The sequence below is a fragment of the Choloepus didactylus genome, chromosome 19 (genome assembly GCF_015220235.1).
Source record: "Choloepus didactylus isolate mChoDid1 chromosome 19, mChoDid1.pri, whole genome shotgun sequence".
Classification (NCBI taxonomy): Eukaryota; Metazoa; Chordata; class Mammalia; order Pilosa; family Megalonychidae; genus Choloepus; species Choloepus didactylus.
In genome coordinates, this window is record NC_051325.1 from 65914433 (window position 1) to 66147998 (window position 233566).

At 53.0% G+C, this 233566-nt stretch overlaps 10 protein-coding genes across 22 annotated transcripts; 6 read left to right on the forward strand and 4 right to left on the reverse strand.

The window, feature by feature from the left end:
* Positions 1-8869: 8869 nt before the first annotated feature.
* Positions 8870-12777, forward strand: LOC119515342 (collagen alpha-1(I) chain-like). The gene is made up of 5 exons (XM_037811185.1): positions 8870-9524; positions 9847-9970; positions 10071-10751; positions 10874-11021; positions 11160-12777. The coding sequence occupies exons 1-5, from the start codon at positions 8870-8872 to the stop codon at positions 11379-11381; spliced, it is 1830 nt and encodes a 609-aa protein (XP_037667113.1). The 3' UTR covers positions 11382-12777.
* Positions 12778-14988: 2211 nt separating this feature from the next.
* ABHD16B (abhydrolase domain containing 16B) lies at positions 14989-17779 on the forward strand. The gene has a single exon (XM_037810955.1). It carries the CDS (start codon positions 15483-15485, stop codon positions 16992-16994), a length of 1512 nt encoding a protein of 503 aa, XP_037666883.1. The 5' UTR covers positions 14989-15482; the 3' UTR covers positions 16995-17779.
* An 820-nt stretch (positions 17780-18599) lies between these two features.
* On the forward strand, positions 18600-36053 carry TPD52L2 (TPD52 like 2). 5 transcript variants are annotated; one of them, XM_037810956.1, is made up of 9 exons: positions 18629-18872; positions 21472-21617; positions 23471-23619; positions 24492-24551; positions 29727-29828; positions 31831-31857; positions 32744-32785; positions 33843-33891; positions 34391-36053. In XM_037810956.1, exons 1-9 carry the CDS (start codon positions 18854-18856, stop codon positions 34484-34486), a joined length of 690 nt encoding a protein of 229 aa, XP_037666884.1. In that variant the 5' UTR covers positions 18629-18853; the 3' UTR covers positions 34487-36053. The 5 variants fall into 5 exon arrangements, with proteins under 5 accessions (XP_037666885.1, XP_037666888.1, XP_037666884.1 ...); XM_037810957.1 differs by lacking the exon at positions 24492-24551 and having other exon boundaries at positions 18600-18872; XM_037810958.1 differs by lacking the exons at positions 31831-31857; positions 32744-32785 and having other exon boundaries at positions 18695-18872.
* A 2695-nt stretch (positions 36054-38748) lies between these two features.
* Positions 38749-87822, forward strand: DNAJC5 (DnaJ heat shock protein family (Hsp40) member C5). 5 transcript variants are annotated; one of them, XR_005213096.1, is made up of 6 exons: positions 39663-39863; positions 83743-83860; positions 84437-84650; positions 85070-85241; positions 85331-85402; positions 85673-87822. XR_005213096.1 is itself a non-coding variant. In XM_037811656.1 (5 exons), the coding sequence occupies exons 2-5, from the start codon at positions 83754-83756 to the stop codon at positions 85774-85776; spliced, it is 597 nt and encodes a 198-aa protein (XP_037667584.1). In that variant the 5' UTR covers positions 38749-38876; positions 83743-83753; the 3' UTR covers positions 85777-87822. The 5 variants fall into 5 exon arrangements, 4 of the variants coding, with proteins under 4 accessions (XP_037667584.1, XP_037667583.1, XP_037667586.1 ...); XM_037811656.1 differs by lacking the exons at positions 39663-39863; positions 85331-85402 and adding an exon at positions 38749-38876; XM_037811655.1 differs by lacking the exon at positions 85331-85402 and having other exon boundaries at positions 39666-39863.
* A 6964-nt stretch (positions 87823-94786) lies between these two features.
* Positions 94787-99237, reverse strand: UCKL1 (uridine-cytidine kinase 1 like 1). Its single transcript, XM_037811685.1, has 11 exons — positions 99066-99237; positions 98511-98700; positions 98341-98402; positions 97814-97830; positions 95975-96073; positions 95805-95898; positions 95659-95721; positions 95474-95596; positions 95286-95393; positions 95060-95216; positions 94787-94983 (listed from the first exon to the last, which is right to left on the reverse strand). The coding sequence occupies exons 1-11, from the start codon at positions 99093-99095 to the stop codon at positions 94904-94906; spliced, it is 1023 nt and encodes a 340-aa protein (XP_037667613.1). The 5' UTR covers positions 99096-99237; the 3' UTR covers positions 94787-94903.
* A 7259-nt stretch (positions 99238-106496) lies between these two features.
* On the reverse strand, positions 106497-116897 carry ZNF512B (zinc finger protein 512B). Of its 4 annotated transcripts, XM_037812048.1 has the most exons (17): positions 116320-116339; positions 114895-115017; positions 114528-114670; positions 114080-114208; positions 113338-113942; positions 113026-113252; positions 112860-112931; positions 112629-112775; positions 112399-112523; positions 112195-112287; positions 112010-112108; positions 111757-111927; positions 111290-111484; positions 110880-110981; positions 110601-110663; positions 110228-110326; positions 106497-109975 (listed from the first exon to the last, which is right to left on the reverse strand). In XM_037812048.1, exons 2-17 carry the CDS (start codon positions 115013-115015, stop codon positions 109724-109726), a joined length of 2643 nt encoding a protein of 880 aa, XP_037667976.1. In that variant the 5' UTR covers positions 115016-115017; positions 116320-116339; the 3' UTR covers positions 106497-109723. The 4 variants fall into 4 exon arrangements, with proteins under 4 accessions (XP_037667976.1, XP_037667974.1, XP_037667975.1 ...); XM_037812046.1 differs by lacking the exon at positions 116320-116339 and adding an exon at positions 116842-116897 and having other exon boundaries at positions 112399-112775; XM_037812047.1 differs by lacking the exon at positions 116320-116339 and adding an exon at positions 116513-116531 and having other exon boundaries at positions 112399-112775.
* Positions 116898-119244: 2347 nt separating this feature from the next.
* Positions 119245-123777, reverse strand: SAMD10 (sterile alpha motif domain containing 10). Of its 2 annotated transcripts, none has more exons than XM_037811059.1 (5): positions 123516-123777; positions 121287-121468; positions 121038-121209; positions 120551-120691; positions 119245-120425 (listed from the first exon to the last, which is right to left on the reverse strand). In XM_037811059.1, exons 1-5 carry the CDS (start codon positions 123619-123621, stop codon positions 120403-120405), a joined length of 624 nt encoding a protein of 207 aa, XP_037666987.1. In that variant the 5' UTR covers positions 123622-123777; the 3' UTR covers positions 119245-120402. The 2 variants fall into 2 exon arrangements, with proteins under 2 accessions (XP_037666987.1, XP_037666988.1); XM_037811060.1 differs by lacking the exon at positions 123516-123777 and adding an exon at positions 121811-122444.
* A 1737-nt stretch (positions 123778-125514) lies between these two features.
* PRPF6 (pre-mRNA processing factor 6) lies at positions 125515-199364 on the forward strand. The gene is given in 22 exon segments (XM_037811058.1): positions 125515-125585; positions 127670-127745; positions 127747-127839; positions 128663-128781; positions 162549-162627; positions 164538-164714; positions 165062-165217; positions 169404-169498; positions 169951-170107; positions 170908-171070; positions 179100-179218; positions 180122-180340; positions 186933-187055; positions 190049-190170; positions 191650-191788; positions 192402-192521; positions 192945-193121; positions 194109-194242; positions 194927-195018; positions 195909-196023; positions 198269-198395; positions 199083-199364. Coding segments are annotated over 22 exon segments (2826 nt in total). The 3' UTR covers positions 199236-199364.
* A 2208-nt stretch (positions 199365-201572) lies between these two features.
* On the forward strand, positions 201573-202807 carry C19H20orf204 (chromosome 19 C20orf204 homolog). The gene is made up of 3 exons (XM_037812026.1): positions 201573-202061; positions 202155-202307; positions 202458-202807. Exons 1-3 carry the CDS (start codon positions 201795-201797, stop codon positions 202596-202598), a joined length of 561 nt encoding a protein of 186 aa, XP_037667954.1. The 5' UTR covers positions 201573-201794; the 3' UTR covers positions 202599-202807.
* Positions 202808-211534: 8727 nt separating this feature from the next.
* SOX18 (SRY-box transcription factor 18) lies at positions 211535-213640 on the reverse strand. The gene is given in 3 exon segments (XM_037811745.1): positions 211535-212902; positions 213142-213286; positions 213288-213640. Coding segments are annotated over 3 exon segments (1170 nt in total). The 5' UTR covers positions 213504-213640; the 3' UTR covers positions 211535-212093.
* Between the last annotated feature and the right edge of the window lie 19926 nt (positions 213641-233566).

The window sequence follows — 233566 nt, forward strand, 5'->3', positions numbered from 1 at the left end:
CCCTTCCTGCCTCACAGCCCCTTTCTCTGCGGAGGCATCGCTTTCTCTGGGAATGCTCCCCTGACCCCCCACCCGCGCCGCCATGCCCACCAGCCCCGGCCTGGGTGTGTGGTGGGTGCCCTGTCTGACCAGAACCAGGAGGCCCGCCTGCCCCTGCAGGTGCACACCTGGGGCTGTAATTCCGTCTCTGTGGCTCTGGAAACTGGGAGGCCACATGGGACCAGCCAGTCACCCCCCACACACCCCCGTTGGCCGGGACAGGCATGGGGCTGCAGCAACACAGCTGCTACCTGGGGCCCGCATTGCCGTGGGCTGGCGATCACCGGGTAGATAGGCCGACAGGTGAAACGGACACCCAGCACTCCAGGTGCCCGTGCCGGGGCTGCCAGGCCAGGACGTGGTGGGGGAGGGCTGGGGGCTTACTGTGTCAGCCACGGTCAGGCTCCGTTTGGCCTTGGAAGGGGACAGGGCACATTTCAATCACCTCCCCTGGGCCAGACACTGGGCATCACCCCCCTGAGTCCCCCCCCCCCATGGGGGCAGAGGGGGAGGAACCTGCCCAGGGGAGCTGGAGAGAAGGGGGTGCTGGGAGGGCGTTCTGGGGGCCCTTTGCTGGGGCATGGAGTGGCCCCACCTCAGCTGGCTGCTCCACCCCTTTGAGCCCGCACTCACGCCCTCACACAGACCCTGCCCGTGTGCTGGGGGGCCTCGCACATCCAGAGCGAGATAAACAGCATCGTCTCAGATGATCAGGTGCTAGAACAGGGGTCCTCAGGAAATGGCTGCAGTGGGGGAAATTCACAAGGATTTTTGCGGTAGGAAGCAAGGAAGCTCCTGGAAAACGAACGAGACTCAGCCAAGGGCTGCAGGAGCCCCCACGAGAGGCAGCCAGAGTGGGGATGCCACGAGCAGCCCGGGAGGCTGGACTGGGCCACCCCGAGCGTAGAATGAACACCCTGGTGACCAAGCTCAGGGACCACCGCCAGGGAGAAAAGGGACATGCTGGAGAAGAAACCGAGAGCCGTTGGTCGATGCTATACCCCCTGACGTGGCTGGGTGTGGGGACCCCTCACCCCTAAACCCATCCAGCCTGAGGAAGTATCGGGCAGACTCAAACTGAGGGGCATACTCCTGTCCCCCACTGGGGACAAAGCCGAGCGGCGCTCCTTCCGGCTGTCGGTCGAGGAAAGCAGGGAGCATCTGCGGAGCTGCCGGAGCCTGGGGGGCCTGAGGAGGTGAGGGGGGACCTGGTAGAGAAGGTTAACCCCAGCGAGCACCTGGAGTACAGGTGAGGGCCAGCGAGGGCTCTCAGGTGAACATGTGCCAGGTGGTGTGAGACGGCAACACTCTGGGGTCCTGAGTGAGAGGACTCTCTGCTCCCACAACTTTCCTGTAAATCTAAAATTATCCCAAAATCAAGTTTATTTTAAAAAAGGAAACAATGCTAAAACGTGGGAAACAAACCGCCTCCTCTAGCTCTGGCCCTGGGGTGTAAACAGCCTCCTAGGGGTCCTCTCACTTGGGGCACAGACCTCAGGGCACACGAGCCTCCGCCCAGCCTCAGAGCACATCCGAGAGGAGTCGGGGCACCCATGCGTGTGTGGGCTGCTGGTGCCTGTGTTCCCACGAGCCTTGGGGCCCACTCACACCCCTGCATGCTTGCCCATGAGTCTGTGTACACGCTCGTGCACACATGTGCCTGTGTTCCCACCAGCCTTTTTGCACACTTACACACCTGCATGCTTGCCAGAGTTTGTGTGCAGGCTCACACATGCGTGTGCCTGTGTTCCTGTTGAAGCATTTGTCTGTGGAAGGCGACTGTGTCCGAGACTGTTTGGGTGGGGCTGTGTTTGTGCCCTTGTCTACAGGTGGCCATTCGTGTTTGTGCACGTCTGTTTAAGTGTTTGTCCATGTGCGCCTTGTGTGCCTTCCTCTCTCCCAGCTGAGCAAACTCATACCTGCTGCCTTCTCTGGGCCGGGCTCAGTGCTGGACACTGGGAAGACACGATCCCACCCTAACTGGGACAGAGCCTTGAGCCAAGTCCCGGGGATGAGGGCACCCCTGGCTGGGAGGGTGGGGAGTCTGGACGGCTTCCTGGGCGGGGGGGTTCGGAGACGGATGAGGACAAAGAGAATTATGCCTTGGCTGGGTGGGGGCTCTTCCGTAGCACAAGCCCAGGGCATGTGCATGGGGCTGGAGATGAGGTTTGCAGGCCTCCCGGGACCACGTGGGTCGAGCCAGCCTCCAACTACCGCCAAGCTGGGGCTTTCGGGCTATTCCACAGGCCACAGGGAGCCATGGAAGACTTCTGCACAGGAGAGAGACTCAATCTCATAACGATGAGTCTGAGGAGCTTTCAGGAATAGGGCTGATGTGTCCTGGTGTCCTGGGGTTGACCAGAAGTAGAAGATGAGGGGGAAGCCCCGAGAGGCACCACCCTTTGGCTCGGCGGCGCCCCTGGTAGTGGGGTGGGAGCTCGGCAGAACCTGCTGGCTGTTGTTAGATGTGGAGATGCAGGTTCGGTGGGGGGTGGGGGGAGACCCCCAAGGAAACCAGAGGGAGCAGAGCTGGCGGGGCCCACCGTGGTGACTGGAAGTTCCTTCCCGGTGATTCCTGGGATGCAGAGGGGGCACCGCAGCCCCAGCATGGTTGCAGTCGGGTGACCTTTCTGGAGGTTCTGAGGCCACGTGGCTCTTCTCTTCATTCCCACTGTGGGTTCGATGTCCCTCGGGACATCCTATCCCTGGGATATCCTGGAGGCTGGGCTCCCGCAAGCCCCCTCACCCAGGACCCCTTCTCCCACCTCCCCAACCCAGACCCAGTAGCCCCTGCCCAGGACTCACCCCCACCTCAGCTGGGGGTCCAGGCGACGGGGTCTGCTCTCTGAGATCAGGGTCCCTGGTGACCAGCCCCTTCCTCGGCCTCTCCCTGGCTCGAGCTGCCTAAGCCCCCTCCCCAAGGAACCCCAAAGTGCAGCCTCCAGGATCACCTCCTGGCCAGCACAGTGGAAGAGAAAAGGTTCATCTGAAGTGAGAATAAAAGCTGCCCCTCCTCAATCTCAGGCCAGCCTTCCCCCCTGACCCCGCAGCCCCCTGCAGCCGTGGACTGCCTCAGCCCACCCTGAACGGCACCCACAGGCTGGGTCTTGTGAAACAAAAATCCCAGGCCCCAGGCCTGCTTCAGACAGGAGGAGCAGTCGGAGAGCAGAGCCCAGGCCTGCCCGCCCCGGCCTCGGCCCCTGCCCACCCTGGCCCCGGCCCCTGCCCACCTGCCCACCCCGGCCCCGGCCCCACCCCCACCCCCACCTCCCAGGCCCAGGCCCCGGCCCACCTCCCCAGCCCCCTGGCCCACCTACCCCCATCTTCGCACCTGCCGCTCGCTCGGCCTGGAGTGCCCTTCCCACTCTGAGCACCTGCTTCTGACCCTAAGGATTCGCCCCAAACCACCCGACCCCGACACTCGGCAGTGCCCCCCGCGGGCCTGATGCCTGCATCTCCGCCGACCCCTCCGGGAAGGCTGGGGCTCCTGCTGGTTTCCCTCGGGGCCCTGAGTTCTGAGCACTGGAGCCAGCCAGGCCGGCACTGGGGTCACCCACGGCTGGTGGCGATGGGCAGGAGCCTGAGGATGGTGGCTCCTTCAAAGCAAAGCCGCCGACGGCCCGGCCCGCGCCACGGCACCGTGGTAACAAGGGGACTTCCACGGCGGGAGACCAGGAGCCGTCTCTGTGGTGCGGGGGCTGGTCCGTGTCTCGGATGTCCTGTGGCACTTCCTTCCTGCGGGATTGGGCTACATGTCATTTCTGGCTGCTGCCGGGCCCCAGGGTCACAGACCCCGGGGAGAGGCCGCCGGGACAGGGGTTGTCTGGGGCTGCGGTGACCTGCTGGCAGACCCAGGCAGTGAGCGAGGATGGGGGGTCATCTCTCCTCTGGGCCCGGGAGGGTCCTTCCCGGGGTGGCTCAGGTAGGGTCGGACAGAAACCCCCGAGAGGGGCTGTCCCAGCCTTGTCCCTGGAGCCGCTCGGGCGTGTGGTGCGGAGGAAGCCGGAGCTCCCAGCCCTCCCACCACAGCCTCCTCCCAGGGCACCCTGGGGCCTGGGTGGCTCCGCAGGCCAGAGATCAGACCTGGGTTTTCCTGAGGAAGGAAGGGTGGGATGGGCCTGCAGAATGGGTGCCTCCTCTGGGGGGTGCCGGGTCGGCGGAGGGGCCCAAGACCCAGCCCCTGGCAAGGGCAGGGGGACCCCGGAGACCAGCAGGCTAGTGGCCCGGGGTGTGTGGGCCCCTGAGGGCTGTGCTCCCTGGAATCCTGGACAAGTCCCGGCATCTCAGGGGAGTCACCACTGCTCTCCCCAGCCAACCTCAGGGGGGCTGTGACCCGGAAGAGGCTGGTCCCCCTTAGCCAACGAGCCGCCCCCACACTCACCGCCACAGGGAGCCCCAGAGGGGAAGGGCCCCAGGGCTAACCACAGTCTGCGGGGTTCTAGAAAACATGGAGAACAAGCCACCCACCAGGAAGCACCAAGAACGGACGAGCGGCAGTGGGGAGGGGGCCCGGGGGCGGGCAGAGCCCACCGGGCCGGGGGCTCCAGGGCCTCCTGCCTCTGGGTGCGGTGGGGCAGTCCATGGACGTTCACAAAGCCCATCTGCTGACCCTGTACTTGCTGTGTGTGCGTGTGACACTGCGAGGAAAATGACAGCAAAGCAACAAAACCGCCCACCCCCCCACCCTGTGGGGGCAGCAGGGGGGCTCCTGGAATCCGCAGCCTGCGGTGGGGCCAGGGTGGGGCCGCCGCCACCCGCAGGGACCTCCCCCAGGCCCTTCCGCCTCCAGAGGCCCCAGGGCTATTTTTAACCTGTCCTGGGGGCCACACAGCTGCCTCCTGCCGCCCCCCAGGCCCTGCCCAGGCCCAGCCCCAAGCACACTGCCCACGTGGATGCCCGAGAGCCGTGCACACCATGACATACCAGCACAATCACACACGGGTGACACGCCCAGAGGCACAGACGGACACACACACTCACGGACACACAAACTCAGACACACATACACGGACATCATGGATGCACAAACTCAGATACACACCTGTGGACACACAAACTTGTTCAGACACACACACCCACAGGCACACAAACTCAAATAGAAACATGAAGCCACAGACACACAAACTCAGACACACTCATGGATATACAAAGTTGTAAGCACACACATACCCACGGACACCCAAACTCAAACAGACACACACGCACCCACGGACAGACTCAAACAGACACACACATACCCACGGACGCACAAACTCAGACACACGAACCCACAGATACACACACTGTTCAGACACACACCCACAGTGCCCAGGGACACACTCAGAAATGCACAGAAACACAGAGACTCACGGAGGCAAACACAGACACACGCAGAGAGCAGTGTGGACACACAGATGCACACAGACCTCCCCAACACCTAGAGACTCACACCCATGTGGAAACACGCATGCACACACACACCGTCACGCCCAGACACCCATTCGGGGGGCACTCAGGACAGACCACACTGATGTGGGGGGGTGGGGGGTTGCTCCACCCCCTGTGCCCCCAGGACCACCTTGGGCGGGGGTGGGGGTCTGAGCCCGTGGCCGCACCCTGCCTTGCTGTCCCTCTCCTGAGGCTGGGCTGTGGCAGGGGCCTGGGCTGAGCTGCCCCTCCCCTCGACCCCCACTCTCGCCCACACACCCTGGGACAGGAAACCCCCGAGAGGGACAGCCAGTAGGGCAGGCAGTGCACGGAGCCTCTCAGCCCCCTCCTCTTCCTTTGCCTGCACCCCACTTCCCCTCTCCGCCTCCCCAGCCTTTGTTTCCTCAAGCCGCTGCCCCCGCTGCCCCGGGGGAGGCATCCTGGTCCCTGGGGGAGGACTGGGGCTCCCCTGACCCCGGCCCCCACCTCAGCCCCTGCAGGCCCCGGGCAGCTCCTGGGAGGGACGGAGGAGGGTGGGAGCCGTCCTGGAGGACAGGACATCCTCTTGGCAGGACACAGGGGGCCAGGCCGGAGGTTCCCGGCTCCAGTCAAGGCCGTGGGGGAGAGGTCACTGGGGCCCGGGGTCGCCAGTTCATCTCCCGCCGGAGCCTCTCAGGCTGCAGGGAGGACAGTGGGAGGCTGGGAGGCTGCGGCCTGTCCCTGATGCTCGCCCGGCATGGCCAGGCCATCCGCTGATCCCCAGTCCTCATGGCCAGCCACCCACACAGCCTCCCCACGTGGCACCACCCCATGAAACACCCTCCGGGGCCCCTGGGTGTCCTGGCATGGTGGGGACCCTCTGTCTTGCTGGGTCTGCCTTCAGCACCCGCTGGAAGCCGGCTCCTCCGGGCTCAGCTGGGGCCTCTGCCTGGGAAGGAGGAAGCCTGGGCACAGCCCAGCTGTGGGCAGAGGCCGCGAGGAGCCCCTGCTCCTGTACCCCGACCCGGGATCCGAGCCGCGGCAGAGACGGCCTCACCCCGGAGCTGGCACCGCTGCCCGGGCGGCTGTCAAAGCTGCTCAGTGCTGGGTGGAGGTCTGGGGAGCTGAGGGCCCCGGAGACGCCCACAGGAGTGGGTCCTGCCGGAATGGAGACCCAAGGCCTCTCCCCAGGGGCTCCCTGGAGCCCTCGCCCACATCAGGCTCTGGACATTAGCCCCTTCCCCACATAAGTGCCCGCTGGTCGTTCACAGAAGCCTCTGCCCCATCCGAGCTGGCGATCTGGGCAGAAACCACACCTCCCACCTAAAAGTAACCCGTCAGTTCTGCACTCTGCACTTGCATCCATTTACGTACGAGTCAAAATTACCTGCAGGGATGTTAAAGATAGGGTCACCAGGAGCAGCAACTCCACTCCGAGGTGTCTGCCCAGGAGAACTGCTTGTCCTGACAGAGGTGACACTTCTGCCGAGAAGCCCCCTGAGGAGCAGACCCCACCTCCCCACCCCATCGCCTTCCCCATCACCTCCCCCCACCTTTTTTTTTTTTACGAACTAGAGTCTTTATGTCTTCTTTTAAATTAAATTTTATTGAAGTATAATTTTCATACAGTGATATTCACCGATTATATGCATAAATTCATGAGCCTTTGAAAATGTGTGCAGTCTTGTAGCCATGTCCATAATTACGATACAGCCCAGGCCATGTCCCCTCCACCCCTTGGCAGTGAGTGTCCTCCCCCTGGCAGACTGACCTGCTTTCTGTCACTGTGGTTTTGTCTTTTCTGGAATTTTACACACATGAAATCATTCAACATGCAGTCTGTGGAGTTTGGCTTCTTTCTGTTTGCACATCTTTGAGATTCGGTCGTGGTGTGCATGCGTGCGTGTGCATCTGTAGCTCACTCCTTTTCATTCCATTGGATGGAGGTGCCATGGTTTGTCCACTCACCAGTTAATGGACTTTTGGGTTTTACGATTTTGGGGTGATTATGAATCACGCTGCTGTGAACACTTGAGGACAACTCTGCATGGACGTGCCTCACTTCTTCTGGGTAAATACCCAGGCGTGGGATTGCTGGTCTAGCGGATCACCTATGCAGGCTCCCCAGGGCAGAGATCAGGACTGCATGGGTGATGGCGGGATCAGATGATGCTGGGAAGGGAAGTGAAAGTGGAGCTGGTGGCAATCGAGGTGACGATGCTGATGGGGGTGACCGTGGCTACAGGTGATGGTGATGGTGGCTGTTGGCGGCAATGGAAATAGTTGCTCGTAGTGGAGACGGTCTCCCGCGGCAGGAGACCCCTCCCCCGACCCTCCCTGGAAATGGTACCAATGTCCTCGGCCCATCCCACAGCCACGGGCCCCTCTTCTTAGGTCTCCTTGACCTTCTCACCACCACCGACCCCAAGGGCACCCTTGGGTCCTGTTGTCAACAAAACCCACACGCACTCTACTCCCACCTTTCCCTTCTGTGGGCAGACCCCTCCCCAACAGCTTGTCGCACAGCTGTCAGTCTCCCCAGATCCTTTCCTCCAGGGATACCTTCTTCCGCCCAAGGGAACCCTCCCTTCTGTGACTTGTTTTTCTAATACAGTTTGGATTTTGTGGTCCACTGTTACAGTCCCTCTCTTACAAATACCAAAACACTAGCATTTCTGTCCTTTCGTGGCACCCACCTGGAAAAATCCCCCCTGCCCACTTTCTCCAGGCCAGCATCCAAGTCACTGATCATTGCTGGGAAAATCAAACTAGGATGACTCGAGTTGCCAAAAATCCACGCCTCTAGTGGACCCGCCGTGGCAGTCGCTTTCCCCATTTGCAGGTTCTTCCCTGCAAATGGGGAAAGCTGGGGTCAGCACCTAGAACCCCCACCCCACTGCCTGCTACTCCCTCCACACCACCCTGTACACTGCTCCCCAAACTGTAGGAGAGCGACTGTCTGCTGCCTCTCTTGTATGTTAAACTTTCCTGTCTTCTGTTTTCCTCCTGCCAGCATTATCCATGGGCCCCCTGCTCCCTCCACAGAAGACAGAAAGAGTTCTCTGAAAAGCAACTCTGACATGGAACTTCCTTGCTTTGGATCTTTCTCAGGAGAAGTGGCTTCCTTCAAACCCCACACCCCCGTCTGTCCACCCAGCCTTGCCTAACTTCCCTGAACTCCTCTCCACTCCCCCCCCCCCCGCCGGCTTTGCTGTTCCCCAGCCCAGGATCCCCCCAGGATGGGCCCCTCCCACAGCCCCTTCCCCTGTTCTCTGGTCCCAGACCTGGACCTCTCCTCTCTGAGCAGACCCGCTGGGTGTTTGCTCCCTGGAATTTCCTTCTTTGGGTGAAACACTGCCGTGCTCAGCAAGGCTCAGAAGGCCGGGACCTGTGCCCAGCCACCGCACAGTGAGACCCAGTAAAGGCCAGTGCTTCTTTACTGGGGATGGCGTCAGCTCGCTGCCAGCTGCAGAGAATGCCCCATAGAAAAAACTTTCATCGGGCCCTCCTGGTGAGCCAGGCAGGGGACCAGCCCCCCTACAAGAGGACTTCACCTGGGGGAGGGGGAAGAGTAGGGGGCCTGAGGGACCACCCAGGTGCCAGGTCCCAGGCCCACGGGCTCCGCCTGGGACTTTCCAGGGGGCTGTGCCCGCTGCCAGGGAGCCTTTCCTGGGGCAGCCAGCCGGGCCGGGCGTTTCCTGCGCGGCCTTCCTCCCGGCCGCCCCAGCCCGCGGCCAGCGCCTTCCCCACCGCCGGGGCTTTCCGCGCGGCCGAGGCCGCTATTTTTAGCCGAGGGAGAGACCGATTTCTGGCCCCCTTGCCGCCCCGCGGGAGCGAAATCAGGGCCGGGGCTGTGCCTGGAGGAGGGGCGGGAGGCCCAGCGGGAGACCCTCCGTGTCCGTCGCCCGGGCGCACCTGCGCCCAGAGGGCCCTGCCGGGGGGCCCGGGCAGGGGCGGCGCACCCTGGGGAACTGGGCCCCGGGCGGGGGGTCTGCCGCCCACTTCCTGCGGCCGCGCCCCAGCACTTCAAAGGCCGCCCTGTGGTCACTCCCCACGGCCGAGGGGCCGCGCAGGCCTGGCAGCTGTTCAAAGCCGCCCGGGTGGGTGGGCAGCCCCGCGGTTGGGCCGAGCCGGGGCGGGGGTGAGGGACAGGAAGGGGCACAACCGGCTCGTGGGCAGAACTCTCCTCCGCTCCTTCATTCTCCCCCGGCGCTGCCTCCCTGGGTGGGCCCGGGCAAAGGCCCGCTATCCCGGCCCCACACTGCGCCCCAGATTCTGTCCCGGGGCTGGGGCTGCCGGGCAGTTGGGGGGGTGCCTGTGAGTCCGTGTGATTGTGGGGTCTGCAAGGCGTCCCGTAAGCTCAGCCTGCCTGAGAGAGGGCGCCCCTCCCGAACCCCTCAACTCCGGAGACGCTCCGGCTAGGACAAGGCACGGACCGGCACCGCCTTTCTCCCTTGCTCCCTTCCCCTCCTTCCTGCTGGAAGCCCGCGGGGGGCGGCCGGGTGGAGGCGGAGGGAAGAGGGGCCTGTGAGCGGGGAGGGGCCGGGTGGGGGGAGCCTCGGGGTCCCCTGGGGTCAGCTCCAGGACAGTTGCCGTTTTTAATCTGAGCAAGTGACTTACAAGGAGCCGCGAGGGCTGTAACCTAGATCCGCTCGGAGCGAGCTCGGGAGGCGCACGGCCCAATACGCGCCCCCCCCACCAGCTGCGCCCCACGGCGAGGACCCCGGCCGCCCTCCCCGTGCGTTTAGCGGGCGGGAGTCCCGGGCTCCGCGGCGGCCCTGCCCGGCCGGGGTCGGCGGCGGCCCGGCGGGGTGGCTTCCCCGGCTCTCCCCTCCTCCTCCCTCGCGCGCACGGTCTCCAGGGACCGCCGCGTGGCCGCAGGCCCGGGGCTCCGCCTATCTGGGGTCACCAAGGGGTCCCACCCCTGAGTCGCAGCCCGGGGACGCCTGGGAGCGGCGCCCAGGAAGGGGACTGGGGGTCCCGGCCGCAGAGCGGGCGCGCGCGGTCTCAGCTAGGCGCGTGCACGGCGGGCCGCTCGCGCAGGCTGCGGGGCCGGGTGGCGGCGCCCTCGCGCTCCCGGGGCTCCCCCGGCTCCCCGCCGCCACCGTGACGGCCGCACCACTGCAGGCGCTCCCCGGCCCCGGCCCGCGACCGGGGAGCCTAAGAGGGCGGCACGGTCCTGCCCGGCCTTTCTCCTCGCGCTCCACCGCCTCTCCAGCGAGCCCTTCCTCTCGGCCGACGCCCTCTGGAATCTTTGGACGGATCCACGCCTTGGAGGAACCAGGCCATGGTGACCTCCGCCCCACTCATGGGGTCAGAGCCCCCAAGTGAGGCTCGCTCGAGTCCCAGAAACTGGGGCTTGGATTGAGCAGGCTGGGGGTGATGGGGCGGGGTGGGGTGGGGAGGCCCTTACACCCTTCCCATCCCTAGCTTTCCGGGTCCCACGCAGGAAAGGCAAAATGGGGCCAGATCCCGCGATCAGCAAGACCCGGTTCTCAGGCCGAGAGTCCCCGATCCTTCTCATCCACCCCACAGCTTCTCCTCCAGAGCCGGGCCTGGCTGCTCTGGGATCCAGTGTGCACGCCCGGGGCCCACAGGTAGAGGGTCCCCGAGGCAAAGACTGGACTGGATAGCCAGAATGGGTGGAATGGCTTCTGGTGCCCCCTTGTCAGGGATCAAGGTCAGTTAATATTGTGCATATACAACCCCCCCTCCTTTATATAAATGTTCATCAGATGGACAAAAGCCGGAAGGCATCGCGCAGCCCAGGCTGCCACAGAGCCGCGGAGAGAGCCACCCGGGCAGGTGGGGTCGTGAGCCACCTCTCCTCAGGAAAAGCAGTCTGGCCAGGTGTGCCCTTTGATTCCGCAAACCCATTGGGGGAGAAAGAGCCAAGAGAGAAGAATCTGTGGGTGAGGAGGCTCCTGCAGCCACATTTGCAGAGGAGAAAGTTCTAGAAACCTGCTAGAACCGACACTGGCATCGGTACCTGCACGCAGGGAGCGGTCTGCAGCCACCCAAAGGAGTGAGCTCGAGCCACACTGTGGGCTGAGGGACATGGTGACAGTGTCCAGGGAGAAAAGCAAGCTGTGAGTAACGTGCCCACGGTATCTTTTGTGAAAGCAAAAGACAAAGTAACTGCCTTGCCAAGTCTACATGAGGACGTGTTTGTAGGCAAATAGAGAAGGGTGACAAGCCACACTGGCTGGCTCTGGACCCTGGGGGGTGGGGTGGGGGGAGGCAGTTAATCTTTTTACCTCCTTGTCTTGCCAGTTGCAGCCAACACGTTTGAATAATAATTTAAAATAACTAAGCACTTACCTAATAACCCCATGCTGCCTGTAGGAGTGACAGAAAGGAAGAGGCTACTCCCAGAGCAGGGCTGAGACTGGCCCCTGAGCTACAGGGACCAAAGTGTGTGGGAGGGTCCTGGGGGTCTTAGGAGCAGGTCTGGGGCGAGTCACCCCCAGGCGACACCGTGCTCCCAGTGGAGTCTGCCCAGGCTGGGGTGGGGGGAGCCCCAGAGGGCTCAGCCGTCATCTCATTGGCCTGCAGGACTCCTGGCCCCGACCCAGACTTTACCCGGACGATGTGGGGGTGCTGTGGCTGGCCCCCGTCAGCACACTGGGGGTGTTGTTGAGGATTCTGGGCTGAGCCTTTCCACCCCCACAGGAGAGGAGCAGGCCTGGGCCACGTCATGGGTTGCAGAGCACTAGAACTGGGGGCTGGGTCATGCGGTCAGCAATGTCCCAGGGTCCTCACACATAACAGGGTCATGGAAGGGGGTGTCCGGGGTGACGAGGGCTCGAGGGCTCCTGGGCACGGTCTATGGCTTCCCCGCTCCAGGAAGGGCTGCTCAGGGGTGCTCCCTCACCCAGTGCTAGGGGCTGGGGCCGGGGCTCAGGAGGAGCCGGGGGGTGAGGATGTGGGTGCACGCCCCTCCCCACTGACACCCCGTCCTTGAGGGCTCTGATGAGTGTGTTTCCAGATGTTCAGCAGCTGTCTTCGCCATTTCCGCCCCTTTTCCTGACCCCACATCCGCCAGGAAGCTCCCCTGCCTGTCCTCAGGCTTTGGCCTACCCCCTCCATGCACCCCGTTTCCTGAGCAGAGGCCTTTCGCAGACTCAGCTTTCCCAGGCGGCGGCTCCCACAACCCCCGGCTGCTGAGGTCTGCCCCGCAGCCCCTCCAGCCCCTGGGACTGTTTTCCTCTCCTGGATCCGCGTAAATCACGGGCCTCCGGGGAGGCAGGGCCAGCGGGTGGGAGGCTGCGGGGGAGGGACGGGCCGGAGTTCACAGGGCCGCGGGGGCTGTGGATGTCTGCCCTGGGCTGGCACTGGGGGGTGGAGACGCAGGGACAGAGCCCACCCCCGGTCCTGAGCAGATGGGGATGGGGGGCACAAGAGGTCAGTGCTGCTGCAGCTGGTCCTGGCTGGGGGGGGGGGTCTTGTGGGAGGGGACGGCAGGGAGGGCTCCCTTCCTGTCACATGCCTTCCTGCCTCACAGCAGAGATGGTGGCTCTGGGGCTCTCCCACGAGCTGGACAGGGACGGGGGGGTCAGGGGCCAGGCCAGATGTGGGTGAGTCCACAGCCCGGGGGAGCGATCCAGCCTTCTGACCTCTGCCCCTCAGAATCCGGTCCGCCCCCCACCCTGCTCCCAGCCTCCTGCCCTTCCCTAGGGAGCCCCCTTTTGCTTTTTGCCAGACAAGGGTACGTAGGCCTTGCTTAAGGGAAACCTCCAATGCAAACGATCCCAGAGCAGATCGAGGCGGGGGGTGCCCCAGCAGGGAGAGGCCCTCCCAGCAGGATCTTTTTTCTGGAGAATCAAAACAAAATGTGGCACATTGGCACTGGCTGCAAGGGCCTCCAGAACCCCACTGCTGCTCTGCCGTGCCTGGGGGGTTCCCGTGGGAAGGGAGCCCTCCTGGGACCCTCGGTCCACTGCTGAGGAGGCAGGGCTATGGCCCCCGAATCAGGTCTCCGCTGTCCCAGGGGTCGTTCCTGTGGGTCACACAGCAATGAGTCTGGGCCTGGAGGTCTGTACCCCCACACCTGGGGTAGATGACATCTGAGTTTACGGAAGAGGCAGCTGGTGAGAGCACGTCGCCCTGCTCCCCCAGAGGCTTCCATTCTGTCTTCCTTTCCTCTCAGGTGGCCCCGCCCATCCCTTGACTCCTTTGTGGGACCTGGTGGCCTCTCCTGGGACACAATGGAGAGGTGGCTGTGGGACAGAGGGCTTTGACCAGGTGGATAGTGGACCCTGAGGTTCTGGACCCTTTTGGCCCTCAGGACCAGGCCAGTAGGCAGAGCAGCCCGGTTTGGGATAAAAGCCAGAGAATTAGGAAAGTCAGGATCTCAGCTGGCTGGGAGCAAGGTTGCCAAATTTGACAACAAACAAACAAAACAAACCCAGGGCATCCAGTCAAACTTGAGTTTCAGTTATACAATAATTTTCAATATAAGTATGTCCCATGCAATATTTGGGACGTACTTATAGTTAAAAAGTATTACATGTTTATCTGAAATGCACACTTATCCAGTGTCCTGTTTTTTATCTGGGAACCTGGGGGTTGTGTTAGTCCCCAGTAACTCACCCAACTCTGCTAATTGACCAGTGACTTCTGACCCTCTGGATGGCCTCCTGCCCCCCAGGCACCAAGGACAGCAGTCCTGAGCTCTGATTCCCAAACTGGGTTGGGGCTGATTGGGCCTGGCAGTGCCCCCCACCCAGACACATAGAGCAGAGAGGGGTCACAGGGGCCCAGGAACCCCTGCCCTAGTGGGCTGGGGACTCTCAGGCAGTCCTGGCTCTTGGGCCCAGAGGGTCTAGCCAGGTTTGCCAAATTCCTTGATTTTAACATTCATGTATGTCAGGTCAGGGGCAGCCATCATTGGGGCTGCCCTCAGGGCTTTAATCGTGTCCCCCTCCAACCTTGGCTTGGCTGACTCCTGTGTGGGAGAGAAAAGGGAACCCGCTACCGCCCTCCAGAAAAGAGGAAGGTAGAGCTTGTGGGGTGGTTAGGTTGGGGGGGGGGGGGTGTCTCGAACCAAGAGCTGAGAAAGAGGAACCCTGGCCAGGCAGGACCCACCTGGAGAAAGTCCCTGCTGCTCCTGGGGCCAGTGAAAAGCGGATCCAGACCAGGCTGGGGGTTTCCAGCTCGTGCCCACTGTTTCCTGGGAAGGCATGTAGGAGCTGGAGCAGCGGGCTGCGACCAGATCCTGTGCTCGGATCAGAGGCAGCCACAGGCCAGCCTGGAGCCTGGCCAGGCCAAGCCCTGGTCACTCCCCACGGGGTGCCACCCAGGGTCCCATCCCTGAGCCTGCACCCCGGCGCTGGGAGGCTGGGAGGGGCACAGCCTCCCAGCACAGGGCCTGGGTAGCCGAGCCACCTCCCCCAGCCCCTCGTGGACACGTTTTCTTTGCAAGCACATACACAAGTTGAACCCGAAAGTGGCTTTCTCCTGCCCCTGGCTTCCTTGCCCATCCAGTGTGGGTACCTCAGGAGGCACTGGGCGGGTGGGTGGGGGCTGGTATGTGTGCGCCCCCCTCTCGCAGCCAGCAGAAAGGCTGGGAGAAGCCATGCGTTTCCTTTGATTTCTGGCCTACTAGTAACCCCTCTTCAGATTCAGGAGGAGGTGGCTGATGGGTGCTGCTGGGGACGGGGAAGGCGTGAGGGGAGGGGGCGGCAGGCCAAGCTGCGCCCAGAGAGGGTGTGGCCGCCGCGGGTCACAAGACGCATGGAGGGCGCGGAGCCGAACCCGAGGTCCGCCAGGCCTCACATCCCTTCTTGCGCCCATCGCTGCGGCGTCGCCGCTTCCCCCCAGCAACAGTGACTCACAAAGCCAGCCTGCGCCCGGCAGATTCCGTGCCCCCGGGCCCCTGGAAGGCCCAGGTCACAAAGGCCATTGGGGCCGAGCCCCGCGGAGGCATGCCCCAGGACAGCTCCGCGTGGCGCCCGCCCATGCAGCCGCCCGCCGGGCCGGGCCTGGGCGTCCCGCGGCGACCCCGGCCCGGCGCCCCGGCGTGAGGGCGCGCGGAGCGCCCCGTGGCCTCGGCGCTCATGTGTGTCATCTGCTTCGTGAAGGCGCTGGTGCACGTGTTCAAGATCTACCTGACCGCCAACTACGCCTACAACTTCCGCAGCTGCCCGGTGGACTTCCGCTGGGATGACGCGCGCGCCGCCGGCGGGGGCGGCAGCGGGCACCGGGCGCTGACGTGCGCGGCGGCCGCGGCGGGCGTGTGGCTGCTGCGGGGCGCGGCGCTGGGCGGGGACGGCCCCGGGCGGCCGCCGCGCGGGGCCCGCAACCAGGTGCAGTGCCTGCTGCAGCAGATCCGCGAGCTGCCGAGCCAGCTGGCCAGCTACGCGCTGGCCCACTCCCTGGGCCGCTGGCTCGTGTACCCGGGCTCCATGTTCCTGATGACGCGCGCACTCCTCCCGCTGCTGCAGCAGGGCCAGGCGCGCCTCGTGGAGCGCTACCGCGGCCGCCGCGCCAAGCTGGTGGCCTGCGACGGCAACGAGATCGACACCATGTTCATGGACCGCCGGCAGCACCCGGGCAGCCACGGCCGCGGCCTGCTCCTGGTCATCTGCTGCGAGGGCAACGCCGGCTTCTACGAAATGGGCTGCCTGTCGGCGCCGCTCGAGGCCGGCTACTCCGTGCTGGGCTGGAACCACCCGGGCTTCGGGGGCAGCACGGGCGCGCCGTTCCCGCAGCACGACGCCAACGCCATGGATGTGGTGGTCAAGTACGCGCTGCACCGCCTGCACTTCCCGCCCGCGCAGGTGGTGGTATACGGCTGGTCCATCGGCGGCTTCACGGCCACCTGGGCCACCATGACGTACCCAGAGCTGGGCGCGCTGGTGCTTGACGCCACCTTCGACGACCTCGTGCCGCTGGCGCTCAAGGTCATGCCCCACAGCTGGAAGGGGCTGGTGGTGCGCACCGTGCGCGAGCACTTCAACCTCAATGTCGCGGAGCAGCTGTGCCGCTACCCCGGGCCGGTGCTGCTGCTCCGGCGGACCCAGGACGAGGTGGTCAGCACCTCGGGCTCCCTCCGCTCCCTGCCGCCCGGGGACGTGGAGGGCAACCGCGGCAACGAGCTGCTGCTGCGCCTGCTGCAGCACCGCTACCCCGCCGTGATGGCGCGGGAGGGCCGCGCCGTCGTGGCCCGCTGGCTGCGAGCTGGCAGCCTGGCGCAGGAGGCTGCCTTCTACTCGCGCTACCGCGTGGAGGACGAGTGGTGCCTGGAGCTGCTGCGCTCCTACCGCGCGAGCTGCGAGGAGGAGCTGCAGGACACGGAGGCCTGGGGCCTGCACGGCCCCGCCTTCCCCTGGATCGTGGGTCAGGGCTTGAGCCCGCGCAGGCGCCGGCAGCTCGCGCTGTTCCTGGCTCACAGGCACCTCAAGAACGTGGAGGCGACTCACTGCAGCCTGCTAGAGCCCAACGACTTCCAGTTGCCCTGGGTGCTGTCACCCCTGTCTCCACAGCTCTCGGATTCCCTCACTGGCTCACGCTCTAGCTCACCTTCTGGGCCTTGGGTCCGTTCCCCACCCCCCACCCCCAACCAGTAAAGCTGGCCCTGCCGGGGGGATCCCACACAGTGCTTTCTCTCTGGGAGGCAGAAGTTGTGTCTGCGTAAGGGTGGGCAGTACATGGGGAACCGGTGTGTGTCCCTCATGGGCGTGTTCTGACCGTCTTCAGGCTTCCCGGCTCCCTCCCTCCCTCCCCTTTCTCCCACAAACTCGTTTGGGCATCCCAGTCTGCACCAAAAGGGAATGCAAACATTAACCGGCCCGGTTTCTGGCAACTGTGTGTGATGGGGGCCTTGATAACCATAGAAGGATGGTGGGAACAGAGGTTGCAGGACCACAGAGTGGCCCTGAATCTGGCCTGGTTACAGGGATGGCTCCTGGAGAGATGATGACCAGGGAGTGCAAGGATGTAGGTAAATTGCCCCAGCCATGGAAGGAGGACATTGGCCTGGGGGACTGGAAAGCAGGTCTTTGCAGCTGGACATTCCGAAGATGTCCATGGGGCCTCCTCCCCACCTCCACGCTTCTGGCAAGAGGGTGGGGGGTGCTGGTTTGTGTGTGAACCAGAGTAACTGGTGCACCGACCACTCATTCCTGGGCATCCCTGAGAGTCAGGCCTGGCCTGAGACAGGCCTCTGGCTCACCATCTGTGATGTATTCACTTTGTGAATACAGAGTGAAGCAGGGGCTATTGGCTGTACCTGTTGTCCCCAGCCCCCGGGATGAAGGCCTGGCCAGGGCGAGTTGAGCAAGAATCTCTGGAATGAAAGAATTAAAGCAGGCAGGAGGGGCGGGCAGGCTGATTGGCAGCACTGGAGCAGCATGCGTGGGCCTGTGTGAGCAGTGGAGGCACCTGTCATGACCTACGATGCCAGGCAGACACCTGGCCGGAGGGGCTGAGCTTGGGCTGAGACTCCAAAGGAGTTACTGGGGGAGGGGAGGGGTCCCGGAGGGATTTCCACGCAGAGACATCCCTGGATGCAGAATGGCCTGGTTGGCGTCTGATGGTGGGGGAGAGGGAAGGGCAGTCCAGAGGGGCCAGGGACAATTAGGAGCCAAGAAAGAGAAGTCGTGGGACTTGTCTTAGCAGGGCCGGGTTGCCTCCGTGGTCAGGCACCAGACAGTCCGTCGACCAGCTGAGTGACCTGGGCAGTTTACTTGAACCTCCCTCTCCCTAAGGCTCAGGATCGTCATCTGCAAAATGGGACGCCAGATCTGGCTCCCCGGATTGCCGTGAAAAGGAAATGAGAGGACGCTGATGGTGCGCGCGAGCGCGTCCACGCGCGGGTGAACTGCCGGCGGGCAGCGGCGTCTGCAGGGCAAGAGGACGAACAGCAGGGTCACACTTCTGCGCAACGCCCTTGCAATTTAAAAAATAATTTTTAAAAATCCCCACTAAAGTTCAGATCAGGGGGCTAGAGGCTGATCCCTAAGTCAGGGAGTCGGCCTTGGAGGGGCGCGGTGCGCGCCTGACCTCCCAGGCGCCGGGGACAGCCCTATCGTCCCCGCGGCCAGCCCTCTGCTTCCGTGCCGCCGGGTTGGGCGGTCCTCCCAGTTCCCACCTTCCCGTGCTCCTGCGACTCCGGACCGTGCTACCTGCGCGTCTCGCTGGTGGAGTCGACCTGGCTGGGATGCCCTCGCATCCCTATCAGGTTGGAGCGGATGCGCCGGGACTGAGCCGGAGAACACGCTCATTGGACAGTGTCCGCGGTGGGGCGGGACAAACGCCAGAGCGGAAGTGAGCCGTCGCGTCGCTGATTACGTAAGGCCGGGGCGGCCGAGGAGGTTCCGCTGGCCTGTGTGTACGCGGCGACCCAGTCCCGCCGCGGCCTGCTCGGCTCCGATCGCGCCTGCAACCCCGGCCCCGACGCCATCTGCGGCCCGGCCGCCGCGTGGACATGGACTCCGCCGGCCAAGGTACCTGCTGGACTCGGTCCGTCCGCCGCGCATAGTTCCGTCCCTCTCGGGGTTAGCGTCTGGGACTCCCGGTCCGCTCAGCCTCTACCTGCCCACCCTGCGGACCCGCCTCGGCTCCTAGGCCCCTGTCCTCGAAGCTCCGGGTGGTCGTGGCATGCATTCACCGCCCCGGGCCAGACCGCTTCCCGGCCCCCCTTGGGACCGCTCCGAAGACCGGTTCCCAGAGTTTTGGGTTTCCTCACCCGAGGCAGCTCTCCTTATCCTGCCAGCTCGCCCCCAGCCCGGCCCTTGCTGTCCTGCTGCCCTCCATCCCCGCGCAAGGCCCCTGGGGACACTCCGTCTGGCCCTGGACACGGGCCGAGGTGGTGTGGGCGGATCCCGGGGAAGGGAGGGGCGGTGAAACCATCCTCGCGTTCCCCGCAGCGTCCCTTGGGTGACAACGCTGCTCGGGCCCAGCCTCTTTGGGGGTTGCCTCATAGGGAGAAGGGTGGCGTAAGCCAAGGGCACACCCAGCATACCAGGCCTTTTGCAGAACAGGTCCCCCGGGACCAGTTTGAGGTGGCCGCTGCGGGTGTGGAGCAGACCGGGAGTTTAGAATCTGGAGAAGAAAAAGATACAAGTCTCTCTTCTGTTCTGGGGCTCTAAAGAGGCGACATCACATTTCTCTGTTAACACCACTATACTGCATAAGTTTAAGATGCCTTACTACCCTTTGGCCCACATCAGGATGTGAATGAAGCTTTAGAATTCCTGCTTTCTAATAAGTTCTAGGAATTTTCTACTTTTGGGGTTTATTAACAAGAGTAGTTGAACATCAAAAGTCCTGGTCTCTGGTGAGTTCAGGAGGCTTTTTCATTGTTTGGCCGGCATAAGGATGTGAATTAAGCTTTAGAATCCCCGCTTTCTAATAAATTCTAGAGATTTTTGTTTTTGGCATCTATTTATGAAATAGTTGAAGGTCAAAAGCCTGGCCTCTGGTGCGTTCGGGAGGCTCTTTCACTGTTTGACTTGCATCTGCAATTTAAGTATCAAAAGCATTGGATTCTGATCATGAGAATTAAAGGGAACGTTTCCTGAGCACTTACTATGTGAGACACCGTACAAAGCCTGTTCCTCAAATTATCGTATCTTTTCTCAGAACAATCTTTTGCCATCCATCTTTGTATTACCCCCACTCTAAAGATGAGTATGCAGGCATAGCCAGCTGGGCTCACCCACGGTGATGGGCTTCAGCCCCTTGGTTTTGCCCGTGGCACCAGCTCTCCGTAGGACCTTTTCCTGGCCTCGCACTCATCCCCTGTGAGTGAGTGTGTGGGGGGCCTGGCGCATGTTCAGTGGTGCACACTGCTGTCTGGGGGTGTTTTCTGTGAGATCCGGTTTTAGCTTTCTAGGCAGAACCTGTTCAAGGGCCTTCATTTATTTTTTTTAACAGCAAATAAACTGCATAAAGATTTCAAAGTATTTACTGAACTTGAGTGGTTTCGACACAGTGGATTAAGACGACTTAGTAAAATCGTGTAGGTTGATCTCAGTTGAAAATCAGAATCAATTGATTTTAGAAAGCAGCTGTGCTTCGTTTCGTAAACATCCTGAGTGCCCACGAAGTGCACAGCTCCAGCTGTGGTGGGGCACTCCAAGGGACTGGGACACAGCCACTTTGACATAGGGTATTTTGGGTTTTACATACATTCAACTCTTTTTAGTAGATTTTTTAGGATTTTGACAGTAGACACACATATCTGTGATAGACACATCTTCTTTCCAATCTTTATTCCTTTTATTTTAAATTTCTTTTAAAATTGGGAGCATGGAGTGTGTTGGTCAGAAGGAAGGATGTTTTCAATGCCATCTGTAGAAACTTGCTGAACAACAGTCTGGTGTTTGGAGTGGGACAGAACTGAAGCAGCCCATTTTTCCCTGTGCAGTGTCTTGCAGACTTTTAGTGTCTCTGCGTTTCATGCAGAGAGAAAATAAGGACTGCAAGAATTTAAGTGCAGTCTGGGGTTTATCAGGCGTGTGGAGGCAGTGTGCCCCTGTGGACCCTGCTGCAGCTTGCAGGCCTCCTGACCTTGCGGAGAGGATTGAGGACTGGATTCGAGGAGATTTTGTTGTGCTGACTCCCTGCAGGGGCTGTATGTCTAGGACTTGCTTCTTGTTTGTAATTTTAGCACGTGCTCTTGGCAGATGAGCTGAGTGCAAGGTGATGCTTGATGTGTTTACAGCCATATTAAGTTCCTTTGCTCTAAAAAAATAGAAGATCTATTAGATCAGTTGCCTTGTATATAGTGAGGGTTTCTGGCCCCAGAAGATAGTATTCTTGCAAGGGGAACCAGAGGCAGGGCCTGGCTGCCCTTGCAGTGGCATCGCTTGGGCCCGGGCCCAGGTGGTGTTGGATTTGCACCTAGGGTGGCCTGTACCATCTTTCCAAGAACCTTTCAGAGAAGAGATGTTAGAGTTTGAAGGTCTTTCTCTCTAGGGATCCTCTTCCCCCGGCTGCCTGCCCTTCCACCTTTGCTTTCTCCCTTTATGGAGTCCTCTATCTATGTACATATTGATAAGTTATTCCTTGATGCTTTTGACCTCATTTTTTGTCTGGCAGATATCAATCTGAATTCTCCTAACAAGGGTTTGCTGTCTGACTCCATGACGGACGTCCCTGTCGACACGGGTGTGGCTGCCCGGGCTCCTGCTGTAGAGGGTCTGACGGAGGCTGAAGAGGAGGAGCTCAGGGCTGAGCTTGCCAAGGTGCTGTGGTGAGGCTGTCCTTGGATGCCCGTGTCTCGGGGCCCTCTCAGGGTCATGACGGCCCATGCTGGTCTGCTCTGGAGGAGTTGCTACGGCAGGTTGCTCCTGTCCCACCGTGCCCCGCAGAAACTGCACTCTGCAGCCCTCACCTTGTGTGTGCCCAGCTCCGTGTGCCGGCCTCTGAGTTGCCTGGCAGTGAAGACAGGGTCTGACCCCCCCTCCGCCCTCTGTCGTTGGCACAGGGATGACCACGTTGAGCCCGCCACCTGCTGGGAGTGTCTCTGTTGGAATTAACACTTGCCGTTCATTTTCAGTAACCCCCCAAAATGTCATGTGCGGTCTGCCCTGGATCTTAATCTTTCTTTTAAAATTACTTCTTTTCTAAAAAGTGTTCCATTTGACCTTCTTTAAGTGAATCTCTTTAGAGGAAACTGGGGATTAAAAATAAGAGCCTCTGAGCATAATTTTTATTCAAACCAGCTGCCAGGAGGGTGATCTAATGTTTCTTTGCTTCTGAGTTTAATAGTGACCCCCTTTTGATTCCAGAATCTGGGGAAATGAACTTGGTAAATAGTTAACTGTAGCATCCAAACAGGGAGAGATCAGAACACTGTGTGTCACTGTCTTTACTCTGTTCAAAGGAGAGCCTGTCTTGATGTGTTCTGGACCAGTCCTAGTCATGCAGACGAGCCTCAGCCTGAGGACCAGGTTCAGATCACTGGGGGAAATGACACAGCTGTTTTTTAATAGAAAGAAGGTTAAGGGAGAAGTAGGAAGAAGACCATGGGGACTAATGCTTTGCATTTTATTTTAGAATATGTTGGTTTAGAAACCAAAACCACAAGACCTTTTTCAGAGTGAAGTGCAAAGTGAAGAAGATCTTGGGTCACTTAAACATTTCAACTGGCATGCTCTCCAAGACAACTAGACTGTATACCCTTAAACTCTGTTATTATACCATAAGTGGAATGTTCCGGTCACTGTTTGTAATTGCTAGAGTGACGGGTAGTAGTTTGATCTTAGGTGACCCTGTCTCTTTAAATTATTTCTTGTGTCAACTACTTTCTAAGGAATGACCTAGTGTTATCCAGGGCTCTAAGCTATCTTTTAGCCTTAATACAAACAATCATTTTTGTAAGAAAGGGAATTTTTTACAATAAGTGTTCATATAGAAGATTTAAAGGATACTCCTTTCAAAAGTCAGCTTTTTTCCTTCACATTCTTTTAAGACCTGAGAATGTTGACATTTTTATCAGGAATCTTTCTGTTATCCAACTCGAACTACCTTAAGCACAAGAGAAAATTTATTCTTTGCTTGTGTAACTGGCTTTTGACCTCAGGAACACAGATGTCCTCAGGGCCGTCTGTCAGCGAGGTCTCTGTCCCTCTGGCTGTGTCAGCTCCGCTTCCTTCCCGTTGCATATGGAATTCCCCTGCAGCTGCAGGTGGGGCCTGACTGCCGGCAGTTTGGGGCCTCCCTTGTCTATGTGCAGACCAGAGCCTGGAGAGAAACTGGCTCTTCTCTTCTGGCCTGTGCCCAACCCCAGAGGAGGGCTCTGCTGAGTCCCACTTAGGTGGGTTGCATCCTGGCCAGTTCCTGCCTCTCCCAGCCCCACTAAAACCACCTGACTCGGGGGGCTGGGGGGCAGTTCTCCAGAAGAGATCGGTGTGCCGGTACCAGGTGGAAACGAAGCAGGTGTCTCCCCTAGGGTCTGTTCCTGAGACTGGTTAGGTCTCTGTGAGCAGAAGGCTCTCTGATGGTTCTGAGAAACCTCTCACTGCTGTGCGTATGAGGATGTGCATCACTTCTGGCCATAGGAATGGCTGATCCTGTCCACTGCTGGCTTTTGCAGGTGGAAGAGGAAATCGTCACTCTGCGCCAGGTCCTGGCAGCCAAGGAGAGGCACTGTGGGGAGCTGAAAAGGAAGCTGGGCCTCTCTGCCTTGGAGGGGCTGAAGCAGAACCTGTCCCGGAGCTGGCACGATGTGCAGGTCTCTAACGCGTAGGTACCCACCCTGTAGTGGGCGAGGGGCCTTCCGGGAACCAAGGAGCACACGGGCCCGGTTGGGAGTAGCCAGCCAGGACTGGTCCTTGGTGTAGGTGCTGCACTGCCCATATTCAAAGAGTCTGTGGTCTGTGTGTGTCTGCAAAGGTGGACTGACGCACTAGTTAGTTGTCCAGGTAGAAACTGACAAGTAGGCATTTCAGGATCCAAACTTGAAAGAAGTGAATCATGTTCATGTAGGCCTGAGTCCGTGATTCCTGAGACTTGGCGTCTGCTGTCGTGCACACGAGTCCCTTCTGTGAGCACCCCTGGTCTGGGGACGCCTTGGCTCTTGTGAGGTGGGGAGCTCTGCCCCCCGACCCAGGCCTGCAGTGCGGTAACTCTGAAAGTGTCCTGGGGGCTGGGGTGGGGGGCGTCCCTGCAGAAAGACAGGTTGACTTGTTTCATCAGTCTCATCTGTGAGCAGGCTGTCTCTCTCCTCAGAAGTCGCAGGTTTTGAATCCCAAAGGATGGATGTCCGAGAAGTATTTTCAGGGCTCCAGGCTGTTCCACCGCTCGCCCCCCCCTCCCCCTTCGCCTCTGCAGCAGCAGGTGCTGTTCAGAGGGAACAACATGGTGCTTGTCCCCTGCGCGTGGCAGGGAAGGATCCAGTCGGTTCTTCTGATGCCCCCACCTGGCCCCGCCCGGCCTGGGACTGCTGATCCCGGGCGGCGGGCAGAGCCATGGCAGCGGCCTGCGCTCGGGCCGGCCGGAGATTGGTGCTCCTGCCAGCGATTCCTTTCCTGACTTCCTCAGAATTTCACGGACAGTTTGAAGCCTGAGGTGAAATAGCTTTTCTCAGTAACTCACCATGGACTTTCTGTTTTTAGCTACGTGAAAACTTCTGAGAAACTTGGAGAGTGGAATGAAAAAGTGACGCAGTCAGACCTGTGAGTGCCCAAGGCCGCTCTCCCTTCTGACCTTTCTCAGGTGGCAGGGAGGGGCTGCGCCTGGCGGAAACCGTGCTTCAGTGTTTTTCTAAGCTACTTGTTCTCCTCCCAAATACAAACCCATGAGGCCACGGCTGTCCTTCACACTCCTGCAGAACAGGGCGCAGTAGCTGAAGGAGATTTCAGTTAGTCCCCAGACCCCTCTGAAAACACCCTTGGCCCACCAGGCTTCAGTTTGATAGAGGTTTGCGCGTGGGTGGGGCGTTCTTGGTAAGCAGTTCTTTGTTTTTGGCAGTGGGTGGCATGGGTGGGTACCAGTGGCCTGGTGGTAGTGGAGGTGTTTTGGTTGGTTTTTTTTTTTCCTATTTGTTGTCCTCCTTCCTTCCCCTGCAAACACAGCTCGAGCACCAGGTTTTTAGGGTGACTTGAGGTCCTTGTGTGTGGGAGGTGGGGGGCTGGGGCTATGCCAGGATCATCTGCTGTCAGCCAGGTGGAATGTTAGCAGTCCGTGAACGGTAGATGGAGAGCCTTCAGTTTAGGCTGGCCTTGTGGGGGAAGGCCCCTGTCATAGCAGCTGGCTCAGTGACTTCTTAGGTTTTATTTGAGTGTTTTAAGCATTTGTCTTTTGGTATATCTTCATTGAACTAGGTGGGGGTGTGTTTAAAAATAGTTGCTTTGTGGGATTTTTCCATGTCTGGTTCAAAAGGAAGTGCTGTCCTGGCTGCTGGAGGGCACAGGCAGGAAGCTCTTCCGGGTCTGGTCGTCGCCGAGCTCGGGTGGCGGTGCCTGCGAGCCAGGTCTGCGCTGGCGCCTGGCACCTCTGTGGCCTGTTGGCACTGGTGGCTTGTCCTCTGCTGTGTGAGCACTTCAGGGATTCTGGGACACTCGCGGGCTGGGCTAAGCACCCCGGGCTGTGGGACACCGACCTCCCCGAGACGGGCCTCTAGGTTGAGTTGGGCCGTACCAGGCCGGCTCACAGCACAGATTCAACCTGAAAATAGTCTCAGGACATTTTAGTGCCAGTTTGTAAAACCATTCAACATAAAGCTGCTGAGTTAGTTTTTCAAATAAGTAGTTTCTCAAAGAGCTTGGAACACTCACAACTCAAAAGTGTGAAGAGAAACATGTGGCTCTGGGCAGAAGTGTGGCCTACGGATGGCCCTTTTCAAGCTGGTCACGGTCAGAGGGGCTCCCCTGAGGCCTCATCTCTGGTTTCCATCGCTAGACGAGTTGTGAAAGTGACACTTCAGAGCTGGAGGGACTTCTCCAGGGACGGCACAGGAGATGGCACAGCTCAGGGTACAGGTGTGGCTGAGGGCTGTGGCTGCCCTGTGCCTCGGGGATGAGGGGGCACCAGCGTGCAGGCCTGGGGCACCTCTCTTACCCTGTCCGCAGGAAAGCAGGGCTGCTGGCCTGGTTCTCGGGGGGCCAAGTGGGAAGGAGGCTGCGGTGGATGCATGGTCACTGTCTTCTGGTCTCCAGGTGTCCATGCAGAGCTTTTAGCCAGCAGCACACTGGAGGACTGGAGCAAGTGTGAATCTCTGGGCCCCAAGGCCACAGCCCTCCCAGCGTTGGCCCGGGCCAAGCTCATGCTGGGCCCTTCGCTCCGTCTCCCCTCTGTCTGCTGCTGCTGGTCCCGGCACCCCTGTATGAGAACATCGTGCTCTCTTGGCTGGGACACGATCACCTTGTATTCTTTCTGTAGGTGCTGAGAGTGAGTCAGTAGTTTGTTGTTTGGCTTCTTTTGGTTGCAGCTGGCAGAAAGCTCAGCCATGCACGGAGTTGAGGGGCTCGCCTGAGCGAGAAGCCCTGCCCCAGGCCCGCCCTGCCCCAGCGCTCAGCTCCCACTGCCAGGACTGTCTTGGGGCACCCTCCATCCTACTCCCCTCCATGTTGGCCTTGTTCACAGGCCTACTTCCGGGGTAGTGCAAGAGGGTGCCCAACAGTGTTGGGGTTGTGTCTTGCCAGCTCTGTACTCCCCAAAAAAGATGGTCCAAATGTGAGACCTGTTGGACCAGTCCCTGTGGTCGAGATGGTGGTGGCCTCTGGCTGGCCAGGCCCGATCCTCAGTCCTGTACCCACCCTGGACTGAGCAGGGAAGCAGCTCCCCTCTTACACCAGGATGGGGGGTGTCCCCAGAGGAACATGCCAGGTGGTGGCAGGAGGAACTGGCAGTCTCCGGGGCTCTTGAGTCCTGCTGAGGCGGAGTTATCCGGGTTCAGCCATTGGCTCTGCCCTGCCTTGAGGCTGTGGAGTGGCCCCAGCAGCTCATCTGGGCCTCAGGAAGGACTGAAGGTGTCCGTACTAAGAAGCCTCTAGGAGGGGCGGCCTCCTCCCTGTGCTGCCCAGGACTAGCCGGAGAGGGCAAGAGCAGAGGGTAGAGCCAAGGCGTTGGGAGGCATGCATGGCCTCGGGCCGCACGCACAGCCAGCAGCTTCTTCCTGGGTTTGGAGGTTCCTGTTTTGAAAGGAAAGTCACTTGTGACACCTTCATTTCCACACACCAGAAATACCTCATGGGCCCCTGTGCGTTTTTTAGGCTGTGTGGGGAAACTACTTCCTGTTTGCCCAGGGCAGTGGCTGGCGGGGGTAGGGGAGGTGCTGCTGGCATGTCGTGCGTGCCCGCTGGGCTGCTCCTGGCATGGTCCGCGCCCGGGTCCTGGCTCAGTTGCCGGCCAACTCGCAGCACATGCTCTTTGTTTTTTGCCCCGTGTTCTTCCTTTGGGCACAAATAGAGATTCATCAGGCTCTGTCTTTAAGTCCTTTGCTCGAGACTATTTTACTTTAAAAAATGGTAGAATGTTAGCGTGGGTTTATGTCTTGTTGTTTCAAGAGAAAGGGAGCTTGAAGATATGTTCTGAATTTGTATTTCTGGAATGAACTACTGCAGGTCATTACTTACCTTGTACCTGGTATTTCTTTATTTTTCCTATTTTCTTTTTTTGAAACGATGGTTCCAGGTGTGGCCCAGGTCCCAGATACTTGCAGATGATCTCGTCTCACTCCTTAGCCATGAAAGCGTTTATTCCGCTGGGTCTTGGATGGGGGAGGGTCTCACAAAAGGTGGAGAGAACGAGCTGCTGCACCTGCCCCAGGTTCCCCCAGCTGTCTGAAGACGCTGAGACGGTCTGGCGTGGCACCTGCTGCTTGGAGGGGTGGCGGCCACACAGAGATGTCCCTGTCAGATGTTGACAATCTCAGCGGGGCCATATGGCATCTGCCTGCAAGGGACATGTTGGCGTTTGTTTTGGGGCAGGTTGACTGTTGCCTGGTTTGGCTCCTGTCCCTCTGCTTTAGTGATGCCCATTTATGTCCTCGCCCTGGGCCTGCTGGGGCTGCACCCGATCAGAGCCTGAAGGAAGGCGGCAGCTCTGGCAGCATCCTGAATGTGGGGTCAGGCTCGGCGTCAGCTTCAGGTTCAACACAAGGGGAAAGGCTCTTGTAGTCAAACTTTTCTAAAGGCCAGGTTCAGAATTAGAGTTCTTATCAGTTATTGAATTCATGAAATCCAGAAACAAATTTTTCTGTGAGTGTTTTAGAAACTTTTTTCTCTTTACTGAAGTATCCTTTAGGTTTCAGGAACTGGTTAGCAGTGACGTTCGACTGGTCCTCCAACCTTCCTGGATACAAAAATAAACTCTATTCTAGCAACTTCAAGAATTTTCCATACTGCCTTGCTGGGAAGTGACATGTATCTTAAGACCGGGGCCCTCCTACACACCCATGGAGCCACGCCAGGCCCCTGATGGCGTCCGTGCACCTGCCTGCTGAACGGAGAGAGCCCTGTGGGAGTGGGGGGAGCTGAGCAGTGTGAGGGGCGGCCCTGTGTAGACTGGCGGGAGTGGTCAGGAAGTGGGGCTGCGGGGAAGAGGGACCAAGCCCAAGTGCAAGGGCTCGTTCAGGGGCAGCAATGGGCATGGTCGCTGGGCAAGCAGCCAGAGGCCGGGGGCTAGCATGGGCGTGACTGGGGCCACTTACGGGGAGCTCGGGAAGACCCAGTGTGGTGCTTTTCCCTGCTCTGACCATCAGCTCTCTTCCTGGCAGTGGCCCAGCGGTGCTGACAGCATCTTCTCTGGGTCAACAAGCCCTGGTACCTCAAGCTGTTGTCAGTCAGGGGTTGGGCGGGTTTTTCCAGAAAGCACCATCTTGGGTTAGTCTGTCTCAAAAGGCCCAGGATCCTGGTATTGGCCCCGAGGGTTCTGACCCGACTCAGAGAACACCTGTGGCCTGGCAGTTTTGCCTTCAGGTTTTGGTTATGGGTTGGGTCCTTCGCAGGCCGCCAGGTGTGTCTTGCTTGTGGTGGTTGCTGGATGAGGGAAGGAACATCAGGTGTTAGCCCTCGAGGCAGGCCTGAGAGGCCCTGCAAGCCCTGTGGCTGCAGTGTCCTACTTGTGCCAGCTCCTTACCCAGCTGTGAAGACCAGAGCCGACACGGGGTCATGGCACTGTGGCTCAGTGGCATTGCACCCATGCCGCTGGCAGATGGATGTACATGGTGGCACCCAAGGGGAACTCTGTCCCCGCTCTGAAAGGGAATTCTGAGAAAGAATGTGGGGACAGACATGGCCTCAGAGTCCCGGGAAGGAGCCCAAGCGCCACAGGAGTGCACAGTGAGCTGTCCCTCACATCTGCTCCCCACCCCCCATGAGGCCACCTGGTGTAGCCATGGCTGACCTCAGGCGCTTTACCTATCAGAGGAGTGTGCTCAGGTGACAAGAGCAGACGGAACCTTCTGGTTCTGTTGGTCGGTTTTCTCCTATGTGTGGTGAAAGGTGGCTGAGCAGACGCCGGCTCCTGTCTCGCTGCCTTCCTGCCTGCGGTCCAAGGTCGGCTTCCCGGAGGTTTTCTTTCCTGGGGCCTGGCAGTAACTTTTTTTCCAGGTAGTGAAGGTTGCGGTGAGAAGATGAGGACATGGCAGGTGGGGTGGGGTCGATGTGTTTCAGAAGAGACAGAAGAAACGGAATTGTACGGGGCTAGAAGACGGGCCTTGAGCTGCTGAGAGCTGAGGCGGTGTCTGCAGCCAGGTGGCTCCTGCCCCTCATTCTGCTCTGCAGGGGCCAGGGTGTCCCCAGCCTCTGCTCTGTCCTTTCCTCGGGCTCTCCTGGCGCTCCCGTTGGCTTGTGGGTGGTGGTGACCTGCCTGGCGTGGTTGGTTGAATTGGTGTTTCTTCTTCCCAGCTACAAGAAGACTCAGGAAACTCTCTCCCAGGCAGGACAGAAGACGTCGGTGGCCCTCTCTACCGTGGGCTCCGCGATTAGCCGGAAGCTTGGAGACATGAGGTGAGGTGCCGCCCGCCCCCTGCCCGAGGCCTGACCCCGCCCTGCCGAGGCCTGTCGGTCCTGGTGCTGAGCCAGCCGGTGGCTTCCAGGTGGCCTTCGCAGTGGTGGCCGGGCCAGCCCAGGGCCAGCCTGACCGCAGGCATGTGTGCTCCTGCCTGTCTCCCACTTGCTGCCCTCTTGCTATTTATTCCTCAGCAGGGAGGGGAGGTCTGTAATGTTGTCGGGAAACTTCTGATAGTTGGGATTGGCGAAGGTGGGTGCAGACAGGGTGGGGTGTCAGTTTGGGGGAGAAGTTGGGAGTGTGTGTCAGTCTCGGGGTGGGGGCTGCAGTCCTGGCAGGCTGGCAACCCCCTCCAGGACATGTGCTCAGCATGGTGTAGGCTTGGCCCAGAGGCCCAGAGACGGACTCACCAGCGAGACCCTGGGGTGCAGTTAGACACCAGGGGCCTGAGGCTGAGTGCTGACAGGTGCCTTGGCGAGTAGAGGGTGGGTTGGGGTGACAGGTGCGCGTGCACTTCCCAGCCTGCTCTGGCCCAAGGCCCCTCCCTTTCCTGGGAGCCCTGGCCCTGCCTTTCCTGCTCTGTGCCAGCTGCATTCCGTGGCGCTCCTGGAGCTCATGGGACCCTGGTGCCAGGCGGCCTGGGGCCGAAACCTGGGTTGTTCTTGCTGGGTGCACAGCCTGCCTGAGCCTGTGCCTTCTGTGGTGCGGAGGTGGCGATGCCTCCCGGGGGGGGTTCAGGTGGGGCCCGGGTCAGGCGTGGAGGGCCGGTGGTCACTGTGGTCAGCATCCCAGGCCCCGTTCCCCACGGACCAAGCTCCCCGGCTCTGCTCTGACCCCGTCCCTGCTGCGGGGATCAGTCCCTTGTGTTTAGATTTGGGGGGATGCCTTGCTCTAGACCCACCTTGCCTGACAGGCTCCTGCAATGTTGCATTTGGCCTGTGGATTTGGGGTCCCCTCTCGCGTTCCAGCAGGGCTCACAGGGACACATCCTCCCTGGGGCTGGCCCTGCTGTCCCTGCCACCCAGGGTTCTGACACCTGGGACCTCACGATGGGGCTCTTTTCCCAGGTCAGAGCTCCACCCTGACGCCTCAGCTGGAGGTGGGGACGCACCCGGCCATGCAGCAGGCAGCAGCCACAGGGGTGCCGGAGCCGGGTGCATCTTTTACTTGGTTTTGAGATAATGCATCTCTGCCTCCCACTTTCTTTTGGAAATTGTCTAGAGCCTGGAGTTGCTGGGCAGCAGCACACAGTCTGTGTTCCTGCCGTGCCTGCCCCTCCCGCACTCAAGCTCCTGGTGTGTCCCGAGCAGCTGTGGGGAGGAGGCTCCTTGAGGGCCACCCTGTAGGTGCAGGCCCTGCTGTGGACAGACCGACAGACTGCCCCACACGCTGCCTGCAGCCACGTCCCGGCCAAGGCAGGCGCTAGTTCTGGGGTGACATGGCGTTCCCAGGAAGGCCTTGGCCCTTCCAGGTGCCATGGAGGCTGGCAGCAGGGGGTCTCCAGAGGCCCACCCAGTCATGTCTCACCCCCAGTCCTCCGTCCGTGGGCTTGGGGGGAATGTCCCTGTGATGAATCCCCTTTGAGACCAGATAGGACAGTCCTGTCACCTGGGCTGCATTCTGGATATCCAGCCGTCCGAGCCGCATGGCGGTGGGCCAGCAACCACAGTGGGCACGTGCCCCCTCCTTGTGGGCCTGCTGCTGCCTTCGCCCCCGTGCCACGCACTCGACGGGCAGCCGGGCACGGCCTCTGAGCAGTGTGGACCGCAGCAGGGTTTCTTCAGTCAGGACCTTGGTAGGGGGTGAGAGGAGGTGTCTGTTCTCTCCCTGGTGGGTGCTCAGCATCCCTGATGGAAGATGGGGAGGATGGCTGCAAAGTCATGCTCCACGTAGGGTGCTCGAGCTGGGGGCTCTCTGGGCTCATGGTGGAGGTCCTGGGTGGACAGTGGCCGCCCTGCCTGATGGAGCGTTTCTTCTTTCCTCCCGCTGCCGCCTCTGTAGGGCTCACCCGCTCTCGTGCTCCTTTAGGTAAGACGGGCCCCGAGCACAACCCACACGTGGCTTCGCTCCAAGGCCGGGCTGGGCAGAGGGACTGTGGCTGAGCCCCTGTGGGCGGTGTTGGCAGCCGGGTGCTTGACAAGGAGATGACGGGATGGTGGCAAGACCCCTTTGGCTCCCAGCCTGCTTCCTGCCACGGACGGCGGGTGGTCCCTCCTCAGGGCTGCCATCTTGTGTGTCGTCAGTGACCCAGCCCCTGGCCGTTGAGGCAGCTCCAGTCCCGCTCAGCTTCCATGTCCAAGTCTAGTCCTGAAAGGAAACGCTTCCCCAGCAGGGCCCTGCTCACCCGTGGCTTTTGTGTTTCCTGGGCCTTCCTTCAAAAGCCTGCTGTCTGTCTCCTTGTCCTGAGGGGCACTGTGGTCTCTCAAGTCCAGTTTCCTTCATTTATCACTCGAGGGGCCGTCTCCCCCCGGGGATCAGTCCTGCTGCTGCCAGAGGCACACGGCGCTGTGCCAGGTACCATGCCCGAGCTGGCCGGTCCTCGGGGCCTGGAGTCCAAACCAGGAAGAGTGTAGTTTTAAATATTCCTACTCACTTGACCTGGTTGTTTCTCCTTTGCCAAAAGGCCATTTAAATTACTGTGAAGTTGAGTGAGCACAGCTGGAGGCTGGTTGTACCAAACACAACACCAGGCCTGGGACTCCTGATCTGAATTTCCTCCTCTGGCGTGGCACTTCTGGGGTGACTTCTGGTGCTCCCCGTGAGTGGGGGGAGGCCAAACACAGCACCCATGAGATAAAGTGGGGGGAGCTGGGGCCAAGTGAATGTGTCCTCGGGTGTGTACTCCAGCAGGTCGCTGCTGCTCTGGCCTTGGGATTAACTCTTGCTTTTCTGCTTCCCCAATGCTTCCGAGCAGCAGCTACTCCATCCGCCACTCCATAAGCATGCCAGCCATGAGGTAAGGGGTGCTGGCCTCGGTGGCTCCAGAGCTGGGGGGGGCTGTCCAGGCGGCTGCTTCTCTCCCTGCACCTGCAGGTCCCTGAGCCCAGACCTCCTTCCCTTTGCAGCCTGCTGTCATCTGAGGGCTGGGAAGGGCCTTTCTAGGCTGTAGAGGAGACCCTTCTGCCAAGCACAGCTTCCATTCTGAACTTCCCAGGGCTGCTCAGGAGGTTCAGCTTTGGCTGCTGGCCGGCCAGGCCCCTGCACCAGCCCCCAGGCCCACTCAGGTCGGGTGGCCACACAGTCGTGCTCCAGGTGTCTCTGGAGCCTCTGTGGAGAGGGCCCTGGGACCCTCTTAAGAACCCCTCAAGCCACCACTGTGGCTCCTCCCCATGAAAAGTGCCCCTGTGCTCTCTGCCAGCTGCAGCCCCAGGTCCCTGCAGGGTCCCTGTCTTGTTACCGTCCTTGGGAGCATCTTGTTCAACTGTCACCCCTGAGCCTTCTGCCCCTAGAGGCCCATGGCAGGGAGCGGCAGCTCTGGGCGTGGAGAGCTGCTGGGGTAGGAAGGCCTAGGCGGGCTAGCCGACTGGCCTTGATCCGCCTCTGCTTTCTCATCACTCCATTGTCCTGGAATTCTCCTTGCCTTTCCTTTAGCTTGACATCTTGGAGGGGTCTGTGTGCAGAACACCTGGGACTTTCTATGCCCCAATACAAAGGGGCCAGGAGAGTCCATTGGATCAAAAGTGCCCAGTGTCCTGCCCACACCACAGGCAAGGGGTTTGGTCTGGTTTTACCCGCTGGGCAGCATGTACGTGCCTGACATGGAACCCTTGCCCCGTGGAGTTGGCGGGCATGGCAGGCCTCAGTTCTGATGTGAGGAAGCCTCTGGAAGGCGTTGGCTGGGCCCTCTGAGAGGGTGCAGGGGTAGCCCAAGTTGGGTGCTCCTCTTTTTCATTTTTTTGGCATGCCGTGGTTTTTACAATGAGATCTTATGATGCTGTCAGGGGTCCTTCTGGAGGACGACCGCAACTCTGAGCCTCTTTGGAAGTGACCCCCTCCTCTCCCCCTCTCTACAGGAACTCTGCCACCTTCAAGTCTTTTGAGGATCGCGTTGGGACCATAAAGGTAACTGCAGCTTGTCTGCTGTCTGATTGCGTTGATTGGGTGTGACCCGTCATGTCATTCTTAAAAAAAAGAAAAACTTCAAGAGATCATTGTAGATGCACTTAGAGTTCTAAGAACAAATGCCAGGAGAGCCATGTATCCTTCACCCAGCTTTCCCTGCGGCAGCCAACAGCAGCACAATATCACAGCAGGCTGTCGTTGACGCTGTCAGTGCACAGACTGTCCCAGCCCACTGGGTCCCTACAGTTGTCTTTTGTAGCCACCCCCCACCCCCCACCCCTGCCCTTAGCCTCTGTCAACCATGACTGTTCTCTAGGTCTATCACTTTGTCACTTGAACGTTACAGAAATGGAACCACCTGGTGCAGTAGTGACCTTGGCTCCTCACTCAGCACGTTCCCCTGGGGATTTGGGCGGGTTCTCGCCTGTATGGCCTTCTAACAGCAGAGTCACATCCCTTGTGAGTCTTTTTCCTTTCTTGATCTTCTCCCTTTTTTTAGTCTAAAGTTGTAGGAGGCGGAGAGAGTAGCGGTGGCAGCCTTCCTTCTCCGACAGGAAGTGGCGATCAGCCCCTGCCAGATCATGCTCCTTTCTAAGCCCCGTCGTAGCTCTGCCCTGCCATGGACCCAGTGCAAGAACCCTCTTGACTCATCCCAGTCACGACCGCACGACAGAAACCAATGGCCAAGTCCTGGGCGGGCAGCCGTGCCCATCGTCGCGTGGACGTGGCTGCCGCACTCGGCGTGGGCGAGAGAACCCAGTCTGCACGCAGATGTTTCACACTAAAGTACCATAGATCGCTGTACCATCCTTCCTGGGGGTGCGGGAAGAGGACAGGACGGTGGGTCCTGGGGTCTCCAGCCAAAGCCCGAGCTCCCTTTTGGAATCTTGTTGGCTGGTCAGAATGCTGAAGGCCTGGGAAGAGCTGAAGCATGAAATAAGTGGTGTTTCTAGCCACCTCCTTCCCAAGCCACAGAAGAATCCAGTAGCCTAGGAAGCTGTGCCTGACCTCGGTTTGTATTTCAAAATGCTGAGCAAGGAAACTGTCCATTTTCTCCGAGATTTCCCCAGAAAGGAAATGAATTATTAGTAGCTGCCTAATTGTTACACTAATGATCTAGCTTTAACAAAGTAAATCCTTTATTTTTTAAACACAGTGGACTTTTCAAAAATTAAAACTAAGCCAAGCAGCTTTAGCCTCATAGTTAGAGAATATTATTTCTTTGGACTCAAGCTGAAACATGCCTTATATCGCCTTATGCTTTGTTTATATCTTTTTATATATAGAAATGAGGGTTCTTTGGTGGGTCTGAGCACTGTTTGGAATTTTGCGTCCATTCTGCAGGACAGTGTGTCTGCACCAGTTGGTGGGCTCGTTTCCCTTACTCACTCTGTCCGGTCTAAGACCTTGCTTCTCTCTCCCCTAAACGACTGTGGCAGTTCCCGCTGGCCCCCTCCAGCCAAAGGGCTCCCGGGCCTTGGGGAGGGGGGCACAAGAACAAGAAGCCCCCGCCTCCAGCCCCCATGCAGGAGACTCGCCCATCCTTTGCTGCCTGGTGGTCCCGAGTGGGCCTGGCCCCTGGTGTCCCAGGCTGCCCTTGCTTCCTGCATGGACAGGTTGGGCCAGCAAAAGCCCCCTGCCCAGAATCAGCTGGGGCTCTGCGTCACCTTTTCTCAGGAGCTGGAAAATCCCTTTCCCTGCCTGAAACCACCACACCCTGGCAGCCTTTCCCAGCCAGGCCCCTGCGCGTGGGGAGGTGAAGTCTCGGGGCAGTTTGTGCCTTACCGGCTCTTAACGGGGGACTGAACCCCCATCTGCTCGTGCATATCTGCAGGCTTCTTGGCGAGAACGGGGGTCACCTGCTGGTCCAGTAGAACCTCGATGTGCTTTCTGCCCAGGTGAGCCAGTGCTGGCTCCTGAGTGTCTGTGTGTCACTTCAGACACCCCGTGGGGCTGCCCTCCCCAGGCGGCCTGGATGCAGGTGTCGCGGGAAGACTGCTGCTCGGCCTCCTTTTTCCAGGGTTTTTATTTTTGCTTAAGCTTGATCAGGTGGGGGTGTGGTGAGAAGGCAGGTTGCAGGCGTGGTAGCTGATGTATCTTTTCTTTAAAGTGAATAATGGGTAATTTGTCAATAAAGCATTCCTTTCGGGGAAAAAAGTCCACTTCTGCTTGTATGGTGTATTGTACTTCATTCAGGAAGGGGACAAGAGAGTGGCACTGTCCTCACAGACCCGTGCCATTGGGCCACACATGCAGATTACCATCTTAAATGCTCTGGAGAACAGAGAGATCTGTGAACACACCACATCTGTGGGCTAGAGCACATGTCTGAGCCCCAGGGGCAACAGGGAGCTAGCCATGGCCCAGGTTGGGGTAGGAGTGCTGGGAAGAGAGCAGCATGTGCCGCGATCGAGTGCAAGCATCATGTCCACTCGACACAGCGATGGAGGCAGCTGGATGTGGGTAAGTCTGGCCGGGCCACGTGGCAGCCGGTAGGCGAGTCAGGATTTGTGTCCATCTAAGTTTCAAGTCCTACCAGCATCTGGGTGTGATCGTAATTGACCTTGCAAGGCCCCATGTGGTCCCTCACGTGTCTGTGAGGTACCCCATGAGGAGAACTTGCTGGGGGGTGTCACAGCCCCGGGAAGGACGCGCTGACGAGGGAGGGGCGGACTGAGAGCAGGAAGTCTGAGGATGTGCTGGCCCTTCACAGAGAGGACCGCCTTGTGCGGGCCAGTGGTGTGGTGACCTAGGCAGGGCTCGCCTCTGGTCCTCAGAACAGCCTTCAGAAGGCGCTCCCTCTGCTCTGGGGATCGGGGACCTTAAGGTGGGGGGGGGGGGTCACTGAAGAATGAGAAGGTGAGTTCCAAGTTGGTTCAGGCCAGGAGAAGGTGAGCCAAGTTGGCAAAGGTAGAGTGGGGGGAACGGTGCCATCACCCAGGGAAGGGATTTGGGGGTGGGCTCCAAGGACAGAGTTGCCATGGGCGAGGATGTCCCAGCTGGCCTCTCAGAGGGGTGCTAGGGGCTGGCGGGGGTGGCAGAGGGTGCACATGGCTCTGTTAGGGGAACTCCAGAAGTCAAAATTGGATACAAAGGTACGCTCAGCACGTGGTCCCTCTTCCTGGGCCTGTTTCCCACCTGCCCTCTCTGATGACCCCATCGTACTCAATGATAGCATACCTTGTTCTGTACCCTGCCTTTCTTTTTTCCTAATTATACCTCTTAGAGTTCCCACTGCATCCATACGTAAAGATCTTTCTGGGGGAGAACCTCTATTCCTACTTCCTTGACCATTCCCTTTGGGAAGGCCCCTATGGGCCTTGGGCCTCCTTTGGGGTTGGGGTGGTGGGGCCTGCCCTGGATGTAGCAGCAGGGGAAGTAAGTGATCGCACACTGAATGATACATGCTGCGGCAAGCCCAGAAAAACACTCTGGGAAGCACCACCGCGGCCTCGAGTGCGAGCATCTAACGATGGAAACAGATTCCATGTGGTCTTTGTTAATTAAACACTGCAAATGTCCTGTGGATAAGAGACTGATGCATTTTGTGGGGCACAAGGGTGAATTTGATGTGGACCCAGCTCCTGAGGACTTGGCAGTTCCATTTGTTGGGGAAGACAAGGTGTCCAGCTAAGTATCTTGGATTTGTAGGAAGGGGTATTGATGGAGGGCTTTGGGATTCTGGGGCCTGCTGCAAGTGGAAGGGGTGGGATGGAGGGCATGATTGGTGGGGTTTGCAGTGGTGAGGAAGAGTAATGCTTGTTTCTCTAAAGCCTCGGTTTGCTTTTCTCAAGGATGAGGATAATGGTATTTGCCTTCAGATTAAAGGATATAAAGCACGTACAACACTTCACACAGCCTGAGACCTTGGAAGTCTGTCTTGTGAAACTCTCCCAAAGTGCTCACTACTGTCAGTATTTGACAGGTGTCCATTTAGACTTACTTTCTCTGAATAGGTTGGCTTGTCTACCCATATTCGCAATCATTCTTTTCCTGTGATGCATCCTGCTCGCTGTACTTGGAGGAGCAGTCACAGGCATTTTCTGTGCTACTGTGTAGTCTGTGTATACATTCTTATGACTGATGGTATTCCGTTAAGCAGGCTTACTTGTAAGGTGGGTAGTTCTCCATTTTCACAGCACAACTTTTTCTGTGTTGGAGAACATTTTCTTAGAAAGAATGTCCCTAAAGTAGAATTGCTGAGTCAAGAAAGGACTTCTTTAAGGCCAAGTTCATTCATTCATTCAGGCAGCTCCCAACACAATCCCAACACAGCTTCTATCTGAAATTGGTACCAGGCCCATTTTATTCTTGTATTCCTCCACAGATTCTGGCCTGAAGTCTTTCATCTTCATCTGTTCCACAGTTTCATGGTTGACAGGGGGCTTCCTAAGTTTTCCTAAGCTCCCTGCCACTTCCAGGCCCTGAGCCTGGGACAAGCTTGGCAATCCCAGGAACCAAGAAAGGCTGGCCGGATGGCAGCTATGGGCTGTCGCAGGTGAATAAGGACCAGATCCTGTTGAGCCTGTAAGCAGTTGACAATGAGTGTAGATTCTACTCACCCTGTCCCCGGAAGACTTGGATGTCATCTGCTTTATGTCTTAAAAAGATGACTGACTGCTCAATGGAAAATGGCTAAGGGGCCAGGAGTGGAAGCTAGGAGCCCACTGTGTCACAGAGCCCTTGTTTGGGCGGCTCTGAGGATTAAAAGCGGCACTAAGCGCGCTGGCAGCGCAGGGCGGCTCTCGTGGGTGGTTGCCGTCCCCGCAAAAGGCAGTGGTCGGGACCTGACCTCGGGGCCAGTGCGCGCTCTTCCGGCATTTTTTGGTGGTGATTCTGGGAGCGTGGCTGGGAATGGCGGTGGCATTGCAGTGACTGCGCAGGAAGGAAGGGCGCCCCGGAGATGCGCGAATGTCAGCGCCACGACAGGGGCTCGGGGGCGTCGCCCACTTGTCCTCTCGCGCCAGCCCCTCTCCCATTCTTTGGTAAGACCTTTCCTGAGTCTGACGGAAAGCGCTGAGCAATTTCAGCTGCAAGTCAGGACGGCGCGCACACGCTTCCGCGCCGCCGGCCGTGGCTCGGCCCGCCTCGCCTCCCCTCCCCTCCCTCTCTCCCTTCCCCTCCCTCCCCCCGCCTCCCCTCCCCCCGCCTCCTCTCCCCTCCCCTCCCCTCCCTCCCTCCGCCTCCCCTCCCCCCGCCTCCCCTCCCTCCCCCCCGCCTCCTCTCCCCTTCCCTCCCTCCGCCTTCCCTCTCCCCTCCCCCCGCCTCGCCTCCCCTCCCCTCCCTCTCTCCCCCCGCCTCCCCTCCCTCCGCCTCCCTTCCCCTCCCTCCCCCCGCCTCCCCTCCCCTCCCTCCCTCCCCCTCCTCCCTCCCCTCCTCCTCCCTGCCTCCCCTCCCCCCGCCCCCTCCCCTCCTCCCTCCCCTCCCTCCCTCCCCCCCTCCCTTCCCTCCCTCCCCCCTCCTCCCCTCCCCCCTCCTCCTCTCCCCTCCCCTCCCTCCCTCCCCCCTCCTCCCTCCCCTCCCTCCCCCTCCCCCCTCCCGGCCCTCCTCCCGCTCCCCCCCTCCCCTCCCCTCCCCGCCTCCCTCCCTCCCCTCCCTCCTCCTCCCCCTCCCCTCCCCTCCCCATCCTCCCTCCCGTCCCCTCGCCTCCCATCCCCTCCCTCACCCTCCCTCCTCCTGGGCGGAGCCTCTGCCTGTCGCTCCGGGCGCCCGGCACCGCCCCTCCCGCCCAGCGGGGCCGCCGGAGCCTACGTCCCGCCGGGCGCGCGCGCGCTGGTGCGGGTGCGTGCGTGAGCGTGCGCGTCCCCGCGGTCTCTGTCGGTGTCGCTCCCGCGCCGCCCTCCGCCGCCGCCGCCGCAGTCCGGGTCCCCGAGGCGCAGCCCTCGCCGAGGAGCGCGTCGGCCGCTGCCCACCTGCGCCGCGGAGCGAGGAGCGAGGAGCGGGGCCGCGGGCCGGGGGCGGGAGCGCTGCAGGTGAGCTGGCTGCGGGCCGGCCGGGCCTTCGCGTCGGGCCCGGGCGGGGGGGCCGAGGCACCTGGGCCCGGCGGGCCTCTGCTGGGTCCGGGGCGGCAGCGGCGCTGCGGCGCGAGAGGAGCTGACTGGGCCGCGGCCGCGCTCGGGCCCTGCGGGGCGGGCGGTGCTGGAGACGGCCGTGCGGTGCGCGGGGCCGTGCGCGGAGCGGCCGAGCGCGGGGGACCCGGGAACGAGCGCGGAGGTCGGGGCCCGGCGCCGTCAGGGGCGCTGCCCAGCGCGCGGTGCGGAGATCCTGCCGGAGCCGGACTCGCGTCGCCTGCGATTGGCCCCCGCGAGCGTGCCACTTCTCGGCTGCGGAAGCCTGCGCTCAGGCCGGCGGTTCTCTGTGCGGGGGCCCTGCCCTCGCCGCGGGCCCCTCTGCGCCCCCAGCACCGCCCCTGGAGCCCTGGGGCCTTTTCCCTCCTGCGCGGGCTCTGACAAGGTTGCGAACACCTCAGGGGAGCCAGAGGGCCTAGTCTCTGGGTCATTCTGCTTGTAGTTTGGGAATTGAAAATGGCACCTGACCAGCTTAAATTAATCGTTCCAATGTTTGCGGTAAATTCTAAAATTCATTTGATTTGTACAAAGCATTTGCTTTATTTGCCCAGTAAAAATGTTGTTTTAAGCAGTGCTTTGAATCGTGCTCTCGAGAGTCTTAACTATTCATTCAGGTTCTAGCTTCTTGTCTTATGTGGATGGGTCAGGAATCCTGTTTTCATATGCCTGAAAGATGATTTCTCAACAGTTCATTCAGTTGGTTCACATAGGAAAAGGAACCTGGAAGCAGAAGTTTCGGTTTTATTTTTTGTTTTCAGATTTAGGGTTGATATGGAAGATTTGGGTTGCTGTTTGTCGAGCATTATAACTAGCTCATCATAATAAGCCTTATGGATGTTGTGTTTTTTGTTTTTAATTGTTAAACACCTTAGTCCTGATATAATTAGTTGTCTGTTTGAAATAATCTATATTAAAAACCAAAGGCATTTATATTGCCCATCTATTATCATGGCTGCCTGAAGGCAGGACTCTACACAAAACTAGGATTTTATGTTCCTTTATTTGCTTCTCTCTTACCCTCTAATTTTTTAATATTATGTTGAGTTTCAGGAATGAGTAATCTGCCAACCAAGAGATGAAGTTAGAAGCCAGAAGTTAAAAGCTTTGTGAAACGTTATAATCGAGTGCTTGTGGCTGAGCTCCTCTTTCACCTGTCAGTGGTCTCAGACTTGGGGACTCTGGCTGCTGTGGGGCCGTGAAGGGCTGCAGGGAGCAGGCTGTGGCCGCTTACGTGCCGAGCCCTTGTGGGCCTGGCCCCTGGCCCTGGTGACAGCAGAGCCCAGCGGGCAGGTGGGCTGTGGAGGAGACATGCTGGGGCCTCGGTGAAGACCCTCTGCTGTGAAGCCACCCCAGGGTCTGAGTCCCCTGGCCCTCTTTGACCGGTTTCCTGCCTCACTCTGCCTCTGCCACACTGGCCTCCTTGCCCGTCCCTGAAGAGCTCCGAGCTCTGTCCCAGGGTCTGCCAGGGGCACTCTTCCCAGAAAGCCCTGTGACTCACTTCCTTTTCCTCCCGTCTTTGAGAGGCTTTTTTACCCCCTTTGAATTTAAACCCTCTGCCTCCTGTTTCCTATCTTCCTTCCCAGCTACTGTTTTTCCCATAACGCGCAGTCCTTCTGATGTTCTACTTAATAAATTGTTAGACTTAATAGTTTATTATAGGGGAGATCCATGGGGCATTGTTTTGTGCCCCTAACGGTTGGTGAATGAATGAAATAGTTGTTGAATGAATGGAATGATGAGTACAGCCATGGCTGTGAGACTCTGGATGTGTACCAAGCATTCATAGGTTACTGGGTTATGCAGGAGGTATGTGATACAAGCCACCCGGGTCCTTGGGACAGAGCCCCAGCCCCCGCCTGCCCCTGACTGGCTCCTGTGGGAGAGCTAGCCAGTGAGCAGGAAGGCTGGAGGCTGCGTGGCACCTCCCATATATCTTTTCCCAACTTTGAATCAGGAATTATTTTTAAACAAAGTTTTTTTAAAAAGTCAGCTCTGTCACTGTTAACAGTGCTTTTAGAGATTCTGTTTTTAGTTAAGGAAAAAACCAAAACCCACATGGTAACGTCTTTACACTCTACTGTGATAACCTGGTGAGTAAGTGGATGAGGTGGTAATCTGCATGGCTCTTGATTCAAGAAACTGCATGATGATCAGGTGTTCTGGATGCCCTTCAGCCCGGGCCCGTCGACCATAGGTGCTGTGGCAAAACCAAACTGATGGCTCTTTGACCGGCGGCGTCTACAGAAGCACCGCGTGTGTGGATTTTCTCTCATTCTGAAGAATGGCTCTGGTCATGTGGTTCAGTGGCTGGACAGGTGCCGCACATCCTCAGCCATCGTGCTCAAGTCCCCTGTGCTCTCCTTCCTGCCTTCCCTTTAGTACACATGAAGCTATAAAAACACACAGAACTATTTCTCTTAAATTCCTTAAGTGCCTGGTCAAGACACAATGTAAAGAATTTGTTTTAAAACATCCTGTAGAAAGTTTATAAGAAAACCAGTATTTGAACAAATTGTGGAATATAAATAAGACTGCTTTTAAGCAAAAATAAAAACAAACAACACCAAAAAATACCCCACAAAAAACCAGTGATCCAGGTCTCATGTTGACAATGTCAGACCTGGAACTCAATCTCAAGCCTTTGGACTCCAAGTTCCTGTATCTTCCACCATACTCCGATTCCTTCTAATTGTTCGTTAATGCATTGCTTGCAGTTGTCTACCTACCTGAACCCTTTTTGTCCTGTCTTTTACCATGAGGAAATCCATAGAGCTGAAACGCTCACCTGCATTTCTGGGTTAGTAGATGCTCAGTAGATGTTTGTTGAGTGGTTAAGTGCATCAAGGCTGGAGGTCACTGGGAAGGCAGGATCTTACCTGAGGCTTGGTTCTGAGGTCAGGGAGTAAGGTGAACATGACATGCAGAGAGCGCCACCCTTCAAGAAACCCTCAGCCTTGCTATGAGGCACTCTGCAGGGTTTGGGGAATATAATGCTGTAGATACCCTGTATCAACAAATGAAAACAGCCAGTGTTTCCCTCTTGTGAGGAAACAGACTGCTGTGTCTGTAGGGGCACCAGACCTTGCACCAGAGATGAAGAGAATCAGACCTTGAGAGGGGTCCTCGGGCCTCCAGGTGCGGTACATCTGGCACTTACAACTGTCCTGCTCCTCAGAGAAGGTTTGATGGTGCTCCTTCTGTTGGGTGCTTTGGATTAGCAGGCCATCAGGCTGCAGAGATCTTGGCCTGGTGAACGAATTCAGAGACTCCTGCTCTGTCATATTCCCCCCCTCCTGTGCATGTCAGCAAAATGTGTACCACATGCTGTAAAAGGACATGACCAGAACTCATGGTCCTGCTGTCGTGTCACATTTAGTCTTTGAGCCTCTGCATTCTCTGTAAAATGAAGGTCACCACCTGTCTCAGGAGCAAAGGAGGTGATAAATGGGAAGATGGCTTATAAATTGCTTCCTAAATATAAGTGAGGAAGATGCTGACCAATGGTATCGTCCTACAGAAGTGCTGCCCCTAAACTGAGAGGGGGGACTACCTGCCTTCCCTGTCCTGAGGCCAGGTCTAGCTCTCAGATAATGACTTCACCTGAAGAGGATTAGTAGCTAGTCTCTTACTGGTCACTCACAGTGCAACCGGAAGATTTAAGGATTAGATTACCAAGCAACCTTTAATTCACTAATACGATTTTTCTCCCATCACCCTTTGCACTGAGTACGTTGTGTGTCGATGAAAAAGCGTGTTTCTGCAAGTATGTTCTGCCTCAGTTCTTTCATGCAAGACGGGCATTTAGTAGGTCTTTAGCAAGTAAAAATTGTTATACATTTTAGGGTTTTGTTAACATTGGTATTTAGCATTTCAGTTGTAAAAATGAAGCACAACTTCCCAGTCTCCAAAGAAAGAAGTTCTTAGTAAGTCCAGGCTTGGGACATGTTGCTGGAAATTCTGTCATGAAAGGTTTTCAGTGTTGAGGTATATATAGTGAAAGTTCTTTATTCCAGAATTCTGCATTTTACACGTATCTACGTAAATTGTTTGTTTGTTTTTTTACTTAAATAGGTTTTTTTTTTTTTTTTTTTTTTTTTTTAGTATAGAACTTACAATTTATTGGCTGAGGTTCAATGTCTAGATTGCATTTTTTTTTTCATTTTTATTGATTGTTCAGATACCATACAAATATCCAAAGATCCAAAGTGTACAATCACTTGCCCCTGGGTACTCTCATACAGCTGTGCATCCATCACACTTAATTTTTGTTCAATTTTTAGAAACTTTTCATTACTCCAGACAAGAAATAAAGTGAGAGATGAAAAAAGAAAAAAAGAAAAGGAAACTCTAATCCTCCCCTATCCCTAACCAACCCCCCTCAATTGTTGACTAGTAGTATTGATATAGTACATTTGTTACTGTTTATGAAAAAATGTTGAAATACTACTAACTGTAGTATATAGTTTGTAATAGATATATAGTTCTTCCTTATATGCTCCTCTATTATTAACTTCTAATTGTATTGCCATACATTTGTTCTGGTTCATGGAAGAGATTTGTAGTATTTGTACAGTTGACCATGGACATTGCCCACCATAGGATTCAGTTTTATACATTCTCATCTTTTGACCTCCAACTTTCCTTCTGGTGACATATATGACTCTGGGCTTCCCCTTTACACCTCATTCACACACCATTTGGTGCTGTTAGTTATTCTCACATCTTGCTACCAACATCCCTGTTCATTTCCAAACATTTAAGTTCATCCTAATTGAACATTCTGCTCATACTAAGCACCACTCCCCATTCTTAAGCCTCGTCCTATATCTTGGTACCTTATATTTCATGTCTATGAGTTTACATATTATGATTAATTCCTATCAGTGAGACCCTGCAGTAATCTTCCTTGTGTCTGGCTTATTTCACTCAGTATATTGCCCTCGAGGTTTTGTCATCAGCCCTTTTTTTTTTTAATATGGTTTTGTTCACTCACCATACATTCCACCCCAAGTAAATAATCAGTGGTTCTCTGCATGGTCATACATTTATGTGTTCACCACCTTCACCACTATTTATATAAGGGCATCTACATTTCTTCCACAAGGCAGGAGGGAGAGTCAAAGAAGGTAGAGAAGCAAAAGAAAGAGGAAAAAAAAATGACAGCTAGGAAGCAGCAAAAGGAAAAATAACCTTAAATCAAAGTAGAATGAAGAATCAGACAATACCACCAATGTCAAGTGTCTAACATGCCTCCCCATCCCCCCCCCTTATCTGCATTTACTTTGGTATATCACCTTTGTTACATTAAATGAAGCATAATACAATGATTCTATTAGTTACAGTCTCTAGTTTATGCTGATTGCATCCCTCCCCCAATGCCTCCCCATTTTTAACACCTTGCAAGGTTGACATTTGCTTGTTCTCCCTCATAAAAGAACATATTTGTACATTTTATCACAATTGTTGAATACTCTAGATTTCACCAAGTTACACAGTCCCAGTCTTTATCTTTCCTCCTTTCTTGTGGTGTCTCACATGCTCCCCACATTCCTCTCTCAACCGTATTCATAGTTACCTTTGTTCAGTGTTCTTACATTGTTGTGCTACCATCTCCCAAAATTGTGTTCCAAACCACGCACTCCTGTCTTCTATCACCCTGTAGTGCTCCGTTTAGTATTTCCTGTAGGGCAGGTGTCTTGTTCACAAAGTCTCTCATTGTCTGTCAGAAAATATTTTGAGCTCTCCCTCATATTTGAAGGACAGCTTTGCTGGATACAGGATTATTGGTTGGTGGTTTTTCTCTCAGTATCTTAAATATATCACACCACTTCCTTCTTGCCTCCATGGTTTCTGCTGAGAGATCCACACATAGTCTTATTAAGCTTCCTTTGTATGTAATGGATCACTTTTCTCTTGCTGCTTTCAAGATTCTCTCTTTGTCTTTGACATTTGATAATCTGATTATTAACTGTCTTGGAGTAGGCCTATTCATATCTCTTCTGTTCAGAGTATGCTGTGCTTCTTGGATCTGTAATTTTATGTCTTACATATGAGATGGGAAATTTTCATTGATTATTTCCTCTATTATTGCCTCTACCCCTTTGCCCTTCTCTTCTCCTTCTGGGACACCAATGCTACATACATTGTTGTACTTTGTTTCGTCCTTGAGTTCCCGGAGACGTTGCTCATATTTTTTCATACTTTTCTCCATCTGCTCCTTTGCGTGTAGGCTTTCAGGTTTTTGTTCTCCAGTTCCTGAGTATTTTCTTCTGCCTCTTGAGATCTGCTGTTGTATGTTTCCATTGTGTCTTTCATCTCTTGTGTTGTGCCTTTCATTTCCATAGATTCTACTAGTAGTTTTTTTGAACTTTTGATTTCTGCCGTATATATGCCCAGTGTTTCCTTTACAGCCTCTATCTCTTTTGCAATATCTTCTCTAAACTTTTTGAATTGATTTAGCATTAGTTGTTTAAATTCCTGTATCTCAGTTGAAGTGTACATTTGTTCCTTTGATTGGGCCATAACTTTGTTTTTCTTAGTGTAGGTTGTAATTTTCTGTTGTCTAGGCATGGTTTCCTTGGTTATCCAAATCAGGTTTTCCCAGACCAGAACAGGCTCAGGTCCCAGAGGGAAGAAATATTCAGTATCTGGTTTCCCTGCGGGTGTGTCTTAGAAAATTGCTCCACCCTTTGATGCCTCGGGTCACTGTGCTTTTCTGCCCAGCAGGTGATGCCTGTTAGCCTATAATTCTTGACTGGTGTGAGGAGGTATGGCCATGTTCCCCCAGGCTCTGGGATCTGGTTCTCAGTGGAAAGGGCCCCACCCCTTTCCTCCTAGAGAAGACAGACCCTCCAGGTGGAGGTCATTAGCATTTCAATGGTCTCACTCTCTGCTTGTGCTGTCTCCACCCTTCCTGGAGTCACAGCCCTGGAAACTGAAAATGACTGGGGCTTTCTCCACTGAGCCCAAAAAGAAACAGATAGTCCCCTTCAGACCCAGTCCAAGGTGACCCTCCAGCTCTCCAAGGTCAGTCGTCACCCAAAGCCTCTGTTTTTTGGGGATGTGTACCTGTAGTGAGCAGTTCACACTCGCTACTTAAAACCCCAGTTGGAGCTCAGCTGAGCTATATTCGCTTGCTGGGAGAGAGCTTCTCTCTGGCACCACGAGGCTTTGCAGCTCGGGCTATGGGGGAGGGGGTCTCACGACTTGGATCCGCAGGTTTTACATACAGATTTTATGCTGTGTTCTCGGGCATTCCTCCCAATTCAGGTTGGTGTATGATGAGTGGATGGTCTCGTTTGTCCCCCCGCAGTTATTCTGGGATATTTACTAGTTGTTTCTGTTTTTTTGTAGTTGTTCCAGGGGGACTATTTAGCTTCCACTCCTCTCTGTGCCACCATCTTGCCCCGCCTCCACTTAAATAGGTTTTTAAACTTAGTGAGTGCTGTAGCAGAGAACTTTGCAGTTTATTCCTGACATAAACCAGATAATGTTTTTAAACTGTGTGGCACATTGTAGATGCTCAGTGAATATCTCTTGAATATATGAATATGAGTGTGCTTTATTCATCCTCATGTGTTCTCTGTAATTTTAATGACCCTTTGATTTTTCTACGTTGAGCATGTATTGTATCACCAGCAAAAACAGCCTTTTACAAAACGAAATGTGCAGAGCCATTTGGTATCCCGGCTGCTGTGTTTTGAGGAGTTGTGCTGCCTGGTTACAAAGTTGCAGTTCAGGCATGGAACACTGGCTTGCCCACCCTCTGTGGGCTGTGCTCTGCCCCTTGGGCACAAAGAGCAGTGTGCCCAGCCTCCTTCTTAGCAAAATCCTTGAGCTGGTGCCTCTGCTTTGTCATTGGGTAGAGTAGAATTGTCTTCTCATGAAACCAGCAGAGCAGAAAGCCTTCCATCGTATCCTAACTGGAGGTCTGAGATCTCGAGTACAGCCCAGGGCAGCCGGGCAGCTGGGGTGCAGGTGGACAGGGGGTGCCCAGCACTGGCGCAGGCTGTGGGGTGGGCGAGGAGCCAGCCGTGTGGCTCTCGAGAGGGATAGCACATGCCACTGCCTCGCTTTTATTTTTTTCTTTCTATTATTGGAAGAGAGTAGCGAAGCACGTTTGTTTTTTGACTAGGCAGTCCCATTGCAGTTTTCTTTAAGTAGGAGTCACTCTTGTGAGAGGGTTTTTCTAAGATGAATAAAGAAAAGTAGGAAGTTGTTTTTGCCATATAGTACCAAATTCACATTTCTTAAGAAAGTGTATTTGTGTCTTTTCCCTTCACCCTCAGAAGATTTTAACACTTTATGTTTTATGCTCATTTAGCTACTGTTATAGGTTTGATACTAAAACCCAACATGTTTTTTGTTAATTGCAATAAATTTTGCTAAAATTCTCTTGATGTGGCCTTTAAAATAAGTTTCTAAATATAAGTGGAATTTTTAAAGATGCACAAAACCGGTCAACAGCATGTCCCAGATGAGGACTTTTACTGAGTTGTATTCATCTTATACTCTGAATCATGAAACTCATCACATGTAAATTGCAAAGTTTTAAATGGAACCTAATGGTCCAGTTAAATTTTGAAATGAAACTCAGAAGGCTTCAGTTTATAGATGGCAGTTGTCTATGAAGTATTTCTGAACTTGTCCAAGCAAAGTTGCTTCCTCTTTGCAGTGTGTTTTCTCATGAAATTTAGTTGGAAGATTTCACCCACAGGAATTGCAAACACTGACTGTGACACCAGCTCCCATTTAGTGGAGCACTTCCTCTGTGCCAGGCTCCCCTCGCGGTCACTCAGTGGGCACTTCCTGTAACCCAGACAGCCCTGCAGGGTGGCTGTTTTGTAGATGAGGAGTCTGAGAGGTAACGCTTTCTCTGGTGTAAAGGTATGGTATTGAAGTATGAGCACAAATAAGCCTTATTAATAAATAATGGTACATAAGACATATACCTTTTAGAACCCAGTGTCTGTTTCTGCCGTTTTCTCTTGCATCATCCTGTCTGATTGGGTCACCCCAGCTGACCGCCACTGACAGAGACCCACACGTTGCATCCTTTGCACACCTACACTGGTTTCAAATGCTCTCACTTTTTTCTTTATTACAGTTTAACTCTGAGAATGCTGTATGACAAAGGCAAACAGGTGGCACGACCTGCAAGCTGTCTGGGGCAGCCTGCCTTGCCCCGACTGGCCTGGAGGCCAAGAGTGCTGTCCTCCGGCTGGCTCTGAATGCTGGCCCTCCTCACCCAAGTGGCGGGTTGTGGGGCAAACAGGTGTTAGCAGCATGGGCACAATCTTGAACCTACCCTTTTTTATTAGAAATATGCAAGTGTTCCTAAGTGTCTGTGCTTTTGAGGCATCTCTGAAACTGGTCGCGGTGTAGCGGGGTGCTGTGGAGCCAGCTGCTGTGCTAGACACAGATGTGCTTGAGAGCCTCTGGGGCCTGTCAGTGTATCAGACCTGTGGGCTGCACGCTGTTCCAAGCCCCAGGATGCCCTCTCAGGACTGACAGCTTATTTCCCCTCCTGCCTGTGATGGTCATTATGGGCAGGGCCCACCTGGTGGGCCACAGTTAGGTATAGCCTTTGCTACCAAGATACCAAAATGCCAGCTGCCTATTGAGATGCCAGCCACCTACCAAGACGCCAGAATACCAAAATGCCAACCACCTACCGAGATGCCAAAATGCCAACATCTACTGAGATACCAGCTGCCTACTGAAATGCCAGCCACTTACCGAATGCCAGCTGCTTACAAAGATGCCGCTACCAAGATACCAGCTGCCTACAAAGATGCTACTACCAAAATGCCAGCCACCTACCGAGTTGCCACTACCAAAACGACAGCTGCCTTCAAAAGTGCTATGCAGTTAGACGGTCTTGAGAGTAAATTGAAATATAACCAACATAACTTTTATCCAGCTTTATAAATTTTGTCTATATGTGTATTTGCTTTATTTTTATTAGCAAATACCTTATTCAAGATAACACTCGATGAACAAGAGAACGCGTTATTGGTGACCAGGGCAGTGGAGAATTGGTCCCTTTTGCAGACAGTCATCAAGCATTGGGTGAGCTGATATACAGAACTTTGGAGCCAGACGTGGACTTACTTCCAGCCCTGCCTGTCACCAGCATTGGGAGCTTTTCTGAGCCTCGGTCTCCTCACCTGTCAGTTGCAGACTGTAATAATGGTAGCCAGTTTGTTGTGTGCCAGGCCCTGTTCTCGGCACTTGGCATGAGCTTGCTCGTTGTTGCTCACAACTCTGCTGTACTGTTTCCTTCCCCTTCGACAGAAGATGTTCACTCACTGGCCCCGGTCTCAGAGCTGCGCCACAGCCTGCCCGCTCACCCATGGGACTGGGGGCCCAGCTGCAGCTGCCCTGCAGGGAGAATCCCAGCCGCAGTTGCACTTTCTGTCACAGCCATGCTGGCTTTCCATCCCGGTGCACATGGGGTGTGACTGCGTCACCGCATCTGAAATCACGGCCCCTTGTGGGTTAATTGGTGGACCTTGCACCTCATTGCACGCAAGATACGATGGGATTTACAGCAGTCACATCTGTTCCTGAGCTGTAATGGCTATCTCCAAATTCTGAGACACTGGGCTCTTTGTGTATAACCTGGTCAGTCTCTGGAACTTCGGGTACCTGTGTGACACCTGAAACTCAGAGCTAGAGCCCAGCAGCTATGAATGTCAGTATTAGTGCATATAGCAACTGTTAAAAAAGCTGAAAAAGAGTTCAGACTAGGGCAAATCAGGCCAAAGGGTAAAGGACGATACTGGCTGTGTTTTAAAACTTCAACTTCTGTGTGAGACCAAGGGAAGGGATGTTTATTTGGTGCAGGATCTATATTTCCTAAGCAATTTAACTCGTACAGTTTATGCGAACACCATAATTACATGGAACTTTGAATAGGAAGTGAGATCTGGTTGGTTTATACAGGTTAGTGTGAAATCCTGATATGTCCCAAAGTAATTTCGGCAGAGAACAAAAATATATTTGCAGGGCCCCCCCTTAGGATCTGGGGGAAAATGTGGAAATGTTGGACATCCCCACCTGGGTTATCACTGATGTTCTCACAAGCATTGAGTAATAACTATTTAGTATGCCAAGCCCTCGATCTTGGGGCTGTCCCCTATGAAGCTGGTTACTGCAAAGGAGAGGCTAAACTTGCTTATAATTGTGCCTAAGGGTCCCCCTGAGTGCCTCTTTGTTGCTCAGATGTGGCCTCTCTCTCTAGCTAAGCCAACTCAGCAGGTGAACTCACTGCCCTCCCCCCTACATGGAACCTGACTCCCAGGGGGGTCAATCTCCCTGGCAACACAAGATATGACTCTCGGGGATGAATCTGGACCTGACATCGTGGGACTGAGAACATCTTGGCTAAAAGGGGGATGTGAAATGAAACGAAATAAAGTTCAGTGGCTGAGAGATTCCAGATGGAGTTTAGAGGTCACTCTGGTGGACATTCTTGTGCACTGTGTAGGTAACACTTTGTAGGTTTTAAAGTATTGGAATAGCTGAAAGTAAATACCTGAAACTATAAAACTGCAACCCAGTAGCCTTGACTCTTGAAGGTGATTGTGTAACAATGTAGCTTACAAGGGATGATAGTGTGATTGTGAAAACCTTGTGGATGACACTCCCTTTATCCAGTGTATGGATGGATGAGTAGAAAAATGGGGATGAAAACTGAAATAGGGTGGGATGGGAGGGATGACTTGGGTGTTCTTTTTTACTTCTATTTTTATTCTTATTTTTATTCTCTCTGGTGTAAGGAAAATGTTCAAAAATTAATGGGGGTGATGAATGCACAGCTTTATGATGGTGCTGTGAACAATTGATTGTACACCATGGATGACTATATGGTATGTGAATATATCTCAGTAAACTGAACTTAAAAAAAGGAAGAAAGATGCGACGGGTGGTTTGGTTTTAGCCGCAGGCAGAGAGTGGGTTTGTCTGAAGCAGTGTCTCTGGGAAGAGGCCTGTGCTGCCCGACCCACAGTGGCCGCAGCCAGGGGCTGCCCTGCCCGGGGCACTGCCCTTTCTCCCGGCCGTTTGCATTTCCGAGTGTGTTCCTTTTGGAAACCTGGGACACGCCCTGGTGTTGGCAGTAGCATTTCATGAACTCTGCCGTTTGCGCCGTGTGTCCTGGACTCTGCCCCATGGGAGTGGCTTCTCCAGGCCTTCGGACTGCCCCGAGCCCGCACAGCGCCCCCAGCATGCGGCAGCCTGTCTTAACCTCCTTGTGATACTCTCAGGCGTATCACAGTTTTATGGATTTTTATGAATTTCTGGGTTATTTGAAGTTGCAATGACCTCTTCCAGATAATACGCTTTTTCCTGGTAGGCATCCACAAGAGTAGATTTCTTTCTGTAATCCCTGAGGCTGTCCATCTGCCGTGTTTTACTGTAATTGCTAGTCGTATTAGCGGTCTCTGCGGTGACACAGTGTCTCCGTGTTCCCCTTGCTTGGCCTGGTGGCCCTCCTGTGCTTAAAAAGTCAGACGAGTTACTTGGGACTTAATATCCTGGGACCTTTAGATGGGTTAGAACAGCACACCTCAAAAACCCTGATGCTTATTAAGCCTACGAAAAATACTTTGTCTCTGCCTTCTACGTTCATGTTTGGTTGTGGGGCTGTGTTGAGGCTCTTTGGAGTATTTTTGGTCAGAGCAGTGGGTCATTTTCCCTGGAAGAGGAGCGTGTTTCAGCCTCGGCACCTTGATGAAGGAAGTGCACACACGTCCTCCAGCCGGCCCGGGGCCAGTGCCCTCCGCCCCTCTGAGCAGCGGCTGAACACTGGCTGTGCAGGGAGCGTGTGGCCCATTCCCTTTGCTGCGGCCGGTTCCTTTCCCGCTGTCCCCGCCGTCAGGGCGCGCAGTGGGGCTGGGGGTGCGGGAGGGGTGCGGGTTGGGCACTTGCTGGAGGACAGAAATCCATAGATCACCTACTTTCTGAGAATACATTTTTGAAAATGTTCATTTTTTTTTTTTTACCTTTCTTGTATGTAAACACACATCTATACTATTTTTCTCAACTTCTGACCTTCTTTTCAGTTCTTGTATTCTAAGCATCAGTTTACTGGAGAAAATCCATCTTGTATTTGGTTTCTGGGCATAAACTACCACTGAAAGAATTAATGCAACATTTATTGAGTGCTCTGCTAGGTTGGAACAAGAGCTCACTGTGTGCCAGGGTAGAAGGGATTCTGGGAGCTGCTTGCGGTTCTCCTGGTTATCCTGCCCTTGCTCAGTAGTAGGTTTACAAACTGGGAAGCCGAGGCTTGGGCAGGGGTGGGGCCCTGAGCTTCGTGAGCCCAGGAGACAGAATGTGGTTTTCTTTGGTGCGGAAATACTTGTGCACTAACTTTGAGAGCAAGCCCAGTGCTTATTGTCTGTGAAAAATGCTAGTTAGCTAACCTAACTGTGCCGGTTTGAATGTATTATGTCCCCCACTGTTCTGAAGGGGTTGAGCCTGTGCCCCAGAGATGAAAGGGAATCCGGGAGCTGCCCCGATGTTTGAGGAGGGTGGGGCTGAGAAGGTGGTCTCCCCAATGTGTGGATATGTTGGAGCACTCACCCCAGCATTTGGAGAGGAAAGAGCTACCGCAGAAGCCCTTAGGAAAGGTTAGACTCCCGCTCTCTCAATCCCCAAGGATGCAACGTCATTCTGTCAATGACTTTCAGACTTTGAAATCTAATGGAGTTTGTCCTGCAGGTTTTAGGAACCGTTTTGGTCCTGTGAACCGTTTTCCTTTCAGTTTCTGCTTATGGCATTGGGAATGTTTATCCTATGAATGTCCCTCCTTTGTATATTGGAAGCATATAACTTGTTCAGAGTTTCACAGATCCATAGCTAGAGGGGAATTTTGCTTTTGGACAGACCATGCTTATAACGGCTTTTGATGGGTTCTTGTACTTACCTATTGTTACTGAAATGAGTTAAGTTTTTTGTGATACTGTGATGGGATGAATGTATTTTGTATATGGAAAGATCATGTCATTTTGGGGTCTACGGGGTGGAATGTGCCGCTTTGAGTGTATTATGTCCCCCAAAACGCCATTATCTGTGATGCAATCTTGTGTGGGCAGACTTATCAGTGTTGACTAGATTGTAATTCTTTTGAGTGTTTCCGTGGAGATGCGCCTCACCCACCTGTGGGTGATGGCTCTGATTGGATAATTTCCATGGAGGTGTTACCCCATTTAGACCCATTCAGGGTGGGTCTAAATTAAATCACTGGAGCCATATAAATGAGCTGACAAACAGAAGGAACTCAGTGCAGCTGAGAGTGACATTTTGAATAGGAGCTACAGCCAAGAGGGACACTTTGAAGAATGAACAGGAGCTGCAGATGAGAGACAGTTTGAAGACAGCCATTGAAAGCAGACTCTTGCTCCGGAGAAGCTGAGAAAGGACAAATATCCCAAGTGCAATTTAGAGTGACATTTTTGAGGAGCTGCAGCCTAGAGAGGAACGTCCTGGGAGAAAGCCATTCTGAAACCAGAACTCGGGAGCAGATGCCAGCCATGTGCCTTCCCAGCTAACAGAGGTTTTCTGGACACCATTGGCCATCCTCCAGTGAAGGTACCCGATTCTCGATGTGTTACCTTGGACAGTTTATGGCGTTAAGACTGTAACTGTGTAACCAAATAAGCCCCCTTTTATAAAAGCCAATCCGTCTTTGGTGTTTTGCATTCTGGCAGCATTAGCAAACTAGAACACTAATGATGGCTGTGTCAGCTTGCCCTTTGGTTTTTGCCAGTTCAAACCAAGGTTTAGGTTCATCGTCTCTCATATTTGATGTCTGGTTCCCACCAGGTTGGCGCAGATCCGGTGTCCAGAGATAATGACAGTTGTTTTCTTCTCTCTCTCTCTCTCTCAAGACTCTGCATCACTGTTGCTTTTTAGTCATAGAATTAAAGAGGAAAGGTGAAGCTTTTCAGAGTTCTTACATTTTCAGTGACTTCTGGAATTCTTTACATTTTCAAATTTATTTTAATTTAGGAATAAAGACTGCAACTCTGCTTTATAACGTTGCTCATCCTTTTTTCTTTCAAGCTGTCCGTGTTTGCTGACGTTTGGTTATAATTTCTTCACATACATCTACAGGGCTCCTTTCTGTTCCGCAGTCTGTTAAATTTCTTCTTTTGCAATGGCCCTCAGCCTTCTTCAGGGTGCTCTGGTTGTCACTCTTCCCTTGCCGGAGGCAGCTGCCTGCTGTGCCCTGTTTCGTGAGCACCCTTTGGCAATCTCTCTCTCTCTCTTTTTTAATCATATTTTTTATTGTACAATATAACATACATACATAGAAATAACTTTCCACGTTCAATTTAACAAGTAGTTTGAGAGCAAATTTCAAAGAGTGTTATGGGTTACAGTTCCACAATTTCAGTTATTTCCTTATTGTGAAATATATATGAAAAAGATGATAACCTGCAAATTAGAATTTAACAAGTTGCTATAGAACAGATTTCAGAGGATGCTATGGGTTACAGTTCCACCATTTCCCTTCTTTTCTTCTAGCTATTCTAATACCCTGGTAACTAAGAAAAGATATTATATAGAGATTCAGTATTCATAGTCCTTTGTTAAATTCCACCTTGTCTGTTAGTACCTCTTCCTCAGTTTAATCACTTCCCCAAACTTTGGGGATGTCTAGGCAGTGACCTGATTTGTTCATGTTGAAAAGGGGTGTCAACTTGATGTCAAAAGGGGACACATCTGGTTGATGTTCTTGAAGAGGCTGTTGCCTCTGGGTTTTGGGACTTAGCTGTCATAGGAGTTTTCTGAAGGATTTCAGTTTCTGAGGAATAAACTGAGGGAAACTTTATTATAGAGGCTCAGATAGGGACCTGGGTATTCTTTAGGGTTTGAGGGACTATGTTGACTTGGGCTTATCACACTGTGGTCATTTGCATATCTAGGTGAAGCTTGCATAGGAGTAACCTCCAGGACAGCCTCTTGATGCTATTTGAATTCTCTTAGCCACTGGGACCTTATTTTGTTGCCTTTCTTTTCCCCCTTTTGCTCAAAAAGACATTCTCAATCCCTTGATGCCAGGGTCAGGCTCATTCCCAGAATCCATGTCCCATATCACCAGGGAGACTCACTCACCTGGGGGTTCCTGTCCCACGTCGGGGTTGGGGAGAAGATGATGAATTTATTTGCAGAGTTAGGCTTAGAGAAAGTCCACATTTGAGCAACAAAAGAGGTTCTCTGGACTCCATAATTACAGGTGGGCTGGGCCTTCCTTTTACAACTGTAAGATTCACCCAACAAGCCTTAAGATCGAAGGCTTAACTGATAAAGTAGGGGGTTCCAAAGTTCACATAGCATATGTTCTGTCCACAATAATCAGTCCCTATCGCATTATCATCAGTTAGTTGTACAGTTCTCATCACTCTCCATTTTAAGCGATTCTCATGACCCAAAACACCTTGTAGCTCCTGTCAGCCCTAAATTATTTGTCCCTAGTATTAGTGTAATACTAGTAAGGTATTCCTATAAATTATAATCCCTTGGATGCAATATGTAGATTTTTCCCATGTACCCTTCTGTTATCAACTCTCTGTGCCAGTGTCATACCTTAGAAGTATATCATGCAAGCACCTGTGTAATGCTGATCTGTGCGAAACATGCCTTTAAACAACCCCTTTCAGTTCTATTCACCTTCAATGCAGCTCTGATACTTATAATCCCATTAACAAACAGTCGTCATCCCTGTCCATTCCCATACCTTTGAATTCACCATCGGTAACATATCTGAACATATTAGCTCATCATTCCCCCTCCACTAGCTTCTGTCTATCTCTAGGTCCCCAGTATTCTGCATTGTAAGACATTGATTTTACACTGTTCACATAGTTCATAGAAGTGGTAACAAACAACATCTCTCTTTTTATGTCTGACTTTTCTCATTCAGCATTATGTCTTCAAGGTTCATCCATGTTGTCATATTTTCAGGACCTTGTTCCTTCTTACTGCTGCATAGTATTCCATCTTATGTGTATACCACATTTTGTTTATGCATTTATCTGTTGAAGGACCCTTGGATTGTTTCCGTCTTTTGGCAATTGTGAACAATGCTACTATGAACATTGGTGTGCAAATGTCTGTTCATGTCACTGCTTTCACATCTTCTGGGTATATACCGAGAAGTGGAATTGCTGGATCGTAAGGTAATTCAATATCTAGTTTTCTGAGAAACTGCCAAACTGTCTTCCATAGCGACTGTACCATTATACATTTCCACCAGCAATGAATAAGAGTTCTGATTTCTCCACATCCTCTCCAGCATTTATTGCTTCTTGTTTGTTTAATGGCAGCCATTCTTATTGGTGTGAAATGGTATCTCATGGTGTGGTTTTGATTTGGTGATCTCTTTTTACATGATTCTGCAAGAATTTTAAGTAAAGATTCCTCAAAAGATTAGAAATTAGTTGTATTTAGGACTCCAGAGTGTTTTATTTTTAATACTTTTATTTTCATCCAGGACTTTCTTCTGCAGGGTTGAGTCAAGGCCTTACCGGGAGGAGCTGCGGTGGCCACCGCATTCGTCCGTCTCCACCCCCTCCGCCAGCTGCTGGTGGTGGCACCCATGGTGCAGCCTTGTCCTCCCTTCCCACCGTGGCTGTTGGTCCTGGCAGTTTCTCTAATGCTCACCTCTGTGTCCTTATCAACACCACCCTTGCTCCGTCAACAGTGCACGTCTGTTGTCTCCCTGCATTTTGCTCCAGTGCTTCCCTTTGGTTCTGAGCGGGGGGAGCAGGAGCCAGCCTCGGCTGCACCCCAGGGTTTTTCCACTGCTGCATGCACCCCTCAGGCTCCCACCCCCAAAACCTGGGCTGGGAGAAGGTGGAGTGGAGCAGCCCTGCACCGGGGAGGTGTTGGGCTCACGGATCACCTTTGCTTTGTAACTGCTTTGTAAAAAAACCCTCCTTGTTTTTGTAATGGAAAGCTTTTATTAAAACATGGCTGTTTTAAGTAGTAGTATCAAATGATGTGTATGGAAGTACCAAAGAATTTTTAGCTTGCGTAAATATTTTTGAGACAACTTCAGATAATTTCAGAGGTTTTTGAATAAACTGTGCTAAAAATGGAACAAAATAGAGAGCTGCAAAATAGACCTCGTGTGTGGAAATGTGTGGTAAGGTGGAGGTGTTCTGCAGAATGTCAGAAAAGATGGACTTTTCTGTAATGGTATTGGGACTTGCTGCACTGGGCTGTCACTTGGATAAATGGAAACTGGATCAACTTCAGACGAAGAGCTACATGTGAATGGCAAAATGTCAGGAGAAAATATGGGAGAACATATATATATATTAACCTAACACAACTGATATTATTTTCAGAGCTGTAATCATCATGTAATCAAAGTTTTTTTTTTTTTAAACTTACTACCTTGTACAATTCCTCCTGTATTCCATTTTATCATTTTAAGTAACATTTATATTCCATTAAATAGAAGTACCATAATTTACAAGGTTGTATTAAAATTTATTGGCACCTTGATGTCAGAGGCCCCTTGTAAGGGGACTGGCTGTTTTGGTCCCAGCCTGGGTCTCCGGTGAGCACCGCTTACCCCCCTTCGCTGGTGTCCGCTGTAAATAGAAGCCGACAAGTGCTTTCTTAGTCATTTTTTTTTTTAACATCTTTTGAAGTGTGATGTAATTATATATGGGAAATTTGCAAAGTTATTATGAGTTATAATACCGTAGTTTCAGTTACTTCCTTATTGTGAAATCTAACATATATACAAAGAGGTATAGCTTTCACATTACAAGGGAGAATATACATTTAACCTTGGGGTAGAGAAGTGTCCCGGCCGGCGGGACGTTCAACGGAAGCTCCAAATCCTGTGAGGGAGGAATGGTATGGGACAAGAGACACGAGGAATGACAGCAAGACAGGTTTCTGATCAAGCTGCAAAACTTTATTGAAGAGGCAGGGTATATATACCCTAAGGTAGAGGGAGTGGCTAGTACGAACGGGTGGCGGCCTAGGATTGGTGGCTGCAAAGGCGGGTGGCAGCCTAGGATTGGCTGCTGCTGTTGCTAGGACGGATGGCAGATGTAAGGCTAGCACAGGATTGGTAGATGCTGTTGCCGGGTAGAAGGCAGGTAGTAAAGCTAGCATCCTAGATGTGAATCTTAGGCGCAAACGGCTATCACTTCCGTAGAAGGCTGAGGGCAACTTAAACTGTTGTTACATCAGCCCCAGCGGCCATGTTGCATATCTCCAGCATCGCTGAGGGTGGATTTTATACATGCTACCTTAATCGTCCCCAACAGAGAAGGATTTCTTGGGGGAAAAGAAAGAAAAGGTCGATAAATTCAGAAAGATTTGGTATATTGTTTCATAAAAAATAAATACCTTTTGTCAAAAGATACCATAATAAGTGAAAAGACAAGCTATGAGCTAGAAGATGTTTGCCACATATATAAAATAAAGGATTAGTATCTGGGTATAGAAAGAACTCCAGTCAGTAAGAACAAGACGGTGGACGTGCAGCCAGAAAAGCAGGCGCCCTGTGGATGTAAGTGGCCCCGACCCGCGTGGAACGGTCGACGGGACGCTGGTGAAGACCTTGGCGAGATGCCGTTTTGCCCGGCGGGCTGGCGGGAGTTAGGGAGCCTGGTCGTGGAGCCACTGCTGAGGTTGCAGGCAGGCAGGGGGCTTCAGGGTCGTGCCGGGTCCATCAGTTGGGTCTGTTGGTGGGTTGTCTGGATAGGACACGGCCCACCGGATGGACCGAGCACTCCTGTTCGCTTGGACCCGAGAGCTCCACTTGTAGGTACACACCCTAGAATAGTTCATCTCAAATTGGCAAAGGGCTAGTTTGAATTTTTTTAAATATGCAGTCTGTCACAGTCTGATGATATTTTTATAACATACAATAAAAATGAGTACCTAGAAAATAAATAACAAACAGAACTTACAAAATCCCAGATTTTTCTTCTGTTTTATTTTTTAAATTACCATACAGTGAAATTGTCTTTGCTAATGCTGCCGGAATGCAAAACACCAAAGATGGATTGGCTTTTATAAAAGGGGGTTTATTTGGTTATTCATTTACACTTAAAGCCATAAAGTATCCAAGGTAAGGCATCAACAATCAGGTACCTTCACTGGAGGATGGCTGATGGCATCTGGAAAACCTGTTAGCTGGGAAGGCACGTGGCTGGCATCTGCTCCAAAGTTCTGGTTTCAAAATGGCTTTCTCCCAGGACGTTCCTCTCTAGGCTGCAGTTCCTCAAAAATGTCTCTCTTAGTTGCACTTGGGATATTTGTCCTCTCTCAGCTTTTCCAGAGTAAGAGTCTGCTTTCAACAGCCGTTTTCAAACTGTCTCTTATCTGCAGCTCCTGTGCTTTCTTCAAAGTGTCCCTCTTGGCTGTAGCTCCTCTTCAAAATGTCACTCTCAGCTGCGCTGAGTTCCCTCTGCCCATCAGCTCATTTATATGGCTCCACTGATCAAGGCCCACCCTGAATGGGTGAGGCCATGCCTCCATGGAAATATCTCATCAGAGTTATCACCTACGGTTGGGTGGGGCACATTCCATGGAAACACTCAAAGAATTACAATCTAATCAGCACTAAAATGTCTGCCCCACAAGATTGCATCAAAGACAATGGCGGTTGGGGGACGTAATACATTCAAACTGGCACAACTTGTGTATGTGTGTGTACAGTTCTCTGAGGGTTTTTTTAAACTTTTCAGTTTGAATTTATTCCAAACTTATAGGACAGTTGCAAAAGTACACACCCCGTACAGAGAACTCCAACCTACCCCCAGGGTCCCAGATACCCAGATCAACCATTTCTAACACTTTGCCACCTATGCCATATCATTCTGCTGTCATCTATGTATCTCTGTGTATCTGTCTACTGTTTTCTGAACATTTGAGAACAGTATGTACACTCTGTACTCCTTGAACACAAAATACTTCCATGAATTATGGAACATTTCCTACAAACAAGGATATTCACTTATGTAATCACCTTAAGTACATTTATCATGTTAAAAAATTTAACATTGATATAAAGCTTACAATCCATATTCCAGTTCTTTCTCATGTCCTAATATCCTTTTGAGCCTTTCTCCACCATTTTAAAATCCAGTCCAGTATCAGGCATTGCATTTAATTGTCATTAGTTTTTCAGCTTCTTTCTTTCTTTTTGTAATTGTGGAAACAATATATTCAACATAAATCTTCCTGTCCCACCCACTCGGAAGCACAGCATTCCATGGGTTTAATTCATTCACAAGGGGAAGGATAAGGGACTCCCAGCATTGGTGGTGTTGTCTGTCTTTCTTCTTTAGTTTAATGCTGTCTTTCCTTTTGTTGCTTTCTAGCTGTCATGTGTTTTTTTCCTCTCTCTTTCTTTCTTTCTCTTTTGTCTCTCTACCTTCTTTGACTCTTGTTCCTTCTTTGTGGAAGAAATGGAGATATCTTTATATAGATAGTGGCGATAGTGTTGAATACATAAATACGTGACTATACAGGGAACCAATTGTTTGCTTAGGATGGAGTGTATGGTGTGTGGACAAAACTGTCTTAAAAAAAATGGATTGAGGGCCCTGTATTGAGTGATATAAGACAGACACATAAAGACAAATATTGCAGGGTCTCACTGATATGAACTAATTATAATATGTAAACTCATAAACATGAAATATAAGTTACCAGGATATAGAACAAGGCTAAAGAATGGGCAGCGGTTGCTTATTTTGAGCAGAATGTTAGGGTGAACTTAAATGTTTGGAAATGGACAGAGGTGACGGTAGCACGTCATGAGAATAACTAACAGTGCTGAATGGTGCGCAAATGTGGTAGAAAGGGGAAGCCCAGAGTCACGTATGTCGCCAGAAGGAAAGTTGGAGATTAAAAGATGGGAATGTATAAAACAGTGAATCTTATGGTGGAGAATGTCCTTGTTTAACTGTACAAATATTAGAAATCTCTCATGAACTAGAACAAATGTATGACACTATAACTAGAAGTTAATAATAGAGGGGCATATAGGAAAAAATATATATACCTATTGCAAACTATATACTACAGTTAGTAGAATTTTAACATTCTTTCATCAAAAGTAACAAATGTACTGTACCAAAACTATGAATCAGTAATGGAGGGGAAGGGTGTTTAGGGGTATGGGAGGATTTGAGTTTCCTTTTTTTGTCTTTATTTCTTTTCTGGAGTAATGAAAATGTTCTAAAAATTGAAAAAAAAAATTGTGGTGATGGATGCACAGCTATATGATGGTACCATGGGCAATTGATTGTATATTTTGGATCTATGGATAATTTTATGGTACGTGAACAATCTTAGTAAAAAAATAAATTAAAAAAAAAATGCTGCTAAGAAAATGCAACCTCAAACAAAATTCCAACAGCCTTCTTTGCAGAAATGGAAGTGACAATCATAAAATCTATATGGAAGGTTAAGGGGCCCCAAATAGCTAAAGCCACCATGGAAAAGAAGAGTGAACTTGGAGGTCTCACACTTCCCTATCTTAAAAGTTATTACAAAGCTACAGTAATCAGAAAAGCGTGGTACTGGAAGATGGTGGAGTGGGTGAGGCAGAACAGGCTTCTCTTCCATGAAAGAAACTAGGGAGGGGCCAGAGGACACCCGGGACCGTGGCTTCAAGGGGTGACCGGCCGTAGAGGGGCCCCCACAGTACGTGGTGGGGACATGGACAGAAACGTAAGAGATGGCACCTCAAGGGACGGGGTGAGTTTGTTCAGCTGAGACTGCCTCCACGGCTGGTGGCAGCAAGACTGCCACGGGGCAAGGAAGCGAGCAGCAGCTCTCCACTCCTGCGCACCCACTTGGCACTTAGCTGAGGGTGACCCTCCACAGTCAGATGCAAGGAGCGCGCGTGAGGGAGCCAGGACACAGTGTTTGCCCTCCCCCATGGAAGTCCGGGGGTGCAGCTGGGGATAGGAGAGGGCGCCATATGGAGGCATCAGGAGACCCTCCCACACCCCAGGGACTCGCAGGCACATGGCAGGCAGGGAGCAGGGCAAGTTCCATCTGCAGGTGCCCTTGAGCAGACTCCCTGCCTAACTGCTCAGGGCACACATCCCAGACCCAGGGCAGGCAATCCCTGGTGCACGTGGAGATCCAGCGCACTGATTGCCGCCCCGACTGGTTTGGACTCTGCCTGCTACACAGGAGAAGTTTGAGGAAGACCTACTTGAGAGCTCCACCTGCTGGTAGGTCAGGGAAACTGCCCTCCAGCAAGCTGTGCCTCAGGAGCACCACCTGTTTGGTAGGTTAAGGAAACTTCACCCCAGCAAGCTGTAGCTCTACCAAATTGTATACAAATGCTCAGATAATCTTGTAATTCCAGAAATAACATTATCAAGACAGCCAGAGGTCCAGAAGGCAACAGAAAATCATAAACCACTTGAAGAATCTAGAAGACACGCACAAGCCAAATGAACAAATTAAAAAGCCAAAGAGTCACAAAATTTGGAGCAATTAAAGAAGTACACCCAATCTCCAAACAACGTCAGTGAGATGTCTAAAGACATAAGGGACATCGAGAAGACATAAGGGAAGAGCATAAAGAAGAATTTGAAAGACTGAATAAAAAAATAGCAGATCTTATGGAAATAAAAGATACTGTTGATCAAATTAAAAATATACTAGAGACCCCCAACAGTAGATTTGAAGGGGCAGAAGAAAGAATAGGTGAACTCGAGGACAGAGCAATTGAATGTGAATGCACAAAAGAACAAATGGTGAAAAAGTTTTTTTAAAAATTTGAAATGAATCTCAGGGAAATGAAAGACAACATGAAGCACATAAATATAAGAATCATTGGTTTCCCAGAAGGAGAGGAGAAGAGTAAAGGACTCGGACGAGTATTTCAAAACATAGTTGGGGAAAACTTCCCAACCCTTCTAAATGGCATAAATATGCAAATCAAAGATGCCCAACAAACTCCAAATAGAATAAATCCAAATAAACCCTCTCTGAAACATACTGATCAGACTGTCCAATGCTAAAGACAAGGAGAAAGTTCTGAAAGCAGCAAGAGAGAAGTGATTCACCAAATGCAAGAGAAACAACATAAGACTCAGCAGTGACTACTCAGCATGCACCATGGACGCAAGAAGGCAGTGGTATGACATATTGAAGATTCTGAAAGAGAAAAATTGACAGCCAAGAGTTCTTTATCCAGCAAAGCTCTCCTTCAAAATTGAGAGAGCTCTTAAAATTTTCACAGACAAATTTGAGAGAATTTGTTAACAAGAGACCTGCCCTGCAAGAAATACTAAAGGAATCTCTACCAGCTGAGAGAAAGAAAGGAGAGAGAGGTCTGGAGACAGTCACAGAACTGAAGAGTATTAGTAAGGATACTGTGCTATTTGAATGTATTATGTCCCCCAAACGCCATATCTTTGATGTAATCTGTGTGGGCAGACCTATCAGTGATAATTAGATTGAAATTCTTTGAGTGTTTTCATGGAGATGGCGCCCCACCCAACTGTGGGTGATGACTCTGATTAGATAATTTCCATGGAGGTGTTGGCCCGCCCATTGGGTGGGTCTGAATTAAATTACTGGCGCACTATATAAGATCAGACAGAAGGAGTGAGCTTGCTACAGCCAAGAGAGAGACTTTGAAGAAAGCAGAGGAGCTGCAGATGAGAGGCATTTTGAAGATGGCCTTTGAAAGCAGATTCTTGCTCCGGAGAAGCTAAGAGAGGACAAATACCCCAAGTGCAACTAAGAGTGACATTTTTGAGGAACTGCAGCCTAGAGAGGAACACCCTGGGAGAAAGTCATTTTGAAACCGGAACTCGGGAGCAGATGCCAGCCACGTGCCTTCCCAGCTAACAGAGGTTTTCTGGATGCCATTGGCCATCATCCAGTGAAGGTACCTGATTGCTGATATGTTATCTTGTGTGCCAGTTTGAATGTATTGTGTCCCCCAAACACCATTATCTTTGATGTAGTCTTGTGGGGCAGACATTTTGGTGCTGATTAGATTTGCTTGGAATGTGCCCCACCCAGCTGTGGGTAGTGACTCTGATGAGATACTCCTATGGAAGCATGGCCCCACCCATTCAGGGTGGGCCTTGATCAGTGGAGCCATATAAATGAGCTGACTCAAAGGAACTCAATGTGCAGCTGTGAGTGATGTTTTGAAGAGGAGCTACAGCCAAGAGGGACACTTTGAAGAAAGCACAGGAGCTGCAGATGAGAGACAGTTTGAAGACAGCTGTTGAAAGCAGACTCTTGCTCCAGAGAAGCTAAGAGAGGACAAAGACCCCAAATGCAACTAAGAGTGACATTTTTGAGGAACTGCAGCCTAGAGAGGAACGTCCTGGGAGAAAGCCATTTTGAAACCAGAACTTTGGAGCAGACGCCAGCCATGTGCCTTCCCAGCTAACAGAGGTTTTCTGGACACCATTGGCCATCCTCCAATGAAGGTACCTGATTGCTGATGTGTTACCTTGAACACTTTATGGCCTTAAGACTGTAACCATGTAACCAAATAAACCCCCTTTTATAAAAGCCAATATGTCTCTGGTGTTTTGCATTCTGGCATCATTAGCAAACTAGAACGGCCCCCAAATCCACTGAATTGGGACAGGACAGTCTCCAACCACTGGGGCTGGGAGAATTGGGTATACATAACCAAAAGAATGAAAGAGGACCCCTACCTCACACCCTGTACAAAAATTAGCTCAAAGTGGATCCACGACCTCAATATAAGAGACAGCACCGTAAAACTCTTTGAAGATAATGTAGGGAGACATCTTCAAGACCAGTAATAGGAGGTAGCTTCTTAGACCTTACACCCAAAGCACAAGCAGCAAAAGAAAAAATAGATAAATGGGTACTCCTCAAAATAAAAAACTTCTGAGCCTCAAAAGTCTTTGTCAAAAAGGTGAAGAGACAGCCAACTCAGTGGGAGAAAATATTTGGAAACCATGTATCTGATAAGAGACTGATGTCTTGTATGTATTAAGAAATCCTGGAACTCAATTACAATAGTACAAACAGCCCAATTATAAAATGGGCAAAAACATGGAAAGGCACTTTTCCAAAGAGGAAATACAAATGACTAAAAAACACATGAAAAAATGTTCATCTTCACTAGCCATTAGGTAATGCAAATGAAAACCACAATGAGATACCATCTCACACCCATAAGAATTACTGCCATTAAACAAACAAGAAGCAATAAATGCTGGAGAGGATGTGGAGAAATTGGAACTCTTATTCATTGCTTGTGGGAATGCAGCTGTGGAAGACAGTTTGGCAGTGTTTCCAAAAACTAGATATTGAATTACCCTACAGTCCGGGTATACGAACAGATGTTTGCACGTCAATGTTCATAGCAGCAGTGTTCACAATTGCCAGGAGATGGAAACAATCCAAGTGGCCGTCAGCAGACGAGTGGATAAACAGAATGTGGCGTATACATACGATGGAGCACTACGCAGCAGTAAGAAGCAACAAGGTCCCGAAACATACGGCAACCGGGATGAACCTTGAAGATATAATGCATAAAGAAATTCTACAATTCAAGAACGAAAAGACAAACAACCGAATTTTAAAATGGGCAAGACTTGAATAGATATTTCTCCAAGGAAGATAAACAAATGGCCATAAGGCACACGAAAAGAAGCTTAAGGTCGTTAGGGAAATGCAAATCAAAACCACAATGTGATGCCATTTCACATCCACTAGAATGGCTTTTATTTTTTAGAATGGAAAATGAGTTTGGAGAGGACGCAGAGGAACAGTTGTTCATTGCTCATGGCAATGTAAAATGGTGCAGCCGCTGTGGAAGACGGTTAGGCAGCTGCTCAGAACATTCCATATGGAGTTACCAGATGACACCGCAATCCCACTCCTAGGTGCGTACCCAGAAGAACTGAAGGCAGGGACTCGAACAGACACTTGCACACCGATGTTCACAGCAGCATTGTTCACAGTTGCCAAAAGGTGGAAGCAACCCAAGTGTCCATCAGGTGATGAATGGATAAACAAAATGTGGTGTACACATACGATAGAGTATAATTCAGCTATAAAGAGGAGTGAAGTTCCGATGCAACAATGTGGGTGAACCCTGAAGACATCACGTTGAGTGAAATATGCCAGACACAAAAGAACAAATATTGTCTGATCTCACTGATAAATAATTGGAATAAGTAAATTCATAGTGTCAGAAACTATACAGTTTACCAGGGGCTTGGTGGAGGTACAGAATAGGATGTTAATGCTTTAATTATACAAAGTTAAAAAAAATTATACAGAGTTACCACTTGGGGTAATTGAAAAGTTTTGGTAATAGATGGTGGTGATAGTACACAATATTGTGAACATAACAAGATTGATTATATGTTTGAATGTGGTTAAAAGGGGAAATTTTAGGTTGTATATATGTTACTATAATAAAACTTTTTTAAAAATTACAGTTCTGCAGATTGAAGTGAAAGGACGATAGACTATAGAAGCCGCATGAAGAAATAAAGAACTCCACTGAGGGTAATGGTGTGTAAATATAAATGCCAATACTAATGTAATTTTGGTTTGTTATGCCGCTTTTTATTTCCTACGGAATCTAAAAGGCAAATGAATAGCATGTAATGTTCAATTAGTGGTTTGGGGCTTGTAATTTTTCACAAGAACTATGTAATAGTCATGGTGGGTAGACCTAGATGTATAGAAACATTGTTTTTTGTACTACTGATGTTAAGTTGGGATCAGAGCAAAGGAGACTGTTAGAGATTGAGGATGTTAAATTTAAGCCCCATGGTAACTACAAAGAAAATATCAGCGGATATGTCATTTCATAGAGTCAGAAAGTAGCATGCAGGTTCCCCGGCCGCGCAGAACGGTGGGGACGTTTTGTTTGGGTAGCTTTTAGTCGCCAACTGCTGTGGCCGCGGTGGGACCTGTGCAGGTGATTCGTCCTGCCGCGTGATGTGCTTGGGCGGGATTGAGATGGAAATGTTTGCTGTATGCTTGTTCTCACAATTAGAAAAGAAAAGAAACGGTGACAGTTCAATGCTACACCTGATCCTGGACAGGATCGAGCAAGAGAGGAGAGAAGGACATTATTGGGACATGTGAGAAATTGGAACATGGACTGTCAGTGTTATATCAAAGTTAAATTTCTTGAACTTGATAACTGCACTTAAGGTGGATACGTAAGTGAATATTCTTGTTCTTGGGAAATGTACGTGGAAGTAGTAAATGTTCAAGAAACATGATGTGTGCGACCTATACTTTAAGTTTTCAGAAAATGGATTGATAATTAGACAGATGTGTAGATAGGGTTCTTTTGGAGTTCTCTGTATGGGTTTTTATGTTTTTTAAAAACTCTAAGTTTGAAAGTATTTCAAAATAAAAAGTTTTAAAAATTGTGTTGTCGTATTGCTGTAAAAGTTTAACTCTTAGTCTGTACTTAGCACCGAGTTGAAACGAGTACGCTGCCACTCACGCTTTTCCGTACCAGGAATTGTTCAGGAATGTTCAGCGCAGCATCATTTAAACGCGTAACTGCGAGGGCTCAGGTGGCCGTCCGTAGAGGAGGGGGTGGGCACACTGGCCTGTCACATGCTGGAGTTTGTCCAGTAGTGGAAATGAGTGGTTACGGCTACACCCAGCAGTGCAGATGAATCTTAGAAATGTGCTGTTGGTTTTCAAAAGCAGGTCACAGAAGGTCATTTTTTTAAAGCTCAAAATATTAAAATGAAATCATATTTAGGGATAAACAGGTACTCTTTTTAAAAACAAGGGAGTAATAAACATTAAATTTGGGAGAAGCTCAAAGTTATCAATAATTTTCTAAGTTTTTAAATTGGGTGACGTGATTATGCTGTTTATTTTATCACTGTGTCATAACTTAAACATTCCATATGTTCTTTTTGTGTATCAGATTTTATATAGAAGATATTGAAGACAGAACAAAAATAGATTCCCTTTAAGATGTTTTCACATTAGTCCATTCTTCCAAACTCTGCAAATGACTTTTTTCCCCAACAGGAGGTTGAATTCACAGGCCATTTATAAAATATTTACTGTGTTGTGAGCCTTGCCCCCTGGACAAACAGGAAAAAGTATACACGGTTCTCTTCCCTTACGGAGCTTGAAGTCTTCTCTGGAACCTGGCATTGAACATAAGCCTGTGAGAACAGGGATGTTGTCTGCTCTTTTTATTGTGTTTCCTGCTGTGTCCCCAGCTTCAGGTTGGCGCATGGGCCACGGCGGGTGTTTCATAGACCTCTGCTGAGCAGGCGGGTGGTGAGCTGCAGGTACGGCTCCAGGACCCTCGAGAGAGCATGTGTCCAGGAAAGGGCTCCTGGAGCTCGTGATGTGTACACAGGGTGTGAGATCTGCGAAGGAGCTCTCCAGAGAGAAGGGCAGGGCGGGGCCTTTGGGCAGGGCCACGTCAGTCCTGATGTGTCTGCTTAAGAGCAAGTGACCCCCCGGCCCGTCGGGCAGTGGCACTGGCTGCACTCGCAGCCGCTCGTGGGGTGGGTCAAGGAGCTCGGACCTGCCCCCCTTGTCCCTGGGAAGCCATTGAAGGGCTTGAGTTGGTTGGTGCCGGGATTGGGAGTGGGCATGGTGGGCTGAGGAGGGTCTGCCTCGCGTCTTCGGGGGGCCTCCCTCGTGCTTGCCAAGTGCCAGCCACGATGGAAGCGCTGAGCTCTGCCCGAGTCCATGAAGCCCTGTCTTACTGGCCGTGTGGACGGTCCCCGGGCTCAGTCTAGTGGTGCCCTTGTTAAAATGGGAGCCTTATGTGCTTCTGACCAGGGAAACTGCAAATTTACAAACTATGCCTCCCTCCCCTTTTATTTTAAATATATGATGTTACCAAAGAAGGTCCAGACTGAAGATTGGGACTTGACCTGGAAAGCAGGCTGGGAACAATTCATAAAATTGTAGCAAGGAAGTTTAGGTAGATAGGGGCTTTCTCACCAGATCTTGAAATGGATCTCAGAAATCCCTTTGAAATTTAGGAAAAGTAAAATGATGAAGTACTGCTTCAAACAGCAGGTGATAAACTTACAGACTCAGCACACCAAGAAAATAAGACAAGTCAGTTGACTCCACACGCTGGGACGTGTGTGGACCTCAGGCGGGTGCTGGGGAGGGCCCTGGGCGGTGCTGGGGGTGGGAGGAGGATCTCTGGGCAGAAACGAACACTTCCTGGTTTATAACTACAGGGTGATGAATTTGAGGTCTTTTTTTCCTGTATTAGAAAAATATTTATTTCTTCTAGTCATTAGTGTATACCTGCTCACTGTAGAAAATGAGGAAAATTAATTATAAAGAAGACAGTGACTTTTTTCAAAAAGTTTATTTTAATGGTTAAAAACCCCTGGCCTTTGCCATTTCTTTCTCCCTTTACTGTTTTCTGCTCCTCTCACGTGGCCTTCTCTAACCTTCCTCTTTGCCAGTGGCCTCCTGGGTGTTTCCTGGTGTCACTTAGTCTAAGGACAAAACCAGACCTTTGGGGTCCATTTGGGGTTCAGGCCTGTTCAGTCATAGTGTGTGCTCCAACTCAGTATGAAACGTGAAGAAGTGCATATTGCCTGGAGTGATTAGTTTCTCACTAGAGTGCTAACTTTTGAAATGTGCAAAATGGGTAGATATTTAATGATTTCTATGTTTGGACAGCATTTATCATTTCGTCTGCTGACTGTATATTTAATACCAATTTGAATAATATTCTTAGCAGCTACTTTTGGAATGGACTGTTGATGTACATTTTTCTTAAAGGGGCAATCAATAAATATTTTAGGCGTTGCTTGTTACTGGGCCTCTGTTGCAATTACTTAACTCTCCTGTGGCAGGAAAGAAGCCGACGGCAGTATGTGAGTGAGTGGGGAGGGCTGCTCCAAGAAAAGGTGTTTAAAGTAGCCCACAGTTCAGAGTTTGCCAACCTTGTTTTTTTTTTACAGTATCTAATTTGATATTTTATAGTATATAATTTGCTTTGAGAATAAATAACCTCAATTACAACATCTGCTTTCTCACTGTCTTTTTAAATGCAGATAAAATTTGAGATACACTGAGGCACACAGATCTTAACTGAACTTCTTTGAGTTTTGGTGTATGCATGCACTTGTGAAACCGCTACCCCAGTCAAGTTTCAGAATAATTCTGTCATCTTAGAAGGTTCCTTTCCCTGACCTTACACGATTCACTTTTCTGGCTTCTATCACTAAGATTGTTTTTCTGTTCTCAGTCTTCATAAAAATGGAATCATTTTGTGTAACTTGTTTCACTTTACATACTGTGTTTTAGATTTGTCCATGTTATTACTTGTCAGGTTGTCATTCTTTTTTTTATCAGTGAGGAGTATCCTGTTGTATGAATAAACCCGGAAATTGTTTATCACTTATTTTAATTGATGGACATTTGAGTTGTTGGCTCTACTTAGAACTGACGTGGTACCACTGCACATAAACGTAGACACTTACGGCCATGTAGGTCCATTTCCCTCTCTTTCCCGCTCCCCCTCCCTTTTTCTTCTCCCTCCTCCTCTCCCTCCTCTTCCCCTCCTCTCTCTCCCCTCCTCTCCCTCCTCTTCCCCTCCTCTCCCTCCCCTCCTCCTCTCCCTCCTCTTCCCCTCCTCTCCCCCTTCTCCTCTTCCTCCTCTTCCCCTCCTCTCCCTCCCCTCCTCTCCTCTCCCTCCTCTTCCCCTCATCTCCCTCCCCTCCTCTCCCTCCCCTCCTCTCCCTCCTCTCCCTCCTCTTCCCCTCCTCTCCCTCCTCTCCTCCCCCTCGCCCTTTCCCTGGCACTGTAGCTGCCCTGTGTCTCTGCGTTACATACACTCCCAGGCAGTGCTGATTTCTAGTATTCATCATTGCTTCCTCAAGATCCAGGTTTTTACCTGGTGTAGTTTCCCTTCATACCAAATAACTTTCTTTAGTGTTTATTGTGTTGTAGGTCTTCTTGGTGGGTTCTCTTAGCTTTTGTTTATGTGAAAAGGTCTTTATTTCTGAAGGACATTTTTTGCTGGGTATATAATTGTGGTCTCACGGGTTTGTTTATTTTAGCACTTTAAAGGTGTGTTCCACCTTTAAATCTGACTTCCATGATTTCTCAAGAGAAGTCACGTAATTCAGAATTTTTGTTCCTTTTATAAGATGCCAATTTTCTCTGGCTGTTTTCAAGATTTTCTCTTGCTGTTTGTTTTCAGCAGTTTAACTGATGTGCCTGGGCATGGGCTTCTCCATGTTAGTTCTGCTTCAGGTAAGCTGAGTTTCTTGGATCTTTAGTATTCTGGCTTTTACCTAATTTGGCAAATTTTCAGCCATTCTTTTTTCAAATATTTTTTCTGCCCCCCGTCCTCTTTCTGGGACTCAAATTACATGTATCTTAGTTCTTCTGGTGTTGTCTAACTGGACCCCGAACCTAATCATTTTCTTCTCTGTTCTTGCTGGGTGATTGGTATTGGCCTGTCGTCGGGTTCACTGGCTCTTTCCTCTGTTTTCTCTGTTCTGTTTGAAGCCCATCCGGTGAAACTTTTTTTTCATATATTGAGATTTCACTTCTCAAATTTCCACACGGTTATTTTTTATAGTTTGTTTCTTTGCCAAGAGTGTGTCTTTCCCTTGCTGTGAGGACATTATTCTTTGCATTCTTGCACGTGGTTTTAGTAGTTGCTCATAATGCCGTGGGCATCTGTGTTGCCACAGGCTGGTGACAGTGTTTCCCGTGGGCATTCCTCCGTGGTTTTGGATTGTAGTCTTGGGGTTGTTCGAGTGGAGCCCGGCCCGCACTCCTGCTGCTCATAGCAGCAGGAAGCTTCTTACAGTGTGACCCCACCACCCTGCTGCCCGTGGCCCCAAAACTGTCCCTGGGGACCCACATTCTCACGGATGCCACTCGTCCTGTCGGCTCTGCACCCTCGGGGAGGGCGGGCCTCCTGCTCGTTCCCATGGCCCCGGAGCCTGGTGGGTGGAGGCGCTTGGCTCATGTCGTGCTGAGTGGGTGATCGTGGAGCACGAGCGCCAGGGCCGGGTGTGAGGCTGGGCTCTGCAGGTTCCCGGGGTGAGCTGTGTCTCGCAGCCCGGCTGAGGTACCGGTGTCCTCTGCCACACGAGTCCTCCCTGGAGCCACTAGCAACTTCAGGACAGGCAGAAATGCCTCTGGGTGTGCTGCCCACGCGTGCCCTCCGATTTCCTTGAGGTTCCCTGATTTCTTAGTGATCTAAAAGTCCAAACAATACAGAAAAGCACAGAGAAGAACGTGATTTTTTTTTTTTTAATTAAGCAGTAAATGGTATACAACTAAGAATGGGTCTTTCTAATTTCTGGTCCCTAGTTCTTAGAAACAACGAGTTAACAAATACTTGCCCTTCCAAAGAGAGTCAGTGGTCTTTTAAATAGAAGTATTTATTTCACTTTACCTTGAACTTAGCAAACAGAAACACTGCGGTAACAGTGATGAGAATGCTGAGCTTGGGATGCCCGTTGGCCCAGGCAGGCAAACCTGCCTCCCTGACACTGTCGTGCTCATCGGCCGACTCACCTGCTGGGGAGGAGGCACGTCACGCACTTCCCCACCTGTGGCCACGGTTCCCGCCGCCCTTCAGCCTCAATTCTTGTATTTCATTGGTTTCAGTCCCTCTCCCCAGACCTTTTACCACTACTCTCCTGATTTCTACCCACTTTTTTTTTTCTTTTTTTAATTTGGTTTTATTGCAATACATGACATATCATACTCTCATCAAAGGTGTACAATCAGCTGTTCACAGCACCATCATATAGTTGTGCATTCATCATCCCAATCTATTTTTGAACATTTTCCTTACACCAGAAAGAATAAAAATCGGAATAAAAAATTAAAGTAAAAAAGGGCAATACCCAAATCATCCCCTCCATCCCCCCCCCCATTTTTCATTTAGTCCTTGTCCCCATTTTTCCACTCATCCATCCATACACTGGATAAAGGAAGTGTGAGCCACAAGGTTTTCACAATCACACTGTCACCCCTTGTAAGCTACATAGTTATTGTATCGTTTTCAAGAATCAAGGCTACTGGGTTGCAATTTGATAGATTGATCTACCTACTTTCTTTTGATCTGTGTCTTGGTTGGCTGGATGTTATCACCAAGTAGTTTTTTTCTAGAAGTGCCTCCATGTGAAGCCTTTGGCTTATTACAATAATATTGGGTCAGAGATTTTCAGACTTTCTCCACTGTCTTCTGGGACTGAAGCCCGCAAAGCCATCCTGCATGATTGCGAAGGAGCAAAAAGCAGCCAGTCCTGAAGGACCAAGAACACACAACGGTCTTTAATCTCTCTTTGAGTTGAGGGGATATGATTTTTATTAAATGAATGCTAGCTTTTGAAGTTTGAATATAGTTACTGGCATTTCACTGAGACTCAGGAAATTAATTCCAGGGTTTTGAAAGTCTGCCCTCTACCTGTTGAGAGCTGAGCGATGGCTGGAGGCGCCTCGTGCTGCTCGGACCTTGCGGGGGGCTCGGCCTCTCACCCTGGAGTGTGTTGGCTGCAGCTTTCCGTAAGGACCTTTATCCTGAGGAGGTTCCCTTCTGTTCTTAGTTTTCTGAGTGTTGTCATCAACAGATGTTGAATTGGATCCGATGCCTTTTCCAGGTCGGTTGAGATGATCGTGTTTTGTTGTTGTGGGGTGTCACCTGGGTTGATTTTCTCCTCTTGAACCCCCTCGCGGTTACGGCGTATAATCCTTTTCCTGTGGGGTTGGATTCCGTTGGCCAGTATTTTCTTGAGGATTTTTGCATCTATTTTCATAAGGGATGTTGGTCTGTAACTTTCTTTTCTTCTGCTGTCTTCATGGGGCTTTAGTATCAGGGTGATGCTGGCTCCTAGGATGACTTAGGAAGTGTTCCCTCCCCTTTTGTTTTTTGAAGGCGTTTGAGAAGGATTGGTGTTAAATCCTTTTTAAATGTTTGGTAGAATTCAGCAGGGAAACCATCCGGTCCCGGAGTTTTCTTTTGTTGGCAGTTTTTTAATTCCTGATTCGATCTTTACTTGTTACATTCTGTTGAGATTTCTATTTCTTCTTGCCTCAGTGTAGGTAGTTTGTATGTTTCTAGGAATTTGTCCATTTCATCTTAGATTTTCTAATTTGTTGGCGTATAATTGTTCATAGCCCTTATAATCCTTTTTATTTGTGTAAGGTCAGGAGTTACATTCCCTGATTTTTGTTGTTTCCTCTCTTTTTCTTTGTCAGTGTGGCAAAAGGTTTGGCAATTTTATTGATCTTTTCAAAAAACAACTGATTTCTATTCTGTATTTCATTTATCTCTGCAGTAATCTTTACTATTTCCTTCCTTCTATTAACTCTGGGTTTAGTTTGTTCTTGGACCAGTTTCTTTAGGTGTGAAGTTATCTTCTTCATATGTGATATTTCTTCCTTTTAAAGAAGCACTTAGCATTTAGAGCTATAAATCTGAGCACTGCTTTGCAGTTTCGTTACATTGTGTTTTTGTTTTTGTTCATCTCAAGATATTTCCTTATTTCCCTAGTCATTTGACCCATTGGTTATTTAATAGTATGCTGTTTAGTTTCCACCTATTTGTAAATTTTTAAGTTTTCCTTTTGCTATTGATTTCTAACTTTATTCTGATGTGGTTTGAAAAGATAATTTATATGATCTCAGTATTTTAAAATTTATTAAGATTTTATTTGTGGCCTAACATATAGTCTATCCTGGAAAATGTTCCATGTGTACTTGAGAGAAATATGTGCCTGCTATTATTGGATGGCATGTTCTATTTATGCCCATTAGGTCTAATTGGTTAATAATGTTGTTCTAGTCCTCTATTCCCTTATTGATCTTATGGTTAGATGTTCTGTCAATTATTGAATATAGTGTATTGAAGTCTCCAGCTGTTATTTTAGAACTATCTATTTCTTCCTTCAATCCTGTGAGTTTTTGCTTCGTATATTTTGGTGCTCTGCTGTGAGGTGCATATATATGTATAATCTTAATATCTTTTTGCTGGACTGAACCTTTTGTCGATATATAGTATCATTCTTTGTCTCTTACAATCTTGTTTGACTTAATGTCTGTTTTCTGTGATGATATAGCCACTCCAGCTGTATTTGGATTGCACTTTGCATGGAATATCTTTTCCACCCTTTTACTTTCAGCCTCTTTGTGTCTTTGCCCCTAAAGTGAGTCTCCTAAAGGCAATATACAGACGATGCTTTTTCATCCGGTATGCCAGTCTCTGCCTTTTAAGAGGGGAGTTTAGTCCGTTGATGTTAAGTTAATAACTGAGAAGGAGTGATGTACTTCTGCCATTTAGCTCTTTGTTTTTGGTATATCGTGTGTGTGTTTTGTTCCTCAGTTACTCCATTACTGTTTTGTTTTGGGTTTTTTCTTTTGCATGTGTGTTTGTTTTGTTTTGTTTTGTTTTTGTAGTGTACCATTTTGATTCCTCCCTTTCTTTTTCTTTGTATGTTTCAGTTATTTTCTTGGTGGCTACTTTTGTAATTACAATTAACATCTTAAACTAATAACCTACTTCAACCAGTACCACCCTAGTTGCAGTAAAATACAAACTCTCCTAATATCTCTGTTCCTTCCCCTTTATATTGTTATAATACATATTGTCTCAGATCACATCTTTACATATTGTATGCCCATTAACATAGATTTAAAATGTTATTCTACACATTTGCCTGTTGTGTTATATAAGGGGGAAAATGCAGTTACAATAATACAGGATTTTATATTTACTTATGAAGTTTTCTTCTCTTATGTCTTCAAGTTACCGCCTAATGCCCCTTGATTCACTGTGGACAACTCCTCGGCAGTTCTTGTGGGGCAGATCTTCTGGTAATGAACTCATAAGCTTTTTTTTTTTTTTTTTTTTTTTTTAATCTGTATGTCTTAATTTCTCCTTTATTTTTGAAGAATAAATTTGACAGATACAGAGTTTTTTGTGGACAGTTTTTTCTCTAAGGCCTTTAAATAAGCCATCCCCCTGTCTTCTGGCCTCCGTGGTTACTGGTGAGAAATCCACTGTTACTCTCATTGGGGATCCCTTGGAAGTGGAAATTCGCTTCTATCGCTTCTTTCAAAATCCTATCTTTGTCTCTGGATTTTCACAATTTTGCTGTAACGTGTCTTGCTGGAGCTCAGTCTTTGCTTCTTGGAATTTATTGAGCTACTCAGATATTTATATTCATGTCTTTCATCAGATTTGGGACATATTTTGGCCATTGTTTCTTCAAATACTTATTCTGCCCCTCTCTTTTCTGTCTGGGACTCCAGTGATGCGTATGATGGTATGTTTGATGGTGTTTTAGTTTCCTGGTTGCCAAAGCAAATCCCATGCAATGGCATGTCTTAAACAACGGGAAATTATTGGCTCACAGAAGCCCCAAATCAAGGCATCCTTAAGGCAAGGTTCCCCCCGGGAGACTGGTGTTCTGGGCCGGCTGCCGGCGATCCTTGGTCCTGGGCTTTTCTGTCGCATGGCAGTGCACGTAGCTGACTTTCTTGGCTTCTGCTTTCTCCTGGGCTTTGTTGACTTGCAGCCTCTCTGCTCCCTCTTGCTTTCTCTCTCTCTGTGGCCCTCCCTGGAAGGCCTTCAGAAACAGGACAAGAGCCATCCTGATTCAGTTGGGCCACACTGTAACTGAAGTTGCCTCATCAAAAGGTCCTGTTATCAGGGTTCACACCCACAGGGGTGGATTAGGTTTAAGAACGTGCTTTCTTGGGGTCCAGAGCTCCCAGCCACCACAGATGGTGTCCTACAGACCCTCAGCCTCTGTTCATTGTTCTTCATTGGTTTTTCTTTCTGTTTCTCTCAATGGATAATTTCAGTTGTCTTGTCTTAAAAGTTTGCTGATTCTTTCTTCAGCCTGTTCAGATCTGTTCTTGAATCCATTTCAATTACTGTACATTTTATCTCCAGAATTTCTCTTTGGTTCCTTTTTATAATTTCTGTCTTGTTATTTTGTTCGAATAGTGTTTTTCTAATTCCTTTTAGTTCTTTGTATATGGATTCCTTTAGCTCATTGAAAATATTTGACAGTTGAGTCAAATTAGTCTTTGACAGATAATTCCAATGTAGGAGCTTCCTCAGAAGTGGTTTCTGGAGAATTCTTTTTCCCCTGTTAGTGGGCCATACTTATGGTTTCCTTGTGTCTTAATTTTTTGGTGAGAACTAGGCATTCTGAGTGTTATGTTGTTGTAACTCGAAATCTAGTTCTACTCTAGGATGGCTAGGGTTTTTATTGTTGTTAAAGGCTGGAGCTCTTAATCTGTAACTGTTCCAAACTATTTTTGCTCCCAAGCACAGAATGGGAAGAGGAAAGAGAAAAAGGGAAGGAAAAACAAAACAAAACCACGTACTGCCTCTTTAACACCCTTCTGCCGTTTTGCCCATGGGGGTTGGAACATTGCCTCCCTCGGGGTCCCGGTGACCTGAGTTCGTTGATTGAAAGCTGTGATCAGCGAAAGAACGCAGACCTCCGGAGTTGGGAAGCTGGGGCTGCAGGAGGCTGAAATCCACCGACATTTTCTGCATTTGTCGGCCTCTGTTCCGCTCCTCCCTGAGTGCGGCAGTGTTCCACTGGACACGGGAGTTCAGAAGTCGGCTGGGATGGTTCCTGCCGGTTCCGTAGCAGTTTGGTGGAGGGACTAATGCCTGGGGCTCCTGCTTCCCACCCTCCTCGCGTCCACCGGCTTGTAAGTCAGCCCAAGTCGCATGGAGCCTCAGGCTCCGAATGGAACGAGAAGTCCCGCCAGGCCTGTCTTGGAGGAATGAGAAGCCCCTTTTGGGGCCATTCTGGGGGACTTCACCCAAAGTGTTTCCTAGAAAGGCTGCTTATTCGTTATTAAGCTAAGTTTAAGCAGTGGAAAAGAAAATCTAGCAATTTACAGCTTTAGACAGTGTGCCTTCTTACGCTGCCTGCTTATTGCACAGGTGCCGTATTTCAACAGGAGCCTTTGTGCACTGGAGTCTTAATTTAAAACCAGGCTGTGGCTTCTGGTCCTGATCCTGCTGCCAACTGTTAGTGTGCCTTGGATGAGTTACTTGCACCTGCCTCATCTCCCTGAGGAGGGCGAGGCCGCCTCTGAGGCTCTCCTGCCTCCAATAATTTGTTACTCTTGGTCTTTGAGATCCGGCCGTGGTGTTGGTAACAGTGTGCTATGTTGTCTCCAGTTGAAACTTATCAGGGCACCTTTGATTTGGCCCAATGTTAATTGAAATTAACAGAAAATTTTTAATGAAATAATAGTAGATTCACATGCAGCTGTAAGAAATAATACAGAAAGATACTTTGCCCTCTTCCCCCAGTGGTAATATTTTGCAAAACCTGTATTTTTGTATCACCATCAGGATGTTGGTAGTGATAGAATCCAATAGTAGTATTCTGGTTTCGCCAGTTTTGTGTTCGTTTGTGCATCTCGATATGTGTGCGTGTGTGTTTAAGTTCTCTGTAATTTTATCACTTGGGTAGGTTTGTGTGTCCAGCACCAGAATCTAAACACTGAGCGGTTCCAACCCCAACAGGTTACCTTATGTTGCCCCTTAAAGCCCCACCCCTAACCCCGGCACTCACCAAATCTGCCCTCCATTTCTAAAAGGTTATCGTTTCAAAACTGTTACAGAATGGGATCATGCAGTTATGTAACCTTGTGGGATTGGCTTTTTTTGCTCAGCATAATTTCCTGGAGAGTCGTCCAAGTTTTTGTTAGGTGTCAATAGTTCCTTCCTCTTTACGTCTGAGCAGTATTCTTTGATTTTATACACTGCAGTTGGGTTAACCGTTCATTTGTTGAAGGACATCTGGGCTCATTCCAACTTGGGGTACAACATGGGTTTTGTGTGGACATGTGGATCATGTCGTAGGCAGATGCCAAGTCATTTTTAAAAGTTTCATTGGTGAAAAAATTATTCTTTCCCCCCCTGGTGATCTTGGCCTTAGATCTATGGATTTGTTTCTGGGCCCTTGACTCTGTTCCATTGGTCTGTGTGTCCAGCCTTCTCTGTTGTCTGTGTGTCCAGCCTTGTGCAGTACTATGTTGTTCTGATTACTGTAGCTTTGTAGTGAATTTTGAAATCGGGAAATGTGAGTCCTCCAACTTCATTCTTCTTTCTCAAGATTGCTTTGATTATTTGGGGTCCCTTACAATTCCATATGAATTTTAGGATAGGCGTGTCCATTTCTGCATTTAATTACTTGCAACAGTGTTTTGTGCTCCATTGTACAAATCTTAAAACTCCTTGGTTAAATTTATTCGTAAGTATTTTATTCTCTCTAATGCTTTTCTAAATTGAATTTTTTAAATTTCATTTTCAAAGTGTTCATTGCTAGTATGTACAGATACAGCTGATTTTTGTATGTTGCTGTTATATCCTGCAACTTTGCTGAATTTGTTAGCTCTAATAGTTTTTTATGGATTCTTTTGGATTTTCTATAATAAGATCACGTTGGCTGTATACACAGATAGTTTCTTTCTTCCTTTACATTTTGTATACTTTTTATTTCTTTTCCTTGTCAAATTGCACTAGCTAGAGTTTCCACTGCAGTGTTGACCCGAAGTGGTGCCAGCAGACAAGCTTGTCTTGTACCTGATCTTAGGGGGAAACTTCCAGTCTTTCACTATCAAGTATATTAGCTGTGGGTTTTTCATGGATGTCCTTTATCAGGCTGAGGAAGCTCCTTTGTAATCCTTGTTTGTTGAGTGTTCTTATCATGGAAGAGTGCTCCATTTTCTTCATCTGCTTTTTGTGCATCATTTGTAATGATCTTTTTCCCTTCATTCTGTTAACGTGATGCATCAAACTGACTGATTTGCATGTGTTGAGCCACCCTGCACTCCTGGGAGAAGGCCCTCTCTTTTCCCATGCACAGGTCATCCTTGTTTCTTTTCATGCTGTTTCATGTTACATCCTGGGATGTAAAACACCAGAAATGGGTCGGCTTTTATAAAAGGGAGTTTATTTGGTTACACAGTTACAGTCTTAAGGCCATAAAGTGTCCATCAACAAAGGGTACCTTCACTGGAGGATGGCCAATGGTGTCCAGAAAACCTCTGTTAGCTGGGAAGGCACGTGGCTGGCGACTGCTTCAAGTTCTGGTTTCAAAATAGCTTTCTCCCAGGACATTCCTCTCTAGGCTGCAGCTTCTCAGGGCAGACTCTAGGCTAGTACTTCCAAAGCGTCAGCAAAACTCTGCTTTCAACGGCCATCTCCAAAATGTCTCTAAGTTGCAACTCTCAGTTCCTTCTGTCTGTGAACTTTATTATAGGACTCCAGTGATCCAGCCAAGACCCACCCTGAATGGGTGGGGCAACACCTCCATGGAAATCATCCAATCAGAGGTCTCGCCCACAGTTGAGTGAGTCACATCTCCGTGGAGACAATCAAAAGGTTCCAACCTAATCAACTCCAATACATCGGCCCCCAGAAGATTGCATTAAAGATCATGGCTTTTTCTGGGGGGCATAATATATCCAAACTGACACACATGCCCTGTAAATTCTTGTTGAAAACTGGACATTTTAAATATTATAATGTGGCATCTCTGGAAATCCGACCTCCCCCTTCCCAGGGTTTCTTACTGCTGCTTGTTTAGTGGCTTTTTAAACTAATGCTCTAAGGTCTGTAGTAGCGGCCGACACAGCCATTTCAGCAGAGATTTCCTTAAACCAGAGACTCAGGGGTTTTCTGTTTGTTTCTTAAGTGTGTGCATGCTTGCTGTGAACTTTTGATCAGTTTCAGGAGTGTCAGTAAGTTGATTCTGACAGTTTTGCTGATTATTCACTGCTTTTGTGGCACTCACTGTGTACGGATCTATTTAGTTTTATTCTGTTCCACTGATGTACGCATCAGTTTTTTGCCAGTAACACCCTGCCTTGATTAGCTTTATAGCACGTGGGTTAAGTCCTTCAACTTTATTCTTTGAAAACATCCTTCTGGTTATTCTAGGTCTGCTACATTTTCATGTCAGTTTTAAATAATTAGGCAATTTCTATCTGCCGCCCCCCCCCCCAAAAAAAATGCTTTGCTATGATTACAGTTAGGATTGTATTGAATTTATAGATTACTTGGGGAGAATTGATGTTTTAATTCTGAACATGGTACATCTATATTTTTAGGTCTTCTTTAATTTCTCTCAGCAATTTTGTGTAGTTTTCAGTGTAGAGGTCTTGTATGTCTTCCTAATTTTATAAGTATTTTATGGTTTGGGGTACTCTTTTAAGTGAAATTTATAACAGAATTTTCTGATTGTTTGCTATTCTCAAATACAATTGATTTTTTTTTTTCAAATATTAAACTTTTATCTTTGGATCCTGACAAAATCACTTTATTTCTACTTGTTTTGTTGATTCTTCAGAATTTTCTGTGTAAACCATCAAGTCATTTGTGAATAGGAGCAGTTTTATGTGTTCCTTTCTGGCCTTTATGGTTTTATTTATGCTTGATTTTTTCCTTATTGCAGTGTTTAGAACAATATTGAAAAAAAGTGGTAAGAGCAAAGATAGGGCGATTCAGATTTTCTGTCTCGTCTGTTGTTAGTTTGGGTAAGTTGTGTTTTTCAAGGTGTCTGTCCATTTTGTCTGACTTTTTAATTTGCAGGCATGCATCTGTTTGGGGTGCTAGTCCGTAGGTCTATCTGTCATTCTGGAGAGTGGGGTGATCTGCTGTGCTTTTTGTTTCTTAGTCCGCTGGCTACATTGTTTATCAATTTTATTGTTCTTTTCAAAGACCGAGCTTCTGTCTTTGTTGGTCTGTTTTCTGTTTTGTCAGTTTCTGCTCTTATCTTTATTTTTCCTTCCACTTATTCTGGTTTTGCACTGCTGTTTTCTAGCTTCATAAGGTAAGCCTTAGGTCTTGATTTTGGACCTCTCTTCTTTCCTGATACAAGCCTTTAACCTTGTACGCGTGGTTTTAACCACATACCACAAATTTTAGGATGTTGTATTTTATTCAAAATATTCCTAATTTCCCTTGTGATTTCATCTTTGATCTATATTTTACTTCGAAGTGTGTTGTTTAAAATCACCTTGAGGTTTTCTTAGATATCTTATTCTCAAGTTTCTAATTTTAATTCTGTTATGTTCAGAGAACATAGAGTGGGTACGATTTAGATTCATTTGAATGTATTGAAACTTGTTCTAAGGCCCAACATGTCTTGGTGAACAAAGAATGCATTTTCTGTAGTTAATTGTTCTGTAAATATCAAGGAGGTGATGGTAGGTTCAGATTATCATTGTTTTCTCTGATATTTTTGTCTATTTATGAGAGAGGGATGTTAAAAATTGCTTTGCTGTGGAGAGATTTGGGGGAAAATTTCTTTGGAATTGTCTCTTTCTTCCTTTAATGCTGTCGACTTATCCATTCTGACAGTCTCTGCCTTTTAATGGAGTCATTCGTCCACTAATACTGAATTTAATTGCTGTTATTAGATTTAGAGCAACCCATTACTACGCCTTTTGTTCGTTCCCTCTGTGTTTCGACCGCCTCTCCTGCCCTCTTTCGTGTTGTTCGAGTGTCTCTGAAGAGGCTGCGTTAGCTCCGTGGCTGTGCGGGGCCCTGGGGATTGCGGCACTGGCACCTGCTGCCCGATGGGGGGTGTGGAGCTCTCGCCCCTGGGCCTGTCCCCCACCCCTCGGAGCCCAGATGTCTGGTGTTTCCCATCCCCAGGCACATGAGAAACCCCATGGGGAGGGCCTTGGTCTTGTAGCGTGAAGTCCATTAGCTGCACAGCTGGAAGGGTGAACTATGTGTTTTGATGCTTCGTTTTCCTTTTTCTTGTAGATTAGTCTAACATGGCAGACCAGAGGCAGCGCTCACTGTCTACCTCCGGGGAATCACTGTACCACGTGCTTGGGCTGGACAAGAACGCAACCTCAGACGACATTAAGAAGTCCTATCGGTGAGCTGCTGCACGGGCCAAAAGCAGCCTTCATGGGTGTCCTGGACCGTCTGAATTAGGGCTGCCAGTTCCACAAGGAGCAGGTCCACACTTGTTCAGAGACCGCCTGGAGGAGTTACTTGTCTTAGCACGGTGACAGCAGAGAGCATGCACCTGCCATGGGGCTCACTTAAAACCACACCTTTCACGTAGTCCTGCCTCTGTGCCCTCAGAGGGCGTCACGATTAAACAGACACCAGGTCCTGTGTCACTTGCCTTGGTGCTGACCACTCTCCAGGGCACTCACGCAGCTCGGCACGGGCCCAGCCCCTGCCCCATGAAGGGTGGTACGGGAGGGCACCGGCTGCTGGGCCGGTCCAGCCATGGCACCCCCGAGGACACCATTGTCCCAGCCAGGCCTCAGCTTCCCCTCGGGTCAGATAACAAGGTGGCTGTGATTTCTTCTGACTCCCACACTGAAATTCTGTGGAAGTTGGCACGGGAAGTTGGAAAGTGGGGGTGGAAAAGGGGGTGGTGACAGGTGAGTGTGCGACTCAGAAACTGAGGTTGAAGGCCAGGCCTGGTGCTGGTTTGTAGGAAACTTGCCTTGAAATACCACCCCGACAAGAACCCCGACAACCCTGAGGCTGCAGACAAGTTCAAGGAGATCAACAACGCCCACGCCATCCTGACCGATGCCACCAAGAGGAACATCTACGACAAGTACGGCTCCCTGGGCCTCTACGTGGCGGAGCAGTTCGGGGAGGAGAACGTGAACACTTACTTCGTGCTTTCCAGTTGGTGGGCAAAGGTGAGTGCGGCGGGGCGTGGGCGCGCCTGGCCCCTGGGCACCCGTGAGGGCAGGATCTGCGGGCAGTGGGTGAGGTGGGCCAGGAGCCGTTGTGTGTAGAGTTTGTGTTCCTAGCAAAGACTTATGTGGAATCTGCCTCACCTCAGGAACTCTGACTTTGTTTACTGTTTCCTCACTTCTATATTTATTCCCCCTGGCTCGAGCTGTCCCGCAGCCCACAGTGGCAGGGGAGCCCTTCCCTGTCCACAGTCGTTGGTCTCCCCCGACATCCTCTCCCTGGTCTGAGGTCCAGCTCCCAGGGAAGCTGCAGCTCAGCTCCTCCAGGAGGGAGCACTGCCTGCAACCCCGGGGTCCCTGAGGGCCCGAGCGTTCTCTCGGGGGGCCTGCCGCCCGAGTCCACGTCTCCTGCTCGCCCCCAGGCCCTCTTTGTGTTCTGCGGGCTCCTGACCTGCTGCTACTGCTGCTGCTGTCTGTGCTGCTGCTTCAACTGCTGCTGTGGCAAGTGCAAGCCCAAGCCCCCCGAGGGCGAGGAGACCACCTTCTACGTGTCCCCGGAGGACCTGGAGGCCCAGCTGCAGTCCGACGAGAGGGGTGAGTGTGTGTCCGAGGACCCGCGCCCGGCACGTGTGATGGGCGGAGCGGACGGGCCCTGAGTGGCGGCAACCTGTCTTGTCAAACAGGAGGGCACTGACTCTGTGCTGGGAGTGTTTGTGTGCAGCTGGGCCTGTTGAGGTGTGAACGTGGACACGGAGGTAAAAGCAGGTGCAGAGAGCTGCCCCCCCACTCGTGGGGTCGCCATAGCCTGGAGGGGTCAACGAGAGGGGGCTGGGGGCAGGCCGGCAGGGTGGGCACCGCGGGCAGAGGGCTGGGGGTGGGCGCGACCTGCGGTGGAAACGTGCAGAGGAGCGTCTCCGCCCAGGCGTGCGCTCGTGAGGCCTGCAGCCCCGGAGAGCTGCCGAGGGAGTGTGCCGCACGGAGAGGCCCCGTGGACGGGCGATGAGTGGGCCACGCTTGCTTTCCAGAGGCCGCCGACACGCCCATCGTGATCCAGCCGGCGTCCGCCACAGAGACCACCCAGCTCACGGCTGACTCCCACCCCAGCTACCACACCGACGGGTTCAACTAGCTCAGCAGCGCCGCGGCTGGAGGGACGTGTCAGCCCGGCCGCCGCAGCCTTGGCGTCACGGACTGTGGCGGTGGCGACGGGAGGCGCCGTTCCGGCCATGAGGACCCCGTGTGCCCCCGCCCTGCGTGCCGCCGCCTGCAGAGTGCGGCCGCCTGCAGTATTTAAAGCCGTTCCGCTACCGTCTCCTTTTCCCTTCCGTGTTTCAGTAGCATGTACGGGGTCACGTTTCATGTCGTCTGTGTAGTGGTTGTCCCACGGCCCTGGCCCTGACGGGACAGGCTCAGCACGTGTGGGCGCCGTGGCCCGGGCTCCCGGCTGTGCTGGGGCAGTGCTGCCCCTCCCCATGCCCACCCGGGCCTCGGAGCCCCTGCAGAGGACGGGGGTCAGGACAGTGCTCGGGGACAGCCCCGCCCAGCGTCCAGCGTCGTGCGGACCTGGGACAGTGTGTGCCGCCGCCCCTACCCATGCGTTCCCGTCGGGTGCCAGCCGCACAGGATCTGTTCGCCTCTGTTTCCTTCACCTTGTGGTAGGGTTTTTCTGGGGGAAAATGTGTTGTGGAAAGTGTAGGAAGATGCCCTTTTGATACTGGAACCAAGCCCTCTGTACAGTGCTCTCGCTGTAGGTTCCCAGGTTATGACCGGAAGCTTCTGTCCCTGCAGGTGTGTGCCGTGTCCCTCCCTGCGTTAACCTGCGCTCCCCCCGGCCCTGGGCTGGGACCACATTCCCACAGCCCCCCTGCTGTCCTCTGCATCCTCCACATTCCTTCAGGTCTGCATGTCCTTCTTGCAATCCTTCCTGGGTCTTCCAGGCCCACAAATGGCAGAACCAGCCCAGACCCATCTAAATGGGTCGAGATTTCAGGGTTGCTGATGGGGAGCCTCTTTAGAAGTCTCTGGAAAGAAAGCCTCAGGGGTGACCTAGTACTTACTCATGGGCTGCCCCCAGAACCCCTTTTTCATGCTTCCCAGATATTCCACGCACCCTCTTTCCTTTGCCTTCCCCTCTTGGTGGCCATCGACGTTCCTGGAGGACGGACCACTGCGTCCTCCTGCCCTGTGCCCTTGGGGACCAGCCACCAGCTCGCAGAGCCCCTCAGTCCCAGAGGTGGTGGGGTGCCCTGCCAGGCGGGAGCCGAGGACGTGGGCAGCGGGTTCTGCGCTGCTCGCTGGGCCTGGCCTCTGCTGCATGGACCTGACGGCTGTCGCTTGAGAGGACGGGGGCCAGGGGGGTGCACCCCAGAAAGCGGTCCCAGAGCCCAGTCTTCCCGCACGCATCACCCTGCCCTTCCCGTCCTGCCAGGGCCCAGACGAGGGTCGGTTCTGTTGACCAGGAAGTGGCCGGAAGGCACGGGGGTTGGGTGGGAAGGAGCTGCTGGGTCCAGCCTGGCGCTGGCTGGAGCCCGCCGTGCTGTGAGCAGTGCCGGTTCAATTGTGGTGACTCCAGGCTGGTCCTCGGGCATCTTGCTTGTCCCATTCTGTTGTTTCTCGCTATTAAGATGATCACGAAGGCCCTCTGTGAGCGGGAGACGTGCTGGGATCCTGGAGACAATCTTACTTGGTGGGTCCTGGAGGCGGATGGGCAGCACCTTGTGCTGACTCAGAAACACAGCAGAGAATTGGGCTCGAGATGCTGTGATGAACCTTTGTAGTTTTTCTGGATATAACAAATGAGTAGAATGGCCAAAAACCACATTCAGAACTCAGACTCGTGCTCCCCTTGAGGTAGAAACCTCACACTCACCAGTGCTGTGGTGCTTTGGCAGTGGGGCTGGGGGCCTGGCAGCTCGGCCGGGCGGGGAGGGCCAGGGCCCACCTGGTGCCCTCCGTCCGGCGAGAGCTTTTAGCCACCAGCAGCTCGAAGGCCCTTTTCACGTGGGGCAAAGTGAGTCACTCGCCAGGCTTGTTTTCCAGTGACAGAATCGCACAGGTCATTACGGAGAACTGGAAGGAGGGTGGCGTGGTAGGAGGGGCCACGGCGCCAGGTTTGGGGAGCCCAGTGTCTTCTCTGTAGAATTTGTAAAAACTAAATAAATGATGATGATCATGACGATTGCACGTCTAATCTTGCTGCCCAAGGCCGCCTGGCATCCCGGGACCCAGCTGGGCAGGTGGCGTGGGGTTGGGGGGGTGCTGAGGGCAGCAGAGACACAGCAGAGCCAGAGCCCTGGGACTCAGGTGGCAGCGGCCCCATGTGAACCCGAGCCACAGCGGTTGTGTCAGAAACAGCCCTTTGCTCTCAAACCGTGCTGGCCCAAAGGCGCTCACCTCGAGTCTGGGAAGACAGCCCGTGCCCAAGCCACTGGGATCTGCTCCTGGCCAGAGAGGCCTCGGCTCTCCTTCAGGCAACAGATGCCAGAGCTGCGGGCAAACTGCTCAGCATGGTGGCAGTGGTGACAGTCGCAGCCAATGGGGTCTTTCTTTTCTCCCTTGTCCTCCTCTTGGCTTTGTTTTATGTTTAAACTGCTCAGGACACTGCTGCTCAGTGTTTGTGAACCTGCCTCGCATTGTCTGATGGTCTCAGAGCAGCGAACGGGCCAGATGGCGGCCAACCTGCCAGGAAGGTGCCCCAGCCTTGCTGGCTGCTGTGCTGGGCAGCCACAGGCTCCTATCCCTGCCAGGCCCCCAGCGTCAGGGTCGGGCTGTTCTTGGCTGCTGCAAATCCGAACTCTCCAACAGTGCTGAGCCTCCTGGAGCCCCTGCCCCCGTGCAGCATGGCCCAATCTGGGGCGTCCACTGGTGCAGCCACTGCTGTGGCTTGTCACAGGCTCCTTGAGGCCGGGGAGGAGCAGTGGCTGGGGCCACGGTCAGGGCAGGAAACGGCCCCCCTGTCCGCTTGCTCTGAGTGGGCCGGAGGCGAGAGTGGCCTGTCTCCTTCCTCTCAGCATTCTGAGCTGTTCTGCTTTTGCTATTTTGATTGTGCATCATCATCCTGTGGGGTTGGCAAGAAACACATTTGTACTGTGGTTGCTGAGCAGGGCTCCAGTCCCTAGTGCTGTGCCCGTGGCCGCGTGTGTGTGCGCGTGTGTGCTCGGCAGGCGTCGCTGCTGCCCACAGTGAAGCAACGAGGACGATGAAAGTTGGCTGTGAAGCGGCTCCTGTGGTTTGAGTGAGCGGGTGCCAGCTCGCTGTCCCCAGTCTGTTCCTCCTTCCAGATTTAGGTGGATAGCCGAGACCGGTGCTTCTGTGTCCAGGTGCCGCTGGGCGCCCGGCTCAGCCTTCTCTCCAGGCTGGGCTCTCAGCTGTGGAGGTGACGGGCGTGGATCCCAGGGGTGGGACTGCCCCAGCGCCATCCGTGCCTGTCCCGAGGCGTGTGTGGTGCCCACACACACTCCATGCCCATCCCCAAGGGCCTCCGCTTCATTCACCTGACCCCCAGGTGTGTGTCCCCAGGTGAAGCCCTGGCAGCAGCTGGAAACTCCCTCAGAAGCATCAAAACCCATTTTCCCAGCATCAGACCTAGTCAGGAGGCGGGCGGGGGCCTCCATCTTGGGGCACGGGGTGGGCCTAGGGCCCGACAGACAGCACCTTTTGGTAAAGTTTGTTATCCCAGAAAATGCGAATATTTCATCCTAGGGAAAGGAAATTTACATGGAAATATAGATAAATAGGAACATGGTTCTTTTGTCCACAGACCTGTCCCGTGGGGTTAGGAGACGCTCCTGTGCCAGCCTCTGGGTGCAGGCCAAGGGTGCACGAGGGCAGGGTGGGGGCTACGGCGGGTTCATGGCGAGCTGCTGTCTGCTGGGTCTGTACTGACCTGAAGGAAGGTGACCGCTGCAGGCCTCTGGGCTGGGACCCCACTTGCCAGCACCAGGCCCAAGTGCAGCAAGGCCTTGCCTTTGTTCTGCTTTCACTTTAATTTTACTACATAACAAGAATGGAGTAAAGGAAGGGACAGGCGAGCTCATGCCCGTCAGCCCAGGGTAGCTTCCCCGGCAGGTTCTGGAACCTTCTGGGACAGGTCCTGCCCTAAAGTGTGCGTGCAGGGCTGCTCCCTGCTGGTGTCCCTGCCTCCCACCCAGGCTTACCACGTGGTGCCATCTTGCCCCTCGTGACGTGGAAGCCATGGCCATCGCCAGCTCCTCTTCCCTCGAAGATGCCGAACTCAGTTTGGGAACCTGCCCTGTACCTGGTGAACCGGCCTTAGCACATGGCAGATGCCATCAGCCAGCTCCTGCCTCGGACCCCGGCTCTGTCCGTCTGCGCACGAGTCCTGAGCTGATGGCTGAAGGGGAGGGAAGGCGGTGACGGTAGAGGTCGCTGTCCAGCCCGTGGCCAGGGATCTGGGGGAGAGGCCGGGCGCCCACCAGCCCAGCCCGCTCCCTGGGGGGTGACTGCGTTCTCTGCTGACTGGTGGCAGCACAGCCTCTGCCGGCCAGGCCCACGTTTCCTTCCCAGAGGGTCCGTGCTCCCTGCCCTCCGGCCACCTCCTCTCAGCTCTCCAGGAGTCCCGGCCCCTGGGCGCGGTGGGGGAGGCACTGTGCCCCACAGCCCCCACCTGCCTTTGTGCCTCCGTTTCCTCTGCTCGCAGATTAAGTGTCTGGTCCTTCAGGAGACACCGTCTCTGCCCCAGGGAGTGTATGTGCGTGTGCACATGTTCACGTGTCCTAGGGTGTGTGTGTGGGCATGTGTGTGCATGTGTCCCTGGGGGGGTTGCCTGTGCACGTTTGTGTGTTTGTGGTGTGTGCATGTCCCTGGTGTGTGCATGTCCCTGGCATGTGTGTGCCTGTGTCCCTGGCATGTGCATGTCTGTGGTGTGTGTGTGTATCCCTGGCATGTGTGTGCCCCTGGCATGTGTGTGTCCCTGGCGTGTGTGTCCTTGGCGTGTACATGTCCCTGGCGTGTGCGTGTCCCTGGCATGTGTGTGCTTGTGTGTCCCTGGGGGTGCTGCAGTGTGGCCCACACACATGGGGATGCTGCTGGGGTGTGGCCGGGACAGGCCTGAGGGTCAGGCCAGGGACTGTGCTTTCGGGCGGACCTAAGCAGCCAGTCCCAGGGCCGCTGGTGCCACGTTTCCCCAGAACCCACCCGCAGAAGCTCCTTAGCCCACCCTCGGGGTCCATCCTGCACCCCCAGTCTCAGTTCAGGGCGAGGCGGAAAGGTCTCTGAAAGGAGTAGCAGTTTAATTGGCACTAATTTGAAATAGACTGAAAAAATTTTAAGCACCATGAAAAACAGCAGAGCATCTTGAAACCTGTTCAGACACAAAAAATATGAGGTCGTTTTGTTTTTGGTTTTCCATTAAAAATTAAAAGTGACTTGCCAGTTGGAGATCCGCTTGCACCCTGTCATTTCTGTCCTGTCCGTGCGTCTACACCTCGCCTCTGCGCGGCCGTGAGCCGGCTCCGCGTGCGCGTTCCACGCTCTCCAAGGGCCTGCGATAGGCGTGTTGCCGTCCACGCTGTGCTTTGAAAGTGAGTCCGTGTGCGGCGGCTCCCGCGTGCCTTCCGGGCGGCCCGCGCCCCGCTGCTGGCGCAAGGCCTTCCCGGCTCGGCCCCTGCGGCAGCTTCCCGGCCCGCTTGGTTCCGAATCGTCTTAATTAGGTTGAATCACGCTTATTATTTTGAAGAACTACGTGGGTTCTTGCAGAGAATTAGGGGCGTCGCCGGCCCTGGTGGGCGGGGGCGGGGAAGCGGCGGCCCGCGAGTACGGGGCGCGCCTGGGGGTCGCCTCTGCGCAGCTGTGGGGTCCCGGGGTCGGGCCGGACGCGGGGCCCTGAGCCGTCCGCCAGCGGGACCTGTCTGGGTTGAGACCCCGCGGGTACTCGCGGCCGCGAGAGCCGAGGCCAGAGCTGCGGAACCCGGCTTGCAGGCCCCCGAGGTCCGGGGCTCCCGCGCCCTGCTCCCCGGGCCTGGTGCACTCGGCGAGGATTCCGGGAAGAGCCCTCTGGGAACCGCGTCCAGGGGTCTTCTCCGTCCCAGGGTCCCGCGCCGGATGCCCGGGTCCGCGCGGACGGCGCCACCACTTGAATCAGTTTATTGCAGAAACTTGCAGGCTGGGGGAGGGGAGTGGGGGTCGGGAGGGGACGTCCGCGAAGCGGGTTCCCCATTCTCCCGGGGATGGGGGCGCGAGGGGGACAGCCTACTTTCAGTAAGCCAGGGCGGCGACCTCGAGAGTGCCCCCTCGAGGGGCGCCGATGGGAGTTGCGGCAGAGTTAGGGGGCTGCGAGGCGCGCGGGACCGCAAAGCGGAGGGGGCGCAGGGCCGACTTGCCCGCGCGCTGCAGCAGGAGCGGTTGCGCTGCAGGAGGTGGCGTCCCCGCGCGGGGACCAGTGTCTCGCGGAGGACGTGCAGCGGCAGCTCCGGCGCCGTCGGCCTCCCGGGCGGTCCCCTCTTCCCGTCGCGCTTCAGGCCCGGGAGGGCCAAGGACGAGCACAGCGCCAGCAGCACCGGGGCCCGGGGGCCACGGGAACGCGTCGCTATGGGCAGCCCCTGGTCTCCCAGCTCGCCACTGACACCAACCCTGAGTGGGGACGTGGGTAAGACCCCCTAGTTCCAGGATTCCCCACCCCCACCCCTAACAACCCAGCTCGCACCTCAGTTCAGCCACCAATCCCCCGGACAGCTGGGAATCTGGAAGGCACTCCCCATCCCGCTCCCAGCACCCCAAATCCTGGAGACCCTGCAGTGTGCCCCTGTCCTCCACAGCTCGGCCCCCATCAGGCTGTGCTCACTCCAGTACTGGGGACCCGGGAGGGCACCAGCTCTGCCCTCTGGGCACATGATGCGGGACGGGCCTGGTTCCCCTTCTCCCTCTCTCCTGGCTGGAAGCTGGTAGGGGACAAGTCGCACCGAGGTCGGGCCCCCTTCCTCCCACCCCTTCCCAGTGTCAGCCAGCCCTGAGCCTCTGGGGCCCCGCCCTGGGTCACTCCATCTGCAAGGCGCCTGATGCTGGTCATTGCTAACCCTAGCATCCGGGAAAATACACCCGCTCCCTATGGCAGGCCACTGCCGTCCCCTTCGGCCCCCACACCTGCTTCCCCACCCATCATTCCTCTGCTTGGAACCCTCTCTGCTCCCTAAATCCTCACCCTTACCTTTCACCTTCCAGACTGCAAATCACCACCCCTTGCTTCCTGCTCCCCACCGGCTGTCTCTTGACCTACCCCACCCATTCCTTCCCCAGGATTCCCTCGTTCTGGAGGGTCTTGGGTGCAGTCCCCCCGGGGCCAGACTGAGCCCAGGAATCCACTTGCTTTGCACCTGCCGTGGGAGCATGTGTCCTGGGCAGGCACCCCAATCTCCCCACCTGGCCAGGCCAGGGCACCCACCCTTGCTTGTTCCAGCACCGTAGGGAAGGGGCAGCACCTCGCGGGCTGACAAACCTGAGATGGACCCTGGGACTCACCCTTCTCAGGTTGGACAGTCCTGGGGGCACTGCCCAGGGCAGAGGCCGAGCCCTCGGCAGGAGAGCTTCTCCCTGTGGATCCTCCCTAAACAGCAGGTGCTTTCGCACAAGTACGGGGCAAGCTCCAGGGGCACCTCAGGCTGCAGTGCTGGCCTCTCCTCCAGAATGGCCACCCCACTAGCAGTGGAAACACCCTGAGTATCACTAAGCCTAGAGGAGCCTGTGCCTCACAGGGCAGCTGCAAAAGCCTGAGTGCTCCCTGCCCCAGATCAGCTCCTCCCAGGAGGAGCAGCTCCTCATCTGGAGAGACCGTGTCTCACCCCGTGCCCTGCTTTTCCCCACACTGGAAGCCCCTGATGTCTCCAGCAGCTGTGGGTGAGGCCTTGGTCCCAGGAAGGCCTTGGATCTTGGATCTGGGAGGCTCCCTGAGGTGTGAGGAGGTACTCCCCACCCTCACTGGCACCCCAAAGCTCCTCCCCGAGGGCTCTTTGGAAGGCAGCCAACTTCCGTCAGCCACATGAGCCCTGGCAGGAAATGGGCTCAAGAACCCAGCACCACTAACCTGTGGCTTGACCTCACCAGGCCCTGCGCTTCTCTCTAAGGAGCCCTGCCTTAGTGGAAGGGCACCCAAGGATGCTTGCTAGGAAGGCTCTCCCATGGGTGCCTGCGGCCCTGTGGCTGGTGACTTAGCAGACTTGGGGCAGCAGGCCCTCTCCTCCCACCCCAAGCTGCAGTGGGCACCTGTGGACATGTGTGCATGTCTCTGGGTGTGGCAGTGTTGCACACGTGTACACGTGTGACTTGGTTCGTCCTTGGAATTGGCCTGGCTCAACATCTAGCTGGCACAGGCGGGTCCCACATGGGGACGAATGAGCCCCTTCTCATGGGGAAGACTGGGCCAGAAAGCGCAGTGCCCGTGTCCCTGACCTGAGGGGAGTCCGCCTCAACCTTGAACCCCCAGGCTCACGGCCCTGCCACACCTGCCTAGGTGGGACCACCCTCAGCCTGGCCAGACCCCAACATGGGACACAGGGAGGGGCCCTGGGTGCCCAGGAGAAGATCCACTCACCTGCAGGCTCAGTCCCTCCGCTGCCCTCCGGGCACCACACTTGTCCTCTGCACCGGTGTCTGGCCGCGCCTTGGCCAAACCTCCTGCCTTTATCTGCCGGCGCTCAGCCTGGCTCCCCGCCCAGCAACTTCCTGTCCCGCCCACGGCAGGCTTTTCCATGACATACCACTTGGGGGACCCAACATCCAAGAGGCCCTGAAGGCAGGGAAGGGGGGGAATGCCAAGCCTGGAGAGGGGGTGGGTGTTCGGACCCTGGCTCCGTGTGCAGCAACGCCAAGGTCAACCCCCCGTGTACCCCGTGTCTGCCTGCACATGCGCATCCGCGGCGCAGGCCCCAGTGGGCTTCAGAAGCCACCGATACCTGCCTTCACCTGAGGCCCTGTCCTCACCCCCTCCTGTGTCCAGCCCAGATGGCCCTCGAGCTGTGGGGCTCGAGGGGCCTCTGCTAGCAGAACCAGGGGCCCCCTCATCGGTCTGTGTGGCGAAGAGCCTGGGGGACCAGGAGCCGCAGCGGCTGCTCCCCTCGACCTCTCCAGCCCCCAGGCAGCCCTGGACGCCAGGCTCCCCACCCCCGCTGCCCCCACCAATCACAAGCCACTTTCCTAAACCTTTATTGATCTTATAAAACACAGATTCAGTTATATCGGCAGTGCTTTTCAAAACTGAGTGAGCGTTTCCTGTGGCAGAGGCCGGGCGGAGGAGGCCTGAGCCCCTAACCTGTGGCGGCCACTTCCTCCTCGTCGCTGCCGTCGGGGGCCGCGTCTGTCCCGAAGTAGCGGTCACCGAAGTTCCCTGGGGGAGGAAGCAGGCCGCGCTGAGGGGACCCCGCGGCCCACCCCGCCCAAGACCCCCTCGGCCTGAGCCTCACCAATGCCCGGGATGATGCGGAAAAGGTCGTTGACGCGCTTGTCCACGGCCGTGGTGATGATTTTCACGCGGGGGAACGCGTAGGCCACCGAGTGCACGCCCATTTCCGCCATGAGCAGCGACAGCAGGAAGATCTTGTCCTCGGGCACGTCGTGGTCCTGGGGCGCGGGAGGGGCAGGTGAGCCCCCAGCCGCGCCGCAGCCCCGAGCCCCCGGTCCGCCGCTCACCAGGAGCACGCGCACGGCCATCATGGCGGCGGCGCCCGTGGACACGGTGCAGTCCATCAGGATCACGTGGTCGTCGCTGATGTCCTTGGGCAGCCGCAGGTAGTGGAGCTGCGGGGCGGGGCGGTCAGCGCCCGCGGGCCCTCGGCCGGCGCCCGCCCCTCCCGGCGCCCGCCCCGCGCCCCGCGCACCTCGGGCTCCCCCGTGAGCTGGTTGGTCTGGATGAGGATCGTGCCGATGCGCACGTCCTTGCACACGGCCCGCAGCGCCGGCTCCATGGTCTCGCCCGCCCGCAGGATGGACACGCCGGTGATCTGCGGGCGCAGGGGGCTGAGCGGCGCCTCTCCCCCGGCCCGCCCGGCCGCCCCGCACCTACCTGCTTCCCGGCGTAGCACTTGCCCTCGTAGTCCTGGCCCTGCGGGGTCTGCACGATGCAGTCCTGCGCCAGGGCCGAGGGGCGCCGGTCAGCCGCGGGCGCCGCCCCGCCCCGCCCCGCAGGCCCTGCCCCCCGGCCCCGCGCACCTGGAAGGGCAGGAAGGAGAGCGCGTGCTCGATGAGCAGCCGCATCAGCCTCTTGGAGTAGAAGATGAACTCGTCGCGACTGGTCTCCTTGTCCCTGCGGGGCGCGCGGCTTCAGCGGGGCCGGGGCCGAGGCCGGGACCCGGGGCCCCCCGCCCCGCGCTGGGCCTCACCTGATGATGGTGTGCATGCCCCGCACCTGCGGCGTGCTCTTAAGGACGCTCAACGTCCGCGGCAACGGGTGGCACTGGTGTGCCGAGGCCAGCGCAGCCCTGGGGACACAAGCAACCGCGACTGGGGTCACCCGGGAAAGGGCGTCTTCTCCCAGGGCCCTGGGCAGTGTGCTCCCCCCACCCCAGGCCCTGGACTGCCCTGTCAGCAGTCGGGGGTGGCGGACACCGTCGGGCACAGCTGCCACCTCCCTGTGGCTGAGCGGGGGTGGGGGGGTGTAGAGGGTCCCAGCCCCCAGGTGGCCCCTGGACCACACCCTAACTGCGGGGCCAAGGTTACAGGACAGAGCAGCCGGCCCCTAGCAGAAAGCAGAGGAGCTGGGGGCTGGAGGAAGCTGGTCCCCTCCCAAGCCAGGGCTCCTTGGTGCAGGGGAAGCAGAGGGTGTAGGCCTGCCCAGGCAGACCCCAGCCCAGTTCCTGATCAGGGCTGCACTCAGGCATCCCCCGAGCTCCTCACTGGGGCCAGAAGCAGCAGGGACTGGGGGACCTGGGGCCAAAACCCAGTGCCCCTTTCCCAGACAGTGGCCCATCCCCCTTGGGACAGGGGCAAAGCAGGCACCAGGGCTGCCTGCAGAACCTGGCAAGCTCAGGTGACAGCTGCAGAGAGGCACTGGGGAGGGACAGCCAGCCCATACCTGGAGAATGAGGGGAGCCAGAGCAGGGGGCATGCGAGGAGGGTGAGTGGGAGGAGGGGAGGGAGAGGAAGGGAGCAGGGGGCATGTGGGAAGAGGGGGAGCAGGAGGAGCGGGCAGGGGCATGCGGCCTGAGGGGTTGTGTGGGAGGAGGGAGCAGGGCGAGGGGAGGGGAGGGGAGTGTGGGGAGGGGCAAGAGCATGTGTGGGGTGGGGGGGAGGGAGGACGGGGCAGGTGCATGCTGGGCGATGAGGGGGAAGGGGCGGGAGCAGGGGCATGCGGCAGGAATGGGAGGAGGGGCAGGGGGCAAGGCCCAGCAGGCAGCTCCACGCCAGGCTGCACTCTGTCCTCACATGTCCCAGCGCAGCTTCCTCTGCTCGCCAGGCCGGGGAGGGAACAAGGCAGGAAGCGAGGGGATTATAGAGAAAAGGAAAAGAACAAAGACCGTTCAGTTGGGCAGAGGAGGGGTGGTCCCTGTGGGCCTGGGGTGTCAGGGGTGCCTGGGCACACCAACCCCCAGCGTACGTCCGGGGTCTGCAAGAGAGTGAGGCCCCGGCCGCCACTTCCCGTGGCTGACCAGAGAGCGGAGAAGGGAACCGGCCACTCTCTGGTGTTGTCTCAAGTTCAAAACCCTGGAAACTTTTTTTGTTTGATTTCTCTGAACAAAGGCTCCCAAGGGAGCCCAAATGACAAGGTTTCGGGGGCCTAGGCGTGGCTTTCACAGGGACAAGCAGATGGAGGCCGGGTAAAAGGCAGGGCAGCAGCTGTGGGGCCAGGAGCATTTCCAACACGTGGCAGAAGCCCGGAAGGCAGAGCAGGAGGGCACTGCCGCCTGAGGGGAGCTCGTGCCCAGCACAGCGCAGCCCCACACCCAGGTGCTGCCCCCACTCCGGCTGCCGTCCAGGGCAGAGTGGGGGCGTGGGAGCTGGGCCAGGACGGCAGCGGCAGGCCCTCTGACCCTGACAGCTGGGACATCCATGGCTTCAGCCCCAGGCCCTGGGCAAGTCGCGCAGCGCCTGGGCTTCCCGGCTTCCCGGCCCAGCGTGGGGAGTGCTGCGGGGGCCGGAGCGCAGAGGGGAGGGCGCCCGCCCCCTTCCCGGGCCTGGCTGGTCACACCCTGGGTGGGGCGGTGCAGGCGGGAGCGGCTTACCTCACGCTGAGTTCACGCTGCGGCGGCGAAGCAGGCAGACAAGGGAACGAAGGGGGTGGGTGTCAGCGACGGCGGAGGGCCCAGCTCAGGAGGGGCACACTCTCTATGCGACCCTCGGACCCCGATTCCGGGCTGGGGGCTGCCAGCTCCCCACAGGAAGGGTGCCCAGAGTCGGGGCTGGGTGGGGTCAGAACACCCCAGGGTCCGTGCAGCGTCATTCCCAGGGCTGAGCCCCCCACAGCCCCAGGGTCTCCCGGTAAGGGCCCTAGGTTGGGGCCCGAGCACCTGCCCGGCTGCGCCTCGGCACCCATAGTCCCCATGGAAACCACGGTGCCTCTTTGCCGGGCATGGAGGGCTGGGGGCTGAGCTGGGGAACTGGGCGCCTGGCTGGGTTATTCGTGGCTGTGCTGGCCCAGAGGCAGGGTGGGTGGGGCGTGTGGATGGGGCAATGGCCCGGCCGTGGGCTGCGGGGACAGCACAAGCAGCAGGCAGTGCACTGGGGGCGCTGTGGGGAGCTAGGCCCTCACCTCCTCCAGTTGGCTGTGCACGTGCTGCACGATCAGATCGATGGCCACCGCGTTCCCACTCCCTGGGGGTGGGGGCCAACAGGTGAGAGGAGAAGAGCTGTCCCCCAGCCCCCAGAAGCGTCCCCGTTCCCTGGGACCCCCACCCCACCCCGCATCCCCAGAAGACACACCCCTGGGCACCACGATGTCTGCCAGCCGCATGGTGGGTTGTATGTACTGGTCGAAGGCCGGTTTGACAAACTTGTTGTACTGCTTGATGACGCCCTCAATGTCGCGGCCCCGCTCGCCGATGTCCCGACGCAGACGCCGCACCAGGCGGATGTCCGAGTCCGTGTCCACGAATATTTTCATGTCCAGCAGCTGTGACAAGGGCCCATGTGAGCGGGGTCCCTGCAGAGGGTCCTTGTGGCCTGTGCCTGGGACAACACTGCTGGCCGCGAGCACAGCATGTGTGGCCACCCTCCCCGAGGTTCCAGTGCAAACAGGCACAGGGGACACGAGTAACACCACAGCGGCGCCGCAGCCCATCCCACCTCAGCTGCCCAGCCTGTCGCCGCTGGCCTGGGGGGGCCCATGCTGCTCTGTGGCAGACCCCAAGGTTCCGAGCCCAGGGTTCAGGGGGACAGACAGGCAGACTGGGGCAAACTCCAACACACCGTCCCTCGAGGCTGCCTCGCTCCCCTCCCGTGGGCAGGCGGGGGCTGTGCCCGGAGCCCCCCACTCACCTCCAGCAGCGTCTTGTCCGCAAAGGCCATGATTCCCTCGAAGATGATGACGTTGGCTCCATAGAGCGTTTTCTGCGGGAGACGGTGGAGCTGCGCGGGGCCCGCGGGGCGCGTGGGGGTCCCCGGCAGCCCCGTTTCCAGGCGCCCGCGCGGCTGCACCTACCCAGTCCCTCTTGCGGCTGTGGGTGGTGAAGTCGTAGACGGGCACCTTCACGCTCTTGCCCTGCTTCAGCTTCCTGAGGGTGGCGATGATGAGGTCGAAGTCGAAGGCGTCAGGATGGTCGAAGTTGAAGTCGTTGTGGGCGGCCTGCTCCTGCTGCTGGGGGCTCAGCACCTGCGGCGGCGGGGCGGGGAGAGGCTGCGCAGGCGCACAGGACCCCGCGGGCGGGGGGGCGGGAGGCTGCGCAGCCGCACAGGACCCCGGGGAGGGCGGGGGCGGGGCCCGCGGGCGGGGCGCCCACCTTGTAGAAGGAGTCCATGGACAGCAGGACCACCCAGGGCACGTCCAGCGCCTCGATGATCATTCTGGCCACCGTGGTCTTCCCCGAGGCGCTGCCGCCTCCCAGGCCTGCGGGGGCCGGGGGAGAAGTCGAGGCTCGGCCGGGAACCGCCAGACCCCCGCGTCCCCCCAGGCCCTGCCGGGCCGCGGCGCACCGATGGCGAAGGCCTCCTTGGACTGCGTGCCATGCTCGTTGTACCAGGGCGGCCGCCCGGCCGTGTAGATGGTCCGCTTGCTGGTGCGCAGCAGGGGTGGCTCCGACTTGCACTGGCTCGTGGTGCGTTTCCGGGGAGAGCGCCCTGCACCCACCGAAGGGAGCAGCCTGTCCAGGGACTGGGCGCTGCTGCTGCAGAGAGGGGTACACGCATGTCCTCAGCCAGGACCACCAGGGCTCGGCCAGGACAGTGAGCACTGGGCACTGCCCCCCGGGGGCATTCTGTCCGTGCCTCAGAGCAGGCCTGCCCAGCACGAGACCCAAGTCACAGAAGAGGGCGAGGCCTGGAAGTCCCACGGCCCCTTGGGGCCACACGTGCCACCGAGGCAAGTGCACACGCAGGGCTCAGCCAGGGGTCAGGTCCACCTGCTCCAAACAGAGGGACGCTGGTGCTTGGCCTCGCTGACCGTCAGAGCACAGGGCGCATGGCAGGAGGGGTATCTGGGACCCCTCCTGGGCCCTGCAGACACTTCCCTTAGCCACCTGGGGAGCCCATTGCTCCACAGTGCCGCTGGGGAGGCCCCACCCCAAAGCTGCGAGGAGTGGGGCCCACTTGAGCCTCAGGTTCACCTGCATGGCTCGTGGTGAAGGTCCCCGATTTCTATCTCAGGGGGATGATTAACTGGCCCCAGGCCTCGGGGCCTGACAGGAGGCAGGTTTGCAGGAGGGCGGGCTGGTCAAGAAGGCAGCTCTGGCTGACCTGCTGGAAGCTCAGGAGCCGCTGCCACCTGCTTGGCATCTAGACTGTGGATGGCTGGGCAGGAGCGGGGGGCAGGCAGCCTCTGTGGCTACTGCCAAGGAGAGACTGAGCCAGGGGACGGGGGCTTCTGCCTCAGAGGCCCAGAGAGTTGCTGTGTGGGGAGCGACTCAGAAGCGCAGCTGCTGACCAGCCCGGGCAGGCGCCCTGCAGCCTGGCGAGTACCCACAGAGCACCATGTGGCCCCAAGCGGGCCGGGGGATCTGCATGCATCCATGTAGAAAGGCAGCCTGGAAATGTGGAGAGGTGAGGAAAGCAAGCTGCATGGACATGTGGTTGGTTGTCCAAAAGCAGGCAAAGGAAGCGCACTCCAGCACGTGCATCTGCATATAAACACGTGTGCGTGTGAGCACATGTGCACAGAAGCTACAAGGAGCAGACATGCTGGGTGGTTGTCCGCCTGGTGTCAGAATTTGGCGACCTCTGTTGTTTGGGTTTTGTCATCACTACTGATCCTCTCAGCGTCAGGGCCGCAGAGATGACTGCGGTCAGCCGGGCCAAGGCCGGGCTGCAGGACCCGCAGGGACGCACAGGCTGAGGGCCCAGGTGTTTGCTGCTGTGGGGACAATGAGGATCTCTAGCTTGGGAGCTCCACAAGGTCCTCCCAGAGCACCCAGGAGAGCAGGTGTCCATGTGTGTACAAGGGGTGCAGGAAGCTGCAGAGGAATGAGCTAAAACTGATACGAACACGTGACAGTTCTCATCAGCAGCTCTCGAGGGCCAAGAGGACAGCGTCTGGCACAAGTCTAAGCTGCAAAACCATCCATCTGCGTCTGACAAGGAAAACAGGCTGCCCTGTCCTTGGAGACAGAGCAAGATGGATCTGCGGCTTCTAGCCCATCGTGAGGGAGAGCGCAGGGCGGTGAGCATCGGGGATAATTAGCGGGTCTGCTGTGCGCAGCATCACCACTGAGGCCCTGGAGACAGCAGTTAACCAATGTGTCCTGCCGCAGCACTGGCAGCTGACGTCGCAGTAGGGCAAAGCAGAGGACACTGTGGGAGGCGGCGCTGCCAGCCGTGAAGACAGGGGCAGGCACAGGAGCCCTGCAGCAGCGTGTGGCCGGGGCTTCCCGCTGCCCTGCCCGAACAGCTCTCAGCCAAGGAGGGAGAAGGCCCGACTCAGGGCACCCCGGGGTCCCTGCGGGGGCAGGCCGGCTGCTCGCCTGGGGACCCCGGCCACCCCCAGCAGACAGACAAGCAGGGCAGCACAGAGACCCAGGCCGCCCTGGCAGGCCAGGCCAAGACCCTCTCCTCATACCCAGGCTCATTCCACGGAGCACATCGGCCTCAACATGACGCTCTTTCTGCTCGAAGCAGAGTCCCACCTGGAAGAGCTGATGGCAAAGGAGCGGGGCTCACGGCTGGTGCTCCGTGAGGCCGTGCGTGGGCTGCAGGGGAATGTGCTGCAAGCACAAAGCTGTGACTTGGCAGAAGGTGGACACCGGTGCCCAACACTTGCCCCTGGCTGCCTGCATTTCCCACTCCCGTTTTCAGCCTATGATCCGCGGGGTCTCCCGTTTGTGACTCTCTCTGTCCTACTGAAATGACCACCACGGAGTCCCTTTCAAGGCATGTGCCTTCGACAGCCGGCTGCAGGGAAACCTTTCGCAGGGAAGCATCCACGGGCTAGGGGAGCCACAGGTGAGCCGGAGAGGACGTGGCTGGAAGTGATCTGGATGGCATCACCCCAGCACCCACAGCCAAGCTGAGTCCTGCTCCCCACTGCAAAGCTTGTGTCTGCAGGAGCCAAGAGGAGCCTACCTGGGCTTCGTAACAGGCCTCGTCCCCCAGTTCTCATAAGAAAACCCTCTTCAAGATGGCAAAAGTTGCACAAAAGACCTCATTCCCTCATTCACAGGTGGCCAAGGATGCTTCTGGCCAAGATAAATTTATTTCACCCCAAGACCCGACCATGATGGGCAGCCCCAAGCAAAGCCGGGTGCCAGCCCCTGCTCCTGCCCACCCCACCCCGCCCCCAAGAGCTCCCACTCCATCTGTTTCCTCAGCCAGCAGGCCGAGACTCACCTGCCTTCTGCGCCAAGGGCCCAGCACCCCGAGATCCTGATGCCGGGGTAAGCAGAAGGGCTGCTCATGGCTGAGCAGTTGGGGGGCAGGGGGTCCAGTAGGTGGTGGGCTCGGGGCCACAAGGTGCTTCCACGGAGGGTGCGCCTGGGGCTTGGGGGCTGGTAGTGAGCCCGTGGGCTTCACGGCACTGTCTCTGGGACCCCCAGTGCCCCCATAAGAGCTCAGGCGCACTGGCCCCCCAAGCTGCCCTCCATGAGGGCCCTCCCCTGCAGACTGGGGGGTGGTCAGGCAGAGGCTGTCCTGCGGGGGGCCCAGCCGGGGCGCGTGCTACCGTGGAGCCTGGGCCTAAGAGGATCAGCGGTGGAGGATGCGCTCGCACCCGATATTAATAGCTCTGACTTTGCCGGAGAGAGTGGCCTGCCAAAGCCAGGTCAGCACCCAACCGGTAGGGATGGCGTGCACCCTTGCCCAGCCCTGGAGAAAAAAGCCCCGGACCCCTGTCCTACCAGGCTCCAAGGGCCGTGCTCACGGCGCCCCACCCCGGCTCCAAGGTGCCTCCAGTGGGCATAAACAAATTTGAAACTCTACACGTGGCATGTCTAAGAATAAGTGCCCTGTGCTGCCCCTACCAGCATGTCCCCCGCCACCTGCTCAGCCTTCACCGGGGGTGCAGCCACGCCCCTCCCGCAGCACCTCCCACCCCTGAAGTCTTCCGCGAACTGGTCAGCACCCCGCTGGGCCCAGGCCCCTCCCCCACTTCCTCCAGCCCCCTCCTCAGCCCCCTGCCAGGGCACTCCCGCCAGCTCGCCTCCTGCACCAACCAGCGGCTGGCAAGTTTCAGGGAAAAGAGAAAATTTCTCGCGACGTTTGCGTGCCTGCAAACAGTGTGCATCCCAGGAACCTGCCTCGCTGGCAAGCACCCCCGCCCCCGCTCCTGGCTGCCATGGCAGCTTCTCCTGGCTGCCAGGTAACCATGTGCCCTCTGGGGACACCTGGAGGCAGGATCACTGATCTGCCCCTGTGTCCCTGGAGCCCCCGCCCCCACCCCTGCTCCCAGATGGCAGGTTCCCCTCAGCATGGCCTGTGCTGCTGGGGCAGAGGCTGGGCTGCCTTGCCAGGGTGTTTTCACTAGCCAGGTGGTGCCAAGCTGCAGTGTAGATGTGGGCTGGGCAGAGGCGTGTGTCCTGGGTGCCCTGAGGCCCGTGGGCAAGACGCCAGGCTCTAGGCCCACCTGGGACAGGGTGGCGCAGGCCCTGGTGTGCAGCTGCTATCGCCAAGGTAGGTTTTGCACTCAGTGCTGTGGCCTCTGCAGAGGCAAGTGGGGTCCCCCAGCCCAGCCCTGCAGCGGTCTCACAGGCTGCAACGTGCCCTGGTCCCTTCCACAAGAGCCTCCCAGCCTGCCTCGTGCCTGCTGAGTTGCTGGGGTGGGATGGGCCAGCGGCCTCTGAGCAGCAGCACCCCCGGGTGCCCGGCACCATGCTCTAGCTTATGGGAGAAGACGCGCATTTCCGGGTCCAGGCTCCTGTCACTTCACGGCATCCCACCCCCAGGCCCGGCCGTCCCGGCAGCACAGTCACACGGGGCTCAGAACCGCAGCCCCCGGCCTTGCAGCGAGGCAGCAGCTGCTGGACAGGCTGGTCCCGAGGCAAAGGGCCTTGGCTGTAACATGCACTCGTGACGGCGTCTTAGGGGAGTGAGTGCAGCGTGTGCAGGGATCTAGAAACCCGGCTATTCATGTCGCACCGTCTGCAAACATCTAATGGTAACAGGCTATTTGAATATTTCATGGGATGTTCAAAACTGAAGCTGAGAATAATCGCATGAGAAAATGCTAACATACAAACAGAGGAGGAGGCTTCAGTGGAGTCTTTGCCACGACTCATGTTTACAGCTCCTAACGCCCCCCACCCGTTAGTAGCTGCCCACGCCCACTGACCCAGCTCCGTGGGGACGGAGACCCTCGGCAGACGAGTGCCCGGGCTTAACGGAGCTTTGCCAAATGAGTAACCAGGAGCAGAGGGAGAAGGGAGGTGCTGGCCCCGGACCATCCACGCACTGCAGCTCAGAGCCACCCTTGAGCTGCAGGGCCCCTTGGTGCAGGGCTGGTGCACGGACCAAGCATGCGGGGTCATGGTGGGGGGAGCAATGGTGGTTTTGGGGGGCACGCTATAGGGACTGAAATAGGTACCAAAGACCCTGCACTGGCCTGCCCCCACCACCTTGGGCCTCCCTGAGACAACTGCGCCCCCAGCAGTGCCCTCTTTCCCGCGGCTTGGGGTGGGTCCCGGCCAGCCTGGATCCACACCCACAGCCCCAGTGCCAGCTCTGTCCCTGGGTGGCTGGGTGGGTGGGGTGTACCCCACAAAGTAGTCATTTGGGTGGTACTTGTCTACGGAGGACCCCATGGGCCCAGCGTGGGAAAGGCGCTAGTGAGAGCTGCAAGCAGGAGGACAAGGCCCCCTCAAGGGGTGACACTGCACCAGGAGCAGCTGTGCCGCCGGGGCCAGGAGAGCAAGAAGGAATTGCAAGAAATTCCCCTTAGGAATGCAGAGGCATCCGGGACGACTGGGCTTTCTAGGAAGAAGGCTGCCCGGGTTTCCGGCCTCTTCCTCTCTGTGCCCTCCAGCCAGGACTACGCCATCCTTGCCTCCCACCGGGCAGTGCCCATCCGCAGCAGGAGGCACCACCTGTGCCATCAGGGAATGCTTTTCCCAACAGCCTTCCGAGGTACCGAGCTTCCCTTTCTTGATTTTGGGTTAAATAAAATAACTTTGGACCAACCAGGAGTCACAGGCTCAGTTCCCCTCAGACCTGAGCCAGAGCCCACTAATAAGGGAGAGACAGACCCCTGCCCACTGCCCCTTGCCGGCCAGCTATGGGGAGACAGACCCCACAGCCTCCGGGCAGAGAGGCGCTTTCCTGCCAAGGCGCCCTCTCCCCACTCCTCTCCTTCAGGTTGGGGTTCCCTGGTGGCCAAAGCAAGGATGAGGCTTCCTGTCGGCCATTTCCGCCTCCACAAGGCGCCACCAGGGTGACCACCCCAGGTCGGAGGGCCCCTGCCCTCGCCGCACCCCACAATGCCCCTCCTCCGTTCTGACGAGGCCCCTGCAGAGCTGGCGGTGGGACGGCCCCACGCACCCGGCCGGTCCCGGAGCGTGACCTCTGGCCGCTGGGCTGGGGTGGGGGGCAGGGCGGGAGCCCGGGCGGATTCCAGAGCCAACTGACCAGCAGCAGCACCGGGGGTGCGCAGCAGGCGCGCTCCCCGCCAGGGGCTTGCAGGCCGATGCCGTCCACTTGGGACTAAAACTGTGGCCAGCGTTGAGGGGCAGGCACGGTCTGGCCACCAGCCCCGACCCGTTCCCCGCGGAAAACAGCTGGGGGCTCGGGCGCGTCCACGCCACGCCGCCGCCACAGGCCCCGGCCCCGGGAGCCCGCCCCCCAGGCCACCAGGCCGCGCCCGAGGCTGGGGCTGCAGCCCCCGTGGGCGCCGTCCCTTCCCCGCGCCCCCACAGCGCGCGCGGCCCCGGCCCTCCCCCGGGCGCGCCCTCGCCTACCGGTCCTCGCACGCGGCCTCGGTCTTGCCCAGCGGCGGGCCCGGCTGCTCGGGCGCGTCCCGGGCGGCGGGGGGCGGCGGGGAGTGGGGGGCGGCGGCCGCGGAGCGCGGGGGGTGCCGCCATGGCGCTCCGGGGCCTCGCCGCGGGCCGGGCGCACGGGCCGCCGGGAGCTGTGGTTCCCGAGCGCGCGTCGGCCACCCGGCGGCGCGCCCGGCGGACTGCAAGTCCCACAAGGCCGTGCGGCGCGGCATGCCGGGACTCGCGGTCCGGCCGCAGCCCCGCCACGTGCAGGGTCCCGCGCGCGCTGCGCCGCTCGGCGGCCTCGAGCCGGAAGGCGCCGGTCCCCCCCGCGCGCACCACAAACTCAGCCCGACGCACACCCTGGAAAAAAAATCCATAAACGTTTATTTGATACAGTCATTCTTAATACATACAGGTGTCCCGCCCCGCGCCGCCGCAGCACTGGGGGCAGGGCAGGGACAAGGACGCGGGACAGACGGTCACGAGGCGGGCGGCGCCCAAGCTCACCGTCAAGACATCTTGCAAATAAACACTTTGTAGATAGAATATATATGTATATATATGGTTACAAGTGATAGCTGGAACCTCTTTCAAAATGCACTTATGTACTGAGAACTGGCATTAAAAATTCCAAGCCAAGAAACCCAAAGTATAAGGTACGTGGCCACCAGGCCGGAGAGGTGACCGGCTGCTCCCCTGAACCTCGCGCCTCCAGTGCCGAACACCTGGGGCTGAGCGGGGGCACACAGGGGTGGCCCACCCCTCCACGGAGCCAGGGGCACTTGCTCTTTTCTGTCTAAATCACGGTTTACTTTCCAGGTTGAGGGACAGGAGGAAGGCTAGGTGGGAAGGGCCAGAAGTCACACCAGGAGGCACCCTCATCTGCCTTTGCATGAGAATAAAGTGCATCCTGTTCTGTGTGAAGTGTCAGTCCCTTGAGTCAGCCCCACATTCTGTGTGCAGGCAGTGGGCTCTTTCTTGTTCTCAGAGGGATGGGGTGGGTCAGAGGTAGATCTGCAGAAAGGGACCCAACTGTAGCATCGTGCCCAGGATCTGGGCCTCCAGGCAGGGTCCATGCCCACCACGCCCCAGGGGTCGTGCTGGTCCCTCCCACTGAGGATGGCTGTGGGGGCTGGCAGTCCCCTGACCATAGCTAGCAGGGGAGAAGCTGCAAATGGGCCAGGGTAGGAGGGGGCAGGTCCCTTGAGCTCCACCCAGAGCCTACTCATCAGAGGGGTCTGCAGGCTGCTGCCCCTCACCAGCCAGAGCTCTCCCAGCAAGGCCTTCAGAGGGGTGGAGGAAGGGACGGAGAGGTGAAGGAAGGGAGGGAAAAGGGTCTGACCCCAAAGCCACAATTAACAGCAGCCCTACCCCCACTTGAAAGACAAAGGAGGGGGTTAAAGTGCTTAACATCAAGTTACCCAGCACCCCACCTCTTCCCAGCACACCTAGATGGGGTTCCCATACTACAGACCACCTGTGATCTTTGGGGTGTCCTAGAAACTCACCTCCCAGCCAAGACCAGACTGCTCCCTCCTCCCCCCAAGGGCCAAGTACCTGAGAGGGGGTGAGCTGCCTCCCCCAGCAGAGATGAGGTGAGCCCTCTTCCTACCGCTGCAATAAGGACAGATGAGACCACCTGGAAACTCCAGCCCCTTCTCTCACAGTGGCTGCCTGGCCCCCCCACCTCCACCCGCTGCACACCGTAAGGACGTTCAGGAATACAAGAAATTCCCATCCCCAAAGCCCCATCCATGCTTCCCCCTCACACACACCCTGAGCCCCGATGACACTGGACACCACCCACCCCCATCCACACCACTCTTTGATCAGATCGGGGGTGTGGGGGTGTGGAGGGGTATCTGCTGCTTCTCCCCACCTGGCCCCTCAGGCCAGGGCTGCCAAAGGCTAAGGCTTTCTGAACAAAGGAAAAAGCCAGAGCCAGGAAGCAAGCAGGTGACCTCAACCCCAAGACCCCCTGGAGCTGGCTTTCCTACTCAGGGCAAGGAGAGCCAAGCCCGGCTTAGAGCGTCTTCTCCAGGGGGCAGGATGGGGACAGGAGCCAAGGAGTGGGGCCCTTGGCAGGCAGCCCACAGAGCAGAGCAACCCCTGGCCCGGCCCAGCCCCTCGGTCGGCACCGGGAAACCCTTAGCACCAAAATGTCAGATTGTTGTGAGTTTTCATATAAAAAAACAGAATAAAAAAAAAAAAGTTGTTACTTGTCACAGCAACAAGACTGGCATCCACTACACCCAGAAGACACGCACGCGGGCAAATATCAAAATTCACATCGTCCAGGGTCAGCAAGCCCAAGCCCTCAGCCTGCCCCCACCCCAAGCGGAAAGGGGCCTCTGTGGACACCTGGCCCCTCGGACTGCTCTCCTCCTCCTCCCACGGCGTGGCTGGAAGGCAGGGGCCAGGGAGCACAGTGGGGGCCTGCAAGGCCACCTCCTCCGAGGGCCCCTGGACTCCTGCCTGACCTCTGCCCGATCTGAGGACACAGCCATCGTCAGAGCCCAGCTCGTGGGGACCCTGGCCAAGCCCCCTCCCCTTGCTGCCCTTCACTCCTGTATCAAATGACCCCACAACCAGAAAGAAAGAGGTGGGGGCAGGGGGCAGAGCCCCCGGGAGCTCGGTCCCCAGGCCCAACCAGGTCGGCAGGCGGGAGAGCGCCTTCCCGCAGAGGCAGGTCCTCAGGGCCCTTCTGCCCCACTTGCCTGAGAGCCCCACACCCCTCCCAGCCCCAGGCAGACCCCAGGGCCAGACGGGCCTGTCCCCACCCTGCCGGCTGGCCCTGACCTGGCCAGTGGCGTCAGCAGAGCTGGAGGCTGGAGGCAGGTGTGGCCCTCACCCCTCAGCTGCGCACCAGCGTGCGGAAGGCCTGCCCTTGCCCCAGGCGGGGAGCACCTTTGGGAAGGCTGGGGGAGCCCTCCGCTGGAGGGGCTGCCTCTGCCGCCTGACGGACAGGGGCCGGTGGAGCAGTGGACGCAGGCACAGGGGAGGCGGGATGGAGAGGTAGAGCGAGCAGAGCTGGAGGGACCACCGGCAGGAGGGCGGAGGGGCAGCCAGGGAGGGCACAGTGGTCAGAAGTGGGTCTGTCCCGGGAGGTAGCTGGGGGTGCTGGGGTTCCAGTGTTGGGTGGATGTGAGGTCCAGATGGTGAGGCCAGCGCTGCTCCAATGCCCTCGTCAGCCCAGAACCATGGGTCATCTGGGGCCCCAAGCCTTGTGGGGCTGGAGGGTGTCCATCCTCAGGAGTCGGGGTGCGGACCCCGCAGAGGCCTGGGACATCAGAGGCGTGGGCAGCAAGGGCCAAGATGGCCCCCGCTCCGCTCAGCACCCCACCCGGGCACTGAGGCCCGGGGAGCAGCCCCCTCCTGCCCACAGCCCCCGCCCCCGCCAGGCCGGGCGACGTTCCGGAGGGAAGCCGTCCCTCCAGACTATTGCACGTCTCAGGCCAGGCTGTGGCCTCCAGCTCTGCCCCCAGCAAGCCCTGCAGGCAGGTCGCCCGTGACCTGATGGAGGAGCAGGCAGGGGAGCACGAGAGCTCTGCAGCAGGAGACCACCTCCACCTGGACCCAGGCCCCTGCTCACTTCTCAGGCCCCTTGCTGGCCCCCACCTTCCGACCCGCGGCCCCCCGGCCCCCTTTGTCTCTGCCTGCCAAGGGCCAATCGTCCCGCCTGGGGGGCAGCGTGGGCTCAGGCTCCTCGGGAGGCCGCTCCTTGGGCTTGCGGCCGCGCTTCTTCCCGGCCCCCGGGCTCCTCCTCTTCCCCTTCCCAGGGGCCAGCGGGTCCTGGCTCCTGTGTTTGGGTGGGGGGTCTGCTGAGGTGCGGAACCAGTTCTGGGGGGAGGGGAGAGCAACCGATGAAGATGCTGAGCTCCTCGGCCGGCCGTGGCCCCAAAGCTGCAAACCCCTCTGAGGGGACTGGCGGCCTCTGGGGGGAAAGCCCTTGACAGCTCCACGCTGGCCGCGGCTCAGCCCGCCTGGCGCCCACGCAGCTCCGCACGCCCACCCTCACGCCCCCTGCCCGCTCCCCCCACCTCATCCACTCCCTCCTCCCCACCCTGTATGCTCTCCCCCCACAAGACACACCTCTGCATGTGTCTTGAGGATGTGGTACTTGACTCCGCTTTCAGAGCTGAACTCCTTGGGGCACAGCAGGCAGCGGTACTTCCCTGCCAGGTGGTCGCCCTAGAACACACGGCCAGGCCAGCACCCTGGGCGTCAGACCCCCCGTCCGACAGCCCCAGGCTGCACCCCATGAGTGAGGGTCGTGGGGCCTGCCCCAGGGTCCTGGGGGAGCCACGGAGACGCAGTACAGGCCGGCTGCAGGGGACTGGACACCCGAGGCTCTGGTGCCAACTTGGGACTAACCGAGCATCGCTGGGGGCGGGGACGGGGCGCGGCCTGGGGGGTCTGGTGGGCCCTCAGCGCTGGGGACACACTTTGGGGGCTGGGGACTGACCTTGCTGCAGCTGGCGAGGTGGGCCTTCAGGCCGGACACGCTGGAGTAGATGGCTTCACAGCACTAGGACAGGGAGGCGGCTGTGGGGTGGGGGCCTCCCTCCAACAGGTGTGTGCCCCACAGGTGGGCCCCTGCCCCAGAGCGGGGGCCAGGGGGACTTGGGCCCAGGGGTCCTGGGAGTGGCCAGGCCCCCTCTGGGCAAGATGCCCACCCCAGCCCTGCCCCAGTGCCCCCACCCACAGGGGACGGCCTCCCCAGCTGCCCCCCGCCCGAGCTCACGTCGTTGGGGCAGTTGACGTGGCCTTTCTCCTTGACCTGGTTCTTCCACGCCTCCAGCAGCTCAGGGTTCAGGGTGGGGAGACCCGGCCGAGTGTAGTTGAGCTGTGGAAACCAGGCCGGGTGGGCCCAGGGGCAGCGTCACAGGCCCACGGCCGGCCCCGGTGGCCTGACCTGCCTGAGAGAGGCAGAAACCCCAAGTGCCGGACGCCCTCACTCTGCCCTCCTCGGGCCACCAGGTGGGAAACAGCCCCAGCAGGTTTGGCAGAAACCACAAGCCAGGCTGCCGGCCGGGGAGGCTGCCAGGGGGACCCGGGAGGGGGCGGGGGCTGCTGGGGGCCGCTGAGGCCAGGAGGCTGGGGAGTGGGGGGCCTGGGGTCAGGCGGTGAGGGCAGCAGCTGGGCGAGGCCTACCCGCGCCGTCTCGGGCACAAGGTCGTCCTTCATCCGCCGCTTGGTCCAGTCTCGGGCCAGCTCATCCTCTGCGATTTCCTGCAGGTGGAACACGGCAACCTGGGCCGACGTCCGGCGGATGCGGCCGCTCGGGGTCCGTTCCACACCCAGCAGGTCCTCGGCCTTGGGGGGCTTGTCTGCGGGCTCCTCGGGGGGCTGGAGGTCAAGCACACGTGGGGATGAGGACGTGCCCCAAGCAACCAGCACAGCAAGCAAGCAAGGAAGGGCTGTGACCTCGTGTGACACGCAGGGCACGTGTGTGGGCCCGAGGGAGCTCGAGGGGTGGGGGGGCATGTACGGGCACGGGACCCTGGGACGGCCTGCAGGGAGCACAGCCAGCCCTGGGCTGCAGGTTCCCACAGGCTGCTGGGCACTGCGGCGCCAGGGGCCCCCCCGGGTGCGAGCACTGAGGCCCTGCAGCCACCCACCGGGGCCGTGTGCTCCGAGCGCACGTGGTAGTCGTGGCCGGCCTTGGAGCGGTAGGTCTTGCCGCAGTGGGCGCAGGGAAAGGACGGGCTGTCCAGCTCACAGGGTGGCTTCCCACAGCGCCGCTGGTGGTACTGGTAGCCCATGAGGCTGGAAAAGGCGGCCCCGCAGCCCTGGGGGCCGGGGGTCAGGGGTCAGGTCAGCAGTCGCTGAGGGGCCCCCCACCCCTGCCCCCTGCTGCCCACCCCGACTGACCTCCTGAGGGCAGCGCAGCCGCCCCATCTGCTTCAGCACCTTGCGCAGCCGCTCCCGCTCCTCCTGCTCGCCACCCTCCGAGGCCTCGGCGTCAGAGGGCTGGGGAGGGGGGGCTGCGTCAGCACCCGCCACAGGGTCCCCCACCCTGCCCGGGAAGGGTCAGCGGGGCCCAGGGTGGGGCCCACCTTGGCGCTGTGCTCGGCCATGGTGTGGTAGTTGAGGCCGGCCTTGGACTTGAACTGCTTCCGGCAGTGCTGGCACTTGAGCGCGTCCTGCAGCTGCAGGCACAGCCCGGCCCGTCAGAGGCGCGGCCTGCAGACCCCCGCCCGCCCGGAGCCCCCCTCCCCCTCCCACCACCCCCGCCCAGCCCGGCCCTCGGGGCCCCTCACCTTCTGGCACACCTCCATGTGCTTCTTGAGCCCCACGAGGGTCTTCCGGGTGACCACGTTGCAGGTGGGACACACGGCCTCCCCCCGCTCATGCAGGGCCCGCTGCCACTGCTCCTCGGGACCACCTGCGGGGCGGGCCGGGGCCTCAGGGACAGCGAGCGCAGAGCCCGGGTCCAGCCGGGCCCCCGGCCCTGCGCTCCACCCTGACACACGGTGAGACCTGCCCCCACCTGGGGCCGGGTGGGCCGCAGGGGCCGGCCCCTCCTTGCCGGCGACGCTGGTGGTGGGCGGCAGCTTCTTTCGGACGTCTTCGGCACCCACTGCCTCCAGCTTCTTGGCCCGGTGGGCACGCGCTTTGTCCTCTGCCTTGGCCAGGCCTGTGTGCCAGGGGCAGGCGGGTAAGGGACGGGCAGCGCCCACACGGGACACAGCCACGGGGGCCCCAGCCAGCCGGCTCTCACCTTTGAGTCCAAAGGTCCCTGAAATGGACGGCTGCTCCCCTGTGAACTTCTTGGGTGTTTTTTGTTTCCTTCCTGACTCAGGGGAGAGAGCGTGGGGGCCGAGATTCTGGTCAAATAACTGTCTGGAGGCCTGACCCGCCCCCCGTTCCCCTGGGCTCCACCTTACTGTGCTTTGTGCGTTCGGGGTCCTCCTCGGGCGGCGACACGGGGCCTGCAGCCCGTGGCGCCTCCCGGCTTCCCGAGGTCCTGCTGCCCGGCGAGAGGGCGCTGCCCACGGGGTCCGCGCTCAGCTGGACACCAGAGCTCTGGCCCACGGTGGCCGAGCCGTGCGCCCCGTGCTCAGTCCTCGCCTGCTTGGGTGGGACGGGGCAGGGGTCCAGGGCATTGGCGGCCCTGCGGGGAATGGGCGAGGTGAGGGCAGGTGGGGCCAGCGTGGGTGGTGGCCAAGGAGCGCCCCGACCCGGAACGAGCCCCGTACCTTTTCTTACCACTGCTCCTCCCCACGGCACGAGGTATTTTGTTCTCAGACTTGGTCAGCAGCACCATTTTGCAGGGTGCCGTGGGTCTGCTGATGGCGATGGGCCTGCTGACCGTTACCGGCTTGCTGACCGCGATGGGCCTGCTGACCGTCACCGGCTTGCTGACCGTCACGGGCTTCGTAACTGTCACAAGTTTTGTGATGGGCACTGGCTTGCTGACTGGCACCAGTTTGCTGACCGGCAGGGGCTTGGTGACCGGCACGGGCCTGCTGACCGGCACGGGCTTGGTGACCAGCGAGGCCTTCGTGACCGGCACGGGCTTGGTGATCGGCACCGGCCTGCTGATTGTCACTGGCTTGCTGATACCGATGGGCTTGCTGACCCCCACAGGCTTGCCAATGGTGACGGGTTTGCTCACTCCGATGGGCTTGCTGACCCCCACGGGGCGGGAGATGGCCACCGGCCGGCTGACGGGCCCAGGCTTGGGGGCGGGCAGGGGCCGGTCCATGTGGTTCCATAGCCGGTGCTTCTCCAGCTGGGTTTTGGAGGTGAACGCGGCCTCACAGAAGGAGCAGGGGAAGGTCAGCCTTTCCGAGATGGCACCCTGGCGGGAAGGGCAGGTGTGGGACGGGGCCCCCCCCCGGCCCTGCCGGCACAGCCCCAGCACGCAGGAGTGGGTGCTGACGGCCAGGGCAGCGGCCAAGCCCTCGGCCTGCTCGTCCCTAACCCACCGGCCCTTACCCCTTGGCACCGCTGGTAGTGGTACTTGAGTCCATAGATGCTGGGGAACTCCAGCCAGCACCCCGAGTTTGGACACTTCACCCTCGAGTGGGCCTTGAACTCGTCCTTCCACTGGTTCATTAGAGAGAGCTGGGTGTGGGGAAAGGCCGGTAGCTGACCCCTCAGCCTCCGCCCAAGCTAGCCCCCGACACAGCGCCCTCCCTGGCCTGCAGGGCAGGCAGGCCACTGACCCCTCGGCGTGGGACATGGCAGCCGGGCCACCCGCCGCGCGGGCAGGGCCTCCCAGGAGCTCCAGGCCCCTCGTGACAGCAACAGCCCGACCACACCCCGTGCTCAGGCTCTGGGCTGCTAGGGTGCAGGCCTCAGGGTTGGTGGCGCTGGGGGGGGTGTGTGTGACAGTGGGGCAGTGGCCTTGCTGATGGGCACCCCCAGCCCTCGGGGAGCTCACAGGAATGTCTCGTAGTGCCTGGTTCTCGGCTTTCGGCCGCCCCTTTTTCTTCCCTTCTGTCCTGTCGCTGGCTGGGCTCCCCGGGTCAAAGCAGAGTGGGGCCTGGCTGGACACAGGCTGCCCACCTCGGACCACCGGCAACCCTGCAGCGGGCGATATGGCAGGCTTGGAGTGCACCTCCCACAGTCCCTCCTGCCAGCAGGACCTGGACAGGCCCCTGAGCCTCGCTCTGCAAACCCGGGGCTCCAGGGCCGGGACCCAGGGCCTCTGGCTACTTCCAAGGCAGGTCCCCACCCTGGGAGAGCCCTTCAGGTGGCCCCTGATGCCAAGGACCATGTGGCCTGCGTCTGGCTCTGCCTCCTCTTACCGAGCTTTGGGGGGCTGTGGAGCACGGGGAGGCGGACCTCGCTTCGGCCTCCGTCCTTCCCAGGCCCACCCCTGCTGCTCCCCATGAGCCGGCGGCCTCCAGCACAGAAGGGGTCGGTCATCTCTGCAGAGCAAGCAGACAGGGAGGTGAGGCCCACCGGGCCCGACCCTGCTGCTCCATCGGGCCTGTCCTGGGCCAGCAGGCACCAGCCCTCCTCAAGACATGGGACGGGTGGCTGTGGCGGGTCTGGTGCGGGGCAGGGAGGGGCCTGAGCTCAGGAAAGGAGGTGACGGTGGCACTGCTGACTTGGGGAGCGTCTGCCCAGCAGAGGTCTCCCTGGATGGTCCAGGGGACACCGTCAGCTTGGAAGGACCTAGTTTGGTGTCCTCAAAACCCTTGCCAGCTGCACAGGCTCCCCTTGTCCCCAGACACAGTCCCAAAGCCAGGAGAGGCGCACCCCACACTAAGTACTCGGCGGGTGACGGGGACGTGCCCAGGAGAGGGAGACAGACAACTTCCCTCCCGGGGGCCCAATTATGACACCAGTAAGGCTGCAGGATCACAGGCCCCAGGCCTCGGGGACTCCTTCCCACAAGGCCCCATGGGGCCCCCTAACCCCCAAACCTGAAAGCAGTGCCAACCCCCCCCCAGGTGGGTACCCCTGAATCTTCCACAGGATGCAGATGCGAGGCAGCCAAGGTGGGCTCCGGGGGCCACCAACCCACCCCCAACCACCGGCAGCCCCTCTCCCACAGGCAGACCTGTCCTCATGCCAGTGAACCGTCCTGCCAGGCCCCCACCCCACGGAGGCCCCCTGCCCGGCCCCTGGCCCCCAACACCTGGCTGACACCCCTGCCTCCCGCCTCCAGACCCCCACCACAACCTCAGCCAAACAAATGACAGCGCGCACAGGCGGCACGGCCCGGCACCCAGAGCCCCCCAGCCGAGGACGGCCCCGCTGTCCGGGGCTGGGCCTCCCTGGGCCTGCTCTGCCCTGTGGCTGGAAGACCCCACACCCCAGCTGGGCAGTGCAGGTGGGAGTCCAGCCATGCTGGTTCTCCCACAGGGTCACCGAGGAGAGGGTGGCCTCAGGGAGCGAATTCAGGGCCGGCCCCTCCCCCGCGGCAGCTTTCAGTTAACTTAGGGAAGGGGGGCAGACCCCGCCATGCCCAGGAGGACCTCGCAGCGCCAGGTCAGGGCAGCTGCTGCCCACCGCCCGGGAGGATGCTGTACCCTGGGCTTGCTGGAGGGGGTTGTGGAGCACGAGCGAACGTGCCTGGGGTCTCCACTTCCTACGGAGCCGCGGTCCAGGGCAGTCACCCCAGCCAGGCCTGCACCCCTGCTTTTCCATCCTTCCCATCCGCCCGAGCTCAAGAGTCCAGGGGTCTGCGGCGACCCCTCCTCCCACCCCGGCCCGGGACTCACGCGCGCACCACGACCAGAAGGGGCTTCCCCTCTCCGGTCCCCACATGGGGGGTCGCGGCCCGGGGACCCTCGCGGCGACGGGGCGACGAGGCCCCTCCCCCGCGCCGCCAAACTCGCGAGCGCGGCGCAGGCCGCTGGGCCCCGGACCCCGGCCCAGGCCCGGGCGCACGGGGGAGGCCGGCGGGGCGCGCACCTGGAGGCGGCCTCGCCACCACCTGTCACCGCGGCCGGGCGCGGGGTGCGGGCCGGGCCTGGCCCCGGAAGGGCCGATCGCGGGCGCCCGTGGCGGGGGTGGGGGGGGGCGAAGGCAGTGAACCAAAATGGCGACTTTTTCTGGAGGAGGAGGAGGCAGCAGAGCGGAGGGGAGCGGGGGAGCGGGGGCGCGGGGGGAGCGGACGGGGGCACGGAGCGGGGCAGGGGGCGGGGGGCGGCGGGCGGGGAGCTCCGCGCCCGCGGGGCCGCGCGCCGGGTCGGAGTCGGGGGCGCGGTCGCGGCGCGGGGGCGCGGGCCCGGGGCGCTTACCTGCGGCGGCCCAGCGGGACTGCGGGCCGGGGGGCGCGGGGCGCGGCGCGCGGGGGGCGCGGGGCGCGGGGTGCGGGCGGCGCAGGCTGCGCGCCGCGCTGCGCACATGCGCGCTCCCGCCCCTCCCACCTTTGACAGTTTTACTGTGGGGGGGGAGGGGGCGAACTCTCGCGGTATTCCTGCAGTGGCTCCGCGACGGGGAGGGGGCGGGCCCGGGGGGGGGAGGCAAAGGGGGTGGCGGGGCCCGTCCGGCCCGGCTCGCTCTGGCGGCTCGGGGAGCCATTGCTGATCAATAAGACCGGGCGTCCGGTGCCAACTGGCCACTTATGTTGGATGGGAGGGGTTTGGTGATCAGTGGGGTAAACTGAGGCACAACAGGACCGCCGGGTGCTGCCGCAAGCCCAGTGGTCACTGATGCTTCTCACGTCCTGGGCACAGGGGAGGTGGGGCAAGGGGGAACACCGTGCTCCTGGCGCTGTGGCCTTGGTGGGGGGGCTGGCAAAGCAGGAACAGGCCTCAGGAACCCAGGCCACCTCCTGATGTTGCTTGACCGATGGACCAGCCTCCTTCTCCACGGGAGTGGTCCGAGGCCAGTGGTCAGTCCCCTGCTCCAGAGCACTGGCCTCTGCCGAGATGCTGCAGTGGGGTCTGGTGGAGATGAGGCACCAACCCCACAGGCACCGGGGAATGAATGAAGCCGGGGAAGGGGAGTGCCCTTGGTGAGCCCCATGGGGGTTGGGGGGCTCCTGAGCTGGTGAGGAGGGGGAGGGAGCAGGGCCTGCATCTCCCCACCAGAGCCATCTTTACCTATTAACAGCACCTACCTCCATTTTGTGCCCCTTGATATGACACTATTTTTTTTTTCTACCTTATTGATGTATTACTTTTACAATTAAAACTGAGTTAAAAAAATGTTTACATTTCACAAATATTTTGGACGTCTCAAAATTGGTGTGAGCTGGATATAGCCAGTTGGGAATGAAGGTTATGAGAGGCACCCCAACCCCCTGGTGCACCCTCCCAGGGGGCAGGGCAGGCATCGGACATTGGGGCACAGGCCTCTGCTCCTTCTCCTGGCGTCTGCACAGAGACCCCGAGCAGCTCATGCAGCAGGTGGGGAGTAGATAGGGAGGCAGGGAGCGTGGGAGGCAGTGGGAGAAGGCAGGTTGGTCCTTCCTGCCTTCCCTGGGAAGTCTACAGAGAGAGAGAGAGAGAGACATGTGCCAGTGCAGGACCTGCCTGCCCCCAGGCAGAAAGGAAGGGGCCTTCTAGAGGCAGGGGTCCTGGCATCTATCACTGACTATCTCTGGCCCCAGGGCTTAAGGGAGGAACCATTATATGGGAGAGTCTGGGGTCAGTGGGGGTCCCTGCAGGGGCCCAAGGCTGGCAGCTTGCACTATGGAAGTCCATGCGCCTGCAGGGGAGGGGGAGAAAAAATGTCCGATTCTGGGCTTTACAGTGTCATGGTGTACTGGGGGCCTGGATGGCGGGTGTTGGGGTGCATGTCAGCCTCCTGGCTGGCACGTGTGTCCCTGCCGTGGTATCCGGTTATCAGGGTGCCAGGTTATGTCTGTGTGCAAATGTCTGTGAGTCTGGTGAACATCTAGTGTCTGAGTCACTGTGGATGTCGGGGTTGTGAGGCAGCCTGTGCAGGGATGGGGATGTGGGCTCTGCAGGTTCTGTGTGTCATTGTAGGTCAGGGGTGGTTGCTTGTGTGTAGACAAGTGTGTCTGTGACGGCTCTTGTTAGGTTTTGGTGTGTATCTGCAGGTCAGGTATGACGGTGGCCACACCATCATGGGGGACACACGGCTGTGAGTCTGGGTGCCGAGTGTGGCTGTCTGAGAGTTGGTGTGTGGGTTGTGAGTTGGATGCTGGGTGTTGCTGTCTGTGGGCCCATCTGCTCCGGTGTTTGATGACCTTGTGTTACCCCTGCGTCTCCTGTGTGTTGGTGGATGCGGTGGGGGTCTGCGTTCATTTCTTCAGGTTGTTGCCCTTTGGGGAGCCGAAGAACGGCGTGCAGAAGGCCCACGTCTGAGTCTCAGAAGCTGTGAATTTAGCCTCAACTGGGTAAAGGAAGGATCCTGGGGCGAGGGGAAGAGCCTGGATTTCGTGGGTTTCCTAAACCGAGTGACAGCCGTCCTCAGCAGAGAGGGCGGAGGCAGGAGGCCGCGTGCGGACGTGTGAAGGTGGGGCGCCCGGGCCCCCGGGAGCTGGAGGCTGCAGGACCGGCCTGAGGTTCCCGGGAGCCTGGGCCGCGGCGCCCGCGTGTTGGGGCTGACGGGCCCGCGCGCCTGGGTCCAGCCTCGCCCCTGCCCCGCGCGGCACCACCGCCCCCTGCTGGCAGCAGCGCGTCGGGCACCCCCGCCGGACTCGGACGCCGCGCAGGCACTTGAGAACCAGCTTTATTTTTCGTCAGAATATAAAAAAATAAACACGAAACGAAGACGAGGAGACAAGACAGGGGAGGGGGAAAGGGGAAGGCGCTGGGGCAGCACAACTCGGAGGGCACAAGGCAAGGAGGGATCCTCGGGTTGGCCAGATGGAGACACAGAGGGTGGGAGGCTCCAAGGTGCACGTGAGGAGGGGCCTGGGGGCTCGGCCTCATCTGTACCTGAGATTTTCAGAGTCCCCGAGGGGACGGGAGAGGCCAGCGGTGCAAGGGAGCCAGGGCTGCCAGGCCACCCTGCCGCCCCTGCTGGCAGCACCAGCCCCTGGGCCACCCGTGCCCTTCTGGTTCAGGCTGACTGCTCAGGCCCAGGCTAGCCTCAGGTGGGTGGACACTGGGGGGGCATCTACATGCGCCAGATGTCCCTCAGGACAGTCCGGGGATGGGGCCACGGGAATACTCAAGGAGGTCTCCACGCACGCCAGTGGGCACAAAAGGTACTTACAAGCAAGACCCCAAACACATGAGCAAAGGGCCTGCTGTGCTCGCTGAGCCCTGTGCCCGGTGCTGGAGCCACTGGGCAAGGCCTTGCCCTGACCCCTTTGGCCTCAGTCGCCCAGTGTAGATGTGGTCTGCCCCTGGCTGGCTGGCACTAGAAACAGGAAGACCAGGCAGGAATGGGCAGGGGCAGGGCAGAGCTCACTCAGGGAGGCAGCGGCCGTCTGTCCAGCCCGCGTGGGGCTCCTCCCCGCAGTGTTGAGGGAGGCAGGCAGGCCTCACCCGTGGGAGAGGGCCGGGATGCCCCAGCGTGGGCAGTAGGTCATTGACGTGGGGAAGGAATATAAATAAACACACTCCCTGGGATGCAGGGGGACGTCTGCCCCCACTCTGCTCCCAGCAGCTGCACCCCTGCCACGTGCTGCTGCAGCACCCAGTGTGGGCTCAGCCCCGGGTCCCAGGCACCTGCCTGGCCCTGGGGCGTGTCCGGAATGCCCGACCAGAGGCCAGTGGAGGTGGGGCTCCTGGGCTGGCCCGTCCACTCGGTGGGGCCTGGCCACTGGGGCACCCTGCAGGGTCCCGGGGAGCTGTGCAGCTGCAGCCAGCTCTGCCTTGCCCTCTGCCACGGGCTCTGGTCACAGTGCTGGGGTCCGTGGTTCCAACCTGGGGCAGCAGCTAGGACATGTTTCCGAAGGAAGCTGCAGGGTGGGTGGGGTGAGGGAGGAGTGGGGTTCCATGGAGCAGCCCTGGCCTCACCCGCTCTGCCCTGACTGGGACCCCCCCCACCCCGGCCCCCAGGCCCCCCTCAGCCCCGCCCACTGACCTTGACTGAGCATCTGCAGGCTGCGCCCCTCCTCTCGCACCTGCAGGTGCAGCACCTGCTGCAGCACCTCCTGCCGCTGCGCCTCCTGTGCCAGCCCCATCCGCTGCAGCTTCTCCGCATTCAGCCGCAGGAGCGCCCGGCCTGGGGTGGGGAGAGGAGAGGAGTCAAGGTCAACACGGGGTATTGAGAGTGGGGCAGAGATGGAAGGGGAGGGAGGGGGGAGGGGGAGGCACAGACAGAGAGACAGTCTGACAGCGAGACAGAGAGAGATGCAGAGACAGGGAGAGGGAGAGGGGAAGACAAGGGTGGGGAACAGAACATAGAGACAGACAGTCCGAGGGAGGCAGGGACAGAGAATGAGGGACAGGGACACACAAAGACCCAGAGGGAGGGGTCGACTGAGGATGGGACAGACGAGACGGAGACGAGGAGAGCAGGAGCAGTGAGGGCAGGCTGGGGTGGCGGGGGAGGCGGCCCCTGCCGGTACCAGTAATGGCGTGCTGGGAGAAGGCCTCGACATAGACGAGGTAGTTGTGGGGGCAGTGCTTCTTGAGCCACTTGCAGACGTCCTGCTGGCTCCACAGGACCACAGGCCGTGCCAGGCTGCCCAGCGAGGGACTCGTGTGGTACAGGCCATAGTGATCAGAGTACAGCCGGCCCTGTGGGGGGCAGGGGGCAGGCAGATGGAGCCAGGGGTGGTGACCCAGGGTAGGGCGGGCTGGGGGCCAGGGAGTACCTGGGGGGTCTCTGTGCCGGGTTGCTGCAAGAGCTTGACTGGCCGGCCGCGGGCAGCCCTCTGACTGCGGGGGTCATGCCAGGTGAGGCTACTGCCTGGTGTCCGGGGCAGGTGGCAGGGGATGCTCTCAGCTGACACCGTGTGCTCCAGGAGGGTCCGGCAGAAGCTGAAATGGGCGGTGGCTGGAGGGCAGGGGAGCCTGGTCAGCAGGCAGCCAGTGGTAAAGCCAGAGGCTCCTTTCAGCCATCCAGCTCCCTGCTCAGTCCCCTTCCCCTCCACCAAGGAGGGACCCCAAGCTCCCAGAGGCAGGAGGACACGTGAAGGATGTTGGCTCCAGAAAAGCCCAGGCCCAAAGACAAACTGGAAACACCTCCCCCTTCCAAGCCCCAGCCCATGCTCTGAAGAGAGAGCACTCTGCCTGGAGCAGGACAGACTCTCCCAGGTCAGAGAGATTGTTTGCCCCCCAGGGGGCTGTGGACCCCCAGCTGAGCGAGGGCTCTATCCTGGGCAGCCCCAACCCCTACCTGGCTGGGGCTGGTCAGCACTGGGCATGTGGCATGCCAGCAGGCAGATGCTGGTTCACAAACATATGCAGGACCCGCCGCCGGACACTGGCCTTGCTGTCCCAGAGACCTGACTGTGGCTTCCCTGCTGTTCCTGCTCACGGCTCCCAGTCTCTGCAGCTGCACCAGGCCTTCCAGGCCTGGCCAAGTCCCTGCTGCAGCTCACCCACATGGCTCATTGAAGAGAAACCCAAATTCTGGGCAAGTGACAGTCAGGATTCCCCAAACCCATGCTGGGCTTTCCCACGTGCTGCCTTTTGCATGGGCTGCCTCTGCCCCCTTCAGGGGAAGCCCCCGGATCCAGGTCAGCACTGGGCACGTGGCAGTGCCAGCAGGCAGATGCTGGTTCAGCAGGTGTGCTGGACGCAGAAGGGCTTGGAGCCATGGCAATGCCAGCACCCCCTCCCCAGCTTTATCACACTTGTCAAGTTTCTGTTTTACAGTCATTTCTGGGACCGCTTCTGACATGAGCTCAGGCAGGACATTCACCTTGATGGGAGCCAGAAGGTCCTCAAGAAACATTGCGAAGGAAGAAAGAAACGGAGGGAGGGAGGGAGGGAGGGAAGGAGGAGGGAGGATGGAGGAAGGGCACAGGGAAAGCTCTGTGTGGCTGGCCCAGACCAGTGAAGTGGTGGGAAGAGACAGGAAATTGGGACTCAGGCTTGCTCCCCTCTTTAGAGCATCCAGGCTCTGGGCTGGCAGGGCAGCGTGCCGTGCTGAGGCCAGGGGCCTGTGCCCCGCTCTCCCCAATCAGCCCTAGAATGAGAGACCCTCCCTACCAACCTCCCACAGACCCAGCACCTATCCCCCAGCCTGGGGCAGGGCTTGGCCATGCGCCCAGGAGGTCTCCCCTGTGAGCAAACCAGCAGGCTACCCTGCTCCTTCCACCTCTCCCAGACTCCTGGGAATCAGGCCCTCCTCAAGGGCCCACTTTGCAACTTTCCGGGATCAGATGACCCCGGGTGACTCTAAGTTTGAGGTGGTGGGTCAGACAGAGGGTGTGGCCGGTGTGGGCACCGCCCGGAGAACTGTCTGTCAGCGACGTGGGCAAAGGCTTATTCTAAGGCCGCACCATTCCAGGCAGGGGCTCTGGCGTCGGACTGCCTTGCCGGACCTCACAGCCGGGCGGGAGCGCGCTCTTCCTGGGGAACCAGTCAGACGCCTCCGCACGCGCACCTGCCCGGGGCTGGCGGGCCCCACCCATTTCCTGCTTGGCACTAGGGGAGCGGGCTCCTGTCCCCGGGTCGGTGGGTCCCTCATGGTCTAACTCCGAAGTCTAGCCGGGAATGGGGGTGGGGAGCAACGCAGACTGTGATCTCAGACCCTCTCGGCCCCGCTGCCAGGGTCGGGGAGGGTTTTCTGCGCGCAAAGAAAAAGGTGACCCCAGTGTGCTGCCAGGTTGGGGACAGGAGCCCCGCCGGTTCCCCCCGAAGCCAGGGGCACACCGGTCCCTAAGGCCTGAAGCCGACTTGTCCTCCCCCCACCCTCCACACAGGACAAAGGCCACGGGTACCCCGTTCGTCCAGGACCAGCCCCCCGTCCCCCTCCTCCCAATACCTCGCAACCCCCCGCAGCTCCGAGCCCGCAGGGTCCCGCCTCCTTCACTCTCGGTTCCCGAGCCTCGGCCCATGCAGACCCCCAGCTGGCCCGCCGCGGCCCCGCTCACCATCCACATCCCGGCGCTCCCCGAAGCCGGCGCGCACGGCCCCGGCGCCGCCCCGTGGGGGGCTCAGCTTGGACCTCAGCTCGGTGAACATGGGGCCGGCACGCATCCGCCCCTCGCAGAGCGCACAGCGGCTGGTGTGGCCGCAGGGAACGCGCGCCGCCGCCCCGCCCCGCCCAAGCGCCGCGCCCCCTGCGCCCGAGCTGGTCCTCGCGCCCAAGCCTGTGCCCGCAGCTGCGCCGGGTCTCCGCGGCCGGCGAGTCTGCGCGCCAGGCACCTGTCCGCAGAGTCCCCTGCTCCCGGCGCGCTCTGGGAGCTCCGCGGTGTGGCGGCGCGCGCGCGGTCTGCGTGTGCAAAGAGTGTCTACGAGGGCAAGGGGCGTTCGTGCGCAGCCGGCAGGGCTCTGAGGGCGTGTGTTTCTGTGCACCTGCCGGGAACCCAGCGTCTGAAGCAGGGCTCATGGAGACGAGTGGGTTCCATGTGTGTGAGGGGGGTGTGGGGGTGTGTGTGGGGGTGTTGTCATCTTACCTATTCCTGGGCCATCTGCCCCTGGGATCTCAGGCCAAGGGGCCAGGGCGGGCCCTCCTAACACCTTCATCTGCTTTCCCACCTCATTCATTTATTTGTTCATCTTTTACCTATGCATTCACATTCTACAGACCTCTCCTCCAATGGGTCCTGCATGGTCTCCCAGGAGAAGCCAGCTTGCTCTCCCCGTAGCCCTCACCATCCTGTGAATTCCAGGAGGCAGTGAGCATCTTTTCCCTCTCCTCTGGGGATCTGTTCTGGGCTCCACACATCTCAGGGACTGAGATGGGGATCAGCTGGGGGAGATGGCAGGGGAGGGGGAGGCTATAGCAGGTGGGAAGGATGTGTTTGCTCTAGGTTCTCAGTGAGAAGTGCTGGGGTGGGCTGCAGGACAGGGAAGGTGTCCAGCAAAGGGCTGGGCTTGCCACTAGCTGGGCTTTGCCAGAGAGCAGGTGTGGTTAAGACTGAGAGGGACCTGGGTGCTCAAGATGCACATTCACATGCAATAATGCATGCAGGGTAGAGTCACACATGTCCACCTAAATATATGCACACACATGCAACCTGACCTGAGCACATGTCCCACCAATACACAAATATTCACACAAAACTCACTCACATGCTCTGACTGCCCATACACGTGTACTGACATATACATGGGCATGTCTGCTGCATTTATCTAGTTTTGTGAATCAACTGTCATTCAGGGGCCTTGCTATGCCAGGAGCTGCTCTTCGGGTTGGGGAATGTGGCAGTGAACAATCCGGCCTTCACACAGTACTGTCACCAGACTGTTCAGGGAATGGTGGGGGGCGCGGGTACCTGTGTCGACTGTCAGGGACCGGTGTCCCGAAGGGTGCCCCGAAATCTGAGTGCTAAGAGCACAGAGCAGCAGTCTGCACACGAGGGTGCACACAGACAGGTGTGCCCACAGTCACAACACATACACAACTGTATAGGCGTGCAGCTCCGCTCAGAGGGGATCAAGGCCTGCCCGGACGGGCAGGGCAGCGTGGGCAGCTGGGGCCGAATCGGAGGGGTCTCTGGCAGCCGGGCTGGCTGTGACAGGCAGGGGTCCTGCTCGCACAGGAAGGCCTCCTCGCGAAACGCATCGAGAACACTCAGGAAACAGAAAGGCCACAGGCTCCATGTTAGGGTCCCGCAAGGTTTGTCCAGGGGGGTGTCGCCCCTTGACCCCTTCGGGCCGGCGAGCACTGCCCACCCGGCCACGAGCCCACGCGCCCCCTGCAGGCACCCCCCCACAGCCGCGCCCGGAAGTCTCCGGATTAGCCTTTCGGGAACTTCCGCCCGGGCAGCCGTCGGGGGGCGGGGCTTCGCGCGGACCGCGAACTCTGCTTCCGGGGCGCGGGTGACGCGGGCTGTGTCCTCTTTCCGCGGTGAAGCCCTCGGCGTCCGAGCTCCTTCGCCTGCGGCCGCGGCCTCCGTCCTTTCCCTTTCTGCCGCCGCCGCCGCCATGAACAAGAAGAAGAAGCCGTTCCTGGGCATGCCCGCGCCGCTTGGCTATGTGCCGGGGCTGGGCCGGGGGTGAGGCCTGGGCGGGCTGCGGAGCGGACTGAGGGACGGGGGTCGGGGCCGGGCCGGGGGGCGGCGTGAGCGCTCGGGAAGGGGTCCCGGGCCGGGGGGGCGGGGTGAGCGCTCGGGAAGGGGTCCCGGGCCGGGCCGGGGGGGGCGGGGTGAGCGCTCGGGAAGGGGTCCCGGGCCGGGCGGAGGGGGCGGGGTGAGCGCTCGGGAAGGGGTCCCGGGCCGGGGGGGGGCGGGGTGAGCGCTCGGGAAGGGGTCCCGGGCCGGGGGGGGGCGGGGTGAGCGCTCGGGAAGGGGTCCCGGGCCGGGCGGAGGGGGCGGGGTGAGCACTCGGGAAGGGGTCCCGGGCCGGGCGGAGGGGGCGGGGTGAGCGCTCGGGAAGGGGTCCCGGGCCGGGCCGGGGGGGCGGGGTGAACGCTCGGGAAGGGGGACAGGGGCGGCACAGGGCCGGCACAGGGCCGGCTGTCACTCGCTCTTTCTGGCCCGGCCTCCTCCCGCCGCGTCTCTGCTTTATTGGTCCACTTGGGAAGGACCGCTCTAATTCTGTCCACACTTCCCTCCTGGAGACAGCAGGACTCAGGGCAGCTGGCTGAACAGGAACAGTAATACGTTAGGGTCTGCAGCCCCACAGTCTGAGAGCTAGGAGGCGGTTTGGCCTGAGCCCTGTAAGAAGCAGTGGGCTCGGGGGTCAGTATATCCTGGGTATGAAGCTGCCTGCTTCTTAGCAGAGATGTGTGACTTGGATCTTAGAGACTCCTGACAAGTAATAACGCTGTAATGAATCCCTGAAGTAGGAACTCTCCTACTGTCCTCCCGAGGCCAAGCATCGCTCCTTCCTCCTGCTTGCTGTGGCTTAAGCATGAGTGAACATTTCCTGACCGTCCAGGCTGGATGGTACCCCTCAGTCATGCCTGCTCCAAGTTCCCCTGTCTTTCCCTCTAGTGGTGTTCATGTTTCTTGTTTACACTCTCAGCCCCCAGGGGCAGGGAAGGCATCTGCAAGGCTTGTGATTGGGACCCCATGGTTGTCACACAGACAAACACCATAAATTGTTGAATAAATGAGCAGTTGGTATCCTCTTTGCTTAGTTATTCATTTGATTAGGAAAACTGTGGGGCTTCTCTCCTGGATGTTCAGGTGAGGTGAGGCATTTGTGTAAATAACCTGAAGAGGAGCAGATTGAGAACTCTGGGCTTCCTAAGACCAGGGAATGCTCTGTGACAGCCTTGGAGCCAGGTTTGAAGGAGGGTTGGATTTAGAGATGGAGAAAGGTGGCGAGGTAGAGCAGAAGCTGACATTCTGTGTGTGGGTAAAAAAAAGAGCGGAGGCATGGGGGGCAGTGAGGAAGACAGCACAGCAGGGGGCCAATGTGAATGGACCATTTGGTGAAGGGAAAGGAGCTGGAGGTCATCAGGGCCTTGGACTTCATGCTGAGCTCAGGTGGGCATTGGAAAGACGTTGATGCTCTGGCATAGCTTGGCCAGAACTGTGCTTGCACAGGTTGAAGCAGGAGAGGGCCAGGGGCAGAGAGGCTCACTTGGCTCCCAACCAGATGGGGGTCCTGCAGCTTGGAGAAGAGACAGCCCATGGGTAGGATCAGGGGACTTGAGGACAGATCGGTTGGGGGTGGGGGAGGAGGGAGGTGAAGGTGATGCCATGGTGCCTGCCTTGGCCTGGGGTGGCACTGCCATCGCGAACTGAAACAGCCAGCGCAGCAGCAGGGCAGGGACAGAGGAGGAGCTCGGTTTCAGCCACATTGAGTGTGAGGGGCTGATTGGATGCCAAGGTGGAGAAAGTGAGCAGGTTATTGAAAATGCAAGGCTGGAACTTAGGGGGAGGGAGGGCTTGATTCCCTGGGGCATCTCGTGTGGAAGAGAAAGTAGGGAAGACTTGGGGTGTTGGCAGCCCCCTCATAGTAGGTTGGAAGGTGTATTGCCCCAAGAGGAGAGCCACCAGCATCTCAGTGGTGTTAAAAGAGAAGGTAATGCAAGTGACCGCCAAGGGGGGAGGGGGGAGCACAGGAACAGGGTCCTCCAGATCACACACAGGGGGCGTCTTGGGCTCCCCTAAGCAGCTGTCTCCTGCAGTGCCACTGGCTTCACCACCCGGTCAGACATTGGGCCTGCCCGGGATGCAAACGACCCCGTGGATGACCGCCATGCCCCCCCCGGGCAAGAGGACTGTTGGTGACCAGATGAAGAAAAACCAGGCTGCAGATGATGATGACGAGGATCTGAACGACACCAACTACGATGAGGTGACCCCCATGGGACCTTCCGTGTGGTGGGCCCCCCCCTCGCGCTCTCCACCATCCCCAGCAGGGCTAACCAGCTTCCTCACCCAGCGTGCTTGCAGTGCCCGGTGCATTTAACATTTCAGCTATTCATGGTTTGGAGTGTGAGGGGAACAGGGAGAAACACTGGAATGTGCACTTTTGCTGTCTCTTTAGAGGAGATACATTTGCAAATATTAGAACCGCTGCCTTGGTGCTTTGTCTTGGCTGCTCCTTAGTGATGAAAACTTAGCGAGAGTGGAATTGGTGATAACATTTGCTTTCTTTTGCTTTAGTGCTCACCCTCTTAATTAATTGGGTGACTGGTCTTTGGTGAGTTGAAATTTTCTTTAAGTATACTCCAACAAATGACATCTTTCCTCAGTGACAGGAAAAGAGTAAAAAAAAATTAATTCTGAAAAAATTTCAGAGTTCTTTCACCGAGCTTCCTTTGATGATAACATCTTGCATAGCTTTAGTTCAGTTATTGAAACCAGGAAATTAAACACTGATGCAATGCTGTTACCTAATCTATAGGTCATATAAATTTTGCCAGTTTTCCCACTGATGTCCCTTTTCTGGTCCAGAACCCCACGTTGTGTTTGGTCATCATGAAACTTTTGTCTCCTCAGTCTTATGTGACCTTGACAATTTTGAAAAGTATTGATCAGTTATTTGATAGACTGTCTCTTAATTTGGGGTTGTCTGAAAAAAGGGATTATTTAGTGAGCGTTTTCCAACTAGATATGGTCCCCCTTTTTGCTGGTGGGGTTTGTATGGAAGGAAAAGCTTACTGTTTGGTTTTCAGTTTAATGGTTATGCCGGGAGCCTCTTCTCCAGTGGACCGTATGAGAAAGACGATGAGGAAGCAGATGCCATTTATGCAGCTCTGGATAAAAGGATGGATGAAAGAAGAAAAGAAAGAAGGTAAAACAAATTATCGCCCTTCACACTTGTTTCATTTTGCCTTGATTTCAGACTTGGAGGAAAGTTGCAAGGATGGTGTGTGTGTGTGCTCAGCTTTGAGGACACGTGGGTCTGGGTCTGGGTCTGTGGTGGCTGTGTTTGAATGAAAGCTGGGCTGGTGCTGAGCAGCCCTGGGCCTGGAGGGTGGGAGGGGAGAGCCTAAGATTCTTGGTCTGGCTTTCCAGGAATGGCAGATGGTTTGGTTAGAGTGCTTTGACTGTGTTTCAGGGTCACTGTCTCTGAAGTAAGCACAGTGATGTTGATTAATCTATAGTAGGTAATTTGGAGATTGACTAAAGATGGTAAAAGGACATTTAAATCCTCAAGGCAGGTTGCATGTGTTGTTTGAGAAAGCACATTCCGTGCATTGGAAGTTAGGCATGGCTGGGGGGAGGGAGCAGAGAACGGAGTAGAGGGGAGGTGGCCACTGTGCTCCCCTAGGCCTGTGTGTGTCCTCTGGGGGCCTAATGGAGAAAAGACTGCTCCTCAGCAGGGTCCTTGGTGTTTTCATGAAGGGACTCCAGATAGGCACTTGGGCTTAGCCCTGTTTTGACATTGCCTCAGCATGCCAGTTGGTATGGCAACTTTCTGAATTCCTTGTCCTTGTTCTGGTGAAATGTCTTGTGTAAATTATATTGCCTTGTAAACTTTTACATTTTATTTTAATTTCTAAAGGAATAATTTTCACTATAGGTTATCAGGGAAATGAGATTAAGTATAGGTAAGAGGATAAGATAACATTTACTCATTAGCCCAGAAAGTGAGTTACATTTTAGTTTATTTTTCTCTTTGTATAAGTACTGTTTATTATATATGCCATTTTGTAACTTCCTGTAACATATGTAGAATTTTGTAATTTTTGAAAATCGTTTAGGAGTGTGAAATGCAGTTCTTTGGGGAATTTTATAAAGCTTATCATAAAATCTATGTGCATGAGTTTATACAGTTAGTAATTAAGCATGAATGATTTTGCATATAAGGAGGACTCAGTTCTACTTCTCTGGGATTTTTTCATTAAAAAAACAACAGCGAGTGGTGTGGTCATATATAAAAAGTCATTGTACTTAAGCGGTTTTAGAAAAGTGGTTGACTTTTTTTTTTAATTGTGGAATATAACATATTTACTCGGAAGTGATAACTTTGACAGGTAGTTAGAGAGCAAATTCAAAGAATGGTATGAGTCACAGTTCCCCATATATAATAATATGCAAAAAGGTGATAACTTTCAAAGTACGATTTAACAAGTACTTGGAGAGCAAATTTCCAAAAATATTATGGGTTACAGTACCATAGTTTCAGTTAGAAAAGTGGTTGAGTTTTTACAACTTGTTATTATGAAAATCTTTTAGTTTACAAATGTGCGGGAGGAACAGCACGGTGACCCCGTCTCCCTCCCGTGTTACCTCGTTTGTTCACGCTTGTTCACAGTTCGCACTTTTGCTTACTCAGTGTATGTGTATTTTTGTCAGGTTATTTGCAAGTAAATCAGGCATGATGCTTCCCGCTAAGGACTACGTGTTAACTTCTTGGTCCACAGCAATTCCTGTTTTCTTAACGTTGTTGATACTTTGTCACAGTTTCTGTGTACTCTTTCTTTTTTCTTTTTAAAATTTTAAACATTTATTTATTTTAATGTAATAATACATTGTAACATAACACTTTTCGTTTTAACCATTTTTAAGTGTAAAATTCAGTGACATTAATTGCATTCACAATGTTGTGCTACCATCACCACTAAAATTTTTCATTACCCCAAACTGAAACTCGGTACCCATTAGCAGTGACTTTCCACTCCCACTCCTCAGCCTCAGGTAGCCTCTAGTCTACTTTCTCTGAATTTGCTTATTCTAGATTTTTCACGTAGATGGAACCATACAGTGTTTCTGTATTGGCTTATTTCACTTAGCATAATGCTTTCAAGTTTCATCTGTGTTGTACCAGGTATCAGAACTATTCTTTTTTGGGGCTGGGAAATATTCCACTATCTGGAATAAATGTTTTGTTTGTCCATTCATTTGTTGATAACTATTTGGGTTGTTTCCACTTTATGGCCATAGATGTGAGGATTTATTTCTGAATTCTCTATTCTATTTTATTGGTCTGTATGCCTGTCCTTGTGCCAGTAGCATGCTGTTTTGATTCCTGTAGCTTTGTGATCAGTTTTGAAATTGGAAATTGTGAGTCTTTCAACTTACTTCTTGTTTTTCAGGATGGCTTTTGGCTCTTCGGGGCCTCTTGCCTTTCCATGTGAATTTGATTGCTTTTTCCTTTTCTGTGCAGAAAGCTGTTGGAATTTTCATTGGGATTGCATTGAATCTGTAAATCACTTTGGATAGTATTGCCATTTCAGTATACATGTCTTTTACATCCCTAGCTAACTTTATTACTAGATATTTTACTCTTCTAGATGCTATTGTAAATGGAATTACTTTCCTGATTTCTTTTTTGGATTGTTCATTGCTGGTATATAGGAATACAACTGATTTTTGTGTGTGTTGATCTTATATCCCATCACTTTGCTGAATTTGTGAATTAGCCCTATTAGCCTAAAGTGGATTATTTGGGATGTTTTAAATAAAGGATCATGTCATCTGTGAATAGAGATAGTTTTACTTCTTCCTTTCCAATTTGGATGCTTTTTATTTCTTTTTCTTGCCTAATTGCTCTGGCCAGAACTTCCAGCATGATGTTGAATAGTAGTGGTGAAAGCAGGTGTCCTTGTCTTATTCCTGGTTTTAGGGATATTGGTCAGTAATCTTCTTTTCTTGTGATGTCTTTATCTGACTTGAGTAATGAGTAATTCTGGCCTTACAGTGTTCCCTTGTCTACAACTGATGAGTAATTCTGGCCTTATAGAGAGTGTTCCCTTGTCTACAATTTTTTGGAAAAATTTTAGCAAGATTGGTGTGAATTTTTCTTTGAATGTTTGGTAGAATTCACCAGTAAAGGCAGCTGATCCTGGACTTTTCTCTGTTGGAAGTTTTTTGATTACCGATGCAATCTTTTTACTTGTTATAGGTCTGTTGAGATTTCCTCTTTCTTTTTGAGTCAGTTTAAGAAATTTTTGTGTTTCTAAGAATTTGGCCATTTCATCTAGTTGTCTAATCTGTTGTATACAATTGTTCATAGTATTCTCTTATAGTCCTTTTTATTTCTGTAATGTTGGTAGCAATGTACTCACTTTCATTTCTGACTTTGGCTATTTGTATCTTTGCTTTTTTTCCTTTGTCAGTCTAGCTGAAGGTTTGTCAATTTTATTGCTCTTTTCAAAGAACTAAATTTTGGTTTGATTGATTTTTCTCTATTTTTTTTAATTCTCTATTTCATTTATCTGTGCTTCAATCTTTTTTTTTTAATAATAAATTTTATTTTGAAATAAGTTCAATCTTACAGGAACAGTTGTAAAAACAGTACAAACCCCCTACACAGAATTCCATCATACCCCAACCCCCCTCCCCTGATACCCTGATCCATCACCTTTAAGATCCTGTCACACCACTGTCTCTTTCTTTCCCTCCCACTCTCTCTCCCTCCCTAACACCCATCATCTATTGCTCTGTCTTCTGAACATATGAGAGCAAGCTGCACGTATCTTTGAACAAACAATATAATTCACGTATACCTTTCCCATGAGCAAGAACATTATTTTATGCAATCTCATTGAACACAGCTAAGAAGTTCAAGAAATTCAGCATTGACACAAAGCTTACATTCTATATTTCCTTTTTTTTTTTTTCCCCTTGTGTCCCATCCGTGTCCCTTTGAGCCTCCTCTCCTCCGACCTCAGATCCCTTCCAGGATCATCCTTGGCATTTAATTTTCATCTATTTAGACTGTCTTATTTTTTTTTCAATTGTGGAAAGATATATATATAGCCTAAATTCCTATTCCACACCTCCCTAGCAATCCCTTAGTGGGATTAATCACATTTAGAATGTTGCAATGCTATCACCTTCTGACCATCCATTTCTAGAAGTTTCCCTTCACCCCAAACCAAAACCCCTACTCTCATTTCTTAACTCCCCATTGCCCCTTCCCCCACTTCTTGGAACCCCTACTCTACTTTTCATCTCTTTGGTCATATTCTTTGATACTTTCTTTGTGTTTACCATGGGGCTTAAAATTAACCTCTTAAATCTATAACAATCTTGTTTTTCTTTGAAACCAACTTAACTTCAATAGGACATGTAAACTTTGTTCCTATATTCCTCCATTCCCCCACCTTTATGTAGTTCTTGTCAAGAATTACATATTTTACATTGAGTCCAAATCCACTGATTTATCATTACAGTTTATGTATTTTGGATCCTGTAGAAAGTAAATAGTGGAGTTATAAATCAACAATACAGTAGTAATGGTCTTTATATTTGCCATGTGATCTTTACTGGAAATCTTTATTTCTTCATGTGGTTTCAGTCAATTGTTTAGTGTCCCTTTCTTTCACCCTACTTAGGACTGATCTACTGGTGATGAAGTTCCTCAGCTTTTGATTGTCTGGGAATGTTTTCATCTCCCCCTCATTTTTATCTTTCAGGTGTTTGTGAATTCTCCAAGTCTCTGATGGTTATTGACTTCTATTTGTATTCCATTGTGGTCAGAGAATGTGCTTTGAACAAATTCATTTTTTTATTTTTTATTTTATTGAGGCTTGTTTTTATGTCCCTGCATACAGTCCATTCTGGAGAAAGATCCGTGATCACTAGTGAAGAACGTGTGTCCCAGTGACCTGGGATGTAATATTCTATATATGTCTGTTAAAACTCTCTATATCTCTCTTTCATTTCTTTGTTTCTCTGTCGGTAGGGCTCACTTTAGTATCTGAAGTAGTGCAGGTCTTTTACTAGCAAACTCTCTCAGCATTTGTTTGTGAAAAATTTAAGCTCTCCCTCAAATTTGAAGGAGAGTTTTGCTGGATAAAGTATTCTTGGTTGGAAATTTTCCTCTCTCAGAATTTTAAATATGTCATGCCACTGCCTTCTCGCCTCCATGGTGGCTGCTGAGTAGTCATTACTTAGTCTTATGTTGTTTCCTTTGTATGTGGTGAATTGCTTTTCTCTTGCTGCTTTCAGAAGTTGCTCCTTCTCTTCAGTATTTGAGGGTCTGATTAGAATATGTCTCGAAGTGGGTTTATTTGGATTTATTCTATTTGGAGTTTGCTGGGCATTTATGCTTTGTGTATTTATATTGTGTAGAAGGTTGGGGAAGTTTTCCCCAACAATTTCTTTGAATACTCTTTCTAGACTTTTACCCTTCTCTTCCTCTTCTGGGACACCAGTGAGTCTTAAATTTGGACGTTTTATTTTATCTATCATATCCCTGAGATCCATTACGATTTTTTCAATTTTTTTCCCCATTCTTTCTTTTGTTCTTTCATTTTCTGTTCTGTGGTCGTCAAGGAGGCTGAGTTGTTGTTCAGCTTCCTCTAATCTTGTATTATGAGTATCCAGAGTCTTTTTAATTTGGCCTACAGTTTCTTTAATTTCCATAAGATCTTCTATTTTTTTATTTACTCTTGCAATATCTTCTTTATGCTCTTCTAGGGTCTTTTTTTATGTCTTTTATATTCTGTGCCATGCTCTTCTTCAAGTCTTTTATATCCATGCCATGGTCTCTTTGCCTGTCTGTAGTTCTTTGATTAATTCTGCCAGGAACTGTGTGTCTTCAGATCTTTTGATTTGAGTGTTTGGGTTCAGGTTCTCCATGTCATCTGGTTTTATCATATGCTTTAAGATTTTCTGTTGTTTTTGGCCTCTTGGCATTTGCTTTACTTGATCTTTAATTTGTTAGAATTGCAGCTTGGTGACATACACTTTCTCTAACTAACCAGCAGATGGCATCCGTGAGTCACTTATTCCCCTCAAGTCAGTTCTCCCCAACTTTGTGGTATGTGGGGATCTGATTCTTTTTGGGTCCAATTGGTGCACTTAATTTGGGTGTGTTGTCGGTGCTGTCTGCCCCCAATGAGGGGCGTGTGCCTGAGTGGTTAGGGAGGAAGGGCAGGTTTAACAATCAGCTCTCTCAGGTGTTCCCGGAGATTTAAGGCTGTTTCTCTGCTGCTGACCCACAAGTCCTTGGTATTGGCGTAGGTTCCCTGGGATTTCCGAGTGGTTCCCCCCCCACTGCTGTGCTCTTCCAGGACCTCTGTTGAGGGGGCGGGGGTGGGCCGTGCCACGTCACAGGTGAGCGCCGGCCTCCAGGGAAGCCCTGGGCCACTGGGCTGTGTAGGGGCGTTCCCAGCCCGCTTCAAAGATGGTTGAATGGGACGTGTTAACTTCCCCCTTTCTGCACAGCTCTGCTCTCCCAGCTCCGAGACAATCAGCCTTGGGTGTATTCAAGGCCACTGTCCACGGCCAATATTGTGTTGTGTGAGCGGTGCTGCGGGAAAGACTCCCTGTCAGGCTGGGTTTCTTGTCTCGGCTCTATGCCGTGTGCTCGGCCCCGGGCAGGAGCAGCCCCGCCCGCTGGGGTGATGGCCACGAGGCTGGGTTTCTCGGCTGGGCTCTGTGCTGTGTGTACAGCCCCGGGCAGAAGTAGCCCCGCCCACTGGGGTGACGGCTGTGAGGCTGGGTTTCTCGGCTCGGCTCTGTGCTGTGTGTTCGGCCTTGGGCAGGAGTAGCCCCACCCGCTGGGGTGACAGCTGGGAGGCTGGGTTTCTTGGCTCGGCTCTGTGCTGTGTGCTCGGCCCCAGGTAGGAATAGCCCCGCCCACTGGGGAGACTGCTGGGAGGCTGGATTTCTCGGCTGGGCTCTGTGCTGTGTGTGCAGCCCCGGGCAGAAGTAGCCCCGCCTGCTGGGGTGACAGCTGTGAGGCTGGGTTTCTCGGCTCGGCTCTGTGCTGTGTGTACAGCCCCGGGCAGGAGCAGCCCCGCCCACTGGGGAGACGGCTGCAAGTTGTGCATCTCCCCTTTGTTTCCCTGGACCCGAGACAATCAGCAGTGGGTGTGGGAAGGGGTATCCTCCACCCCAGCCACCGAGGCGTTAGTCTAGACCGCTCCCGTCTTATCTGCAGCTGTTCCTGGGCTTCTTTTATTTTTTTAAAAACTCCAACCCACCATTTCCCCCCAACGCAGCATGGCCGAGGGATTCAGCCTACTCACTCACTCATTTCAGAATGCAGACTCCTGGTTTCACCAAACGCACATTCCCTGTGGCTTTAGCAGAACTTGTCCAGCTGGTGCTACTTTGGAAGTGGTGTTCTGGGTCCTTTCTGGTTTTTTTATCTAGTGTTTTCCACGGAGGTGTTTTTTTCTCTGTCTCACCTAGTCGCCATCTTAGGTTCCTCCTGTGCTTCAATCTTTATTATTCACTTCCTTCTGCTATGTTTGGGTTTAGTTTGCTCTTATTATTCTAGTTCTTCAAGGCGTAAAATTAGGTTATTGATTGAGATCTTTCTTGTTTTCTTTTTATTTTCTGAGAGCTGACCATCAGTGTCTCAGAAGAACAGGGAGGTGGCACCTGTATGAGTGCCTCCTTGGGCAGTGGCCTGGGCGGCCTGCTGGGTGTTCAGGCAGAGCAGGGAGTTCAGGGGGCTCCTTGTGGCAAAGATGCACTCCAGGACCACTTGGATGGCTACCCTAGTGGCCTGCAGGGTCCACAGCTTAGCTCACTGTCCTGGAAGCCCATGCCATGTGGCTGCTGTAGCTGGGGCTGCCCAGAGGCCTGCAGTGCACATTGCAGGGCTCGGCTGAAGAGATCACTGGTGATGGGCACCCTTGACTGGACGTTGGAGGACGCTGGTGAGGTTCCAGGGGAGTGTTGGTATGTGAGAGCTGGTGCTCTGGGTTTTGGCTGTCGCCCAGGGAGCCTGGGTGGGAGCTGAGTGTGCTGCTAGAGGACGTGAACCTGTTACCTGGGTAAAAGTCATCCTCATCATCAGAGAGCCCTTCAAACAGGAAGCCGGCATACCCCCATCTGAGCTGGAGGGCATGCTCTGGGAAGAGAACTTGGCCCCGGGTAGCAGGGTGCTTACTGTATGCTACTCAGTATAGAACCAGAAAGATGGCATTGACTGGGGCTGAGGCAGCAGACAGCAGTGTTTCAAGCATGTTGGGGTCACCAAAGATGGAGAGGAGGTCGTCCTTGTCTGGAAGAACCCCAAGAGCAGTGGGATCCTGCTGAGGCCTGGGACAGCCCCAGTGACCTGCACCAGAGGTTCCTCATAGCTGAGCATCTTGAAGATGCCTCTGTGTGGGAAGAGCTGCTGCACAGGGCAGTGTAGCACCTGGAACTCCCAGGTTCTGGTTTCTGATCCGGCGCAGACCAGGACTTGCACAGAACGCCGGCTTCTGGTCACAGTGGATCAGGCCAGTCAGCTCAGGTCTGGAACAGCCTCCCAGAGTTTGCCAGCAATGGGCTGGTTCAGAAATGAAATGCCATAGCCCCCCAGTGAGTATTCACCCAGCTCTGCCTTTGGCAACCGAAGAAAGGACTTTGGGGCAAGCAGCTGGTCAGCCAGCTTCACTGCCAGGCGCCAGCCTGAGAGAGACATCCTCCCTCTTTTGTGCTCTCTTTTTCCCCTGTCCCACCAAAGGATACCAGCTACTTCTGTTCTGTTTTTTTAATGTAGGCACTTGCAGCTATAAATTTCCCTTTGAGCACTGCCTTTGCTGCATCCTGTAAGTTTTCATTCTGTTTTCTCTTTATGTTCAAATGTAGCCTGTGGATTTCTTCCACATACTTAGACCCAGTTCTAAATCACCAGTAACTCTAGGCTCCTTAAGAGCAGTTGCAAGTGTGATACCACAGATTTGATCTGATGGATGGGCCCTTGAAGTTGAGAAGAGCTCATTGTTTGGTAGAGGTGAACTGTTTTCTTGGAGGAGATGGAAGCAAAGAGGAGTTAAGTAGAGGATTTGCGGGTAACTGGGATAATGTTTCAGCTTTTATTCCTGAGGTGGGTATTCATAGGATGGTGCTACCTTTGGAACTTTGTGAATTTTAGAGCAATAATTACATTTGCAGTCTCTGCCAGTTTGAATGTATTATGTCCCCCCAAATGCCATTATCTTTGATGTAATCTTGTGTGGGCAGACATTATCAGTGTTGATTAGATTGTAATTCTTTGAGTGTTTCTTTGGAATGCACCCCACCCAGCTGTGGGTGATGGCTCTGAATAATTTCCATGGAGGTGTTGCTCTGCCCATTCAGGGTGGGTCTAAGTTGAATCACTGGAGCCATATAAATGAGCTGAAGCTGACGGACAGAGGGAACTCAGTGCAGCTGTGAGTGATGTTTGGAAGAGGAGCTACAGCCAAGAGGGACACTTTGAAGAAAGACAGGAGCTGCAGATGAGAGACAGTTTGAAGACAGCCGTTGAAAGCAGACTCTTGCTCCAGCGAAGCTAAGAGAGGACAGACACCCCAAGAGCAACTAAGAGTGACATTTTTGAGGAACTGCAGCCTAGAGGGGAACGTCCTGGGAGAAAGCCGTTTTGAAACCAGAACTTTGGAGCAGTTGCCAGCCACGTGCCTTCCCAGCTAACAGGGGTTTTCTGGACACCATTGGCCATCCTCCAGTGAAGGCACCTGATTGCTGATGTGTTACCTTGGACACTTTATGGCGTTAAGATTGTAACTTTGTAACCAAGTAAACTCCCTTTTATAAAAGCCAATCCATCTCTGGTGTTTTGCATTCCAGCAGCATTAGCAAACTAGAACACAGTCCAATGTAAGTATTCATAGCAAACTTCTTTTATTAGAGAAGTTGTAGGTTTACAGAAAAATCATGCATAAAATACATGGTTCCCCTGTACCACCCTATTATTCACATCTTCTGTTAATATGGTTCATTTGTTTCCCTTGTCACCGGTTTATCTCTTTACACCTCAAACTTGTAATCTCAGTTAGAAAAGGCATGAGTCTAATTAGGTCATAATTCAATGGGGTTTGGGCTTCATCAAGTAACTTCCCACTCAATTAAGACTATAGGGACAGACAATAGTTTAAAAGTAAAGAGCACTCAAGACAAGAATTTACCTTTAATTCATCTTTACTAAAGGAGCATTTAAGGTAAAAGGAACAAGTTTACAATGTGAAAATTAATTGATACATTACCAAGCCTGGGAGCCCCCACTCCTGCAGATGCAGCTGGATGTGAGGTCAGAGAGCTCCCCCTTTTCTCAGTTACAGAGAATTTATAGCACTTGATTTAGAGTAACTTTAAGTCATATTCTAATTTTACTTTAAATGATGCTTCATGAACACAAATGTCTTACAAAGCGAAGCATCTCAACCCATGAGAGGTTCAAGATCAAAGGAAGCTATCTATGTTATCAGAGACTTAGCCTTGAATGCCTGTAAAACTCCACTGATAATATTTTTACTAATCAAGGTATGATTTTTGTAAGAGCAATGTAACATACTTTTACTTGTATAAAAATTAGAAAAGAGATTACTATTACTTGGCTCTAACTTGTTAATATTGTTTTTTATTCTATTTTATTGATCAGTTTAGCTGTTACGTCATATTGATAAAGTTATCTTTGATTAGGACTGTATTCAATCTTGCTACATTATTTATGACTTCTCTATGATTAAAGTAACAGCTGCAACCCATCCTGTTTTCACAGAGGACCAGGTGATTACATATTATCTGTATCTAAGAAGGTTGAGAGGGCCTTTCTGCTTTCTTGAAAATAGTCACAGTTCTTTTAATTGTTGAGCTTCTCCTTCAGTATAATTTTCTAATATGGGACTTGAAGGGTATGAAACATCTGTCCCAGTTATTATAGTGAGGCCTTTCCACTTTTTATCATTTTTAAATTGTACTTGAGTGTTTTTAGGTAAAAGTTCTGTTAAATATGCTTCTATATCAGAAGGAATAACTGATTTTTCAGTATTAGAACAGAAAATACTAGAGCAGCATGGAGAGAAGGAGTCAGCATCCTCATTATTAGATTCCTTAGCAGAGATACTATCCTGCAACACACTTCATGTTTGCATTTCTTCATTTGATAGTTAATTGAGTTATTAGATTTGTTAATGCTTCTATTGTTACCTAAATGTTTTTTTAATAGCCTTTATTTTTTAGAGAGGTTGCAGGTTTACAGAAAAGTTATGCAGAAAGTACAGCGTTCCCATATCCCCCTGCCTCACATATAGTTTTCCCTATTACTGATATTTTGCATTAGTGTGGTATATGTGTTGCAGTTGATGAACCAATGTTATTATAGTTATAATATGCACTAAAGTCCATGGTTTACAGTAGTATTCACTTTTTGTGTTGTACAGTTTTTTTTTTTTAAAGTTTTTTATTGTGGTTATAGTCATACAGCACGAAATTTCCCATTTTAACCACTTTCAGTTATACAATTCAATGGTGTTAATTACATTGACAATTTTGTGCCACCATCACCATCATTCATTTCCAAAACTTTTCTATCACCCTGAATAGGAACCTTAAATATTTTAGATTTAGCTACCGAGCATGGGGAATTTTTCATTTTTTTGGTAATTTAATTAAGAAGTATGGTAAAGTAACTGTTTCTGAGTAGACGTCTGGTATTTTTTTTTAACTTTTATTTTTTTTTTCTTTATTAGAGAAGCTGTGGGTTTACAGAACAATCGTGCATAAAATACAGGGTTCCCATACTACCCCCCAACCACACCTGGCATTGCTGTGGAACATATGTTACAGTGGATGACAGCGCATTTTTATAATTGTACTAGTAACTGAAGTCCATGGTTTCACTTAGGCTTCACTGTTTGTATAGTATAGTTCCATGGATTTTTTTGAAAATTTTTATTCTTTTAGTATATATATAATCTTAACATTTCCACTTTTAATCAAATTCAGATATATATTTCAGTGCTGTTAATTTCATTGACAAAGTTGTGCTGCATCACCACTATCCATCACCAAAGCATTTCCATTATTCCAAATAGGAACCCTGCACATCTTAAGCCCTAACTTCCCCTTCCCTATCCCCACCCTATCCCCTGGTAACCTGTTTTCTAGATTCTGACTCTATAAGTTGGCTTATTCTAATTATTTCAAATCAGTGAGATCATACAATATTTGTCTTTTTGTGTCTGGCTTATTTTACTTGATCTGATGTCTTCAGAGTTCATCCATGTTGTCACATGTATCAGCTTTTTAATAGCTGAATACTATTCCATCGTATGTATAGACCATATTTTATTTATCCATTCATTGGTTGATGGACATTTGGGTTGTTTCCATCTTTTGGCAATTGTGAAAAAAGCTGCTGTGAACGTTAGTGTGCAAATAGCTGTTTGAGTCCCTGCTTTCAATTCTTAGGGGTGTATACCTAGTAGTGGGATTGCTGGGACATATGGTAGTTCTAAACTTAGCTTTCTGAGGAACTGCTGAATTGTCTTCCATGGTGGCTACACCATTTTACATTGCCACTAGCAATGAATGAGTGTTCCTATTTCTCCGCATCCTCTGCAACACTTACTATTATTATTTTAATAGCAGCCATTCTAATGGGTATGAAATGGTATCTCATTGGGGTTTTGATTTACATTTCCCTAATGGCTAATGATGTTGAGCATCTTTACATGTGCTTTCTGGCCGTTTGTTTATCTTCTTTGGAGACATGTCTATTCAAATCTTTTGCCCATTTTTAAATTGAGTTTTTGGTCTTTTTGTTAAGTTGAAGGATTTCTTTATGTATTCTGAATATTAAACCTTTATCAGATATGTGGTTTCCAAATATTTTTTCCCATTGTGTAGGTTGTCATTTTACTTTCATGATGAAGTCCTTTGAGGCACTCAACTTATTCATTTTGTTGAGGTCCCATTTATTTATTTTTTCTTTTGTTGTTTGTGCTTTGGGTGTAAAGTCTAAGAAATTGTTGTCTAACACAAGGTCCTGAAGATGCTTCCCACGTTTTCTCCTAGGAGTTTGATAGTTGTAGCTCTTATATTTAGGTCTTTGGTATATTTTGAGTTGATTTTTATGTATGGTGTGAGATATGGGTCCTCTTTCCTTTTTCTTTTCTTTTTTTTTTTTTTTTTTTGCAAAGGCAGATCCAATTTTCCCAGAACCATTTGTTGAAGAAGCAATTCTTTCCCAATTTTAGTGGTCTTTGTCCCCTTCTCAAAAATCGGTTGGCCATAAATGTGAGAGTTGATTTCTGAGCTCTTAATTTGATTCCATTGGTCTATATGTCTGTCCTTCTGCCACTATCATGCTGTTTCTATTACTGTGGTTTTGTAATAAGTTTTAAGATCAAGAAGTTTGAGTCCTCCAACTTCATTCTTCTTTTTCAAGATGGCGTTTCAGAGCTCCTTATCACATATAAGTTTGACTATTGGCTTTTTCATTTCTGCAAAGAAGGTGGTTGGGATTTTGATTGGAATTGAATAGAATCTATAAATTGTCTTGGGGAGCATTAATATCTTAATGATATTTAGTCTTCTAGTCCATGAACATGGAATGTCCTTCCATTTATTTAGGTTGTCTTTGATTTCTTTTAGCAATGTTTTGTAGTTTCTGTGTACAAGTCCTTTAATCCTTGGTTAGCTTCATTCCTAGATATTTGATTCTTTTAGATGCTATTGTGAATGGAATTTTGTTCTTGATTTCTTCTGATTGTTCATTGCTTATGTATAGAAACACTACTGGTTTTGGGTGTTGATCTTGTATCCCACTACTTTGCTGAAATCATTTATTAGTTATAGGAGCATTGTTGTTTATTTTTCAGAATTTTCTGTATATAAGGTTATATCATCTGCAAATAGGGAAAGGTTTACTTCTTCCTTTCCAATTTGGATACATTTTATTTCTTTTTCTTGCCTAATTGTTCTGGCAAGGACTTACATTACCATGTTGAATAACAATGGTGATAGTGGACATCTTTGGCTTGTTCCTCATCTTAGAGGGAAAGCTTTCATTCACCATTAAGTAGTATGTTAGCTGTGGCCTTTTCATATGTGCCCTGTATGATATTGAGGAAGTTTCGTATTCTTACTGTTCTAAGTGTTTTTTATCAAGAAGGGGTTTTGGATTTTGTCAAATACCTTTTCTGTATCAATTGAGATGATCGTGTGGGTTTTATCCTTTATTGTGTTAATGTGGTGTATTTCATTAGTTGATTTTCTTATGTTGAACCAACCTTGCATCCCAGGGATAAATCCTCCTGATCATGATATATAATTCTTTTGATATGCTGATGGATTCAGTTTGTTAGTATTTTGTTGAGGATGTTTATGTCTATATTCTTAAGAGGCACTGATGTGTAGTTTTCTTGTGGTATCTTTATTTGGCTTTGGTATAAGGTTGATCTTGGCCTTGTACAATTAATTAGGGAATGTTCCCTCCTTTTTCAGTTTTGGTAGATTTCGAGCAGAATTGGAGTTAAGTCTTCTTGAAATGTTTGGTAGAATTCCTCCATGAAGCCATCTGGTCCTGGGCTTTTCTTTGTTAGGAGGTTTTTGATGACTGATTCTATTTCTTTACTAGTAATAGGTTTGTTGAGATCTTCTATTTCTTCTTGATTTAATATAGGTAGTTTTTGTGTTTCTAAGAATTTGTCCATTTTGTCCATGTTATCTAATTTGTTGGCATACAGTTGTTAATAGAATCCTCTTATATAGTCCTTTTTATTTCACCAGGGTTGGTAGTAATGTCCCCCTTTTCATTTCAGATTTTGGTAATTTTATCCTCTCTTTTTTATTTGTCAGTCTAGCTAAAGTTTTGTCAATTTTATCAGTCTTTTCAAAGAACCAACTTTTGGTTTTGTTGATTCTTTCTACTGTTTTGTTTTGTTTTGTTTTTTCTATTTCATTTAGCTCCACTCTAATCTTTGTTGTTTCCTTCCATCTGCTCGCTTTGGGTTTAGTTTGTTCTTCTTTTTCTAGTTCTTTCCGTTTTGAGATTAAGTCTCTGATTTGAAATGTTTCTCTTTTGTTAATGTAAGCAGCTAGAGGTATAAATTTCCCTCTCAGCAGTGCCTTCGCTGCATCCCCTAAGTTTTGGTATGCTGTATTTACATGTTCATTCACCTCATGATATTTCTGAATTTTGCTCCTGATTTCCTCTTTTTTGTTTTATTTTTTATTTTTTATTTTATTTTGAAATAAATTCAAAGTTATAGGAACAGTTGCAAAAACAATACTAACCCCATACAAAGAATTCCATCATCCTGACCCCCCTCCCCCGATTGCTCAATCCACCAACCTTAACATGCTGTCACATCACTATTTCTTTCCCTCCCTTCCTCCCTCCCTATCTATCATCCATCATCTATTGCTCTGTCTTCTGAACATATGAGAGCTAGTTGCACACATCCTTGAACATACACTATAATTCACTTATGCACCTCCCATGAACAAGAGCATTCTTTTATGCAATCCCATTAAGCGCAGCTGAAAAGTACAACAGGTTCAACAATGATACAAAGCTTACATTCTATATTTCCTTTACCTTATGTCTCAACTGTGTCCCTTTGAGCCACCTGTCCTCTATCCTCTAATTCCATCCAAGTTCATCCTTGGCATTCAATCATCTATTTAGACTGTCTTTTTTTTTTTTTTTTTTAGTTGCGGAAACATACATACAGCCTAAATCTTCCCATTCCACCCCCTCCCTAGCCTTCCATTAGTGGGATTAATCATCTTTAGAATGTTGTAATGCCCTTTCCCACCATCCATTACTAGAAATTTCCCTTCACCTCAAACAGCAACTCCACCCTCATTTCTTAACTCCCTATTACAGCGTCCACCATTTCTCTTTACCCGAACTCTACAATTCATCTCTATGGTTACATTCTCTGATAGTTTCTTTGTGTTTGCTGTGGGGGTTAAAATTAACCTCTTATATCCATAACAATCTTGTTTTTCTTTGATACCACCTCACTTCAATAGGACACATAAACTATGTTCCTATGCTCTTCCATTCCCCTACCTTTATATAGATGTCTAAAATTACATATTTTACATTGAGTTCAAAACCACTGATTTGTCATTAGGGTTTGTGTAATTCATATCATGTAGGAAGTAAATAGTGGAGTTACAGTTCAAAAATTATTGACTTCTATTTGTATTCCATTGTGGTTGGAGAATGTGCTTTGAGTATATTCGATTTTTTTTTTTTTTTTTTTTTTAATTTCTTGAGGCTTGTTTTATGTCCCTGCTTATGGTCCCTTCTGGAGAAAGATCCGTGATCACTAGAGAAAAATGAGTGTCCTGGTGCTTTGGGATATAAGGTACTATATATTTCTGTTAAAATTCTCTATATCTCTTGCTTCTTTCTGTTGTTTCTCTGTTGGTAGGGTTCCCTTTAGAATCTGAAGTAGGGCAGGTCTTTTATTGGCAAAGTCTCTCAGGATTTGTTTGTCTGTGAAAAATTTAAGCTCTCCCTCGAATCTGAAGGAGAGTTTTGCTGGATAAAGTATTCTTGGTTGGAAATTTTTCTCTCTCAGTATTTTAAATATGTCATGCCACTGCCTCCTCGCCTCTGAGTAGTCACAACTTAGTCTTATGTTGTTCCCTTTGTATGTGGTGAATTGCTTTTCTCTTGCTGCTTTCAGAACTTGCTCCTTCTCTTCAGTATTTGAGAGTCTGATCAGAATATGTCTCGGAGTGGGTTTATTTGGATTTATTCTATTTGGAGTTCGCTGGGCATTTATGCTTTGTGTATTTATATTGTGTAGAAGGTTGGGGAAATTTTCCCCAACAATTTCTTTGAATACTCTTTCTAGACCTTTACCCTTCTCTTCCCCTTCTGGGACATCAATGAGTCTTAAGTTTGGACGTTTTATTTTATCTATCGTTTCCCTGAGATTCATTTCGATTTTTTTTATTTTTTTCTCCATTCTTTCTTTTGTTCTTTCATTTTCTGTTCTGTGGACTTCTAGGACACTGAAATGTTGTTCAGCTTCCTCTAGTCTTGTATTGTGAATATCCAGAGTCTTTTTAATTTGGCCAACAGTTTCTTTTGTTTCCATAAGATCTTCTATTTTTTTATTTAGCTCTGCAATGTCTTCTTTATGCTCTTCTAGGGTCTTCTTTATGTAGCTTATATCCTGGGCCATGGTCTTCTTGGTGTCCTTTAAATCCTTTGCCATGCTTTTGTTCCTCGATTGTGTTTCTTTGATTAATTCTGCGAGGAACTTCTTTTCTTCTGATGACTTGATTTGTGTGTTTGGAGTTGGATTCTCCATATCATCTGGTTTTATCATATGCATTGAGATTTTCTGTTGTTTTTGTCCTCTTGGCATTTGCTCTGCTCGACAGGGTTCTTTTAACTTGTAGGAAAAAAAAAAAACCTATCTAATTTTTCAGAAATACAGTTTGGTGACATACACTTTCTCTAACTAACCAGCAGATGGCGTCTGTGAGTCACCTATACCTCTCAAGTCAGTTCTCCACCTTGTCCCCGCATTATATGGGGAAACCATTCTTGTGGGGTCCAGCCGGAGAACTCAGCCTGGGTGTGTTGCTGGAGCTGTCCGCCCTGAATGCAGGGTGCTTGTATGGGTGGTCAGGGAGGAAGGACAGCCTCAATATTCAAATCCCCCCGGTTCCCGGAGATTCAAGGCCGCCACAAGAGTCTAAGCCTTCATTTCATTTCAGCCCCAGCCCCTCTCTCTCGATGTCCCACAGACCACCGGACTTGGCGTAGTGTCTCTGGGATCTCAGAGCAGGTCCCCCCGCCCAGCCGCGATCCTCCGGGACCTCTGCTGAGGTAATGCTGTGCTACGTCATCAGCGCACACCGTCCCTCAAGGGAAGCCCCAGGCCGCCGGGCCGAGCCGGCTCGCTTTCAGCTTTATGCAAAAATGGCCAAATGGGGCGTCTCCACACCCCCCTCCTCACACAGTTCCTCCTTCCCAGCTCCGGGACAACTGGCGGGGCTCTGGGCTGTGGGCATGGCCCCAGGCAGGAGTTTATCCAGCCCTCCCGGGAGCGAGCTGCTAGCTGCAGGGATTCTTTTGGCTTCTGGCTCTCTGCTCCGTTCCCCCGGCCTCAGGGATATCTGCAGCGGGCTATCTTCCAGGCCAGACACCAAGAGGCCGGCCCAGCCTCCTCTTGCTGTGTTTTACTGCGTGTTTCCCACTATCGCACCTGCAGCCTATCGCACCTGCGGTCGATCGCAGCTGCAGCTGCTCCTGGCTTTTCCCCTTTTTCCTTTTCTTTTTTTTATTAAAAGAGCCTGTTGGTCTCCAGACTCCATACCCTGGCTTCCCCGGATCGCCGCGTGGCTGCGGGACTTCCAGCCAGCTTACTCACTCGTTTCAGAATGCACACTCTCAGTTTCACCAAGTATACAGCCCCTGGGAACTAGCAGATTTCGTCCAGCTGGCACATCGCTGTAACCAGTATTCTGGGTCACTCTCTGGTCTTTATCTAGTGTTTTCCACAGAGGTGTTCCTTAGCCCTGTCTCACCTAGCTGCCATCTTGGTTTCTCCCCTGAGTTCTTCTTTAACCAGTTGGTTGTTTAAGAGTATGTTGTTTAATTTCCACATATTTGTGAATTTTCCATGTGTACCTCTGTTGCTGATTTCTGGCTTTATTCTGTTGTGATCAAAGAATATACATTGTATGATTTCAGTATTTATTTAAATTTATTGAGACTTGTTTTGTGACCCAGCATATGGTCTGTCCTGGAGAATCGTCCATGTGCACTCTAGAAGAATGTGTATTCTGTTTTTGTTGGGTGAAATGCTCTATATTTGTGTGTTAGGTCTTGTTGGTTTAGGGTATCATTCAAGTCTTGTATTTGCTTATTGATCTTCTAACCAGATTTTCTATCCATTCTTGACAATGCTGTGTTAAAGTCTCATACTATTAATATGGAGCTGTCAATTTCTCCCTTCAAATTTGTCAGTTTTGCTTCATATATTTTGGGGCTCTGCTGTTAGCTGCATATATATTTGTAAATGTTACATCGTCTAATTGAATTGTCCCCTTTATCACCATATAAAGACCATCTTTGTCCCTTATAACTGTTTTTTACTTAAAATCTATTTTATCTGACATTAGTATAACCACCCCAGCTTTATTTTGGTTATTACTTGCATGGTATATTTTTTCAAATCTGTTTCAATTTGCTAAAGCTGCCAAAATGCAATATACCAGAAATGCAGCATATCCTATTTTAACAATAGGGATTTATTAGCTTATAAGTTGAAATTCTAACTTGTTGAAAGTGTCCAAATTAAAGCCATCAACAGGAGGATACCTTCTCTGAAGAAAGGCTGCTGGATCTGGGACGCCTCTGTCACATGGGAAGCACACAATCGGCGTCTGCTGGTCCTTGTCTCCCAGGTTTCATTGCTTTCAGCTTCTGGCTTCAGTGGCTTTGTCTCTCAGTTCCTCCAGGGGCTTTTTCTATCCAAACTTCTCTGTTTCTCTCTGAGCTCTCTGGGTTTCATCTCTCTTTTATTCTCTCATAAAGGACTCCCTGAAAAAAAGGATTAAGACCCATCTTGAAATGGCTGAGTCACATCTCAGTTGAAATAATCTAGCCAGAAGGTCCCACCCACAATAGTTCTGCAACCACAAGAATGGATTAAAAGAATATGGCCTTTCTGGGTACATAACAGCTCCAAACTACCACACCATCCCTTGACCTTAAACCTACTTGTATCTTTAAATGTAAGGTGAGTCTCTGGCAGATAGTATATAGTTGGGCCATGCTTGGTTTTTTTTTTTTAATCCATTCTGATAATCTCTGCCTTTTGACAGGTGAGTTTAATCCATTTACATTTAGAGTCACTACTGATAAAACAGGACTTTCTTCTACCATTTTTCTATTTAGCCTTTGTGAGTCTTATACCTTTATTGTCCCTCACTTCCATTAATGCCTATTTCTATATTTAATTTTTTTCTTGTGTGTTGTACCATATTGAGTATGTTCTCATTTCTATCTTGATATATTGTTCATCTGTTTTCCTTGTGGTTACTATGGGATTAAAATTTAAATCCTAAATATATCAATCATATTTGATTGATGCCAACTTAATTTTAATAGCTTGCACATATACTTTTCCTAGACCTCTATGTCTCTCCATCTTTTTTTTTTAACTTGTTACCAATTGTAGTTTTGTACCTTGTATGTCTAAAACTGTAGATTTATGATTACTTTTTATGCATTTGCATTTTAGCACTGGTAGGAATTAAGAAGTGGTGTTACATACCAAGAAATACAATACAATAACACTGGCATTTATAATTACCCAAATGGTTACCTTTGCTGCAGGTCTTTATTTTATTTTTTTTTTTATTTATCATTTAAAAATTTATTTTAGAATAATTTTAGATTCATAGGAAGTTGCAAAGACAATTGAAAGAGATCCTTTGTATCCTTCACCAAGTTTGCCCAGTGGTTACATTGTGCATAATTATAGTACAGGACAAAAAACAGGATATTGACATTGGTACAATGACTATGTATAGTTGTGTATTATCATACATATAGATTGATGTACCCACCAACAGAATAAAGATACAGAACTAGTCCATCACCAGGTCCCCTATATTCTACATTATAAGCCAATTATTTTACATTTTTCACAGAGTTCACATTAGTGGTAACGTACATATCTCTTCTTTTGTGTTTGGCTTATTTCACTCAGCCTTATGTCTTCAGGGTTCATCCATGTTGTCATATATTTCATGACCTCATTGCTTCTTAACTGCCGCGTAATATTCCATCGTGTCTATATGCCACATTTTGTTTATGCACTCATCTGTTCAAGGATATTTGGATTTTTTCCATCTCTTGGCAATTGTGAACAATGCTGCTATGAACATTGGTGTGCAAATATCTGGTCATGTCACTGTTTTCAGATCTTCTGGGTATATACCGAGAAGTGAAATTGCTGGATCCATACCTAGTTTTCTAAGGAACCGCCAAACTGTCTTCCAGAGTGGCTGTACCATTATACAGTCCCACCAGCAATGAATAAGAGTTCCAGTTTTTCCACATCCCCTTCAGCATTTGTTTGTTTAATGGCAGCCATTCTTACTGGTGTGAGATGATATCTCATTGTCTTAATTTGCATCTCCCTAATAGCCAGTGAAGATGAACATTTTTTCGTGTGTTTTTTAGCCGTTTGTATTTCCTCTTCAGAGAAAGGTCTTTTCATGTCTTTTGCCCATTTTATAATTTGGCTGTTTGTACTATTGTCGTTGAGTTGTAGGATTTCTTAGTATATGCAAGACATCAGTCCCTTACCAGATACATGGTTTCCAAATATTTTATCCCATTGAGTTGGCTGCCTCTTTACCTTTTTAACAAATTCCTTTGAGATATAGAAGCTTTAAATTTTGAGGAGTTCCCATTTATCTGTTTTTTCTTTCATTGCTTGTGCGTTGGGTGTAAGCTCTAAGAAGCGATCTCCTGATACTAGGTCTTGAAGATGTCTCCCTACATTATCTTCTAGGAGTTTTATGGTGCTGTCTCTTATATTGAGGTTGTTGATCCACTTTGAGTTAATTTTTGTGTAGGGTGTGAGGTGGGGGTCCTCCTTCATTCTTTTGGATATGGCTATCCAGTTCTCCCAGCCCCATTTGTTGAAGAGACTGTTCTGTCCAAGTTCAGTGGATTTGGGGGCCTTATCAAAAAATCAGTCGACTGTAGATTGGGGATCTATTTCCAAATTCTCAATTCCATTCCACTGATCAATATGTCTGTCTTGGTGCCAACACCCTGCTGTTTTGACTACTGTGGCTTTCTGGTAAGCTTCAAAGTCAGGAAGTGTAAGTCCTCCCACTTTGTTTTTCTTTTTTAGAATGTTTTTAGCAATTGGAGGCATCTTTCCCTTCCAAATAAATTTGATAACTGGCTTTTCCAAGTCTGCAATTTAAGTTGTTGCAATTTTGATTGGAATTACATTCAATCTGTAGATCATTTGGGGTAGGATTGACATCTTAATGAGGTTTAGCTTTCCTATCATCTTAATGAGGTTTAGCTTTCCTATCCATGAGCACAGAATATCTTTCCATCTCTTTAGGTCCCTGGTCTAGTTTGCTAATGCTGTGTAATTCAAAATACCATAGATGGATTGGCTTTTATAAAAAGGGGGTTTATTTGGCTACACAGTTACAGTCTTAAGGCCATAAAGTGTCTAAGGTAACACATCAGTAATTGGGTACCTTCGCTGGAGGATGGCCAATGGCGTCCAGAAAACCTCTGTTAGCTGGGAAGGCACGTGGCTGGCGTCTGCTCCAAAGTTCTGGTTTCAAAATGGCTTTCTCCCAGGACGTTCCTCTCTAGCAAGCTTGCTCCTCTTCAAAACATCACTCACAGCTGCACTGAGTTCCTTCTGTTATGTCAGCTCATTTATATGGCTCCACTGATCAACTTAGACCCACCCTGAATGGGCGGAGCAACACCTCCATGGAAATTATCCAGTCAGAGCCATCACCCACAGCTGGGTGGGGTGCATTCCAAAGCAGCACTCAAAGAATTACAATCTGATCAACACTGATAATGTCTGCCCACACAAGATTACATCAAAGATAATGGCGTTTGGGGGATACAATATATTCAAACTATCACAGTCCCCTTTTATTTCTTTTAGTAAAGTTTCATTATTGTTATGTCCTTTGTTAAGTTTATTCCTAAGTACTGGATTTTTTTTAGTTATTATTGTGAATGGAATCTTTTTCTTGAGTGTCTATTCAGTTAGGTCATTTCTAGTGTATAGGAACATTACTAACTTATGTGCATTAATCTTATATCCCGCCACTCTGCTGAATTTGTTTATTAGTTCAGGTAGCAGTATCATCGTTTTTTCAGGATTTTCCAAATATAAGATCGTATCATCTGCAAATCATGACAAGTTTACTTCTTTCCATTGTGGGTGCCTTTTATTTCTTTGTCTTGGTGAATTGCCCTGGCTAGCACTTCTATCACAATGTTGAATAACAGTGGTGACAGTGGGCATCCTTGTCTTGTTCCTGATCTTAGAGGGAAGGCTTTCAATCTCTCACCATTGAGTACTATGCTGGCTGTGGATTTTTTTCATGTATGTCCTTTATCATATTGAGGAAGTTTCCTTCAATTCCTACCTTTTGAAGTGTTCTTATCAAAAAAGGATGTTGAATTTTGTCAAATGCTTGTTCATCATCTATTGAGGTGATCATTTGATTTTTCTCTTTTAATTTGTTGATGTGTATTACATTGATGGATTTTCTTATGTTGAACCACCCTTGCATGCCTGGGATGAACCACACTTAGTCATGGTGTATAATCTTTTTTATGTGTCTTTGGATTAGATTTGCAAGTATTTTGTTGAGAATTTTTGCATCTCTATTCGTGAGGGAGATTGGCCTGTTGTTTTCCTTGTAGCATCTTTACCTGATTTTTGCATTAGAGTGATATTGGCTTCATAAAATGAGTTAGGTAGTGTTCAATTTTCTTCAATTTTTTTAAAGAGTTTAAGTAGGATTGGTGTCAGTTCTTCTGGGAAAATTTGGTAAAATTCCCCTGTGAAGCCATCTGGCCCTGGGTTTTTATTTGTAGGAAGCTTTTCGATGACTGATAGAATCCCTTTGCTTGTGATTGGTTTGTTGAAGTCTTCTATTTCTTCTCTGGTCAGTCTAGGTCATTCATGTGTTTCCAGGAAATTATCCATTTCCTCTAAATTATCCAGTTTGTTGGCATACAGTTGTTTGTAGTATTCTCTTAGGACTTTTTAGATTTCTTTGGGATCTGCAGTAATGTCCCCCCTCTCATTTATTATTTTGTTTATTTGGGTCTTTTCCCTTTTTGACTTTGTCAGTCTAGATAAGGGTCTGTAAATCTTGTCGATCTTGTCAAAGAACCAACTTTTGGTTTTATTTATTCTATTTTTTTTTTTTTGTTCAACAGTTCTTTTATTTCTGCTTTAATCTTTATTATTTCATTTCTTCTACTTGCCTTAGGGCTAGTTTGCTGATCATTCTCTAATCTCTTCAGTTGTTCAGTTAGGTTTTTGGTTTTAGCTCGCTCTTGCTTTTTGAGGTCTGTATTTAAAGCTATCATTTTCCCTCTCAGCACCACCTTTACTGCATCCCATATGTTGTGTTCTCGTTTTCATTAGTCTCTAGATATTCAGCAATTTCTCTTGCAATTTCTTCTTTGACCCACTGATTATTTAGGTATGTGTTATGTAACCTGCAGACATTTGTGAATGTTCTAGATCTTTGATGATTATTGACTTCTAGTTGTATTCCATTGTGGTCAGAGAATGTGCTTTGAGTAATTTCAGTCTTCTAAAATTTATTGAAGCTTGTTTTTTGGCCCAGCATATGATCTATCCTGGAGAAAGTTCCATGAGGACTAGAGAAGAATTTATATCCTGGTAATTTTGGATGTAATGCTCTATACATTTCTCTTAAGTCTAATTCATTTATCACATTGTTTAGTTTTTCAGTTTCCTGATTGGTCCTCTGGCTGGCTGATCTAGCTGTAGGAGAGGGTGATGTATTGAAGTCTCCCACAATTATTGTAAAACATTTATTGCTTCCTTCAGTTTTGCCAATGTTTGTCTCATGTACTTTGGAGCACCTTGATTAGGTGCATAAGCATTTATAATTGTTATTTCTTCTTGGCAAATTCTTTCTTTTGTTAGTGTATAGTGTCCTTCTTCATCTCTTATGACATCCTTGCATTTAAAGTCTATTTTATCTGAAATTAGTATTGCTGCCCGTGCTTTCTGTTGGCTGTAGCTTACATAGAGTATTTTTTTTTGCCCTTTCACTTCCAATTTCTTTGTGTCACTGGGTCTAAGATGAGTCTCTGTAAACAACATATTGATGGTTCATATTTTTAAATTCATTCTGCCAATCTTTGTCTTTTAATTGGGGGGGTTTAATCCATTCCCATCCAATGTTATTACTATGAAGACAGTTCTTGAATCAGCCACCTTATCCTTTGGTTTTTATTTGTGAGATGTATTTTTTCCCCTCTCTCTCTTTATTTCCTTTAAGGTACCCTTACTAAAACTCTTCACTTCTGTGCCCTTTTCCAGACCTCTCTCTCTTTTCTTTTTTTTTTTTTTTGATTTTTTTTTTTCCTACCCTTCAGATATTTAATCACTGACCTAAAACATGCCCATTACTTGTCCATTAGAAGCAACAACAGAAGTATATTCATTTACCCTAGAAGATTCCAAAATCAGAGCCTTCACATTCTATCCCATACCAATAGTATTTACACCATTGAACTACATAACTCAGCCACCAAATATTCAATAATTTGACCAATCCCCTCAAACAATATGCCTCACAGAGATACAATAAGTCATGACCACAGCTTCCCAAATTTCTGAATAAATGATTTCCCCTGAGTTCACATTAAATACATTCTACATCATGAAACTTCTGGATCTCTCTGAAGGGGTACCATCCTCCTAATAAATACTTTTCCCTCTTACTTCATGTTTACTTGATTTTTCCGTCTTATTTTGTGTTTCCATGGTATTCCTAAATTGAGTACTTTAGCACATTAAGGCTTGTTTTTCACTGGATGATAGTGCACAATTATCACAGACCTAGTGTTTCATTCCCATGGAGAACACTTATTTTATTTAGAGGATAAATTACAAATTAAGGGACTCCTACATTGAGTACGTAGAATTCCTCACATGTAATTTCTCTGGCTTGCTTGTCAAAGTGGTAGATGAGGACACTCCACTTTCGTTAGATTTATATTATGAGTTCTCTCATGTAATATATCAGGCTGTCCATTAAGAGTTTTCTACATAGATGACATTCATAAAAATTCTCTCCTATATGAATTTCCTTACATTAACTGAAATACTATGGATGGCTAAAGGTACTAATGCATAGGTTACAAACAGTATTTCTTAAGTATATGAGTTCTCTGGTGTGTTTAAAGGTTAAAGCTATGTCAGAAATCTCTTCAATATTCAAAGTACGTGTAGTGTGACTCCTCTCATATCATCTAAGGTCAAAATATTGACTGAAAGCTTTCCCATATTGATGACACTCGTAGGGTTTCTCTCAAGTTTGAATAATTTCATGTTGTCTAAATATATAAAAATAAGGGTTTTCCTATATAGAATACATTCTCATGACTTCTTTCCAATGTGTATTCTCCTATGTTATCTAAGACATGAAGAATCATTGAAGACTTCCCCACAGGTGTAGCATGCAAAGGGTTTCTCTGTTCTCTCATGCTTTTAAGATAAGAATATAGAGTGAAGGTTTTCCCACAGGTATGGCATGCAAAGGATTTCTCTGCAGTATGTGTTACCTCATGCTTTCTAAGATAAGAATATATGCTGAAGGTTTTCCCACAGCTTTGGCATTCATAGGGTTCTCTCAACTGTGAGTATTCTCATGCTCTGTTTGGTCAGAATAAGTGAAGGCTTTCCCACAGGTATGGCATTCATAGGGTTTCTCTCCAGTGTGTGTTCTCTCATGTTTTCTAAGTGAAGAATATTGACTGAAGTTTTTCCCACACAGTGGTATTCATAGGGTTTCTCCCAAGTGTGAGTTCTCTCATGTTCTCTTAGGGCAGAACAATAAGTGAAGGCTTTCTCACAGGTATGGCATTCATAAGGTTTCTCTCCAGTATGGGTTCTCTTGTGTTGTATAAAATTATAATAGTTACTGAAGGCTTTCTCACATAGATGGCATATATGGGGTTTCTCTCCAGTGTGAGTTCTTTCATGTGGTGTGAGTTTAGAACAATAAATGAAGACTTACCCACGGGTATGGCAGACATAGTTTCTCAGCAGTATGTATTCTGTCATGTACACTAAGATAATAATATTGAGAATAGGTTTTACCTCATGGATGGCATCCATAGGATTTCTCTCCAGTGTGAGTTCTCCCATGTTCTCTAAGACTAGAATAATGAGTGAAGGTTTTCCCACATATATGACCTACATGAGGTTTCTCTCCAGTGTGAGTTCTCTCATGTTGTCTAAGAACAAAGTTTTGACTGAAGGCGTTTCCACATAGATGGCATTCATGAGGTTTCTCCTCAGTGTGAGTTCTTTCATGTCATCTAAGTTCAAAATTTTGACTGAAGGCTTTTCCACATAGTTGGCATTTATGGGTTTTCTCAATAGTGTGAGCTCTTTTTTTTTTTTTAATTTAATAGATTTTATTTTGAAATAAATTCAATTTTACAGGAAGAGTTGCAAAAACAGTACAAACCCCATACATAGAACTCCATCATACCCCGACCCCCCTCCCCCGATACCCCGATCCACCACCTTTAACATCCTGTCACAGCACCATTTCTTTCTTTCCCTCCTTCTCTCCCTCCCTCCCTCCCTATCTATCATCCATCATCTATTGTAGTGTGAGCTCTTTTATGTCACCTAAGACCAGAATATCAGTGGATGGCTTTCCCACATAGATGACTTTCATGGAGTTTCTCTCCAGCGTGAGTTTCCTCATGTTGTCTAAGTTGATAAGGCTAATGAAAGTTTTCCCACATAGAAGGCATTCATGTGGCTTATTTCTAGTTTGAGATCCATTGTATTGAAAAGATTGTAATGAAAGTCACTGAGGACTTTTCTGTCTGGGGTGCTGAAATATGGTTTCTTTCTCATAGGAATCAATGCTTGTGGAGTCACTGTGGATTTGATAGTGGCATTTTCTTGCAAGTAATTACATTGAAAGGAATTGTTTTGAGTGTGGGATGTCTGCTGTGGGGAATTAGATGAGAGGCTGGAAAACATTTGTCCATATACATACATTTATTCATTTCCCAACATATGAATTCCCAACTAATCCTTCTGTGATATTCTCCAATCAGAATTTTTCTCACATTAGTTTCATATATACGTCATTCAATCAAGTTTTTATAATATTCAGTTTAGAGGTTTGAGTCCAGCTTTATTTTTCCCAAAATTTAAACTATCACAGATTTTTGTTGGATTATCATTTAACACTATATTAATTACAGCTAAATTCCTAATTTAGTCAATCTCCAGGTATCTGTTTGGAAAACTAGGGTCCCCACCAATGAAGCTTACCAATATCATGATGTTAGAATTACCTTTCCTTCAGGTAAGGTGCATGAGTGTCATTTCTTGCTTCTTAGAGTCAGTTTTCCTGCCTGGACTCTAGGTTTGCAGAAATCCCTTTCCTTCTGTCCATACTTTCTTTCCTTGTGCCGACTGGGAAAGCACATCTGATGTGCAAAACTGACTGCAGTTTGTAGGAAGATACCTGTGGTTGCGTTATCAATAGCTCAGCTGACAAATGTCTTTCTCTGGATTTTCACTCAACTTGAGACAAGCAGAAGGTCAGCAAAGCTGGTATCCGCGGCTGGGTGCTGCCAGAGCACTCCGCCCCGACCCACATCACCACGACAAAGGGCCGTGTGGGCCCATGCCGGTTTGCGTAGCAGTCACTGCATCTCTGGGGAACCGTCTACGCCGCTGCTCAGGCCAGCGACCTGCTCCCGCCAGCAAATGGGAGGCGATGGGAAGGGCGGACTCACATTGTACAGCTATGGTTGCCATCGCCATCCTGCACCCATCGCTGCTGCCTTGCGCCTGAGGCTGCTGCTCCCTCTGCGGTCTCAACACGATCTCTCCTTTCTTTTTTTTATCAGCTGGTAGGGCTCCCTTTGGTATTTCTTGTAGGGCAGGTCTCTTGTTAACAAATTCTCTCAGCACTTTTTTATCTGTGACAATTTTAAGCTCTCCCTCCATTTTGAAGGAGAGCTTTGCTGGGTAAAGATTTCTTGTCTGGCAATTTTTCTCTTTCAGGATTTTAAATATGTCATACCACTGCCTTCTGGCCTCCATGGTGCCCACTGAGTAGATATTACTTAGTCTTATGTTGTTTCCCTTGTATGTGGTGAATCACTTCTCTCTTGCTGCTTTCAGAACTTTCTCCTTCTCTTCAGCATTTGACAGTCTGATCAGAATATGTCTTGGAGTGGGTTTATTTGGATTTATTCTATTTGTAGTTCGTTGGGTGTCTTTGATTTGCATATTTATGTTGTTTAGAAGGGTCGGGAAGTTTTTCGCAACAATATCTTCAAATACTCTTTCTAGCCCTTTACTCTTCTTTTCCCCGTTTGGAACACCAGTGATTCTTATATTTGTGTGCTTCATGTCATCCTTCATTTCCCTGAGATCCATTTCAAATTTTTCGATTTTTTTCCACCATTCATTCTTTTGTGCTTTTGCTTTCCATCAGTCTGTCCTCGAGGTTGCTAATTTGTTCTTCTGCCTCTTCAAATCTGGTGTTATGTGGCTCAAGAATATTTTTAATTTGATCACTGGTATCTTTTATTTCCATTAGATCTGCTATTTTTAAAATTTACTCTTGCAAATTATTCTTTTTGCTCTTCTAGGGTCTTCTTCCTGTCCTTTATATCCTGAGCCATGATGTTGATGTTTGTGTGTGCTTTGATTAATTGCTCCATGTTCTGTGTCTCCTCTGGCTTTTTAATTTGGACATTTGGGTTTTCCATTTTCTGGTTTCTTCATGAGCTTTGTAAGTTTCTGTTGTTTTTGACCTCTCGGCACTTGCTTATCTTGATGGGGTTCTTTTAGGATATGCACGATTATTTGAACATTTATCTGTAATTTGACAGAGCTATAGCTTGGTGCAGTGCACTTTCCCTGAACTAGCAGATGGCGCTCCTGAGCCCCCTCTTACCCTCGAGCCAATTCCCTCCAACTTCATCTATGCACTGAGTGGGGGTCCAAACCATGTGGAAGTCCAATCAGTGCACCAGTTTTCCATGTGCACTGGGGACTGCCAGCCCTGTGCAGTTTGGGAGGGAGTCTGCACCAGGACACAGTGGTCCCGGCTGTCCTCGGGGCCGTGGGTGGAGTACTCTGGGGCTGCAGAGCTTGCGTGTCTCACCTTCAAGCTCAAATGCCCCACAGCCCCTGTCTGCAGTGGGCCCACGAGTCCCTGGGATTGGGGGAGGTTTCCTGGCAATTCTGTGTGGCACCCTAGCCTCTAAGCTGTGCACACTGTGGGCTTCCGTGGAGGAAGAGTGGATGCTATCACAAACCTACTGAATCCTGAATTCCCTCAAGGAAGCTCTCAGCTGTGGCGCTGTGAAGGGTTGTCTCCTAGCCGGCTGCAAAGATGGCTGCACGGGGTGTGGAAAGCTACTCCCTTCTGTGATCGTCTGCCTGCTCCAAGAACCAGTCCCTTGCACAGGGGCTCCTGGCTGCTGGTCTGTGAAGTGTTATTACTCACATCAGGTACTGAAGAGGGTCCCCAGGGCGTGGAAGGCTATACTCTCCTCCACGCTGTCAGCCAGCTTCAGCTGCCCATTCCTCGGTGGCAGTCCAGCCTAACACTCACCTGTCTTAGATGCAGCCTCTCAGTTTCTCCAAGTGCACACTCACTATGGGTGTAGAAGTCCCTGCACAACTGTTGGAACCCTGGAACTGCTATTCTGGAGCACTTTCTGTCCTTTATCTAGTGTTTTTTATGGAGGAGAATTTTGCTCTGTCTCTCCTAATCCACCACCTTGGATCCCCTCCTGGTCTTTATTTCTTTATGCTGCTTTGAACCACTGTCTAGCATCCTTTCTTTTCAGTCTGAAGGACTCCCTTTGGCATTGCTCGTAGGGCAGGTCATGTGATGTAGTCCTTCAGCTTTTGTTTATCTGGGAATGTCTTAATCTCTCCCTCATTTTTGGAAGAGAGTCTTGCTGGATATAAAATTCATCACTGGCACAGTTGTTTTCTTTCAGCACTATATTTCAGCCCACTGCTGCAACCGAGTAGTTAGGATTTAAGGGACAATTATGATTACTGAATTATATAGACATTCCTTTTTACTTCCTGCTATATTAGACTAGAAAGAAATACCTGAAATCTCTGAACTGTAATCTAGCTGCTTTGATCTCTCGTGATGATTGTATAGCCTCTATTTTTTGCCCTTATAATTGTAAAACCTTGTGACTAACCTTCACTTGTACCCATTTTGTCCATTTTTTCAACTTTAGAGTCTTATGATCACTAAAGACCCTAATGTTTATTAATAAAGGGTTTTGGGTCAGCCCAGAACTAACCCACCCCAAGTCCATTGTTATCTTGATAACTGAAGCTGGATCTAACCAAAATGGGCCTGCCTGACATGTGCAGTAGCTTAATCTTTAACCCGTAAGTGACCTATACCTCATTATAATAGTAAAAATCATGCCCATCATCATATTAAGGCCACTGTTTTCTTACATATGTTCTCTGATTAAGCATGTAATCAGTCTGTGCCTGCCCAATAATTAGATCACATCTGTTTACATCATCTGGGACCATTGTGTTCATTATCCTAAAACCTGCCTATCTTTTGTTACTATAAACTATCAGAATTACTGCAGTTCGGGGAGACGGGTTTTTGGGCTAGTAGGCTATTTGATTTCCTGCTTTGCACCTAGTAGTAAACTCTTTCTCTCTTTGAAACCCTAGTGTCCTAAGAATTGGTCATTTAAGTGCATCGGGCAAGAGAATTCACTACCTTAGTCCGGTAACACTATCTTCTTGCCTCCAAGGTTTCAGTCTAAATGGAATTCCCTTTTATGTAACACAATGCTTTTCTCTTGTAGCTTTCAGAACTCTCTCTTTGTCCTTTGTATTTGATAGTGTGATCAATAGATGACACTATTGTTTCTTCATGTTTATCCTATTTGGTGTTCTCTGGGCTTCTTGGATATGCACGTTCGTCTTTTGCTGAGTTTCAGAAGTTCTTTGTCATTATTTCTTTGAATTTTCCTTCTGCCCCTTTCTCTCTTTCTTCTCCTTTTGGGACTCCCATAATGAGTATATTGGTGCACTTGATGGTGTCTTAGGCTGTTTTCACTTTGAATAATTCTTTTTTCTTTCTGCTCCTCAGTCTGACTCATTTCAAGCCTCTTATCTTCAAGTTCACTGATTCTTTCCTCTGCCAGCTCCAGTCTGCTCTTGAAACCCTCCTGGGCATTTTTCATTTCAGTTTTGATCTTCAATTCCAGTAATTCAGTTTGGTTCCTTTTTAAAGTTTCTGTCTCTTTACTAAGACTCTCATATTGCTCATTTATTGTTTTCCTGATGTCCTTTAGTTCTTTCTGTGGATTTTCCTTCATCTCCGTGAACATTTTTGAGATCGTTTTTTTAAAGGCTTTGTTCGGTATGTCCACATTCTGGTCTTCTTCATTGGTGTTCTCTGGGTTTTTGTCCTCTTCCTTTGGATGGCCATCATTTCCTGCATCTTTGTCTGTCTCATACTCTTTTGTTGTACACTGTATATTTCAATATTTTAAAATGTTAACCGTGGGATTCATTCCCATGGGTGTCTGTTTCTTGGTTGTGTAGCCAGCTGGTGATAAGACAGAGGTCCTCTTCAGCTTCAGCCCTCCCATCAGGAAAGTCTGCCCTCGGCAAATACAGTCTGCAGGGTTTTACCTGTCTTTCTGGACCTCTGTCTTGTCCTGGGCTTTTGCTTGTTAGTTGTTTTGTAGTTCCCTGTTTACAGGATTTTGCTTGTCCTCTCTGTTTCCCAGGAGACAGATCTCCCTCCCCTGGGTATCCACAAGCCTTTGTCTTAGAGTGTCCACCTGTTTAGTTTCTACACTCCTTTCTTCATCTGGGAGGAGGGGCATGCCAGAGAGGACTTTTCAAGTCAGTCTTCCCAGCTGTGCCGGTTTGAGTGTATTGTGTCCCCCAAATGCCATTATCTTTGTGGTTTTGTGTGGGACAGGCGTTTTGGTGATGGTTGGATTTGCTTGGAATGTGCCCCACCCAGCTGTGGGCAATGATTCTGATGAGATGTTCTCATGGAGGCGTGGCCCCACCCATTCAGGGTGGGCCTTGATCGGTGGAGCTACATAAATGAGCTGACTGGGGGGGGGGGAGGAAGAGAGTGCAGCTGGGAGTGATGTTTTGAAGAGGAGCAAGCTTGCTAGAGAGGAACGTCCTGGGAGAAAGCCGTTTTGAGGCCGGAGCTTTGGAGCAGATGCCAGCTGCCTTCCTAGCTAACAGAGGTTTTCCGGAGGCCATTGGCCATCCTCCGGTGAGGGTACCCGATTGCTGATGTGTTACCTTGGACACTTTGTGGCCTTAAGACTGTAATTGTGTAGTGAAATAAACCCCCGTTTTATAAAAGCCTACTCATCTCTGGTGTTTTGCATTCTGCAGCATTAGCAAACTAAGACACCAGCCAACACAGGGCATGTTCCCATGAAGGGGCACAGATTGGCTCTAAAATGCCCTGGAGAGCATATCAGGAAGGGTGCCAAGAGCTTCTGTGGTCCCCAAGTCTGTACTTTCCTGACCTGCCCAGCCAGTGCATCTCTTTAGCTCACTGTCCCCCACAGCCCCAAGGTAGCACAGTGTCTTGTAGTCTCCACTGCCTCTGCAACTGTGATTGCTGCCGCCTGTGTCTGGGGCAGGTTGAAACAATGGCAGCTCTTATACCCGGGCCTCCTGCGATTCGAATTCACTAATCAAATGCCGTGATCAGTGATCAGCTGTGCCCACCTTGTTTTTGGGGAAGAGAACTTTATGTCCCTTTCTGCCACTAGGGAGCTGGCCAGGGGCTTGACCCCCAGGTGGCCTGACATGAGAGTGGGGGGTGGGTGCTGTAGCTGCCGCATGGAGAACAATTTATTGTTCTTTACTGTAATTATCATCTCTTCTTCCTGCTCTTCCTGGATGCTGTACAGTGTTCTTCTGTTCTCTGGAGTTTCAGAATAGTTGTTTCAGACAGTTCCTGCCTGTCTAATCATCTTCTTGGTGGAAGGACTGAGTCCTGGAACTTCCTCCTCCACCATCTCCCCACAGTCCTCCTCTGACATCCGGTATTTCTCACACATGTATGCATCTTATTTCCTAGGGAGCAAAGAGAGAAAGAAGAAATTGAGAAATACCGTATGGAACGCCCCAAAATCCAGCAGCAGTTCTCTGATCTGAAAGTAAGCAGATTGAATCGTGTGCTGTTTCTAGTTCAGTTTACCCAACCACAGAGAACCAGACTGTTCTGGCATATAATTGACCAAACTTTACTAAGTATGTTCCTTATTTAATTCAGAAAGTAGCAGGTGGAAGAATGTTCCTGCTAAAATATGTTTAATTATATATACATATGTATATGTAGTGTAAATATATATGTGTGAACATATGTATGCATATATATAAAAAACCTTTCCTCCACTGACAAAGGTGGGATAGATGAACTTATTTTCTTTATAATGTGAACTCCATTTATTTTTTTATTATTTTTTTTCTTTTACCATCCAACTTTATTTCTTTAAGAAAACTGAAACAAGAACAAGAACAACAAAACTTACGACCTTCTCTTTGCACCTGGGAATTTTCAAGCGTATTTTTTTTCCTCCATAGCAATAAAAAAATGAGGCCTTTGAATATTTTGGTGTAAAACTGATTCTCATTTTTCCTACCATCTTTGAAGCAGCCTCTCCCCATGGAATTCTCACATAAATTTAATTTTCTGTGGCTTTATGGAAAGATCATATGTATGAAAGTCAATGTGCCAGTCAGTTGTGCCCAAAGATTATGAGGAAACACCTCTGTGAAGGGGTTTTTGTATTTTCCCCATTGCTGGCTTAACCTGATTTTTTTTTTTTTTTTTTTTAATTAAATTCAGTATTATTGAAATACATTCACACGCCATACAGTCATCCATGGTATACAATCAACTGTCCACAGTATGATAACAGAGATATGCGTTCATCACCACAATCTATCTCTGAACATCGTCCTTAAATCAGAAAGAACCAGAACAAGAATAAAAAATAAAAGTGAAAAAAGAACACCCAAATCATTCCCCCCATCCCACCCCATTTGTCCTTTAGTTTTTATCCCCATTTTTCTACTCATCCATACACTAGATAAAGGAGGTGTGATCCACAAGGTCTTCACAATCACACTGTCACCCCTTGTAATCTACATTATTATATAATTGTCTTTAGGAATCCAGACTGCTGGGTTGGAGTTTGGTAGTTTCAGGTATTTACTTTTAGCTATTCCAATACATTAAAACCTAAGACGTGTTATCTGTATAGTGCATAAGAATGTCCACCAGAGTGACCTCTCGACTCCATTTGAAATCTCTCAGCCACTGAAACTATTTTGTCTCATTTTGCATCCCCCTTTTGGTCAAGAAGATACTCTCAGTCCCACGATGCCAGGTCCAGATTCATCCCCGGGAGTCATATTCTGCATTGCCAGGGAGATTTACATCCCTGGGAGTCGGGTCCCACATAGAGGGGAGGGCAGCAGGTTCACCTGTTGAGGTGGCTCAGTTAGAGAGAGAGAGAGAGGCCACATCTGAGTAACAAAGAGGTACTCGGGGAGACTCTTAGGCACCATTACATGCAAGTTTAGCCTCTCCTTTGCAGTAACAAGCTTCATAAGGGCATGTCCCATGATCGAGGGCTCAGCACATCAAACCACCAGTCCCAATGTTTGTGACAACATCACCACCAGTCCAGGTGAGGAAGTCCAACACTTCCGCACCTTCCCCCAGATTCTCAGGGCTGGGGAGGGGGAGGCTGTAAGTATATTTTTTATTATCTGCCCAAATTACTCTGGGATGTGTCACTATTTCACTCCAGCCTATACTAACCTACTGTCCATTTATTTTTAAGGTCTTCTAAATTATATTCTCTGGGCTTTGAGAGAATAATTTATAATTTAGTGAAATAGAGTCAATCTAGTAAGTTGATTTTTCTAAGTAGAGTAGGAAAACCATTTCTGCATCAAAATCCTTTCTAAGGCACAGTGTTTTGGGGGTTAGGGGTGAGGGAAAGCATAGCTCTACGTGCACATACGAAATTAATGTTTTGTGGGTGGATGTTTCCAGAGGAAGTTGGCGGAAGTCACAGAAGAAGAGTGGCTGAGTATCCCTGAAGTTGGTGATGCTAGAAACAAACGTCAGCGAAACCCACGCTATGAAAAGCTGACCCCTGTTCCTGACAGTTTCTTTGCCAAACATTTACAGACTGGAGAGAACCATACTTCCGTGGATCCCAGACAAACTGTGAGCATCTGAAGTGAAAGAAAATGTGGCTTCTTAGTCTGGTTCAACAGATCAGTGGTTGTAATGTTGTAATGGTAGGTGGTGGTGTTGGATTAAGTGCTTCTGCAGTTTCGTGGCTGTGCCATGGCTGGTTTGTCTGCACAACTTACATGTGCTCAGGCCACTGGACAAATTGCAGAGAGAATAAGCTCTTCTGCATAAGAATGCAAGCCAGTTTTTTTTTTTTTTTTCCTGAAAATGTGTTTATTTTACTCTTACATTTAATTGATCATTTGGCTGGTAGAACAGACACTACTGGCTTTCACCACATCCATACAAGCCGGTTTTTTAACTCCTTTTTTCCCTAGCAATTTGGAGGACTTAACACACCCTATCCCGGCGGACTGAACACACCATACCCAGGTAGCATGACACCGGGGTTGATGACACCTGGCACAGGTGAGCTGGACATGAGGAAGATTGGTCAAGCAAGGAACACTTTGATGGACATGAGGCTGAGCCAGGTAAGAGTTCTGTGTGTCATGCAGCATTTTCCTATAGAATTTTTTTTTAATTATTATGAAACTAAGATATGCTTGTTTTTTGTTTTTGTTTTTATTTTTGTTTTTTTAAAGAAAAAGAGAAAACTTCAAAACAGAAATGAGAAAAGTAGAATATGTAAGTCCCACCACTTAGGGAGAACCAGTATTAACAGTTTGATAAGTAGACTTTCACATTTTTTCCTATATATAATAAAGCTGTTTAATTCTTTTGATAAAGTGGGGTCATAACCTATGTGCTGCTTTTTTCTTTTTCGCATAATAGTTTATTGCAAATTGCAAGGAAAGAGACAAAAGTACTACTATTTACAGATTGTTTACTTAGAAAACCCAAGAGAATCAGATAAAAAACAGTTGGAATAAGATAACTCAGTGACATCTTTGGTTACAAAACTAACATACAGTGCAAACCAGCGTTTCCCGTATGTGAACAGAAACTCGATAGAACACGATGGAAGACAAGGCCCCGCTTGTAAAGCAGCTGCCAGAGTGCCACGTGTGCATGAAGGAAACTCAGAAGTAGAAATGATGAGATGAAGGTGAAACAAATATTCTAATAATAGTCCAAAATGTTATTTATTAACAATGCAGAAAACCTTCTTGTCTCACTAAAACAAATTCAGGATTGAGGATGCTTCTTTATTTTGGATAACCTCAGCTTAGCACTTGGTGATAGAGCGAATGTAGGGTCTGGCCCTGAGTTGTTGAGGCAGCTCGCGGAGGCTGCCTCCTGGGGATTGGGGCAGGCTGGGGTTTCTGCTCAACTCCCATCCCATCACGCCTATCAGTTCTTGCCAAGTCATCTGAAGATACTGTGATTTCATAGACTTAACAAATAGGTTCAAAACCACAGAAACTCTTCATTTGTAAGATCTTCAACAGATGTGGAAATTGTCTTTTCAAGTGTTTTTAAGAGTGTAAGTAGAAAAGTTTTATGTGACATGAGAACATCCCTAAATATGCTTTCCGGCATCTTCTCTCTAGGATGAATTTCTCATAAAAGGTCATAATTTTCTCTTACAAGAAGGCCTTTATTAAAAAAAAAAAATACAAAGAAACCTTTTATTTGGAAAAAAAAGTAGTAGGTATCGTACTACTGACTGGTGCTTGAAATGGTCGGTAAATGTGGAATCCAAGTCATTTTGTAAATGAAAAGTACCTTTCAGTTCTCTTTTAAGTGCTTTGCCTCAAGGTAAACAGACTTCCGGTGATGTAAGATTTCCCTCTCCCATTACAAATGGTTGTTGAGAAGCTGTGTTCAGGATGGCTGTGAGTCCAACCCCAAGGCACACAGACTGCAGTGTGTTCAGATGGTTGAAGGCCAAAGGCCAGCCCCTGTGGGGAACTCGGGGCCATCCGAGGAGCAGACTGAATGCGGACACTCGTGACCAGCCATGTGCTCCCTGTCAGGGAGATGTGACATCCCATCGTCTGTACATGGACACGCTGTGTCAGAGCTTTCTTCCGGCACCCAGTCAATTGGTCTGTGCTTTAGAGATTCAGGGCCCTAGAAAACCTGGGCCAAGTGGAAAACTCTGAATGTGACGTCCAAATCAGAAGCCATGAAGGAAAATATTTTTAAATTTGTTTTCACAAACATTAACAAGTTTTGCCCAGAGGAGGGATTGTTGGAAGATGGATGAAGGGGAACATCCAGGATTCAGTCCTCCACCAAAACAACTGTTAATGGCAGGAACTGTCTGGAGCCTGTAGGAACGAACACTCTGCGGCATCCAGGGAAGAGCTGGAGGAAGAGGCTGGTAAACTGGTAAATACAGGCGAGCTTCTTGCTCCCCGCAGCGGCTACTATCCCTCATCCCCCAGTCTTGGGGCAGGCAGCAGTGGGGACTGCAGCCCAGGCTCCTGGTACAGCTTGTTGGTGCCGGGGTGGAGTATGAAGACCCAGGCCTCCACAATCCAGGGGGGTGAGGTCTGCGCTGATCCTGGCTTTTGATGAGCCACTGCAGATGGCTGAAGGGTCCCCGCCTGGAGTGGCTGTTGTCCCACCCACCCTCAGCAAGAGGCAGAGGAGTTTTAAAGGGGCAGCACCTTTTTTTTTCCCCTTCTCTTTTCTTTGTGCTCCGTTTGGGTGCAAAAAAAGTTTAGAAAAGTCACAAATTCATGGCTCCAGCCCTCAACAACAGCAGCAACAAACTAGCAATCCCAGAGGAGTAGGCAAACTAGATTTCTAGAGTTATAACAAGATAATGCTAAGAATGTCCATTTCTCAGTGGAAAATTACGAAGCACACAAAGCAACAGGAAGGTATGGCTCATTTGTGTGAAGAAAGAATTTGCCAGAAATCATCCCTGAGGAAGCTCGTACATTGGCACTATTAGTTAAATTCTTTAAATCAACTGTCTTAAATATATTTGTTAGCTAAAGGAATCTATATACAAAGAATTAAAGGAAATTAGGAAAATGCTGTCTGAACAAATGGAGAGATAGACATTGTAAAAAGGAACCAAACAGAAATTTTGGAGCTGCCAAGTACAGCAATTGAAATGAAAAGCTCATCGAACAGATTCAACAGCAGATTTGAATAGGCCAAAGAAAGAATCAGCAAACTGAAAAACAAGACAATTGAAATTATCCAGTGTGAGGAGCAGACAGAAAAAATAATGAAGAAACATGAACAGAGCTTGAGGGACCTGTGGGACACCATCAAGCATACCAACGTACTCATCTTTGGAGCCCCAGAAGGACAAGAGAGAGAAAGGGGCAGAAAAAGTATTTGAAAAACTAATGGCTCAAAACTTCCCAAATCTGATGCATTTACACATCCTAGATGCTCAAAAAATTTCAAGCAGAAGAGACTCTTGAGAGAGCTACACCAAGACATATTATAGCAAATTGTCAAAATCCATAGACAAAGGATTTTGAAAGCAGGAAGGAAGAGAGAAGCGATGTGTTACATGCAAGGGAACCCCAATAGGATTAACAGAAACCATGGAGGCCGGAAGACAGTGGGATGACATAATTTAAGGAGAAAACTGTCCATCAAGATATCCTTCAAAGTAGAAGCAGAAATTAAGATATTTATAGATAAAAAGCCTAAAGAATTTAGTATGTGAAGACCTACCTCATAATAAATGCCAAAGAGAGTCCTTCGACTGAAGGTAAAAGGACACTAGACAGTAACTTGAAGCCACAGAAGAAAGAAAGAACATTGATAAAAGTAACTATACAGCCCTCCCCCCCAGTGACTTAACAGAAGAATGTGTAAGATAACATTTTAAATATATGTTGGTGGGTGTACAGTGTATAAAGATTGTAGTCTGTTATCTGAGCCGAGACAGTGTAAAGAGGGCAGGACAAGGGTGTGGAGCAGTAGGGCCTGTAGCACTGGAGCCAGTTTGGTGCCAATCAAGCTAGAATGTTACAGGAGTCCGTCATGTAGTCTGGATGTTAAACCCCATCAAGTAAGTGGTTTCTAAATATTTTCTCCCATTCTGTCAGTGATCTTTTCACTTTCTTGGTAATATCCTTTGAAGCACAAAAATTTCTAATTTTGATGAAGTCCAAATGTTTTTTCTTTTGTTGCTGTAAAATCTAAAAATCCATTGCAATTACTCCACTATTGCCCTTTCTTGTATTTAGTTGCTTTTTTGTGGTGTACCATTTTGATTCCTTCCTTCTTTCCTTTTCTCTATATTTTTTAGTTATTTTCTTAGTGGTTAACTTTGTAATTTCAATGAACATCTTAAACTGGTACCAACCTAGTTTCAGTTGTGTACAAATGCTCTGCTCTTATGTCACCCCCTTTCTCTCTCTGTTTTTGTCTCCGATTACATCTTAATACAGTGTATGTCCTTCAGCATAGATTTTAAATGTTATTTTATACATTTGTCTAAGTCATATGGGGGGAAAATACAAATTTTTAAAAATTTAGTTGAAATTACCTTTTACTTTTTGATTTCTGCGTTTCACTCATTCTTAGATAAAGACCCTTTTTTGTTCACCTAGATTTTTTTCCTAGGACTCTTTATTGCTCCATATGGATAAAGGTATCATCACCACAAGGTGTTCTGTGAGTGAAGGTAGCTCCCCTGCTGAGGCCCCCTGCGCCCTCTGGGTACAGGGCTGCGGAGGGGCTGCTCGGGCTCCCCCGGCACGTCCAGCTGACTCTCGGCTCGCCTTGTCTCGCCAGGTGTCTGATTCAGTGAGTGGGCAGACTGTGGTTGACCCCAAAGGCTACCTGACAGACTTAAATTCCATGATCCCCACCCACGGGGGGGACATCAAGTGAGTACTTTGTAGGACAGTGGGTTTGGGGTGGGAGCGCAAGTTGCCTAGAGTGTGTTCTGTGCAGCCAAAGTATGTGGATTTCTAAGAACACAAATAGTGGAATATTTTGGTGTGTCATTTCAAACACGTCTGCTCCATTTGTTGTGTACATTAAGTGTTTTACAAATCTTCCAAATCTGTGCCCCTGCGGAGCTGGCTGGCAGCTTGCTTCTTATCCATCCTCTTCTTCAGTGCTCAGCGTCTGCGCTTGTCCTCTGAACGGGTTCTCAGATGTTGGTGTGGACGCTGAGCGGGAGCTCGGGGTAGTGGTGACTAAAACTTTCAGTTGGTTTCTGTCACTGGGACTGCAGATTTGGGAATTCTCTCTCGGGCTCTGTGCATGAGGTCGTCCCTGTGGTCTGGGCACACCCCTGGCAGTGTGGCGGCTGACCCCGTGTGCTTTCTTGTAGTGATATCAAGAAGGCACGGCTGCTCCTCAAGTCTGTTCGAGAGACCAACCCTCATCACCCACCAGCGTGGATCGCATCAGCCCGCCTGGAGGAGGTCACTGGGAAGCTGCAAGTAGCTCGAAACCTAATTATGAAGGGGACGGAAATGTGCCCCAAGGTAAGGCTGGATGTGGGGAGGCCGCAGTCTCTGTGTCCTTGCCCTTAGGACACCTACAGAGAAAACCCAAGTTCAAATGATACATGTGTTTGCCTTTTGGGGTCGAAGCTCAGCAGGCCTCAGGCACAGGAGGATGTGAAACAGGCAGGGAGAGCTTTAGTCTGCTTGTTTCCTCTGGGCATGAAGGCCCGCCCTCCCCGTGGTGGCAGGTCACCTCACCTCTCCCTCGTCACAGAGGCATTGGGCTTTCATAACTAAAACGGCGAGCTTGGCCAGCTTGCCCACGCACCTCGCATGAAAACCTGAGAGGCTAATGCTAACTCGCAGGAGAATATGCCAGCTTTGAAAAGTACTATAGAACCCTCGAAGTAAAGTGACCACAGGCTTGATTGTGTGGCTGAGTGCCAGGACACTGAGCGTCCATCCGGACCTCCCAGGCAGGTGCACTAGTAGTCACCCAGCCTGTACGTTGCCCTTTTGTTTGTGGGTTGACTTTTACCTCAGGGCAAACTGTTCTTTTCTCATAGTGTCTTTATAGGCATTGCCTGTGGTGCTCACTCAGACGCGGGTGTGCCACAGCCAGCTACCCAGCAGTGCCGTTACAGGGCGAGTCTCTGGTGCTCACATCTCTGAGGCCAAGATAATTGACTCTCATTTATTTGTAAACAGGGCCCCGTGAGTCAGGCGAGCCCAGTCCCTTCCCATCTCAGAGGTGCTCTGGCGTCCTTCTGGGGGTGCTTGGCTATGCCATTGGGGGTTCCGGCTTGAAGTGCCATAACTGCTCTTTCTTTTGCCTGCAGAGTGAAGATGTCTGGCTAGAAGCAGCCAGGCTACAGCCTGGGGACACAGCCAAGGCCGTGGTGGCCCAAGCTGTCCGACATCTCCCACAGTCTGTTAGGATTTACATCAGAGCAGCAGAGCTGGAAACAGACATTCGTGCAAAGAAGCGTGTTCTCAGGAAAGGTGAGCCTACCGGGGGCAGCTTCTCAGGTAGACAGTGCACCTGGGGCCTGTTGTCCCCGTGAAGGGGGAGCTGTCTTTCCCATTCCTGGTGCCTGTGCTCTCGGAGAGCAGCTTTCCTGTTCCTTTGCTCAGGCTGCCGATGAGAGTAAGAACGGTGCTGTTTTCCCAGCCCTCGCACCGGCCTGGTTTCCTCAGCCCATGGACCCTCCCTGGAGGGTGGTAGAATCCCACTCTGAGTTAGGTGCTGGGGTCTCCCTCTCCCTTCTGCATGTTTCCAGCGCAGACAGCCGCTGTGGTCCAGGTTTTCTTTATCTGTAAGAAGAGACTGAGAAAGGTCCGAACCTGTTCCTTCGGGCTGTTGAGTGCTGGCTGCGATCGTGTCTGGAGCCCCCAAGCCAGCGAGTCGCCCACAGCTGACCCTGCTGTGTGCTGCCTGTCTTCTGATGCACAGGGAGGCCAGCAGCTGTGGAGGTGTGTCCCTTGGCTTCAAGTCCCACCCGATGGCACGGTCACACCATAGGCGCACATGAATTAAACGTCTTCCTACAAGGTGGCTGGGTTGCAGCTACTGAGACTGCAGAGCTGCATGCTCAGGAGGGCCTTGCCTTCTTGCTTTGTGCTGTGAATGAGTTGGCGTTTGCTGTTGGCCGTGGCTCCCTGGAGGAGGTGAGGGATAGTGTGTGGGCAGGGGGGCGTCACTGCCAGGATAGGGCTTCATGGGTAGTTTATTTTTTCATTATTTTGGGACTGGTAAAAAGAATTGTATTTCTCTCCTTGGAACTGCATAGGAGATGCTGCTTTTTAATTTTGTTCTAGAAGAGATGCTAGCCAGAGGGCTGTTTTGGAGCTAACAGCAAAGAACGTACTCTACCTGAATTTGTACTCTGTGTGAAATGAGGAGTATTATATGGAGTCGGGCAGTTTTCAGTAAGAGGTTTCCTGCTCTTGTGTTTTAAGATGGGTGTTTGGTGAAATATCAGATAGAGGCTTGCTTCTTGGAGATTTCCACACTAGTGGCCTGCAGACAAGAGGCTGTTTTGTGGAGGGCAGATGAGTTTCGCCTCGCGTGTGACTCGTGCCCTCCAGCTCTCCCTGGCCATGTGTGCGCGCATCTGTGTGTGTTTTCCTTCAGCATATCTGGCTTTGTGATGGCAGCCTAGCTGCCTGTTGAAAAACTCAGGGCCAGTCTTTTAGTGAGGCTGTGAGCAGAAAGTTAGCACCAGTCTTGGTTTGTAGATATGAACTTCTCATCTTTTTCAGCCAGGAAAATCATTCTCTGATGAAAACCACACTGAACTTTGCATAATTAGCATGATTTGTTGGGAAAGCTCCACTGGATTCTCCCTGCCACAGATTGATGGATGTTCCTGAGCCTCTTTGCGACCACTCCCCTGCTCACTGCCAGATTGTCTGGCTTTGTTCCCAGTTGGCTTCAGACTGTGGAGGGGAAACTGCCGGAGGTGGGGCCTGCAGAGGGTGTTGAGAGATTGCTGCTGTCAGAGGTAGTTGCAGAAGTGGCCTCCTAGGTGGCACAGCAGGTGGGCCTCTGAGCTCTGCTTTCTGACAGGCCGATAAAGTGTGCCAAGCTGGAGAGAGCATGTGTTACCAGCCTAGCCTGAGATCTCTGCTGCTGCATCCTGGGCTGACCCTGGCTGGCCCCTGATCTTAGAGGATTTCCTAACCCAGCTTTCCTTGCTTGGGTGCCAGGGACAGAGCTAGGCACAGCTTTGTTTAGCTGTTGGTGAACACTTAAAAGACAGCCATCATTTGAAGGATCTGATTTTTGAAAACTGAGGTGACAGCTACTTCCATTGGTGGCTTAGGATACTGTGCCAGCTCTTGGTGGCCCGTCAGGGCGTGTCTCTTTGTGGCCTGTAGGAGATGAGCTCTGGGTTGCAGTTAGGCAGAGCTGTGGTCATCGTCATCTGTTGGGAGAGAGGCCATCTGTAATAAGAACAGGGGCTTCCAGGGCTGATTTGAGATCTGAGTGCGGCCATGTGACCTTGGCTCCGTGACCCGAGCAGCTCAGACCTTGGCTGGTGCTTGACTGTGTCCTTATTGGGAAGACAGGGAAGAGGTTTTTCAGGATCGAGGAGGTGACACATGGCAAGTTCTCTGTGGCCCTTAGATGTGGAGGAGTCTGGGGCTGCTGGGCCATTGGCTGCTTCCTGTGGACAACCCCTAAGATAACGTGCTCCTCATGATCCGTCTGAGGTTCTGTTTTACTCGGTCAGTTAATGTGATTGTATAGAAGTTGTTGGTTTTCTACTGACTACATAAACTCTGGTCTGTGAAGCATGGGAGACTTCATGACTGTCACAAGTAAGTTCCTGCCTGCAAGTGCAGGGCACGGAACACGCCAGGCAGCTCCCGCCCACTCCCTCCCGGAGCCTGAGGCCACTCTCGTGTGGGCACCGTGTCCTCTTCATGCTTGTGTTTGCTTTGCCAGCTCTTTTCCTGGTTTAGGGGCATGTCGGGGCTTTGTGGTTTCTTTATGCACATCGACCGAAGCCAGTGCTTCCTTCGCGCGTGCTGAAGCACATCCAGCTGTGGGGGGCTGACAAAGCAGAGCTTGTCTGAGGTAACTCAGCACGGTCTCATACTGACCTGTGAGATGCCCTTTGGAAAGTACCACATAGGTCAGCAGTGGCTGCCGCTTGGCTGCACTCCTACTGGCTGCTCCCCCGGAAGCGGAGACACCGTCCCGGCCGCCAGCCCATGCGTCTCTGGGCAAAGTGAACTGCTCCACAAATTCAGTCAGATTCAGACTCAAATGATGAAATTACCACCAACACCATCGATAGTTCTTATCTGGAATAATAAAAGAGGGGAAAATAGCTTTTTGTATTACGGAAGCCCTGCCCTCAGCCCTGTGCCCCCAGCCCTTCCTGACCCTCACTGCCCCTTTCCAGCATCTCAGCCACTCTTTACCTGGAGAGGTGACCCAAACCCTTGTTCCTGAAAGTTTTGAATGCTCAGTGGTCCTGCCTTTTTTTTGGCTGCGGTAGCTCCTGTTAACCTTTTTTTTGGGTGCTTTTAGATATATTGCATAAATGAGTTACACTAGTCCAAGTTAAAGGTGGGCTGCAAACAGTGAGCATCGTAAAATGGGATTTTAAACTATGACAAGGGGCAGAAGGGAAATGTTAAGCTTCAGTGAGCCACAAGCGCTTAAGGCCGTGGACCATCAGCGACTCGCCCTTTGCCCGCCGCACCTGTCACCGAGGCCGTCTTCATATCCTGGACGCCCAGCTGGGTGCCACTGCAGGCAGCCTTCCTAAACGCCTCCAGGAGTTTCCCTTTGTCCTGGCCATCAGCCGCTGAGTGGGCAGTAGCAGGGGTCTTCTTCCGTTTCCCTGTTGGATTCTCCTGTGGGAATAAGTCTCAGGAAAGGGCTCAAAAGAGTGGGGTTCGGCTTTGGGTAGAGTATGTGGTGTGGATATGCTATATCTCAATGAAACTGCTTCGAAAAGAGAGAGAGTGGGTTCTGGATAGCAGACACGCTGTGATGCCGTTTCCTCAGTGGAAATGGTCTGTGGAAGGGGTTGTCGGGGGAAGGGGATATCGGACCGCCAGGAAGTGAGTGGGGTCCAGGGGAGGTTGTTGATTCCTCTGCAGAGGCTCAGTGACGGGGGTCGCACCCATTAGCTTCTACTTTTGTGAATGGAAATACTCAGGGACACCCGGAGAAGCCCCTGGTCTGTAGACAGGTGCCCTTGACCCTGCCTTGGGGCAGCATGTCAGCCTTACCTTGGTGGTGGATTAATCTTCCTGGACAGGGCTGAGGACAGAGCACAGGGAGGCTGAGCGACAGGGTGGGCAGCTTCAGCTTCCAATGCAGAGGGACCCTGGCCTCGGGCTCGGGGGGAGCACCCAGCCTGGGTGCCGGGACTCCAGATGGTAGAGGTCAGAGTTATAGTGAGGGGAGCAAATCCCACTAGTGGGATATGAGGTACTTCCACTGCTGAGCCCTGGGCTTGCACCTCTGCATGGGGAGGAGCAGCACGTGGGTCCCTTGGGGCCACTTGTTGCATCCCATGAGGTGGAGGCCAGTGCCCAAGGTGCTTCTCCCAGCTCGTGCTCTGTGTGCTCAGGAGGCCACCCACGTCCTGCCAGGCCAGTGCTCTGAGGGGGGCCTGGCAGGCCAGCGAGTCTAGTGGGCCTGAGAGCCACCACTGCTCTTCTTTTTGCTGTGGAATACGCCTCCAGGACAGTTGGAAGCAAACGGTGTAACTGCACGGATGGCAGTGCTGGCAGAAGCACCTCAAGCAGGGAAGGCAGATCCGTCCCAGGGAGACCCGCTCTCTGCCCCTCCGTGGTGGAAGGGGTGCCGTGAAGTCAGCTCGCCGCCTGGGGGCTGGCTGTTCCCCACAAGGGGCAGTCCCTGTGAGGGGGCTTGGCTCTGGGTTGTGGCAGGAAGTGGGGGCACCCAGTGGTGCAGTTGTCATGTCAGCCTTGCAGGGGAGTCTGAGTGGGCAAGCCCCGCACAGCTAAGCCCCTCCCTCCATGCACTCGCAGGCAGGTCTGTCGGCGAGTGGGCACTGTGGGTCCGGGAGCAAGTCCTCTGCAGGGCACGCCTTGGCAAGTATTCGTGTGGGGGTCACAAAGAGTTTCACACTCAGCTCTCTTCCCAGATTTCCAGGCTTCCGGTGTGATTCCTTCTAGGCCCCGAGCATGCAGTCAGGCCTTCAGCTATTGCTCGTGGGTCTGTGTAGCTCTGTACTTCTGGTGGCCTCTCAGTGCTCAGAGCCCCGCCCAGGAGGCTCCCCTCCCCACTGCCTTTCCCAGCACCAGCCCAGGGCCTGAGGGGGCAGCAGACCCCTCCATTAGGTGCCGGCACTCCCCAGAGGCCCTCCGAGTAGACCCAGGGAGGGGGGCTGGGAGGAAGGGGTCGTAGGCATATGTTCAGCTCGTGGGGCCTGGCCGCCTCGCTCCACCGCCTCTCCTCTGGGATTGCTGTTGTGCCTGCCCAGCCCCATGGCCCAGAAGGTCCGATGTGCTGTTACTTAGCGCCTGTAGTCAAGTGTTCGTCTGCAGGATCTGTTTCCCAGCAGCAGTGCAGGTGTCCAGGAGTGGGACTTCACTCCACTCTCTGGCAGCACACCGTGCTGCCCTTGCTGAGCCTTCCCAGAGGCTCTTGCAGCACCCATGTCCACAGTGACGTCAAGGGCCATTGGATCTGCTGGGTCCTGCACGCTTGCACTGCAACCAGACCTACACCGGAGCCTTCTCTTGCTTTGGGCCCCTCACAGCGAGCAGCCTCACCTACTCAGTCAGGAAGTAGGTGCTGCTTGCCTTGCGGAGCCCGGGCGGCCCCCCCAGGCCGGAGACATCTTTTTTCGTGGTAGGTGATACAGGGTGCAGCAGCAGTTGGTTTTTCATCTCGGAAGGGATGTCCTCACGTGCTCTGACCCACTGGACCCTTTGAAACATCACTGAGGGCTGGGCCGGGGTGGTGGGCTTATCACCCCGTCTGGTGCACATGTGTTAGGCAGTGAAGGTACTTGCTGCCACCTGTTGCTGGGTTGGGTCAGCTGTGTGCACCCAGCAGACAGATGTGCTGCGCTGTAAGTGGGGAGGGGAGAGGGGCGTGGGTACCCCGAGGGGGCTGCCCCATCTTGGACTGAGGATGGATCCTCAGCTTCATCCATGCCCGCACTGGCCCCTAGCCTGTGCCCTTATTCTCATGAGAGGCCCGATAGGTGTGTAAGTTCAGCTGATGGCCTAATGCTGCAGCATTCCATCTCGAGCTCTGTTTTCAGCAAGGTTGGCCTATGTGTTTACAAAAAGCAGGTGGTTTTTTGGGGCTCTTTGAGTTTTCCGACTGTGACCTGGAACACAGCTTGAGGCCTGGGTGATTGTGTTTTTTGTTACCTCCAGGGCAGCCATCATCCCTGACCTGAGATGGTTGATAACAGGGGAGGGCTGAGAGTCCCCTCACTGCTTTGAGCTCTGCTGCCCAGGGCCACACAGCTCTGGGCATGTCCCTCAGGTTTTGGCCTTTTGTCTGTAGAGTGAGTGGTTTGGAAGGACAGTTTCCAGGCTGCCCTTCGGAGGCCTGGGGTCCCATGGGTGTGCCTTGAAGCTGCTGCAGGAATGAGGTCCCATTGCCCCCTTCTCAGACTGAAGAGTGTTTGGGGCTTTCGGTAGGGTTACATCTAAGGAACGGCTCTGTGGCTTAAAACAAGGTTTGGGCGTTCCTGGACAATGGGGTGTCTGAAGCCCCTTCTGCCTCCCCTCGATGTCCCAGCCCCTGTGCCTGGCTGGGCCAGAGCCCCTGCCGCAGAGCCCGGGGAAGGCTGGGCTCTCCTCCTGGGCCTCTCGGGGCCGGGCCAGCACTCTGACTGCAGCAGCTTGGGTCTTCTTTTCCACACACACATTTACACACACACTTATACTGTTGCAGATACACTCACACTCAGTCATACACTGTCACGCTCACACACTCCAACCTGTCCAGACTGGCCCCTTCCTCTGTGGGTGATTGTCTTCTTGTGTATACATTTCTTTGTTTTTGTAAGTGCTAATTTTCAAACATGTGGAAGGAAAAATGATGGACAGCCCTCTGTGCCACTCCTCAGCTTTAACAGGTACAAGCTTTCAGCCACTTTTGACCCATTTGCTATGCCTCACTCCCACTGGATTATTCCAGAGCAAATCTCAGACATCATACATTTCCTCTGTAAATATTTTAATGTACACCTCTAAAATGGAAAGGATTCTTTAAGATAATCAGAATACCATGATCACACTTAAAATAATAACAAGTTTCTTCATATCACTAGGAGTCCTCAGTGCTCAGACCTCCTGATGGGCCTGCTGTGTCCACATGCAGGAGCTAAACAAAGTACAAACGTTACTGTTTGGTCGATGTCTCTTTTCTAGGTTCTTTCACCCTCTTCCAAGCCTCTGCTTCATGATTTGAAGGAATAGGGTCATTTATCCTGCAGATTCCTGTTGCCACCCCACCCCCTCACATTCCAGATTTTGCACTTTGCAGCCCGTTATAATATCTACCATGACCCTCAGTTTCCTGTGTAAATTGGAAGGCAGCTAGGTCAGATGCAGGTTGGGTGTTTTGGTTGAGAAAGCGTCCTGCATGCTGCAGGCTCTGTGTCATGTCAAGAGGCACACTGTGTATGGGCCCCCCCTTTCTTGCAGTGTCAGCATTGGTCAGTGGGTTCAGGCACTGTCAGCCTGATTCTTCCTTGGTGACTTCTCCAGCAGCCTTCTCTGGCATTTGGCAGCCGTTGATGACCATTGCCTAGATCCATTATTTCATCAAGGCTTGCAAAATGGCGGCTTTCTAATTCTGTCATTCTTTTTACTTGTACTGCCATGATTCTTTATAAAGAACTTTCCTGTAGCCACTACTTGGTTACCCTGAGGTAAAGTTTATTCAAGAAAGATAGAATAAATGCTTGATTCTTCCCACTTACTTTCCAGTCTTTTCTTTGTTATTTTTTATGGAGGCGTAATTTACACAGATTGTGAGTGTGCTGGTTGGATTCTTGACAGACGCGCATGCCTGTCGGCTTGTGGGGCTTTGCCTTCACCCCCTGCAGCTCCTCTTGGTCTCTGTGCCCTGCCCCCTCCCAGGCAATGCTGCTCTTGCTTCCCCACCCTGGGTTAGCCCCCCCTCCCAATTAGTTTAGTCTGTTTTAGAACTTCATGTAGAGGAAACCATGCAGTGTGTACTTGTGACTGGTTCCCTCCTCTCAGCCCCGTGTTTTGGAAGTTCAGCCACGTTGTTGTGTATCCTGAGTCCTTTTCCTGACCTAGCAATCTTTCATAGCTTCCTTGCTCTCGGTCCACCATGGTGTTCTGTGTTCATGGTGTTTGTCCCGGTCCCGGACCTAATGCTTCTCCAAGGGCCCCGATCTTCTGGAAGGGTCTGCCCTGAAGACCCTTGGCTGCCACCACAGCAGAGGTTCCATCTTATCCTGGTAGCACCAGCATTCTCAGGGCACACAAGCATTCTTTTGTTTCCCGTTTTCTGTGACTTGGTTTCTTGTTTCACCTTTCCCAGCCCTTGAGCATGTTCCAAACTCGGTTCGTTTGTGGAAGGCAGCCGTTGAGTTGGAAGAGCCAGAAGACGCTAGAATCATGCTCAGCCGAGCTGTGGAGTGCTGCCCCACCAGCGTGGAGGTGAGTCTGAGAAGACGTTGCTTCCCAGGTGTGAAGCTCAAGGCTGCTGGTGCTGTAAGGCAGGCAGCAGGACGTCAGGTGATGCCTTTCCATGACCCTGGGTGGATGGAGCGGTCAGTCTGGCTTGGGCCTTGCAGTTGATGGGTGTGTGGAACAGGAGCTGAGCTTGGCCCTGACCACTGCAGGAAGTTCAGTGCTGGGCCTTTTAATTCAGTCCTACATTTGCAGATGGGAGCTAACGGGTGGCAGTGTGATGGAAGACACCGACGTGTTTTTCTGCCAGCGCAGGATAGGGTCAGCTCTCAGCCTGAAAGCTAGTTGAGTTTCTTTAGTTTAAAGCATTCCAGTTCTCAACATTCTGTGCAGTGATTTTTGTTCTTGGTGTTATGACACCTAGTATGTCTTTAATTATCCTAAGGGGTATTGTGAAATTCTCCAAACAAAATTAATCATAATTTATTTTTATAAAAATAAGTAGAGCCCATACACGTTTTTGGTGCTGGAACGCTACAGAAACAACAGTGCTCAGTGTCAGAACCCCAGAAGGCTGGGACCAATCTGTCCTCTCAGCCTGCGAGAACAGTGCTGTGTCTTGCACACCCTAACCCCTGACTGGAGCGTGGCCTGCTATGTGTGCTCAGTCAGTATTTGCACACTTGACTGCGAGCGTGTCAACTTTCCACATATGCACCAGTCACAAAGTCAGTCAGACGCGGTCCTGAAGGGTCAGTCGTGTGAGAAGTGCTGCTGCAGTTAACTGGCTTAGTTTAGGTGGCACTTGAGGCTTTTAGAGTGACAATCGAGTGAGTGGTGGGGGACTGAGTGGAGTCTGGCACCCCATCTGTCCTTGCACCATCATCTCTCAGCATGCTCTCGTCTTGTTTCTGGCGTCTTCTCGTGTAGCTCTGGCTTGCTCTGGCGAGGCTAGAGACATATGAAAATGCCCGCAAGGTCCTGAACAAGGCCCGGGAGAACATCCCTACAGACCGGCACATCTGGATCACGGCCGCCAAGCTGGAGGAGGCCAATGGGAACACCCAGATGGTGGAGAAGATCATCGACCGCGCCATCACCTCGTTGCGGGCCAACGGCGTGGAGATCAACCGTGAACAGTGGATCCAGGTAGGTCCGGCCCACTGCTGCTGTTGGGTGTCACCGAGGCTGGTTTAAAAGTGTGTGTCCTCCTGCCCGAGAGTCCCCACGCTGCAGGGGACCAGGCCACACTCACAGCTCCCCACAGTCAAGCCCCGAGCATGTCTATGGGGAACTTTCAAGGGACTTCCAGCCTGTGGACCCCTGCAACTTGTGGCACTTTGCCAGTAGCAATGACATCACGTCAGAGAGGGCGAGAGAAGGTCCTGTGGCTGCTTCCATTCTTCCTTGTGTCCTGACTTTCTCTCTGGATGTCTGGCTAGTGAAGCCTTCAGAGAGCATCTAAGCCAACCACTCAGGCTTGACCACCCCGTCCTGCCTTCCTCCAGGGAGTCAACCCCCAAGTGAGCAGGTGTGGTGGGGGCTTGCCGTCTCCAGGGCTGGGGGTGGGGGGCTCAGCCTGTCATGTAGCTTAGCCTAGGGGAAAGCACTTCTTTATGTTGACCTGCACTGTGAGCCCCTGAGACCTCCCTCTTCCAGGAGGGTCCTACAGAGCAAGCCCCTTCCCTTTACCTACTGCCGTCGGCCTCGGGAGACGGCCTCCCTCCACCCCTCTGTGTCCTCCCTTCTCTGCTGCCTCCTGCTGCCACCGTCCCGCTTACTCTTCTCTGAACACACCCCACAAGTGCATCCTGCGCCTCCGTTGGAGGGCAGGCAAGGGGTGCGGTCATCTTCCTCTTCAGACTCCTCTCCGCTCCTCCTGAGCGGGTTGCTCTGGCTTTGACATGGCTTCGTCGTCCTGGTCACCTGACCCTCCTCTTGCCCAGCACCTTTATGTTTTTGCTGTAGGATGTTAAGACAGATGGTCCTAAATAGAGTTTGGGTGGTTGTGGGTTTTTTTAATCCTGGGTATAAGTCCTCACATTATCTGTCCCTCTAAAATTTAATCAAATAGTTTCAAACCCTTCTTTATTTCTCTACTCTTTTTTGCCTGTGTCCTGACCGTTCTCATTGCTCTTCACCCTTTTTGTAGATCCAGGGTTTTCCATCCGGCATAACTTTCCCTCCGTCTGAAGGAATTTCTTGAAGGTTTTTTGTAGTATAGTTTTCCTGGTAATGCATTTTTTCAGCTTTTCTATGTCAGGAAACAGTTTTGATTTCATCTCTCTTTATGAAAGGTATTTTCACTGGGTGTGGGATTCTAGGATGACACTTTTTTTTTCCTTTCTATGCTTTAAAGACACTGTTGCACTGCCTTGTGTGCCTCACTGCTGACGAGAAACCTGCTGCTATCCTTGTCTTGGCTCTTCTGTACGTGGTTGTCTTTTAAGATTTTCTCTTTATCACTGGTTTTGAGCAATTTGATTATGATGTGTCTTGGTATAGTTCCCACCACATTTCTTGTGATTGGTTTTCATTGTGCTCCTTGGGTCTGTGGGTTTATAAGTTTGATCATAATTGGAAAAATTTTGGCCATTGTTTCTTCAAACATTTCCCCTCCCTCTCTTTTGGGGGCTCCAATTATGTTCATTAAGGCATTTGAAATTGTCCCGCAGCTCACTGATAGACTTTCCATTTTTTCCCTGTTTCATTTTTTAAAAAACAAGTTTACTGAGATACAATTCACATACCCTACAGTGCAGTGGTTTTTTTCATATATTCACAGTTGTTTTTCTCACCTCCTAAAGAAATCCTCCATGCTCGTTAGCAGTCACTCCCTTCCCTCCAGCCCCAGGCAGTCACCACTCTACTTTCCATCTGTATAGATCTCCTTTTGCTGGACATTTTAGTATGTAAGTGGAATCCTAGAAATGTTGTGTTTCGTGATTGGCTTCTTTCATTTAACATGTTTTCAAGGTTCATCCATGTTGTAGCAAGGCTGTAATCAAATCCTTTGCCCATTGTTAAATTGGGTTATCTTTGTACTGTTTTTAAGTAATTCTTGCCTATTATTTTACTATGCAGTTGTAATAGTTCCTCATATATTCTGGATACAAGTCCTTATCAGATATATGATTAGCAAAATATTTTTTCCCATTCTGTGGGTTGTCTTTTCATTGTCTTGATTGTGTTATATTTAGTACAAAAAAAGTTTTAAATTTTGATGAAGTCCATTTTATCTGTTTTTTTATTTTGTTGCTTGTGGTTTTTTTGTGTCATATCTAAGAATCCTTTCCTAACCCAAGGTCATGAAGATATACACTGTATCTTCTTCAAAGAGTTTTATTTTAGCACTTATGTCTGTGATCCAGTTTGAGTTGATTTTTGCATATGATGTGAGATAGGGGTCCAGCTTCATTCTTTTATATGTGGATATTCAGTTGCCTCAGCATCATTTGTTGAAGAGACTATTCTTTCCCCCATTGAACTACCTGGGCACAAAAAGTTGAGTAACCATAAATATATGGGCTTATATCTGGACTCCCAATTCTATTCCATTCATCTTTATGTCTATCCTTATTCCAACAGCTCACTCTCTTGATTTTCATAGCTTCATAGTAAGTTTATAATACATGGGATTTGTGAGTCTTCTAACTTTTTCAAGATTATTTTGGTTATGCTTGGTTCTTTAAGTTTCCATATGAATCTTAGGATCAGCTTGTCAATTACAAAAATGCCAGCTTGGATTTTGAGAGGGATTGCATTGAATTTGTAGATCAATTTGGGGGAGTATTAATATCTTTTAACCACACTAAGTTTCTCGATCCATAAACATGGACGTCCTTCCCTTTATTTAGGTCTTTTTAATGTCTTTCAGCAATGTTTTGTAGTTTTCAGTGTACAAGTCTTTCACCTCCTTGCTTAAATTTGTTCCTAGTTACTTTATTCTTCATGATGCGATTTTAAATGGAATTGTTTTCTTAGTTTAATTTTCAGATTGTTCATTGCTAGTGCATAGAAACACAATTGAGTTTTGTGAACTGGTCTTGTATCCTGAAACCTAGCTGAGCTCATTTATTTTAATAGTTTTTAGTGGGTTATTTAGGATTTTCTATATAAAGATCATGTCATCTGCAAATAGAGATAGTTTTACTTCTTTCCAATCTGGATACCTTTCATTTCTTGCCTAATTTATCTAGTTAGATCCTCTGATGCAATGCTGACTAGAAGTCGTGAGAGTGAACACCCTCCTCTTACTTCAGTACCCTTAGGGAAAAGCTTCCAGTCTTTCAGCATTAAGCATTATGTTAGCTCATACAGCTCAATGACACCTTTTTTTTGTTTTCCTTTTTCCTGCCCCCCTTGATTTCATTTCGGTTAATTTCTATTACTGTCTTCAAGTTCACTAATCTTTTCTTCTGCAGTGTCTAATCTGCCATTAATTTTATCCAGTGTATTTTTCATCTCAGATCTTGTCATTTACATTTCTAGAAGTTCAATTTTGGTCTTTTTTTGTCCATCTCTATTTAACTCTCTGAACCTTTGGAGTACAGTTGTAATAACTGCTTTAATTGTCGTTGTCTGCTAATTCTAGTACTTGTTTCAGTTTGGATCAGTTTTGATTGATTGGTCTGATTATGGATTGTATTTTCCTGCTTCTTTGCATGCCTGGTAATTTTTAGTTAGATGCAAGACATCATGAATTTTACTTTGTTGGGTACTGAATATTTTTGAATTCCTATAAATATTCTGTAGTTTTGCTCTGGACACAGTTAAGTTACTTGGAAACAGTTTGATCCTTTCAGGTCTTGCTTTTAAGATTTGATAGCTGGGATCTGAGCAGTGTTTGGTTCAGGGCTGAGCTGATTCCTCCTGCAGAGGCAGATTGCTCTCTCCGTGTGTTCTGCCTGATGTCCTGGGTGAGCACTGAGGACCGTTCCCTCTGATCCTTCTGGATTGTTCTTTCTGGGGATCCGCGGGCCCCTCTACAGACGTCAGGCTTCTCTGTGTCATGCTTTCCTCTCTTGTACTTGGCCCTGCGTGCCTTGTCCTTTGGTCTTCCAGTACACCCAGATCTGCCTTGTCCACTCAGCCCGCCTGGGTTCCTTCTCCCTGCCCAGCATCCTGGACATGCTCCAGGCAGTGAGCTGGGGTAGTTGTGGGGACCCCTCATTTGTTCCCTGTGTCTCAGTTGTCACTGTCCTTTGTTACCAGGTGTCCAGTGTTGTGACAACCATCATTTCAGATTCTTTGTCCCATTGTTTATTGTTTCAGGAGGGAGGGTACATCTGGTTCCTGCTACCCCATCTTGGAGGAAGTGGAAGTGTTTGCCCTTGGTCCTCTGACAGATTTTTGGATGCTGATTCTGCACTCCACAGGGCTCCCTGCATGCTCTGAGACTGCATAAGCAGCCCTGTGAGATGGGTTACACAGAGTAGAGCTGCAGAAGGGCCTCAGCACACCCCTAGAAACGTCCCTCCAGGTTCTTTCCCACTCATCTGCTCCCTTTTGGGGTACAAGTGCTATTCAGCCAGCCAGCCCCCCAGACCAGAAGAAGAGCTATGAGAGGTAATGGCCAATGCTCCATCTCCCTGGTGATTCTCAGGTGCTGTGGACGCCAGGCCCAGGGATCTGCACCAGTGCAGACATGACGGCCTTGTGTCCCTTTTGAGCTTTCCTCAGAATTTTTCTGCTACTACTTGCTTGACCACACTGTGATGTAAGGGAGCCGAGGGTGCCCCAGACTCATTCTCATCATTTGGAGGTGGTGTTGATGTCTTTCATGGCGCCCCGGGTTATGTGCCTTCTGGGCAGCTTCTGTGTGCTGACCCCTGCCCCACGCATGCTGGCTCCCGCGCAGCTTCTCAAACTCACTGCAGTCGGCTCTGGGCCCCACCGCTCTCCCCAGAGCACCTTCTGAGGCCTCGCTCACAGCCTCCACCTTGCTGAGCCCAGGGGTCTGTTCTGCTACCACCTGATGTAAGCAACACACCCGAAACCCTTTTCCACTCCTGCCACGATACCGCACCTTTTTGTTTTCCTTTTGCTGGTCTCCCTACCTGTCTCCTTTACTGGATTCTCCTCAGCTTCTCGGTGCTGGCAGTTTAGTCCTTAGCCCCCTTTTTACTTGTTTGTGCTCACCCCAGTAATTCCCGAATGTAGCCCTTGCCCCAGCTGCTCCCCTACACCCCTGTGCTGCACCTCCCCACAGCCTGTCACGGCGCTTCCCGTCCCAGCTCTCATTTGTCACCTCAGGAAATGGCAGCCCCTTCGTCCGGTTGCTCATCACCTGGACCCTCTTCCTCTCACGACCCCCGTCCACGAGTGGGCTGGGTCCTCCTTCACATGTGTCCTGGGTCCCCTTGCTTCTCAGACGCCAGCTGCTGCCATCCTTCACCAGACCCCATCACTTCCCCTGGACACCGCAGGGCCTCCTGCTGTGTTTCCCTGCTGCCTTTCCACATGGCTTCCCAGTGATCTTTTTAAAATAGTCCAATTGTGTGACTCACTCTGCGGTTTGTAATCCCCAGTGCCTTCCTGCCCCATGTGGAATCAGATTCAGCCTGCATGTGGCCTGCAAGGCCCCGCAGGGGCAGACCCAGGGCTGGTGCCCTGCTTGTCTGCAGCCACTTTTCCCGCTCACCTGTGGCCACCCTGTTGTGCCCTGACACGTGTCCTCATTGCAGGGCTTTGCCCTGGGCTGTTCTGGGTCCCCGGGAGGCCTGCCACAGTCTGCCCAGGAAAGCCCCCGGGTTGGGACACGTGGCAGCCTTGGTCTGTGGGGCGGCCGTGGGCTCTCAGCCCGTCTGCTGTTGTGGGCACCACAGGCATGGCCGCAAAGGTATCCCAGGCCGGCATTGCTTTGCATATATGGGAACATATTTGGAAAATAAAGCCTTTAAACTGGAATGGATGGATCAAAATGTGTGCATTTTTAATTTTGATAGATGATGGGAAATTGCCTTCCATGGGAGCTGTAGGATCTGAGCTCCCCCAGCACAGTGAGGGGGCCTGCTCCCCATTTCCCTGAGATTGCACACCTGCACACTGTCTGATTTTGCTCATCTGATATGTATGAAATGGTGCTTATGGTTGTTTTAATTAGCATTAAAAAACAAGAATTCTGAAGTGTGTGTTTAGTCCTTTGCCCATTTCTCTGTTGAGTTATTGGTCTTTTCCTAACTGACATATTTCCTCCAGTCTTCAGTGACACACGCCTCCTGCCCTAGAGCCATGTGCGTCTTTTCTCTGTGTGTTCTGACATTTGCTTTTCTTATGTGTCCGGCTCGCCCCCCCACCCCCTCCCAGCCCCCACTGCTGTGGCTAGAGTGGCTCCACCTCTCATCTGGAGAGTCTTGAGTTCCAGTCCAGCAAAACACAAATACTTGTGAACTTGTCTTTTACTCCCACTTTGGAGGTTTTAGCACAGGGAACTTTTGTCCACCCAGTTGCCTAATACGGCACTTTGTACACAGCAGGATCTTGTTTAATGTTTGTTGGATGAATTAGTTCGTGTTTCTTAATCACCTGTATGCCAGTCCCTGGGCGGGTGGCAGGGGAGGTGAATCTATGGACGAGAGAGACGCAGCCGGGCGGCCTTGGGACCGGGCAGCTCGGAGCCGGTGGCTGAGTCCTCAGCGCCCTGGCAAGCGTGGCGGGGGCAGAGCGCGCGTGCTCCGGCCTTCCGGGGGCAGCTCGCCCCTGGGCAGGCAGCCACAGCCCTGTGCCGTCCTTCTTGCAGGACGCCGAGGAGTGCGACAAGGCTGGCAGCGTGGCCACCTGCCAGGCGGTCATGCGCGCAGTCATCGGCATCGGCATCGAGGAGGAGGACCGGAAGCACACCTGGATGGAAGACGCTGACAGCGTGCGTGCGCGGCAGCGGCCGGGGCCTTGACACAGGCTGCACGTTTAAAAATCTCTCTGCTGAACTTACTTTAAATGTAGTTGTAATCATGGAGAGCACAGTTTTTTATTAACCTGAGTTTAAGTGACACGCTCATTTGTGGGGCTTACGGGGTCAGGCGCTGGAGCCTACACACCCGTGCTCTGACTCCTGGAATCTTGGCATTCCCTGCACGGATGTCGCGTGTGCGGAAGGTTTCCAGAAAGGAGATTATTGGTCAGGGTTGGTTTGATGTGTTTGAGGGTGTTTAAGGTATTCGATACAGATGTGGCCCTCTCTTTTCTTTTTATTTTGAAATAATTTCAGACTTAGAGAAAGTTGCAGAACTGTACAAAGAATTCTCATATGCCCTCCACCCCAGGTTCCCACAGTTACCCATTTTACTGTATTGGCTTTGCATTCTCTTCACATGCTCGCACGCGCACACACGCGCACACTTGCATGCGCCGTATTGTCTCTGAACTGTTCAAGAGTATGTTGCAGAGAATGTTGCAGGCACGATGCCCCTTTCCCTCTATAAGTATGCCAGTGTGTATTTCTTTAAGTACACTCTTGTGCAACCACAGTCCAGTTACCAAAGCAGGAACTTCATGTTGATACATTAGTATTATGTAATTTAAGTTTGCCCAGTTGTCTCGGTAAGTGTCTCCTTAGCAGAAGGGAAGGCTGTGCTGTGACTTGGGAGCTGCCCAGGGCTACATGCTGCCTGGCCTCGCTGCTGTCCATCAGTCTGGGTGATGCCACTGGCTGCCCTTGTTCATGGCTTTGACGCTTCTTGAGGAGCACAGCCAGCAGCCCGTGCTGTGCCCCTTGATGTCAGCTTGTCTGACGTCGTCTTCCTGTTAGGTTGCGGTTGTGTCCCTTTGGCAGTGGTGTGGCGTTCTCGGTGTGGCGTTCACATGGGTCAGGAGGGTGCCTGGTACCTGCCAGGTTTTTCATGGGAAGGTCACTTTTTTTGTTAGTAAGTGTCGATGGGGAGATGCTTCAAAGCCCTGAGACTCTCCTGTTCCTGGTCGAGCGTCCACCGCTAAGTGTTAGGCTTCGCTGATGATGACCCTTGCCTGAATCCGTTACTGCAGTGGTGTCTGCCAAATGGCAATTTCCTAAATATCCTTTCTCTTACATTTATCAGTTGGAATTCTACTGTAATGAAGGCTTTCCTTTTTCCCTCATTAATGCATATATTCGCTTATTTATACCAGGATAGACTGAGGGTTCTTGTTTTATTTGGCGGGATTTAACCCAGTGCTGCCATGATCTGTCAAGAAGTTTTAAGTCACGCTGGGTGTGTGCCCAAGTGCAGGTGCAGGTGAGGAGCACGGCCGCAGCCGCCCGGCCTGCATGGAACAGCTCTCAGGGGCCCCACACGCCCTGAAATACACGCTGAGTTCATAAGTGAGTGAAGACACAGGCCAGCCGTTACGCTTTCTTAAAAAAAGTTTTTCATTATGCTATTTTTAGGGCATAAGACAGTATGAAAAGTACTTTAACAGACATTTTGTGTTGGAAGAAAATTCCTCAATATGCAGAAAAATCTGGACTTGGTCGTTGAGCACTTTTTACTTCTGAATGCAGAGCTGAACTTCTTTGCCTTTCTTCTCTTTATTGCTTTTGACAGCCTCGGAGGCTCTCAGCGAGGGGCATCCTCCTGTGGTTAGGGGAATGTGGGAACGGGTATCCATGTGCCGTTTCAGTTCTCTTTATTCTTGTCCCTCTCACGTATACCGAAGGAGCCCAGCTGTTCTTCAGGCCCTGCGAGGTGCTGGAGTGAGGACAGACGTCCGTCTTGTCTTGGTGTGCAGTGTCTCTCTGGGCCCACACACCCTGGGCTCTGGCCTGGCCCACCCACCCAGAGTCACGGCAGGCACGGGGGTCTGGGAAATTGGGGTTCCCATCCCAGGCCTGGGCCCACCTGCCCTGAGACGGGCATGGTGTGGTGCCCTCCTCAGGAGGGGCTGGCGAGGCTCTGGAGCTCTGCACACCTCAGCCTTGACCAGAGTCACGTGCTGGGGTCCCACCTCCACTGTCCTGAGTGTCCCGTGGCTTCCTGGGTTGCTTGAGCCAGTGTGAGGCCACAGGACCCAGGAGGAAACAGGTCTGCACGGAGGTATTGGTCACCCACTCCTTTGTTCTGCTCCACACCTGTTTCCAGCTTGGGTGGGCCGTGGGCACTGGGAGGTGTCAGCTCCCCTCTCTGAGAAGGCAGCACGTGCTCCACCCTGTCTTGACCTTGGCATTCATGGCTGCAAACCTTTGCTTGTCATGCACCTTAAGATTTCCATCCCTTTGTTGGAACGGAAGCATTTTCAGTGTCTCTAGACAGGGGAGGGCAGGGGCTTCCCTTGGTGGCAGTTTTGAGTGTCTGGCATGGGGGCCCCTGTCCTAGAGAGGCTCAGGCAGAGCAGAGGTCTGGGCTTGTGCTGAGAGGACCCTTGTGTCCCAGCATTAGCCAGTGTCCACGTGCCTGGTCACCGCCAGCAGCGACTGATAGTCCTGTTTGTTTTGTGAGATGCTAACCAGAGAAGAAAATCACTCAAGTAGAGGAAAAAATTGGAGAAACTGGAATAATGTTATGTTAGTTTTTTTTTTTTATTTAGTGGATGGAGTTTTTCTTTCTCTTCTCTTCATTCTCCTGTATTTTGCAGTTTTTCAGTCTGTGTAACTTTGGTATGGAAAACATACACTAGAGCTAATTCTTACAGAAAGAGCTCAGCCCTGCGTGAATGGGCCTTCCACCCGTGGCTGGGGAGGGCGCCTTGGCTACACAGGCCCCACGTGCCACTGCTGCACTGGAGTCTGGATCCTGTCCCTCTGTTCCCCCACCCTGGGCCACATTTTCAGTTAGGATCCAGCAGTGCCTGACGGTTTCTAGCAGATGTCAGCACTTGGAGATGTGGGTCGGCACCATGGCCTGCTCCAGGCCACCGCTCTGATACTTTTCCTGTCTGGTCTAGTGTGTTGCGCATGGCGCCCTGGAGTGCGCCCGAGCCATCTACGCCTATGCCCTGCAAGTGTTCCCCAGCAAGAAGAGCGTGTGGCTACGAGCAGCGTACTTTGAGAAGAACCACGGCACCAGGTACGCCATGGCGCCCTCGGCGCCTTTGCTGCCATCAGCCCGGGCTGTGCTGTGAGCAGCCACTGACTTGGAATCTCGGTCTCCAGACCTGCATGTGCCATGGGGGGGGCCGGGCTGGGGGTGTGGGTCGTGGTGAGGGCAGAGGGTTTTATGGCCCTTGGGACTTTGCAGTTGGGTTAATCTTTATAGCTCCTCCTGTGATAGGGTTATCACTGCTTTGTGGCTGTTACTGGGGGGCCTGAGTGCTGCTGGGGCTCTGGAAGGCCGAGTGTCTGACCACCCAGGTGGCCCGAGGGGCATGGGCTGGGGCCCGGAGGCAGCACCCGAGCACCGGCTTCTCCCAGCGCAGGCAGGGGTGGCCCTGGGGTTAGGGAGGCAGGCATGGTTCTCATTTAAGCCGTGCGGGCGTTGGGTTTTGGCTAGGCTTTGTGCTTTGAGGAGGTCCTCAACAATTTTCTCTAATTGTACTCTCTAATTGAAAAAACCTTTAGGGTCTGCCTTACTGGATGTCAATGCTGATTAAATTAGGTGTTGCAATTTCTTATTTTAAAGGGGTAACTCTCCAGGACATGCTCTACGCATCCCCATGCCCTCACGTGACCCCCTCCCCCGGCCTCCTGTGCAGGTCCTCGGGCTGGGAGGGGCAAGCCAGGCTTGTTTCTCAGGGCTGCAGCTTTTCTGTGGTGAGCTTGTCTCATCTTAGTCTTCTCGGGAGTCTTTCCAAACATGTTCCTGCAGCCTCACACCCCCCGGCCGGTGGTTTGGTGTTTTCAGCATTTGCACATTTGGGGAGGGGACGCTTGGGACGGCTGCCCCTTCCTAACCTGACTGTTTGTGATGTGCAGGTTCACAAACAAAGCCGGGGGAAGGGCTCTCCATCGGGGTGTGCGCGGGCCTCCCCGGGTGGACAGCCTGGCTCGGTGCAGAGCCTTCCTCAGGCTCCTGGTGGCCTCCATGCGATTTCCAGACGCGCGCAGTGCCACGGAGGCTGCGGCCCCTGCCCACAGTGAGAGGAGAGGCCTGCAGGGCCAGGGCCCGGCCCGATGCCCAGGGCACATGTAGCCTGCTCAACAGTGACCTAAAACAGCTTTTTTCCCAACATGACAATATTTTTTGGATGCCAGAAGAATGGACTCAGGGTCCTCATCTTATCACTGGGACCCAGGGTGTGCACTGCAGTTAAGGATGAAGAAGTGTCTCCTTTCCAGAGCTGGCAGCTATGAAAAGGCCTCTTATGAGGTCCCTTTATCAGGCTGCAGCAATTAAACAATGAGTTGCTTTGTAGAGCCCTGTTCAGTGGTTGATTTCAGGACCTTTATGGAGAAAAAAGATTTCCCCGCACTCTCCCCATCGTAAAGCCTGATGAATCATTTATGGGAACGAACTTTGGAGCAGCAGCTGTGCTTGGAGTGCAGCGGGATGCCGAGCGTGCCCGTGGGCCCGGACTGCGGCCCGGCTCTGACCGCACCTCTCTCACAGGGAGTCACTGGAGGCGCTGCTGCAGAGGGCCGTGGCCCACTGCCCCAAGGCGGAGGTGCTGTGGCTCATGGGAGCCAAGTCCAAGTGGCTGGCGGGTGACGTGCCAGCGGCCCGGAGCATCCTCGCCCTGGCCTTCCAGGTGGGTGAGGTGGCCTCCGCGCCTGCGCCCCTTGAGCCCTCCCTGGGGTTCCTGGTCGGATGGGAGGTGAGCAGCGGGGGCCAGGCTGCGCCTTGGTCAGGAGCTTTTGGGCCCTAGAGCCTGGTCTGCAGGCAGCCAGGGCCGCAGCAGGGGCCTGACCCATCCACCCCCTCTTCCGCATTCTTCGTTGGGTTCCAAGAGTAGCCACAGCTGGTAGGCATTCGCCACTCAGTGTGACCACAGGAACGAGCAGTGACTTTCCCAGGGAGGATGGCAGCCGCGCAGCCCCAAGTGCAGAAGTAGGGTTTTCCTGCGAGGCTTACACATGGAGGCAGGTAGTTCTTGGGGAAGAAGGCTGGCCTTGGGGCACTGAGAGAGGCCCTAGGGACGGAGGCCCTGTGCCTGGACCAGGGTGGAGCAGAGCTGTTCCTCCTGCAGGGGAGTCTGGGTTCAGAGCTGCTTTCTCCTCTGTTAGCCTGGGAAGTGCCTGGACCACAGCAGTCCTGGGCGGAGGCGAGGCTGGCTGGCTGCCGGGCAGCTGCTTCTGATGGAGTGGGGTCCGGCCCTGGCCAGTGTGTCCTGAGCCAGCCCTGGGGTTGCTGTGTTCTCGCAGGCCAACCCCAACAGTGAGGAGATCTGGCTGGCGGCCGTGAAGCTGGAGTCAGAGAACAACGAGTACGAGCGAGCTCGCAGGCTGCTGGCCAAGGCGCGGAGCAGCGCGCCCACCGCCCGGGTGAGCTGCAGGGGGCTGGGTACCAGCGAGCGTGGGCCACCCTGGGGGTGGCCGATCTCACAGAGACCTATGTGCCCGGGTGTGGGCATGCTCCATTGGGGTCTGGAGTGGCTTCGACCTCTTGGTCTTGTGGCCTTGGGAAGGTGAGTCTGTGTTGGCAGCACTAAGGCTGCAATGCTCTACAGCCTCGTTTTGATACTTGGCTTTAAAATGTGTTCGTTTATTTATACTACACATTATTCCAAAAGAGAGAGGAGATGGCTTACAGAAACACGTAAAATATAACAGGCAAAATGACTTGTAAAGCAAGTCAGTCACACAAGGTGTGGATTCTTCAAGCTCTTAGGAAGGCTCCTTCTTGGGGCAGCCTCAGCACCCGGCAGTGTGGGGGCCATGGTGACGGTGCCGGTGTCTGCCCCACAGGTGTTCATGAAGTCTGTGAAGCTGGAGTGGGTGCTGGGGAGCACCGCTGCTGCCCAGGCACTGTGCGAGGAGGCCCTGAGGCCCTATGAGGACTTCCCCAAGCTGTGGATGATGAAGGGGCAGGTCGAGGAGCAGGAGGGGCTGATGGAGAAGGCGCGGGAAGCCTACAACCAGGGGGTGAGCCTCCCAGCCCCTGCCCTCAGGGTGGCCTGTCCTGGGTCCTGGGCACCCTCTGGCCTCACTGCCCCACCCTGCTGGGGACGGGGGCTGGTGGTCAGGGACTCAGCAAGGCCCCGGCTTGCAAAGCCTCAGCTTAGGACTGGAACTGAGGTCCCCTTCCTCCGAATCCTCTGCTCTTCCTTCTGCAGAGCTCGCTGCCCTCACTGCACTCCGGGGGTGTGTAGGCCCCAGTGCACATGAGACAAAGGCGGATCTGTACACACACAGTATACACGTGTGTACACCAAACACACAGAAGCCACACCTCATAGCGTGAAGGGCGCATCACGTCAGCCCAGGCCGCCCTGTCCTTCTCCCCTGGGGTGACATGCACCTCTGATGGGGGGACGTAAACTGTCCATGCCAAGAGCTTTAGTCCTGAGCTCTTCAGCTGCAAGCCTCGTCAGGAGAAATAACCACCTAAAAACGACTCACAGGCTGCGACAATTGCTGGTGTGTAAAAGATGAACGCCCTTGAGTGGTACACTGGCTCCAGGGAGGTGTCGGGGACCAGGGGCCACCTCTGAGCTCAGAGTCCCTTCCAAGGCACCACGTCCTCCTCGCCTCCTCTGAGGGCCAGGCCCTGGGACCTTGTCATCGGCAGCTGTCACCAGGGCGCGTGTGCGGCCATCAGGGCAGATGGGCAGCAGAGCTGACTCAGATGCCGGAAGGACACATGGACTCCATCTCCACTGCTGAATGCCCCCTGGCCCCAGAGGCCAGGGCAGGGGGAGCAGCTGTGGCTTTCTGCCTGGGCTTCCAGGAGAGGACTCCTTGCTGCTTGGCCTCTTGGCCGGGCGGTGGTTCCAGTGGGCAGGGAGAGCGTCCTGGCAGAGGCGGCTCTGACTGTGCCGCTCTGAGGCTCGATGGCATTGGGGGGGGTGGTTTCTGTTCCACCCCCCTTCCTGCCCCAAACCGTCTTTTACTTTTATTTTTTGGCTGCAGTTGAAGAAATGTCCACACTCCACACCACTGTGGCTTTTGCTGTCCCGGCTGGAGGAGAAGGTTGGACAGCTGACCAGAGCACGGGCCATCCTGGAGAAGTCTCGGCTGAAGAACCCCAAGAACCCTGGCCTGTGGTGAGTCCTGGGTGGGAAGGAGCTGGTGAGCCCTCCTCACTGACCCAGCTACTCCCTGACTTCCTGCTCCAGTTAAGGGGAGGGTGGGCAGGGCTGGCCAGGAGAGGCACAGTCCCTGCCAAGGGGCCTGGAAATTGGTTTTGATGCAGTTTTCTTCATGCTCCATTGGAGGGCACAGGGGAGTGAGGAGTTAATGATAACTGGGATGGAAGGTGGATGAAGCCATGAGCTCCGACTCCACAGGAGAGGTAACATCTGGGAAAGGCCTTGAGAGGTGAATAGGAGTTTGCCAGGTGAAGACGGCAATCTGTAGTAGGAAACAGCATGTGCAGAGACAGTGTGTGGCTCGAGTGACAGGCTGGAGGGCACGGGGAAGAAGCCAGAGGAGGCACTAGGAAGCCGCTATCGCCTGCGTTGTGGTGAGGGTTTCTCCTGGTGTGACCAATGTGCAGCCTGCGTGGTTGTGCATCCTTGCTATTGTTTGAGTGACGCCAGGATGCTGGGTCTCAGCCTTGGTGGCCGTGGTCCGGGGCGCCTGGTTGTTTTGAAGGCCGGAGCTCAGGGCATGGCAGCCCAGCTGTCACGCCCCAACAAGGCCCTCCAGAAGCTCCCAGAGCACAGCTGGGCACGGAGGGAGCTGGGCCCGGCGGGCACCTGACTCACCTTTCGGCCTCTTCTCTGCAGGCTGGAGTCTGTGCGGCTGGAGTACCGGGCAGGACTGAAGAACATCGCCAGCACGCTCATGGCCAAGGCGTTGCAGGAGTGCCCCAGCTCAGGTGAGGGGCCTGGCGGGGGCAGCAGGTGGGCTCGATGACTTGTTCCTGTGAGAAGTCTGCTGCACTTGGTCATTAACCGTTGGAACTGAGTTCTGAGTCTCAAGGAGGGAGAGGTTGATTTCATATTCTGAAATGCTACTGTTTGCTTTTCTTTTGAAAGTTAACTTTCATTACTTTATTCTAAGCCTGTAAAAGTGCCTATGCAGTAAAACAAATGCAGAGGAGCAAAAAAGGAAATAGAAAGCACTCCTAACCTCGCTACTCAGAATACACCACTCCTACTCGTGTTGCAAAAAATTGAAGCCATAGTGTGTATTTCATTTTCTTTTCTGAATTGAAAATTTTGTGGAAATTTTCTGTTATCATTAAATCTTCAACAAATGTAATTTTTTAATGGCTTTTTAGAATTTTCTTGTGTGGAGATACCAAAAACATACCACTCACCCATTTCTGGCCACTTAGTATGTCTCTAAATTTTTTGATGTGGTATTACTTCAAGACTGGCATTTTTCCACATAAATCTTCAGTAACATTTCTGATTATTTTCTTAGGGTAAAAACTTGGACATGAAATTCTGAGTCAGTGGGAACAAAATCTTGGAGATTTTTGATCGTTGCAGCCATGTGGCCTCGGGAAACGTTATCAGCCCGTCCCCATCATGACAGATTCCCGGTGGCCACACGGGGCGGGCAGGACATGGGGCTTCTGTGACCTGCCCCCAGCAAGTCCTGGGGGGCCGCACAGGCGGGAGCTGCAGGCAGGTTCCAAGGAAGTCCTGGGGTCAGTCTTCCAGCCCTCACGGGGTCAGCCATCACCCCCCATGGGTGTCAGCCCCCACAAGGCCCTCCTGGAAGAGCCCTCAGGTAACTGGTCCCGTTTTTTGACGCCAGGCATCTTGTGGGCTGAAGCAATCTTCCTTGAGGCAAGGCCCCAGAGGAAGACCAAGAGTGTGGATGCCTTGAAGAAGTGCGAGCACGACCCCCACGTGCTCCTGGCTGTGGCCAAGTGAGTGGGTTCTGTGGAGTTGGCAGTCTTGCCGAAGCGGTCCCTGGGGGCGGAATGGCCGTCTGTCCCGGCCAGTGGCTGCAGCTCTGCAACAAGCTGCTTATGCTCTGGGCCGTCCGAGTCAGTGGCTCCAGGGCTGCAGCCCAATGGGGGCGGCACCGTTTCCTTGGGGCAAGGTGTCTGGGCCCCCTCCATCCAGGGGCTACTTCTGCTGGGCAGCTCTCCTCACCTTTGCTGTCTTTTACTTCACTCCTACATGGCTCAGGTTACTAGAGGGAGAAAAGCTCTGTGATGTTGGTTCAGCCACAGTTTAACAGCAGCACTCCCATGGCCCCAGGGCTTTCCCAGGAAATGCCCTTCAATCGCGTGGGGGCAGGAGCCCACCTGCTTTCACCTTTGTGACCCTGAGGAGCAGCCTGTGGCCCAGCAGGTTGTTTGGGCAAAAGTAGGCATGCTAGAGGCCGTCAGCTGGGAGCGTGTGGTCTATAGGGCAGGGAGAGGCCCACAAGTGACCCTCACGCCATGTGGCCAGTGTGCCATGCGAGCTGCCCTGGGGGCTGGGCCGGAGGTTCTCTGAGGTGGCGATTCTGGAACAAGATCTCAAAGGGCAAGCAGCACTTGCCAGGCCGCAGAAGGTGCTGTGCCACAGCAGCAGGCAGTGTGGTAGAGGCTGTGTGCCCGGGCACAGGGGCCTGTGATGCGGGGACCAGTGTGTGGAGCTGGGCCTGCACACGGGGCCAGGCAGGGGTCAGAAGTGTACCACGGAGAGGATGGGGGTGACCGGCAAGTGGCTTTCAGGGAGAGCTCAGGCTCCTAGCTCTGGCTCCTGGGGCTGTGGCTCAGGACAGAAGCTTCCCTGGGGGGATGGTAGGGGACGGTGGGGGTCTGGCCCAGGCCCCCGTCTCATGCCCTGTGGTGGTGTGGAAGGCGGCCAGCTCCCTTTGTGCCTGTTCTGGTACCCACTTGTCCCTTCTCCCACCAGGCTCTTGTCTGGCAGCGGTGCTTGGTGTTGGGGTGGTGATGCCACTTTGGGCTGGGTGCTTTCGGGTCCTGCTCGGTGCCGCCTCTGGCTGGTTCGGAGCTCTAGGCCGTGGGTCGAGCCCCAGCGGGGCCGTGGTGGGGACCCTTGCCAAGAGGCTCCCAGAGGCTCCTGGGGCCTGGCCTGTGCTTGCAGGGTGCCTTCCATCCTGCCCTACGCCCTCTGATAGGATGGCCATAAAAGCTCGTAAAAGGCTTAGCTCAGGTAAACAAGTCCCTCCCTGCTGTTCCCAAGCTGGTGCTCCTGAAATCACAGTTTATCTAACATCCAGCAATTAAAGACACCACAGGGCTTAAAAAACAATCAGGCTATCAGAGCACGAAGTTACCCGGTTTAGGAACGGAGGTCAACCCTGAGTGGGTCGGTTGCTGCGCCCCACAACCGCCTGTAGGGCCTGTGGGGTGGAGAGTGGGAGTGACTGTTATCCCACAGGTCACCACCGGTCAGGGCACGTGCCACGCCGCCCCCGGCACTGCCCACACACTGCCTTCTGTGCTGCCCGTTCTCCGTGGCAGAGGAGGGGCTCTCCTTGGAGACCCTGAGTTTCATTTCTAACCCAGCCCAGGCCCCTGTAGCCTTCAGCCAGTGGGCGCTCCCAGGATTGGCTGTCAGGTGTCCCTGTCTGCCTGTCTGGCAGGCACTGCGGTCCATCCACCTGCCAACAAGGCCCCTGCCCAGACTAAGCTCTGCAGCCCCCATGCTGACAAGAGGCCAGGTCCTCTCCGTGTGTGCCTGGGTTCCTGCTGGGTGCTGGAGGAGTAGAATGTTCCAGAAAGTATCTTAAGGAGCAGGCCTAACATGTCGCGTAACCTGCTGATCAGAGCCTGGATTTGTCGGGTTTGCTTTGTCTCCTTGTGTTTGGCTAAGAGGCACGTGGCAGGCAGCGTAGAGGAGTTGGGAGACACTGCTCCTGAGTGTGGGGTTTTGTAGTGCTTTGTTTTAAGCAGCATCTTGGTGGGGCCTTGGAGCCCTGGTTTGGGTGGTGTGGGGTCATCAGAGCAACCAGGTCCTGTGCCTCTGCGCAGACACGTTCTCTTTGGGCCCAAAGGCTGGCAAGGGGCTGGGTGTAAAAAACTGTGGCTGAGCCCTGTAGAGGAGGGAGCCGGGCCTGAGTGAGGGGACACCCAGTCACGCCACCCCCACCTGCATGAGGCCTGGGCGCTCCCCTGGGGCCACACTGAGCTCCTGCCCCCACTCCTGGAACAGGCTCTTCTGGAGTGAGCGGAAGATCACCAAGGCCAGGGAGTGGTTCCACCGGACCGTGAGGATCGACTCGGACCTGGGGGACGCCTGGGCCTTCTTCTACAAGTTTGAGCTGCAGCACGGCACAGAGGTGAGCTGTCGGCCTGGCTGGGCTGGCCTTCAGGGGCCTCTGCTCCCTTTCCCACCAGCCCCTGGGGCAGTGGCCATCCTCCTCTCCCGTGGTGCAGGGACTTGGGCGGGGACGACCGTGAAGGCAGACGTGAGCACCACAAGGAGCCTTGTGCGCTGCTCCGCGGGAAGGCCTGACCTCCTGAAAGTTGGACCGTGCCATGTTAAAACAGTTGCTCACGTATCTGAGCAGGTTGTCTGTGGATTGGGGCTGTGGATTCGTGGAAGAAACGATGGAGTTGGGTGCCTTGGGTCTTGTCTGCTTTCCTCTTAAGCCTGACTTGGGCATGGCTTTTGGGGGCCCTTACCGGAGCCAAGTGTGCTGAGGCCACACCGTGACTCACCAGTGGACCCATCGTAAACTCCTCTGCCCTCAGAAGCACCTCTGAAATCCTCACTGGGGCACGGGTGGGGGCTCCGGGAATGGGGCAGTCGTACCTCGTGGGGCGTGCAGCCCCCCAGGTGCTGACAGACAAGGTGCAAGAGTCAGGGCTGCCCCTCCAGCCACCTCCCCTGTCCCCGGCAGCACCTAGATGGTGCCTGTCCCCCCCCACCCAGCAGGGCATGCGCTTAGGGGAGGCAGGCTCTGCAGGAGGCCCCGGTCACAGGCCTGGCTCAGACACCCGTGGTGCCCCACCTCGTCCCCCAGGAGCTGCAGGAGGAGGTGCGGAGACGCTGTGAGAACGCAGAGCCGCGGCATGGGGAGCTGTGGTGTGCCGTATCCAAGGACATTGCCAACTGGCAGAGGAAGATCGGGGAGGTCCTCGTGCTGGTGGCCGCCGGGATCAGGAACACCTTCTAGCTTGCGGCCCTGCGCGGGGTCCAGGTGCTCCTGCCCAGTGGGCGCCCAGTTGCTCTCGGGGGCGGAGGGGGCGGCAGGGCCTCCAGCACATCTGCCTGCTTTTCAATTAAACGTTTTTAATTGAGTGTGTCGGGCTGGTAACCTGCTCTTTTCCTTGGATTGTCCTTTCCGTGTGTGCTTTTGCCACCCTGTTTGCTGGAGAATCCCCTGCCATGTGGGGTTGTAGGAGGTGCAGTACATGTGGGGAGGTACCACGGGGTGCTGGGTTAGGCACTTTGTTAGTGGGAAGAGCCTCCGCAGGCAGCTGTCCCCGCCCAGGGAAGCAGGGGCGAGTGGCATGGGGATTTGGGGAGGGTAGGGTGGGGGGGTGGGGGTCCTTGGTCACTGGCTCCTCTGGGAAAAGCCCGTGCAGGGGCTGGCCTTCCTCGAGACCCCCTCCTCGGGCCTTGGATCTGTGTTTTGGGCCGTCAGCCGGCCAGTTCTCTGCAAAGGGGTGTGCAGGCCGGCATTGCCAGGCTGGAGACCCAGCCTGAGGTCGTGGGGCCCTTTCTGTCTTGCTCTCTTCCTCCCTGGGGAGACAGAAGGGGCAGGTGGGGGTGCACTGGGTACATACCCTCGGGAAGGCCCATGCCCACCCACCCTGGAGCTGCTGGGGCCAGGGCAGGGCGACGGGACTGGGGTTGCCAGTTGGGTCCCTCCCCCCGCTGAGGCCGTGTGCTGCCACACCCCCTGGGCCACTGTGACAGAGCAGGGTCCCCCTGGTGCCTACCACTTAGTCCAAGACCCACGTTCCCAGGGGCGGGAAGAGAGGGCTCCGGGCAGCTGCAGCACCCTGGGGCCAGGTTGCCGGAATCCGAGATTGGATGGGAGGGAGGGGGCAGGGCTGGGAGTCGCCAGGCCCTCCCTCCTCCTCTCCTCCCCCTCCTCCCCTCCCTGCTTGGCTCTGAGGAGCCAACTTCAAAAGCCCGGTCCGCCTGCTCCCGCGGAGCCCCCATTGGCCCGGCCGCGCTGGCGGGAGCTCAGAGCCGCGCACCCCAGCGAGGGCCGAGGATCATGTGCGCGGCCAGCTGGCGGGGGAGAGGACTCCGACCCTGAAGGGCGCATGGTGAGCAGCTCCGCACCTGGGAAGGGGGTCTGCGCATTGGGGTGCTCACCGCCCACGTGCCTGCTTGTCCCCGCTCTGCCCGTCGGGGAAATTGCCTGTTGGTTCCGTCAGCCCCACAGCCCAATCAAGGTGCGCCGGCCCAGCCTTCCTGGCAGCTGTGGGGTGGGGGTTCTGCCCAGCCAGCCCACCTATGGGGCAGGCCCCCCTCTGGGACAGGGGCTCCCCTTGTCCTCGCCAAGCTGGGCTGAGAACAAGCCTTAGGGCCCCGTGCCCAGCGGGCACCCCACGAGCTCACCCCCAGGCAGCCACCTCCCCCCGGCTGGCCTGCGGTTCTCACCGGGACCTCTGATCTGCCCGCAGACGGAATGGGCAGCCGGGGCCGAGCAGAATGTCTGGGTGTTTTCTGAGAAGGGGCCACATCTAATTGCATCTGCTCTCGTGTCCAGTGCTGCTGGCAGCAGGCTCCTCCTTGGGACACCAAGCTCTGGAGGCTGCTGGGGGTGCTGCTGGCTCAGGCTCCCCCCAGGGCCAGAAAGCTGCAGTCGAGTCCTGTCGGTTTCACCCGATTCACACAGATTAATTTCCAGCCCTAGGAGGTGGCTTTGAGTCTGACTCCCAGCCCAGACTCCAGCCTGGGGGTGGGGGGAGGGGGGTGTGGCATGCGAACCTTCGGGAACAGCTGTCCTTCCAGCGTGGGCTTCGGGGTGGGGGGGCTTCTTGGTTTCTTGCTTGGAAGACTCCAGTCCCCTCGATTCTTTGGTGGGGCATAATGAGGGTGGGACCCATTGTTTCATCCCTTCCCTTGCCTCTCCCCACCACTTTTGGGGGCTTCCCCACTCCTTCCCCTTCTGATGGGTGTGGCCTGCAGCTCTGAGTCCTCCACCTCTGTCCAAGATGGGTTGGGGGTTCAGGGGAGTCCCAAATGCCATGGCTCTCTGAGTAGGTTGTGGCAGAGCCGTGGCCTGAGTGGTGGGGACAGAAGCTGCCAGGCCACCGAACAGAGTGAGCCACCGCGGCTCTCCCCTCCCAGGTGCAGGGAGGGTGTGTGGGGGGGTTACTGGGAGCTCGTATCCAGGTCGGCGCGGGCGGCACGGGGACCCTAACCCTGCCCTGTGCAGCTCCTTGCCCACCACGCTGCCACACAAGCAGGGGCAGGCACTGCTGGGACGTCCTTGCCCCCTCCTTGGCCCTTTTTGGCCGCAGCACGTTGTTGTCTGCTTGGCCATCTGAATTCCCTCTGTGCCCCTAAAACGGCAGGGGATTTTCTCGCGGGACAGTGTTGCTGAGGGCCTGTTTAGACTTCTCCATTTCACAGAAGGCTTCTGGCTTAGCGCTGCCCCAGGGGGGGTTAGAAGCTGGAAGCAAAGAGCCTGCGGAGCTGCTGGAGGGGATCCCCTCCCATCTCATGCACCTGGGGGCCTTCCCTGACTTGCTATGCCCTCCAGGTGCCCCCCATGCCTGTGCTCTGGGCGCTCCTGCTGGCGCTGCAGGGGGCAGCGTGGGGCCGCACCGGGCCCCGGGTCTGCAGCGTGGCGGAGGTGCTGCGCCACTACCGTGCCGTCATCTTCGAGGATCTGCAGGCCGCTGTGCAGCGGGGCAGGCTGGGGGCGGAAGGGACCGGGACGAGCTCCAGACACTTCCACCTCATTGAGACAAACCTGACCAGAGCCGGGGCTCCGCCACGGCGGGCATGGGCGGGGGCCTCCTGTGGCTCCCAGAAGGTAGGGAGAGGTGCCCACCCTCACTCGCCTCGGGGCCCTCCTGGTGCTGCGCCCTCCCCCCAGCCCCCCGGCTTTCTCCCCTCCCCTCCCCAGGAGCACAGTATCCTACTGTCCATCGCGTCCCTGGGGCGCACCCTGCGCGGGGCGGTATCTGAGGGCCGCCGCGGGGAACTGGAGAAGGCGGCGTGGACCGTGGCGGTGCGCACGGAGGCCGTGATGCGGCGCCACTGCAGGACGCGGCGCCAGGTGTGCGTCCCTGTGCTTGTGCGTGGGGGCCGGCCCGGACTCCTCCAGCCCCTCCCCGCGCCCAGCTGGCTCCCCTGCGATTCCCTTCCCCGGGTGGGCGGTCGGGGGGGGGGCGGCCCGCGGCCCCCGCTGACCCCCTGCTCCCGACAGCGGAGCCCGCAGCGTCCGGAGTCGCGCCCTGCCCGGCGCCGAGGCGGCCGGAGGCGGCTCCTGCTGCGCGCCCTGGACGCTGTCGCCACCTGCTGGGAGAAGCTCTTCTCGCTGCGCGCCGCCGCCGCGGGGGCTTCCTAGAGCGCCCGCCCGGGTCCCTGGCCCAGGCCTGCCCCGGCGTCCTGCGTGGGCCTGCGGGAGGCGAGAAGGGCGAGTGGGGCCACGAATGAGCTTCGTCTGGTGACAGCAGTGCTCCCTGCCTTGCTGGCGACCTCGAACCTGCCCCGTGGCGGGCCCAGGACACCCCATGACACCCCAGGAGGGTGCGCGCTCCACCCTTCCGCCCTCGAAGCCTCAATAAACGCGGCTGGAGCTGCGCGTCTGGCCCTTCTTCCCGCCGCGCCCGGCTGCCAGCCCGGGGGCTGCAGGGTGCGCCCCGCGGGGCCTCGGGCGGGGCTGCAGGAGGTGCGGCCGCGCTGGGGGGCGGGGGCGGACCACACCTCCCCGCACCTGGCGGCTGCCGAGGCCGAGCGCGCGCTCCGGGCCAGGGCAGCAGGGGGCAGGCGCGGGACGCGGGACGCGGCTCCGTTTTCGCGCCCCGCGCTGGGCTGGGTTGGTGGGAGGGGAGAGGATGCGGGCGGCCCCATCGAGGGCCCTAAAACTTCGCGTCTCCGCCCCGCTCCACTCCGGGCCTGAGGAAGCGGGAAATGGGGGGAGGGGAAAGCTGAGCTTGGGTGAATTCGGAGCAAAACAACCGGATAAAGGAAACGGGCCTGAAGGGAAGCCAGCCATGGACCTGGCTGCGAAGGCGGCCAGGCCATTTCCTGCCGCCCGGTAGGGATGGGTCCCAGCCCCGTCCGCGGGTCTGATCAGGCCGCCTGGGGACCGTCCTTGGGCTCCCAGTTCGTGCATTTGCTCCTCAGGTGCTGGACCCGTGCCCCTGCCCACAGCCCACTCCCAGCCCTCTGAGAGGGGAAGGCCGGGTGAGGCCCCCGGGAGGCGGCTGTGGGATAGACTTGGTGCCTGTCAGACAGTCCCACCCTTGTCCCCATGGGAGGAGCAAACTGGAGACCCCCAAAGTGGCCTTGCCTCTTGGATGCCGTGGCCGCACAGAGGCCAGCAATTCTCATAAAGGTCTTCAGAGTGGAGAATCAGCACACGCAGGAAAGTCACCCCAGAAAGCTGGCCCTGTGCGGTGGCTCTGCTGTCCACTGTTCGCGCCTGCAGCAGCCTGCGCAGCAGCACTGACCCTCCTTGATGGGTGAGGAAACACACAGGGAGATTAGGAAACTTGCCCAGATCCCAGAGGGGGGGATCCACGCAGCCCCTGGGCTCTGGTGAGTGGCCGGGTCACAGCACCTGCTGCACACCTGGCTGCTGGCCCACACACCATGTCCCGAGAGCAAGCAGTGTGGGCTGGCGTGGTCAGCAAGTATGAGGGGACGGACGTCCCCAACAAGGCCTGGGCCTGCAGGCAGAGCTTGGACTTACCCCGAAGCAGTGGGGGAGAGGAGAGGTCCCTCCAAGTGCGTAGGGGTGGGGGCACCGTGAGGCGGGGGCAGTGTGGGCTGGACGATGTCTAGGGACTGGTGGCCCCTGCCAGGCTGCTGAGAGCTGTGTTGTAGCCGCATTTTGGAGGCCAGGCACCTCCAGGGTTTCTGGCCTTAGGCAGTGTGATGGGGGTGCTGGGTGAGGGAGCTGGCCAGCTTTCGAGCTGTCTGCAGGGCTGTGGGAATGAGTGGGCAGCTGCTCTGTGGGCCTCGTGATTGGGAACCAGGGACCATGGACAGAGCAGCATCACATCTGGGCTCTCCCATGGCGGGTGCGTTGGGCCGTGGGATGGTGTCTGAGTGGGCTTGGCCCTTTGGCCTTATCTGTAGCAGAGAAAAAGGCCCATTTGCTTGGTGCACAAGGTGTGGGGCAACAGAGTGTAGCTGGTTGGGGGGATGGAGCAGACATGGAGGAGGGGCTTGGAGCCTGGGCACCAGTGCCTTCTTTCTCCCACCTGGGCAGGAGGAAAGGACACTCCCAGAGGCCCCAACCCCCTTGATAGCTTTCGCCAGGTCCTGGTTTTCCCAGTTGCAACTGGCTTCTTGCACTTGAACTTGCTCCACACTAGGTCTTCAGGGCTGTGAGGGCCCCAGCGTGGGGCCCGAGAAGGGAGCACCCCTCTCCTGGTGGTGCCCAAGCTGATTGACAGTTGCCACCCACCTTGCCATCCCCTTCCTGCTGCTCAGAGTGATCCAGTGCTGTGCTGGGGGCCTGGGTGGGGGGTTGAGCCCTCCATGCCTGAGGAATGGTCAACCAGAAGCCACAGCCTCCTGGGGGTAGGAGGCAGAGCAGAGGCCTCAGAGTGTCGAGGACACCTGTGTCTGTATGCCTTCCTGGCTCATAGGGTGGGAGGGGTGCCCCCACCTTGGTCCCCCTGTTACTCCTGGGGCCTCCTCCCAGATTCCCCCTGGGGACTGTGTACATGTGTGAGTGTGTAAGCATGTGCACAGTTGTGCACGGAAGGGTGTCTGTGCCATGTGCACAGAGCTGTTGGCTGGCGTTGTCCACGAGTGTGTGCATGAAGGGATTTTTGCATATGGTAGTGTTTTCTGAAAGCATGTGCAGGGGCATGTACAGAGGTGGAGTTCCTGAGCGTGTGTGCACAGGGGCATGTGTGGAGGTGGAGCCCCTCAGTGTGTGCATGCAGGAGCGTGTGCAGTGGTGGAGTCCCTAGGTGTCTGCGTGCAGGGGCATGTGCAGTGGTGGAGTTCCTGAGCGTGTGCGTGCAGGCGTGTGTGGAGGTGGAGTCCCTGAGCCTGTGTGTGCAGGGGCATGTGCAGTGGTAGAGTTCCTGAGTGTGTGCACGCAGGGGAATGTGTGGAGGTGGAGTCCCCAAGTGTGTATTTGTGTGCTCGGCACAGGTGCAGGCTGCCTGACCTTGCCCAGCCTCCTGCCTCTCTCCCCCTCCCTGCTCTGCAGAACCCCGTCTGCCTGTTGCCCTGAAAGCTTGCCTCTTGGGCAGTCCCTCTGACGTCCAGGCCTGCTCTTCCCTGGCAAATAGCATCCCTGGGGGCAGGGGACAGCAGAGCCCAGCCCCGCTCCTGGTTTGAGCTCTGCCACACTCAGCACCCACCACCCACTCTCTCTTGAGGCTGCCCGCAATGTGGGCAGCCTCAGAGTCCACTTCAACTTGCCCAAATCCTGCCCATGCTGGCCCTACTGATGAGGAGGACCGGGCCAGCCCATGGGGGCCAGGGCAGGCTGCTGAGTCCTAGGCCCCTCCCCCACAGCTGCAGAAACCTTTCCTCCTGGTCGGGTGGCAGCAGGTGGTGAGCACCTGTGACCACAGGCCAGTGCTTAATAGAGGGACACAATCCCCAATACACCTCCTGCCCCCGGGGCACAGCCACTTGAGGGCACGTGGCTTTAAGTCTGTTGCCAGTGGCTTCTGCCCAGCCTCTAAGACAAAGCTCACTTGAGCAGCGTGGGACACCCCAACCACACCAGACACAGAGGTTCCCTGAGGCTCAGCGCTGCTGAGATCCCTCAGAGACCGGGGGGAAGGCCAGGTTCCCTGCTCAGATCCTCAGACAGTCCCTTCCTTGTCAGGCTCAGGGCAGGAAGCCCTGAGCACCCCCTCCCCACTATGGCCTGTCATGGCTCCAAGGCAGCTGCTCCCACTGCAGGGCCTGGCACCTGGCCTGGGCTAGCGCTCAAGCCGCCCAACAAATGTTGGCTGGCTTGAGCTGTTCAGAATTGGCCTGGAGGTGGATGGAGACTGGGAGCTGTGGGACAGGGTCATCAGCTTGCAGAGACACCACGGGCAGAGTGGCAGGCAGCCTGGCCCATGGGTGGCCTGTCCTGGGCAGCGGCACCCTCCCTGCTGTGGCCTGAGGCCCACGACTTCAGGTCTGGTTCTCCCTCCCACGAATGCTCTTTCTGGGTCCTGGTGTGGTTGGGGTGGGAGCACACAGCAGGCAAGCCACACGGACGCCTCCTCTCTGCAGGAGCTGCTTCAGGGGGGTGGAGGCTGCAGCTTGGAGAGAGACCCAGGCCAAGGGGAGCCTGTGCCAGGCTGGCAGACGGGCCCACAGGGTGCCGGCCAAGATTGCACAACTTCCTGCAGCCCGGGGCCAGAGCCTCCAGGCGCACAGAGGAGGGGCCGGGCGGGCCCTGTCGGGCCTCCCCAGACTAGGAGGCTTTGAAAGAACATCTGGAACTCTGGTGCGCAGCAAACGGGAGACCAAAGGGAATCCCAGCTGCCTGGCGGGCTCGACTGGCTTCCCACCCCCACCTCCTGCCTCTGCATTCCAGGCCAGTAACAGGCTGCAGGGACCGGGACTGTGCCCCCTTCCTGCCCCCCCCACTCCCAAGGGCTGCAGCCTTGGCTTTTGCCCAGCCCTGGGGTCCCCTCACAGGCTCCAGCAGCCCCTCCTCTCACCCCAACTGCTGCCGCAGCCCGGGATTCAGGCTGAGCTGGGCCCGAGTTGCGCAAGGGGAGGTGGGAAGGACGGGGGGCGGGGTGCCCAGGGCTGACAGCTCGGGTCTCCTGGGGCCACGGTCTGGGGAGGGGACAGGCTGTGGAGCAGGGTCCTTGCGTCGTGCAGGGAAGCACCTGGGCCCCGGGGCCTTGCGTGTCCTGTGCGTGTGAGCCTCTGAGCCATGCAGGTGTGCGGAGGCTGCCTGCCCCAGCTGTCCTTGACTCGGGAACAAACAAGCCCCTCGCCTCAGGAAGCAAATATTCGGGAAGGGGGGTGCCAGATGCTGGGGCCCATTGTCCCTGCCAGTGGCCTTTGGGTCCCTGGGGGGGGACCAGGGACAAGCCCCATCCTGCCTCCCCCCACCCCACCAGGTGACCAAGCTTTGTAAATAAACCCAGAAACAAACAACGACGGGTACCCCTCCCCCATATTAAAACCCGGAAGAACCAGGCGGGAGGCTGCACCTGTGTGTGTGTGTGTGTGTGTGTGTGTGTGTGTGTGTGTGTGTGTGTCCTCGTATGGGGGGATGTGGGGAGGTCAGGACCTTGGAGGGGGAGCAGGGGCTGCGTGCACGTGTGGAGGGAGGTGGGGCGCCGGTCACCTCCCAGCCGACTCCAAGGGGAGCCTCTGCTCACACCGTGGAGGGCGCGCTGGGCCGCAGCGGGGCTCAGGGAGACTCACAGCCCAGTTGTGACAGCTGTGGCCTGCAAGATGAGGGGGCCTGGGGAGAGGCCGGGGGTGCCTGCCAGACTCGGGTCGTGCTGCCGCCCGGGTGCCCCCTGCCCGCCGGCCCGCGGCGTCCGGCTGGGGCTCCCAAGCGCGGGGCTGCGCGCCGAGATAAGCGCCGCGCCCGCCGGCGCTTCCTGCGCTTCCTGCGCGCCCCCAGCGCCGCCGCCGCGCGCCCCTTCCTGTTTTCTCGCGCGGCGGCCGGGCCGGGGGCGGCGGGAGGCAGGACGCCCGGAGGCGGTGCCGAGGCCGCGCTCCCGGGGGCCCAGGGTCTGTGCCGAGGTCGCTGGGGAGAGAGGAAGCCAGTGCGGGGCTGCAACACAATGGGAAGGAAACTTGGCACTCCCACCCCTGTCCCCCTACCCGTCCTGGGCCTGCTTGACCAGAACCCTCCTTTTCGGGACCGGAGCCCACTCCTCGGCCTGCTCCCGGTTAGGGGTTGAGCGAGCCGCGAAAAGAGCCATGGTGTTGGGGGTACTGCTTGGGATAGGCGGTCAGCCCCTCTGGACGCCCCTTTTGGCGGGAGCTGCTCTAACATGAGAGCGTGTTCAGATTTGGTCATTAGAAATGCAAATCCACATAGATTTTTTTTTCCTTCGGCTTTTGAGATACATTCACATACCATATCTTTCAGGCACAGCATGCAATCAGTGTCTCACGGATCATCACCTACTTGTGCAATCACCATCACACTCAATTTTAGACCATTTTTCATTGCTCCAAAAAGAAAATTATTAGATAAACACAAAAAAACAAAACCCCCAAACACCCCCACATCCCTTGTTTCTCCATATTATTGACCCCCAGTATTGGTGGGGTTCACCAGTTACTCTTGAAGAAAGAATTTTAAGATATTACTGTTAACTGTAGTCCGTGGCTCGCAATAGGTATTTCCCCCACATACCACTCTATTAGTCTTTGTACCAGTGTCGTACATTTGTACCAGTTTGTGCAAGACCTTATTTAAATTTGAGTGTAATCGGTGACATACATGACTCTAAACAACCCCTTTCAACTGAGCTTGCCTATAATGCACCACTGTTCCTTACGTTCCCAATAACGAGCTACCCTCACCCCACATCTATTTCCAAACATTTGAAGTTCAACCTCATTACGCATTCTGAACATTCACACAGATTTTAATGAAAACACACATCCATGCAAAACCTTGTACATGGATGTTCCCAATGGCCAGGGGTAGAGAGAACCCAAGTGCAAACCGCAGATGAATGCACAGACAAGATGCAGCTGTGCAGCACCACTCAGCCAAAAAGGAGCGAAGCTTGCCCATACCGCACATTGGGGGAACCTGGCACCATTGCACTAAAGGAAGAAGCCAGTTACGGGAGATCACACATCCCACGATGCCAGAAGCGGGGACTGTCCAGGATAGGCAAGTCCTTAGAGACGGGCAGGGTGGGGAAATTGGGGAAAATGGGGAGCAACTGCTATTGGGTTCGGGGTTTCTTTTTGGGGTGATGAAGTCCTAAAATTAGCTTGTGGTGATGATTACACAACTTTGCAAATATTTTAAAAACCATTGAATTGTACACTTAAAACACTGATGTAGATTTTGTGAAATGGAAAGACGTGGCTGGGTTTTCTAAATCCAACCCAAACACACATGCCCTCCTTGCTCCGCCCAGCATGGCCTTCGTGGGACCAGACATGTCTCTTCCCATGCATGAGGCCCTGTGTGTATGGCTGTACTGGTGTCCCTGGTGTGTCTGAGGTGAGGACCGTGTCAGCCGGGAGAGGGGTGCACTGCACCTGCTCTCAGCCCCCACTTGCTCTACCCACCCCCCGTGCTGCCTGACTGGTGGCTAGAGAGGGCTCAGCACCCTCAGCACGGGGGGCCCAGTTGGGCCTGGGCTTGGGGGAGGGGAGAAGGAGCCTCAGCTGGGGCCATCCGGGCTGCTGGGACTTCTGCCAGGACTCGGCTGCCTGGGTCTCTTCTTGGCTGGCCTAACCTGGAGGAGCTCAGGACGGCTTCCATTCCCAGACCCTCAGGGGAGGGCCATGAGGGGGAAAGGGTGGGGAGTTGGTACACTGGGCAGCTGGGGCGGTGGTCCAGCCTGGCAGCATGGGTGGGGCCCCACAGGGTGCTCCCCAGAAAGGCACTGGGCCACAGTGGAGGAGCAGCTGCCTTCAGTGGGGGCCATGCAGGGAGCCCGGCCAAGCCCCTTGTGTGTTCCCTTCTGATTCAGCCCCTGGCTGTTCCCAGCCCCCAGCCCGTGGCACCCGGGAGCCCCTTCTCTGCCCTTCCTGCACAGGGGCAGCCACAAGGGACCGGGAGGGCCTTGAGGAGCAGACTTCTGAGAGGGACGGGGGTGGGGTGAGCAGCCAGAATGGGGATGTGTGCTGGTGCCTGCCCTGGGGAGAACACGAGAGACACAGACGGGGGTGGGGGCTGTTTGTCCTGCGCCCAGAGAAAGGTGTGTATCTGTGGGCATCTCTGGGGTGGGAAACACAGGAAGGAAAATGCCCCCAGGCCAAGCAGGGATTCTCCCAGGTGGAGCTATTCAAGCAGCAGACAGGCTAGCTCCCCAGCTGCAGGCAGCGGCTTTCCAACCCCAAGGCTGCGGGGTCGCCCTCCAACCGTGGGTCCCCAAACCCACAACCCAGCTGAGTCCTGGAGCCACGGAGGGTGGTGAGACAGGGGTGTGGTTTGCACACTTTTGTGTGTGGTGTGTGCTTCTCCCAATTCACAGACCCAGGGGAGCCAGGGTTGGTGTCACGGAGACCCTCTAGTCCTGGTCTTCGGCAGCCCCCTGCACACCAGCCTTGTGCGGGCTTTCCTGCCAGCCTCCAAGGACCGCGAGGCAGCCTCTTGTTTCCTCCTGTCAGCTGCCTGCCTCGGAGTCCATCTCCTGCCCTCCTGCTTGGTCCTTCTCTGTCTTTCCCTTTCTGTGTGTCTCTCTGTCCCTTTGTCTTTGAGTTTCTTGGGCCCAGCCACCCATGGGGTGGGGATGGGTGGGGCCCGGGTGCCAGCTCTTCGTGGGTGGCATACTCTGAGGGGTGGGACATCTGCAGGAACAGCCCCCATGTCCCCTGCCAACCTCACCCCCATTCCCCTCCCCCCCCCGCAGGCCCGTGTCCAGAGGTGCTGAGGCTTGTTCACACCCATAGGCCTCCAGACACAGATCACACCACCCACGCACACACACGTGCACACAGACAGAGCCACCTGTTACACACGTGCAGAAGTGCACAGAGCCTCCATGCAAGGTCACCTAGACACCCTGCTACCTCTTGGGGAGTTGCGCCCACAGGCCTGAGCTGTGAGTGACGGCACCACCAGGACTGGTGCCTGCTATGGGCACTGGGCGGACATCCTCCCTTGTGAGACCCGTGAGGCCTGAGGAGGCCTGAGTGTGTGCACAGGGCTCACTCTGGGGGTGTCCCTGGCCTGAGAAACAAAATCTCTGGGGTGACTGTCAGCAACTCTCCCTGAGCACGTGAGCCTTCAAGAGCGTCACCAGGAAAGGAACTGGGGACTCCGGGCTGACAGGCAGTGGCCTGGAAAGGGTCAGTGTGCTGGGGCTCCCCAGGCAGGGGGCATGGCCCAGCGAGGCCCCGCCCCACCCTGGGTTGCGGTGGGCTGCTCTGCAGGCACACACACCTCCCTCCTCTCCCTCCGTCAGTCCCTGGATTTGGCGGGAGTTTTAAGGGGGACGTGAGGATGACACGGGGGTGGGGGGTGGGGGGCTGTCCACACCACCAGGTCTTCCACCCATTTTGAGAAAGAAGCAGGGACAGTGGTGGTGAGGGGATCCAGGCTGGGGCAGCAGGCTCTGGGGGCCAGATGTGGAGGGCATGTCGAGGGCCCCTTTTTGAGGAACTGCTGCCCCCTACCTCAGGCTGCCACAGACTCGAGTGTAGACTGGAAGGGCCGAGAGGCTTTATTGCAGCCTGGACTGGCCTAGGCAAGGGGGCCCCAATGGAGCCAGAGGGGAAACCCGCTCCCAGCTCCTCCCTTACAAAAAACAAACATTGTTATTCCTCGAACTGAAAAGGCTCTGCTACATTGATGCTTCTGATCAGGTAAACCCTTGGAAGGAAAAGTTTAAAAGTTTAATTAAAAATTAAATATATTGTATTATGTATATAAAAAAGGCAAAGTAAAAAAAAACAGTCTGCTTGTAGAAAATGCACTGCAGGAGAATTAGGTGTGTCAAGAAACATAATCCTGGCAGGGTGGACAAGGAGTCCTAGTCCCGGGCTCGCAGGAAAACCCAGGACTGGTTCCCTACAGGCGAGCGGCCACGGAGCCCTGAAAAGTGGCCGGGGAATGCGCAGCGGGCACGAGGGCCGGGCATGGCTCCTGCGGGGCTGCCACAGGCACCTGGGACCCGCGTCCGCGACAGAGAGGGGGGGCAGTGAGGCGGCCGCGGGAGAGCTGGGGGAGGAGCTGGCGCGCGCGGTGGAGACGCGGGGCCTAGCCCGAGATGCATGCGCTGTAGTAGACGGCGCTGCTGGCGTCGGACAGCGCAGAGATCAGGCTGCTCTCCTCGGGACAAGACATGGCCCGGGGGCCCAGCTTGGCCAGCGCCACGGGGTAGGTGAGCCCCGCGGCGTCAGGTCGAGTCCGGCTGCAGTTGAGATACTGGTCGAACTCAGTGAGGTCCACGTCGGTCCACAGGTCGGCGGCGGGCCCCAAGGGCTCCGTGCCCTCCAGCTGCGGGGCCTCTGGAGGCGGCGACAGTGGGCCGGGGTACGGCCCCGGGCCGGGCGCGCCCAGGGCGCTGTAGTAGAGGCCGGCTAGCGGCGCGGCGGGAGGCGCGGTCCTGAGCGCCTCGGCCAGGGGCGCCCGTAGCAGACGCCCGGGTCCCGCGGCAGCTCGGCGGGGCGCATAGGGCGCGCGGAAAGCCCGCAGCGCGCAGTCCTCGGGCGCCGGGGGCGGCGGGAAGAAGGCGGCCTCGCCTGGCTCCAGGCCGTCCAGCGGCGAGCGCTCGGGCGTGGGCAGCCCCAGGCCGTCGAACTCGGCGCCCAGCGGGGGCAGCTCGCGGAAGGCGCGGGCCGGGCCGGGCGCTGCGGCAAAGGCCTCGGGCGGTGGCGGCGGCGGCGGCGGGGCCAGGCCGGGCAGCAGGAGGCCGGGCTCCAGCCTCCGGGCCTTACGCGCCTGCTTCTTGCGGCGCGGCCGGTACTTGTAGTTGGGGTGGTCGCGCAGGTGCTGCACACGCAGCCGCTCGGCCTCCTCCACGAAGGGCCGCTTCTCGGCCGCGCTCAGCTCCTTCCACGCCTTGCCTGCGGGTCGCGAGCGCGAGTCAATGGGTCGCCGCCGGGCGCTCAGGCGGCAGAGGGGCCGTAATGTGCGTGCGCCCTGGGCGCGCAGCCAGGGGAGGGCACTAGCCCCACCCAGCTCGCGGCCCCCGCCCCTTCCCTGGGTCCCCTCAGGAAGGAGGGTCTCCGTCCAGTCCCCCCAGCTCGCCCGCCTCTCCGGCCCCGCGCCCCCTCACCTCCCCAAGCCCCTACTCCGCGCTCACCCAGCATCTTGCTGAGCACCGCGTTGTGCAGGTCAGGGTTCTGCTGCGCCAGCCGCTTGCGCTCGTCCTTCGCCCACACCATAAAGGCGTTCATGGGCCGCCGGATGCGCGACTCGTCGGCCGCCTGGCGCTCCCCGCGACCGGTCCGGGCTGGGGCCATAACGCCCCGGCTCCGGGCTGCGCGGCGGGGCTGCGCGGCGAAGCGGGCATGCGCGGCGGCGGAGGCAGGAGGCGGCGGCGGCCGGCGGGCGGCGGGTGAAGGCGCCGGCTCAGCGGCGGCCCAGGCTCCCAGGGGCCCATGCACAGTCGCGGCGGGAGGGCGGGTCGTCCTGTGCGCCGTAGCCGGGCGGCGATCTCTGCATTCCAGCTGGGCGCGGCCGGGGCGGAACGGAGCGCGGGAGCGCAGCGGGCGGCGGTGGCGGGCACTGCGGATCGGGCGGACCTTCGGGCGGACCCGGGGCGGACGGCGGGTGGCGGAGGGGACTGACGGCGGCCTCGCGGCGGCCGGCGCCCAGATATAGCGGCGCGGGGCCAATCGGCGGCGGCACGGGCTGGGCGGGGCGGGCCGGGGCCACCTCCTCCCCGGAGCTCCTTTCTTCTTGGGCCAGGGCCGGATCCCGCCGCGGCGCTCCCCGCGCGCTCTCTGAGGGAGAGACCCCCAAGTGGGCAAAGGCTGGCACTGTGGGCTGAGATTCGGGAGGGGGCTTCTCTTTGGGGGGCTGTCGGGCTTTCAGAGCGGAGCTGCCCCCGCCCCGCCCACGGAGGCAGCCCGGGGCGGCAACTGGGGGAGGGTGACGGTGTCCACGAAGCTGGGGTGGGGGGCTGCGTGCCAATAGCGTCCTGCTAGAATCTAGGTCAAACTTTAAGTGGCTCCCTGGGGCAGGCGCCGGTATCTTGGCCGTGCTGTCTGGGTGACCCACCGGGCGTTCAGCACCCCCACCCACAAAAGCCCGGGGAGCGTTCTCCCTCCAAGCCCAAGTAGAGTCGAAGGCGATCCTCCTTCCCCCTCCCCACTCCCGACGTGGCTCAGAACCCGGGGAACTTGGCCGGACCCGCGGAGGAGGCCAAGGTGGGACACAGCGCGGCAGGGGCGGCTGCCCGCATCCCGGTCGGGCGGGGGTCGCAGCAGCCGTCGCTAGTTCCCTGCCCAGCCCTGGCCACCGCGGCAGCAAGGCGTGAACGAGGCTGGACCAGGAGGGGCTAGGAGGGGCTGGGGGACCTGCGGCGGCCGGGGCCCCGTCTCCTCGGGTGAGGACTGGTGCCAGCGGCCCTGCCAACCCAGTGGTTTCCAGAGGAGCCTCCGGCTGCCGGGCTTCTTGCTGCACCCACCCCACTCCACAGGGCGCCAGCCCCCCTTCCCCAAAACCGAGGGGGTGTCTACTAGGGAAGGGGAGCAGCCTCTGGGCTGGGAGTCTGGGGTTCTCTGGGTCCTTCTGAACAGCACTGGACGGCGGGTGGTAGCCCCTTGCGAGTCCCCTCCTCCGTGCACAGTACCAGGACCCAGCCACCCCTTTGCACGGGTGTTGGCGACTCCGGGCCTGTCGGGTGGGCAATGCTGGGGCCTGCGAGCTGCTGCTGCCTTCAGGCCAGCATTTGTGAATGGGGTGGTCCTGGGGGGGTCCCACAGCCCCACCCCCATGGCTGTTCCTGAGCTGACCCCAGGGGGCCCTCGTGTCCTGGGAAGAGGCTGGGTCCTCCCAGTGATGCTGCAAGCCCATTTGCCCCCATGCCATGCTCTGTCCTGTTGGGTCTCAGGAGGGACTGCCCATCGGCCTGAGTGGTGAAGGGCTGGATTTCCGAGAATGGTTTCCAGATTTCCCAGACCATGACTCGGATTTGGCCGGTAGGTCCCAGGACCTCAGGCTCCTGTGGACTGGTGGGAAGTCAGCACATGAGGAGGTGTCTTTTCCCCTTGCAGTGGCTGGTGGGAGGAGGCTGCTGGGGGCTCAAGGGCCCGCCTCCTGCCCCAGACCCCTCAGTGGTGCCGCCTCCTCTTCGCTGCCTTCTCCCTCCCCAGGTCTCCCTTAGCTCAGTGTCAGGGGGCAGATTGGGCAGCGGGTGGGGCAGGGGATGGCTCTCAGGGCCAAGGCCCCCAGGCCCCTCATCCACTGCCTGACAGAGGCTCCCTCCACTCGCAGCCTCAGGAGGCCCCCTGGGGTCGCCAGGGGCTGGCTTAGCCTGGGCATTGTCTGCTCTGGGCCTGGGAAGGAGGCCTCTGGGGCCTTCCGCTGTGGTCCCCACACACTGGGACAGATTTGGGGTCCTCTGCTGTGGTCCCCACACACTGGGACAGATTTGGGGTCCTCTGCTATAGTCCCTGTACATTGGGATGGATTTGGGGTCTTCTGCTGTAGTCCCTGCACATTGGGACGGATTTGGGGTCCTCTCGGGGGCCCTGCCTGGCCACTTGGCAGCCTGAGAGGCCAGAGTTGCCCAAGTTGTTGGGGCACAGATCAGGCAGGGTCCAGCGTTACCTCCCCACCCCCCATGGGCCTCCCTGCTGGGCGATCACCTCGCCTGGCACCGGCCTGTGACCGTCCCTCTTGGCTGGGCTGTGTGACTCAGGTGTCTGGCTGTCAGGTCCTGTGAGCTAGGGTGGGGGGCACAGGGTGGGGAAAGTCCTCTGGGTGCCCACCGCCTGGCAAGGTCAGGATGGGTGGCCCTGGCCCACTCTCCAGATGGGAAAGCAAACAGGGTAGAGCCAGCAGGAGGGGTGTCCCTGACCCTGGAGCTGCTGGGCTGGGCTCCCCCTGACTCTGCAAGGGCTGCCGGGGGTGTGGCCCAGCCCAGGCCGGCTGTGCTGGGAGGAGAAGCATCAGAGGCTGGCCTCTGTGTGTGGTCTCTGGGTGTCTGCGTGCATTTGTCTGTGTGTCTGTCTGTGTCTTAGTGTGCCTGTGTGCGGGGTGAGGTGGACCCTGGGGCTGGGGGCTGCCTGGGTAAGGAGATGGGGCCAGGGTGTGGACAAGGGGGTGTCCCACTCAGTGAAGTCCTGGCTCTGAGTGCCCCCCAGGGTGGGGTCCCCAAGGCTTCTCTGGCCTCCAAGCTGAGTTCCCAAGGGCATGATTTGCAAGTCTGCGGTGATCCCCAGGTCTCTGCCTGGCTGGCAGGCTGGCCTGGCCCGGGAAGGGTCCCCATGTGCCCTCAGGCCCCAGACAGAAAGGGGGAGCAGGGTCAGCGTTCCTACGAGGAAGTGGATGCTGTCCTCCCACTCCCTACCCATCATCTCCCCAGCCTGGACGACCCTGCGGGCGAGGCCGTGAGGGATGCTGGGTAGACGTGCTGGTGGCTCTGGGTAGGGGCTTGGCTTGGCTCCGAGCTGGGGGTGGCGGACCTCCCAGGCACGGCCCCAGGCGCAGACCTCACAGGCTCCCACCAGCCCCAGCCCTGGTGACAGCAGAGGAGTGAGGCTGGGACCAATTACTGTGGAGCCCCCATGCGGCCCCGACCCTCCCGCTCCCCAGGATGGGGAAGGGGTCCCTGCTGCGCGAGGTTCCAGGTGCACGGGGCCCCTCCGTTCCCCTGAGACCTTGGCTCTGCAGCCAGGCCCCTGGTCCTGATCTCTGGCGCCTCGTCCTGGGGCTGGGGTCTTGCTCTGTGGCGCTGCTGACCCGGCTGCGGCTGCAGGTGCAGGGGGCACCGTGGCGGGGGTATGCGGGGAGGCGCCCAGAACCAGGTGTGTCTCAGCCAGTGGCCAGGTCAGATGCAGGTGGGCACGGGGGGGCACTTACCTGGGGACAGCAGGTTCGCCCCGCCCCAGCTTTCCTGCCCTCAGTCCCGGGACGCTGCAGCCTGGCGCAAGAGGATGTGGGGTGTCAGGGACCCTGCCTTCCCTGGGGGCTATGGGGGCCACGGGACTCTGCTTGGGGCTTTTTGGGGTGCTGTGCAGTCCGAGGGTGTCAGTGGTGAGCTATGCCCACTTTTGGGGCACTGGGTGAGAGTGGGGGTGTCATGTGACAGGCAGGCTGTGGCACGTGTGGGGCGCGGGCGCGCTGTGTGGGCCTCGCTCACAGCGGGGGCTCCATGGGAACCAGGCGGCGGGGGGGGGGGGCGGGGGGGCGGCAGCTCTGGGTTTCCATGGCAACAGCAGGGCGGGGGCCAGGAAACAGCCGCTCAGGAAGGAAGGCCGCCTGCCCGGAGGGGAGCCGGCGCCAGCCCCCGCCTCTTTGTCCATCAACCCCCCCGCGGCCCCATCCCGCAGCCCCCCACCCCTCTCTGTCCCCAAGGCCACCCCGGTCGGCCCAGCGCCTGCCCTCAGCCTTTACTTAGCGTCTCGGGTCTGGGACCACGTCCGGTGAGGAGTGACCGTTCCTGACACGAGCGCTGGGGCCCCGAGTGAGGGGCTCCCCACTGTCTGCCGTGCGTTGTCCTGCTCGGGGCCCAGGATGGCAGCGTCCACTTGGCCATTCTGCCCTGGGCCGCTGGCCCCACCCCTCCTGCTGGGCTCCGGGTGGCAGCTGCTGTCCAGGAAATCCCTCCCTGTAGGACGCCAGGGAGGGTGGGAGCAGAGCACCCCCAGTGGTCACCCCAGTGGTCACCCCAGTGGTCAGCCCAGGGCACCCCCAGGCAGTCAGCCCTGCCCACCCCTCACCCCAGCTGGGTGCTGCAGCGCTGGAAGTCTGCAGCTGTGCGTTTCCTTTCTGCTGCTTGCCCTGGCTGTGGTGACAAACGTCTCGGTGCTCAACAGGGGCGGACAGTACATGGGCTGGGGCCACGGGCAGCCCTGTTCCCGGGAGCCGTCCGCCCGGGGTCGGGGGCAGGAATCACTCCTTCATTTGTTCGGGGAGCAGGGGTCCCGCCGAGGAGACGGTCAGTCCGCAGGCTGGGACTCGGGGCGCCCGCGGCCATCCCGGTGGGGGGTGAGGCCCCGGGGGAGCGCTCTGAGCCGCTGCTGGAGGAGTGCGAGGAGCCGCGGGTGGGCCGCGCCGAAGCGGGGTGCGGGCGCCCAGGGAACGGCCACCTTGCTTTTCTCTGTGCGAGGCTTGGCTACTCGGGAGGGCCGCGAGCAGGGAGGGGCGTGAGCTGGCTGTCCACACTCGTCCCCGCTGCCGCGTGCGACAGGTCTGTGGGGCAGGAAGGACGGCCTGACCCCAGCAGAGGACGGTCGGGGCCGGGGGTGGCTCCTGGGCAAGGCCCCCGCCGGCCTCATCTCTCCCAGGGCAGGGCGGGGGCCGGGGCGCCTGGGCCCCGGGGAGGCAGAGCTCCAGGACCCCGGGTTTGCCACCCTGTGAGTCAGCCCTCCGCCTGCCCCCAGCCCCTGACCCCGCCGCCGCCTGGGCCTGGGGAGGGGAGGGTGGAGTGGCCGCCAGGCTGGCGGGCTGGCAGGGCAGGGAGGGCCGCGTTTCTGGGAATTGTGTGGGGGAAGCTCATTGTCAGAGCGAGCCTGGAGCAGGGCCCCTGGGGGATGCTGCTGCCCCCCCAGCGCTGCCTCTGGGGGCGGGAGGGGAGCTGGGCCTGGGGGCTTTCCACGAGACCCTTCCCCGGGGCAGCCGTCCATTCTGCAGACAGGGCCCCGCCAGCCCTGGCGAGTGGGAGCAGCCCCCGCTGTCTGCTGGCCTGGGGGGAGCTCCTGCTGAATCCCAGGTCCCTAAGTCTCTGCTCACCGCCCCACGTGACCCCAGAGAGACCAAGTGGGGTCAGCTGGGGTTGTGGCCCCCAGAGCCCCTGTGGAGTGACTTGCAGCCCCCACATTACGCTGGAGGGTCTGATGAAATGGGGGGCAACTGGGCCGGGGGAGGAGCTCCTGGGACTCCGGGGCTGCAGTGTGGGGCACAGGGGCTTGGCCCCAGCCCTTGCCTGCCCAGCCCCCTGCCCAGCCCCCTCTCTGGAGCCATGGGAAGCGAGGGGGGGTGGGGCTCCGTGTGAGCTCAGAAGCTTGGGCCTTCCCACCGCGGCCCCTGCCCGGCCAGAAGGGAAGCACGGATGCCGGCCTGCTGGGGTCACGGCCAGCATTGGGCGGGTAGGGGGTGGGTAGGGGGGGACACAAATAGAAAAATAAATGTCCCGGGTTTCCCACGTCTCACGTGGGCAGAGGATGGGGGAGGGGTAGGCTTCTGGGCCAAAGGTGTGCCCGGCCTGCATGGGGGGACCCCAGGGTGGTTGCTGGGTGTGTCCCTCTCTCAGGCCCCTGTCTGCCGCTCCAGTTCCCCTCCCCGAGCTGGAATACATCTCCCCGCTCTGACCTAGGACAGGGCAGTGGTCCTCACAGCAGATCCAAGCATCTGTCTCCGTAAACGTCACTGAATGAGCTGCCTGGTTGGAGGCAAAGCATGGAAGGCTCCCTGGAGGAGGAGGCACACTCCCTTAAGGAAGAGCTGTGGCCAGCTCAGCCCCAGGCCCGGGCTCCGAGCAGGCAGATGCTGACGCTGGGCTGCAGTGTGCCAGGGCCCACGCGCGTTGCTGGTTTGGGGTCCCGAGTCCCCTGTGCGTCTCTCCCCACACCCTGGCCTGAATGGCCCGGGCTGTTTACCTCCTCACTTGTGATGATTTGACATTATTCTGTCTGTCTGCCCCTCTATAGAAGGGCGGGCCCCTTCCCACCCTGCAGGGGTCCGTGAATACCTACAGAGTGAGCAGATGAGTTAGGTGTTGTGGGAACTGGTGGAGGTTGTGCCCTGGGGTCAGAAGCATTCACAGAAGGGAGGTGTTTGAACTGGTTTTGAAGCATGAGTAGGAGTTCGCCCATTGGTGCTAGAGGTGAGGGCATCCAGGCAGCTCCTGTAGAGACCCAGAAGTGTGAACTCATGAAGTGTGGAGGGGCTGGGGTCCCCGTGGTAGAGAGGAGGCCTGTCCAGTTCTGGGGGGTCTGTGTGTCCAGGGCCACGGAGGGAGAGCTCAGCCTGTTTTAGGAGGTCCCCGTGGCCCTGGCGCCTCTTGGGCAGGAGGGAGGCCACACTGGCTCCTTGTGAGTGTGGGTCCGGGGCCCAAAGAGGGTTGCTGTTGGTGTCGTTTCCTGCCGCCCCCCCACCTGCACATGCCCCTCCCTGCATGCTCCTGTTTCTTTCCTCCGCCCGTCTGTCCTTCACTTGGTTTATCGAGCACCGGCTGCGGGCCCTGAAAAGTGCCCTGTTGTGGGCACAGCCAAGCTCCCCGGTTAATGCGTGCGCCAAAAGAGAATCTGATTTTTCTGGGTTGTGGTGTGTGGACGGGCTCCCCCAGTTCCTGAGGGTGGAGGACGGGTCTGCTTGGCCGGGGAGTGGCCAAGGAACACCCCAAGAGGGGCTGTAAGTGGTTGGGGAAGCCCTCTGGGGAAGAAGTTGCCCTCTGAGCCCACAAAGGACCCTGGGACAAGGGGTGGTCAAGGTCGGGCCCCTCCAGCTGGAGCCGTGGAAGGGGAGAGCCACGAGACCCACCCTCAGCCCCACGTGCCTCGCACTTCCCGGCCGGCCTGTGGCTCACCGCCGCCACCTGGAGGCCACTGCGCACTCCTGCGCCGGGCACAGGAACCCCGGCGTCCGGCTGGCCTGCCCCCTCGGGGACACGGTCCGCGTCTCAGTCTCCCCCCATCTGCAGCCACAGTGCGTGCCCAGGAGGAGGGGGTGGGGCCCAGCGGCCGGGGTCCCCAGCCCTCAGCCATCCTTCCCAGCTCCGGGCTGCATCTCCCCTGTGTCCGTAGCTTTGTGCCAGGGCCCACCGCTGGCAGTGGTTGGGGGAGCCCTCAGAATGCACAAAATAAAATTCACAGGATTACAAATTAAACCAACTGTACTGAAACACAGTCATCAAAATGTTCTTAAAAACCCATGATACAGAAATCGAAGAGTTTCTTTACTGATCACAAAATGACAAGGTCTGGAGGTGGCATGTCCTCCTCCATGCTGGCCACCGGGCTTTACCCTTCCTGGCCAGGAGGCCCTTGAACCGGCTCTCCCCACCTGTCGGAGGCCAGTGTCACAGGAGGGCTGGCCCGGCAGCCCGGATCTCCAAGGCCACATTCTCTGGCCCCCGAATGTCTTCCATGGGACACTGGCAGCCCCTAGGGCTAGCCGGCCATCGCCACCAAGAAGGTTGTTGAACAGCGGGTGGCTGGGCCCTCTGAGGAGAGGAGAGGCGTGCTCAGACTCTGGGGTCCCGGCCACGAGGACCTGCTGCTCAGGGCTGGGCTCAGCCACGGGCCCAGTGGCAACAAGGAGTGGAATTAGGCCATCACAGGCCTCACCCATCACAGGCCCCTGCCCTGGAAAAGCTTCCATGCTCTTTCCTTAGGATCAGGGCAAATCTCATAAAGGACCATGTTTTCCTTTTTAAAAAAGAATTATTTATTTTTAGTATATATAACATAAAAATCACTTTAACCGTTTTAAGTGGACAATTTTTTGGCATTAAGTGCGTTGACAAGACTGTGTAACTCTCACCAGTGTCCATTTCCTGATGTCTTCATCATCCCAAAGCAAAACTCAGACTCGTTTAACCAGAACTCCCCGCCCCTCCCCCACCCCCGGGCACCACTGTTCTGCTCTCTCTCCCTATTAATTTGCCTATTATAAATATTTCACATAAGAGAACTCATATACTATTTGTCCTTTGGGGTCTGGTTTATTTCACTGAACACGATGTCTTCAAGGTTCCTCCACGTGGTATCCTGCGCCGGCACGTCCCTTCTTCATGGCTGAAGAAGATCCCACTGCGTGTGCTGTCCACGTTCTGTCCCTCGCCCGGGCTGCTTCCACCCCTGGAGCTGGTGAATGCCGCTGCTGTGAGCACTGGTGGACAGACGCCCGTTCACGCCCGCACCTTCAGTTCTTCGGGGTGTGCACCTAGGAGCGGGTTGCTGGGTCGTGTGATGATTCTGAGGAACTTCCGCAGCGGCTGCAACATTTCTCATGCCCACAGCAGTGAGCAGGTGCTCCTGTCTCTCTCCGTCTTCTCCGGCACTTGTTTCCCGTTGCTGAAGTAGTAGCCCTTCTAGTGGGTACGAAATGGAATCTCATTGTGGTTTTCAGTTGCATTTCCCTGACAACCAATGATGTTGAGCATCTTTTCATGTGCTTTTTGGCCGTTTGCATATCTTTGGAGAAATGTCTATTCATATCTTTTGCCCATGTTTAAATTGGGTTGTTTGTCTTCTTGTTGAGTTGTAGGATTTCCTTATATATTCTAGATATTAAGCCCTTATGGGATATGTGATTTCCAAATATTTACCCCAACCTGTAGGCTGTCTTTTTACTTTCGTGGTGAAGTGCTTTGATGCCCAAATGTTTTTAATTTTGATGAAGTCTCATGTATCTATTTTTTGTCATGCCTTGGGTGTAAAGTCTAAGAAACTGTGCTGAATTCAATTTTTTTTTTGGCTTTGGTAGTTTTATTTTTATTGTGGATTTTCAGGATTTGTGTATATATATAGGATCATGTCATCTGCAAATAGGGATAATTTGACCTTTTCCTTTCCAATATGGATGCCTTTTATTTCTATGTCCTGGATAATTGCCCTGGCCAGAAATTCCAGGACAAGGTTGAATGACAGTGGTGACAGTGGGCTCCCTTCTCTTGATCCTGATCTTAGAGGGAAAGCTTTCAGTTGATTTTTTAGATATGCCTTTTCTCATGTTGAGAAAGTTTCCTTCTATTCTTAGTTTTCTGAAGTTTTACTTTTTATCATGAAGGATATTGGATTTTGTCTAACGCCTTTTCTGCATCAATTGAGATTACCATGTGTTTTTTTCCTTTTTCTATTAATGTGCTGTATTACCTTGGTCAATTTTTTTTGTGTTTAAACAGTCTTGCATTCTGAGAATAAATGCTACTTTGTCATGGTATCTAATCATTTTAATATACTGTTGGCTTTGGTTTACCAATATTTTGTTGAGGACTTTTGCATCTATTTTGATAAGAGATATTGGTTGAGAAATGTTGGTGATTTTCTTTTCTTGTGATGTCTTTATCCAGCTTTGGTATCAGGGTAATGCTGGCTTCATAGACTGTGTTAGGAAGTATTCCCTCTTCTTCAATTATTTTTTCCATTCCTGTTGGTGTGAACCCACTGTAAGTAGGACTTTTTTTAAAAAGTTCAATTTTACTGAGATATTTTCACAAACTATACAATCATCCAAAGTGTACAGTTGTTCACAGTACCATTATATGTTTGTACATTCATCACCACAATCAATTTTTTAACATTTTAATTACCACAAAAAAAGAATAAGATTAAACATTAAAGTAAAGAATATCCAAAACATCTCATCCCCTCCATCTCTCCCTGTTATTCATTTACCTTTTGTCCCCATTTTTCTACTCATCTGCCCCATACACTGGTTAAAGGAAGTGTGAGTCACAAGGTTTTCACAATCTCACAGTCACAATTTATTCTCCCTCATCTAAACACATTCTTATATTTGTGCATTTAATCACAATCATTGACTACTATAGGTTTCACTAAGTTATACATTCCCAGTCTTTATCTTCTATCTTTCCTTCTGGTGTCGTACATGCCCCTAGTCTTCCTGTTTCAACAGTGCTCACAGTCATCTTTGTTCAGTGTACTTACAAGTGCTATCTATTTCTGGATCTATGTAATCAATCCTTTTGAACATTCTGTACTCCTTCAGCATCAAATGCCCTATCTCTACCCTCTTTCCGTCTCCTGATATCTTCATTTCTACACTCTTCTCCAAACTCTCTCTCCTGTCTTTTCCTATCTATCTGTAGCCTACCATTTAGTATTTCTTGTAGTGGAGGTCTCCTGTTCACGAACTCTCTCAGTGTCTGTTTAGCTATAAATATTTAAAACTCTCCCTTGTTTTTTTTTTTTTTTATTTGTTTAGCATTTTATTAGAGAAAAACATTTTAATACACACAAAAGTAAAGTAGTATAATGGAAACTACCCCCCACTCATATCCCTACCTCCTGCATCAGTTTGAAGCAAATCTCAGACAATTTACACTTCAAAAAGAATAATGACTACAATGGATCAAAACACATAAAATACTTTAAAATCTATGACTTCATTGTGATACTTAAAGATTGTGAAAACTAGTAAATAAAGGCAAAGAATCAAGCCTTTAGCTGCCTTTTGTGCATATTGTATTTCAGGGTAATAGTTTATAAGGGGAAATTCTTTTTTTTTTTTTTTTTTTTTTTCTATTTTAAATTTATTTTATTAGTCACTCTAAGAAAATAGACAAGGGTAAGAAAAATAGGAGACCAGTACAAAGGTTGGTACAAACTCACCACTGACTGAGCTTCCACAAGGCATTTAATTAAACCAAGTATATTATAAGTTTGTAATTCTGTTGGGTATTTGGCGGGATGAGAAAAGAATGGGTGATGTCTGAGAGAGGATCAGATTGCAAAGGTCTTAGCAATTCAAAAAAATTTCCCATTAGATCTGTTTCAGGTAAGTTTAGGTAAATTATAAAGTTTTATGTATGCTTATATTATCTGAAGCTTTCTTCTAGCCCACTTAATTTGGGGGCATTTTTACACAGAAATAACTAATGTCTCCCTTGTTTTTGAAGGACAGTTTTGCCAGATATAGGATTCTTGGTTGGCAATTTTTCTCTTTCAGTATTTTGAATATGTCATACCACTGCCTTCTCGCCTCCATGGTTTCTGCTGAGAGATCTGCACTTAGTCTTATTGAGCTTCCCTTGTATGTGATGGCTTTCTTTTCTCTTCTCTTGCTGCTTTCAGAATTCTCTGTCTCTGACATTTGAAAATCTGATTAGGAAGTGTCTTGGAGTAGGTCTACTTGGATCAATTCTGTTTGAGATATGCTGTGCTTCTTGGACCTGTAATTTTATATCTTTCATAAGAGGTGAGAAATTTTTATTGATTATTTCATCTATTGTTCTTTCTGCCCCTTTTCCCTTCTCTTCTCCTTTGGGAGCCCTCTAACATTTATATTCATGCATTCCATGTTGTCATGCAGTTCCCTGAGACCCCTGCTCATAGTTTTCCATTCTTTTCCTTATCTATTTTTTTGTGTGTAAGATTTCAGGTGATCTATCCTCTTGTCCACTAATCCTTTCTTCTGCCTCTCCAAGTCTGCTGCTGTATATCTCCATTGTGTTTTTCATCTCTTCTCTTGTGCCTTTCATTCCCATAAGTTCTGCCATTTGTTTTTTCAAGCTTACAAATTCTTTCTTAAGGTCACTGTATTAGTTAGGGTTCTCTAGGGAAACAGAGTCAATAAGAGGTATCTATGACTATAAAATTTATAAAAGTGACTCACACAACTGTGGGTATGCACAAGTCCAAATTCTGTAGGGCAGTCAGCAAACTGTCAGCTCCAAGGAATATGTTTGATGAACTCCTCAGGAAATGAACTGGCAACTTCAACGAACTCCTCAGGAAACGCTTTGCTGGGCAGCTGAGGAAGAAGTGAAGGTCCTCTATCTGTCTTGCTTATAAGTCTTAAACTGATTAATTGAATGAAATCCAGCCAATTGCATTCTCTCATTGCAGAAGACACGCCCTTCGGTGAGTCATCAGTCACAGCTGCAGCCAATTGACTGATAACATAATAAACCAGCCTGTTGGTTTAATAACCAGCCACAAATGTCCTCACAGCAATTTTTAGGCCAGTGCTTGCTTGACCAGACCTCTGGGTATTATCACCTGGCCAAGTTGACACATGAACCTAACCATCACAGTCACCTAGTTTCTTCTTTATATCATCCATCTCTTTTGCAACATTTTCTTTCAACTTGTTGATTTGATTTAAAGATTTGTTTGAACATCTTTAATTAGTTGTTTCAACTCCTGAATCTCAGTTGAGGTGTTAGTTTTTCCTTTGATTGGGCCATATCTTTGTGTTTCCTGGTATGGCTCATGAATTTTTGCTGTCTAGTCATCCGATTTTCTTGATTGGCTTATCCTGGAGGTTGTTTTCTCTCTCTTGCCTAGGGTTTTCTTCTTGGTTGTCTTTGAGCTCTGTCTTTTTTTTTTGTTTCTCTTGCTGGCCAGTTGTCATATTGGCTCTGCCCCCAGTCTTTCCCCCCGAATCAGGCACCCACGATGGCCTGCTACAGGGATGGGAGGTAGGCACTGGGTACCCCAGCAAGTTCACTGTGTTGTACTATAAATCTGCTGGCTTCCAGTGGTGGTCTGTTTTTCACCAGGCAAGAAGATCTGGGTTTGTTTTAGAGGCTGCTTTAACAGTTGGGTCATCCACATTTCTCAGCCAAAACAGAGCTGAGTTTCCATACAGGGCGTGTAGACCAGCTCCTGTGGTCCTAAGAAAGGGTCTGGAGCATCTTTCTGTTTCAATTCTCTTGCACTTTCTGGAATGTCCAGCAGATGGTGATGTTCAGTAACTCAATCATTCCCAGAAGCTGCTTTGCCTCTGAGCACAGGCTGCTTCTACACAGGTGAGCTGAAACTGTGGGGTCCTCTGCCCTCACTTTTCCCAGCCAAAATCTGGCTCGATCTGGGGCTCCACCTGTGACAGAGGATACCTCAGCTGACCCAGCCCTCCAGCCATCCTTCAGGCAAGGAAATGGCCGCTGGCTGCTCCCTCCCTCAAGGGTGGGGGAAGGGCATTGGGACCCAGGGCTGGAAACACAGTCTCTGTCCATGTTTTCTTGGTCTCTTTGTCCCTCACTGACCTGGGCCTTGGAATGTCCTCCCCTGTCCCCTGGGTCTACACATGGTGGGGTCTGCCTCACTGCTGTGAGAAATTTTATAGTCTATGTTCCTGGTGGGAGGGATCCCGTCTGCTGATTCTGTGCCTTTCCCAAACTGAGACCAAGTGAGGGGGATGGGAGAGGACCAGCTGGCCCAAGACAGAAGATTCCTCCCTGATATTTCTTCTCTTTCTTCAATTCGGCATTCACAGGGTTATTCTCCAGTCTATATCCTCCACCAGCATTTCAAACAATTCAGACTTGTCCTTTTTCTTCACTGAATTTCTGGACAGATATTTTCAGTAGCTGTTTACATCGCCATGTTGATGACATCCTCTTCTTCATTTTTTTTGAAAGAGTTTGAGAAGGTGTTCTAGTTTGCTAATGCTGCCTTTTGCAAAATACCAGAAATAGATTGGCTTTTATAAAGGGGGTTTCTTTGGCTACACAGTTACAGTCTTAAGGCCTTAAAGTGTCCAAGGTAACACATCAATAATTGGGTACCTTCACTGGAGGATGGCCAGTGGTGTCCAGAAAACATCTGTTAGCTGGGAAGGCACATGGCTGGCATCTGCTCCAGAGTTCTGGTTTCAAAATGGGTTTCTCCCAGGACTTTCCTCTCTAGTCTTCAGCTTCTCTCCAAAATTTTGCTCTCAGTTGCTCTTGGGGCATTTGTCCTCTTAGCTTCTCCAGAGCAGAAGTCTACTTTCAAAGGCCATCTCCAAAATGTCTGGTAAACTGTAGTTCCTCTTTCAGCTTCTTGCATTCTTCAAAGTGTCCCTTTTGGCTGTAGCAAGCTCCCTCCTTCTGTCTGAGCTTATGTAGTGCTCCAGTAAACTAATCAAGGCCAACGCTGAATGGGTGGGGCCACACCTCCATGGAAATTATCCAATGAAAGATCTCACCCACAGTTTCTCTCTCTTGCCTAGGGTTTTCTTCTTGGTTGTCTTTGAGCTCTGTCTTTTTTTTTGTCTCCAGGGAAGCATCCAATCAAAAGTCTCCAACACAATCAACACCAATACATTTCCTGCCCACACAAGATTGCATCAAAGATAATGGCATTTGGGGGGACATAATACATCCAAATCAGCACATTCCACCCCCTGGGCCCCAAAATGACATGATCTTTCCATATGCAAAATACATTCATCCCGTCACAATATCACAAAAACTTAAATAGGTAAGTACAAGATCCCATCAAAATCAGTCACAAGTGTGGTCTGTCCAAAAGCAAAATTCCCCTCTGACTGTGGACCTGTGAAATTTAGAACAAGTTATGTACTTCCAATATACAAAGGAGGGACAGTCGTAGGGGCGTTTGTCCTCTCTTAGCTTCTCTGGAGCAAAAGTCTGCTTTCAAAGGCCATCTCCAAAACGTCTGGTAAACTGCAGTTCCTCTCTCAGCTCCTGTGCATTCTTCAAAGTGTCCCTTTTGGCTGTAGCAAGCTCCCTCCTTCTGTCTGAGCTTATGTAGTGCTCCAGTAAACTAATCAAGGCCAATGCTGAATGGGCAGGGCCACACCTCCATGGAAATTATCCAATGAAGGATCTTACCCTCAACTGAGTGATCACATCTCCACAGAAATATCCAATCAAAAGTGTCCAACCCAATCAACACCAATACGTTTCCTGCCCACACAAGACTGCATCAAAGATAATGGCATTTTGGGGGACATAATACATCCAAACCAGCACAGAAGGGTTGGTGTTAAAACTTTAAGTATTTGGTAGAAACCATCTGGTCCTGGAATTTTCTTTTTTGGGAAGTTTTTGATGACTGATTAAATCTCTTTACTTGTTATAGGTCTGTTGAGGTTTTCTATTTCTTCTTGCTTCAGATTTTGTAATCTGTATGTTTCTGGGAATTTGTCCATCTCATCTAGGTTTTCTAATTTGTTGGCATATAATTGTTGATACTACCCCCTTATAGTCCTTTTATTTTTGTAATGTTGGTATTGTCTTCATTTTTTAAAAAATACATTTTTATTGTAAAATTTAACAGATATACTAAGAGTTATAACTTTTGTGCCAGTTTGAGTGTATTATGTCCCTTAGAGAGAGCCATGTTCTTTGATGCGATCTTGTGGGGCAGACATATTAGTGGGGATTAAGTTGGAATGTTTGGATTAGGTTGTTTCCATGGAAACGCTCCCCACCCAACTGGGGGTGATAACTCTGATGAGATAATTTCCATGGAGGTGTGACCCCACCCATTCAGCGTGGGTCTTGATTAGTTTACTGGAGCACTATATAAGCTCAAACAGAAGGAGCGAGCTTGCTACAGCCAAGAGGGACACTTTGAAGAATGCACAGAAGCTGAGAGAGTAGCTGCAGATGAGAGACTGTTTGAAGATGGCCATTGAAAGCAGACTCTTGATCCAGAGAAGCTAAGAGAGGACAAGAGCAACTGAGAATGACATTTTGAAGAAGAGCTGTGGCCTAGAGAAGAATGTCCTGGGAGAAAGCCATTTTGAAACCAGAACTTGGAGCAGACACCAGCCACGTGCCTTCCCAGCTAACAGAGGTTTTCCAGACACCATTGGCCATCCTCCAGCGAAGGTACCCTTTGTTGATGGACACTTTATGGCCTTAAGACTGCAACTTGTGTAACCAAATAAATCCCTTTTATAAAAGCCAATCCATTTCTGGTGTTTTGTGTTCTGGCAGCATTAGCAAACTAGAACATAGAGTAATTCGGCATCTAGTTTTCTAAGGAACTGCCAAACTGTCTTCCACAGCAGCTGTACCATTATACAGTCCCACCAGCAATGAATAAGAGTTTCAATTTCTCCACATCCTCTCCAGCATTTGTATTTTCCTGTTTGTTTAATGGCAGCCATTCTTACTGGTGTGAGATGGTATCTCATTGTGATTTTGATTTGCATTTCCATAATAGCTAGAGAATATGAACATTTTTCATGTGTATTTTAGCCATTTGTATTTCCTCTTTGGAAAAATGTCTTTTCATACTTTTGCCCATTTTATAATTGGGCTGTTTGTGCTATTGGTTTTGAGTTATAGGATTTCTTTATATATGCAAGATATCAGTTTTTCATCAGATAAATAGTTTCCAAATATTTTTTCCCATTGCATTGGTTGCCTCATCACCTTTTTGACAAATCCCTTTGAGGTACAGAAGCTTTTAATTTTGGGGAGTTCCCATTTATCTATTTTTTCTTTCATTGCTTGTGCTTTAGGTGTAAGGTCTAAGAAGCTACATTCTAATACTAGGTCTTGAAGATGTTTCCCTACATTATCTTCTAGGAGTTTTATGGTACTGTCTCTTATATTGAGGTCGTTGACCCACTTTGAGTTAATTTTTGTATAGGGTGTGAGGTAGGGGTCTTCATTCATTCTTTTGGATATGGATATCCAATTCTCCCAGCCCCAGTTGTTGAAAAGACTGTTCTATCCCAGTTCAGTGGACTTGGAGGTCCTATCAAAAATCAGTTGACATATTCAAAAATAGATTGGGATGATGAATGCACAACTATATGATGTTACTGTGAACAATTGATTATATACCATGGATGATTGTGTGGTATGTGACTATATCTCAATAAAACTTAATTTTAAAAAAAAGTACTCGATGCATTGTGGGAATCCCAGAAGGTGAAGAGAGAAAGGGGTAGAGAGAATGTTCAAAGCAATAATAGCTGAAAACTTACCGAATTTTATGAAAGACATGAATATTACATCCAAGACACTCAACAGACTCCAAACAGTCCCACACCACAACATATTATAATTGATTAGTTGAATGCCAATGATAAAGAGAATTCTGAAAGCCTCAAAAGAGAAGGAACATGTCACATACAAACAACCTCAATAAGATTAAATGCCTATTTCTCATTGGAAACTGTGGAGGCAAGAAGGCAATGGGATAACATATTTAAAGAGCTGAAAGCAAAAAATTTGCCAACATCCTGTATCCAGCAAAACTGCCTTTCAAAAATGAAAGATTGACATTCCTAGATAAGCAAAGGCTGAGGGAGTTTGTCATCACTAGACCAGCCCTACATCAGTTTCTAAAGAGAGCTCTGCAGGTTGAAAGGAAAAGACACGAGACAATAGATCAAAGCTGCATGAAGAAATAAAGATCTCTGGTAAGGGTAATGACATGAGTTAATATAAATGCCAGTACTATTGTGTTTTGGTTTGTAATTCCACTTTTTACTTCCTATAGGATCTAAAAGAAATGCATAAAATGTAATGAATTAATGGTTGGGGACTCATAATGTATAACTGCAATTTGTGACAGAACTACAAATGGGTATAGAAATATATTTTGTGTATACTATTGAAGTTAAATTGGTATCTAAGCAAACAATGTTGTTATGGATTTATAACATTAAAGTAAAGCCCATAGAACCTACAAAGGAAATGTCAGAGAATAGGTGAGTGCATAGAGACAAATTAGAGTACAGGTTGCCAAGGGGAGGGGACAGGAGGAATGGGGAGTTAATTCAAAATAGGTGTAGAGTTTCTGTTTGGGGAGATGGGAAGGTTTTAGGAATGGAAGACGGTGAGGGTAGTGCAATATTGAATGGTTATGCTTGGGAGTGGTTAAGATGGAAAGTTTATGATGTACATGTTCCCACAATAAAAAAAAAAAAGAAAAAAATCAGTTGATATAGATCTGGGGGTCTACTTCTGAGCTCTTGATTTGATTCCATTGATTGATATGTCTATCTCTGGCCAATTCACGCCGCTTTGACTACTGTGGCTTTATAGGAGCATTCAAAATCAGGAAGTGTAAGCCTTGGAGTTCCTTTTCCCTTCCAAATAAATTTGATAACTAGCTTTTCCAAGTCTACAAACTATGTTGTTGGAATTTTGATTGGAATTGCATTAGATCTGTACATCAGTTTGGGTAGAATTGACATCTCAACAATGTTTAGCCTTTCTAAACATGAGCATGGAATATCTCTATATCTCTTTAGGTCCCCTTTGATTTGTTTTTAGTAAACTTAAGTAATTTTTTGTGTAGAGGTCTTTTATGTCCTTCATTAAGTTTATTCCTAGATACTTGATTTTTTTAGTTGCTGTTTGCGGTCGCAGTTAAATCGTCTGGGGGGATGGCGGCCGGTTGCTGAACCCTCGGCTCTCGGCGTTGCTCGGAGGGTACCGGCGGCGGGGGCTCTTTCCCGGAGGCGAGGGCGAGGCGGGGGACTTGGCCAGGTCCCCGGCAGAAGCGTGCAAGGTGTGGAGGGCGGCGAGAAAGGAACAGGCGGGACGCTTTTTTCAGGAGGGTAAAGCCAAGAGCGTTTATTAGGGGTGAGCACAGGTTATATAGGCTGGCATAGAGGGCGGGGGTTGTTACAAGCCAATGCTGAGGGGATAAAGGCTAGGATTGGTTCTGAGAGGGTGCGGAGGTTAGGATTGGTTCTAAGAGGGCGCGGAGGTTGTTTGAAAAGGGGCAGGAGTTGCTCTGGCAATGGTGTCTGGCAACAGTGTATGCGCACTGGTGGTGGCGGGAGTTGCTCTGGCAACGGGGGGTGTGCAGGCAAGATAAGGGGGTGGGGAAAAGGCGGTTCTCTCCGGCAAGCCTCCCCTAACGGTGGTATTTTGGGTGAGGAAATGGGGCCTGCCTCCGGCCTCACTTTCTCAGGCCTGGGGGGTTGTGGAGGGCGCTGTCGCCCGTGCCCACCACCCTCCCCAGGGGCTGATCAGGTCCCCCAGCCCAGGCCCGCCAAGTTGAAGCACGTAATCAGTATCCCGCAGCTATTGTGAAAGGAATTTTTTCTTGAGTATCTCTTCAATTAGGTCATTTCTAGTGTATAGGAACAGTGTTGACTTATGTGCATTAATCTTGTATCTTGCCACTTTGCTGAATTTGTTTATTAGCTCAAGTATCTTTGTCATTGATTTCTCAGGATTTTCCCGATATACAATCATATCATTTGCAAATAATGACAGTTTTACTTCTTCCTTTCCAATTTGGATGCATTTTATTTCTTTGTCTTGCCAGATGGCTCTGGCTAGATCTTCTAGCATAATTTTGAATAATAGTGATGACAGTGGGCATTCTTATCTTGTTCCCAATCTTAGGAGGAAGGCTTTCAGTCTCTCAACATTGAGCATTATGCTGGCTGTGGGTTCTTCATATATGCCCTTTATCATATTGAGGATGTTTCCTTCAATTCCTACCTTTTGAACTGATTGTATTAGAAAAGGATGCTGAATTTTGTTGAATGCTTTTTTCTGCATCTGTGGAGATGATCATTTTATTTTTCCTCTTCAGTTTTTTAGTGTTGTTTACATTGATTGAGTTTCTTATTTTAAACCACCCTTGCATGCCTGGAATGAACCTACTTGGTCATGGTGTATGATTTTTTAAATGTGTCTTTGAATTCAATTTGCAAGTATTTTGTTGAGAATTTTTGCATCTATATTCAATAGCAAATTTGGCCTGTAGTTTTCCTTTCTTGTAGCATCTGTATCTGGTTTTGTTATTAGAGTAATGTTAGCTTCACAAAATGTGTTAGGCTAATTTCCTTTATCTTCAAGTTTTTGAAACAGTTTGAGTAGGAATGGTGTCAGTTCTTTTTGGAAAGTTTGGTAAAATTCCCCTGTGAAGCCATCTAGCCCAGGGCTTTTATTTGCAGGAAGCTTTTTGATGACTGATTGGATCTCTGCACTTGTAATTGATTTGTTGAGGTCTGTTTCTTCTCTGGTCAGTCTAGGTGTTCATGTGTTTCCAGGAAATTATCCATGTCCTCTAAATTGTCCAGCTTGTTGGCATATAGTTGTTCATAAGAGCCTATGATTTTTTAAAATTTCTTCAGGATCCACAGTAATGTCCACCCTCTCATTTATGATTTTGATTATCTCTGTCTTCTCTCTTTCTGACTTCATCACTCTA

What these genes read in the sequence shown, in the direction of transcription:
- LOC119515342 (XM_037811185.1), top strand. Translation starts at nt 8,870, where the DNA reads ATGGCGTCAGCTCGCTGCCAGCTGCAGAGAATGCCCCATAGAAAAAAC. An exon ending in AGCTGTTCAAAGCCGCCCGG is followed by an intron (nt 9,525 to 9,846) that starts GTGGGTGGGCAG and finishes CGCTCCGGCTAG; the next exon opens with GACAAGGCACGGACCGGCAC. An exon ending in TGTGAGCGGGGAGGGGCCGG is followed by an intron (nt 9,971 to 10,070) that starts GTGGGGGGAGCC and finishes GCTGTAACCTAG; the next exon opens with ATCCGCTCGGAGCGAGCTCG.
- ABHD16B (XM_037810955.1), top strand. Translation starts at nt 15,483, where the DNA reads ATGTGTGTCATCTGCTTCGTGAAGGCGCTGGTGCACGTGTTCAAGATC.
- TPD52L2 (XM_037810956.1), top strand. An exon ending in GATGTGCAGGTCTCTAACGC is followed by an intron (nt 23,620 to 24,491) that starts GTAGGTACCCAC and finishes TTCTGTTTTTAG; the next exon opens with CTACGTGAAAACTTCTGAGA. An exon ending in CGGAAGCTTGGAGACATGAG is followed by an intron (nt 29,829 to 31,830) that starts GTGAGGTGCCGC and finishes CCGCCTCTGTAG; the next exon opens with GGCTCACCCGCTCTCGTGCT.
- DNAJC5 (XM_037811656.1), top strand. Translation starts at nt 83,754, where the DNA reads ATGGCAGACCAGAGGCAGCGCTCACTGTCTACCTCCGGGGAATCACTG. An exon ending in GACATTAAGAAGTCCTATCG is followed by an intron (nt 83,861 to 84,436) that starts GTGAGCTGCTGC and finishes GCTGGTTTGTAG; the next exon opens with GAAACTTGCCTTGAAATACC. An exon ending in TTTCCAGTTGGTGGGCAAAG is followed by an intron (nt 84,651 to 85,069) that starts GTGAGTGCGGCG and finishes GCTCGCCCCCAG; the next exon opens with GCCCTCTTTGTGTTCTGCGG.
- UCKL1 (XM_037811685.1), bottom strand. Translation starts at nt 99,095, where the DNA reads ATGGCCTTTGCGGACAAGACGCTGCTGGAG. An exon ending in TGGCCGTGCGCGTGCTCCTG is followed by an intron (nt 95,217 to 95,285) that starts GTGAGCGGCGGA and finishes CCCGCGCCCCAG; the next exon opens with GACCACGACGTGCCCGAGGA. An exon ending in CCGCATCATCCCGGGCATTG is followed by an intron (nt 94,984 to 95,059) that starts GTGAGGCTCAGG and finishes TTCCTCCCCCAG; the next exon opens with GGAACTTCGGTGACCGCTAC.
- ZNF512B (XM_037812046.1), bottom strand. Translation starts at nt 115,015, where the DNA reads ATGACCGACCCCTTCTGTGCTGGAGGCCGCCGGCTCATGGGGAGCAGC. An exon ending in AGGAGCAGTGGTAAGAAAAG is followed by an intron (nt 113,253 to 113,337) that starts GTACGGGGCTCG and finishes CATTCCCCGCAG; the next exon opens with GGCCGCCAATGCCCTGGACC. An exon ending in AGGGACCTTTGGACTCAAAG is followed by an intron (nt 112,776 to 112,859) that starts GTGAGAGCCGGC and finishes CCTGGCACACAG; the next exon opens with GCCTGGCCAAGGCAGAGGAC.
- SAMD10 (XM_037811059.1), bottom strand. Translation starts at nt 123,621, where the DNA reads ATGCGTGCCGGCCCCATGTTCACCGAGCTGAGGTCCAAGCTGAGCCCC. An exon ending in CTCCCAGCACGCCATTACTG is followed by an intron (nt 120,692 to 121,037) that starts GTACCGGCAGGG and finishes TCCCCACCCCAG; the next exon opens with GCCGGGCGCTCCTGCGGCTG. An exon ending in CCTGCAGATGCTCAGTCAAG is followed by an intron (nt 120,426 to 120,550) that starts GTCAGTGGGCGG and finishes CCCACCCTGCAG; the next exon opens with CTTCCTTCGGAAACATGTCC.
- C19H20orf204 (XM_037812026.1), top strand. Translation starts at nt 201,795, where the DNA reads ATGCCTGTGCTCTGGGCGCTCCTGCTGGCGCTGCAGGGGGCAGCGTGG. An exon ending in CCTCCTGTGGCTCCCAGAAG is followed by an intron (nt 202,062 to 202,154) that starts GTAGGGAGAGGT and finishes TCCCCTCCCCAG; the next exon opens with GAGCACAGTATCCTACTGTC. An exon ending in ACTGCAGGACGCGGCGCCAG is followed by an intron (nt 202,308 to 202,457) that starts GTGTGCGTCCCT and finishes TGCTCCCGACAG; the next exon opens with CGGAGCCCGCAGCGTCCGGA.